At 43.9% G+C, this 288,358-nt stretch overlaps 1 protein-coding gene across 2 annotated transcripts; it reads left to right on the plus strand.

The window, feature by feature from the left end:
* The first annotated feature begins 47,717 nt into the window (after positions 1 to 47,717).
* Positions 47,718 to 207,125, plus strand: LPCAT1 (lysophosphatidylcholine acyltransferase 1). 2 transcript variants are annotated; one of them, XM_077269695.1, is made up of 14 exons: positions 47,718 to 48,309; positions 110,081 to 110,223; positions 143,317 to 143,531; positions 146,505 to 146,617; positions 147,404 to 147,464; positions 157,109 to 157,167; positions 162,833 to 162,867; positions 164,685 to 164,739; positions 167,814 to 167,896; positions 179,733 to 179,858; positions 180,124 to 180,277; positions 197,018 to 197,116; positions 200,884 to 201,025; positions 205,114 to 207,125. In XM_077269695.1, the coding sequence occupies exons 1-14, from the start codon at positions 48,196 to 48,198 to the stop codon at positions 205,293 to 205,295; spliced, it is 1,581 nt and encodes a 526-aa protein (XP_077125810.1). In that variant the 5' UTR covers positions 47,718 to 48,195; the 3' UTR covers positions 205,296 to 207,125. The 2 variants fall into 2 exon arrangements, with proteins under 2 accessions (XP_077125810.1, XP_077125811.1); XM_077269696.1 differs by lacking the exon at positions 47,718 to 48,309 and adding an exon at positions 51,919 to 51,998.
* Positions 207,126 to 288,358: the final 81,233 nt, after the last annotated feature.

A 288,358-nucleotide genomic window follows, 5' to 3' on the forward strand; every position in this document is an offset into this window, starting at 1 on the left:
CCACCTGCTAATGCCAGCACATGTCCAGACCCTTTTGAAGTTCGCCAATGGCCATCTGATTGATCCAGCACTGGAGAAGGTCATGTGGTCAGATAAGACCAAAATAGAACTTTTTCGTATCATCTCTACTCGCCGTGTTTGTAAGAAGAAGAAGTATGAATATAGAGCATTGAAGATGGGTTGTGGTTGGGTCTTCCAGCATGATAATGACCCTAAACACACAGCCAGGGCCACTAAGGAGTGGCTCCATAAGAATCATTTGAAGATCCTGGAGTGGCCTAGCCAGTTTCCAGACCTGAACACAATAGAAAATCTTTGGAGGGAACTGAAACTCAATGTTGCCTTGCGACAGCCCTGAAAAATGAAAGATCCTGGTGTAACAACTCTGCTGGCATCACGGCATGGCCCCGCATCTCTCACACTATCTTACCCACTGCTCCAGGTCATGATGTGGTTTCTGTTTCATGCCAGCTCCATGTTCTGTGTCTCTGCTCTCTGCATACTTTATGGCTGTGTGTATAGGGGGGCGGCGCCTGAACTCTCTGGTTCTTATAGGAATCAGGTGCATCTGTCTAATCTGTTCCTGACCAATTACCAAGCGGCCTCCAGTATTTAGTGCAGCTCCACCCAGTGGTCTGGGCCTGTGCAATGTGTTAGCTCAGTTTGTGTTTAGCTGCTGAGTTTGCCAGGCCTTGCTCTCAGTTATTCCCTCTCTGGAGGCTTTTCTCTGTGCTATTGCCTTGATCTTGTTGTCCACCCTCCAGGAGGCAGAATATCCTGGTCCCTGTGTCTTTGTCCTTGTTTCTTGTCTTGTTCCAGTTCCTTGTCTGAACTTAGTCTTATCTCGCTCTCCTCGTCTGTGGCTTCCTTCCCTGCTGTGTCTTTCCTCGTGTTCTCAGTCTGCTTACACTCCGCACTCTTGCGGCTCTGCCTGCTGTGTACCTTTGTGGCTTTACCTCTGCTCTGCACCCCTGCGGTTCGGCTCCTTTCTACTCTGCTTATCTACTGCTGTTGCAGTTATCCCTTGCTGCAGCTCCTCTCCACATTCCTTGTGGCTCCGCTCTGCTTTGCTGCAAAAACCTCTCGCTGCAGCTACTCTCCGTATTCCTTGCGGTTCTGCTCTGCTTAGCTTTTGCGGCTATACTATCTATTGCTGCTCTACCATTCCCATCCGCAGCCTTGCGTTTCTCTTCCTGTGTGAACAGGTCCCAACCTGTTCCTTCATTCTCCTTTCCTTCTGGCTTGTTTCCGTACCTACATCTCCTGTGTGAACAGGTCCCAACCTGTTCCTTCATACCTCATTCCTTTCTGCTTGTTTCCTTTCCTGCACCTCCTGTGTGAACAGATCCCTACCTGTTCCTCCACACTACATATCCATACCTGCACCTCCAGTGTGAACAGGTCCCCTACCTGTTCCTTCATAAACCACATCAACCAGTCCTGTGTTCTTTGCCGTGCCTTCCAATCCAGTGTTCCTGCCAGTCCTGCCTTTCCTGCCATGCCTTCCAGTCCTGTGTTCCTGCCATCCTAGCCAGTCTGGGGTTTCCTGCCGTCCCTGCCAGTCCTGTGTTCTCTGTCAGCCTTGTGTTCTCTGCCAGCCTTGCGTTCTCTGCCAGCCTTGTGTTCTCTGCCTGCCCTGTGTTCTCTGCTGTGTCTCTGCCAGCCCTGTGTCTCAGCTGTGCCAGCCTACTCGTCTGAGCTCTTCTGCCAGTCCTGCCTGATGCCCGCACCAATCCTGGTGTTCCTGTCTCCCAAGTGGGATCAGCAGCCACAGCTAGACACCACCCTGGAGTAGCACCTGGCACCTGCCTGTTGCACAAGCCTGACCTCACCATCAGGGGCTCCAGTGAAAACCCAGGCAGCTGTCAGTCACGCCCCTTCCAGGGTAGTCTGGTTTGTGGCACAGTGGGGCCACAAACCCCCCGAGCTCACGCCCACCAGTCAGGGTGTGAGCGTGACACCTGGAAGAGATCTGTATTGAGGAGTGAGCCAAAATCTCTGCTGCAGTGTGTGCAGACTTGGACAAGAACTGCAGGAAACCTCTCACCTCTGTAACTGCAACAAAGGTTTCTGTTCCAAGTATTAAGTTCTGTTTTTCTATTGTACACTTATTTCATGTAATAAAATGCAAATAAATTAAGTACATATCATACAATACGATTTTCTGAATTTTTTTTTAGATTCTGCCTCTCATAGTTGAACTGTACCTACAATAAAAATTACAGACGTCTCCATTCTTTGTAGGTGGGAAAACTTGCAAAATCGGCAGTGCATCAAATACTTATTTTACCTACTGTATCTTTATCATTTATAAGAAGTCACAACATTGTGCTTACTAGCAATATATTTCCCTGTACATTTAGTATGCACTGTGGGACAAAATCAAGTAAACATTCAGAAATAACAGAATGAATGCATTAGGATCTAAAAATATAATGGGTGGCACTATAAATCTTATTATTATAATATTAAGATGGCATACTTACATTTATTAATCATCTCAGGAAAAGTATCCACCCAGATCTTATACAATAAATATAGATTCCGCTGTAACCAATCATGTAAGGTGTGGAGAAGACCTCCCTTGGGCTAACTAGCATGTTGTTTGAAGCAAGACATCGTGTGTTATTTATTTATCCATTTGTCATGCTTATATTGTTCCACATGGTGCTGTGCATACATTGTTATCTTCTACTACCCACAGTAGGGCTCTAAATTCCCGAGTTGGATTTAAATGCTATATTCCCTAGCAATACATTTAGAGAGTGGAAAGGCATCAGATTACCCAGAGAAAGGAAATGCTTATAAAAAAAACAAACATTTGGATTACAAGCCAATATTGTCCTTGCGTGGATTTGAACCAAGGATTCCATCGCTGCATAACAACAGTGCTAACCACTCATAGGTATATAACATGTAATGTTGCTATTTGTGTGCTTAATGTATTTTTTAAGTTAGTGGTGCTCTTCCCTTTGATGTCATGGCAGTCCACAAGATGGTGCAAAAATGGACACACCCTGGGTGCCATGTTGGAAGGTGTATGTTGTAGTTCCTAGGCATAATAGCGTGACACACCATGACACTGTTGTTTTTTTGCATTGGGTGAGGAGAGGGGATAGGTCTGGATAGTGGGGGTTGAATGCATGAGTGAAGCAGAGCTGCCCCCAGTGGAGTAGTCCTATCTGTTCAAAGATAAAGTGGGCATGATTGAGGCCAGATAAGGAAGCGCTGTCAACACTTGACCACAAGTCAAAACTTCTTAGCTCAGCTGAGAGAGGAACATGTTATGGCCTCTAAGTCTCCTTACGCCATGTTGGCACTCTCACAAGGAAAGTAGAAACGTTCCCCCTTAGACTTCTAGTCGTCAGAGAACTTTCACCTAGCCAAATCAAATCTACTGTCTTACACTGAGGAGGGTCAACAGCCCGAAACGTGTCTGCAAATGGAGTTTCTAGTTTGTCTTCTTGTCCTAAAGGCCCCGTCTCACTAAGCGATTTACCAACGATCACGACCAGCGATACGACCTGGCCGTGATCGTTGGTAAGTCGCTGTGTGGTCGCTGGGGAGCTGTCACACAGACCGCTCTCCCCAGCGACCAACGATCAGGGGAACGACTTCGGCATCGTTGAAACTGTCTTCAACGATGCCGAAGTCCCCCTGCAGCACCCGGGTAACCAGGGTAAACATCGGGTTACTAAGCGCAGGGCCGCGCTTAGTAACCCGATGTTTACCCTGGTTACCAAAAAAAACAAACAGTACATACTCGCCTTTCGGTGTCCAGGTCCCTTGCCGTCTGCTTCCTGCTCTCACTGAGATCCGGCCGTACACTGAGAGCAGAGCGCAGCGGTGACGTCACTGCTGTGCTCTCACTTCTCACTGTACGGCCGGGAGTCAGTGAGAGCAGGAAGCAGACGGCAAGGGACCTGGACACCGAAAGGCGAGTATGTAGTGTTTGTTTTTTTTGGTAACCAGGGTAAACATCGGGTTACTAAGCGCGGCCCTGCGCTTAGTAACCCGATGTTTACCCTGGTTACCAGTGAAGACATCGCTGGATCGGTGTCACACACACCGATTCAGCAATGTCAGCGGGGCCTCAACGACCAAAAAAAGGTCCAGGCCATTCCGACACGACCAGCGATCTCGCAGCAGGGGCCTGATCGCTGGTACGTGTCACACATAGCGAGATCGCTTATGGAGGTCGCTGTTGCGTCACAAAACTTGTGACTCAGCAGCGATCTCGCTAGCGATCTCGCTATGTGAGACGGGGCCTTAAGTCATGTGGCAAAGCTCGTTAAAGGGGCAATATTGACTTTTAGGATTGCTGTGATGCGGCTGCAGTGCAGTATAGCGCAACCTCCACCAGGGGGTGCTGGAGAGGGAAGAGAAACCACACACTCACAGTGTAGCAACACTGAGCAGGTGTACCTGTGTCACAGGTAATGAAAAAGAATGGTCAGACAAGATGAGTCAGAACCTGTCAGGTGCAGAAGTACCAGAGGTAACAGCAATGCATGTAGTCAGAGACAAGCCAGAAGTCAGAGCCAAACGGGAGCGCGGTATCCAAAACGTGAGACGTAAGACGAAGTCGGGGTACAAGCCAGAGAGTCAAAGCCGGTTGGGAAATATGGTATCAGAGATGGAAAACAAGAGACGGGGTTCAGAGATCAGGCCGAGTCATACACTGTAGGGAAACCACCAGACTAACACTAAATCAGGGATAGGGAAAGGGTCTAATACAAATACGGGAAGGCAGAAGGATCACCAGGGTATACGGGTCAGCTACTCTAGCCAGGAAGCATAAACTATCACTGAAGCTGGCCAGCAGACTGCAGAGGACTTAAAAAGCCCAGCCATGTCCAAAATGAGGCTGAAAGTATTAACCCCCAGATGACTAGTCCAGAGAGAGAATAGCAGAAAACAAACCCCGAACTGGATCATGACAGTACCCCCTCTCAATAGGGGGCCACAGGATCCCCAGGCTTCCCTGGACAACGAGCATGAAAGGCCCGGACCAACCGATCCGCATGGACTGAGCGCCCTGGCACCCACGACAGGTTCTCAGGACCGTAACCTTTCCAATTGACTAAGTACTGAAGTGAACGGCGGGGCATACGAGAATCCACCACTCGTTCCACCTCATACTCAGTCTGGCCATCCACCACAACAGGAGGTGGGTGCGAGGGAGATTCACCTGAGGACGGCTTCAAAAGCACCTCATGGAACACAACGACGGAGGCAACCGCAGGCGAAAGGCCACAGGATTTACCACCTTTAAAATTTCATAAGGGCCAATAAACTTGGGACCCAACTTAGCAGAGGGAATCCTCAATCTAATATTCTTGGTGGATAACCATACCTTATCCCACATCTGGTAAGCCGGCCCCACAGAACGTAGTTTATCTGCAAACATTTATATTTGCCCTGAGAATCCCCAATGTTTCTCTGAACCTCCCTCCAGACCTCCCCCAACCACAGAAAGGCTGAATCAGCCCCTGGACACCCCGAATCCAGTCGGGAAAACTCACCAAAGTGAGGGTGAAACCCATAGTTGCAGAAGAACGGGGAAGTACCAGTGGACTGATTGACATGATTATTGAAAGCAAATTCCGCCATGGGTACCACAGAGCATCAATCATCCTGTCTAGATGTGGCAAGACATCATAATATCTGCCCCAAAGACTGATTGGTCCTTTCATTCTGACCTTTGGTCTCTGAATGGTAGGCCGATGAAAAGGTCAGACTGATACCCAGCCTTTTACAAAAAGCCCTCCAGAATGCAATCGGACCACATGCTCAATAAATAGTTTTGATAGAGTCTCAGCAATAGGGAGGCCCGACAACGGTACAAAACCTATCTACAACTACCCAGATCACGTTTTTGCCATTAGAGGGGGGAGATCGGTGATAAAGTCCATGGACAGATGTGCCCACAGTCTATCTGGAATTGGCAATGGCACCAATTCTCCAGCCGGACGTTTACGGGGGGTTTTTGCACTGGCACAAGTTTCACAGGAGGACACAAACCCACGAGGGCCACCAAATAGCCTAGTGATGGCTTTACGCGTGGCCGAGATTCCAGGATGCCCACTCAGAGCTGAGTCATGGAACTCCCGAAGGATCCTTAACTGATACTGAATAGGCAAAAAGAGCTTATTATCAGGTATGGACGAAGGAGCAAGAGATTGGGCCTCATGAATCTCTCGATCCAATGCCGAGGACACATCAGCCACCACTAGGGTTGAGCGAAACGGGTCGGCAATTTTCAGAAGTCGCCGACTTTTGGCAAAGTCGGGTTTCATGAAACCCGACCCGACCCCTGTGTGGGGTCGGCCATGAGGTCGGCGATCTTCTGAATCTGGAATCGGAATTCCGATACCGATTCCCGATATGTTTAAGATATCGGGAATTGGTATCGGAATTCAGATTTAAGTGTAAAATAAAGAATTAAAATAAAAAATATCGCTATACTTACACTCTGACGGGCCCTGGTACTAACCGGGAACCTTCCTTCCTTAGAATCAGCCTTCCAAGACCTGCGGTGACGTCACGGTGACGTCGCGGCTTGTGATTGGTCGCGCGGCCCCCATGTGACCGCTCGCGCGACCAATCACAAGCCGCGACGTCACTGTGACGTCACCGAAGGCCCTGGAAGGGCTGATTCTTAGGAAGGAAGGCTGTCGGAAAGAAGCAGGGCGTGTCCGAGGGTGAGTATATACCTAATAGGAATATACTCACCCTCGGCTTCGTTCCGGCAGCCTTCCTTCCTAAGAATCAGCCCTTCCAGGGCCTTCGGTGACGTCACGGTGACGTCGCGGCTTGTGATTGGTCGCGCGAGCGGTCACATGGGGGCCGCGCGACCAATCACAAGCCGCGACGTCACCGTGACGTCACCGCAGGTCTTGGAAGGCTGATTCTAAGGAAGGAAGGTTCCCGGTTAGTACCAGGGCCCGTCAGAGTGTAAGTATAGCGATATTTTTTATTTTAATTCTTTATTTTACACTTAAATATGGATCCCAGGGCCTGAAGGAGAGTTTCTGCTCCTTCAGACCCTGGGAACCATTGGAAACCCAATGCACTGCATTGGGTTTCGAGTTTCGGCCGACCCCGACTTTTTTATAGGATCGGCCGATTTCACTCGACCCGACTTTTGAAAAAGTCGGGTTTCGTGAAACCCGACCCGATCCTATAAAAGTAAAGGTCGCTCAACCCTAGCCACCACCACTCTGCGCTGAAGAATGGAGGAAGGAGGTTCAGAAGGCAATATTGGATCTGGGCTATGACACAAAGCATCAGCCATCACATTCTTGGACCCTGGTCTAAAAGTAATAGAAAACTGAAATTGGTGAAAAAAAGTGACCACCTTGCCTGTCTCGGAGTTAAACGTTTAGCGGACTCGATGTAAGACAGGTTCTTGTGATCTGTAATGACAGTGATACGATGGACAGCCACTTCCAAAAAATGTCTCCATTCTTCAAACGCCAATTTAATGGCCAATAGCTCCCAGTTACCCACATCATAATTCCTCTCAGCAAAGGAAAATTTTCTTGAAAAGGCAAAGAGGCCTTAAGTTAGTCAATGTGGTGGGTCCCTGAGACAACACAGCCCCCACTCCCACCTCCGAGGCTTCCACCTCTACAATAAATGGTTTAGACAAATCAGGTTGAACCAATACAGGGGCAGTCATGAAACGGTTCTTCAAGAAAAAAAACACTGCCACAGCTGGAGCTGACCAGTTTTTGAGATCAGCCCCCCTGCGAGTTAAATCAGTGAGGGGTTTGACCACCTGAGAAAACCCCTTAATGAATTTTCTACAATAATTAGCGAAACCCAGAAAACGCTGAAGACCCTTGAGATCTCTGGGTTGCACCCAATCCAAAATAGCCTGTACCTTCCTAGGGTCCATGTGAAACCCCTCAGCAGACAAAATGACCCCAAGGAAGGACAATTCTTGAGCAAAAAATGAACACTTCTCCAGTTTAGCAAATAGTGAGTTTTTCCTAAGCCTCTGAAGAACCGCCCGGAGGTGGCTCATGTGACTCTATTTGTCAGAAGAATATATGAGGATGTCCTCCAAATAAACTACCATGAAATGCCTAATAAAATTGGAGAAAACATGATTCATGAAATTCTGGAACACTGCTGGCACGTTAGTCAGGCAAAAAGGACATAACCAAATTCTCAAACAAACCCTCAGAGGTGAGAAATGCAGTTTTCCACTCATCCCACTCATACATATGAATAAGATTGCATACTCCACTTAGGTCCAACTTAGAGAACCACCTGGCCCTCGACAATTGATTGTACAAATCGGGTATAAGTGGGAGGGGATAAGTGTTTCTTTTACAGTGATTTTATTCAGTTCTCGAAAATTGAGACATGGGCATAAATCACAATCCTTTTTCTTCACAAAAAAGAACCCTGCCGCCACAGGAGAGACAGATGGCTGAATGTGCCCTTTATGGAGGCTTTCAGAGATATACTACTTTATAGTGGCCTGTACAGATGGGCTTTGGGCAATTTGGCATTGGGAACAAGATCAAAAGCACAATGGGGGTGTGGTGGTAGAACCTCAGCCTCCTTTTCTTTCAGAGAACACATACTCAAAGTCATTCAGGTCAGGTACTCCGGAATACCCTCCAGAATGATGGATGACACAAGTACAGTAGTTAGGCAATTTTTACTACAATTAGGACCCAATTTAACAATGTCCCGAGATTCCCAGTTTATCACAGGATTATGTAATTGTAACCAGGGGAACCCCAACACCAGTCCCACAGGCAGATTGCCCATAACAAAACATGAAATACGTTCCTGGTGTAGGGAACTCACTTTAAGGAGAAACTCCTCTGAAACCAATTTGATGACATTCTTAGCCAGATGTGTTTTGTCAATGGCAACAATATGAATTAGGAGTCTCCAGCCTAACTGTCCCTAACTTACACTTTGACACCAAGTCAGAATCAATAAAGTTCATGGATGACCCGCAATCCACGAAGGCAGAAGTGGGCGCGAAGCCACTCCCACAACAAAGTTCCACTTCCAACAAAATCTTTGAAACTGCAGAAAAAGGTACCTGAGAGTCTGGTTGACTTCCACGACATTCACCCAGACTCAGCCTCTTGGTAGTCCGTGGGCAGGAGGGGCAGTCCTTTTTCCAATGTCCAGGATCTCTGCAGTAAAAACACAGCTTTCCTACACATCACTGTCTCCTCTCCTTCTCCTCGAGGTTGGCGGCCTCAACCTCCATAGGTTCACACGGAGGCAAAACAACAGGACCAGTAGGGAGCAAAGGAACCTCTTGCTGTGCAACACCTCTCTCCCACAGCCTCCGATCCATATATAGATAGCTTCCTCCAATGAGCTGGTAGGAGGATGGAGAGCCAGGGCATCCTTCAGGTAACCCGACAGTCCACTCCTGAACTGACATCTCAGCGCAGAGTCTTCCCAGTGGACCATCGACAGAATTTGGAGCTGTACCACTCGGCTGAGCGCTTTCCCTGAATCAGACCCATAATAATGTCCTCTGCCAACCTGACATGGTCTGGTTCATCATGGATAAGTCCTAGGGCCTCAAAGAACCTCTCTGCCAACATCCATTCAGGGGCAGTAGGGAGCAGCCAGAAAGCCCAAGATTGGGGACCCTCCCTAAGTAAGGAGATAATAATCCCTACCTTCTTGGTCTCATTCCCAGATGATCGGGGTCTAAGAGAAAACCATAATTTACAACCCTCCCTGAATGTACAAAATTTATTTTTTTTGCCAGAAAAGGTGTAAGGAAGCTTACACCTTAAGCTTAATGTGATGTGGCTGCAGAGCAGTATAGTACAGCCTCCACCAGGGGATGCTGGCGAGGGAAGAGAGACCACACACTCACATTGCAGCAACACTGACCAGCCGCACAGGTGTCACAGGTAACAAAAGAGTGGTCAGACGAGCTGAGTCAGAACCTGTCAGAAGCAGAAGTACCAGAAGTAACAGCAATGCACGTAGTCAGAGACAAGGCAGACGTCAGTGCCAAGCAGGAGCACGGTATCCGAAATGTTAGACGTAAGACAAAGTCAGGGTACAAGCCAGAGAGTCAAAGCAGGCCGAGGAACGTGGTACCAGAGATGGAAAAAAAGAGATGTTGTTCAGAGATCAGATCGAGTCATACACTGTAGGGAACCCACCAGACAAACACTAAATCAGGGATAGGGAAGGGGTCTAATACAAATACGAGAAGTCAGAGGCAGAAGGATCACAAGGGTTTACAGGTCAACTGCTCTAGCCAGGAAGCATGAACTATCACTGATGCTGGCCAGCAGATTGCAGAGGACTTAAAAAGCCCAGCCAGCTCCAAAACGAGGCCAAAGGGATTAATCCCCGCATGACCAGTCCAGAGAGAGAATAGCAGAAAACAAACCCCGAACTGGATCATGACAGTTGCAACATTCAATAGGTTGCACCAGAGATCTTCCTTCTGAAGAGGCTATTTGCATTACTGAAGAGGCAAGTCTTATGAAGACACTGTGATGTCAGCTGAAGGCTGAGCAAGAACCTGAAACTGAGACCCACCATTTGCTTACTAAAACTGTGCCATGCTGACTTTGATCCAGTGCCCTTTTTAAGCCTTCATACAAATGATCACGCTCAAAAGATGATTGGATTTATTTACTGTAATGTCTATTTTTTAATTAAAATCTTGTGTGGGAGTTTTGGGTTCTTGAGGCTGTATAGGCTCATACAATAAAATTCACCCTGTTCAAATGGATACCGTATACATATTTCTCCAATTCCTAAGAGAGTAATTTAACGAGCATGTTGTTGTTAAACTATTTAGTGCACTATGCCCATCCAGTATGCAAGCCAGCTAAGAGAAGTCACCCCAAGTCCATTAGTGTATTCAGTGATAGGAATGTTGGTGCAGATAGTTTATGAACCATTTAGATTTTACAGATATTGTGAATACACATGTAAAAATGTCAGATGTTTTCATGAAGAGAATTGTTTCCGCAGTGCTTGTCACATCTTCACTATGATTCCCAGTACAGTGACTTCAGAACGAAGGCAATAGAAGAAGGGGCACTGCCCTTATTAGCACTTTTTTATTTGACATAACGGGACCTTGGACTTAGATTATGCGGTCCTTAATAAAGTCAGCGGTTATGGTAACAGATCCATTGGAAAATTAGATTGCTGTAGGCCTCTATTTTCTCACCTTTGTAGGAGTGATAGTAAGTGCTGGTGGCAACTATGAGCATGCCACCAGCACATTTGTGCGCCACCTTTTATCGAGATCCAGTGTAGTCACCCCTGAACCATGTGCTTTGTTGCCAGCCACAGATGTACTATATACTTTGTAACTATTTTACTGCATTCATTGTTAATTGTAATATTTTCTATATATTTCCCATTGTGCTTTTTAAACTGATATTATTAAAGTACAATAAAATGTCTTACAATAGTAGAATATCTTCATAACCGTTGTTTATAAACACCATCCAAAATACATAATGTAGCATCAGCGCTTTTGGATTTGTAAAGGATTCGTAAATATTCTCTGTCAGACAAGTCATTTAGTTAAAATGGGGAAGAATTGGCATAATTTTCAACAAAAGTCTGAGCATCTGTGCAGATGATTATAAAGTATTAGTGTATATTTACTTAAAAAGTTATTCAGACAAGAATACAGTGCCTTGCGAAAGTATTCGGCTCCCTGGAACTTTTCATCCTTTTCCCACATATCATGCTTCAAACATAAAGATACCAAATGTAAATTTTTGGTGAAGAATCAACAACAAGTGGAACACAATTGTGAAGTTCAACAAAATGTATTGCTTATTTAAAATTTTTGTGGAAATTCAAAAACTGAAAAGTGGGGCGTGCAATATTATTCGGCCCCTTAAACTTAATACTTTGTTGCACCACCTTTTGCTGCAATTACAGCTGCAAGTCGTTTGGGGTATGTCTCTATCAGTTTTGTACATCAAGAGACTGAAATTCTTGCCCATTCTTCCTTGGCAAACAGCTCGAGCTCAGTGAAGTTTGATGGAGATCGTTTGTGAACAGCAGTTTTCAGCTCTTTCCACAGATTCTCGATTGGATTGAGGTCTGGACTCTGACTTGGCCATTCTAACACCTGGATACATTTATTTGTGAACCATTGCATTGTAGATTTTGCTTTATGTTTGAGATCATTGTCTTGTTGGAAGACAAATCTCCCTCCAAGTCTCAGGTCTTTTGCACACTCCTACAGGTTTTCTTCAAGAATGGTCCTGTATTTGGCTCCATCCATCTTCCCATCAAGTTTAACAATCTTCCCTGTCCCTGCTGAAGAAAAGCAGGCCCAAACATGATGCTGCCACCACCATGTTTGACAGTGGGGATGATGTGTTCAGGGTGATGAGCTGTGTTGCCTTTACACCAAACATATCGTTTGGCATTGTTGCCAAAAAGTTCAATTTTGGTTTCATCTGACCAGAGCACCTTCTTCCACATGTTTGGTGTGTCTCCCAGGTGGCTTGTTGCAAACTTTAAACAACACTTTTTATGGATATCTTTGAGAAATGGCTTTCTTCTTGCCACTCTTCCTTAAAGACCAGATTTGTGCAGTGTACGGCTGATTGATGTCCTATGGAACGACTGTCCCACCTCAGCTGTAGATCTCTGCAGTTTATCCAGAGTGATCATGGGCCTTTTGGCTGCATCTCTGATCAGTCTTCTCCTTATTTGAAATGAAAGTTTAGAAGGAAAGCCGGGTCTTGGTAGATTTGCAGTGGTATGATGCTCCTTCCATTTCAATATGATCGCTTGCACAGTGCTCCTTGGGATGTTTAAAGTTTTGGAAATCATTTTTTATCCAAATCCAGCTTTAAACTTCTCCACAACAGTATCACAGACCTGCCTGTTGTGTTCCTTGGTCTTCATGATGCTCTCTGTGCTTCAAACAGAACCCTTAGACTATCACAGAACAGGTGCATTTATACGGAGACTTGATTATACACAGGTGAATTATATTAATCATCATTAGGCATTTAGGACAACATTGGATCATTTAGAGATCCACAATGAACATCTGGAGTGAGTTTGCTGCACTGAAAGTAATGGGGCCGAATAATATTGCACGCCCCACTTTTCAGTTTTTCAATTTCAACAAAAATGTAAAATAACCAATAAATTTCGTTCAACTTCACAATTGTGTTCTACTTGTTATTGATTCTTCACCAAAAACTTACATTTGGTATCTTTACGTTTGATATGTGGGAAAAGGTTGAAAAGTTCCAGGGGGCTGATTACTTTCGCAAAGCACTGAACCTAGATGACATTATAGTCTTCGCGGCTTCATTCGAGGAACATCTGCAACGCCTAGAACAAGTGTTGGCCCGCCTTAAGAAACAAGGACTAAAAGTAAAACCCCAGAAGTGCCATCTGTTCTGCACGCAAATTGAATACCTGGGCCATGTCATTTCTGCTGAAGGGGTAGAACCCTCTGGAGAGAAGGTCGCCGTGATTCAAGATTGGCCCACTCCAGAGACCGTGAAGGATGTACGGACATTCCTGGGACTGACCGGTTATTATAGGTGGTTTGTGAAGAACTTCGCTCGACGGGCAAAGCCCTTACAGGAGCTGTTGAAAAAGGTACTCTCGGGTGCCAAGAACTGGAAGATCTGATAGGAGGAGTCCCAAGAAGAGGCCTTTCAAGATCTCAAGAAGGCACTCACCGAAGCTCCTATCCTGGCTTACGCGGATTTCTCGCAACCATTAATTCTCCACACTGATGGGAGTCTGCTGGGACTTGGTGCTGTGTTATCACAGATGCAGGATGGAAGAGAGAGGGTGATTGCTTTTGCAATTAGATCCCTTCATGATTCAAAACGCAATCCAGACAATTACAGTTCTTTCAAGTTGAAGCTGCTGGCATTGGTGTGGGCTATGATGGAGAGATTTGTGGCATATTTGTCTGGCTCCGAAGTGTTGGTGTGTACTGATAACATCCCGCTTGAGCACCTGGAGAATGCAAGACTGGGGGCCCTGGAACAGCGATGGGTAGCCAGAAAGGCAAAATTCCGCTATAAGATTGCCTACAAGAGGGGGGCAGAAAATACCCACGCCGATGGCCTGTGAAGGAGGCAGAATACCAAGCCTCAGCAGGACAGAGATGAAGAGCTAAAAGATGATGAGGTTCCTAGATTCCGGAGGTCTACCAGGTAGCAATGCAGGGACAGATACATTCCTCAGTCAAAGACGGCATACTGGGACGAACTCGATATGAGTGAGTTCAGCTTCAACAGGAAGATGGCGAACTGGCTTTGTTAAGATGATATGTGGCCTTTCAGAGACTTCCACGCTCGACAGAAAGGGGTACCTTGTCCCCGGAGGTGTTGCGGATCCTACGACAGTGGGAACAACTACGGATGAAAAATGGCTTACTATATCGTAGAACACAACCTTGGCTCTGCTCACCACCACGGAGGCACTGCTTAGTCCCATCCTTGCGGTGCCTGCTAAGGACCGGCCCGTGCCTGTGACTGTGTCCGCTGGACTGTGTGCTTCTAATGTGGCCTTGCCTACTGAACTTTCTGCTTCTTCCACTGTGCCGCCAACTATCACCTATACCCCACCATGTGCACAGATCAGAGGATCACATGCCGAAGAACCCGTAGGATTTGTTATCGCAAGGAAACAGTGCATCACCCATCTGCGGGACCGAATCGGAGATATCTCACGCCGCCTACGGCGCTGCCGAGGGATCTTCCGGCCACCTTCCTCCACCGCACAGAGACTGATAAGTTAACCCGTCATTATCTTCTGCATTTGTCTTTTCCCCTTCCACAAATTCATAACCGTTACCCCCTTGCTTATACCATCACTGTTATAAAGAGCCAGTTAACCCTTGCTCTGCCTCCTGTGTGTCACTCTGCATCCTACTCTCTTGCTAGCATCCTACACAGAGTGTACACTAATGAGAAAAAAAATGAAGTTTTTTGAATTTACCAAAAGAATGCAATGAAACAAAGAGTGAAAAATTTAAAGGGGTCTCAATACTTTCCATACCCACTTTAAGTGGCTTGCCTGAGAAAATAAAATGGATACCTGCAGAGATCGAAAAAGGGCCTATTTACATATGTATAGATAAATAGGTAGATCAATAAATAAATATATTTTTTAACAGTGATGTTCTTACAGTTGTGCTAAAAAGTTTACATACCTGTTTTTGGTTTCTTGGCCTATTTTCCGAGAATATGAATGACAACAACACAAAAACTTTTTCACCACTCATGGTTAGTGGTTGGGTGAAGCCATTTATTGTCAAACTACTGTGTTTTCTCTTTTTAAATCATAATGACAACCCAAAACATCCAAATGACCCTGATCAAAAGTTCACAGACCCCATTTCTTAATACTGTGTATTGCCCCCTCTAACATCATTGACAGCTTGAAGTATTTTGTGGTAGTTGTGGATGAGGTTCTTTATTTTCTCAGATGGTAAAGCTGACCACTCTTCTTGGCAATAAGCCTCCAGATCCTGTAAATTCCTGGGCTGTCTAGCATGAACTGCGTACTTGAGATCTTCCCAGTGTGGCTCAATGATATTGAGGTTAGGAGACTGAGATGCCCTATCCAGAACCTTCACTTTGTTCTGCTGTACCCAATGACAGGACGATTTGGCCTTGTGTTTTATATCATTATCATGTTGGAATGACCAAGTATGTCCCATGCGTAGCTTCTGGGCTGATGATTGCAAATGTGCCCCCAGTATTTGCTGATAACGTGCTGTATTCATCTTTCCTTCAAACTTGACCAAGTTATCCTGAGCCCACCAGACAAATCATTCTTGGGGCCCACTATGTATCTACATAGAAATAAATACAAAACCACAAGTTGTGTGGTAAAACACGCAAATATCAGGGTGTAATATAAGATACTACACTTCCTAATGTTATAGAAAGAGTTGGCGCCCACATTTTGGTACAGTATCAATGATAAATGTCCCCTGATGTGTATTACCCACTAAACCCCAATGTTTTATAGCACTAGTGCAATGGACGGGACTAATGACATCTCATCTATACGCTGAGAAAATCCACAGCATGAATTGACCGATGCAGATTTGACATGAGCAATTTGTCAATTCATGCTGTGGATATTCATCACCGATTTTATCCTTTGCAATACAAAGGATCAGGTCAGTGGTAAAGGTGCAACATTACATAGTAGTAAACGCAGCAATATCTGCACAATATCTGTGTGGATATTTCCGCTGTTAATTTGTTGTGGGATTTCTATGGTAGAAATTAAGCAGCAAATAAATTATGTGAATGTTTCCACTAATAGGGCTGGGGGCCCTATATCACTTATGTATGGTGTTATTAGTGAATTTTTTGGAAATCTCACTGCTACCTATAAGGCCATATCTTTTTATGAAGGGCCTTATTTTCTTAGTGATGGGGAAAATAAACCTTTAGTCCAATAGGGGTAAAACAGGGAGAGGGAGCTCAGTCAGGCAGGGGTGATACAGGGAGAGGGGGCTCAGTCAGGGGTGATAGAGGGAGAGGGGGCTCAGTCAGGCAGGAGTGATACAGGGAGAGGGGGCTCAGTCAGGGGTGATAGAGGGAGAGGGGGCTCAGTCAGGCAGGAGTGATACATGGAGAGGGGGCTCAGTCAGTCAGGGGTTATACAGGGAGAGGGGCTCAGTCAGTCAGGAGTTATACAGGGAGAGGGGCTCAGTCAGTCAGGGGTGATACAGGGAGAGGAGCTCAGTCAGTTGGGGTGATACAGGGAGAGGGGTTCAGTCTGTTAGGGTGATACAGGGGGGTCTCAGTCGAGCAGTCAGTCAGGGGTGATACATGGAGAGGGGGGCAGTCAGTTAATTTGATAGAGGGAGAGGGGCTCAGTCAGAGGTGATACATGAGGAGGGGGCTCAGGGGCAGTTAGTTAGGAGTTAGGGTACCGTCACACAGTGAAATTTCGATCGCTACGACGGTACGATTCGTGACGTTCTAGCGATATCGTTACGATATCGCAGTGTCTGACACGCAGCAGCGATCAGGGACTCTGCTGAGAATCGTACGTCGTAGCAGATCGTTTGAAACTTTCTTTCGTCGCTGGATCTCCCGCTGTCATCGCTGGATCGTTGTGTGTGACAGCGATCCAGCGATGCGTTTGCTGGTAACCAGGGTAAACATCGGGTAACTAAGCGCAGGGCCGCGCTTAGTAACCCGATGTTTACTGTGGTTACCAGCGTAAAAGTAAAAAAAAACAAACAGTACATACTCACCATCTGATGTCCGTCAGGTCCCTTGCCGTCTGCTTCCTGCTCTGACAGTGCCGGCCGGAAAGTGAGAGCAGATCACAGCAGTGACGTCACCGCTGCGCTCTGCTCTCAGTGTACGGCCGGCACTGTCAGAGCAGGAAGCAGACTGCAAGGGACCTGACAGACATCAGATGGTGAGTATGTACTGTTTGTTTTTTTTTTACTTTTACGCTGGTAACCACGGTAAACATCGGGTTACTAAGCGCGGCCCTGTGCTTAGTTACCCGATGTTTACCCTGGTTACCAGCGAACCTCGGCATCGCTCCAGCGCCGTGATTGCAAAGTGTGACCGCAGTCTACGACGCTGGAGCGATATTCATACGACGCTGCGACGTCACGAATCGTGCCGTCGCAGCGATGGAAATTTCACAGTGTGACGGTACCCTTATACTAGGGACTCAGTCAGACAGGAGTGATAGGAGAAATAAGGGAATGGGGCCTTCATTCATCCCTAGGTGACTAAGCCCCCTCTATCACCCATGACTAAAGCCCCTCTCCATTTTTAGTCATTTACTGTTAGATTTGGCAGAGCCCTCAGTTATATGTGATGATCAGGTAGTCAGGTGCATAGATCAGACTCACTTTTGTGCTGTGCCACCAGGGTGCCGTCCATCTCCCTCTTCTCCTTACCTGCGATGGTGTGGGGGAGGAGAGTAGCGCACTCTTTATAAATCACAGCATGGCACTTTACTTGAGCTGTGCCGTACAGCAGAGGAGAAGACACAAATAAGACTAAACCTGACTGGCTGCGCTGCGGCCAATCAGTGTTAGACTTAAGTGCAGTACTGCTCTCCCTGCTTGCTCAACGCACAAACTAACACAGGAAAGAGCAGTGACATGAAGACATCAGGATGGAACAGTGCTCTGTTACATACACATGATGAGCCGCAGTCTGCAGCAGGCGAGTGTCAACTGTAATGCGAGCACTGCTCTCCCTGTTTGTACAACGCTGGGAGGAGCCATGTGTACTGCTTACCTCTCCTCCCAGCGTGAGTCAACCTGGGAGAGCACGGCGCACATTACAGCTGACACTTTCGCCTGCTGCAGACTGTAGCTCATAATTTGTATATAGCAGAGCGCTGTTCCGTCCTGATGTCTTTTTGTGTCACCGCTACTCCTAGAGTTAGACAACCGGGAGAGTGGTGTATGCATGATCGGGGACACATTTCGCTATGCCAGCAGGTGCCAGGCCCCCCCGACTTATGGCCCCATAGCGGCCATGTGGCCCGGGGGGGCCTTGTTCTGCAGGCCCTGATAGCGGGCAGTGTTGCAGTAAACACTGCCCGCTATTAAAGTGAAATTAATGAAATCAATATTCTATTCACCCTTCTCCACGCCCATGGTGGTGTGGGGAAGAGTTAATATTAATTTCTCTTTAGAAGCGGGGACAGGCTTTAGCCGCAGCAGCCAGCGTCTGCCTCCTGTCACCCGCTGTTACTCCGCTGGCACCGGGTGCCGCCACGGCAGCTACATGGTGTGCCGCTATTAGCAACACGCCACTGGCTGGGGGCCCTGGGCAGCTGCTGGCCCTGTATTCCAGCAGGTGTCAGTGCCTGGACCCACCAGAGAATCCCCCAGGTTCTCCGGTGGGCCAGTCCGATTTCAACTGATGTTATTTGTGGGTTTTTCTTTGAAACCCAAAAAATATTCTGTCAATTGTGGACGAAATATTTGCTGGTTTACCTGACTGTGGATTTGTTTTTACAGAGCCCCTGATTTTCCATATGTTAATCACAGTTTGAAGGCTGCTGACTGGCCTTATCAATTCCTTGGATATCTTTTTGCAACCCTTTCCTGTTTTATACAGTTCAACTACCTTTTCCCATAGATCCGATGACAATTCTTTTGCTTTCCCCATGACTCAAAATCGAAAAACATCAGTGGCTGAATGAAAGATGCAAGAGTCTGACTGGATCCCAGAAACGCACTCAGCTTTTATGCACACACACTGATTACAAGCAAACATATCACAGGTGAGGATGTTACCTTTAGTAGCCATTCAAACCCATTTGTGTCAACTTCTGTGCAAGTTGTCAGGCCAAAATCACCAGGGTATGTGAACTTTTGATCAGGGTCATTTGGATGTTTTGGGTTGTCATTATGATTTAAAAAGAGAAACCACAGTAGTCTGACAATAAATGGCTTCACCCAACCACTAACCATGAGTGGAGAAAAAGTTTTGGTGTTATCTATCATTCATATTCTCTGAAAAAAGCGATGAAAACAAAAAATCTTCCGGGATATGCAAACTTTTGAACACAACTATACAGTGGGGAAAATAATATTTAGTCAGCCACCAACTGTTCTCCCACTTAAAAAGATGAGAGAGGCCTGTAATTTACATCATAGGTAGACCACAACTATGAGAGTCAAGATGAGAACACAAATCCAGAAAATCACCTTGTCTGATTTGGCAAGATTTATTTTGCAAATGTAGGGGATGTGATAGTTTGATGCCTTGTTCCCCTCCCCCTCAACCCACTGTCCAGTAGCCAAGTGATACTGCCAGTGGCGTAACTTGAAACTCATTGGCCCCGATGCGAAAGCTCCAACGGGGCCCCCAAATATTTTAAATCTTTAATTTCAATAGTCTTTTTCTATAGGCGAAAAGGACTTTTAGGACCCCCTAGGCTTCAGGGCTCGGGTGCGATTGCAACCCCTGCACCTGATGTAGTTACACCCATTGATACTGCTACATATTTGATGTATTATCACTGTGTCTTATAATGAGTATTGCTACACATAAAGTGTATTACTCTTGTTATATATATATATGTTTGAATGTAATGCCATTACTAGTGTTGAGCATTCCGATACCGCAAGTATCGGGTATCGGCCGATATTTGCTGTATCGGAATTCCGATACCGAGTTCCGATCTTTTTGTGATATCGGAAATCGGAATCGGACATTCCCAGCATATGGTTCCCAGGGTCTGGATGAGAGGAGACTCTCCTTCAGGCCCTGGGATCCATATTCATGTAAAAAATAAAGAATTAAAATAAAAAATATGGATATACTCACCCCTCCGGCGGCCCCTGGACCTTAGCGATGTAACCGGCAGGCTCCGTTCCTAAGAATGCAGTGAGTTTAGGACCTGCGATGACGTCGCGGCTTGCGATTGGTCGCGTGAGCGGTCACATGAGCGGTCACGCGACCAATCACAAGCCGCGACGTCATCGAAGGTCCTTCACTCCTCATTCTTAGGAACGGAGGCTGCCGGTTACATCGCTAAGGTCCAGGGGCCGCCGGAGGGGTGAGTATATCCATATTTTTTATTTTAATTCTTTATTTTTTACATGAATATGGATCCCAGGACCTGAAGGAGAGTTTCCTCTCCTTCAGACCCTGGGAACCATCCAGGATACCGTCCGATACTTGTGTCCCATTGACTTGCTTTGGTATTGGGTATGGGTATCAGCGATATCCGATATTTTTTGGATATCAGCTGATCCCATCCGATACCGATACCTTTGAGTATCGGAAGGTATCGCTCAACACTAGCCATTACATGTTTTTGCACCCTGTTTTTGATAGGGAAAGTAAGCACTCCGGGGCCAGTTTAGTGTTAGGGGAGTGGTATCCCTAGTTGGTCACTAGATGGGGGCATTATAGCAAATAGCTAGAATAGGAGGGGCACGGTGGGAATAAGTTGGTGAGAGCTTCCTGCCTTAGTTCAGTTGGGGCATCGTGCCCCGTAACATTCTTCTAGGAAGAGTGGGCCCAGCACTAGTATCCAGGGGGCCAGAATTAAGAACAGAGAGTGCAGCAACTACAGGAACAGCAGTGCAGTAATAGTGGGACTACAGCTGCTGGACAGAAGAAGGCTGAGCAAAGTGGGAGAAAGTGCACCAAGATGTGGCAGGTTTTTGCGTGGGCCTCCATTCTCAGGACCAGGGTGAAACGGCAGGGAATGCCCTCACGAAAGGCAGAAATACTGAACGCAGGCTTAGCGAGAGGCAAGGGTCAGAGATACCGATGCCTGATGCTGTAACAGTGTGTGCCCTGGATGACAAGATGCTGAGTAAACATGTTGAAGTTGAAGTGAAACCGGACTGTGACTCTTTATTCTTGGAATCATCTGCAGAGGTAACAGTCACATACCGGGAAAACGCTGATGGCATAGAGGAGCAGCACCGAGGTACTTTAAAGGGACAGGGCCAGCGGGTGATACAGGGATTACTGACGGCCATGACTACTGCCCTGGCCCCCGACCCTTACACAAATTATGGTGGAAAATAAGTATTTGGTCATTAACATAACTTATTTTCCACCATAGTTTGCAAAATAAATCTTGCCAAATCAGATAAGGTAATTTTCTGGATTTGTCATCTCATCTTGACTCTCATAGTTGTGGTCTACCTATGAAGACAATTAGAGGCCTCTCTCATCTTTTTAAGTGGGAGAACTTGCACAATTGGTGGCTGACTAAATACTTTTATTCCCCACTGTATATATACATTAATTCTAATCAGAAGCCAGGGCCATATTTGCCACTAGGCACCTGAGGGCATGTCCCTAGGGTGGGACGATGCGGGGGGCGGAACCTGAGCAAGGTTTTTTCTTTAATTTATGTAAGTCCTGGGTCACCTCCCGACTGACCGCCCCCCAGCCCCCATACGCCGCCCGCCCGCCTCCCACCCACCCTCCTTGAAGACGTCATACTCACCCTGCTCCAGCGATGCCTGGTCTCAGCGTCTGCAGCTCGTCCTGAGTGAGCGGTCACATTGTACCGCTCATTAAGGTCATGAATATGGGCATATTCATGACCTTAATGAGCGGTACCACATGACCGCTCACTCAGGAAGAAGGTGCTGCCCCGGGAGTTGGGACAGAGCCAGAGGGAGGTTCAGCGTGGCCGCGCGGTGTGGGTAAGGTGAGTATGAGGGACGGGGAGACAGGGGACGGGAGGGGGATGAAGGAGGACGGTAAGCCGAGCCATGCAAGATGGGAGCAGGAGCGGGAGCAGGGGGGTTGAGAGATGAGCCATGCATACAGGGGGGGGAATATGAGCCATGCATACAGGAGGGGGGGAATATGAGCCATGCATACAGGAGGGGGAGGGGAATATGAGCCATGCATACAGGAGGGGGAGAGGAATATGATCCATGCATACAGGAGGGGGGAATATGAGCCATGCATACAGGGGGGGAATATGAGCCATTCATACAGGGGGAATATGAGCCATGCATACAGATGGGGGCGAATATGAGCCATGCATATGGGATGGGAGGGAGATGAGCCATGCATACAGGAGGGGGGAATATGAGCCATGCATACAGGAGGGAGGGACTATGAGCCATGCATACAGGAGGGGGGGATATCAGCCATGCATATAGGTGGGGGGAATATGAGCCATGCATATGGGATGAGCCATGCATACGGGGGGGGGGGGAATATGAGCCATGCATATGGGATAGGAGGAAGATGAGCCATGCATACAGGAGGGGGGATATGAGCCATGCATATGGGATGGGAGGGAGATGAGCCATGCATACAGGAGGGGGGATATGAGCCATGCATACAGGAGGGGGGAATATGAGCCATGCGTATGGGATGAGAGGGTGATGAGCCATGCATACAGTAGGGGGGATATGAGCCATGCATACAGGATGGGGGGGAGATGAGCCATGCATACAAGATGGGAGGGGGCATTATACAGTATTGAGCATCATGTGGGGTCATTATACAGTATGGAGCATAATGTGTGGCCATTATACAGTATGGAGCATCATGTGTGGCCATTATACAATATGGAGCATCATGTGTGCCCATTATACAGTACTGAGCATCATGTGGGGTCATTATACAGTATGGAGCATCATGTGTGGCCATTATACAGTATTGAGCATCATGTGGGGCCATTATACAGTATGGAGCACTGTGTGGCCATATTTTTTTGTTATAATTATTGTATATGAAACAGTGTGATCAGCAGTGCTGGGTGTGGTTGGGATGTGGATATGGGTGTGACTAGTTGTGAAATGGGTGTGGTCAGAGGCGTGGCCTAAAATTTGCCTTGGTGCACTACGCACGCCGCAAACTTTATACCTCTTTCCCTTCTTCAAAAGTTGGGAGGTATGATACAGCATTTGCCAGATCACGGCAAGTGCCGCAAATTCCATAGGGAATGAATGAGGCGGAACGCAGTGTTGCCGTAAGTGATCCGTTACGCGGCAGATGCAGAAAAACTGCCGGATCTGCTGCAAAAGGCTACTTTCACATCAGCGATTCTTGCCAAAGTCACTGCCGATAGTGCCTAGGGCAGGAGAAACTCTAAATACGACCCTGTCAGAAGCAAAAATTCCTAGTGGGATAAAAGAAAGAGTTATGGAAGACAAAAAGAAGATATACATTCAGGGGCTTTCCCAAAATATACACTGACAAGCAAAAGGGTAACAATGTTTTGACTTTCAGGCTCCATATCTCACCATCCACTACTGCTTTAAACATGAGACTACCATCATTTCATAGACAGTCATCTTGGCTATCTCATACATAAATTTGATTTTCAACTATTTTTCATATGATTAGTTATGCAGATTCTTGTAATGTCACTGCATTGCTAGTGTTTGCTCCTAGACATCTAAATTTGTATTATTTTGTTAGTATTTTGTAAATCCAGTTTTGGCTTTCAACACTGACTGTATCCTTCTTGGCATGCTCCCGATCAGAAACAAGCATATCTCAACCAAAATCTGATACCAGGTCTCTTCTACACGTTACCAGCGTTGGTGCATACTGCTAGACTCACTTGGTTATGTATACAGCTTTTTCTTCAACTATACCAACAAGTGTTTGAATGTACTGAGGTCTGGTGACTGTGGGGGCCAACTCAAACTCATCTTATAGGATACTTACATATAGCTCAGCATTGAGACCACCATTAATCCTGGTTAAGTATCCAATGTATTTGGCTGTGAAACATCCCCATATCATCAGGCTTCCTCTTATACCTTTTGCAATCTCGGGCCAATGCTCAAACTTGACATTTCCTTCAATTTCTCAGTCTGTTAGCCCCTTTTTTCCGTGTTTCTTCCAGACCCATTTGAACCCACCAGAGCCTAGTCTATTGACTTTTGTCTCATCACTCCAAATCACCTGTTTCCAATCTTCTATTGACAACTTTCGTACTTTTTTGCAAACTCGAATCATAGCTTTTTATGTTGATGTTGAAGTCGAGTCTTATTCAACTTTTTTCTGGCCACTATTCCAGAGGTGTAACGTGCGTCGATGGACGTCTGTGATTTCACAATTATGAAGCATACGAGCCACCTCCACTGCCGTGTTCGTTGGGCTACAATTCATAGCCTTCATGAGCCGTCTTGTTGACTCCGGTATTTTGCCTGGACGTCCACCTCTTGGCTTTGAATGGATGTACGGACTTCATTTCATATTCTTCCAACTTTCATGGCACTCACATGATGCAGTTTGAGAATATTCTTGGCCGAGAGACCACTATCGATGAGCTGGATGATGCTGTTTTCTTTTCTTGGGAAATCATCTTCATGGCTGTTCCTCTATGTGAACCATTGACCTTTCGCTTGGGAATCAACCTAATAACACACTGAGTTATTAGGGAATGTGAGAACAGGTTGTATTTTGTATACAGGAAGAAAAAGATTTTTCCACCTCCAGGAGTACAACAGTAACAATGCAGTGAATGACAAGAATCAGCATAACTAATCATATATCATATAACATAATCATATAATTTATGTATGAGATATCCAATATGATTGTCTATAAATTGATGGTTGTCTCATGTTATAAGCATATGGTGAGACATGGAGCCTGAAAGTAAAAAGTTCAAAATATTGTTATCCTCTTACTCGTCAGTGTATCTATGACAGATGTATCATGTGTAGTGTTGAGCATTCCGATACCGCAAGTATCGGTATCGGCCGATACTTGCGGGTATCGGAATTCCGATACCGAGATCCGATACTTTTGTGGTATCGGGTATCGGTATCGAAACAACATTAATGTGTAAAATTAAGAATTAAAATAAAAAATATTGCTATACTCACCTCTCCGACGCAGCCTGGACCTCACCGAGGGAACCGGCAGCGTTCTTTGCTTAAAATGCGCGCTTTTACTTCCTTCCGTGACGTCACGGCTTGTGATTGGTCGCGTGCCGCCCATGTGGCCGCGACGCGACCAATCACAGCAAGCCGTGACGTAATTTTCAGGTCCTCAATGCCTAATTCTAGGCATTCAGGCATTTAAAATTACGTTCCGGCTTGTGATTGGTCGCGTCGCGGTCACATGGGCGACGCGACCAATCACAAGCCGTGACGTCACGGGAGGCAGGAGACGCGCGCATTTTTAAAATTACGTCACGGCTTGTGATTGGTTGCGTGCCGCCCATGTGACCGCGACGCGACCAATCACAGCAAGCCGTGACGTAATTTCAGGTCCTCAATGCAGAAATAGGCATCAGGACCTGAAATTACGTCACGGCTTGCTGTGATTGGTCGCGTCGCGGTCACATGGGCGGCACGCAACCAATCACAAGCCGTGACGTAATTTTAAAAATGCGCGCATCTCCTGCCTCCCGTGACGTCACGGCTTGTGATTGGTCGCGTCGCCCATGTGACCGCGACGCGACCAATCACAAACCGGAACGTAATTTTAAATTCCTGAATGCCTAGAATTAGGCATTGAGGACCTGAAAATTATGTCACGGCTTGCTGTGATTGGTCGCGTCGCGGCCACATGGGCGGCACGCGACCAATCACAAGCCGTGACGTCACGGAAGGAAGTAAAAGCGCGCATTTTAAGCAAAGAACGCTGCCGGTTCCCTCGATGAGGTCCAGGCTGCGTCGGAGAGGTGAGTATAGCAATATTTTTTATTTTAATTCTTTATTTTACACATTAATATGGATCCCAGGGCCTGAAGGAGAGTTTCCTCTCCTTCAGACCCTGGGAACCATCAGGGATACCGTCCGATACTTGAGTCCCATTGACTTGTATTGGTATCGGGTATCGGTATCGGATTAGATCCGATACTTTGCCGGTATCGGCCGATACCGATACTTTCAAGTATCGGACGGTATCGCTCAACACTAATCATGTGTGCCACTGTAAAGTCTCATTTCTATATAAGCCGATTATATGTGCTGCCATGTTAAGAAAAAAATCTATACCACAAGGAATATATGTATCTTTGTATGAAATGGTGCTGCCCAACTAATCCCTAAAAAACACTGATTTTATTTCCGTCAGATGAGAAGGACACTATTGATATGTTTGGAGTAAGGAAACCCCGGACACTGCAATGTTAATATTGTTTTTTGTTTCTGTGCATAATAATAAATTCAAAATGGTGGTGGCATAAAACACAAAAAGCAATGCAAAATAATTTTAAAAGATTATGATATCTCAGTGCTGTGGGGCAAAAATGAAAAGAATTCCCATGTCTTTAGTTTCTTCTTTTATTCTATTTGGAAAACCTCTGAAGATTTATAAAAATTCAGAAAATGGTTTCATCCCACCTACTTGAGATAAGAAAGAATGCAAGACAATTTAAAAAGTGTTCTCAGAAACGGTCAAGCACTTATTTAACTTTTTTATCAAGGTTCAACTAGAGTGAAACTGTGAAGAAATTTGGCAGTAGATGCTCACCTTATCCTGCAATACCATTGAAGCCAAAATGAAAGGGGTAGTCCAGTACCTAAAATGTATTTCCTAAATATATATCCTTACCGTACACCCTAACCACTCTTGTAATTTGTTTTATTACACAATACCCCACACTTTTCCCTATTTTGCTAATCCCTAAATGTGTCTTTTACTGCACTAATTGCAACGTTTCGTTCGAGAGGAGGCTCAACTGTGACATCACAGGAGGCTGAGGCTGCACTCACTTATCAAGATGGACCCTGTAGTTGATGTGAGTGCAGCGCTGGCTCTCTGCTTCTATCTCCTCCATTGTAAGGTCTGTGACAGAAGTCGTCAGGGGGCAGAGATAGAAACAGTGAGTGACACCAGCATCGCCCTACAGCTTTCTGTACCTCCCTCAAACAAATCATTATCGGGGTGGTGCTAGAAGCAGTGAGTGACACCAGTGACACCCCCTAATGATGATTTGTTTAAGGATGGTGCTAGAAGCAGTGAGTGACACTAGCACCTCTCCATGATGATCATTTGAGGGCGGTACTAGAAGCTGTAGGGCAGTGCTGGTGTCATTTATTGCTCCTATCTCCACCCCGTGACAATGTCTTCTTTCAGAGAAGCTATGGTAGTGGCGGAGATAGAAGTAGAGCATGCTCACATCTCCCATAGCATCCATAATCCTGGGTCCAGCCGCCTGTGACGTCATGTTTAAGACTGAAACTCCTCTCAAATGAAACCTCACAGGAAGTATAGTAATAAAAACAAATTTAGAGATTAGCTAGATAAGGAGAGGTGTAGGGTATTGTATAATAAAGCTAATGAAAATAGTGGCTGGCGTGTAAGGATAGATATTTAGAAAATACATTTTAGGTGCTGGACCACCCCTTTAAGTATTACCTAGTTTCCATTCAAAACAATGGGATGTCTATGTAAGGCAAGACAGGTCTTCCAGATTGAGCAATGATTTTTGTAACCTCTCCTCCTTCTGGCTAAGACATGAGGATCATCAACTGGGAACTACTGTATTATCTCACAATTCTCTGTTAGAATATATAAAAGGGGTTTTCTAAACTAGACTTACCCTTTAAAAAAACTGACATATCCTCAGCAGGGAACCCCTTTATTAACTAAGAATTCCCTTTAAGAGTATGTAGAAAAGTGTTCTCTAAGCTAGACAACCCTTTTAAAAGAGAAGTGACAAATAAAGGGGTTGCTATAATGTGGGGCTGTCCCTCCTGATATGAAGGTATTTTTCCATCAGATGTCACCAGTAGAGATGAACGAATATTGTCAGCTCCCTCCTTATTCGTCAAGCTATAGCGCTTACCGAAGAAACTGCATCGGGAACTCGGATACCTGGAGCGCTCCCGATAATCAGCTGTTCCGAGCTGCGGCTGTGTGACAGTCACAACACATGCATGGAGAACCTGTGTGTTGTGACTGTCACACAGCCACAACACATGCAGCTGCGGCACCAGACATATGATTACCGGGAGCGCTCCAGGTATCCGGGTTCCTGCTGCAGCTTCTTCGGTAAGCGCTATAGCTTGACGAATAAGGAGGGAGTCGACATTATTCGCTTATCTCTAGTCACCAGCAGACATGTACAGGAGTAGCAGGAAAGCTGGAAATCTTACAATGTCTGTTTCTGAGTTGCATGAGGTGGAGAGCTTGGAGATCTATGAGCAGAAGGAGCAGTCCAGCTGTCTGTAGCTGTCTCCAGTTCCCTGGTTTCCCTACACCCTACACAAACCCAAGAGGCAACACAGAATATCAGTGGAGATGATATTCCTAAATCTCAGGTTTATTTGGGGAAATTTGAAAACTGACTCACTTCTGTGTGCGCTAGGCATATTCCTTCTCTCAGAAGGCAGGATACGAGCGGTAACCTCTCCATTACAAAAATGGAAGCAGATAACGGAAGATCATGCCATTTCCACCTTCCACGCATAGCAACTACTGCATATATAACAAAACATGCTCACAACAGTATCACTAAGAAGGCTATGTTATGTTGCAGGGCTAGCTGGAAAGAAAAACTATGAAACTTCTATTGTAGGCAACAAGACTGTCCCTATGTTAAAAAATAAAAAAAAATGACAATAATCAGATTAAGTTGCATCATCTTGGTAAACATACCTAGTAGTGTATGTTGTAAAGCACCCGCAGGGCATTAGATGATGCATCAGACTTTACAATAATCTATCTTTTGCTCACTTCGGAGCTCAGCATATTGTATGAAGGAGCTTGACGGACAGGTAGTGCTAATAAGCTGTATAGATTCCAAAAGTTTAAAATAGGTTTTATTTTCTCAAAACATTTTTGGTAGTGATGAGTAAGTAAAAAATGAGACATATTAGAACTAAGGAAAGGAAATAAGAATGATAAAGGAAAAGTACATATAGAAGTTGACTTACATTAAAGCGTCAATATAAATGTCATCTGGCCCGTAAAGACAATTTCTGTTCATTAACAGCAAGTATCAAATGCAAAACCTTCCACATTATTGTTTGGACCAAATGTAAAAATGTATGAAATCAGGATGGTCTGCGGGTTTTCTTTTACAGGAGAAAGAATGCTACTCATATGGGTTGTATCTGGTATTGCAACACTTAAGCAGTCTAAGCCGCATTACCGAGGATACACAAGGATGTCATCCGTGTGCATGTCTGCAGCATGCATTTTGTCCGTGTGAAAAACCTGACATGTGCGCACCACAATTGAATACAATGGGTGTGAGTGTATCCGTATTTGTGCCCCTTAAAAAAGAGACCGCATGCAGACACAAGAAATGGACACGTTTTCTAAGCACCTTCCTTCTTTCCAGGCATTCAGCACACCGATGGCTGGGGACCATGCACAGTGAACAGTGTCAGACAGTCACTGACACTACTCACCCCTCACTCCATTTGCGCCTCACCCATCGTTTCTTCCCTGCACTTAATTGTATTCACCTATATAAGATGCAAAAACAATTGCTATGAGCAATGCCCATGACAGGAGCAGAGACACGTAGGACTTGATTACACCGCACGACTTCAGGTATAGAGAAAGTAGAGTTTACAAAAGTAAAATCACACAGTACATAAACAAAACATGACGATGTCAGGCTCCCGATTCCACACCCAGTGGACCCCAAGGCACCAACGGATGACTGAGGCACACATAGGCGGGACATCAGGACCCAGGCAGGACATCAGGGTACATGAGGACATCAGGGCGCAGGCAAGACATCAGGATACAGACAGGACATCAGGACATTTGGACTCAGGAAAGACCTCAGGACATCAGGACACAGGCAGGGCATCAGGACACAGGAATACTGGATAGACATCTGGGACACTGGCGTGGCAGCCCAGGTCATCAGCTGGGACACCGGCGTGGCAGCCCAGGTCATCAGTTACATCAGGACATCGAACACAGGAAGGACATCAGGGAACATGTCATCAGGATGCAGGTAAGACATCAGGACACACGAGAAAGTCAGGACATCAGGGTCCATGAGGTCATCAGGACACAGGCAGGACATCAGGGTACAGACAGGACATCAGGACATCTGGACCCAGGGTCACCGGCAGACATCAGACAGGAGTCGTTCAGCTCCAGACATCCGACATGACCTACAGGCACCACGCCCTTAGGACTGTTTCCGAGTCCCGCTTGGCCAGCGGATGATATGGCTCGGATCCCAGCTGGTAGTGGACTAGATTGCTCAACCCTGCGCTTGGTTAGCGGTGTGGATTTCTGGAGAAATGAACTCTGCTGCTTGTGAACTGGGACTTACCGCCTTTCCCAAGAAAAGTTTCTGTGTATTTTGTAGGGACTTCAGAAGAGGGGGGCTTTAAGAGGGGATAATGTCACGCAGTACTGTCTGAATCTGGTTTTCGGCGTGACAATGCATGTTTGCTTTAACTCTTTACTCTTTTCCCCCTAATTTGAGCTGGGATACTTTTGGCTGTTACCTGGATGGAGCCTTCCCAGTTCCCTGCTCTGCTGTACAGCCATACATAGGCGGTTAGGTCTTTTCTATTGCATACCTTCCTCATGTGCGGTCCCTGATTGCTGCTGTGGAAGCTGTCCACGGGTTGTGATGTCAATTGCAGCTGGTGCATGACTTTCCATGTGGGTCAGTGCATGCAGTCACAGCCTGATGCCCTGAGCCACAGTTCCTGCACTGATTGTGCTGTAATGGTTTCTGTGTGTGCTAAGGGCGTGCGCGGCCACACCTCCCCTGCTTTTATCAGGGTTAGGGTGTGTACTTGAAATGCTGTCCCCAGCCAATTGCTGAGGGGCAACTCCTATATAATGTCCCCCTGCCCTAGGGGCGGTGTCACGATCCAATTTTGTATTTGTGGCAGATCTGGTTTACCTCAGTTTAAGACCTTTTTTCCTTTCTGGTCATCGGGGGTTAATGCAGTTTTCCCCCCCGGTGGCCGCTGGTGTGATTGCATTGCAGCTGATGTTTGTGGTGACCACTCCCTCCATCCTTTAAGAGGTCACCTGATTCATCAGCTGACTGTCGGTGTTAGTTCATTCTAAAGCGACCAAGCTGGGAGAAGGAGCTTGCTGGGAACTGTTGTTCTACTGCTGTGTCCAGTGAATCTGGTGTTTCTTCCTGCTGTGCTGTGCCTTGCAGCATTAATCTAAGTGTTGTTATCCTTTACCTTGTCTGTATTTCCTTACCCCGTGTTGTATTAGTGCAGCGGTGGGACCAGTGCTCTCACCTGCCAGTTCCCTACTTAGGGATAGGTGCAGGGCAAGTGAGGGACTAGGTATCCTGGTCGGCAATGGGTTGAAAGAACCCATATAGCGACGGTAGCAAGATCAGGGCACATCTGCAGGCCAGTGCAGGAGGTGCCCATTCCCCCAGTCCCTACCGACAGGGCCCACCGTTGTAATTGTGTCCCCGGTGTTCCCTTGTGTGTTGTGCTGTTCGTGACAGACCTACGGTTGGGTCGTTTTTTACCGGGTCAGTCACTCCGTGACAGGCGGGGCCTGAGCTACTCACAAAGCTCCTGAACTTTGCTATGTGTGTTTGTGTTCCTGCACTTCTCCTGTCTATCTTTTGGTAGCAAAGTCCTTGCTTTGATTCTTGTTTTGTCCTGTTCTGGTGCCTGTCCTGGAGGCGGTATATCCAGGCCCGAATCCTTGATCCTGTACCTGTACTGTACCTGAACCTGTCTGAACTGTGTATGCTGTGATTATGTTCCTGGAATCCCTCTGCATCTGGAGCCTCACTCCCAGTGACTTTGAGTCTCTTGAAACCCGTGTTTCTGCTGAGCATCTACTACTCTGTGCTCTGACTACCATGCGGTGTTAACCCCGTCTGGCTCACGTCCAGTACGGTGGTGCTTGCACCATCACGCTTCAGTTCCTTACTAGGTCCGATGCCCGGAGCCTGACGAACGCAGTCTGGAACCTGATGACTGCTGCCTGGAGCTTGATGACTGGTGGTGCCTGTAGGTCGTGTCGGATGTTCGGAACCGAACGACTCCTGTCTGATGTCTGCCGGTGACCCTGGGTCCAGATGTCCTGTCTGTACCCTGATGTCCTGCCTGTGCCCTGATGATCTCATGGACCCTGATGTCCTGACGTTCTCGTGTGTCCTGATGTCTTACCTGCATCCTGATGACCTCGTGTTCCCTGATGTCCTTCCTGTGTTCGATGTCCTGATGTAACTGATGACCTGGGCTGCCACGCCAGTGTCTCAGCTTATGACCTGGGCTGCCACGCCAGTGTCCCGGATGTCTATCCAGTATTCCTGTGTCCTGATGCCCTGCCTGTGTCCTGATGTCCTGAGGTCTTTCCTGAGTCCAGATGTCCTGTCTGTGTCCTGATGTCTTGCCTGCGCCCTGATGTCCTCGTGTACCCTGATGTCCCGCCTATGTGTGCCTTAGTGATCCATTGGTGCCTTGGGGTCCACTGGGTGATACCCTTCTGGAGGTGTGGAATTGGGAGCCTGACATCGTCATGTTTTGTTTATGTACTGTGTGATTTTACTTTAGTAAACTTTACTTTCTCTATATCTGAAGTTGTGCGGTGTAATCAAGTCCTACGTGTCTCTTTCCTTGTCCACATGCTCAGCTGCCACAGAACCCTGGTCTCTGCCCTCCCCTAGTTCGGGTAGGCCCGGGTCCCCCTCTGCGGTTTAAAGGGTCCGTATTGCTTCCTGGGGGATGCGTGCCCCATGCCTTCTGAGGTTGGTCAGCTTGGGGGCATCTATGGGCTGGGCCGCCTCAGCGGCTGCAGCCGACCGTGACATGTGCTTTTTTATCCCATTATGAGTAATATAGATTATGTTTATAAATGACACCTTGCTAGGCCACATGACTATGTAAAATGTCAATAAACTTGTTGATGCAATGTGCGCAATGTCCTTTCTACATTATTATTGTCTGACATTGCAGTGGAAAATGTTATGAGACGCTGGCGCAGCATCCGCGACCAATACAGGTGGGAAGGTCAGCAGCGGGCCAGGAGTGGGGATGCAGCACCGACCAAGCGCAAATACATATATTTTGACCTCATGGCATTTCTGGCTCCCATTATGGTTCTCAGACCGTAAGTACATACATCACACCACATTATACATATGCTTTTTAGGGTCATATATCTAATTTTTTTTTTGTGAAATTACATTTCCTAACAGAACTCACTCCAACCTCACTGAGAGGGAGACAGGGTCGGATTCTGAGGCCATTATTGATCCGGTCGGGGAAGGTGAAGAGGTGGCTGGCCCATCTTCTCAGCCTTTCAGCTGCATCACCCAAGCTCCACCCACACCAGCACCAGTAGCTGCAACAGGACCTGGACCAGCAGCTGCACCAGCACCCGGCAGCGTTGATGAACCAGGCAACAGCAGCAGCCCTACTGTTCCTCTGGAGGCCTTCCCCCAGCCTGCTGGCATATCCCGCTGTGGGCGACGAAGGCGAGAGATCCCTGCCTCTGATACAAGGAGGCATGTTGACACGGGGGTGCTGAATTACCTGTCCAGGGCTGCCCAGGATGAGGGTGAGGAGGCATATTCCCGCAGTCTGGCCCAGTACTTCCATCCCCTACCCAGTGAGGTGAGGCTACGTGTGCGAGGATCAATTCAGATCCTTATTGATGCATGCACACACCCCCAGTACCCCATATGAGGTATTTGAGTTCTTGGAGAGGTGGCAGCTGTCACCCCGTAACCTGCTCTGAGTTAACACCAACACAGAAGTGCAGGGGCAATATGGATCTGACGCACCTCCTCCACAGGTGCCTACACCTCAACCCATTCCCCCCAAAAACCAACCTTGGCCACAACAAGCCCAAAAGGCAGCCTATAACCCACCTGCCCAATACGGCCACTTGTACAGACCCAGTGTTGGAGGCTGGTCCCAACCTGGCTGTGGACGACATGGCCATATTGGGGGGTATGAGTCAAGTGGCTTCCAGAATCCCCAGGAGTATAATCTAAATTATCCCTATGGACACTTTGCCACTCAACAATCTGGTCCTGGCCACAACATACATCATGGCCAAGATTATGCACCCACACAGAATGAAGGCCAAGTTGGACACCAAGCCAGCAAGAAAGAGAGGCTGGACTCCAGCCATCACCTCCACCAATGTTCCAAAATTTATAATGTACTTTGGTATCTGATTTTGCTATAGCAAATTAATGTTTATGTTTGATTATTATGTTTTACAATATTTGAAAAAAGGGTATGGCCAAATTTCTATGGCCACAAAAGCCATATGATTAAAATATGGTTTTAAGAAAAAAAAGTTAGCTTTTGGCTTTATAAAAAATGTAAAGATGCCAAGTAGGGTTGAACGAAACGGATCGGACAAATTCAAAAATCGCCGACTTTCGGCAAAGTCGGGTTTCATGAAACCCGGCCCGTTCCTAGTGTGGGATCGGCCATGAGGTCGCCGATCTGCGCGCAAAAGTCGCATTTCATATGACGCTTTCAGCGCTATTTTTCAGCCAATGAAGGAGGACGCAGAGTGTGGGCAGTGTGATGACATAGGTCTCGGTCCCCACCATCTTAGAGAAGGGCATGACAGTGATTGGCTTGCTTTCTGCGGCGTCACAGGGGGTATAAAGGGGCGTGCACGCCGACCGCCATCTTACTTCTGCCGATCTTAGCATAGAGAGAGGTTGCTGCAGCTTCATCAGAAGAAGGGATATAGTTAGGGAGGGAAGATTAACCCCCAAACCGCTTGTGCTGTAGCGATTTCCACTGTCCAACACCACCTTTTTTTTGCAGGGACAGTGGAGGCTATATTTTTGTGCATCAGCTCTGTAGCTTATTAGGCTGCCTTATAAGGCTCCCTGATAGCTGCATTGCTGTTTGCACGCTGCTGTGCAAACCAACTGCTTTTTTAAAAGCAAAAATCCTGTTGCTCCTTTCTGCACAGTTATCTTGTTTATTTGTCCACACTTTTGCATGCAGCAGTCCTTTTTGTTGCTGGCATACTTGTCCTGAGATCATTGTAGGGAGATTGAAATTGTACTACAGTCCTTGTATTTTTTCATATATCTTCCAGCCACTTTCTGCCACTTACATTGTGTTGTGTTACACACTGGGCCTGAGTTTTGGTTCAGTCTCCAAAAAAAAGTGAGATTCAAATTCTCACAAAGTGGATATACTTCAGTCCTGTCAGTTTGTCGTATATCAGCCAGCCACGTTCTGCCACTTACATTGTGTTGTTTTATACACTGGGCCTGAGTTTTGGTTCAGTCTCCCCCCCAAAAAAGGGAGATTTAAATTCTCAACAAGTTTATATACACCTTCTACCTTGTTTTACAGTACCATATAACGGTTGTTATTTTGGTTAGATGCGAGTGCCGTTTGCCTGGACAGGTGGGTGGGCCCACTCTTGGGCGACGGCACTGGCACAGGGTCCCTCATAGTACAATGAAGTGTCTCTGATGGTGGTGGTGCACAACCAATGTCAGACACACCGTCGGAATATGAGGGGCCCTGTGTCAGTACCGCCGCCCACGAGAAAGTGTTCCCCCCCAGCTCAAACAGTGCTCTACCACATGCAATACTTACTGTACCTCTCCCTGCTCCACCACTGTGTAGTCTGTGCTGTTAAATCCTTCAATGGCACTGCCAATACAAATTTGTTGAAATGATAGATGACAGTTAAAATATACAGGGGCCCTGGCCTCCATTTAGACCAGTTAATACTTTGCGCCTACTACCACTGTCTGCTACTCAGCAGAGGAGCCCACCCCTGTACCTAGCTATGCCACCTGTTTATTCTTTGGCAGACATTTAGCCCACTTTATTATTTGGGCCTACTAACTGTGTCTGCCACTCATTACAGTTTTCCTCCACTGAACAAAGCAATCCGCCTGTTTAGTCCTGTTACCACATTTGAACTGCATTTAGCCTACTTTATTATTTGGGCCTATATCTGTGTTTCCTCCTCATCCTGCCCATTGCCCAGCCACTGCTAGATGAGTCTGCTGGTACATTGACCCAGACCACTACATTCCCCTTGCACTCTACACAGCTAGAATCTGACCCTGCTGAAAGTCAGGTTCCCCTTCCCACATACTATACAACCTTACACGGGGACAAAGAGGAAGGTGCAGAAGAAAGTGCAGGTTCCTTCATCAGGTGGGGGGGCATACTCATTGGCGACGTCACTGGCACAGGGCCCCTCATAGTACGCAAAAGTGTCTCTGCCAGTGGGAGGCGCCACCCGCCGTCAAACACACCGCCGTATTATGAGGGGCCCTGTGTTAGTGCCAACGAGTGGGCCCCCCGTGCTTGCTCAGGATCACAGCACTTGCAAAATTGAAATACTTAACTCTCCCTGCTCCACTGCCGTGACGTATTCCGCGTTTCCTGGGCCCACGAAAATCTTGAGCCAACCCTACCCCCCCCCACAACTTTAGCCAAATGACCCCCCAGTTTTCAATGCCTAACTATTATTATAAAGTAAATTAAGATTGACAAGCTTAAGTAATAAGAATTGATGTTTTTGGCATTAAAATAGGCACTGTAGGTGTTTTCCTGTCCTCCACTCACTTCCGACTTTGATTCCCCATTGACTTGCATTGGATTTCGTGTTTCAGTCGGCCCCCAACTTTTCGCAATAATCGGCCGATTTCACCCGACCCAACTTTTGACAAAGTCGGGTTTCGCGAAACCCGACTCGATCTGAAAAAAGTAAAAGTCGCTCAACTCTAATGCCAAGTTTTGTCTCTTCTTAAAATAATTAATACAAGATACAAAATAAAAAAAAACTAAACATCTATAACATAAAGAAAATGAATACACACAATAACTTAAATTAAAAAAGTATATTTATATACACAAACATTTAAAACTTACAACATAGATACAGCATGCCCTTGCCAAGGAGTAGCACCCTGAGGTGTCACAAAATAATTAGTGAAAATATCACGTACTTTCAGTCCGGAAAGCAGACGACGCTGAGGGATCACACGTGGTTTAGGTCTACCCACATTGCCCAACACATCTTCAGCACCATCAGATGAGGAGCATTCATGAAGTCAGGTGAAGTTATGTAGGACCACACATGCTTTAATGACCTCATTTATGTTGGCTTCACTCAGCTGAATGGCTGACTGGAGGACCCGCCATTTGGCACAAAGAATGCCAAAGGCGCACTCCACCCGTCGCCGTGCGCGTGGTAGGTGCAAGTTAAAGATTCTCCGCCGGTGGTCCAGGTTTCGACAGGGATATGGCCTCATTACATGCCTGGTTAATTGAAAGGCCTCATCTGCAACAAGTGAAGGAACAGATGATTGGCCTCGGGGAGACCAAAACATCCAACACCGCGGAGACACCATCACGTGTTTCTCAACGTAGTGATCCAGAACACTGCCCCCATCCCTTATGGGAAATATGCAAATGCTTGTAGGATAGCTGCGGAGACACCATCACGTGTTTCTCAACGCAAGCAGTGAATAGCCAGACCTTTCCCCGGGAAGGAACAACCACGGGAAGGGCAGCATCCAATAAAGGAAAACATCCAATACAGGAAAACCACCTATGCCAAGCATGGTATCCATCCACAGACAGCTGTTTCGGGGTGTTTGCCCCTCATCAGTGTGGAGTAAGAATCTGGCTATTAGGAGCAGTGCCTAGTAAAAGGCTGTGAAGGAACAGATGATTGGCCTCGGGGAGACCAAAACATCCAACACCGCGGAGACACCATCACGAGTTTCTCAACGCAGTGATCCAGAACACTGCCCCCATCCCTTATGGGAAATATGCAAATGCATGTAGGATAGCTGCGGAGACACCATCACGTGTTTCTCAACGCAAGCAGTGAATAGCCAGACCTTTCCCCGGGAAGGAACAACCACGGGAAGGGCAGCATCCAATAAAGGAAAACATCCAATACAGGTTAAACCACCTATGCCAAGCATGGTATCCATCCACAGACAGCTGTTTCGGGGTGTTTGCCCCTCATCAGTGTGGAGTAGGAATCTGGCTATTAGGAGCAGTGCCTAGTAAAAGGCTGAGAAGGAACAGATGATTGGCCTCGGGGAGACCAAAACATCCAACACCGCGGAGACACCATCACGTGTTTCTCAACGCAGTGATCCAGAACACTGCCCCCATCCCTTATGGGAAATATGCAAATGCATGTAGGATAGCTGCGGAGACACCATCACGTGTTTCTCAACGCAAGCAGTGAATAGCCAGACCTTTCCCCGGGAAGGAACAACCACGGGAAGGGCAGCATCCCATAAAGGAAAACATCCAATACAGGAAAACCACCTATGCCAAGCATGGTATCCATCCACAGACAGCTGTTTCGGGGTGTTTGCCCCTCATCAGTGTGGAGTAGGAATCTGGCTATTAGGAGCAGTGCCTAGTAAAAGGCTGTGAAGGAACAGATGATTGGCCTCGGGGAGACCAAAACATCCAACACCGCGGAGACACCATCACGTGTTTCTCAACGCAGTGATCCAGAACACTGCCCCCATCCCTTATGGGAAATATGCAAATGCATGTAGGATAGCTGCGGAGACATTTCCTTTATTGGATGCTGCCCTTCCCGTGGTTGTTCCTTCCCGGGGAAAGGTCTGGCTATTCACTGCTTGCGTTGAGAAACACGTGATGGTGTCTTAGGTTCACCCCAACTGAGTGTGTTCTATACAACTGGGTTTTGTCACGCCGCTTTGGGCAGTCATACCCAGTGATAGTGGATCCGAGGAGGAGGAGACGAATGTGGGTCCATCCGCTTTTGAGGCAGCGCCTCACCAAAGGCCATTTCCACCGTCTTTATGCATCTCTGCGGACACATCCCGACAAGTTTTATCAATATTGGCACATGAGCCTTCTTACCTTTGATCTTTTGTTGGCACCCTGGGATCACCTTTCAGGACTCCAGGATGCGCAAATGTATATCTGCTGAGGAGCGTCTTCTCCTTACGTTACGGAATGTTTTCCTCCTCCTCATACTCTGTGTTGATGATGTGTCTCTAAATGCCTTAGCTAGTTCTGCTTACCAGTTTCGGTTATTTTACTCTTAATATATCTCAAATCTCTACTCTTAGTAAATAATATGTTATTTATGTGAAATTCACATAGCCAGTGTTAATTTTGTAAGGTAGTGATAGCCTGGCTTGTTTTTTTCCACACAGTACTTGTGCTCTATATGAATTGTTTAAAACCTTGAACCAGTTTTAATGGTTTTTTTTTAACATTTGTTTTCTTTTAGCTTCCTTACAACTGGTCTATCCTATGCCGCACTCCATCATGAATTTTTGATTGGGAAGTCTACAATCTCAGGCATAGTCCGGTCTACCTGTTCATTAATCTGGTCCCGACTTCATCAAGTGGTCATGCCTGAGCCCAAGATGGAAGACTGGTTGCAGATTGCCTGGGGATTTGAGGAGCACTGCCAATTTCCCAATTGCATTGGAGCCCTTGATGAGAAGCACATCCGTGTGCGTAAGCCGCCAAACTCAGGGTCCCAATTCTATAATTATAAACAATATTTTTCTGTAGTGTTGGCTCTGGTTGACAGTCACTACAGGTTTATAATTGTAGACATTGGGGCCTGTGGAAGAACTGTAGACTCTAGAGTCTTCAATTCTTTCATTATGGGTCGGTGGCTGCACAATAACCAGTTGGACCTACCACCACCTCGTCAGCTTCCAGGCTCCAATCAATATTCTGTGCCTTATGTCCTTGTTGCAGATGAATGTAGGATAGCTGCGGAGACACCATCACGTGTTTCTCAACGCAAGCAGTGAATAGCCAGACCTTTCCCCGGGAAGGAACAACCACGGGAAGGGCAGCATCCAATAAAGGAAAACACCCAACACAAGAAAAGCAACAAAATGGCCAGATTGGAGGCTGCCACCTGTTATAGAAGCAATAAATAGGGATGATGATGATTTGAATTATTTGCAGGCCTCAAAAGCATTAAATGTCCATTTTGGAAGGTTGCGAGAAAAAAACGCTATACGGATGACATACGGAGGACTACATCCGCAAAATACGCAGCCACACCTTGCCAACGGATGACATCGGATCACTGTTCAGGGAACATTTCTACGTATTACGACTGTAAAAAACGGACCGTATTTTTATACGTTAGGTGTGACCCCGGCCTTTCTTTTAGCATACCTTAAATACATGCAGTCCCAGAGTTACGTATGACTGCCACAGCTCACCGACAGGTCCTTCTCTTTCAGGTGTCGTGTTCCACATAACTCATTGCTTCAGTGTAGACCAGGGCTTCTGGTAGCGACCAGGCCTGGAAGGTAACTGTGTGTTGTAAGATCGTGATGTCAAAACGTGCGTTGTGACCATATGACGCTCAGTGACCTACAGGGCTTGGAGTAAAGAGGTTGAAGATGAGGCATGATGCTGGGAAGAAGAGGACTGTACTTTGGACAGCAAGCAGCGGGGCAGGCCAGAGAGGTGAAAGCTGAGGTGAATATGCTTCACAAATGGTTCATAACCATTCCTTCCAGATCCAGGTTCTTTTATGTGTGATGGAGGAACTGACCTTAGCATTCACATACTGATATAACCATTGTCCTAAAGGTTAAGGTACCTTTGAGCATGACTGCACTGCTGACACTTACAAACTGACAATGCCACACTTACATTATGGAAAACAAGGAATAAGTGTACATTCGTATACATCCATATAGGTTAATTATCTTGGGACACAGGCATCTGTCAAGGTGTACAATAAAGTAGGGATATTTATTTATTTAATTTATTTTACTCATTTATATAGCGCTATTAATTCCATAGCGCTTTACAGACATTATTGGCTCTCTCCCCGATATGTGAACTATCAAGTGATGTGTTAGAAATAGGAAAAGAGCAAATGTTACTATCTGAGTAACTTTGACAAGGGCCACCTTGTTGTGGCTCGATAAAAGCAGAGGCACATCTGGAGGGGATGGGGGGCAGGCAGAGCATCTGCCCTGGGCGCAGCCGGCAGGGTGTCGTCTTTCAGATGAGAGTACAATTGAAGCCCTTACCACTGGGTCAGGGCGATGCCAGCAGCATGATCAGGTCATGTAATCACGCTGCTCACGTCACTTGCTGGCCCTGTAGAGGCGCATACAACGATGGTGGTAAATGCTCTAGGTGAGCTGAAGACACCGAAGATTTATTGTAACGGGAGGAGGGAGGGGAGAAATAGGATTTGAGGACACAGTTTGGGGGGAGATGAAATAAGATTTGAGGTCACAGTTGGGGAGGAGAATAAGATTTGAGGGCAGAGTTTCCAGGGGGGGAGGTGAAATGAGATATGAGGACACAGTTTGGGGGAAGGAGAAATAAGATTTGAGGGTACAGTTGGAGGGGGAGAAGAAATAAGGTTTGAGTACACAGTTTGGGGAATGAGGAAGGGAAGGGCGTGAACACAATATGGGGAGGAGGTGGAAGAGAAAGAAATATGAGGTATGTTTTTTGGGGGTATCGGTCTGGACACAGTTTGATGAGCGAGTGGGGAATATACAGTTAGGTCCATATATATTTGGACAGAGACAAAATTTTTCTAATTTTGGTTATAGACATTACCACAATGAATTTTAAACATAACAATTCAGATGCACTTGAAGTTCAGACTTTCAGCTTTCATTTGAGGGTATCCACATTAAAATTGGATGAAGGGTTTAGGAGTTTCAGCTCCTTAACATGTGCCACCCTGTTTTTAAAGGGACCAAAAGTAATTGGACAATTGACTCCAAGGCTATTTCATGGACAGGTGTGGGCAATCCCTTCGCTATGTCATTCTCAATTCAGCAGATAAAAGGCCTGGAGTTGATTTGAGGTGTGGTGCTTGCATTTGGAAGGTTTTGCTGTGAAGTAAACATGTGGTCAAAGGAGCTCTCCATGCAGGTGAAACAAGCCATCCTTAAGCTGCGAAAACAGGAAAAAACCCATCCGAGAAATTGCTGCAATATTAGGAGAGGCAAAATCTACAGTTTGGTCCATCGTGAGAAAGAAAGAAAGCACTGGTGAACTCATCAATGCAAAAAAATCTGGGCGCCCATTGAAGACAACAGTGGTGGATGATCGCAGAATAATCTCCATGGTGAAGAGAAACCCCTTCACAACAGCCAACCAAGTGACCAACACTCTCCAGGAGGTCGGCGTATCAATATCCAAATCTACCATAAAGAGAAGACTGCATGAAAGTAAATATAGAGGGTTCACTGCACGGTGCAAGCCACTCATAAGCATCAAGAATATAAAGGCTAGACTGGACTTTGCAAAAAACATCTAAAAAAGCCAGCACAGTTCTGGAAGAACATTCTTTGGACAGATGAAACCAAGATCAACCTCTACCAGAATGATGGAAAGAGAAAAGTATGGCGAATGCATGGTACAGCTCATGATCCAAAGCATACCACATCATCTGTAAAACACGGCGGAAGCACTGTGATGGCTTGGGCATGCATGGCTGCCAGTGGCACTGGGTCACTAGTGTTTATTGATGGTGTGACACAGGACAGAAGCAGCCAAATTAATTCTGAGGTATTCAGAGCCATACTGTGTGCTCAGAGCCAGCCAAATGCAGCCAAACTGATTGGTCGTCATTTCATACTACAGAAGGACAATGACCCAAAACATAAAGACAAAGCAACCCAGGAGTTTATTAAAGCAAAGAAGTGGAAGATTCTTGAATGGCCAAGTCAGTCACCTGATCTCAACCCATTTGAGCATGCATTTCACTTGTTAAAGACTAAACTTCAGACAGAAAGGCCCACAAACAAACAGCAACTGAAAACCACTGCAGTGAAGGCCTGGCAGAGCATCAAAAAGGAGGAAACACAGCGTCTGGTGATGTCCATGAGTTCAAGACTTCAGGCAGTCATTGCCAACAAAGGGTTTTCAACCAAGTACTAGAAATGAACATTTTATTTAAAATTATTGAATCTGTCCAATTACTTTTGGTCCCTTTAAAAACAGGGTGGCACATTTTAAGGAGCTGAAACTCCTAAACCCTTCATCCAATTTTAAGGTGGATACCCTCAAATGAAAGCTGAAAGTCTGAACTTCAACTGCATCTGAATTGTTTTGTTTAAAATTCATTGTGGTAATGTCTATAACCAAAATTAGAAAAATGTTGTCTCTGTCCAAATATATATGGACCTAACTGTATATGGACACAGAATGGGGAGAGAGGGAGAGGATGGGTGCGGACACAGTATGAGGAGCAAGGGGAAGAATGTATGTGGACACAGTATAGAGAGCGAGGGTGATGACATGGGTGCAGACACAGTATGGGGAGTCAGGGGAATGTATGAGGAGACAGTATAGAGAGCAAGGGGGAAATATGTGAGGCCAGTATGGTTAGCAGGGGGATGTGAGAGAAGACAGTATGAGGAGGAAGGGGGAAATGTGTGAGGAGATAGTATGGGGGGTGAAAAGTGTGAGCGGGCACAGAATAGAGACTGAACAGTGTGTGTATGTGTGGGGAATAGCACGGGGCGACAGTGTAAGGACACAGCCAGGAGAGGACAGTATACCTAGGAGGGAGAATGTGATGAGGGGGCACAGTATAGAGACGGGATCCTATAGGGGAGGACACAGTGTGAAAGGATGAGGGTGCCAGTATGGAAAAGAGAGGGCAGTGTGTAGGGCATATGCCATTATAGAAAGTGTGTGGGACATGTTTTCTGCAGGGAATATAATGAAGTAAATTTATTTATTGAGGTGCTCAGCATACAGCAGATATTTTTATTCAAGAGCATTATAATCATGCTGCTATTTTTAAGGGCATCGTGTGTGGATGTGCTGCCAAAGGCTGGAGAAGATGGAGGTCTGCAGAGACGGGCAGTGGTTGTGAAAAGTCATCATGGAGTCTGGACAAAATGAAGAAAACAAAGAGAACTATCAGAGATAATGTCAACTATCTTAGATACTTGGATGTAACTTTTTTTTATACTGACTAATTCTCATATTTTTATTTATGTTAGGAGCATTAAAGGGGTTGTCCAGGTTTGTGATGAGTCTGCAGTCATTCTATGTGACTGCAGGCTTCTGAATTCTCACAGTGCGCACTGCACGCTGTCAGGATTCTCTGGTGCTGGCGATTTGCATACATGTAGTCATGTACCAACTAGACATGCATGGCTTCACTCACTGAAAATGAACTGACTGAAGCCGAATAGGTATAATCAGAATGTGGCCAGAAGTATACAAATCTCATACTTGTGCTCACATGAGCGTCCACTCTTTCCATTGGCAAGGGACAATCCTAAAAGCGTGCAGTGCATGCGCTGTGAGAATTCAGAAACCTGCAGTCACATAGAGTAACTGCAGATGTTCATCTCAAACCCGGACAAGACCTTTAATTATAAAATGAAGTCCTGTAGCCAATTCTAACTGCGTGTAATATACTCACTGTCAGGATTCAGATTTCATAACATGGCCACTTCACTCATATGTGATTTTCATACTTACTGTTACATGACAATTAGCTTTTCATTCCGCATCTCTCAGTTTTTCATTAAACATTGAGAGAATTAGGAAGCAGCTCGTTGGTACGTGACGAGTGCAAATCACATATGTGCTTGGGGGGATGCCAAACTGAATTCTTGCCCCGGGTGTCGGAAAAGCTAGATACACCTCTGGATAAATCGGTCCGAGTACCATCATGTGTTTTGGGGTTTTCTCATCATGCAGTGGTTGGTACCTAACAAAAGTAGTCCAAGGAAGGGCATCCGGTGACCCAGAGACAGGGTTTTGAGCGCCAAAGTCTCATTGATGCGCGGGGTAAACAACAGCTTGTCCATCCGGTCTGATCTCAGAGAAAAGCTATAGGGTCACAAATGTTGGAAAATGTTACTGCAGGCAACACCAAAAACGGGTCACAATGCAGTGTATCACATCTACCTGCAGCCACATATAGTCCTTGGGAACTTGTCTTTTACGCTTGGCTACAAATCTATTATCACCTATGTATAGCTTTTGTCATAAAACATTACATATACAAATGCAGGCAGAAATTCGGAAACATTGTTTTTTTCCTCACAAGTTTGTGATAGATGTTGAACTGAATAGACACAATGACACTTATATATCAGAAAACAGAAGTGGTGGATGTCTGGGCGCTGGGACCTTCCTATCTGCCAAAACAAGGGGTGGTTTGCCCTCTCGGGAGCACTGTGCCCCTCTGATCCTGAATGTATTGGGAGTTGTGCTGTTATCCAGTGAACATTAAACATCACCAGTTTTTTGCTATGTAATCTGAGAGTAGCATGATAATAGGGCTGAGACTCTGATTCCAGTAATGTGTCACTTGCTGGTCTGCATCCTGTAATTTTGTAAAAATTTTCTGCTGCAGACCTAGCAGTGCTCAGAATACAGAGCTCTGTATAATCCTGCTCACACCACTCATTAACAGACACTAATAAGTGGTGAGGACAGGCTTACACACAGCAGTTGACTAGGAGGCACAAGACGCCTAGTCTTATAGTGATAATCTGCTGATAAATAGCTGATTTTATTGAAACAGCAACACACAGCCCAGTGAGTGACACATTACAGGAATCAGGGTCTTACCCCTACATGATGCTGCTCTCAGATTACATAGAAAAACCTGCTGATGCTGACAGATTCCCTTTAACCCATTTCTGACATTTGTCGAAATAATACATCCCCGTGTCCTGGGCCTATTTGCCAGCGACGGATTATTACGTCATTACGATCGCCTGGGCACACGGGCTGTGCATGGGCGATTGCCGCCAGGTGTCAGCTGAATCTGACACCCGGCACTAAGTGCAAGGAGCGGTCCCGCTATTTATTACAGGGCACTTTGTTACAGGGCATGTTATTTCAGGGCACTTTATTACAAGGCACGTTATTATAGGGCACATTATTATTGGGCACTTTGTTACAGGGAACTTTGTTACAGGGAACTTTGTTATAGGGTACTTTATTTTAGTGCACTTTGTTACAAGGAACGTTATTATAGGGCACGTTATTATAGGGCATTTATTATAGGGCACTTTACTATAGGGCACTTTGCTATAGGGCATTTATTATAAAGCACTTTGCTATAGGGCACTTATTATGAGGCACTTTGTTTTACGGCACTTTGCTATATGGCTCTTATTATAGGGCACTTTCTTATAGGGCACTTTTTTACAGGACACTTTGCTATAGGGCATTTATTATACTGCACTTTATTATAGGGCACTTTGCTATAGGGCACTTTATTATAGGGCACTTTGTTATAGGGCACTTTATTATAGGGCACTTTATTATAGGGCACCTTTCTATAGAGCACTTTATTATAGGGCACTTTATTATAGGGCACTTTGTTATAGGGCACTTTATTATAGGGCACTTTATTATAGGGCACCTTTCTATAGAGCACTTTATTATAGGGCACTTTATTATACTGCACTTTATTATAGGGCACTTTGTTATAGGGCACTTTATTATAGGGCACTTTATTATAGGGCACCTTTCTATAGAGCACTTTATTATAGGGCACTTTATTATACTGCACTTTATTATAGGGCACTTTATTATAGTATTATAGGGCATTTATTATAGGGCACTTTATTATAGGGCACCTTTCTATAGAGCACTTTATTATAGGGCACTTTATTATACTGCACTTTATTATAGGGCATTTATTATAGGGCACTTTATTATAGGGCACCTTTCTATAGAGCACTTTATTATACTGCACTTTATTATAGGGCACTTTGTTCTCATCTGTAAAAAATAATTTGATGTGCCTGTGACTTTTAAAAGCCGGAGAAGCTTATGCATTATTATTATCGTGTCTTATGGTGACTGCCTTCACGCTGATATCTTCATATCACAATTATGGGCTGTAGACATATATCACCGAAAATATAATTTATCATAGCTTTCCAAAGCGTCCCTCACATTTGTTGCCTCAGCCTGTCCATGATTTTTTGATAACCTGTTCAGAAAAAAAAATCATCTTGCCATAAGTGGCAGGAGGGTCGTCATTAGCTCCTGGTGCTACTGATGGGGTCGTGAGCTCCCGGCAAAGATCATCTGACACTACGGTCACTGGAGGTCGCGAGCGACGGCCGACCACATCCCAGCGGTCACGTCTCCAGCAGTCGCACATAGCGTCGGCTTAGTTGCCTAGGAGATAGAGCCGGGTCTGACATCTCCTGATCTGACGGCTGGGGAAGGGTTACTGAGGGATCCTTCGCCCAGTCCTCAGCCTGCACCGCCACAGGCTCCCATAGTGCCTCCATTCGGTGCACTGAACACTCGGGTCAGACGGCCACCTCCACAGGAGCTCGTGAGGGAGGCTCAGCCTCCTCCTCCCCGCCATGTCCTCCTCCCCCTTCCTACCAGAGAGAGACAAGGGGAGGGGGCAGTCCGCGCATCATCTGGCGGCCGTTTCCTCCCGCTGAACCCTTTAAGCCCCGGCACCGAGTGATCTCCTGCTCCTCCTCCTCCTCCCGCCTCTGGAGACGTGTCCTGTGCTCCCCGCAGATCCGCGGCCGATCCTCCTCCTCCCCCGCAGCTTTCGCTTTGTGTGTTTCTGGGAACATCCTCATCCCTGAGCTGATCTCTCTCTCCTCGGTCTCCCCTCCTACATCTCCAGCACGGATTACAGTCCCCTCTAGAGGAGGAACAGGAAAAGGGGGGATCTGGTTTCCCTCCAGAAGGAGCTGAGATTTTCCATCATCACCATCATCATCACCATCATCATCAGCAGCAGCAGCAGCTTCATCCTTTTGTGGTCAACTTCTGGCAACTCCATCCATTGCCTGAACTAGCTGGATTAGCTGGGCTTTCCACTGGCAGTCTGCCCACCTCTCCATCCCACCATGAGGCTGACCAGAAAGCGCTCGGGTCCAGGAGGGGGCCAGCAGGAGCTCGCCAGGCCGGTCAAGAACCCCTTTGTGCATGACCTGCGCTTCACCCCCCTGCAGAAAGCCAAGGTAGGTCCTCCATTATGTGTGTATGTATGTATGTGTGTATGTATGTGTGTGTATGTATGTGTGTATGTATGTGTGTATGTATGTGTGTATGTATGTGTGTATGTATGTGTGTGTGTATGGAGCTCAGACCCTCCTGGTGCCCGTCTGTCAGCTATGACACCTCGCTGACAGGTGGCTCCTCGCTTGCCTCTGCCATCTACATAGATGTGGATGTTCTTCCTCCCCAGCAGCCAATTGTTGAAATCTCAGGCTCTTCCTTGCAGAACTTGAGGTTTTCTTCTATATTCCTTTTTTTCTTCTTCATAATACGTGATGCCGTTCTGTTCTTCCCATATGTTTCTGTATTTTTAGCAGCGGGGGCCTATAAACAATAAGTCGCCTTTCACCTGAGGCCGGCAGTCACCTGATGCTAACAGGATCTGTAGGATCTCCCTAATGCAGCCATATAATGCTGTTATATGATATTACATAATGGTCAAATATGCTAATATTCATGTACGAGCACAGACTAATCCTATAGAAATGATGGCAGGCCCGGGTGGCAGAATGACAACTTGCACCTCCTTGGGGTTGCGTGGCTGTCAGTGGGCACCAATCACTTCTATGACAGTAACTTCAGGGCGATCCGGTATTGCATTGCGACACCACCAGCCACTCACGGCCTAAAGTAGTGATGTCTGTGATTTCCAGCTGTAGGGCTATAGATTGGCACTGACTTTCCATACTTGTTTACCTGTTAATATTTAATAATAGGCAGCAGATTTGTAACGATCAGTGTTCGGCTCTATGTGCAGCCATCCATATGACCTGTGGGCATCTTCATGTACAGTAATTTTCTCCTCCTAATTAGGGCAGGATGGTTGGTGCCCCAGCTGGTGGGCACGGAGCGGCATTTGTTACTGTCTGTGCACAGCAGCATGCTCTCTAATTGGCGTGCCATGTTCCTAGAGCATCCCCCTTCCCCCAGTGATAAATAAGAACAAGTGCCCTGTTTCATTCACTTTCATGTAATCAATGGGAGCATTTAGTGCCCTCAGAATGTGGTTGTGATTGATGGCATTGTTGTAATTACACCTCCAGCGTTGGCACGTGCACACTGGGCCTTTATAGATAATCCCAGCACTGGGAATACTTCTACCGTTGGATTGACTTGCTTACAATGTCTTCTGTCACGTTGATTTCTTGTGTCTCGGCCTATAGGACTTCCTGTTTGTTGATGTAGGTATCACATGATATCAAAAGAGGCCTCGGAAATGCATGAAATGTTAAATGAGTGTATTTAACCCTTGAGCGGTACAGGAATCTGCTAATTTCTAGGTGGAAGGGTGATGCTATTAGTGCAATCAATGCCAGTGTGGTTTAGCGTTCACTCTCCATTTACATTGTGTGCTCTGAGATTTCCCCAGGGACATTTGTGTACATATTGTTTATGCATGAATGAGGAATTCCTTTCACATCAGACACCAGTCGTATCCTTCTAAGGTTTTTTTTTTTTTTTTATTTTTAATTTCTTAACGTTTTCCGCAGATGTCAAGTTGCCCCATTCCGTTTGTAGAATGGGATCTATTCAGCTAGGACATGGCTGTGGTATTAATAATTTGTGGAGCATATGAAAGCTTGCCCACATGTGCATGGATGGATTGGGGGAAAAACTGAATTTGGCCAGAATTGAGGGTATGTGCACACGTTGCGGATTTTGCTGCCGATTTTTCCGCAGCGGATTTGTAAAATCCGCTGTGCAAAACCACTGCGGTTTTCACTGCGGATTTTCACGTGGTTTCTTCTGTGGATTCCTCTGCGGGTTTTCAACTGCACTTTCCTATTGGTGCACTGCACTTTCCTATTGGTGCAGGTTGAAAACCGCTGCGGAATCCGCAGAAAGAAGTGACATGCTACTTCTTTTTTTCCGTAGCGTTTCGGCGCGGAATTTTCCGCAGCATGTGCACAGCGTTTTTTTTTTTTTCCCATAGGTTTACATGGTACTGTAAACTTTCGGAAAACTGCTGCGAATCCGCAGCGTCAAATCCGCTGCGGATCCGCAGCAAAATCCGCAGCGTGTGCACATACCCTAACAATTGTCCTTAAAGGGGTTATCTGGGACTTTGCTTATTTTACTGCTGCGGGACTAAGCACTTGCAGGTAGTTCTAACTACCTGTCTGTACTGCCTAGCACCGATCTCTGCCAGCTCATAGCAGACATGGACCGCTCCTGCCGGCGATTCTGGGGCTCTGGTGCCATCACTTCAACAGTCCAGCTCCTTCTCTTCTGCTCTGTTGATGGGGCTTCACTGCCCACATAATGCTGATTGACAACCTGCTACCTAACTCCATGGAGCCAACTGTCAACCAGCATACCGCTGACAGAGCAGTCCAGAAACGGAAGATCTGCTCTTATGGCATGAGGTGAAATTAAAGGGAACCTGTCCTATTCTAAAACGTTATTAATATGCACATGTGGGGGTTAATCGCATACGAAAGCTGCCCGGCTGCTGCACTGCTATTGAGAGGAAACTGACTTTATTCCTCCTGGCAGCCTTTGGCTTTCAGTCAGTTGTGCGACTTCAGTTGCTACTCTGTAGCTAGTGAGTGGCGGCTATAACCACGCCGCCCCCTCACTAACTGTCAGCTCAGAGGTGCATCAGTACAGAGAGACTGTATGCATCTATGACTGAAAGCCGGATGCTGTCGGAGGAATAAAGTTAATTTCCTCGAGGTAGTCGGGCTTTCAGTGCAGCGACTGGACAGCCTTGGAGCTCTATTAGCCTGCAGAGTAACCCATATCTGCATGTTAATAGCGTTTTGGGTTGTGACAGGTTCCCTGTAAGTAGCAGGAGCTGTCCATGAGCGATCTGAGCCAGCAGAGATCAGCGCTGGGCTCAACTAGCGGGTGGTTAGCAACTGCCTGTCTCTAGGTTTTTAGCCCCATAGCAAAAAAAAAATAGCAAAGTCCCAGATAACTCTTTTAAATGAGTGTTTTCTAAAAGGGACAATTCTGCTATGAGCTGCGGTAGTTGCACACAAACAAAAAATGAGCATTGCTTCCCCTCCCTGGTTCCTTCTTCGGCTCTCTCCCACTGTCACCGTTCCCGTTGTTTGCCTGATGTCACTTTGGCGGTGCTGCAGCCAGTCGTTGAGCTCAGTGACTCTTGCCATCTCCATGGGTAGAGCCCCTAAGATCACTGATTGGCTGCAGCGCTGTCAGTATGACACCAGCACCGCCGATAAATTGAGACCAGGGCAGTTGTGGAGAACAGGTGCTAGGCTTGGGGAGGGTAAGTGTTACTCAGCATGTTTTTTTTTTTTTAATTAATTTATTTATTTATTATTACAGATTTATAGCAGAAAGTTTTCTAATATAGGACAACTATTTTAAGAGGTTGTCCACTACTTAATCAATTCAGGACACCAGTTAAAATAAAACCAATGTGTCCCGACCTCGCACAGCAGAGCCATTCCAGCGACGCCGCTGTTCCCGGAGAGTGATGAGTCTGTTGCAGCGAATGAGCAGACGCTGTTTGGCTGCAGCTGATCAATATTCTGCCAGGGTGGGCGTCCACTCGGACTAAATAGTAAAGGCTGCTGTTAAAGTGAGGCCGCCTGTTGGCTGCAGAAGGCATGTGATACAATAATGGCGTGTCACTTTTCAGGACCAGCAGCTTTGACATCTCTGGAAGTCACCACTGTGGGAGGTGAGTATCCATTGTCTTTATATTAAGCTGGGGTTGTCTTGTAGTGCAGAAGAATGGAGAGATGACTCCGCATCCAATCCACAATCCAAGGATCTATTAAAACATGTAAGTACTTTATTATCAAAGTTAAAATATAGCCGAAAAAGAATAAGCTAGAAAAACATACACCGTCAATCTGGAGGTATGGGGTGACATGGGAAACTTAATAACGATAACCGGTGCGTTTTGCGCACATCCTGCGTTCTTAGGCTACGTACACACGTTGCGGAAAGTCCTGCGGATTTTTCCGGACTGATTTTAGCAAATCCGCAGGTAAACCGCACTGTGGATTACCTGCAGATTTACCGCAATTTTTTGTGCGGATTTCACCTGCGGTTTTACACCTGCGGATTCCTATTATGGAGCAGGTGTAAACCGCTGCGGAATCCGCACAAAGAATTGACATGCTGCGGAATAAACAACGCTACGTTTCCGTGCTTTTTTTTTTTTTCCGCAGCACGTGCACTGCAGATTTTGTTTTCCATAGGTTTACATGGTACTGTAAACTCAGGGAAAACAGCTGTAAATCTGCAGCGTCAAAACCGCTGTGGATCCGCAGCAAAATCCGCAACGTGTGCACATACCCATAAACTTGGTTTGTCCTGTACTGCACAACTCCTTCAAGACTACTTTCACGTGTCTGACTTTGTGTTCTGTCCATGCTTTTCACAGTCAGAACACGTACCCATTACAGTCTGTGGGCTTGTTCACATGTATTTTATTTTTTTTTTTATTCATAAAAAAAAATAAATGAAATTGCACTACAAAAAAATAAATGAATAAATGTCCAATTTTCATCCCATTTGCAGATCAAAATCATCCATTGAAGTCAATATGTCCTTGAGAAAATTGCCTGCAAACAATCCGTGTGTCGTCCGACTGCTAGATTTCAAAATTCATTGGATATTGGACTTTGAAATTGTATTTATTTTTTTGCACATGAGAAAAATCGATGCCGCAGTGATAGTAACAATGGATGAATGGACCCAAAATTGAATGGAGAATACTAATGATGATCTATCCGTTTTGCTCATAAGCAAACATATTGGGCATATGATATAGATGATATCATTTTCTGATATCCTTGTATCATTCTCAATGAATGTTACAGCGGTGGGTTGATACATTCTACTTTTCGATTAAAAGTGTAAGTAAAGATATCGGAGAGGGAAATGGGATGTAAGATCCTTTTTAACGCCATTAAATGTTTTTGTAAAGTCTCCAGCTCTAAAGTTAAGTTTTGATTTTGGGTGGCGATCTTGTCCATCAGAGACCCCGGCAGCACCACTGATTAAACCTGGCTGTCCCGACAGCATATTCACTGATTAGCCAGAATGGCACATAGAAACCTCCTGCCCACTGTGCTTTTTTTTTGCAGCAGAAACTAACCTGGTTTTCCATGTTTGAAATCCACAACGTGTCGATTTTTCCTTGCGGCTACGCTGAGCGTTATGTGCGTATTTTCTCCATAAACTGCATTAGATGCGAAAAATCCCCAGGTAAAAAGCGCAGATGCTTTGTGTGTTTTCGCTCTTTGACTGTGTCAATAAAGTTGAGGTATCAAAAACAAAGCAGCTTTAGGTAAAATGACATGCCAAAAAGAGAGAAAAACAGCAGCATAAAAAATGAGGTAAAAATGCATGTATAAAAACAAAGGAAAAAACCCTCAAATGCAATGAAAATACCCAAGTTACCTACTTTACCTATTAGGCTGCCGTCACACTAGCAGTATTTGGTCAGTATTTTACCTTAGTATTTGTAAGCCAAAACCAGGAGTGGGTGATAAATACAGAAGTGGTGCATATGTTTGTTATACTTTTCCTCTAATTGTTCCACTCCTGGCTTTGGCTTACAAATACTGAGGTAAAATACTGACCAAATACTGCTAGTGTGACGGCAGCCTTAGGGTTCGCTCACTCAAACGTATAACACGACCAAGTGCTTTCTGACGTTTTATAGGATAGCACTTTGCCTAAGGGCTGTCCCACACGTCCAGATAATTCCGGTACCGGAATAAATCGGTACCGGAGTTATCCGTGTCCGTGTGCCTGGGAACTCACGGAGGCCATACGTGTGGCACACGTGTGCCGCCCGTATGGCGAGTGGGTACCACACGGAGCGTGTGGTACCCACTCTGCATGGTGCTGAAGCTGCGATTCATATCTTCCCTGTAGCAGCGTTTGCTATAGAGAAAATATGAAGAATAGTGTTAAAAATAAAGATCCATGTGTCCGGCGCCCCCCCACCCCCTGTGCGCCCCCCCGCTGGTCAGAAAATACTTACCCGCTCCCTCGCTGCTTCCTGGTCTGGCCGCGGCTTCTCCTGCATGCGGTCACGAGGGCCCGATCATTTACAGTCATGAATATGTGGCTCCACCTCCCATAGGGGCGGAGCCGACTATTCATGATTGTAAATGATCGGCCCCACGTGACCGCATACAGTAGGAGGCGCGGCCAGACCAGGAAGGAGCGAGGGAGCGGGTAAGTATTTTCTGACCAGCGGGGGGGCGCACAGGGGGTGGGGGGGCGGCGGACACATGGATCTTTATTTTTAACACTATTCTTCATATTTTCTCTATAGCAAACGCTGCTACAGGGAAGATATGAATACCGGCTTCAGCACCATGTGGGGGGGACAGCGCTTACTGTAGCGCTGTCTCCTGCACGCACACGGACCCCAGACGGAGAATGTCCATGTGAGGTCCGTGTTTTACGCGGACCCATTGACTCTATTGGGTCCGTGTAAAACGTGCGCTCCCACGAACACTGACATGTCTCCGTGTTTGGCACACGGAGACACGGTCCGCAAAAAATCAATGACATCTGAACAGATGCATTGATTTTTATGGGTCTACGTGTGTCAGTGTCTCCGGTACGTGAGGAAACTGTCACCTCACGTACCGGAGCCACTGACGTGTGAAACCGGCCTAATGTTATACTCTGGGGCAGTGCAGATCTGCGTGTGGTGTTTTTTTTTTTTTTTTTTTTTTCTTCCTCATGCAAGTCTTTGGATCATGAGCACCCATACAAATCAGTCATCCGAGTGCAGTCTGATGTACGCTCACAGAGACAATAGAGAAAATAAGTTCTCCATCTTCTCTGCACTCGTATCCGAAGATCCTTTATGGCCTTGAGCTGGGGACTTCATGGATCTATCTTGTCTTGGTAGCCCATGCCAAGGATTCAATTAAAGGGAGTCTGTCACCCCTTTTTTTTTTTTATTTGAGATAAAAATATGGTTCAATTGTGTATGAGCTCTGTTTTACAGCAGTACCTTTCATATCCCCCGATTCCCCACCTTTGTAATCTCTCCGTTTTCCTATATAAATCACCCCACTCTGATGGGCGGGGCCTATTCGCCGTCTCTCCCCCGGCTCCTCGGCATACTTGGCGTAACGTGATCTGTGAATAGCACAGATCTCGTACAGTTTCTGCCCGTGCGCATTGAAGTGGCCTCTAGCGCCTGCGCAGTATGCTTTGCCCAACTGTGGTCAAAGCATAAAATCACTATTGCGCTTGTGCCCGCATTTTTCATCACGTTCTATGCCCCCTTGCATGGCAAGACTTCCGGGGCACAGAACGTAATGTAAAATGGCGCATGCACAATAGTGATCTTTATGCTTTGCCCGCTGTTGGGCAAAACATAGTGCGCACGCGCGAGAGGCCACTTCAATGCGCAGGAAAACAACGCCAACGCAGGAGAGAAGAAAAATTAATGCGTAGAGCAAGGCAGGAGGTGGGGAGAAACAGTGAATAGGCCCCGCCCATTGGACCAGTTCGGGGTAATTTACATAGGAAAACGGAGAGATTACAAAGGTGGGGGATATGCAAGGCACTGGTGTAATGCAGAGCTCATGCACAATTGAACCATATTTTTATCTCAAATCGAAAAAAAGGGGTGACAGATTCCCTTTAAGGCTGCCGTCACACTAGCAGTAGTTGGTCAGTATTTTACATCAGTATCTGTGAGCCAAAACCAGGAGTGGAGCAATCAGAGGAAAAATATAATAGAAACACGTCACCACTTCTGCATTTATCACCCACTCCTGGTTTTGGCTTACAAATACCGATGTAAAATCCTGACCAAATACTGCTAGTGTGACGGCAGCCTAAGAATCTAGGGGAATTGTGTGTCCAAAGGATAACACTCAATATGTTCCTCAAATCCTTCCTGAGTCCGGCTGACTGCATATGCCTATAGAGAACGGCCACTGCTATTAGGGATTACTGTCGCCATGTAGGGGAGCATTTGTGGTCCGAGTGACATGCCCATGCATCACGCTGCCTCCACTACCACCTTCTCATAGGTAAGCAGCACACATGCACTTGGCAATCCACATGATGTGGGAGAAGTGTAATTCATCAGACCGGGCCATCTTCTGTCATTATGATGGTGGTCAGTGGGCCCTCCTTGTGGTCTGAGGCTGACCAGCTGCTGCACAGCACGCCATGATGATCAGTGTATTCCAACATCTTTTTATTACTTTACTTTTATATATTACTATATTTATTATCTTCTGTGGGATCAGAGCTGGCCTTTGCTGCCTTCATGCATCAGTGACCCTTGGGTGGCCATGATCCTGTCATCTGACCCTCTTGTCCCTAGCCTTTGCAATTTGGCCCTTGTCAGTCACCCGGGTCCTTGCTCTAACCCATTATTTCTGCTTCAACCTGTCAACTTCAAGGCCCATTCACTGGCTGCCCTTGTCAGGTGCCATTGTACGGAGATAATCAAAGTTATTTACTTTGCCTGTCATGTTGTGGCTGATCCATGTACAGATCTATGTAGGGATGTGTAATGTTGGTTTCACACATATTCTTACTAGAAAAACCTCTGAATTTTTGATAGGTTTTATTTAGGCAAAAAGACTCTGCAGACAAATGTCAACATTGATTCTAATGGTAAAAACTAGTCTGTAAGATATTTGTGTGGTTTTTAAATGCTTTTTCTTTCCAAAGACTTCTCTGGATAAAATTACATGTAAAAACATATGAATTAATACAAAATGCCAAGCACATAACCCATTCTTGCTTTCTTACCAACTATTTATTGTTATTATTATGATAGAGATATAGTGTGTTTTTTAATAGCTGTATCTGAAAATAATTTTAGAATGGCTCTCTTATGTTACAAAGTTGGGCTATGATCACGGTGCATTTTTTTTAATGCATATTAAAAACTGCTTTTTACAGTACCAGCAAAAGCTGTATGATTTCAGGAATTTCATGTAAATTCTTTCAGCTTTTTTTTCACCCATAGAAAGCAATGATAAAGTATAAAAAAAAAGCGCTGCAAAATGGCTGTTTTTGGTGTGTATGTATATGTATGTATATGTATATGTGTGTGTATATATATATATATATATATATATATATATATATATATAAAATTTATTTATTAAACATGTACTGTACACTAAGCACACTTGTAATCCACACTTCCAGACATGGTAAAACTGCAGCATTTTTCCTGTCAAAAGAGTGAGCTTTGGTTGCAGAAAAAAAATGCAGCAAAAACACTGCATGTGAATATAGTGTTACAGTTTTTGCTAATCCAGCTGAGAGCAGTATGATTGGAGTCAGGGTCTCTGCCCCTAAATGATGTGTTGCTTACTTTACTGTTGCTGCAGTTTTGCTTAAAAAACTGGTTTCTCTGCTGCAGATCTAGTAGTTCTCTAAGGTCGAGGTCACAGGTGGTCTATTCTTTCATGCGAGAGAAACTGCTCGATTATGCTGATGACACACTACTGTCTGAGTTGAGTGTCATGTTAGTGTGATCCGATTCATATGATAGAATCGCAGCACAGGTGCGGAGATGATGGAGAACGTAATTTCTCCATTGTCTGAGTCTGCGGTAATGGGACTGCACTTGGATGACATCTGAGTACAGTCCGCTGTTTCACTCGCACCCATAAAGTTGTATGGGAGCGAGTGCGCAGAGTCTGAACGTGTGAGCGTGGTCTTAGGCCATGTGCACACGTTGCGGATTAGGCTTAGGAATTTTTGGTGCGGATTCTGCATCTCTTGGCAGAAAATGCAGGTGTGGATTTGACGCGTTTTTTGTACGCACTTACTGTGAATTTTTTGCGGATTTCTTGCATTTTTTACCCCTGCGGATTTCTATAATGGAATGGGTACAAAAACGCTGCAGATCCGCCAACAAGAAGTGACATGCTACTTCTTTTAATCAGCAGTGTTTCCGCACAGAATTTTCCGCACCATTAGCACAGCATTTTTTTTTTCACCATTGATTAACATTGTACTGTAAATCACTTGTGGATCTGCAGCTTTTCTGCACCGCAAAAAAACGCTGCGAATTCCCTTAAGGTGTTTTGGAACTTGCATATCCAGTCATCAATTATACTCCATAGAATTTTGTGTGCGGACATTTTGCATTAAATAAATGCTTTTATTTACAACCAATCAATGCTGACATGTTCCTGAGATTTTCCAGTTGTTGCCAAGATGTTATTAAGAAGTCACTGGGGTCCTTCTTTCCAGGCGCCCACAATGTATTCCTTCACAATACGTTTAAGTCACTTTAAAAATCGAATTATTTTTAAAATGGTTCTCATCTGTCTGCATGCATCATAAAAGCCCTAAAATGAAAAAAATGCCTTAGTTATCACCACAAGTTGCCATCTTTTAAGAAGTAAATATAAATATGGGTGTGTTAACTCGGGCTAAAAATTGTCCAAAAACTGTTTTTGTTGTTTTTTCTTTGCTGTTGTTTTTTTTTTTTTTCCATCATGAGGAGTTACTCTTAATTTCCAAATACTATTAACTGAGGGATCTTTTGGGTCTTGTCTATTTGCATCTGTCAGATGTGACTACCAGATGGTGTAGGGTGTTTCTTTAGACGAATGGCTGATAGATATTTTTTAAGGGCTCATACCCATATGTGAGGGGAAAAAATCAAGGTCTGTAATCTGGACCAAAAAAACGGACGAGTGTCATGCGAGCACAATGTGATTTTTCTCACATAGCATCCGTATGCAATGCGTTTTTTTTTCTCTGCAACTATCTTTCTACAATCATTTACAGGACCATTAAGGCCTTGTTCACACGATCCTTTTTTCGCTGCGGATTTTTCAGGTCCTGATTTGTGAAACCCGCAGTGCAAAACCTGCGGTGGTTTTCAGTCCTTTTTCTACTGCGGATTCCACTGCGGGTTTCCAGCTGCTTTTTCCTATTGGTGCAGATGGAAACCCGCTGCGGAATCCGCAGAAAGAATTGACATGGTACTTCTTTTTTTCCGCAGAAAATCAGCGCGGATTTTCGAGCGGAAAAAAGGAACGTCGGAACAGCGGGTTTTTTTTTTCCATAGGGTAACATTGTACTGTACCCTGCATGGAAAAAGGATGCGGATCCGCAGCTTCAAATCCGCTGCGGATCCGCAGCAAAAACCGCATCGTGTGAACATAGCCTTACAGTGTTCTATGCCACAGAATGGTAAGGTATCTGTAAAAAAACGGGTGGCATACGGATTGTCCGTATGCCCTGTGACTTTGTTTTTTTTTTTTTTAATTTATCGGATTGCACTTGTCCGTTTTTCTCGCAAATGAGTATGAGCCCTAAAAGTCACTTTCTAGCAGAATAAGGCAGGGAGAGCCTTTTACTTCTTTTGAATTCAGATTGGTCCTGCTTCAAATAGTATAAGATCATTTCATGTGTGGCCAAAAGAAAACCTGAGGTATAGTGTGACCTTTCTGGAAAATCGCCTTTATCTGGAACAGATTTTTATTATTATTTTTTTTTTTTTTATATATATATATATTACATTCCTCAACATAGAAATTGCAACACGAAGAAGGTGGTCGTGGAATTATGGTAATCACAGGATCGATAGACATGATAATAATATGGAAAGAAAAAATGTTCAAAGCTTCCCAAATTTGAGGATTCTATATGAGAGGAGCGCCTCGTTAAAAGACCGTTTTTATTGTATGTTACTCAGACGATTCCCCCATAGTTTTGACTTGATACATTTTAGGCTTTCTGTTTGTTTTGTGATGTCTTAGGCCGGTTTCACACGTCAGTGTCTCCAGTACGTGAGGTGACAGTTTCCTCACGTACCGGAGCCACTGACACACGTAGACCCATTAAAATCAATGCATCTGTGCAGATGTCATTGATTTTTTGCGGACCGTGTCTCCGTGTGCCAAACACGGAGACATGTCAGTGTTCGTGGGAGCGCACGTATTACACGGACCCATTAAAGTCAATGGGTCAGTGTAAAACACGGACCTCACACGGACGTTCTCCGTGTGCGGTCCCTGTGGCGTGCAGGAGACAGCGCTACAGTAAGCGCTGTCCCCCCCACATGGTGCTGAAGCCGCCATTCATATCTTCTGTGCAGCAGCGTTTGCTGCATAGAAGATATGAATAATAGTGTTTAAATGAAAGATCTACCTGTCCGCCGCCCCCCCCACCCCCTGTGCGCCCCCCCGCTGTTCAGAAAATACTCACCCGCTCCCACATCGGCTGTCGCTGCTTCCTTGTCTGGCCGCGGCTTCTACTGTATGCGGTCACGTGGGGCCGCTCATTTACAATCATGAATAGTCGGCTCCGCCCCTATGGGAGGTGGAGCCGCCTATTCATGACTGTAAATGAGCGGCCCCACGTGACCGCATACAGTGGAAGCCGCGGCCAGACCAGGAAGGAGCGACAGCCGACGAGGGATGCGGGTGAGTATTTTCTGAACAGCGGGGGGAGCACAGGGGGTGGGGGGGCGGCGGACACATAGATCTTTCATTTAAACACTATTATTCATATCTTCTATGCAGCAAACGCTGCTGCACAGAAGATATGAATCGCGGCTTCAGCACGATGCAGGGGACAGCGCTAAACTTTAGCGCTGTCTCCTGCACGCTCCGTGTGGTACCCACTCGCCACAGGGGCGGCACACGTGTGCCGCACGTATGGCCTACGTGAGCTCACGGGCACACGGACACGGATAACTCCGGTACCGATTTTTTCCGGTACCGGAATTATCTGGACGTGTGGGACAGCCCTTATGGAAACGGTGATGTCAGGCTCACAAGGCATTTCTATGTGCAGTAATTATATAGCCTAGCGTTATGGTGGGATCCTGCTAAGCATTACATATATACCATGGACTTGAAACTGAGGGAGCCCCAATCTCCCGCACGTAGTATGTATGCGGAAGCTATCTAACCTTTACTTCTGCTCTATATCTGCTGCAGTTATCAAATTCTGACATTTTTACTGTTTTTTTTTTTTTTACAGTTATATGCAAGTTGTTATACCAAAGTCAATATTAGTAAGGTCTTGCACAGCTGCTGCTTGACATTGCATAGTATGGAACGTCTAGGGTTCTGTATAGATCTTCTTTTAAATTCTGATTTGTAAAATGCTCAACCAATTGATACAAAATATAACACAGACTATAAAGCTTGAAACTTGTAGTAGGGCAGCTAGGTGGCTCAGTGGTTAGCACTGCTGCTTTGCAGACCTGGGTCAAATCCGATCAAGGACAACATCTGCAAAGAGTTTGTATGTTCTCCCCATGTTTGTGTGGGTGTTCTCCTGGTTCGTCCCACATTCCAAAGACATACTGATAGGGAATTTAGAATGTGAGCCCCATCGGGGATAGTGATGATAATGTGTATATAAAGCTCTGCAGAATATGATGGCGCCAAATAAGTAAAAAAAAATACATAAGAGTAGCCTGCATTGGCTAGTGCCAATATGCAATCATTAATGGGAAATGGCTAGCATAAAACGTACATTCTCATGTCAACCTATGAAGTTTGAACCTGATGGATCTTCTTGCCGTCTGCGTTGTAAAATATCTGATGGACTCGCTTGCGTAGCGACAGACTACACAAACTTTGGTTGACAGCAGTTCTGTTTCGCAAGAGTGACTTTATTGCCAATGGTTGGCTCTGTCTTTTTCCTCACTAGCACAAGGAAGATCACATTTTAAAAAAGACATTGAAAAACTGGAGCAAGTTCATAGAAGAGCTACCAGAATGGTGAGCGGACTGCAAAGTGTGTCCTGCGAGGAACAATTAAAGGATCTGGGAATGTTTAGCTTGCAGAAAAGAAGGCTAAGAGGAGACTTAATAGATGTCTACAAATATCTGAAGGGATGTCAAAGTGTAGAGGGATCACTATTCTCATTTGCACATGGAAACACGAGAAGCAATGGAATGAAATTGAAAGGGAGAAGATACACTTTAGATGTTAGAAAAAAACTTTTTGTTTTGAGGGTGATCAATGAGTGGAACAGGCTGCCATGAAAGGTGGTGAGTTCTCCTTCAATGGAAGTCTTCAAACAGAGGCTGGACAGACATCTGTCTGAGATGGTTTAGTGAATCCTGCATTGAGCAGGGGGTTGGACACGATGACCCGGGAGGTCCCTTCCAACTCTAACATTCTGTGATTCTATGAAGGCGAACTTTCTTAACCAGCAGATAGGTGACAGGTAGTTGCACTGCCCTGCTTCTTAATGTCATGACAGTGACTGGATGTTTGCTTGTGCCCAAGTAAAGGGGTAGGAGTCTCTTTTGATGTTTTTTTTTTTTTCTTTTGGGCACCAGTATATCTAGTGGATGTCACATGACATTACTGGTATTTCTTTGGGAATGTACCAACTTCCAGTTGAAAGGAAACCTGTCATCAGAGTTTACTCTTTTGAATTAATGGTACATTGTGCAAAAATACGCACAAGGGCATGTTTATAAAGGTATCTGCAGTTTGACTGGAAGGGAGAAAATGGTCTTGCAACACTGCCGCAGGCCTCTCTCTCTTCCAGTCATCTGGGCCGTGCGGAACTGAAAGTCATGGCTGTAATCGGTGTCTGGACTGTAATGCGACATATTATCTGACGATTAACATCCCACTTGGTGTGTTACTGTACTGAGTGAGATGTCACTTGTGGTTGTGAATGTAGCTGAGATGCTGACTGAGTACAGCCGTAACTGTTTGGTACCATTCAGATGATTGGCGCAGCGAGGGGCGGTGAAATAACTTCATTTTCTCATTGCCTATCAAACTGCTGATTTCCATATGAACATGAAAGGTGCAGTATTTTCAGGCACTGCACCATCATGACCTTAGTATCAAAACCTGACAGACTGATATTTCTTTAAAATTATGGCATGTAAAAATGGCTAGACAGTCTAACATCTCCTACTGTACAGACAGGGCTGAATATCCCTGTCACGGGTTCCTTCTCTGGTATCACACAATCAACAGAGCAAGAGAATAGTGAACAATTTCAAGACCTTTATTTAGGCAAAACACGAAAGGTCCATATATACGATCCATCACACAAAGGATTAAATATTCCAGAACATGAAGGCAGTTCAGTTTACAGAATAAAAGTCCAACAATCCAGCACAGATGATAACAGTCCATATTCCCTTCTTTCTCTCTGACGTGCTGTGTTCACCTCATTCCACACAAGACTGATCTCTGTGTCTCACCTCCCTGATATTTTAAGTCTCCCTCCTCATTCACAGGCCAGGAGGGGGAAGGTCTCAGGGGCTCATTGTTTCAACAAGCTAGGTCAACATGTCATTAGCATATTAGCAAACAACATTATTCACTGACCCTCTGGAGAGATAACAATACAGAACTGTGGGGAGAATATCAGATGGCAAATAACAACTCATCCTACAAGATACAGTTACACCATGATAATCAGTAAAATAGAAATATACACAAAAATGATACCCACATAGCATATCACACCATCACAATCCCATTATGAGGTCCCACCAAGAGGCCCTTCAGTGCATTGTCAAATTCCTTTCCTGATTCTGCAATTTTTGTCTTGTAGAAGAAAAAGACTCGGCATAAAACCAATGCAAGATCCAAAATGTGAGCTGTATCACAGATCATAAAACATGTCTCTTGTCTTGGTACTCTTCAGGTTTTCAAAGGTCCTGCAGCAGGTTACCAGGTCATGCGATCATCTTACATTCAGGGAGTTTCAGGCCATATGAACGTTGGGTGGATGTTAGATTAGTGGCCATGCTGTATGAACCATCACTATGCCGTAACATGCACCTGCTCTAATGCATAAAGAAAATGACATGGCTGCATGTGCAGAGGTGGCCAGTACATATGTGACATGTCACAGCATAGCCGGTGATGTGGAAGAGTCACACCAGCTGTATTCCAGAATCCTGCAAGTAACCTCAGACCGCCAGAATGTTACACTGTTAGATTATGCAAAGCATTTCCAGTATTGAGTTTGCCTATGCTATAGATGTATATGTTTTGCATAATTGTCAACAAGTTCTCCATGGGAAGTAACTTGCCGTCTATCGACCTTTTTTAAAAGATCTCCAAAGAAAAGCTGAGCAGAGGGCATCCCTTCTTATCGGCGTAGGCTCAACAGTCTATAGAACATGGCAGAAGTATTCTAAAACAGTACGGAGAAAATGGACTTTATTTCCAGTGTATATTTATCGTCTGCCTTATTTGTGGGTTTTTATTTTTTCCTAACTTGTTGGCTGTAGTAAAGACTCTACTCTAGGACAAAATATATTATGGTGTGATCCACACAAGTCATCTTTTCAGATTCCTTTCATAGTAATCACATGTTCTTCACAAGCATGTATAATAATCCTTGGCCTCTGTGTTCTGCTGCTTTTGCTTGTATATCTAAAACAAGAATACCAGACTCCATGGTGTGCCAGTTCACAAAGTGTCGTTTACAGCATTTGGTTGCTATGGCAATCTTTAAAGGGTTGGCTACTGATGAAGTAGCATATGACCAGTCCGGTGTGTCAAGACTCTCTTTGTGGGGTGGACCCAGATCCGGGTGGGCATGCGGAACCCGGGGAGTCTATGGGCAGCAATGGCTGTAAAAGATCACCAGGAATCCAGGGTCGTCAGGGTGGTTGGAGTAGAACCCAGTGGTGGATAAATCCCAGGAGACCGGTAACCAATGCGCCAAGAAACCTGCAGCTGCAATTTAACTTTGTGGGTTATTTTTACTTCCATTTCTTGGCCCCTGAACCAAGACACCTCAATGTTCTGAATGACAAGAAGACCACACTGCACACGCTGCAGACGTCTAACTGAAATATCTGTCTGGGAACTGGTTTCCATTATCGTTCATATCAGGAACGGTCCTAGGATATATTTTCCCGTAACAGAATAATATTTCCACTATGCGGCATAAACATGCAAACTGTTGAACTATCTAACAGATAATATTTGCAGACACAAAACTTCTGGTGCTGAAAATAGTATCTCAAGCTAATTTATCCAGGAAAATAAAGAAATCCACGAAGGAATTTCCTGTTTGCTCTTACTAAAGATTAAAGGCAGGCAAACGAGAATGTCACTTGTAATCAATAGTTCCGGCAAGTCAACGATCTTCAGATTGCTGCTCCCTCCTTGGCCTGTGAGAGCCTGTAAGGAAATTAGAGGGAATTAACCGATCTGTGAAGTAAATCATTCAGCATCACACAGCATCACAGGGTTCCCTTTTTTTTTCCACCCCAAGAAAAGATGTATAGAGCCAATGTAGCCACCATTACCGGCCTCAAAGGGTTACCAGTTTTATAGACTTCCCTCATATTGTAAATGAACATTATAACAGTACATTCCAGGCAAAAGCATAACCATGATAATTCATCACCAATCAGGCCCCATTAATGCAATTAGGAATTTTACGATACGCAAATCGCATCACAAAACGCAGACACATTACCGAGAAAATAATAATTTACTCTGATGTGTATCTTAAAAGGGTTGGGCACTTTCTCCTGTTGGTGGAGTTTTTTCTCAAACTAACCAGCATTTCTGCCCCCCAAAAAGTAGACGCTTATGTAAGAGCATGTGACTAGACATGTTTGTCAGCCTCCTCCAAAAATCCGCTTTCTCCGTGAGGTGTTTATGTAATTAGACACAGTTGATGGATACTGTTACACACCTGTCCCCGGTTTACCGATCTCTAGTCCTTTCTCCTGGGTCCGCTATCCTCTGTTGCCCAGCATAGATCTGAGACCTCATCTCCTATTTAAGGCCCACTGACACACGCACACGGCGCTGGGTGCTGAAGACAGCTCACATCATTCTCCCCTGCTCACGCTGCGATCAACATGAGCAGGGGAGAATGATGCGTTATATTCAGCTGATAAGTGAAGTAAAAGCAGGCGGCGGCAAATGTGAGAATTCATCAGCCGCCTGCACTGTAAATAAATGAAAAAAGACGGTGTGGGTTCCCCTGTGTTTTTGATAACCAGCCAGGCAAACCTGACAGATGTGGGCTTCAACCCTCAGCTGTCAGCTTTAGCAGGGTTGGTTATCAAGAATAGAGGGGTCCCCACACTGTATTTTTAATTTTAAATAATTAATTAAACAAAAAGAACTGCATGTGGTCTCCCATACATTTTTGACAACCAGCCTTGCTAAAGCAGACAGCTGCGGGCTGGTATGGGGCAATTTATATTGGCACCCCCCACCTAAAAATAGCAGCCACCCAGCTAAGGCACATCTATTAGATGCACCAATTCTGATGCTTTGCTCGTCTCTTCCCACTTGCCCTATGGTGGTGGTAAGTGGGGTTCACATCTGTCAGGTTGATGTCACCTTTGTATTGTCCAGTGACATCAAGCCCATGTGTTAGTAATGGAGGGGCATGTATAACATGCCTATCCATTATGAATCCTATAATTGTATTGTAAATAAACACACACAGCAAGTATAAAGTCTTTTATTTGAAATAAAAATATAAGCCAACCATATCCTTCACCTGCCAGTCGTTCTATCCCATGGATGAGGTCACCACTTGTCACTGACACTACGCTCGCAGCAGATCATTCCTCAGTGGTTCTTAGCCTGGACGGTTGCATCTTGGCACCGTCCAGATTGAAAACTAGTTATCCCCCGACATGGATTATGGCATGGGACAGCACTTTGCCAGGCTCTTCCCACTTGCCACCTTTGTATTGTCAGGTGACATCAAGCCCACAAATTAGTAATAGAGAGGCATCTATAAGACACCTGTCCATTACTAATCCTATAGTAGTATTGTAAATAAAAACACGGGCCAGAATAAAGTCCTTTATTTGAAATAACCATATCCCACGCTGTAATCCATGTCTGGGGATGACTAGTTTTCAACCTGGACAGTGCCAAGATGTGACCATCCAGGCTAAGAACCACTGACGAATGATCTGCTGTGAGTGCAGTGTCAGTGACTAGCGGTGACCTCATCCGTGGGATAGAACGACTGGCAGGTGAGGGATGTGGTTGGATTTTATTTCAAATAAAAGACTTTATACTTGCTGTGTGTTTATTTACAATACAATTATAGGATTCGTTATGAATAGGTGTGTTATATATGCCTCTCCATTACTAATACATGGGCTTGATGTCACCGGACAATACAAAGGTGATATGAACCCCACTTGCCACCGCCACAGGGCAAGTAAGAAGAGATGGCAAAGCACCAGAATTGGTGCATCTAATAGGAGTGGGGGCCAATATCAATGGCCCCATACCAGCCTGAGAATACCAGCCCCCCAGAAGTCTGCTTTAGCCAGGCTGGTTGTCAAAAATGCAGTGGGGGTCTCACACTGTGGGTTTTTTTTTCCTTTAATTATTTAAATAAGTAAAAAATATGCCGTGGGGACCCCTCCACTCTTGATAACCAACCTTGCTAAAGCTGGCAGCTGAGGATGGCAGCAAGCAGCTGTCAGTTTTGCCTGGCTAGTTATGAAAAATACAGGGGAGCCCACACTTTTTTTTTTTTTTTTTAAATTTTAACTGTATTTATAGCACAGGATCAGCTGCCACCTGCTCTTGCTGTTTAAAAGTTGAATACAACTCTCAACAATCTCCCCTGCTATCGCTGATCGCAGCATGAACAGGGGAGAATGATCAGAGCAGTCTTCAGCACCCGCCATCAGGGAACAGCGCAAAAGTACTGCTGCTTCCCAGGCACTGTTTTGTGGCCTGTACTGCTGTTAAAAAACAAAACAAAACAAAAAAACACACGTCAGCGTATTTTTCCCACGGACACACGGTGCATGAAAATACACTGAAATGTGCAGACTCATTCACTTGAATGGGTGTAAACTGTCACCACACGTCCCGGAGACACTGCCGTCTGAAAGAGCTCCACCATCTATGCTGTTTGTCCTTGCCTTAATCCCTGCTGGGTTAGATAATGTCGTTTTCTGACTCCTTTGGTCTCATTTTCTTCTTTCTTCTGACCAAGTAGCAGGATGCGTTATGTAACCTTGTCTAAAGATGTCCAGAGCTTCAAAAGGTTTTGCTTTTTCTTCTGCAGGCTAACCTGTGTGCAGTTGTCTCTCTCCTGCCAATGGATCTTTGTAGTATCGGCATCAGTGAATATTGGCCGCTGATATGAAGCACCACCAGCTCTCCTGCACCCATAAGTTCCTAAGGCCGGTGTCACATTAGCGTTTGGAGGAGCTGCGGAGGGCTGCAGACTTCCTCCGTGAAGCCCTGCCCTCGGCCGCACTTCCGCCTCTAGCTCCGCGTACTTCTGCATGCGGCCTGCGTACCTATCTTTAACATTAGGTACGCAGGTCGTGCTGCTGTATGCGGATGCTTCCGCATGCGTCGTTTTGACGATGCGGCGACCAGCGTAGGATGCAGCTTGTAGCAATTTATTTTTTTCTCCGCATGCGTCGTTTTGATCCGCATACAGCGGCATGACCTGCGTACCTAATGTTAAAGATAGGTACGCAGGCGGCATGTAGAAGTAGGCGGAGCTAGTGGCAGAAGTGCGGCCGAGGGCGGGGCTTCATGGAGGAAGTCCGCAGCTCCTTAAAACGTTAGTGTGAAACTAGCCTAAGGGAAAATATGCTCAGACTTTCCTGGAAGGAAATGCTTATGATGGCATAATACATAGTTTCTTTTACTGACCTCAAACAGTATATGTCAAAGCTATTTTTTTTTTTTTCGTAAAGAATCCATGATGGCGTTACAGAATTTTTTTTATTTTTTTTTGTCTAAGAATTGCAAGCAGCTCGGAGGTATGATAAAGCTGTGTGATGAAGTAGCATCCATTACCTACTAATTTAGCAACTACAAGGAATGAAGTAAGCACTTATTACACCCCCTTCCTCTTGTTAGTGTGCCAAGTATCCATGCCAGATGCAATTGTTAGCTGTAGCTGCGAACTTCCTGCTCTCTAACGCTATTGTGAAGCTTCAGGAGATGGTTAAGGAAGCTATACAGGATTTCTTCCCTTTAGGCCAAATTGTGTGTGTGTGTGTGTGTGTATATATATATATATATATATATATATATATATATATATATATATATATATATATATATATATATATATATATATATATATATATATATATATATATATATATATATAATTTTTTTTTTTTTTTTTTTTCTTATTACTGTATTTGTCTTTTTTTTCCCAGAAGAACACATTGATGAGGTTGGAAATGGCATGGATATTTTTAAAATGGTAAATTCTGGCATACTCGCCAACTCTAAACTTGCAGACTGTACTGTGGCCAGAAGCGATGATGCCCCATTGTTCGTCACCTGACCACTGAGGATTGTCATCAGACACACATCCTGTGACTTGCTGTTTGTCACCTGACCACTGCAGCCAATCACTAGCCTCATCAGTGTTGCTCAGCAGTATGGCATGAGACTGCTTAAGCCAGTGAGTAGCAGTGCATTTATGAGATGATTGGCTCTTCTGTTTGGTCATGTAGTTGCATATTTATGCTCTTCTGCAATGGTAACCAAGTGGAAATTGCTCGGAATACTTAGCTGTCGTGGTTAGATATGGTTTCTGTAATTTACTTGCAAGTTGTAAATTCAATCACAAACCTTGGACCCACAGTAAGACATGAACCCGTGGTATTCTATAAAGGGTCCCTAAATAAATATATAATATATATATATATATATATATATATATATATATATATATATATATATATATATATATATATATATATATATATATATATATATATATATATATTACACATACATACATGTCCATAATCCATTAATTCACTCTTTGGAGTGTCCTGTTCATAGTTTTGTCTAGAAACCCTTTAAGAGTGTTTCTCTACTCCAGTCCTGGGGATCCCCGTCAGATCATGTTGTAAGAACTTTATGTACAGTATAAAGGACACATGTTATTGATTATTGTATTGGTGGGGTACAGCGCTGGGATAGGCGTGAAATGGCTGTTGTCCTCCATCACTTCCCCGCTCCCCCCGCATGTTAAAGGATTATCCCGCCACTTGAAATAAAGGACATTAACCTTTTTAAAGAAGCAATGGTGAGTGCTGTTTTTACAATATTGAATATGCAAAAGTTATAAAACTGGCACAAAATAGGCATCAAAGTGAGCACTGGAGGGTGTTATAAAAGGGGTTAAATGACTTTATCTCACTGATCTCACACTGCAGAAACATAGATCAAAAAAATTGGATCACTGCAGCCTGGCCCAAGTGGGTTCTGGCAATCAGAACTGGCATCAAAGTGGGCAGTTCCCACGGCCAAAACCCATTTGGGCCAGGCTGGAGTTACCTGAATTCGATAGTGGGCACTCTGATCTGTCTGCAGCGTGAGATTATTGGCCAAAAGTCATTTAACCCTTTCAATTACCTTTCTGTGCATTTTTGTGCCAGTTCTATAACTTTTGTAGCTGTTTTTAAGCGGATTCACATCTGAGTAACTCGCTGCATTGTATTTTATTTTGTCGTTAAACCTATACAAATAAAGAAATTGCTAAATAAGAAACCAACTTCAGCAGCTTAACAATATGTTAGTGTGTGTGTATATGTATAAAATATCTACTATATAATTGTCTAAGGGTACTTCTGTCTGTCTGTCTGTCGCGGTTATTCGTTCGCTGATTGGTCTCGCCAGCTGCCTGTCATGGCTGCCGCGACCAATCAGCGACGCGCACAGTCCGGAAAAAAATGGCCGCTCCTTACTCCCCGCACTTACTGCCCGGCGCCAGCATACACCCCTCCGGTCACCGCTCACACAGGGTTAATGCCGGCGGTAACGGACCGCGTTATGCCTCGGGTAACGCACTCTGTTACCGCTGCTATTAACCCTGTGTGTCCCCCACTTTGTACTATTGACGCTGCCTATGCGGCATCAGTAGTACAAAATGTAATGTTAAAAATAATAAATAATAAAAAAAAAACCTGCTATACTCACCCTCTGTAGTCCGCTGAGCCGCTCACGCAGCCCGCCATCTTCCGTTGCAGGTTGCGGTGGCAAAGATGGTATGGCAGAAGGACCTGCCATGACGTCACGGTCATGTGACCGCGACGTCATCACAAGTCTTGCACGCCTGCGCGGAAAGGACCTGACGTGACGTCACGGTCATGTGACCGCTACACGGTCATGTTGCCGCGACGTCATCACAGGTCCTGCGCTCAGACCAACCCTGGGACCGGAAGCTGCCGTGGACTACAAGGGGCCCTCGGAAAGGTGAGTATATGTTTATTTTTTAACCTGTGACAAACGTGGCTGGGCAATATACTACGTGACTGGCCAATATACTACGTGGCTCTGTGCTGTATACTACTTTGCTGTGCAATATACTACGTGGCTCTGTGCTGTATACTACGTCACTGGGCAATATACTACGTCACTGGGCAATATACTACGTCGCTGGGCAATATACTACGTCGCTGTGCAATATACTACGTAATTGGGCAATATACTACGGCGCTGAACAATATACTACGTCGCTGGGCAATATACTACGTGACTGGGCAATATACTACGTGGCTGGGCAATATACTACGTGGACATGCATATTCTAGAATACCCGATGCGTTAGAATCGGGCCACCATCTAGTAATATATATTAGTGCACCTATGATCTGGCTGTACTGAACATGCATTTGAGATCATACTTGCTCTTCACTATCATAGATGGATGGAAAAAAATATATAATTTTTTTTTAACCTTTTTATAGGCCACGTAGAGCATCCTAGTCTGAAGGATGCATGAAATTTCAGTTAAACCCCTCTCTTCTTTTCTCTGAATGTAAAACCTGCAGTGATACATCTTTGTCTTTTTCCATGAATGTTATTTAGAGGGAATGGGCCTTTTGACATGCGGCGGTAACCTGAAAGCCTTAGAATTACTGTATAAACTTGTTCTTGGCTGGCGTCCTAAGCAGCATGTAACTGATAACTAACTCAGCCCTGAAGGTTACCGTATCAGTGGCCACAAAGATTTTCAGAGGTTTCAGTTACATTGTGTGCAGTCCCAGTTTTCTTCTTTATGCTGCAATAGACGCCCTGCCTATTTAGTGTTCTTTTATTCCCTTTGAATTTATATAGGGCATGGAGGTATTATTAGTTTTAGTATGAGAAAATGCATTTGTGACAGTCATTCTCATCATTGGAGATATTTAACTCTATATTTGCCTTTCATAACTGGCATCTCAAAGGGGAGAAAATGTCACAACAATAGTTAGATAGGAAATAATTTTGCCATCTCCGTCCCCCATTCCACATTTGTCAAAAACTTCTGCCCAACCTTTGTTTAGTATCCCTAACGTCTTGGTATGACATCTCGGATTACCCCGTTACCATAAAACATTTGAATCTCGCCAGTTGAGCATGTAGCAGTCAATGTTTCAAGGGAATGTGTCAGGATGATGTTTAAGATTGATCGCCTATTGATGGGCGTCCAACTCCCAGCTGTCCACGCTGATCAGCTGTCTGACGGGCCGCTCCTGCTCCTGCTGCAATCCTTTAATTCTTTAGCAGGCATCGCTCTGTACTTAGCGGTAACGGTGCCTTGTGTTACAGCTTCAAACTATTTAAATGAATGAGACAAGTGCTGCTAAAAGTACACAGCCGTCCAAACATTGAAGTCCCCTCTCAGTGGTGGGTGCTTAAAGTCTGATCTCTTGAAGTCTAATTTCTTTTTGTATTATCCTAAGAATAGATTATCGTTGTTAAATGTACAATCCCTTAAAAAATAATTAGGAAATATCTTTTTTTTTTAATTAGAAGTGAGCAAATTTAATTGAATGTGACTTGAGTTTGTGTCAAATTTTTTATCCGAATTTGCGATTCAGTTCTCGGATGTCGTAAAAATCCAAGATCCTATGACAATATGTAGTAGGGATGATGATAATATTAGCAAATACTGATTCACTATGTCGCTTACCCTAAGTTCAGGGCATTGCAGTAGTATCCATGGTTACGATCACTAACAGCTGACACTTTGAGTGGTTGTTGCCATGGATACCTAAGCTACTGCAATTCCCTGCACATAGGGTAAGCGACATGGCGAATCAGAAGAACTATACTACATTTCTAATTGGAGGTATTTGCTAATATTATGATTACACCTACTACATATTGGGACAGGATCTTGGACATGGGAATACCCCTTTTAAATGCAAGCTATGTGGTCTGCCTGCGTACTCTTAGGGCACCCGTGAGCAATCTTTGCATCTCCTGCTGAAGGATCCACACCGTAAAGTAATCGCTTGTAGTAATCCTACGTATACGGCTACATATGCAGTATTATGTCTGTTGTCTACTAGAGGATTATATTAATCTATGCTCCTTACATGATCTGATGCATCTGCTGTGTCTACAGAAAGTCTATCTGATGGATCTTGCACCCACAGGTTATGTAATGAGGTCCCAGTCTATTTCTGTGACACCTCCATAAATACGGTATGTTGTAATTTCATCTTCTCTGTAATTTTCATTAAGCATTTCCTATACATAATTTATGTCTGAGGTTTCAGCGTGCTTTCAGGTTCATTGTCCGTGGAAGAAAAATGATTCCCTGTGAACTCTTGCCTGGATGGTAGAGGTATCGTTCTATAAATCGTCATGCTGTCGGTTTATTGCTGTGGTCTCCTTATGTCAGATATGTGGATGTTTGTTCATTTTCACAAGATGATTTTTTTTTTTCCTGTTCATCAGCCTTGAGCTGAGGCTAGGAACCTTGCCAGAAGTCCCCTCTTGAGAAAGGTTTCTGCTTTTCAGTTCCCTTTTAGGAAAAAAAACAAACAAAAAAAACCTTCAGCAATGTATGGTATTCTGCAGGAATGTATGGAGTTTTCGGGGTCGGTGTTTAGTGGTATAATATATTGTTTTTCCAAAGAACTTTATTAAAATTTTTAAAATAAAACAAACTAGGGAGATAGGATAGAATGGGGTGGGAAAATAGAGGACAATAATAGTAAATTGGATCCAGTAACAGTTCCAACTTTTTTGTATTACCGGTACATCTCAAAGAAATACATTTAAGATAGAAACTCAAGCAATTAAGGATACATTTCTAACCATCTATGCCATTTTTGTGCAGATTTATCAAAACAAACATTAACCACCTTTTCTTCCAGGATTAGAATAATCTGTCAGTATCGTCACAAAAGTGTGAGAACCCTTTTCACAGTTGTACGTACTCCATCACTACTGCTGTATGTCGCTTCCTCTGTTGGCGCCATAGACATTGACATGCTTCACCCCTTACCTAATTCGTATTTCTCCAAAACTGGTACTCCCTGGAACCCGTGTTCTACTGAAATGGTGGAAGTCCAAACATGTTTACACCAATCCTGTCTTCAGAGCCAACCACTCGTCAAAAATGCTTTTAAAGAGGTTGTGCCACGATTACATTATACTGTAATAGGAAACCTTTGAGTAATTTAACAATTTATTGCTATTAAAAATGATGCTCCGTTTCAAAGATGGCTGAACATATGGATTAGTGGACCTTTTTTTTTTTTTTAGATTGTTTAATATGTAACTGTAACTTGTGAGAAGTTTGGATTAGTAAGGGTCCAGGTTCTCAGGCCCCCACTTTATTCAGTTTTGTGCATAACTGAATGCCTTTGCTTCTTTGTTTTATTAACTAATTGGGGTCTCCACACCAGAATCAAGACCTAAACATTCACTAAGAGTACAATTAGTCTTTAAATGGGTTTTCTCAACATTGTAAGTAGATACAATGGCAAAGTGCTGTGTAAAATTAGTAACTTTTTCATTTTTTTTATTAACAATCCTCTCTGGTCTCAGGCGTGGGTTTGTCCCCTTACACCAATCTAAGTGCTAGGTTTGCTTGCTCTTCCTGGGCCCTACACACAGTCTTTGCCACTACCCTGGCTGCACCCAAACAACACTGAACTCTGATCATTGACATTGCTCTGAAGCTAGTTGGATCGGCCCACAGATGGCTAGAGGGGGCTGGACTGGACATTATGAGGGACACTGAGAAGACCTACTGTCTAAGTGGAACTAGGGTTCTGCCATATAGCTCCACTTCCAGATAATGATCACAAAAACAATATGCAACATTTTGGGAAGACGGAGTTTCATATATCATTTTTTTTTAATCCATAAAATGAAAGTAAAATTAATAATCTTTAACTTTCATAACCAAATCTTCAGTTTTACTCAAATTAGTTAATGCAAAAATGAATACACCCCACATCAAAACTACTACATCTAGTATTTTGTATGACCTCCGTGATTTTTTTTTTAGGCATGGGGTGAACAGGTTAGCGACATATTGCAACGTCTTTTTTCCATTCGTCAACAACAACCTCTTGTAGTGCCTTGATGGAGAGTGATGCTCAACTTGTCTCTTCAGAACTCTCCATAGGTGTCCAATTGGGCTCAGATCAGTGGCCAAGTATGTCTCTTCATCTGAACCCAATCGCACACTTATGTGGAATTCTGAAGAAACTCAGTCTAATCAACATTTTGGAAATGTATCTTCTATTCATATAGATTTAGTTAAACTCATACTTTTCAAATTGGGTGTCCTCAGTTATGCTGAGAACTGTACATGTCCCATAATAACAGTATTAGTGTCACACTGTCTGTGTGAGCCAAAATATCTCAAGAATTTATCTTGTATCAAATTATGAAAAAAATAAAAAATTTATATTTTAATTTAATAGATAGCAATTGGTAGACTTTCTCTGAACTGTTGTTCAGGTCCATATGATGCGGCTTTTGGTCCTGAACATCATCAATTTGTGCAAAGTCCTTATGCGCCTGTGGAACAGAAGGGCGAGTAGATTGTCTCGAAATCATGTAGAGTCTGAATTTTTGTTTTTCCTTGTCTGACGCCTGAAATAAATTAGGGGTCATTTCTGGGGTCAAACCCCTTTGATATAAACCACACCCCTTCTAGAGCCACTCTTATTTTTTACATATCTATACACGTCCACCTCTTGGCTTTGAATTGATGGATGGACTTCATTTTGTAGTCTTCCAACTGTAATGGCACTCACATGATGCAGTTTGGCAATTTTCTTGGCCGATAGACCACTATTGATGAGCTGGATGATGCTGTTCCTCGATTCGAGCCAGTGACATTTCGCATGGGAATCACACTGATAACATACTGAGCTATTAGGGAATGTGAGAACAGGTTGTATTTTGTAGAACTCAGGAATAAAGAGCTTTTTCCACCACCAGGAGCAAAACATTAACAATGCAGTGACATAACAAGAATCTACATAACTAATCATGTGCTAATTAGTTGCAAGTCAAATGTATATATGCCGTGGTAGTCTCACATATGAAGCAGAAGTAGATGGTGAGATACGGAGCCTGAAAGTAAAATATTCAAAACATTGTTACTAGTGATGAGCGAACATGTTCGGATAAGGAGCTATTCGAGCATGCTTGTGTGCTAATCGAGTATCTTCGATGTGTTTGAGTCATTGCTCCTACATGTCTGCCAGGATTGCCTTTTTGTTTGGGCATTGTAACAAATATACAACTCTTGCAAAAATTAAGAGACCACTGCAAAATTTTTAGTTTCTCTGATTTTTCTCTATAGGTATATTTTTGAGTAAAATGTAAATTGTTGGTTTTTTTTTCTGACAAAGAAAAATGGTCTAAATTAAAAAAAAAAAAAATCCCGGTGATTTCAGATCTCAAATAATGCAAAGAAAAGAAGTTCATAATCATTTAGAAACAACAATACTAATGTTTTAACTCAGGAAGAGTTCAGAAATCAATATTTTGTGGAATAACCATGATTTTTAATCACAGCTTTCATGCGTCTTTGGCATGCTTTCCACCAGTCTTTCACACTGCTTCTGGCGCAAAAATGTAAGCAGTTCTTCTTTGTTTGATGGCTTGTGACTATCCATCATTCTCTTGATTACATTCCAGAGGTTTTCAATGGGGTTCAGGTCTGGAGATTGGGCTGCCCATGACAGGGTGTTGATGTGGTGGTCTCTTAATTTTTGCCAGAGCTGTATAGTGAGTGACATTGTGGATGGATTATTTTTTTTAAATATTTCTTGGCTTTGGAAGGGTGAATAGTGATCAGGATGTTGTATGTGCGTGGACTATTTGAAACCACTAATAGGGAGTGGTACAGTGAAGGTAAGAATGTGGCTGTTGAGGTCACGTGGGCCTTTTTTAATCCCTCCCACAATCTCACCTGTTTAGCATTACATGTAGGGAGAGCATGCAAACAAAGAACATTGTAAAAAGGTATTTTCTATTCACAATATCCACTGTATAAACATTTTCTGTGAACACTTTTCTGACAAAAGCTTCAAAAGAAGTGTATGTCACGGCACCACTCCTTTTTTGAAGGACCGATTTTGTATAGAATCTGTGCGTCCACTTTGGTTCATGATTGTGTTCTGTGCATATACAATTTTTTTTTTTTTTAAAAAAAATCTTAATTAACCCTTGCACGTTAGCTGACAGTTGTCCAAAATTGCCAGTTTTGGCTTAATTGTGTGACTGTGCGATGGGAATGGGGGTCTCTGTTGTGAATTCTGTTCTCAAACTCCCTCCGGTGGTTATGAATGGTACTTCGGCGAGTTCTGTCCATGGACTCCCTCTGGTGGCTGTGAGTGGAGCCGCTGGTTCTGAGGTTCCTTCGTCAGCTGACCTCGTTTAGTCCTAGGCTGGCTGCTCTATTTAACTCCACTTAGATCGTTACTTGATGCCAGCCGTCAATGTCCTAGTACTGGTTCAGTTCTCTCTTGGATCTTTCAGATGACCTGTCTACTCCAGCAAAAGCTAAGTCCCTGCTAGCTTATTTGTTTACCACTGTTTTCTTGTCCAGCTTGCTATCATGATTCTGCCTTGCTAGCTGGAAGCTCTGGGATGCAGAGTGGCACCTCCACGCCGTGAGTCGGTGCGGGGTCTCTTTTGCACACTCTGCGTGGTTTTTGGTCGTTTTTTATGCTGACCGCAAAGATACCTTTTCTATCCTCAAGTCTGTTTAGTTAAGTCTGGCCTCCTTTGCTGAAAGCTATTTCATTCCTGTGTTTGTGACTTCCATCTTAATTCACAGTCAATATGTGTGGGGGGCTGACTATTTTTTTGGGGGAATTTCTCTGAGGCAAGTTAGGCCTTATTTTCTATCTTTAGGGGTAGTTAGCTCTTAGGCTGTGAAGAGGCGTCTAGGCAGAGTCAGGTACGCTCCACGGCTATTTCTAGTTGTTGTGATAGGATTAGGGGTTGCGGTCAGCAGAGCTCCCACTTCCCAGAGCTTGTCCTGTATTACTAGTTTGCTCATCAGGTCATTCCTAGTGCTCCTAACCACCAGGTCATCATAACAGGTCTCTCAACTTTATTACAACAGATAACATGAGGAAGGTAAGGGTCAGATGGTTCAAGCTTAAGGCTGTGTGCACACGTAGCAGATTTTTCGCATTGTTTTTCGCTATAAAAACGCTATAAAACCGCTAAAAAAACGCATACATTAAGCATCCTACTTAATAGAATGCAATCTGCATTTTTTGTGCACATGCTGCGTTGTTTTCCTGAGCAGAAACGCTTTCCAGAAAAAAACGCAGCATGTTTATTAAATTTGCGGAATCGCGGGGATTCCGCACACCTAGGAATGCATTGATCTGCTTACTTCCCGCATGGGGCTATGCCCACCATGCGGGAAGTAAGCAGATCATGTGCGGTTGGTACCCGGGTGTGGTGGAAAGGAGACTTTCCTCCACGGACTGGGCACCATATAATTGTTAAAAAAAAGAATTAAAATAAAAAATAGTGATATACTCACCTTCTGATGGCCCCCGGAGTCTTCCCGCCTTTCAGCGGTGCACGCGGCCGCTTCCGTTCCCATGGATGCTTTGTGTGAAGGACCTGCGATGATGTCCCGGTCACGTGGCCGCTATGACGTCCCGGTCACGTGGCCGCTATGACGTCGCGGTCACGTGACCGCGGCGTCATCGCAGGTCCTGAACACAAAGCATCTATAGGAACGGAAGCCGCTGAGGAGATCGGGGGCCATCAGAGGGTGAGTATAACCATTTTTTTGAATTTTTTTATTTTTAACATTCTATCTTTTTACTATTGATGCTGCATAGGCACCATCAATAGTAAAAAGTTGGTCACACTTGTCAAACACTATGTTTGGCAAGCGTGACCAACCTGTCAATCAGTTTTCCAAGCGATGCTACAGATCGCTTGGAAAACTCTAGCATTCTGCAAGCTAATTATGCTTGCAAAATGCTAGGAATATGCATGCCAATTCCGCATTCGATATACCCACGGCAGGAGTTGTAGAATTGCCGCGGAAATTTCCGCGGCAAGCTGAGTGTTCACCAGTTTGGGGGAGTCGGTAGTTACATCTGTTTGATAACTATCTTGTATATGGCCTGTTTTATAGGATATAGGAACCCACTTCCAACTTCATATTGTTAGTAGAGGAGTCAACCTTATTCGTTCTTGTACCAAACTGGTCTAATTTCTGTTGTTCTGCAGGATAAGGGCAGGCACCAGCCGCCTCACCATGTGTATTGTAGAGGAGACGAAAGGAAGTTCTAATGGGTAGCCATTGCCGCTCACTGAGGCTTCATTTTATTATCCCTTCTTAGATTCAGATCAGAGAATTTGATGAATAGTAGAGTTCTGTGATGGATGGCATAGCGTTCATTTTTGATATTTTGTACGTTGCACTAATGAGCGGTTGATGCACTGTACATGAGAATGTATGTATGAGAGAATGGAAGGTCAGAAGTTAGTACTTGGCGTATGTGTGTGCAATACTCATAAAGATGTTGTTTTGCATAAGAATTACCTGAGTAATATGTGACCTATTATGGCTTCCAGTCAAGCAAGTACCTTATGGCCTTGATGAATGAAGGGTTATTGATTTACCTTTTAATGCTGGACAACTATTGTGGATGCTTACAGTGAAATGACTAGACTCATGAATGATCCAGCTGGCTTTGTTCATGTATCTTTTATTTTTGTTTGGCAATGATTGCTGCAGCTTTCAATTACCAGTGTGAAGGCCCCCATACACATTACACGAATGTTGGCCAAACCCAACGTTGGGGTCAAGCCGACTGTTTAATGTATTTGAGGGCCTCTTGACTCTCCCACGACAAATGATTGGGAAAATGAGGATCTGGATTGTCTGATATTTGCCGATATTTTTTGCCTTCTGCTTGATAAGCTGTCGCCAGGGAAGTCTCATAGAGAACACAGGAGCACTCAATAGAGAAAGTGCTTCTGTGAATGGAGGAATCGGGAGAGATGGCTGCCAGCCGAACCATTGCTCATCCATGAGCAATGTATTGTGTATGGAGGAATTAGGAGAGATGACTTCCAACCGACCCATCATTCGTCTGATAGCAATGTATGGTGCATGGAGGAATCTAGGAGAGATGGCTACCAGCCGAACCGTTGTTCATCAATTAGCACTGTATGGTGCATGGAGGAACCCAGGAGAGATGGCTGTCATAAGACTAATGTTGGCTGAACCTTCTGATATTGCTGTGGTCAAGTCGACAGTTTAATGTATTTGGGGGGGGGGCTTCTTGATTTTCCCATGACAAATGTTTTTCGAGATAAGGATCAGGCTTGTCTGATTTTTGGACTGCCGATCGTTTTTGCTTTCTGCTAGATAAGCCTTTGCCAGGGAAGTCTCATAGAAAACATTTGGAGTGCTCCCAGCTCCCTCCTGGGTTCCAACTGTCATTCATCCGATAGCAATGGATTGTGTTTGAAGAAACCCAGGAGAGATGGCTGCCAGCCGAACCTTTGGTCATCCAGTATTGTGCATGGAGGAACTGGTAGAGATGGCATTAATCTATTTGCATATGGGTCTTCTTATATTCTCTAACCTGTGTTGTGTATATACCCACAATGTGGTATTTTGTGTTTCTAGTCCTGCACAAACCTTGCTTTGCTAACTAGTGTAGACCCGTATAAACCTGATACCTTGCGGTAACAGGAATTTCATTTGGCTCGGTGCTACAAATTCAGTAACAGCCTTTCGTGCACATTATCTCGTGAATTATTCACTGTAATTCCTTTGGGTTTATTCACATCAGTAAATTTGCAGATGCAGGATATGATGTATCTTTGAGATTGCTTATAAGTTCTTTAGTAATTATTCTATTGTTGAGGCTATAAGGTAGTTAATAAGATTGTTGTGTGCAAAGTATTGGGTTTTTCTCTTCAGTACCTACCCTTTCGTGTTAGGAAATTTCACCTGATTAATCATTATTATTTTATTTTATTTTTTTTTTTTAATTCTGAAAGATTTTAAGAATAGGTAATGCCTTAGTGAAGACAAAACCATGCCATTTGGTCCTTTTTCTACTTTCATTCCTCATGTCCAGTGTTCTGCTGTTTAGAAAGATGTAGAATGTTGTCAAATGTATTGACAGGCTTATGAGTAAAACCGAATCCAAATGTTCTACCAACAAGGGTGGGCACTGTATATACTGTAAATGATATGCTGTTTTTTATATGGATTTGTTTTTTTCTCTTTACAATGGTGGTGGCTGTATTTTTCTTATGACTGCAAAATTTTACCCTTTAAAGGGTATCTGTCACCAGGTTTTTGCTCCCCCTTCTGAGTGCAGCATGATTTAGGGGCAGAGACCCTTATTCCAGTGATGCATCACTTATTGGGTGGTGTGGTGTATGTTTGATTAAAATCACTGTTTTATCTATTGCATAAATAAAACTTCTCTGAATGCTGAACTCTGGCGGAAAGCTACTAATCAGTGGTTATACACAGTGTCCACAGGAAGCTGTCAATTAACCTAGTCATTATCGCTATACAGAGCTCATGAGTTGGAAGGACTACATGGCAGCATGTTTTTAGTCCTGTAGTGATGATCTCCTGCTGATAAAACTGTCAAAACTACAATAATCCGCTTAATAAATGACAACCATGGATAACAATGTTCCCAAATTCCTGTGGCTCAATCAAAAGTAGATTTTTTTTTTCCCACTTTTTTTTTTTTTTTTAGGGCAGCCAATTGGACTTGCAGATGCTTGGGAGGTATAGCACCAGCCAAAAGCTCCATGCACCTAGCTGACTTGCTAACTTTAAGGGGTATTCCCATCTCTGAGATCCTATCCCAATATGTAGTAGTAGTAGTAGCAGCAGCAGTAGCAGTAGTAGTAGTAGTAGTAGTAGTTACCTCCAATTAGAAATGTAGTATAGTTATTCTGATTCGCTATGTCTCTTTCCTCATGTGCAGGCATTGCAGGACCTTAGGTATCCATGGTTACGACCACCAATAACTAGCTGTCACTATGCCAGTGGTCATAACCATGGATACCTAAGGTCTTGCAGTGCTTGCACATGAGGAAAGAGACATAGCGAATCAGAAAAACTATACTACAGACAAACACAATGATTAAATACCATGCAGTAAATAAATAGCATAGTGCTTGAAAATAATATAAGGTACTTAGTTAACATGTTTTTGATCAAAAAAATGTGAAGGCCATCCCGCCTCGTCACAGCAACCGTAATTGGGACAATCCTAGATTCCTAACTCTCTAATATTAAAACCCTTACCGTTTGTCAAGTGACATGTATGTAGATAAGGGCTGAGAGGGACTGAGGCCGACTAATGGACCCACAGCTGTGTGACCTTGTGCTTACACGCTGCATGCACACCAATTTATATCCCAGTTCATACTTTTTTTTTTTTTTTTTTATATTTGTTTGTCTTTTTGTTTTACATTTCTAATTAGAAGTATTCTACATAACATTTGGGCTATGAGATGTTGTAGCATTTACAAGTAAACTGAAGCCTCTGTATTGGGTCCCATCTGTCTTGCCTAAGCACTTGTTGACGACACTGGGTCCCACCATGTTGGTAGGCCTTAGCAGACTGCTTAGTGAACAGCTGTCCTTACCACTGGTACATCAATGCGTTACTGACTCTGCGAGTCCCATTGGGGATGTGGTTTCAATCTAAATTCCCAATCCGTATAGTATGTCTTTGGGATGTGGGAGGGAAACCAGAGTATGTGGAGGAAACCCACACAAACACAGGAAGAACATACAAACTCTTTGCAGATGTCCTGGGTGGGATTTGACCCCAGCGCTGCCAAGCTACAGTGCGAGCCAGGAAATTAACGACTCCTCCCCAGAAAAGGTGCCTTGGCACACTACAGTCCCTGGCACATTCTTACATTATCAAAGAGCAATTGTCATTTTATTAAAACACATTTTTGCGAAAAATAACATTAAAACCATTGTATGCGCAAGATCTGGTAATGTCTAGGATTATTTATTCCTCTACACCCTTAGGGTATTTGCACAATTTAATTAGGTGACTTCTGCCGTAAAATAAAAATGTAAGCACTTTTTCAGGTGGATTTCAAAGATTGATCTTATGTACAGCAATGTCAAGACAACTTGCTGTGCGTACGCTCAATCTTTGTGAGCTTCATTTATCAACTTCAGACTTTGAAAACCATGCAGCGGCTAAAAGAAGTGACCTGACCATACTTAATATAGTTAATAATTATACTTCAGGAGGGGGGAGCCAGCGGTAAAGCTTCCACAAAACAACCGAAAAGATATCAAAGTGGACACTTTAAGGAAAACACAGCCTGCATTTTCCTAAAGCTTCTCCTGCTTAAAGGGAATATGTCACCCCCTGGGACACTTTTAACCTATTAATATGGTCATACAAGTGATAGAATGGATAAACTAGTCTTACCTGTGTGCCTCATATCTGCGGTCTTGTGGAGAAATCGTCTTTTATTTCTTTATGCTAATGATTTCTTCCAGGCTCTGGGGCATGTGGTGCCTGGAAGAAATCTGTCTCCGGTCTTCATTTGCATACTACCCCTCTCCTATCAGCATCACAGTACCCTCTGACCTGTAATGGTGGCCCCGGAATCCTGCGCCTTGCACGATTTATAGTTCATTTTCTGCCCTTCTGTGGCCATTGGCTTCATTGTTCTTCTGCACAGGCGCAGGGGAGTCACTGCTACTTCTGCTCCAGTGACCTCCGGTGTGCGCAGTAATAAGGTGGAATAAGGTTCCTTCCTTTATAGTTAGGAACGTGTGTATATGAGTGTGAGTATACAATATATATACATGCGAGTATATAGAAGAACAACAATGAAGCCAATGCCCATAGAAGGGTGGAAAATGAACGTATAATCGCGCTCTTGCAGGCACTGTGACGCTGATGGGAGGGGGATGGTATTATAATGAAGACTGGAGGCCGAGATTTATTCCAGGCACCGCACGCCCCGGAGCCTGGAAGAACTCATTAGCACACAGAAATAAAATGAGTTTTCTTAACAACAAGTCCACAGATATGAGGCATACAGGTATGACTTGTTTAATATTTCTATTACTTGTATGGCGAGTGGCCATTTGATTAATGGGTGGTATGTATCACAGAGGTGGGTGGCACTGTGATAGAAGCCCGAGTTTATTTTGCTCAGCAGATCTACTGCTGAAGGTAACTATACATTGGGAAGGCTTCCAGGTGACTTGGAGAGATGGGTGGGTTCAGTCACCTACATACCCCACCCAAGGGGGTGTGTCTGAACACCCAAGATGGAATCTGTGTGCACGGGCGGCAGTGCTGACTAGGCTGAGCCAGAGAGAGGTGGCCTGTGGTATACCTCCAGAGAGGATGCCTCCTGAGGATAAGAGGTATCCGGGAACCTGTGGGGTCGTAATGGACACTAATCCATGTTAGGCACAGCAAGGCCCAATGAGGACCGTGGGTACTGTAGAGCCGAACGGTGGCCGGACGGTGCAGGGGGTGCTGCATGTTACCAAGTACCTGAGACTCGGCTTATGGTGTGTTTTAATAAACCAAATTGACTGTTTAAACCTGAGTGTCCCAGCGTATGCCTCAACGACTGGCCAAGTGAGTACTCCCCGTCCACAGAGAGTGGAGAATCGTCACAGCCCATATTAATGGGCTAAAGATGTCCCAAGGGGTGACAGGTTCCCTTTATAAATAAAAAAAAAAAAAAAAAAACTCAGCTGGTGTGCTGCTAAAAAAACACAAAAAAACAACAAAACAAAAACACCCCAAAATACACACCATGTGCACATAGCGTTGCATTCTGTTTTTCTCCTTTCAGGACTCTTTAGCAAATGTAATGCAATATATACTTTTTATTACACGTTGAGGGTCTTTTTATCAAAATGAGTAAATAAATGAAAAAAAAAGTAAAATGTTGCCATAGAAACCAGATTCCAGCTGTGTTGCTTTTAGGGAATTTCAGCAAAAAAGGGTTGCCCTGACGAGACTTCTCCTTTTAATAAAACATTGAATTATGTGACTGATTATTCGATTCGGGGCAATATGATCACTGAAGGTAAGGGATACGCTGTTGGTTCAGGTTGTGGTTTGTCTGTAGAAGAAACCAGCAGCGAGTGAATTGTATTTTCTAGTAGCAGAGTGCCGCAGGCCTAATGACTAGAAAAACAGGTTAAGGATATTTTATTGTAAGAGTTTTTGCAAAGTTCTAGAACAGCTGATGGTGTACTCCTGAGGTATTGAACATTTTTCTCATTCTTTTCCTAGTATTTGATTTCAGAACAGCTTGATTGGGGCGTTCACCGGGGGAAAGAGACTAAAGGAGTCTGGGATTGGGCTCAGCTCTATTGAAGTGAATTGTGCCGGCCACCCCTTTTATCTACAGAAAAGCCAAAGATCTGAGGGAGCGTACCTGTTCGTCCGAGGGCAATGTGTCGGTGCAAATAACACGGGCCACTTAGTTGACACTACTTTGATCAAAAGAGCCTAAAAGCCACCGCTGTCAAGCAGGAGCTGGTGGCGCCATTTTGCTGGAGCAGAAAAAAAATGTCCTCTTCTAAGATGGCGCCGCCTGCACAATAGCAGCTATTGGATCTCTCTACACACTGATAGCTGCTACTGCGCCATTTTCAATTTTTTTTTTTTAAATATTCAAATGTATTTAGCAAAAGAGCATGTAATGAAGTAACAATTCAGTCGCCTTACCACCAGTTTAGGTTATGTTCCAATGATGAGTTTTTGGTGAGCCTTTGACCCAATAAATATGCATTGAAAAAACATAGGTAACCTAATTTAGTTATTATGTGCAGAAAATCCTCAACATCAAAAACTCGCCAAAATACTCATGGCCTTAAGGGATGGGGGTGGGAGAATGCACCCCAAAGTCCTGCTCCCCCAGGTTGTGGCTGTTGTCTTATAATCAGTTAGGGTGGTATATAAATATACTACAAATTTATTATTATTTAATATATCCTAGATTTTAAATCCTCTTTTTTCTGTTTTGGTTGTATGCACTTGTATTCATTAGGAAAGCTCTGATTTCTGTCAATGCTTTTTATGACAATCCACAAGGTGGGCTTGTGTAGATAGAAATGTCTTGTTACTGGATTTGGAAGTATTTCAAGTCTTAGGTTTTAAATATGAGCTGAGTTGCACTTTGGAGGTTAATTGTGTTAATTAATCCGCACCTTTCTGGGTGTCAATAATGAGGAGACGCTTCATGTGGAGCATTATCCTGCCGTAGACCGTCTGGCACTGCATAGGGGTTATGTGTAAACTTTGCCACCTTTCTGCAGAGAGATGTCTGAGGATCACTGTGTCATTGTGTGAATATTTCTACTTCCGTCTCCCAACTTAACACACAAGTCTCATGAAAGAAATATGCACATATTCTCCTTACACCTTCTTACTGTCCACAAGGAGAAACCTTCACCATTAGACCTCATGAAAGGAATGAATGGCTACGATTTCAGAAGTAAATTTTTTGTTTAGGTGAAAATATACCAAAGTGTGCCAGCTGCTCATCAAAGAGTAATTCCTGTCTCCCATTAAAATGGCTCGGAACTATGTCTTCATTTCATCAGTGGTTTGCGTTCTTCATCAAAGGCTGACAATTCCAGTTCTGCAGCTCCAAAATAATTATTCCTCACGCTGTCTTCCGACCTCCTTCTGCACATTGTGAATTCATGAGAAAAGTGCCTTAAGAAACTTGAATGTTCCAATAACATTTTTCTGCCTGCATTTATTAGAGAATGACAAAAAGAGTAATTCCCAAATATACTTCTACTCATTGTGAAAATGTTATAATTAAAATGCTACAGATTTGCCTGTAGTGCCCTGAAAATCTGTAATCCGAATGCAGGTGCTGTTTATTACCTTGCTAACATTTAGCTGGTAACGAGTCCTAAAGTCAGTGTTTCTTGGAGATGTAAGCTACATTGGACTTGTCCACACAGGAGTGGCTAACCTGGAAGTCATAGGCACATACTACTTGTTATCTGCACATCTCCTTAACGTTGGTGCAGGTACACTAAGGATTAACCTACAATTATGTTCTGCAGATATCTGTACACAGGGTTCTCCCATTGTAGCGCTGATGCCTGTGTCCCCGCATGGCTCTCCTTTCCCCTCCATGCAGGGACGCCGACATACTCAATGCCTCAGCCACACGGTGGGTTACCAGTCATGCTTCCTGCCTCTGTGCACTGTGTTCCTGGCTGCGTGCCCCCATGCTCTTAAAGGGGCAGTGCGCACACCTGCTGAGATACCTTCGGCCAATAGATGGGAGGCATCCAGCATAAAAGGAAGCAAATTGGTCATTACTGAGGTAGTTTTGAACTAGTGAGTTGTTGGTTCCCCTGGTCCTTGTGTGGCCAGTACCTGAACCTGAACACCCATATCTTGTGCGGCCAGGACCCTAACCTTTTCCCCTGGTCTTTGTGAGGCTGGATCCTGAGTCCCAACCCCCGGTCTTTGTGCAGCTGGGTCCTGAGCCCAATCCCCTGGTCCTCGTTCGGAACAGTCCTGAACCTCCTCCCCTTGTCCTTGTGAGGCCAGGCCCTGAACCTGCTCCCCTGGTCCGTGTGTGGCCAGTTCCCGAACCCGAATCCCTGGTCAGTGTGTGACCAGTGCATGAATTCTGAAGCGGTTTTGGCGGTACCTGAACCAGTCCCAAAACCCGTGTGTCTGATTGTATACCTTGCCTGTCGAGGGTTGGGCATGTGCCTTCTTTGGAGGCGGTGAGTCATGATGCTTCCACTGCATCGACTGTACTTTTAATCTCAGGATCATGCTGATGGACCCAGCTTTCATCCTGTGTGATCCGTCTGTTGAAAAAGTCCTCCTGGTTTCACATTGTTAATAGAGCCTGAGAGCTCTATGTTTCTTCTGGAAAGGTGTGAGCAGGCGGGGAACCCAGGAAGCGGATTCCTTATACGGGTGAAGATGGTCTTGGATGAGTTTTTTTTTTTTTTTCCATGGACCCCACACTAATCTTGACATGTTGAACTAGCTGACGAATGGTTGCGGGGCGAATTTCCAAAATGGCTCCTCCATTTGCTGGATGGTGTGTTCATCAATAGCAGAGTAGGGTCACCCTGGAATTGGAGCTGTCTGCACCGAAGTCCGACCACATTTGAATTAACGTTGCTAGTTCTTGACTGCATCATATGATGGGGACTCACCATTAAACCTCTCTCTTCTCATCGAACATCTCCCTTGTTGTGCGTCCTTTCAAGTTAGGAACTTGATGACTGTTCTGTATTCCTCTGGGTCCATTATCAAACCTCACACCACTTCAGCACCTGTAAAATCAATACCATTATCAGTTCTGAGTTGCAAATTGGGACGTAACCTATAGACACTTGTATCATTACACATGTGCAGTTTCAGCATCCTGTGATAAATAGAAGTGGGTCAGGGGAAATCTTTATTGAACGCTCCTTTGTAAAAATTGCTTCATTCATGTTTGGTAGCAGGCCGAATATGCAAAGCTCTGATTGTTACTTGTTCATGGGACTGTCTGTATGTATATACGGTATGTATGAGAGAGGCTCATTTGGAGCCGAAACGTTGCCCAGACGTGGGTTTAATAAATCCTGTGCAGTTTTTCAGTTGATATATAATATATCTCAAGAACGTTAAGGGAACACTCAAATACCACATCCTAGTTATCACTGAATGAAATATTTCAGTTGTAAATTTTTATTCATTACGTAGTGGAATGTGTTGAGAACAATAAAACATAAAAATGATCAATGTAAATCAAAAATAATATCCCATGGAGGTCTGGATTTGGAATGTTACTCAAAATCTAAGTGGAAAATCAAATTAGGCTTCTTTCACACTTCAGTTTTTTGGCGTCAGTCACTTCCGACATAATGACGGATTGACGGATCCGTCACAATAGTTGAAAAAACGGATGTAACGGATCCGTTTTTTTGACGGATCCGTTACTCGGGGGTTGTATATACTTTTTGGAGCATGCGCAATTGAAAAAAATTGAAAAAACGGATTGGGGCGACGGATCCGCCGAAATGACGGTCGCGACGGATCCGTCGCCCATAGGTAGCCATTCTATGAAATGACGGACGCGACGCAGACAAAAAACGTTGCAATGACCGTCAATGTCTAGATGACGTCCGCCAAATTTTGACGGATCCGTCGCATGACGGATGGAACGGATGACCATCCGTCACAATCCGTCGCTAATGCAAGTCTATGGGGAAAAAAACGGATCCGTCGAAAAAAAAACAACGGATCCGTTTTTTGAGGAAAATGGCGGATTTAGACTGACGCCAAACAACTGAAGTGTGAAAGAGGCCTTACAGGCTTGTCCAAATTTAGTGGAAATGCCTCAAAACAAGGAAATTACGTTCTGGTGTGTGTGTGTGTGTGTGTCCCCTCCACGTGCCTGTATGACCTCCTTACAACGCATGGGCATGCTCCTGATGAGGCGGCGGATGGTCTCCTGAGGGATCTCCTTCCAGACCTGGACTAAAGCATCCGCCAACTCCTGGACAGCCTGTGGTGCAGCGTGATGTTGGTGGATGGTGCGAGACATGATGTCTGAGATGTGTACAATCGGATTCAGGTCTTGGGAATGGGCGGGCCAGTCCATAGCTTCAATGCCTTCATCTTGCAGGAGCTGCTGACACACTCCAGCCATGTGAGGTCTGGCATTGTCCTGCATTAGGAGGAACCCAGGGCCTACCGCACCAGCATATGGTCTCACAATGGATTTGAGGATCTCATCTCGGTACCTAATGGCAGTCAGGCTACCTCTGGCAAGCACATAGAGGGCTGTGCGGCCCTCCAAAGAAATGCTACCCCACACCATTACTGACCCACTTCCAAACCGGTCATGCTGAAGGATGTTGCAGGCAGCAGATCGCTCTCCACAAAGGCTGAAGTAGCGGTCCTGCTGCTGAGTTGTTGCCCTCCTATGGCCCCCTCCATGTCTCCTGGTGTACTGACCTGTCTCCTGGTAGCGCCTCCAGCCTCTGGACACTACGCTGACAGACACAGCAAACGTTCTTGCCACAGCTCGCATTGATGTGCCATCCTGGATGAGCTGCACTACCTGAGCCATTTGTGTGGGTTGTAGAGTCCATCTTGTGCTACAACTAGTGTGAAAGCACAACCAACATTCAAAAGTGACCAAAACATCAGCCAGAAAGCTTGCTACTGACATGTGGTCTGTGATCCCCACATGCAGAACCACTCATTTTTTTTTTTTTTATAGTGTGTTTGGATAATTGCCAATAATTTCCATCTGTTGTCTATTCCATTTGCACAACAGCATGTGAAATTGATTGTCAAACCGTGTGCTTCCTAAGTGGACAGTTTGATTTCACAAAAGTTTGATTTCACTTGGAGTTATATTCTGTTGTTTAAGTGTACCCTTAATTTTTGCCAGAGCTGTTTTATAAAAATATACACTGCTCAAAAATATAGAGAGCACCACATCAAAACCCTGTCATGAGCAGCCCAATCTCCAGACCTGAACCCCATTGAAAACCTCTGGAATATAATCAAGAGGATGATGGATAGTCACAAGCCATGAAACAAAGAACTGCTTGCATTTTTGCGCCAGAAGCAGTGTGAAAGACTGGTGGAAAGCATGCCAAGACGCATGAAAGCTGTGATTAAAAATCATGGTTATTCCACAAAATATTGATTTCTGAACTCTCCCTGAGTTAAAACATTAGCATTGTTGTTATGATCTTGTTTTCTTTGCATTATTTGAGGTCTGAAAGCACTGGTGTTTTTTTTTTGTATTTTTGACGATGTCAGGAAAAAAAAACAAAATTTATTGCTTGGAAATTCGGAGACATGTTGTCAGAAGTTTATAGAATAAAAGAACAATTCACGTTTTACTCAAAAATATACCTATAAAGAGAGAAATCTGACAAACTGAACATTTTGCAGTGGTCTCTTAATTTTTGCCAGAGCTGTAAAATATATAATTTCTGCTTTATTATGTACAGTGGGGCAAAAAAGTATTTAGTCAGTCAGCAATAGTGCAAGTTCCACCACTTAAAAAGATGAGAGGCGTCTGTAATTTACATCATAGGTAGACCTCAACTATGGGAGACAAACTGAGAAAAAGAAATCCAGAAAATCACATTGTCTGTTTTTTTAACATTTAATTTGCATATTATGGTGGAAAATAAGTATTTGGTCAGAAACAAAATTTCATCTCAATACTTTGTAAAATATCCTTTGTTGGCAATGACAGAGGTCAAACGTTTTCTGTAAGTCTTCACAAGGTTGCCACACACTGTTGTTGGCCCATTCCTCCATGCAGATCTCCTCTAGAGCAGTGATGTTTTTGGCTTTTCGCTTGGCAACACGGACTTTCAACTCCCTCCAAAGGTTTTCTATAGGGTTGAGATCTGGAGACTGGCTAGGCCACTCCAGGACCTTGAAATGCTTCTTACGAAGCCACTCCTTCGTTGCCCTGGCGGTGTGCTTTGGATCATTGTCATGTTGAAAGACCCAGCCACGTTTCATCTTCAATGCCCTTGCTGATGGAAGGAGGTTTGCACTCAAAATCTCACGATACATGGCCCCAATCATTCTTTCATGTACCCGGATCAGTCGTCCTGGCCCCTTTGCAGAGAAACAGCCCCAAAGCATGATGTTTCCACCACCATGCTTTACAGTAGGTATGGTGTTTGATGGATGCAACTCAGTATTCTTTTTCCTCCAAACACGACAAGTTGTGTTTCTACCAAACAGTTCCAGTTTGGTTTCATCAGACCATAGGACATTCTCCCAAAACTCCTCTGGATCATCCAAATGCTCTCTAGCAAACTTCAGAAGGGCCCGGACATGTACTGGCTTAAGCAGTGGGACACGTCTGGCACTGCAGGATCTGAGTCCATGGTGGCGTAGTGTGTTACTTATGGTAGGCCTTGTTACATTGGTCCCAGCTCTCTGCAGTTCATTCACTAGGTCCCCCCGCGTGGTTCTGGGATTTTTGCTCACCGTTCTTGTGATCATTCTGACCCCACGGGGTGGGATTTTGCGTGGAGCCAAAGATCGAGGGAGATTATCAGTGGTCTTGTATGTCTTCCATTTTCTAATTATTGCTCCCACTGTTGATTTCTTCACTCCAAGCTGGTTGGCTATTGCAGATTCAGTCTTCCCAGCCTGGTGCAGGGCTACAATTTTGTTTCTGGTGTCCTTTGACAGCTCTTTGGTCTTCACCATAGTGGAGTTTGGAGTCAGACTGTTTGAGGGTGTGCACAGGTGTCTTTTTATACTGATAACAAGTTTAAACAGGTGCCATTACTACAGGTAATGAGGGGAGGAAAGAGGAGACTCTTAAAGAAGAAGTTACAGGTCTGTGAGAGCCAGAAATCTTGATTGTTTGTTTCTGACCAAATACTTATTTTCCACCATAATATGCAAATTAAATGTTAAAAAAACAGACAATGTGATTTTCTGGATTTTTTTCTCAGTTTGTCTCCCATAGTTAAGGTCTACCTATGATGTAAATTACAGACGCCTCTCATCTTTTTAAGTGGTGGAACTTGCACTATTGCTGACTGACTAAATACTTTTTTGCCCCACTGTATATTGCTGTCCCTCATTACACACTGCACCCTCTTGTTATGTACAGCTCCGTCCCTTACTTATCGGATTATATTGAGCTCTGTCTTTATTACATACTGTCCTGTCTTGTTAGATGTATAATGCAATGACGGCTGATGGAGCATGGGAAAGCTTCTTTTCTAATGGAGGAGGCTGGTAGGCTGGTCATCTGGTTACCGACTGCTCCATCAGCAGTCATTTTATATCTAACAAGAGAGGGGACTATGCAATAAGAGAGGGCTCTGTGAATAACAAAAGTAAACTATGTAAAAGGCAGCACTGTACATAACAGCAGAGGAAGCTATATAATAAGGGACGGCACCCTAAATACCGTATTTTGCGGATTATAAGACGCACTCCAAATTTTGGGGAGAAAAATAGAAAATAAACTTTAATAAAATGGTGGTGCTTCTTAGAATCCATGTGTCTTATTCCTTACTGGGGGTGTTGGCTGCAGTGAAGCGGGGTCCCATTGTCGCACTCTCTGGCACAGCCGAGTGCCGAATTCTGACGTCATCGAGCCCCGTTGCTGTATCAGACAGGAAGCGAGACAGATCCCTGCAGCTCCACTCCGCTGCCATTTCTGTAGGCCGTGGATCTGCAGGGATCACTCCCTTTCCGTCGACAAACTGGCCAGTGGCCCTTCGGGCAAGATTGCCATCCGTGTCAGCCGCCCTGCAAGGGCCCCCCTCCACCTCTGGGCCTCGGTGCAGCCACATCGGATGCACATGCGGTGTGTCCGTCCCTGTCTATATCTCATCTTACATGAGTCACAGGACAAAATAAGAATATGTAGACATGAGTTGACTGTCTGAAAAAATTCAAGGAGTGGAATTGCTGTGCCATATCATGAACATGGCCTCTATAAATCTCTTCTAACAAATGTAATGGGCTTGAATTAGTGGATGGGTTTATACAAACAGATCTTCAAACTGTGACATATAGATGTTTGCATATGGCGGTGCCTTGTTTGATCCCATTGCCGTCCCTGTCTTTTGTAAGAAAAACTGATCTGCGAACAGAAATTTTTTTTGTCAAGACTTAATTAATGATATACAAAATTTTATTTTTGTTAGTAGGAACTTGGTGGTTTTATCGATAAATAACTGTATTGCTTCAATAGCCCTATGGTGATCAATGCTCGTATAAGGACTGTTTAGGTACATTGAAATGTGACCGATCTCTCAAATAAGATGGTATTAACAGTGACAGAAGGGTGAGAATTTTCTCCAAAACAATGGCCAATTGCTATAAAATCGAATTAGTGGAAGCCACTATTGGGTGTCCAGGTGGTTGAGTAACATTTTTATGGATTTTGGTAGTGTATAGAACACATGAGTTACAGGATGGTTATTAATGAGGTACTCACCAAGTTTTGTGTCTATAGTGCCTTTTTGTTTGTATGAATCAAATTGCGTATAAGTTTAGACACTTTGGGTGTAGGGTCTTTTTGAATCTGTGTATATGTGGATGTATCACACAATTCAGATTTTATTGAGTTAATATAGTATGTTTTACCTGGGTAACCTAAGTCATACTGTCCATAAAAGTTGTTTTCTTGCAGTTTTTCCATATGTGAACCAGCACATACGCAACTATCTAAGTGTATGTTACGTTATTATTGTCACAACAATGGTGTAGTAGTCGTTCATGAGCCACAAAGGTCCATTGCGGTTCTTGTAGCAATGCTACATCATGAGATGTGCCACAATCGTTAGTGTGGGCCTAATGCACTGCTGTGACATGGCTTGTTTGTCACTTATACTAACTATGGAACTATTTATTTGACCATTTATTTATCTGTATTGTAAAATCAATAAAATTGAGTCCAGACAGCACAAGTTTTCTTCATGATCTGAGTATATCGAGTTAGCATGTCATATGTAAAATAACATAGCAATACTTCAGGTATCTAATTGACAAGTAAACAATTTGCTGACACCAGTCTGTCAGGAACAGCAGTCTGCCTTTAATCATTAGGACAATTACGCAACTGACTGATGGATGAGGTCATGGTTACTTTCTCTACTAGGCTAGGTACTGGATAGCTCACAATGAACATATAGTATATACACATTTGATTACAATGCATGGAATATATATACAGTAGGTGAAATAAGTATTAGACACTTCACCAATTTTCTGTAAATATATTTACAAAGGCGCTCTTGATATGAAATTATCACCAGATGTCGGCAATAACTCATCCAGTCCACACAGGTAAAGAAATCAAACCATAAATGTCCATAAATTGTTATTTGTAACAATGAGAAATGACACCTTGAAAAAGTATTGAACACATTTAAGAAAGGGAGTTGCAAAAAGCTATGTAAAATTATGACACCATCTTAAATCTATCAGTAATTAGTAAGCAATCCTGCCACTTAGTGAAAAATATCAGCTGGTTCAACTGATGGCCAATGAAAAGGTGTATCATTACCAACATGCCACACAAACCTCTCATGATCGGTAAAATCAGTGAGCTATTTCAAGACATTTGAAGCCTTATTGTTGCGAAACATACTGATGGCATTGATAGAAGAACTTCTAAATTACTGAAGGTTCCAGTGAGCACTGTTGGGGCATCAATCCGGAAGTGGAAAGAGCATAATTTCACCGTAAACTGGCCATGACCAGGCGCTACACGCAAGAGTTCAGACTGAGGAGTGAAAGGAATTACAAGAATAGCTGTCCAAGAGCCAAGGACCACCTGTAAAGAGCTACAGAAATACCCTGTATCATCAAGTACAATTATTTCAAAGTAAACTATACAGTATTTTTCTGATAAGACGCACTTTTTTCCTCAAAAATGTACGTCTTTTAGTCCGGATGTACCTGCTCTGGCCGTGGTGGGAGATGAGGAAAGGAAACGGCGAAGCAGCAGGTCACAGAAGGCAGGAGCCAGCAGCTAACTCCTGTGCCCGCTTCTAAAGAAATTAATATTCACTGCATGGGCGTGGAGGGCAGTGAATATTCATTGCTCTTTAATAGCGACATTCTGTTAGCTACAGCAGCCGGCTTCCTGCAGCTGCTGAGCATTCACGTGTTCCCCGCTACTTAAAGCAATAAGTATTCACTGCTCTTCACTGTCATAGGTGTGGAATGTGGTGAATATTCATTCCCTTTAGTAGCAGCTCGCGTTAATGCCCGACATCTGCAGGAAGCCGGCTGTTGCTGCTAAAACTGTGCTTGCTAGTAAAGAGCAATGAATGCTTACTGCCCTCCGCGCACATAGTCCAGGCATGGAAAACTGAGTACTCCGGCAGCTGTCCTCATCTTGTAAGCAGCCCATGACATCCCTGCTATGTGCTGCTTACAAGCAATAAGCAGTTTCTGGCAATGGAACAAGACGCTGCGAGGTAGCGCAGGAAGGTAAGTATAATGTGGTGTTTTTGTTTGTTTTTTTTCATGTTTTTCTGATGGGGGCATGCATACCAGGAAGGAAATGGGGTCCCTGCATACCAGGATGGGGATGGGGGGACTGTGCATACCTGGATGGATATGGGGGCCGTGCATACCAGCATAGGGATGAGGGGGCCATGCATGCCGGGATAGGAGATATTAAGTACAGATTTGACCACATACAGTTAGGTCCATATATATTTGGACAGAGACGACATTTTTCTAATTTTGGTTATAGACATTACCACAATGAATTTTAAGCAAAACAATTCAGATGCAGTTGAAGTTCAGACTTTCAGCTTTCATTTGAGGGTATCCACATTAAAATTGGATGAAGGGTTTAGGAGTTTCAGCTCCTTAACAAGTGCCACCCTGTTTTTAAAGGGACCAAAAGTAATTGGACAATTGACTCCAAGGCTATTTCATGGGCAGGTGTGGGCAATCCCTTCATTATGTCATTCTAAATTAAGCAGATAAAAGGCCTGGAGTTGATTTGAGGTGTGGTGCTTGCATTTGGAAGGTTTTGCTGTGACGTAAACATGCGGTCAAAGGAGCTCTCCATGCAGGTGAAACAAGCCATCCTTAAGCTGCGAAAACAGAAAAAAAAAACATCCGAGAAATTGCTACAATATTAGGAGTGGCAAAATCAACAGTTTGGTACATCCTGAGAAAGAAAGAAAGCACTGGTGATCTCATCAATGCAAAAAGACCTGGGCGCCCACGTAAGACAACAGTGGGGGATGATCGCAGAATAATCTCCATGGTGAAGAGAAACTTCTTCACAACAGCCAACCAAGTGAACAACACTCTCCAGGAGGTCGGCGTATCAATATCCAAATCTACCATAACGAGAAGACTGCATGAAAGTAAATACAGAGGGTTCACTGCACGGTGCAAGCCACTCATAAGCATCAAGAATAAAAAGGCTAGACTGGACTTTGCTAAAAAAAAACAACTAAAAAAGCCAGCACAGTTCAGGAAGAACATTCTTTGGACAGATGAAACAAAGATCATCCTCTACCAGAATGATGGAAAGAGAAAAGTATGGCGAAGGCGTGGTGCAGCTCATGATCCAAAGCATACCACATCATCTGTAAAACACGGCGGAGGCAGTGTGATGGCTTGGGCATGCATGGCTGCCAGTGGCACTGGGTCACTAGTGTTTATTGATGATGTCACACAGGACTGAAGCAGCCGAATGAATTCTGAGGTATTCAGAGCCGCCATACTGTGTGCTCAGATCCAGCCAAATGCAGCAAAACTGATTGGTCGTCGTTTCATACTACAGATGGACAACGACTCAAAACATAAAGCCAAAGCAACCCAGGAGTTTATTAAAGCAAAGAAGTGGAATATTCTTGAATGGCCAAGTCAGTCACCTGATCTCAACCCAATTGAGCAGCATTTCGCTTGTTAAAGACTAAACTTCAGACAGAAAGGCCCACAAACAAACAGCAACAGAAAACCACCGCAGTGAAGGCCTGGCAGAGCATCAAAAAGGAGGAAACACAGCGTCTGGTGATGTCCATGAGTTCAAGACTTCAGGCAGTCATTGCCAACAAAGGGTTTTCAACCAAGTACTAGAAATGAACATATTATTTAATCTGTCCAATTACTTTTGGTCCCTTTAAAAACAGGGAGGCACATGTTAAGGAGTTGAAACTCCTAAACCCTTCATCCAATTTTAATGTGGATACCCCCAAATGAAAGCTGAAAGTCTGAACTTCAACTGCATCGGAATTGTTTTGTTTAAAATTCATTGTGGTCATGTATTCAACCAAAATTAGAAAAATGTTGTCTGTGTCCAAATATATATGGACCTAACTGTGTGTGTGTGTGTGTGTGTGTGTATATATATATATATATATATATATATATATATATATATATATATATATATATATATATATATATATATATATATATATATATATATATATATATATATATATATATATATATATATATATATATATAAATAATAATAATAATTTTTTTATTTTATTTTTTTTGCTTCAAATTTTTTTTCCCCGAATTTCTCCCTCTAAAACCTAGGTGCGTCTTATGGTCCGAAAAATACGGCAAGTACTTCACTCAATTTCCATGACCTGTACGCACGCACATCATGCAAGACTCTATTACTGAACAAAACGCATGTTCAACGGCATTTAAAGTTTGCTCAGCAATATTTAGACAAGCCTGTGACATGCTGGGAGAATACAGTCTGGTCAGATGAGCCCAAAGTTGAACTCTTTGGATGCCATAATACACAATTTTAAATCATATCAGCAGTGAAGTTTTAAAGGTGGAAACCTCTTGGTGTGTGGCTGTTTTTCAACATACGGCACTGCAAAACTTCATGTAATTGAAGGAAGGATGAATGGACAAATGTACTGAGACATTCTTGATAAAAAATCTGCTGCCAGCTACCAGGATGATGAGGGTTGAAATTTCAGCAAGAAGATGATCTCAAACACACAGCCAAGGAAACTCTCGATTGGCTTTAGAGAAAGGAAAAAAAAAAAGCTGCTAAAATGGCCTGGCTAATCATCTTACCTGAATCCAACAGAAACTGTATGGAAGGAACTAAAGCTCAGTTCATTGTAGTGTAAGGAACCTTCAGGATTTGAAGAGTGTTTGGCCGGCGTCACACTCGGCGTAAGACAATACGGTCCGTATTTTACGGCCGTAATACGGAGAAATGTTCCCAAAATAGTGATCCGTAGGCAGGGTGTGTCAGCGTATTTTGCGCATGGCATCCTCCGTATGTAATCCGTATGGCATCCGTACTGAGATATTTTCTCGCAGGCTTGCAAAACCGACATCTAATGGATTTATGTGCTCAAATGTTCGGGAAAACATATATACAGTGTGTGTATATATATATATATATATATATATATATATATATATATATATATATATATATATATATATATATATATATATATATATATATATATATATATATATATATATATATATATATATATTAGTCTGTATTTATATTTACTACAGCGCGATATCTGTGAAAAGCCGGTAATTCAATTGCCGGCTTTTCATTTCTCCTTCCCAAACCCGACAGGATATGAGACATGGTTTACATACAGTAAACTATCTCATATCCCCATTTTTTTTGCATATTCCACACTACTAATGTTAGTAGTGTGTGTATGCAAAATTTGGGCGCTCTAGCTGCTAAAATAAAGGGTTAAATGGCGGAAAAAGTTGGCGTGGGCTCCCGCGCAATTTTCTCCGCCAGAGTGGTAAAGCCAGTGACTGACGGCAGATATTAATAGCCAGGAGAGGGTCCATGGTTATTGCCCCCCCCCCCGGCTACAAACATCTGCTCCCAGCCACCCCAGAAAAGGCACATTTGGAAGATGCGCCTATTCTGGCACTTGGCCACTCTCTTCCCACTCCCGTGTAGCGGTGGGATATGGGGTAATGAAGGGTTAATGCCACCTTGCTATTGTAAGGTGACATTAAGCCAGATTAATAATGGAGAGGCGTCAATTATGACACCTATCCATTATTAATCCAATTGTTTGAAAGGGTTAAAAAACACACACACACACACACACACACACACACACACACACACACACACACACACACACACACACACACACACACACACGATTTAAAAGTATTTTAATGAAATAAACACAGCGGTTGTTTTAATATTTTATTGCTCTCTCAATCCATTTGCAGACCCTCGCTTGGCAAAACAATAAACCCACAATATACATACCTTCTGCTGACCCGTCACGTCCCACGAGGTAATCCATCTGAAGGGGTTAAATTAATTTACAAGCAGGAGCCCTGCAAATGCAGCTATGCTCGTGCCTGTAATCCCCAGCGAATGAATGAAATGTAGGTCTTTGACCTACATTTCCTTCAGTCGCGGTGATGCGCCCCCTGGTGGATGTCCTCATATGACCTGGAGCGTGGGAAAAAGTTCCCAGGCTGCAGTTCATGAGAACATCCAGCAGGGGCGCATCACCGCGACTGAAGGAAATGTAGGTCAATGACCTACATTTCCTTCATTCGCCGGGGAATTACAAGCACGAGCACAGCTGCATTTGCAGGGCTCCTGCTTGTAAATTAATTTAACCCCTTCAGATGGATTACCTCGTGGGACCTGACAGAACCTCGGATGGTATGTATATTGTGGGTTTATTGTTTTGCCAAGCGAGGGTCTGCAAATGGATTGAGTGAGCAATAAAATATTAGAACAACCGCTGTGTTTATTTCATTAAAATACTTTTAAATCACGTGTGTGTGTTTTTTAACCCTTTCAAACAATTGGATTAATAATGGATAGGTGTCATAATTGACGCCTCTCCATTATTAATCTGGCTTAATGTCACCTTACAATAGCAAGGTGGCATTAACCCTTCATTACCCCATATCCCACCGCTACACGGGAATGGGAAGAGAGTGGCCAAGTGCCAGAATAGGCGCATCTTCCAGATGTGCCTTTTCTGGGGTGGCTTGGGGCAGATGTTTGTAGCCAGGAGGGGCCAATAACCATGGACCCTCTCCTGGCTATTAATATCTGCCCTCAGTCACTGGCTTTACCACTCTGGCGGAGAAAATTGCGTGGGAGCCCACGACAATTTTTTCCGCCATTTAACCCTTTATTTTAGCAGCTACAGCGCTGAAATTTTGCACATACACACTACTAACATTAGTAGTGTGGAATATGCAAAAAAAAAGGGGATATGAGATGGTTTACTGTATGTAAACCATGTCTCATATCCTGTCGGGTTTGGGAAGGAGAAATGAAAAGCCGGCAATTGAGTTACCGACTTTTCACTAACACCGCTGCGTATTTCTCGCAAGTCACACTGCTGGTCCGTGTGGAATCCGTATTTTTCTCGCCCCCATAGACTTTCATTGGTGATTTTTTTTGCGCAATACGCTGACAAACGCAGCATGCTGCTATTTTGTACGGCCGTAGAACGCCGTATATTACGGATCCGTAATATACGGCTGATAGGACGAGACCCATTGAGAAGCATTGTGCCATATGTTATGCGAGTTTTACGCACGTAGTTTCTGCGCTCTTACGTCGGTAAAACTCGCATGTGTGACGGCGGCCTTTGTGTGGAAGAATGGGCCAAAATCACACTGTCAGGCTGTCCTCATCAACAAAGTATTTTGTACGAAGTATTAAATAAATTTCAGTACGCGTGTTGAAGGATTTTCCCTATGTCATCTCTCATTATTATACACTAGATAGTGGCCCGATTCTAACGCATCGGGTATTCTATAATATGTATAGTAGTGTATAGCACAGCCCACGCAGTATATTGCCCAGCCATGTAGTATATAGCGCAGCCCATGTAGTATATAGCACAGCCCACGCAGTATCTATCACAGCCCACGCAGTATCTAGCACAGCCCACGCAGTATCTAGCACAGCCCACGCTGTCATGATTCTCAATGGCGAGAGAACATAGCCCAGCATATATGAGAACTAGCTCTTGGAAGATGGAAACTATACTGACCATGAACTAAACCTGCCGCACAACTAGAAGTGGCCGGGTAGCATGCCTACGTTTTTTAACCCTAGATGCCCAGCGCCAGCCGGAGAACTACCTAATCCTAGCAGAGGAAAAGACAGTCCTGGCTCACCTCTAGAGAAATTTTCCCAAAAGGCAGACAGAGGCCCCCACATATATTGGCGGTGATTTTAGATGAAATGACAAACGTAGTATGAAAATAGGTTTAGCAAAATCGAGGTCCGCTTTCAAGATAGCAGGAAGACAGAAAGGACACTTTCATGGTCAGCAGAAAACCCTATCAAAACACCATCCAGAAATTCCTTTAAGACTCTAGCATTAACTCATAACACCAGAGTGGCAATTTCCGATCACAAGAGCTTTCCAGACACAGTAACGAAACAGCAGCTGTGAACAGGAACAAAATGCAAAAACACACAAGGACAAAAGTCCAACTTAGCTGGGAGTTGTCTAGTAGCAGGAACAAGCACAGAAGGCTTCTGATTACATTGTTGACCGGCAAGAAACTGACAGAGGAGCAAGGTAATATAGCGACTCCCACATCCTGATAGGAGCAGGTGAACAGAGGGGATGATGCACACAAGTTCAATTCCACAAGTGGCCACCGGGGGAGCCCAGAATCCAATTTCACAACAGTACCCCCCCCTCAAGGAGGGGGCACCGAACCCTCACCAGAACCACCAGGGCGATCAGGATGAGCCCTATGAAAGGCACGGACAAGATCGGAGGCATGAACATCAGAGGCAGTGACCCAAGAATTATCCTCCTGACCGTATCCCTTCCATTTGACCAGATACTGGAGTCTCCGTCTGGAAACACGAGAGTCTAAGATCTTTTCCACAACGTACTCCAACTCACCCTCAACCAACACCGGAGCAGGAGGCTCAACGGAAGGCACAACCGGTACCTCATACCTGCGCAACAATGACCGATGAAAAACATTATGAATCGAAAAGGATGCAGGGAGGTCCAAACGGAAGGACACAGGGTTAAGAATCTCCAATATCTTGTACGGGCCGATGAACCGAGGCTTAAACTTAGGAGAAGAAACCCTCATAGGGACAAAACGAGAAGACAACCACACCAAGTCCCCAACACAAAGCCGAGGACCAACACGACGACGGCGGTTGGCAAAAAGCTGAGTCTTCTCCTGGGACAACTTCAAATTGTCCACCACCTGCCCCCAAATCTGATGCAACCTCTCCACCACAGCATCCACTCCAGGACAATCCGAAGATTCCACTTGACCGGAGGAAAATCGAGGATGAAACCCCAAATTACAGAAAAACGGGGACACCAAGGTGGCAGAGCTGGCCCGATTATTGAGGGCGAACTCCGCCAAAGGCAAAAAAGCAACCCAATCATCCTGATCCGCAGACACAAAACACCTCAAATATGTCTCCAAGGTCTGATTAGTCCGCTCGGTCTGGCCATTAGTCTGAGGATGGAAAGCAGACGAAAAAGACAAATCTATGCCCATCCTAGCACAGAATGCCCGCCAAAATCTAGACACGAATTGGGTCCCTCTGTCAGAAACGATATTCTCAGGAATACCATGCAAACGAACAACATTTTGAAAAAACAGAGGAACCAACTCGGAAGAAGAAGGCAACTTAGGCAAGGGAACCAGATGGACCATCTTAGAGAAACGGTCACACACCACCCAGATGACAGACATCTTCTGAGAAACAGGCAGATCCGAAATAAAATCCATCGAGATGTGCGTCCAAGGTCTCTTTGGGATAGGCAAGGGCAACAACAATCCACTAGCCCGAGAACAACAAGGCTTGGCCCGAGCACAAACGTCACAAGACTGCACAAAGCCTCGCACATCTCGTGACAGGGAAGGCCACCAGAAGGACCTTGCCACCAAATCCCTGGTACCAAAGATTCCAGGATGACCTGCCAACGCAGAAGAATGAACCTCAGAGATGACTCTACTGGTCCAATCATCAGGAACAAACAGTCTACCAGGTGGGCAACGATCAGGTCTATCCGCCTGAAACTCCTGCAAGGCCCGCCGCAGGTCTGGAGAAACGGCAGACAATATCACTCCATCTTTAAGGATACCTGTGGGCTCAGAATTACCAGGGGAGTCAGGCTCAAAACTCCTAGAAAGGGCATCCGCCTTAACATTCTTAGAACCCGGTAGGTACGACACCACAAAATTAAACCGAGAGAAAAACAACGACCAGCGCGCCTGTCTAGGATTCAGGCGCCTGGCAGACTCAAGGTAAATTAAATTTTTGTGGTCAGTCAATACCACCACCTGATGTCTGGCCCCCTCAAGCCAGTGACGCCACTCCTCAAAAGCCCACTTCATGGCCAAAAGCTCCCGATTCCCAATATCATAATTCCGCTCGGCGGGCGAAAATTTACGGGAAAAAAAAGCACAAGGTCTCATCACGGAGCAGTCGGAACTTCTCTGCGACAAAACCGCCCCAGCTCCGATTTCAGAAGCGTCGACCTCAACCTGAAAAGGAAGAGCAACATCAGGCTGACGCAACACTGGGGCGGAAGAAAAGCGGCGCTTGAGCTCCCGAAAGGCCTCCACAGCATCAGGGGACCAATCAGCAACATCAGCACCCTTCTTAGTCAAATCAGTCAATGGTTTTACAACATCAGAAAAACCAGCAATAAATCGACGATAAAAGTTAGCAAAGCCCAAAAATTTCTGAAGACTCTTAAGAGAAGAGGGTTGCGTCCAATCACCAATAGCCTGAACCTTGACAGGATCCATCTCGATGGAAGAGGGGGAAAAAATGTATCCCAAGAAAAAAATCTTTTGAACCCCAAAAACACACTTAGAACCCTTCACACACAAGGAATTAGACCGCAAAACCTGAAAAACCCTCCTGACCTGCTGGACATGAGAGTCCCAGTCATCCGAAAAAATCAGAATATCATCCAGATACACAATCATAAATTTATCCAAATAATCGCGGAAAATGTCATGCATAAAGGACTGGAAGACTGAAGGGGCATTTGAAAGACCAAAAGGCATCACCAAATACTCAAAATGGCCCTCGGGCGTATTAAATGCGGTTTTCCACTCATCCCCCTGCTTGATTCGCACCAAATTATACGCCCCACGGAGATCAATCTTAGAGAACCACTTGGCCCCCTTTATACGAGCAAACAAATCAGTAAGCAGTGGTAACGGATATTGATATTTAACCGTGATTTTATTCAAAAGTCGATAATCAATACACGGCCTCAAAGAGCCGTCTTTCTTAGACACAAAGAAAAAACCGGCTCCTAAGGGAGATGACGAAGGACGAATATGTCCCTTTTCCAAGGACTCCTTTATATATTCTCGCATAGCAGCGTGTTCAGGCACAGACAGATTAAATAAACGACCCTTAGGGTATTTACTACCCGGAATCAAGTCTATGGCACAATCGCACTCCCGGTGCGGAGGTAGTGAACCAACCTTGGGTTCTTCAAAAACGTCACGAAAGTCAGACAAGAATTCAGGAATCTCAGAGGGAATAGATGATGAAATGGAAACCAAAGGTACGTCCCCATGAGTTCCTTTACATCCCCAGCTTAACACAGACATAGCTCTCCAGTCGAGGACTGGGTTATGAGATTGCAGCCATGGCAATCCCAGCACCAAAACATCATGTAGATTATACAGCACCAGAAAGCGAATAACCTCCTGGTGATCCGGATTAACACGCATAGTCACTTGTGTCCAGTATTGTGGTTTATTACTAGCCAATGGGGTGGAGTCAATCCCTTTCAGAGGTATCGGAGCCTCCAGTGGCTCCAAATCATACCCACAGCGTTTGGCAAAGGACCAATCCATAAGACTCAAAGCAGCGCCAGAGTCGACATAGGCGTCCGCGGTAATAGATGACAAAGAACAAATCAGGGTCACAGATAGAATAAACTTAGACTGTAAAGTGCTAATTGAAACAGACTTGTCAGGCTTCTTAGTACGCTTAAAGCATGCTGATATAACATGAGTTGAATCACCACAATAGAAGCACAACCCATTTTTTCGTCTAAAATTCTGCCGCTCGCTTCTGGACAGAATTCTATCACATTGCATATTTTCTGGCGTTTTCTCAGTAGACACCGCCAAATGGTGCACAGGTTTGCGCTCCCGCAGACGCCTATCGATCTGAATAGCCATCGTCATGGACTCATTCAGACTCGCAGGCACAGGGAACCCCACCATAACATCCTTAATGGCATCAGAGAGACCTTCTCTGAAAATCGCCGCCAGGGCGCACTCATTCCACTGAGTAAGCACAGACCATTTGCGGAATTTTTGGCAGTATATTTCAGCTTCATCTTGCCCCTGAGACAAGGACATCAAGGCCTTTTCCGCCTGAAGCTCTAAATGAGGTTCCTCATAAAGCAACCCCAAGGCCAGAAAAAACGCATCCACATTGAGCAACGCAGGATCCCCTGGTGCCAATGCAAAAGCCCAGTCTTGAGGGTCGCCCCGGAGCAAGGAAATTACAATCCTGACCTGCTGTGCAGGGTCTCCGGCAGAGCGAGACTTCAGGGACAAAAACAATTTGCAATTATTTTTAAAATTTTGAAAGTGAGATCTATTCCCCGAGAAGAATTCAGGCAAAGGAATTCTAGGCTCAGACATAGGTGCATGAACAACAAAATCTTGCAAATTTTGTACCTTTGTGGCGAGATTATTCAAACCTGTAGCTACACTCTGAAGATCCATTTGAAACAGGTGAACACAGAGCCATTCAAGGATTAGAAGGAGAGAAAGAGAGGAAGGCTGCAGTATAGGCAGACTAGCAAGTGATTCAATTAAGAGCACACTCAGAACTAGAGGAAAAAAAAAAAAAAATTGTAGCAGACTTCTTTTTTCTCTCCTTTCTCAGCCAGTAATTTAACCCTTTTTTGGGCCGGTCAAACTGTCATGATTCTCAATGGCGAGAGAACATAGCCCAGCATATATGAGAACTAGCTCTTGGAAGATGGAAACTATACTGACCATGAACTAAACCTGCCGCACAACTAGAAGTGGCCGGGTAGCATGCCTACGTTTTTTAACCCTAGATGCCCAGCGCCAGCCGGAGAACTACCTAATCCTAGCAGAGGAAAAGACAGTCCTGGCTCACCTCTAGAGAAATTTTCCCAAAAGGCAGACAGAGGCCCCCACATATATTGGCGGTGATTTTAGATGAAATGACAAACGTAGTATGAAAATAGGTTTAGCAAAATCGAGGTCCGCTTTCTAGATAGCAGGAAGACAGAAAGGACACTTTCATGGTCAGCAGAAAACCCTATCAAAACACCATCCAGAAATTCCTTTAAGACTCTAGCATTAACTCATAACACCAGAGTGGCAATTTCCGATCACAAGAGCTTTCCAGACACAGTAACGAAACAGCAGCTGTGAACAGGAACAAAATGCAAAAACACACAAGGACAAAAGTCCAACTTAGCTGGGAGTTGTCTAGTAGCAGGAACAAGCACAGAAGGCTTCTGATTACATTGTTGACCGGCAAGAAACTGACAGAGGAGCAAGGTAAGATAGCGACTCCCACATCCTGATAGGAGCAGGTGAACAGAGGGGATGATGCACACAAGTTCAATTCCACAAGTGGCCACCGGGGGAGCCCAGAATCCAATTTCACAACACCACGCAGTATCTAACACAGCCCACGCAGTATCTAACACAGCCCACGCAGTATCTAACACAGCCCATGACGTAGTATATAGCAATGTGGGCACCATATCCCTGTTAAAAAATAATTAAAATAAAAAATTGTTATATACTCACCTTCTGACGGCCCCCGGATCCAGCCCAGGCGTATAACGATGCTCCTCGCGACGCTCCGGGCCCAAGAATGCATTTCTGCAATAACACGTGATGATGTAGTGGTCTCGCGAGACCGCTACATCATCTCCGGTCATTGCCCCAATGCATTCTTGGGCCCGGAGCATCGCGAGGAGTGGGAAAGGCGCCGGAAGTTGAGAATTTAATGATTTTTTTTTTTTTTTATTATTTTTAACATTAAATCTTTTTACTATTGATGCTGCATAGGCAGCATCAATAGTAAAAAGTTGGTCACACAGGGTTAATAGCAGCGTTAACTGACTGCTAAAACGCTATGGGGCCACTGACTGGAGGGCGAGTAGGGAGGGGGCAATGACTGGAGGGGAGTATGGAAGGGCGAATTCGCTGCCGGACTTTGCCCGGTCGCTGATTGGTCACGGCCGGCCACGACCAATCAGCGACGCGGGATTACCGTGACAGACAAACAGACGGAAGTACCCCTTAGACGATTACATACATAGATAACATAATTTATAGACCTTTGTGGTTTAATTTCTTTGTCTGTGTGGATTGGATGGGTTGTTACACTTGGTGAGAATTTCATGTCAACAGCACCTTTAGAAATATATTTACTTAGAACATTTGTGACGTGTTCAATACTTCTTTCACTCGCTGTGTTTACTCCAGTATGGTCACTGCCAAGCTCTGCAATAACCCAAGAAAACTAGCTGCTACAACCAATCATTCATATAGGCCAATTGGACACCTGTTACGAGTAGTGTTAGGCTTCAGGGATGTGGTTTATGGAGCAAGAGGAACGACGCTATTCAATTTTATCTTTTCGGAAAAGTAAGCAATGTTTACAAAAATATGCAAAAGATGGTACCAAGGAGGCATAGCAATCCAGTATATACAATTACATACCTGTGTCATGGAAATGGACAGATCTTAGCTGAGGGAAACTCTCCTTTAAAAATGGTACAGAACTACAGCGAACTATATCTTCCAGGACTGTAATTCAGAATCTGATTTTATTAGAGAAGTCACTCCCATATACTTACCCTTGGTGACCTCAGAGGGGACTGATCAGTAGGATGTGGCTAGGATCTCAAAAAATTACGAGCACCCCAATTTTCATGATATCTGGATCAGGATGTCCCAGGTGGGAGATAGGAAATGTAGCATTGAATATCATGATTTTGGATTTCCATAGATGGGAAACATGGTATATACAGTATACTGTCATCCATCTGTCCCATATTAATTTGGCGCTGATCGGTAGGCCTCACCTCAATGTCAGTAAATGTGTTATGTTCACCTTTTCATCACAACCGCAAAAATATATCTCCTGTGGCTATAGGATTTATGGCCGTCACAGACAAAATCCAATGTTCATAACTGGACTTAGGTGCCAGAGTGTCTGATAGAATTTTTTTTTGAAAACCAGAAGCGTGACCTACTCATGGGTGAAGTCACTTGTCAGTCTCTTGTATACACTGAGCCAAGACTTGGTGTATGTTCTCCAGTAGATAACCTATCCTACTTTAATTACCTGTTCACAGTGGGGAACAGGGATTGGAATGAAGTGTTGGCTCTCTTTTCCTTCCCCAAATTATAATTAAGATGTGCTTCAACCCTCATATGAGGGTGATACGTCCCGTCTTAAGAGATGGCTTTATGGATTTTGGTCCCATTTTACTTTTAAATCTGACACTAATCATAATCTAGAGGCATTAAAGCAAGGCTGAAGTGTGCGTGCCACCGCCATCCCATCTGTTTCCAGTGATTTGAGTTAGAAAGTAAGTGATGATGATGATGATGCATCCTATCTTGGTGTCCAGCCTTACTGGCAGTATTTGAACAGACCTAAAGCAGTCTTATTGAAGCAAGAGTCTTATAGAAGCCGCAAAAGCTAAATAAAACTATAGTTGCCCCCTTTATTTTTTTGTTATTTTTAGAAATGGCACCACTCTGGTCAATAAGCTATATCAGGACATTTGGCTTTGCAGCTTAGCCTTATTTACTTGAATGCTAATGAGCTGCAGTACCAGGCACAGCCTAAGGACTAGAGTGGCACTGCTAGCAAAAGCCATGCTTTTTATTTATAGAGCTCTTAAAGTCTTCGTAGATTACTTTTTATTGCATTAAAACAGTGCATAATTTCACAATAGAGAATCCTTTCTATAACCAGTGAAATAATCACAAGTAAATTCCGCTAAACATGTATATATTTTGTATCTTTCAGATCGCCTTCTTGACGCTGACTCTCTTCCCCATCCGTCTGTTTTTTGCTGCATTCATGATGCTGCTGGCGTGGCCATTTGCCTTCATTGCTGCTATGGGCCGTACGGGGAAAGAGCTTGAACAGCCCATGTCCTGGTGGAGAAAGTGAGTGTAATGCAATGATTCTGCTACTGTAACTAAGATTGGCGCTAGCATGAAGAGAAAGACTTGTAGTAACAAACATGGACAGTGTTTCCTTGGTTTACTTCACTAGAGGAGAGTAACGAGCTCTTTCTGGGACTTCTGTATGAGGTTTCGCCTAAACAGAAATCCCTTGGTTTCTTCAGTATTCATATAATATCATGTTCATGTCTGCCATAAAGGCACTGCACTTGTCACACAGCATAAAACTTTACTTAGAAGTCCAGAAAACTCGTTCCACATTTACAACGGCAATATAACTGAGAAGGTCACAGGATCGGGATCAGAAGCCGAGAGACTAGGGGCGCATTGTGTTTGCCGCCACTGTCGGGTATATACGGTCACGAGAAGGGATATGCCATATGTCAGTGTAGGAAATATACTTAGCTACTCGGTAAAAGGGATATTCTCCACTTTTTTAAGTTATCCTCTATATGTGGGTCGGGGATAATTTCCTGATTATTGAGGATGCGACCTTTAGAAAGCCCACTGTTCCCGAGAACCGAAGCTCGTTTTAAATCGAGTAATGGGCGCTCTTGCACATCTCTGTTGTATTCATTCTTGATGAGCGTTCTGAAGACAAGCAAAATGCTGCACTCCCCATTAGAATTAATGGAACGGCACTGTGCATGATTGACTACCATACCATTCACACGGGGCTCCTTAGAGTGCGGTTCTCAGAATTGGTGGGCGTCCCAGTGGTCAGGCCCCCAACGATCAGGAAGTTATCTCCAATCCTGTGGAGAAGGGATAGCGTCCACACTTGGGAATAACCCTCTAAATAAGAGGCATCCTGACCCCTACCAACCAGACAGACATTTGTATATGGAATGTGAGCTATGGAAATGTTAGCGTATATGCCTGGAGCTTCACCTGCCATATACAGTTAGGTCCATATATATTTGGACAGAGACAACATTTTTCCAATTTTGGTTATAAACCTTACCACAATGAATTTTAAACAAAACAATTCAGATGCAGTTGAAGTTCAGACTTTCAGCTTTCATTTGAGGGTATCCACATTAAAATTGGATGAAGAGTTTAGGAGTTTCAACTCCTTAACATGTGCCACCCTGTTTTTAAAGGGACCAAAAGTAATTGGACAGATTCAATAATTTTAAATAAAATGTTCATTTCTAGTACTTGGTTGAAAACCCTCTGTTGGCAATGACTGCCTGAAGTCTTGAACTCATGGACATCGCCAGACGCTGTGTTTCCTCCTTTTTGATGCTCTGCCAGGCCTTCACTGCGGTGGTTTTCAGTTGCTGTTTGTTTGTGGGCCTTTCTGTCTGAAGTTTAGTCTTTAACAAGTGAAATGCATGCTCAATTGGGTTGAGATCAGGTGACTGACTTGGCCATTCAAGAATATTCCACTTCTTTGCTTTAATAAACTCCTGGGTTGCTTTGGCTTTATGTTTTGGGTCATTGTCCATCTGTAGTATGAAACGACGACCAATCAGTTTGGCTGCATTTGGCTGCATCTGAGCACACAGTATGGCTCTGAATACCTCAGAATTCATTCCGCTGCTTCTGTCCTGTGTCACATCATCAATAAACACTAGTGACCCAGTGCCACTGGCAGCCATGCATGCCCAAGCCATCACACTGCCTCCGCCGTGTTTTACAGATGATGTGGTATGCTTTGGATCATGAGCTGTACCACGCCTTCGCCATACTTTTCTCTTTCCATCATTCTGGTAGAGGTTGATCTTGGTTTCATCTGTCCAAAGAATGTTCTTCCAGAACTGTGCTGGCTTTTTTAGATGTTTTTTAGCAAAGTCCAGTCTAGCCTTTTTATTCTTGATGCTTATGAGTGGCTTGCACCGTGCAGTGAACCCTCTGTATTTACTTTCATGCAGTCTTCTCTTTATGGTAGATTTGGATATTGATACGCCTACCTCCTGGAGAGTGTTGGTCACTTGGTTGGCTGTTGTGAAGGGGTTTCTCTTCACCATGGAGATTATTCTGCGATCACCCACCACTGTTGTCTTCCGTGGGCGCCCAGGTCTTTTTGCATTGAGTTCACCAGTGCTTTCTTTCTTTCTCAGGATGTACCAAACTGTAGATTTTGCCACTCCTAATATTGTAGAAATTTCTCGGATGGGTTTTTTCTGTTTTCGCAGCTTAAGGATGGCTTGTTTCACCTGCATGGAGAGCTCCTTTGACCGCATGTTTACTTCACAGCAAAACCTTCCAAATGCAAGCACCACACCTCAAATCAACTCCAGGCCCTTTATCTGCTTAATTGAGAATGACATAACGAAGGGATTGTCCACACCTGCCCATGAAATAGCCTTGGAGTCAATTGTCCAATTACTTTTGGTCCCTTTAAAAACAGGGTGGCACATGTTAAGGAGTTGAAACTCCTAAACCCTTCATCCGATTTTAATGTGGATACCCTCAAATGAAAGCTGAAAGTCTGAACTTCAACTGCATCTGAATTGTTTTGTTTAAAAATCATTGTGGCAATGTCTGTAACCAAAATTAGAAAAATGTTGTCTCTGTCCAAATATATATGGACCTAACTGTATGTTAGATTAATGGATTAATTCAATATGCTTTCAGACCCTAGTTGAGCTTTTTATAACCGCATTTACCGTTACCAGACAAAAAGCCCAACATGCTGCACTATTTTGTCCGTTTATGGCCAGATCTTCTTGGAGTCTCCAACATAAGTATGAACAGAGGCTAAGTGTCGAGACTTAAGTGTTGCAGTGATGGAACTTTAAACCAGACCAGCGGCAGTCTAGGAAACCAGTAGCGCAGGAAGAACTTGAAAAGTGAATATCATATTATATGTACTTTCCTTCTTATTTTTTCAGTCAGACCAGAAATCTACTTTAGCTCTTGCGGACAACCTAACTTAGACTTAAACAACTAAAGGCCTCTACCATCCATAAATCACGAAAATGTAGTAATCTGCAGTATATTATGGAATTCACTAATGATAACCAAAATAATCTTGTTATGAATTCTAAAACTATAATAATCTAATGGGTAAGGTTTCTCCTTGTGGTGAGTGACATGCATTGTCTGGCATGCCAGTATGAGGAGACTTAATGCAAATTGTCACTCCAGAGAGGAAGAGTCCAAGTCTTCTTCCTCTCTAAAGAGACAATTTGCAAAGCTATAGTGACAAATTGTCTCTTTATTTTGGGTTTTCTAACCGGAATAATCTCTGTGACTGTTTGATGATCTATAATATCAAATAAACCAAGATACCTCAGTCTGTGCGCATAACAGGAGGTAGTTTGAAAAGATTTGGAGACAGGCATAGATGGGATTGAAATCAATGGCTCCCATGTCTCAACCAAATCACAGTCCATATAACACTTGTTTGTACTGATTTTTGTTCCTCATTCCTCCTCTGATACATTCTCATTCGACGCCATGGTATGTGACTCTGCATGTCTGATCCCGTAGCAGGTCTGGTTTGCTGACTTGGCTAATAGCTGTATACAAGCTCTATGGCCTTAACGAGAAGCAGAAAATAAAGCTAATCCACTTCTCTTTTTAGAGTAGCTGTGAGACGCAAATGTTCCTTTCTCAAATTGACATCTACCTTGTGTGTTTTTTATTTGTTTTAGTGCCAGTGTGCCCTCCTTTCCAAAAACATTTGGTACAAACCAGTTGAATGTTTTTTTTTTTTTTAAAAGGGGGTGGTATGGTTTTCTTTTTTTCTAATAAATTGACTCCATCCGGAGTGCTTGCTATGGAATAAGCAGATGAGAGTGCATTTCTACAGGACAGGGACTGTGAGCTTTACTGTAAAATACTGTAGGGTATGTCGGCAAATAAAAAACTCTCGGGTGCATTATAGAGCACTTAATAGCCTCAAGTAAAGACTTAAAGGGGTTGATAGGTACTTTACATTGATGGAGTCTTCAGAGGATAGGTCATCAATATCAGATCATTGGGGGTACGATCAGCTGTTCTGTGCTGCTAACGGCCAACAGAAATGAGCAGGTGAGGAGCAGAATTCAGCTGTTCATTGGCCTCAGCGGAGTACTGCATAGCCACCCCTGTTCCAATGAGTAGTAGGCTTGGATGTGGCAGGACCTGGCCGCGGCCACTGTACAGTTAATGGAGCTGTGTAGATCTGCTCCACAACTGGGCACATACGGCACCAAGAACTGCCGATTGGCGTGGGTGCTACACCATCGATATGATATTGATATATAGTACCAGACAACACCTTTAATGGTGTTTTCTGGGAATAGAGAGATTTTTTTTTTATTAATGCATTCCCTAACTACCTCAACTAGAAACCGTACATTCAAAATTTGCCGCCATCTAGTTACGCTGACAGGAACACTATCTAAAATGTTAGTAGGCCAGGTGTTATAGAAGCTGTAATTAACCACCCTCCCGTATGTGTAGTTAGAAGCGCCTCCGGCGGATAGTCTGCTGTAATACTGGCAATACCAGGGGTACTGAGGCTAAGATGAGGCTGCTTGCACTGCTGTCCACCCTTTCTGAGTCCGAAGAGGCTGCTGTGACCTAAAGAAAACTTCACAGTATGTTGTGTCAGGTATCTCAAGGTCCCAGCAGCCTTTTAGCATTCATAAAGCGTGTGCAGCAGTGCACGCAGCCTCATCTTCGCCTCAGAACCCTGGTATCGTCAGCATTACAGCAGACTATCCACCAGAGGCGCTAAACATGAGGAGATGGAGTTCCTTACTGCACATGCTCACTGGCACCAGTCCTGCTGTCATTCCCTTTTCTTTTCATTTTTTTTTATTCCAGGAGACCCCCTTTTAAATGGCATCTGTCAGATCAAAGTGCAATACTAAGCAGATTACCTAATTGGGTATATAGCCCCTATAAAAATCTTCCCTTTAGTGCTCTGATTGCTGCCTCCTTTCTGTAGATATTGAAGTTCATTAAATATGCTAATTGGTACGCCCTTTGGGTGATGAAGAGGCTCTGTGCACTGTCCTGCACAATGGTTTTGCTAGTCCCCGCATCCATCATTGGTGATTAGTTATTACTCCAGATAAGCCAGTGCTATCTGCCCCAGAAAGCCCAGGAAGGCAGTGCTGTCTGTCACCAGTGACGGAGGTGGGAGCTTGTAAAACCAGTATGGTGTACTGAGCCTCTTGGCCACAACAGGGGTGCAGCAAGCAGCCGAATTAGCATGCTTAATTAAAATTGATTTTATGCAAAGTGGACGCAGTGAGTAGAACACTAAAGGTACCTTCACACGAAACGACATCGCTAGCGATCCGTGACGTTGCAGCGTCCTCGCTAGCGATATCGTTTCGTTTGACACGCAGCAGCGATCAGGATCCTGCTGTGATGTCGCTGGTCGCTGAATAAAGTCCAGAACTTTATTTGGTCGTCCGATCGCTGTGTATCGTTGTGTTTGAAAGCAAAAGCAACGATACCAGCGATGTTTTACACTGGTAACCAGGGTAAACATCGGGTTACCAAGCGCAGGGCCGCGCTTAGTAACCCGATGTTTACCCTGGTTACCAGCGTAAAAGTAAAAAAAACAAACAGTACATACTCACCTGCGCGTCCCCCAGCGTCTGCTTCCTGACACTTACTGAGCGCCGGCCCTAAAGTGAAAGTGAAAGCACAGCGGTGACGTCACCGCTCTGCTGTTAGGGCCGGAGCTCAGTCAGTGTCAGGAAGCAGACGCTGGGGGACGCGCAGGTGAGCATGTACTGTTTGTTTTTTTACTTTTACTCTGGTAACCAGGATAAACATCGGGTTACTAAGCGTGGCCCTGCGCTTAGCAACCCGATGTTTACCCTGGTTACCCGGGGACCTCGGCATCGTTGGTCGCTGGAGAGCGGTCTGTGTGACAGCTCTCCAGCGATCAAACAGCAACGCTGCAGCGATCGGCATCGTTGTCGCTATCGCTGCAGCGTCGCTTAATGTGAAGGTACCTTAAAGGTGTGAAAATTAAATATAAATATATATAGATTTTATTTTCTTCCAGGGGGTTATATAGCCTGCAAGGCTATGTGCTTATTTAAACTGTCACTGTTGACTGATTTGCTCCCTTTAAAGGGAACCTGCCATCCCCCCCCCCCCCCAGGGCCTATTAAAGTAAAAGAGCCGCCTTCATTAGCACTAAGGCTGCATTCTGTGAAGGGGGCTCCTATGTTTATTATCCCTAGGAACGCTGAAATAATGACTTTTATAAATTTCCTGCCATACCTCTATTGAGTCAGGAGGTATGTTTTCTCCCCCTGACTCAACCGCCTCGCAGCCTTCCATCATCCCCCTGTGTCCTCCGGACGCCGCCTCCTCTTTGTCGTGACGTCACCGGCGCCTTTGTGTACACAAGTTGTATGTCTGGACAACCCTTTCTGTTTAATTAGGTGATGTGGAAGTGGAGAATAGAAGAGTCTCCTGTTGGGGATCTTTCTCTATTAGCAAAGACCGGAACCAATGTAAGGAACCTCTGTCGTTCTTCAGTAACATTATTGTATAACATGGCTGTCAGTTCACTAGCAGATATGTTCTATCATGCCACATTTCCCCTGAAACTGTTGTGATACAAGCTTATTGCCAGCATGGAGCCATTTAGAAAAGGGTTGTCAGGATGGAAACAAATTTCCCCTAATCAGTTAATATTTTGATCATCTGTTTTCTTGGCCTTCTATGAAGGTAACAATATTAGATTTGCAAAATTTCTACTAATGGCAACCATCATAGTGACTTTTGGATTTTCACAGATCTTGGCTATACATGCAGTGTCATACACTAGCTCTATTCTACTATTTCATTCATTGAAACTTGTATTTTATTCAATTAAATCCCTGGTGTTTGTATGCATAAGAGTCCAGTGGGTGGTCCAACCTGTGATTGACCACTTTCTATAGATGCAGAGTCATACATGGAAGACTGGCAATCACTAGTAGGACACCCACTGGATTCATGCATACAAACACCAAGGATTTCAATACATAAAATACACATTTTGCTGATCCTTATTCACAAAAATGTACACACGTTAAAAATTGTTAGTACCCCTCATTTAATGACAGAAAAACCCACAATGGTCACAGAAATGACTTGAATCTGACAAAAGTAATAATAAATAAACGATCTCTGAAAATGAACAAATGGAAGTCAGACACTGCTTTTCAACTATGCTTCCACAGAATATAAAAAAAAATGATAAAACTCATGAATTAGACCTGGACAGAAATGATGGTACCCTTAACTTAATATTTTGCTGCACAACCTTTCGAGGCAATCGCTGCAATCAAACGATTCCTGTAACTGTCAATGAGACTTCTGCACCTCTCGACAGGTATTTTGGCCCACTCCTCAAGAGCAAACTGCTCCAGTTGTCTCGTGTTTGAAGGTTGCCTTTTCCAGACGACATGTTTCAGCTCTTTTCTAAGATGCTCAATAAGATTTAGGTCAGGGCTCATAGAAGGCCACTTCAGAATAGTCCGATGTTTTCCTCTTAGCCATTCTTGGGTGTTTTTAGCTGTGTGTTTTGGGTCATTATCCTGTTGCAAGACCCATGACCTGCTACTGAGACCAACCTTTCGGACACTGGGCAGCATATTTCTCTCTAGAATCCCTTGATGGTCTTGAGATTTCATTGTACCCTGCACAGATTCTAGACACCCTGTGCCAGATGTGAAAATAGGAGGACAGGGAGCATATGATAAAGATGTATACAAACATAATCTTTATTAATACAAACATTACAAATAGACAACAGTAATACAATCAATAGACGTATTCCAATCGATCACGGAAAGGGGAATACCACCCCTCTACCACCCCGGTACTGAAACATAACTACACAAAGGGAGAAAACAGAGACTCCATGTGCAGAGTAGTAATAACAAGGCAAGCCCGAGTGTCAATAATATGCCCGGTAGTCCGAACACATGTGCTGGACTAAAATAACAGTGATAAATAGTCCATACCGCGACAGCATGAGTAAAGGGTGGACTTACCAACACAGGGGGGAGGCAGAGGAGAGGGATCCCGCCGGTAAAATGGCCCCGATGTGTCTCCACCCAGACTTTTTATATGACTTTGGGATTTTTGTTATTACCCTGTGCCAGTTGCAGCAAAGCAGTCCCCGAACATAACATAGCCTCCTGTTGTGAATTAGACTTTTTTGGCTCCCTCTTGTGGTCACTAGTGGTATGACTCTGAGATTGTCTTTCCCTAGTTTGGCACCCACCTGGGTCGTTAGTCCAGGGGTGTTGCTATATGAACTTCCTGAATGCTTAGTCTGGTGCCTGGCATCGTTGTAATCTGTCCTTTCTGTTTGCTCCTGTCTGCTGGTCCTTGTTCATGCAAAATTAAGCTAAGTCCTGCTTCTTTGTTTTTTGGTTATTTGTATTGCTCTTATTTTTGTCCAGCTTGTACTAAATGTGATTCCTGATTTTGCTGGGAGCTCTAGGGGGCTGGTATTCTCCCCCCGGGCCGTTAGACGGTTCAGGGGATCTTGAATATCCAGCGTGGATATTTTTGATAGGGTTTTTGCTGACCATATAAGTCATCTTACTATATTCTGCTATTAGCTAGTGGGCCTCTCTTTGCTAAATACCTAGCTCATTCTTACGTTTGTCTTTTCTTCTTACCTCACCGTTATTATTTGCTGGGGGCTTGTATCCAACTTTTGGGGTCTTTTCTCTGGAGGCAAGAAAGGTCTGTCTTTTCCCTTCTAGGGTTAGTTAGTTCTCCGGCTGCTGCCAACGTAGGCACGTTCCCCGGCTGCTGCTATTTGTGGTGCTAGGATTAGCTATACGGTCAGCCCAGTTACCACTGCCCTATGAGCTGGTTTTTTGTGTTTGCAGACTTGGTATTTATTGCAGAGACCCTCTGCCATTGGGGTCATAACAGTATGCCAGGCCAAAGTTGAATGTTTAATGCATTGCAGAAGTGGGATAATAAGAAAGGAAATTCTGAGTTTTTTTTTTTTTTGTTTTTTTTCCTCTTTCTTCCTCCCCTTTACCTCTGAGTGGCTTAAGCTTGCTGCAGACATGAATGTCCAGACTCTGATTACAAGTGTGGATCAGCTTGCTGCTCGTGTGCAGGGCATACAAGATTTTGTTACCAGTAGTCCTATGTCTGAACCTAAAATACCTATTCCTGAACTGTTCTCTGGAGATCGATTTAAGTTTAGGAATTTCAGGAATAATTGTAAATTGTTTCTTTCTCTGAGACCCCGTTCGTCTGGAGACTCAGCTCAGCAAGTTAAAATTGTTATCTCTTTCTTGCGGGGCGACCCTCAGGATTGGGCTTTCTCGCTAGCGCCAGGAGATCCGGCATTGGCGAATATTGATGCGTTTTTTCTGGCGCTCGGATTGCTTTACGAGGAACCCAATCTTGAAATTCAGGCAGAAAAAGCCTTGCTGACTATTTCTCAGGGCCAGGATGAAGCTGAAGTGTATTGCCAAAAATTTCGGAAATGGTCCGTGCTTACTCAGTGGAATGAGTGTGCTCTGGCCGCAAATTTCAGAAATGGCCTTTCTGAAGCCATTAAGAATGTGATGGTGGGTTTCTCCATTCCTACAAGTCTGAATGATTCCATGGCGCTGGCTATTCAAATTGACCGGTGTTTGCGGGAGCGCAAAACTGCTAATCCTCTGGTGGTGTTGTTTGAACAAACACCTGATTTAATGCAATGTGATAGAATTCAGACTAGAAATGAACGGAAAAATCATAGACGGCAGAATGGGTTGTGTTTTTACTGTGGTGATTCTACACATGTTATATCAGCATGCTCTAAACGCCTTACAAGGGTTGTTAGCCCTGTCGCCATTGGTAATTTGCAACCTAAATTTATTTTGTCTGTGACTTTAATTTGCTCATTGTCTTCCTACCCTGTTATGGCGTTTGTGGATTCAGGTGCTGCCCTGAGTCTTATGGATCTGTCATTTGCCAAGCGCTGTGGTTTTGTTCTTGAGCCATTGGTAAATCCTATTCCTCTTAGAGGTATTGATGCTACGCCATTGGCGGAAAATAAACCGCAGTTTTGGACACAGGTAACCATGTGCATGACTCCTGAACATCGGGAGGTGATTCGTTTTCTTGTTCTGCATAAAATGCATGATTTGGTCGTTTTGGGTCTGCCATGGTTACAGACCCATAATCCAGTCTTGGATTGGAAGGCAATGTCTGTGTCAAGTTGGGACTGTCAGGGAATTCATGGTGATTCCCCACCGGTGTCTATTGCTTCCTCTACTCCTTCGGAAGTTCCTGAGTATTTGTCTGATTATCAGGATGTATTCAGCGAGTCCAGGTCCAGTGCTCTTCCTCCTCATAGGGACTGTGACTGCGCTATAGATTTGATTCCGGGTAGTAAATTTCCTAAGGGAAGATTATTTAATCTGTCTGTACCTGAGCATACCGCAATGCGTTCGTATATCAAGGAATCTCTGGAGAAGGGGCATATCCGTCCTTCCTCTTCCCCTCTTGGTGCGGGATTCTTTTTTGTGGCCAAGAAGGACGGATCTTTGAGACCTTGTATTGACTATCGGCTTCTGAATAAAATCACTGTTAAATTTCAGTATCCTTTGCCGTTGTTGTCAGACTTGTTTGCCCGGATTAAAGGTGCCAAGTGGTTCACCAAGATAGATCTTCGTGGTGCGTACAACCTTGTGCGCATTAAGCAGGGAGATGAATGGAAAACTGCATTTAATACGCCCGAAGGTCATTTTGAGTACTTGGTGATGCCTTTTGGGCTCTCTAATGCTCCTTCAGTGTTTCAGTCCTTTATGCATGATATTTTCCGGAAGTATCTGGATAAATTTATGATTGTTTATCTGGATGATATTCTGTTTTTTTCTGATGATTGGGACTCGCATGTAGAGCAGGTCAGGATGGTGTTTCAGGTTTTGCGTGAGAATGCTTTGTTTGTTAAGGGCTCAAAGTGTCTCTTTGGAGTACAGAAGGTTCCCTTTTTGGGTTTTATTTTCTCCCCTTCTGCGGTGGAGATGGACCCAGTCAAGGTCCGAGCTATTCATGATTGGACTCAACCCACGTCCGTTAAGAGTCTTCAGAAGTTCTTGGGCTTTGCTAACTTCTACCGTCGTTTTATCGCTAATTTTTCTAGCGTTGTTAAACCTTTGACGGATATGACCAAGAAAGGTTCTGATGTTGCTAACTGGGCTCCTGCAGCCGTGGAGGCTTTCCAAGAGTTGAAGCGCCGGTTTACTTCAGCGCCTGTTTTGTGCCAGCCTGATGTCTCGCTTCCCTTTCAGGTTGAAGTGGATGCTTCTGAGATTGGGGCAGGGGCCGTTTTGTCGCAGAGAGGCCCTGGTTGCTCTGTAATGAGACCATGTGCTTTTTTCTCTAGGAAGTTTTCGCCTGCTGAGCGGAATTATGATGTTGGCAATCGGGAGTTGCTGGCCATGAAGTGGGCATTTGAGGAGTGGCGTCATTGGCTCGAGGGTGCTAAGCATCGTGTGGTGGTCTTGACTGATCACAAAAATCTGATGTATCTCGAGTCTGCTAAACGCCTGAATCCTAGACAGGCCCGTTGGTCATTGTTTTTCTCCCGTTTTGACTTTATGGTCTCGTATTTACCAGGTTCAAAGAATGTGAAGGCTGATGCTCTTTCAAGGAGCTTTGTGCCTGACTCTCCTGGAGTCGCAGAACCAGTTGGTATTCTTAAAGAGGGAGTTATCTTGTCAGCCATTTCTCCGGATTTGCGACGTGTGTTGCAGAGATTTCAGGCTGGTAGACCTGACTCTTGTCCACCTGACAGACTGTTTGTTCCTGATAAGTGGACCAGCAGAGTCATTTCCGAGGTTCATTCCTCGGTGTTGAAGGGCATCCGGGAATTTTTGGCACCAGAGATCTGGTGGCTAGGTCCTTTTGGTGGCCTTCCTTGTCACGGGATGTGCGGTCGTTTGTGCAGTCCTGTGGGACTTGTGCTTGAGCTAAGCCTTGCTGTTCGCGTGCCAGCGGGTTGCTCTTGCCCTTGCCTGTCCCGAAGAGGCCTTGGACACACATTTCCATGGATTTCATTTCAGATCTTCCGGTGTCTCGGGGCATGTCTGTCATCTGGGTGGTATGTGATCGCTTTTCCAAGATGGTCCATTTGGTATCTTTGCCTAAGCTGCCTTCCTCTTCCGATCTGGTTCCTTTGTTCTTTCAGAATGTGGTTCGTTTACACGGCATTCCTGAGAATATCGTGTCTGACAGAGGATCTCAGTTTGTTTCCAGGTTCTGGCGATCCTTTTGTGCTAAGATGGGCATTGATTTGTCGTTTTCGTCTGCCTTTCATCCTCAGACTAATGGACAAACGGAGCGAACGAATCAAACTTTGGAGGCTTATTTGAGGTGTTTTGTTTCTGCGGATCAGGATGATTGGGTGACCTTCTTGCCGTTGGCTGAGTTTGCCCTTAATAATCGGGCTAGTTCCGCTACTTTGGTCTCGCCATTTTTCTGCAACTCTGGTTTCCATCCTCGTTTTTCCTCGGGACATGTGGAGCCTTCTGACTGTCCTGGGGTAGATTCTGTGGTGGATAGGTTGCAGCAGATTTGGAATCATGTGGTGGACAACTTGAAGTTGTCACAGGAGAAGGCTCAGCGTTTTGCCACCCGCCGCCGCGGTGTGGGTCCCCGACTTCGTGTTGGGGATTTGGTATGGCTGTCTTCTCGATTTGTTCCTATGAAGGTCTCCTCTCCTAAATTCAAGCCTCGCTTCATCGGTCCTTACAAGATATTGGAAATCCTTAATCCTGTGTCCTTTCGCTTGGATCTTCCGGTGTCGTTTGCCATTCACAACGTGTTCCATAGGTCTTTGTTGCGGCGGTACGTTGTACCTGTGGTTCCTTCTGTTGAGCCTCCTGCTCCGGTGTTGGTTGAGGGCGAGTTGGAGTACGTGGTGGAGAAAATCTTGGATTCTCGTCTCTCCAGACGGAGGCTTCAGTATCTGGTCAAGTGGAAGGGCTATGGTCAGGAGGATAATTCCTGGGTGGTTGCCTCTGATGTGCATGCGGCCGATTTAGTTCGTGCCTTTCACGCTGCTCATCCTGTTCGCCCTGGTGGTCTTGGTGAGGGTTCGGTGACCCCTCCTTAAAGGGGGGGTACTGTTGTGAATTAGACTTTTTTGGCTCCTTCTTGTGGTCACTAGTGGTATGACTCTGAGATTGTCTTTCCCTAGTTTGGCACCCACCTGGGTCGTTAGTCCAGGGGTGTTGCTATATGAACTTCCTGAATGCTTAGTCTGGTGCCTGGCATCGTTGTAATCAGTCCTTTCTGTTTGCTCCTGTCTGCTGGTCCTGGTTCATGCAAAATTAAGCTAAGTCCTGCTTCTTTGTTTTTTGGTTATTTGTATTGCTCTTATTTTTGGCCAGCTTGTACTAAATGTGATTCCTGATTTTGCTGGGAGCTCTAGGGGGCTGGTATTCTCCCCCCGGGCCGTTAGACGGTTCGGGGGATCTTGAATATCCAGCGTGGATATTTTTGATAGGGTTTTTGCTGACTGTATAAGTTATCTTACTATATTCTGCTATTAGTCAGTGGGCCTCTCTTTGCTAAATACCTAGTTCATTCTTACGTTTGGCTTTTCTTCTTACCTCACCGTTATTATTTGTTGAGGGCTTGTATCCAACTTTTGGGGTCTTTTCTCTGGAGGCAAGAAAGGCCTATCTTTTCCCTTCTAGGGTTAGTTAGTTCTCCGGCTGGCGCGAGACGTCTAGAACCAACGTAGGCACGTTCCCCGGCTGCTGCTATTTGTGGTGCTAGGATTAGCTATACGGTCAGCCCAGTTACCACTGCCCTATGAGCTGGTTTTTTGTGTTTGCAGACTTGGTTTTTATTGCAGAGACCCTCTGCCATTGGGGTCATAACAGCCTCCTCCATGTTTCACAGTAGGGACAGTGTTCTTTTCTTGATATGCTTCATTTTCCATCTGTGAACATAGAGCTGATGTGCCTTTCCAAAAAGTTCAATTTTTGTCTCATCTGTCCATAGGACATTCTCCCAGAAGCTTTGTGGCTTGTTAACATGTTTGGCAAATTCAAGTCTGGCTTTTTTTATGATTTTTTTTTTTTTTTCTACAATGGTGTCCTCCTTGGTCGTCTCCCATGAAGTCCACTTTGGCTCATACAGTGACGGATGGTGCGATCTTACGGTGATGTTCCTTGAGCTTGGAGTTCACCTTTAATCTGTTTAGAAGTTTTTCTGGGCTCTTTTGTTACCATTCGTATTATTCATCTCTTTGATTTGTCATCAATTTTCCTCCTGCGGCCACGTCCAGGGAGGCTGGCTACAGTCCCATGGATCTCACATTTCTGAATAATATGTGCAACTGTAGTCACAGAAACATCAAGCTGCTTGGAGATGGTCTTATAACTTTTACCTTTTAACACGCGTGTATCTTTTTCCTTCGCTTCCTCTGGTCCATATTGAGTGTGATACACACCATGTCACCAAACAGCACAGTGAGTATCTGTAGCCCTATATACAGGCCCACTCACTGATGCCAAGATTGTAGACACCTGTGATGCTAGTTAGTGGACACACCTTGATTTAACATGTCCCTTTTGTCACATTATTTTTAGGGGTTCCATCATTTCTGTCCAGGCCTATTTCATGAGTTTTATTTTTGTTTTTTAATTCTGTGGAAGCATGGTTGAAAAGCAATGTCTGACTTTAATTTGTTCATTTTCATAGATCTTTTATTTATTATCACTTTTGTCAGATTCAAGTTATTTCTGTGACCATTGTGGGTTTTTCTGTTATTAAACGAGGGGTACCAACAAGTTTGAACACGTGTATAACCTCCTGCCTGCATATCAGCTATTTTTAACATGACTAGTTCTCTTTAAGTTCTGTTGTCCCACAGTTCCATGTTCTGGAGCACAATGTCACATTCTCAGTGTGAGACTTTCAGCTCTTGGCAGGGCAGTAGAATAGAGCTAATGCATAATATCCAAGATTTGTGGAAATCTGAATGTCACTGTTATGGTTGCCATTAGAAGCAAGTTTGGAAATCTAATCTGTTGCCTTTATAGAAGGCCAAAACCAGTACGAAACAGCTGATCAAAATATGAACTGATTGGGGGAGATTTTAATCCATCTGGACAACCTTTTTCTAAATAGCTCCCCACTGGCAATAAGCGTAGATTACTGAATCGATTCCAACAAACCCATATATCATTCTACTCCTCGGCTTCTTCTCTGTACCATTGATCTGACTGCATGTACAATGAGACATGTTCCCCTTAAGTAAAAATAAAAAAAGGATATACATAATATATATTCTCATTTATGCTGCAGAAATCTTTTTCAGGACAGTAATTGTCAGTCATAGTTTTTGTTACCTCCCCTGACATAAGTCAGGAAGTCCAGATTTCTGTGAATGTACCCTGATGTATGACAGATGATTAGGAAAAAAGTCATCGGGAAGGACACACTAGATAGAGTTACAGAAAAGTATTCCAAGAATTTACAATTACTCTGACTTCAGATGCGCATTCCATTTTTATTTCTTCTGGGCTTGCTTCACTTGCTACTGAGAAACTGACTATAGACTTCTTCTGATTTGTGTTTTAGTAAATGCTTAAATTTCCCATAAAATACCAGTCCTGTATTATTTCTATGCTGTCCAGTTCCTCTGTTATTCCTCCTACAGATTAATAAATTGCCAACTTTGTGTTTTTCATTTCTTTAGTTGTCAAAGTGTTCTCCAATACTGTCTGACACTGTCCAGCCACTGCTATGGTGTGAGAATATGTGGAGACCTACCAAGACAACTGGACGTTACCATTCCATTCGTCTGGAATTTATTCAAACTACTATATTGTTACATAAGTTGAAAAAAGACTTGGGTTGATCACATTCCACCTTTTCTCTATCGCTAGATTTATAACCCACAATGCCATTTGTTGTGAGAAACTGTAAAATGATACAAAGCGCAATAGGGTCTCATCTGGGTATTAAGGTTAGGAGTTTGTTGAAATCTGCTCACCTGCAGGGGTTGTGTGTGTGACCCAACCACTATCATGGCCTAGTTGTCAGCTGCGGGAACATCCACAGATTAGTATACAATAGAGAGAGAAAGCCAGAGCGAGTAGACTTCAAGCGCTTTACTGATTCAAGAATGTGTCGGAGAACAAATTAGTTGAGGGTGGTTCATTTGTCAACGCGTTTCAGACTCCTTCCTCAGGACAACCACATGTGGAGGTGGCAACATAACATCCATGCAGTTTAAGTGCAAAAACTTTTCAAATAAGAGGGCCAAAATAAAAGGGCATGTGGAAAGGGAATCTCCTGTATTAAAAATGTACTATCGACAGATAAATCCATTGTTTTAGATGGTTGTAAATAACAAATTTTACATGCTCTTTCATCTTTTCTTTTTACCTTTCTTCTTTTACATGCTTTTATCTTCTACAGCTTATGGTTGGAAATAACAAAGCAATGGATTTCTGTCGATAGTACATTTTAAATACATGCAATTCTCTTTCCCCACCCCTTTTTGTTTTGGCGTTCTTATTTGAAATGTTTTGTTTTTTGTGCATGGATGTTATGTTGCCACCTTAACATGTGGTTGTCCTGAGGAAGGAGTCTGAAACGTGTTGACAAATGAACCACCTTCAATTAATTTGTTCTCTGGTCTGTTCTTAAATCAGCAGCTCACTTGAAGTCCACTCACTCTTGCACTCCCTATTTGGTGTGAGAAAAGCATCTAGCTCTTTTTTTTTTTTTTTTTTTAAATGCTGTTTATAGTCTGACTGCTCTAACTGTAAAGAACCCCTTCTTATTTCTTAGTTGCCAGAATTGCCTTTATTCCCCCTGTAACGAGTGCTCTCTGGTCCTTTGGTCTTTGGAAGGAATAACTCATGTCCTAATCCTTTATGTATTGGCCACACATACACTTATACATTAGAAATTAGATCTCCTCTAAGGCCTGTTCCACACATACTGGAAAAACCAGTACCGGAGATATCCGTGTCCGTAATACTTGTTGCAAAAGTATGCAGCATCAGTACCACACATACTGGCACCTGGAAGCAGTTGTACAGTTAGCGCTGTTCCCCGATGCCGGGTGCTGAAGACTGCTCTCATACTTCTCCCCTGCTCCGGCGATTAGTGCGAGCAGGGGGGAATGATGAGTTGCATTCAACTGATTACAGCAAGAGCAGGCTGCGGCTGATTGGACTATTACTCCCATCAGCCTACACCTGCTGCCGCTAATGACAGTGAGAGCAGACGGCAGCTGATGGGAGTATTCATCAGCTACTTCCTGCGCTATAAATAAAAACAAAAAAACTGCGTGGGTTCTCCTGTATTTTTGGTAGCCAGCCAGGCAAAACTGACAGCTGCATGCTGCAACCCCCCAGCTGTCAGCTTCAGCAAGGCTGGTTACCAAGAATAGAGGGGTGCCCATGCCTTTTTTAACTTATTTTTTGTTTCTTCTTTTCTTGGAAGCCGTGTGTCCACGTTCAGGATGGCCGGCGGTATCGTCGGAGCGGCAAAGCCGCTCGGCGCTAAGCCCCGCCCCCTTCTGGGACGCGATGATGCCAGATGTGTTCATTGTACACATCCGGGATCATCGCACCCCTCGCATAGGGCCCTGTGTTATTCCTTGCGGCGCCGCAGCGTCGCCGCAAGGAACACGGACATGCTGCGATCTGAAAAGACGCGCAGCATGTCCGGAGTCGCAGGGCCGCCGCGTGCGTGTTTCCACGCATAGTGGACACGGGATTTCAAAAAATCCCCTCCACTATGCTGGAACATCTGGACGCTGTGTGTTTGACGCTGCGGCCCCACGCAGCGTCAAACACGCAGTGTTTCCTGAAAGTGGACACACGGCCTTAAAGTTTAAATAAGCGTGGGTTCTCCCCCTCAAATTTTTGACAACAAGCCTTTATAAAGTAGACAGCTGGGGGCTGGTATTCTCAGGCTGCTAAGGGGCCATGGATATTGATCCCCCCCCTTCCCAGCCTAAAAATAGCAGCCCTCTGCTGCCCAGAAAAAGCACATTTATTAGATGTGCTAAATCTGGCGCTTTCCCGGCTGGCTCTTCCCACTTGCCCTGTAGCGGTGACAAGTGGGGTAATATTTGTTGGGTTGATGTCTCCAGACAATACAAAGATGACATCAAGTCCACGATTTAGCAATGGAGAGGCGTCTATAAGACTCCTATCCTTTGCCAATTCTATATAAAATCCTTTTACTCACACACATTTCCATTTTTATTTAAAAATGACAAACCGTTATACCACCTAACCCCCATTCCATTGAACCCCTTGTCTCCGGTAATAAAATAATAAAAAAAGCAACAGTGTTCTTCACTTGTCTGACATTCTATCCCACACAGTAATCCATGTCTGAGGATTAATAGCTTTCAACCTGGACGGTGTAAAGATGCGACCGTCCAGGCTGAGAACCACTTAGGAATAAGCTTCTGCGTGCGCAGCATCAGTGACTAGCGGTGACCTCATCGAGGTTACCGCGGGTCACTGAGGCTGCGTTCCCAGCTGGGCTGAACTGCCGTGACCTCAGCACCGTGAGATGAAGTCACTGAGTTCACTGCAGATTTCTCACTGATTCTATATTGTCACAGAGCCTCCAATGTCGTCATTCTGCAAAGGTCTTAAGTTGGATTGGCAAAAATACACACCCCTCCACCACCTTCTTTTGGCATCCCATTTTTTTCTGAATGTGGTGTAACCTACTTTTGTCACCTAGTCATGGCTTTGGTCCAGCCATGTTTCTGTAATTCCTACCACATTGTAATCTATAGCTGACATAAGAGTCTCCAGTTCGTTCTTTTTGTTCTCAAGTTTTATTGCATTTGCCAGCAGACTTTAATACTATTAGCACATTTAGTACTCCTTTCCTCCCTACTTTCCTTGCTCTTCCCAGTGCTCTCTAAATACTCCTTGACCCTCTCTCTCTCTTCCCTTTTTAGGACACCTACCATCCCTCACTCATATCCTAGTTTAAAAGCTCCTCCTTCTGTCTGACCATTTTTTTTACTCCAAGACCAGCTGCACCCTCCCCATTGAGGTGCAGCCTGTCCCTACTGTAGAGGGCATAGTATTTCTGAATTCCTGTACTTGAGCTCCTCTCCTAATTCCCTGTAATCATTTTTGAGGACCTTCCACCACCATTCTAACTTTGTCATTAGTACCAATGTGTACCGTGACCACTGGGTTTTCTCCAATCCCACCCAGCAATGTTTATCCAATCTGCAGTATGCACCCGGCAGACAACACAATGTTCTGCATTCACTGTCTCAGCTGCAGTTGACCCTGTCTGTCCTAATTATAGAGTCCTCTGCCACCAACATCTGTTTGGCCTTTCCTGCACTCCTATCTCCTTTCTTCTTACAGCAGTTATTTTCCTGCTTGCTAGGAGCAACGTCCTGCTGCAGTGATCTCAGTCCTGGGCTTGCATTCTTAATATCAGCCAAACAGGCATATTTACTACAATGCCAGATCAGGACTGGTCTTCCTGGCACTTTTCCTCTACCCCTTCTTCTAACTGCCCACTACCCCTTCTTCTGTTATCCAGCTACCTACTTCTGGGTCCTGGTTAGAGATGAGCGAATATCTCCGGCTCCCTCCTTATTCCGCAAGCTATAGCGCTCACCAAATAGCTCTATTGGGTACCCGGCTAACTGGAGCGCTCCAATAATCAGCTGTTCAGTGCCGCAGCTAATGGCTGAAACAGCCGTATATTGGTGAATGTAATTCAATATACAATTGGTCCTACCTGCCCTAAGCAGTTCATGGTTGTATGTCTACCCATGTTTTTAACCCTACCTATCCTTACCTTCTTATGTGACCAATAAAGTGTATTTTGTGTTTATTTATTTGGGCTTTGGATTGTATTTTGTTGGTCTTCTTTCCCCTGGTTGTCCTCTTCAGGTTTGCAATGCTCTTCAAGGAGTAATTACAGAGTAACATTACAGCACAGCACTTTAGGCTGGTTTCACACTTGCGTTTGGATCCGCAGCGTTTTAGCGCTAAAAAACGCATGCGTTTTTTTCCTATACTCAACATTAAAAACGCATGCGTTTTTTAGCATGCGTTTTCGGCAACGCATGCGTTTTTTGACGCGTGCGTTCAGTTGCAGAAATGCAACCTGTAGTAATTTCTAGCGGCGTTTTTTTGCCGCAAAAAAAACGCATGCGTTTATTCGCGGCAAAAAAATGCATTGCTGTCTATGTAAACGCATGCGTTTTTAAGCACATGCGTTTGCTTGCGCTAAAAACGCATGCGTTTTTATAGAAAAACACAAGAAAACACAAGAAAAAACAAGAAAACCCTAACCCTAACCACAAGAAAACCCTACCCCTAACCCTAACCCTGACAAGCCACCCCCCACCATCAAGGTGATAAAGGGATACAAACCCTACCCCTAACCCTATATGACAGTCAATACTCTACGAGTTTATATTTTTAGTACTCTATAGCAATACCGTATATCTTGGGGTGTCCACATTGAACAAAGCTTTTTATTAGAAGAATGTCCTGGTCACCAGGTCAACATAATAGCCAATTCCTATGGATCCCTAGGATCCCTAGGGCTAGGGTTAGGGGTAGGGTTAGGGTTAGGGTTTGGATCCCTTTATCACCTTGATGGTGGGGGGTGGCTTGTCAGGGTTAGGGGTAGGGTTAGGGTTTGGATCCGTTTATCACCTTGATGGTGGGGGGTGGCTTGTCAGGGTTAGGGTTAGGGGTAGGGTTAGGGTTTGGATCCCTTTATCACCTTGATGGTGGGGAGTGGCTTGTCAGGGTTAGGGTTAGGGTTTGGATCCCTTTATCACCTTGATGGTGGGGGGTGGCTTGTCAGGGTTAGGGGTAGGGTTAGGGTTTGGATCCCTTTATCACCTTGATGGTGGGGGGTGGCTTATCAGTGACCTGGTGACCAGGACATTCTAATAAAAAGCTTCCCCTAACCCTAACCCTAGGGATCCTAACCCTAACCCTATCCATAACCCTAACCCTAACCCTAGCTATTTCTATTTATAGTGGGTTTTCTAGTTGATTTTGATGATTGGCAGCTGTCACACACTTCTCAGCATGCGTTTAAAAAACGCAAACGCATGAAAAAACGCATGTAAACGCGGCAAAACGCCGCGTTTTTTTTCTGCATGCAAAAACGCATGCGTCTTAAAAAACGCGGCATTTTGCCGCGTTTACATGCGTTTTTTCACCACATGCATTTTTTTTTTAAAACGCTGCAGATCAAAACGCAAGTGTGAAACCAGCCTAAGATGCTACAATATTGTTATCTTACTGTAATTACAAGTATTTACTAAAGCAGACATGTCGGGAGAGGGGCTGTGTCCTTAAACGGGTTTTCCCATGAGTAAAAAGTTGATTTTGGAATAATAATAATTTCCACAATTGGATGTGATTAAATAAAATTTTCCTGTGCCGAGATAATCTTATAAATGTGTCCCTGCTGTGTACTGTGTAATGGCTGTGTCTGACCATACAGGAACATGGTCTGATCATACCACAGCTCCTGGGCAGGGGAGGACACAAAAGAGAGTATACAGACATTACAGCAGGGGATCACAGCTCATTCTTTTTGTGAGGTAAAACATTTCCTTGACTATATTTAAACAATATTTTACCTCACAAAGAATCAGCTGCGACCCCATGTGTCCTGTCTGTATACTCTTTTGCTTCCTCCCCTGCCCAGTAGCTGTAGTATGATCACACCATATTCCTGTACAGTCAGACACAGCCATTACACAGTACACAGCAGGGGCACATTTATAAGATTATCTCGGCACAGGAACATTTTATTTAATCACATCCAATTGTGGAAATTATTATTATTCCAAGATCTATTGATTAAAATCAACTTTTGTTTGTGAGAAAACCCCTTTCAGGGAACCATAAATGCTGACTGTTGCAAACATGTAGCTGCTATCCAATAGTTATTAACCGTTTTTTAATCCCCCCCAAATTCATAGTACATGTGAAAATCAGAAACTTTGTAATATATATTATTAGAGAAATTTTATTTTTCTCCTGGACTGATTATTCATTCTCAAAATTGTCACTTCAATATAAAATCTGTCCTTGGTGAAAGCGGCGTTTCCCATTATTAAGACATGACCTTACAGTTGGTGCTTATGATGTTCTGTGGAGAACAGTGACTGTCTAGGAGAACTTGCTGCAGAATCTGTCTGCTCCTCCTCCCCACTGCATAGAACCTTACTAGCACCAACTGAATGATCAGTCCAGGAGGAGAAAGAAGTGGATTTCTGATACGATATATTACAAAGTTGCTTATTTTCATGTGTACTATTGAATTATAAAATAAAAATTAAAAACGTTTTTAAATGGCAGCAATCTTCATCACGGTAAACCTACATTTTAAAAAGAAGCAGAAAGGCACAAACCAAAGAAAAAAAATGTAATCTGCTTTTTATTATAGTTCTGTCCTATGTAGCCATCAGACTATAGACTGTGTGCTGCTGCGCCTGTTCTGTATCTTGCATGGGACTGAACCTGCATATTCTCCTATTCAACCAAGTGAAATCACGTGACCTGACCAGTATGTATCTAACTTATATATAAGGTGTTATTGATGCAGCCATGTGGTCCCACTAGTATTGTATCCACCCCTGTCTTAGAACAGTATACAGAATGTCGCTTAACTATTGTAGCTGGCCGACAGAACTTTAAGTAAATGGATGATAAGCACATCTATGATGGTCAGATGGTGATCAAAGCATCTGACATTCATGATTTGTATCTATGCATGTTAAAAATATATAATCTATTTTATCAGACATTAAAACCGGTGCATTTGCTATAAAAACCTGAGTAATTTTATGTTTAAACTGCCCAATCCTTTTTTCGGCTGGGCAATAGACTGGAGAAACCCCCATACACATTGGATAAGCTGTTGATTCCGCTGAAAATATCGGATTTGGCGCACTTTAATGTGATTGGGAGCATTAACTTTTAACTGTAATAAACAATGCCTGCAGCTAAAAAAAAAAAGCTGTAATTGTGGAAATGCTGCTGCTTTCCTCCAGACCATTACCTCTAATCAAAACTGCATTTACATGCTGCGATTTTACATTTAATCCGATTCTTGTCGCCCTAATCCCCAGCGCAGTCACTTTCCATCAATAATATCCTCTGCCAATGTAATGCAATAATGATCAGATTCCAAATTGTATTTTTAAGTCTTACGCACCAACTCGCAGCCTAGTTTTCAGCTGCACAATTAGAGACCGTGCCAGCACGGTCAAGGGGCTGTCCACTAATTTTATATAGATGGCCTATGCTTAGAATTCTGGCACCCCCACTGACCCGCTGTTATCACCTCTGGCAGCGTCTGGATGTAAACCTCGTATGGAACAGCACCGCTCCTAATACTTTCTAGCGTCTGCTGTCGGGTACTGCAGATCAGCTGCCAGTGAAGAGAATATGAGCTGATCTGCAGTACCGGCAGCACCCACTAAACAGTGTGCGGAGGAGTGTTTAAATGATGGGTCTGATGGGCGTGCTGCCTGTTGATCCCCCGCTGATCTTGTATTGAACGCAAGGGACGGTGCCATCAAAAACACTTTTTTTTTTCAACAATTTAAAGAAGTAAAATATGAAAATTAATTTTAAAACCTTTTGACTTTCCACTTTTAAACACTAGGGGGAGCAGCTGCTGAAATTTGCCATGAAAACCTGGTGTACAACTAGCTCACATTATGACTGCAGTAAATGTGGGCGGGGTCTGATCACATGTGTGTGATGTCACCTCTCTCCTCCCCTTCTGGGTGTTTGCAACAGGATAAGAAAGGATGAAGTTTAGGATCACAGTGAGGAGCCATTTTGTTGGTGACTGCAAAGTTATACTGAAAAGTAGACTATCACCGAGGATGGCCGGCAGCATCAATTCTGTTAATGTTTGTAGTTTTGCTCGCTGTATCATAATCTGGGGTTAGATACGTGAAGTGTATCACGTGAGCGATTAGACACACTTAGAGTAACACGCTGGGATTAGATACTGAGCTCAGTGGAGTGTATCACACAGGATACATACATTAGATACTGCGCATCTAATCCTAAAATTTGACCCTGGTCTATCTACTTCTATAGGAGCAGTGGTGTAATGTGTGACCCCGCTCGGTCCACTTCTAATAGAGCAAGCAGTGGGTAATGTGTGACCCCCCCGCTCTGTATATTACTCCCATAGAAATGGACGGTGCAGGGTCACACATTATACCGCTGCTCTTTTAGAAATGTGTAACCCTTTTCTGTCCACGACTATTGGAGCAGTGGTGTAATAAGATAAAATAGATGTCCTGTAGATATGTCACAAGCTCTCTTAACTTGTGTTTAGCCTTTTTTACCTTAATAAATGAAAAAAACAACGTGGGGTCCACCTTAATAATCAGCCAAGGTAAAGCAGACAGTTGGCGGCTTATATAATCAGGCTGGGTAGGTCCCTGGTTATTGGGCCCTTCCCAGCCTGAAAATAGCAGCCTGCAGCCGCCCCAGAATTGGCGAATCATATTAGATGTGCCAATTCTGGTCCTTCTCCTTCGCTCTTGCCTGGGGCTCTCCAAACACGACGTGGTGTCCGCTAACGATTGGAGCTAATTTTTCATTCAAAAAGTCAAATGGCGCTCCTTCCCTTCCGAGCCCTGCCGTGTGCCCAAACAGTGGTTTATCCCCACATGTGAGGTATCGGTGTACTCAGGAGAAATTGCCCAATACATTTTAGGATCCATTTTATCCTGTTGCCCATGTGGAAATGAACAAATTGAGGCTAAAAGAAATTTTTTTGTGAAAAAAAAAGTACTTTTTCATTTTTACGGATCAATTTGTGAAGCACCTGGGGGTTCAAAGTGCTCACTATGCTTCTAGATAAGTTCCTGGAGGGGTATAGTTTCCAAAATGGGGTCACATGTGGGGGAGCTCCAATGTTTAGGCACACAGGGGCTCTCCAAAGGCGACATGGTGTCCGCTAACGATTGGAGCTAATTTTTCATTGAAAAAGTCAAATGGCGCTCCTTCCCTTCCGAGCCCTGTTGTACGCCCAAACAGTGGTCCCCCCCCACATATGGGGTATCGGCGTACTCAGGACATATTTTACAATAACTTTTGAGTTCCAGTTTCTATTTTTACCCTTGGGAAAATAAAAAAATTGTTGCTAAAAGATCATTTTTGTGACTAAAAAGTTAAATGTTCATTTTTTCCTTCCATGTTGCTTCTGCTGCTGTGAAGCCCCTGAAGGGTTAATAAACTTTTTGAATGTGGTTTTGAGCACCTTTAGGGGTGCAGTTTTTAGAATGGTGTCACTTTTGGGTATTTTCAGCCATATAGACCCTTCAAACTGACATCAAATGTGAGGTGGTCCCTAAAAAAATGGTCTTGTAAATTTCGTTGTAAAAATGAGAAATCGCTGGTCATATTTTAACCCTTATAACTTCCTAGCAAAAAAAAAAATTTGTTTCCAAAATTGTGCTGATGTAAAGTAGACATGTGGGTAATGTTATTTATTAACTATTTTGTGTCACATAACTCTTTCGTTTAACAGAATAAAAATTCAAAATATGAAAATTGCGAAATTTTCAAATTTTTCGCTAAATTTCCATTTTTTTCACAAATAAATGCAAAAATTATCGACCTAAATTTACCACTAAGGTGAAGCCCAATATGTCACGAAAAAACAATCTCAGAACCGCTAGGATCCATTTAAGTGTTCCTGAGTTATTACCTCATAAAGGGACACTGGTCAGAATTGCAAAAAACGGCCAGGTCATTAAGGTCAAAATAGGCTGGGTCATGAAGGGGGTTAAAGTTATATATATATATATATATATATTATTAATACAAGATTAAAAATCGCCGCTTTCTTTTTATAGGCTAGGTCATCAGTATAAAAGTAGTGCAAAACTCTTTTAAAGCCTAAATTATACAGCTGGAAACTAGTGGCAGAACCCTCTGGTGTAGTAATGTGGGTGGGCAGTGTGTGGGACAATGTAAGCATAACGCTAACTCTAGTTCATAAAATTTTAATTTTGGAGATTTGTGTAAATTTCTTTTTTTTAAGTTTGGAAAAACAGGTCTTTCTCTCCCCTCAGAAAATTTGAATTAGAAGGTTAAGTGGAGAGCTGTGGTTGAGCACAGTGCAATGTGTATGATTGGCTAACCAGCCTCCATCCTCTTGGTCACTGCCTATGCTGAGCGCAGCAGCCAATGGCTGACTCTTCTTAACTCCTGTGCTCTGCATGGGCTGGTGACAACACCCCAGTTGACGAAGCAGCTATTCACTTTGCTGGTATTCGAGCTGGCACTCAAGAAGAACTGAGTTTTGTATCATTCAGCCTTGGCCTCCTGGGAATTATTACAGGGCAGGACCCTTGAAAAGCGGTGATCAGAAGTACATATGCAGCGGGCATAATGGTCACGGACTGTCACAGTATCTTCCATGACCCCTTCATCATCAAGCAGGGGGTACTGTGCACCTTTTATTCTGAGAATTCCTGAGATGATCTAATTATTACATACCTTATGGGTTTTTCTTTTTTTTTTTTTTTTTTAAGATCTTTTGCTTATGATTTGCTATCTAATGTAGTGAAAGGGTTAATTCTTGTTTAATCATTTATATTTGGTTTGCTAATGTGATTTTATTTTCTAAGTCCTTCTATGTCCCATATTTAATGGTCTGTGAGTCTCTGGATTAATTACAGGCTACTGCAATGTTTTTCCTCTTGTTATCCAGCCAATATGGGGATGCTGACACTGAATTCTCCATCCCCACTAAGCCTGGTAACCAGGGCTTACATCTATTGCCACATGATGAGTATATTCTATTATTCATTGTCAGGACAGAAATAGCATGAAATGTGTTTTGTAGCCCGGGCTCTCCGTCATACTCCGAGCAGTCATCACGTTGTATGATTAGATAAGTATGACAAGTCTGCGCAGCGCTTTCATGTGTGCTTTATTGTGTGCTTCTCTAGGTTTGGAGGTGGATTTTTTTATTTTTTAAAGTTAAAACGTAAAAACTCCTCCAAATGTTTCTATTGCATTGTTGTTCTATCAGTGTATTGAATGGCCATTGGTTTTGCTGTCAACATTGGATCCATGAAGTCTGTTGACCTATTACAGCCCCGAACAACACAGATCCCAAAGCTACTGGTTTCTATTGATCGTAATCATGGACATCAAAACAGAGAGGACATAGTTGGTGATATATAATATATATATAATATATAAAATACAGTGTGTGTGTGTGTGTATATATATATATATATATATATATATATATATATATAAATTATTTTTTTTTTATTGTGACCCTTTGAAACAAACACACACACACACACACACACACACACACACACACACACACACACACACACACACACACACACCTTAAACAATAGAATATAGCTCCGAGTAAATCAAACTTCTGTGAAATCAAACTGTCCACTTAGGAAGCAACACTGTTTGACAATCAATTTCACATGCTGTTGTGCAAATGGAATAGACAACAGATGGAAATTATTGGCAATTATCAAGACACACTCAATAAAGTAGTGGTTCTGGTGGGGACCACAGACCACATCTCAGTACCAATGCTTTCGGGCTGATGTTTTGGTCACTTTTGAATGTTGGTTGTGCTTTCACACTCGTGGTAGCATGAGACGGACTCTACAACCCACACAAGTGGCTCAGTTAGTGCCACTCATCCAGGATGGCACATCAATGCGAACTGTGGCAAGACAGTTTGCTGTGTCTGTCAGCGTAGTGTCCAGAGGCTGGAGGCGCTACCAGGAGACAGGCCAGTACACCAGGAGATGTGGAGGGGGCCGTCGGAGGGCAACAACCCAGCAGCTGGACCGCTACCTCAGCCTTTGTGCAAGGAGGAACAGGAGGAGCACTGCCAGAGCCCTGCAAAATGTCCTCTAGCAGGCCACAGATGTGCATGTGTCTGCACAAATGGTTAGAAACCGACTCCATGGGGATGGTCTGAGTGCCCGACATCCACAGATGGGGGTTGTGCTCACAGCCCAACACCGTGCAGGATGCTTGGCATTTGCCACAGAACACCAGGATTGGCAAACTCGCCACTGGCGCCCTGTGCTCTTCACAGATGAAAGCAGGTTCACATTGAGCACATGTGACAGACGTGACAGAGTCTGGAGACGCCGTGGAGAGCGATATGCTGCCTGCAACATCCTTCAGCATGACCGGTTTGGAAGTGGGTCAGTAATGGTGTGGGGTGGCATTTCTTTGGAGGGCCGCACAGCCCTCTATGTGCTTGCCAGAGGTAGCCTGACTGCCATTAGGTACCGAGATGAGCTCCTCAGACCCCTTGTGAGACCATATGCTGGTGCGGTTGGCCCTGGGTCCCTCCTAATGCAGGACAATGCCAGACCTCATGTGGCTGGAGTGTGTCAGCAGTTCCTGCAAGATGAAGGCATTGAAGCTATGGACTGGCCTGCCCGTTCCCCAGACCTGAATCCGATTGGGACATCATGTCTCGCACCATCCACCAACGTCACGTTGCACCACAGACTGTCCAGGAGTTGGCGGATGCTTTAGTCCAGGTCTGGGAGGAGATCCCGAGACCATCCGCCGCCTCATCAGGAGCATGCCCAGGCGTTGTAGGGAGGTCATACAGGCACGTGGAGGCCACACACACTACTGAGCATCATTTCCTTGTCTTGAGGCATTTCCACTCAAGTTGGATCAGCCTGTAACTTCATTTTCCACTTTGATTTTGAGCATCATTCCAACTCCAGACCTCCTTGGAATATTAGTTGTGATTTACGTTGATCATTTTTAGGTTTTATTGTTCTCAACATATTCCACTAATGAATAAAGATTTACAACTGGAATATTTCATTCAGTGATATCTTGGATGTGGGATTTTAGTGTTCCCTTTATTTTTTTGAGAAGTATATATTAAGTGACTGTCAGAAAAGGATCACATCATATAAATGTAAGTATTAGAATATATTGTGACCATTTTCTGACGGCTGCTTATCGTTGGAATGGTTCATGCTTTTTAGGTTTTTATTCCTGCACAAGTTTCCTGTGTTATTAACAAATGGTCCAAATCCTATTAAAATTACCCTTTTGTCTTTATACCCTTGGAACAATTTGTCTTACCATAATCCAATCACAAGTTAAAAATAAAAAGCCTAATAAAGAGCCCCCCAAGTTCTAAGGAACGGCTGCTTGTAACGTGTTTATTTATTTAAGATGCTTCCGGTTCTTGGCCTGTGTTGTTAGTGTAATCTTCTGCTAATTGCCACAAGCTAGAGAGGATTATTGTCAGGCAGGATGGTGATTTAGAGTCCATCCTCGCTGTTCTGTCAGGCAGATGCTTAGCACTGGCTGTAATATGATAGAATGAATATACTGTATATATATTTTCTTTGTGTCAGTACTGTGTAGTAATCTGATAGAAGTAATCCAAACTATCGCTGTAAAATTGTTAATTAAAGGGACTTGTCGGTTGTGCTAATGATATTAACCTGTAGATATAGGGATAATCTGCGGGTTAATAGCATTATGAAAATGCATGGTATTGAAAGTGCGGCACCTGTGAGAAAATTAACTTTTAGGCTGTGTGCACACGTTGCGTTTTTTTCACGTTTTTTCGCTATAAAAACGTGATAACGCATAAACGCATACATATGCATCCCATCAATTATAATGCATTCTTCAATTTTTATGCACATCATGCGTTTTTTTCCGCAAAAAAAACGCATCGCTGTAAAAATACGCATCATGTTCATTAATTTTGTGGATTTTTTACGCTTTACCCGCTATTTAATGCATTGGGAAGCTCCGGAAAAAAACGCACAAAAATCGCGTCAAAAACGTGAGAAAAATGCAAAAAAACGCATGCAGATTTCTTGCAGAAAATGTCCGGTTTTCTTCAGGAATTTTCTGCAAGAAATCCTGACGTGTGCACATACCCTTACTCCCAGGAGCTGCCAGCTTTCAGTCAAGTAGGCGTGCCTGGAGCAATTGCAGTCACTTCTCCCAGCACAGACAGTGGCGGCTATAAACATGCCCTGACACTGATGCTCTGTACACTGCAGAACTGGCTGTCAATCAGCTCCTGTGCGTGCTTACAGCGGTCACACTCCATGCTGTGAGCAGTGACTGTAGCCACTCCAGCACGACTGAAAGCTGGCAGCTGCTGGAAGAAATGTGTTCATTTTCTCACAGGTGCTGCACTTTAACTACTGTGGCCGGGCACCTTCATAACGCTATTAACCTGGAGGTTAATATCATTTATCAGACCTTGCTGGTTTCCTTTAATGCAGCTCTGAGCTATAATACATTACATAAGTGCCACTCATTTCAATAGGAATGCTTGTTAAACTTTTTGGAAGTCTAAAGCATAGTCTGTAATTTATTTAGTATTTGGTTATTAGTACCAATTGTTTAGTATGTTTTAACCAGGGGTAGACAATAAATTTCCCAAGGGGCCACGAGAGATTGTGACTGTTGTGGAAGACAGGACCCACATGCTGAACTGAACCACTTAAAGGTGATCTGTCAGCAGATTTTTGCTATGTTCTCTGAAGACAGGATGCTGTAGGGGTTAAAGCACCATTTTCAGCAATGCCTCTTATCAAGCTCTGTGGTTTTGTTTGCTTGCAATGATTGCTTTAGCACCAGGAGCTTATCATTGCTGTGACCCAGCAGCTCCAGCCGCCTCGTCTGACTCCGCCCCCTCATTTGATAGGCAGCTCACTCTCTATGGACATTGAATATACAGATTCTGGTGTGGATGGGGTTAGCTTCTTCATCTCTGCTGTATTGCTAAATCTAAATCCTGATTATGTCAGAAAGGCTGCACCCAGTAAGCTAAGTGATACATCATTAGATTCAGCTTCTTTTTGCCTACATCAGTCCGCTTTCAGATGAGGTAGCAAAAACCTGTTGACAGATTCCCTTTAATGCTATTTGACATATGTATCCATCGTGAGCACATGTCACTTAGTGCTCCATGACTGATATATACCGGTGCGATCAGCTACAGGAGTCTGACTGATATACACAGCTGTGTCTCACAGATTCTTGCAAGTTAACTCCCCTATGCCGTTGTCAGTATCGACAGCAGCACATGAGGAGTTTGACAGAGGTAAAGCACTCCCTCTTTCAGCATGATTGCATGGTAATGATGACTTGCAATGGCAGCTGGATGCCTGACAAAGGCTTCTGCGGCTGCTATACTCTACAGCCTATCATATCCCATTGGACATGGGGCCTGATTGTTTAACTGACAGGTGGCCTCTGACAAAATGGTGTTGTGTATTACAATTGCAATCACAATATCGCATGTTAAAGTTCCTTTAAGGGAATAATACAATTTGTGAAAAAAAAACTCCTTCCCCCCTTAAAATTCCTTTTTTTTCAAATATAAAAATGTAAAAGCTTAAAAAAAAAGTCACATATTTGGTATCCCCTCGTCCTTAGCAACATATACTCTAACCTTTATCCCTCATACTGAATGCCAGCATCACGAAACTAAATAAAAAGTGATAGTTGTACATGTCCAAAATGATAGCATCAGATACTACAGCTTGCTATGCAAAAACAAAATACAATCACTCACTCTGTAAATGATAAAAAATTAAAATAAAAAAATGAAAAAGTTCTAGCTCTCAGAATATGATGCAGAAAATATAAATTTTCGTGTAAAATGTTGTGGAAAACCTCTTCAAGAGGCAGTGACACAGAAAGTGCTGAGTTACCAGGGCTGTGTAGTCAGTAAGTCAAACCTCCAACTTCTCAAATTCCCTGACTCTGACTCTGACCCCACAGCACTGGTCACTACTGAGCATGTACATAAAGTGCACTACAGATTCATCTCCACAGCACTGGTCACTACTGAGCATGTACATAAAGTGCACCTCAGATTCATCTCCACAGCACTGGTCACTACTGAGCATGTACATAAAGTGCACTACAGATTCATCTCCACAGCACTGGTCACTACTGAGCATGTACATAAAGTGCACCACAGATTCATCTCCACAGCACTGGTCACTACTGAGCATGTACATAAAGTGCACTACAGATTCATCTCCACAGCACTGGTCACTACTGAGCATGTACATAAAGTGCACCATAGATTCATCTCCACAGCACTGGTCACTACTGAGCATGTACATAAAGTGCACCACAGATTCATCTCCACAGCACTGGTCACTACTGAGCATGTACATAAAGTGCACCACAGATTCATCTCCACTAAAAGCCCAGATCCTTAGATCAGGAACAGAACAGACATTTATAGGACATTTCATAACTTTCCCAAATTCCTGTTGCCGGTACCCTGGATGAGACGTATTTCTATTATACTTTTACTCTCACTGTTCCACTCCTGGTTTTGACTTACAAATACTGAGGTAAAATACTAACCAAATACTGATAGTGTGACCATAGCCAAATCTGACACACTGCTGCTACAGTCAGGATTGGTGCTGCCACTGACTATGGCAATTTAACCCACCTCGGTGCTGCTGTCAGTTGTAAAAGTGGCATCTAGATGTTTCAAATATAATATGTATACATTTTTATAGACCATTTATTGGACATGTAACGGATGGTTTAGGCCTCTTCACATTTTTATTTTTTTAATCCAAGGTTTTGTCTGTTAGATGGAGCCACAGTGTGAACGTGCACCTACACTTTGTGTAAAAGCAACCGTGTTCCAACTCCTCTTTGGTTTCCCTCTTCACTATGGACCATGTGATCTTGCAGTCACGTGAATGGGGCTTATATACAACAGCAGATTACACAGGGTAGTATGGCACCTGTCCTAGACAACCCCATAAACCACAACTCTTCTCATGGAGTCGTGATCTAGTCATGTGTTCGCTACAGGACGAGCCCAAAACTTGCGAATAGGAATTGGAAGTTTGGGAGGTACGCCAGAACAGTAATAAAACTTCTCCATAATAGTCGGAAAGGGCTCGGGGCTACCAGAAATATCACTTGTATATGTAGCTTGACATTTATTAACCTTTTGCATTCTGAGCTATGTAAATTTCTCAAAAGCTGATGTGTTTTAAAAACGATGTCGTTTTCAATGGTTGCACATTAAAATGTATATGATAATGTATTTCTTTTTGCAATTTTTTAGGATTTTTGACATTTTATTAAAAGCAATAATGCGGACGATGTGGTTCGCTGGCGGCTTCCATTGGGTGACTGTAAAAGGAAGACAAGCCTTGCCTGCAGAAGCTCCTATTCTCACCCTGGCTCCTCACTCTTCCTATTTTGATGCTATTCCAGTGACTATGACAATGGCTTCTATTGTCATGAAGGCTGAAAGTAAAGACATTCCTGTTTGGGGAAGTGAGTTGTAATTAAGAAACTAAAGTTGAAAAGTGTACAGAAGTAAAACTGTTGTGTTTTATAGATTAACTATCACGGTGTTGTAAAGGGAACCTGTCTTGCATCTGAGAGCAGCATGATGTGGGGGCAGAAACCCTGATACCAGCGGTGTATCCCTTACTGGGCTGCGTGCTACAATTTTGATTAAAATCATTATTGGCAGCTTTCTGCCTATACACAGTGTACACAAAAAGCTGCCAAACCGTTCGAAGGGGCAGGGTTATACACGGCTCATAAAAATGGGGGACTACATGGAGGTTTACTAGTCTTCCAGTGATAATCTCATACTGATTAAAACTGTGATTTTTTTTTTTTTTTAATTATAAAACTACAGCAAGCAGCCCAGTAAGTGACACATTATTGTATTCAGGGTATCTGCCCCTACATTATACTGTTCTCAAATTAGGTGGTAAAAACTTGATGACAGATTCCTTTTAATTTCCAAATGGATAGGTTTCTGGGGTATTTAAATGATTCTATACAACTCCTAATATTAGTGTGAACACAAAACACAGGAAGATAACTATATACAGCCTTATAGTATTGGTATTATTTCTAATGAGCACTATTGTATATAAAACAGCATATTAGTTTTTTACCTAATAAGGGTATTTTTTTTGTTTTTAACACAAATCTGTGTCTTTCCTGTTTAAAGGAACTGAACTTGCAGAAATCCAACATATGCCTTAGTAACATGTATTGAACTGATGTTTAGCCTCAGAACCTTATGCAGCAAATCTGTTGTGTGTGAATTAGTCTAAAGATCAGCGCAGATTCTGGTTGTTTGTAAAATTGTAACCAAAAACCTCTTAAGGCCAACCCAGCCAGCCAAATTTTAGGTCCATCTTGTGTGCCAACCTAGAATAAAATGCACTTGGATGGCATACTGTCCGACAATAGCCAATGGCACAAGTGAAATGAATAATTTTCCAGACGCATGTGCATTCATGTGGTATTGCCGAATGCATCGTGCAGACAAGAGTGGGATGATTGGAATGGTGCCACCTGCCAGCACAATGCACCCTACGCCACACACCTGGCACTCCACAACGGCTGCAGACATGTCCGTTTCCTCCAGACCTGACAGGGCTAATCTTTCCACTTTTGAGTGAATTCAGCCTTATATAAACTGTGATACAGAATTGTGTATCTCTAATTTTGACTCTTAGATCTCTTGGGAAATGTAGTTGCATATAAACAAGATGCGTGCTGAAGGGATCTGTCTGTAACAATCTTCTTTAACCTTCTCGCTTTCCTGCAATTATCCCACAAAACCTACCTCAATGGGGTGGAGAGATTAGCTGTCCTTCTGGGGTTGATAAACAGTGGGGCTTAAAGGGTTTGTCCCATATTTGTTACCTATCTACAGGATGGATAACACATTGAGATGGGAGAATCGATGTGCAGGACCCTGGTCCATCGGCCAGGTAAGTAACCTGTGATCGCTGGACAGGAGGTCTGCAACTCTTCTTACCTCTCGGCATTTCCGTCTCTTGTTTTGATTAGTTGGGCTAGCGAGAAGTCATCATTTCGGAGAGATGTGTGCAATGTGACATCTTTCGTCAGTCCAGCTAATCAAAAGAGCTGGGGGGTAAGGAAATTCAGAGGCCTCCTTTCCAGCGGTTGCAGATTGCTAACCTGGCCAAAGGACTGGATACCAGCGAATCGATTCTCCCATTTCTAATAACAAGTGGTCTTTAATCGGTTGGGTCCCAGCTGTCAGGCCCCCAGTGATCATACTTTATCTGCTATCATGCGGTTAGGTAATGTTCTTTACAGGACGAGCCCAGAACTTGCGAATAGGAATTGAAAGTTTGGGAGGTATGCCATAGCAGTAATAAACTTCTCCTTAAATAATTGTTGTGAAGGTCTTGGGCTAGAAACATTTCACTTGTGTATATAGCTTGACATTTATTAATCTTGGTATTCTGGGATAAGTAAATCTCTCAAATCTGAAGTTTTGAATGGCTGCAAATTCAAATGCATGCATATCTACTTACGGTACATATCGACCTACATATCTACCTACATAGAGGCAAAAAGGAAAGAAAGAAACAATATTGTGGTCCAAAGCTGTAAATTATTACTCCATTTATTGATTGTACAATTACATATAAGATGTAAGGGGAAAGGGGACACACATATCAGAAAAACTACTGTAAAAAGATTGGGAGCACAACCATGGTTATGGCTGCATGTAAACAAGTATATATCATGATTCACCTATTAAATACATTTATATGCATTACATGTTGTTTATTATGATATAGCATAGATAGGATGGTACTCTCTCTTTATAGGAAGCAATATATCAAAGTCTCTAGTCAGCACATTGTGCAGATATAGTACATACATACATACATACATACATACATACATACATACATACATACATACATACTTCCACACATGCATGTACACAGAGATTGCTCCATTGCAGCTCCCATGTTGGTAGCTCAGTTACTACATGTTACCAATTGTGGTGCAATCCCAAGCACTAGACATTACAATGGAAACACATCACGCTTGTACAATCTTCTCCTCTGAGCTAACCGTTTGAAATACTTTCTGACCACTTTAGCAATCCCTTCGTGCAGAAACTTGGAAAGATTCCAAATGAAACCAACAAGAGGACAGATTCTTGAGGAAGTTAATAGACCAAAACCATCTTCATTTGATTAAACAAAGCTAAATGGTGTTCTAAATAATGATGGCTTTTATCAGCGCTAAAAGGAAGCATTTCAACAAAATTCAGGACATTTTTGTTTTCTGCTTACATTTTAATCCAGTTATTACTTTGTTAGTTTATATGTAGAGTTTTTGATATTTCCCATTACCATGGTAACTATAAATTTGAAATTTGTTTAAAAAATTGACTATTAAAAGACTAAACAGAGTAATTTCTGCCTTTTTTTAATTTTGTTTTTCTTTCAGCTTTAATTAACTATATTCGACCAGTGTTTGTTTCTCGCTCTGATCAAGATTCTAGGAAAAAAACAGTGGAAGAAATCAGAAGACGAGCCCACTCAAATGGTATTTGGCCACAGGTATGTCAAATATTGTCCAAGCGGTTGTCAACTTTAGACAATCCCTTTTTGTTAGAAAGGAGCTTTGGCAATTAGCTGATTAGTGTCCAGCTGATGGGTACCCCCCAGTGATTTAAGATGTGAGACATGTGAATCTGCCTTTAGGGCTTAGTTTAAATGAATGGCACAGTTACCAGTGTGAGACAAGTAACTAACATAGGAGCAGTAGAACTGTCTACTTACAATCACATTGGCCGCAGCTATGCTGTATTGCAATCTTATCTACCTGTGAGCTGGAAGCTAGGGGAACCTGCAGATGTGTCAGTTATAACCACACACAGCTCTGCTATGCGATCAGGAGAGCCCAGAGCGGCCATTATATATCACACTGGTAGTGCCCCTTTTATTTAGAACGTTGGTTCCAGAGTCAGTTTCTCATGGAGAATATTGTCCGGCTTATAGCCTGGAATGGCTAATTTACATATAAGAATCAACGTAGATATCACTGGAATAATGCATCAAATTGCAGATATCAAGATATCATTTTATTCAGCTTCCTTTGACTTACCTGCCCATATAGATTGCTTAGGAGGAATGTTTCTACTAACAGATTGCCTTTAAAGGAAAGGGTCTCATGTTTTCTCCTAATAGGTTGCAATCTCATTATTGTAACAGACCACCTGCGTGACACTTTAAGTATTTTTTTCCTTGCCATAGAAGTAATGGAGTAAAGAGAAACTGCTAAGCAGCAATATTTCACTTTTTGTCTGATGATATAGGTTTTTAACACACTTTTTTTTCTTAAAGGTTATGATCTTCCCAGAAGGAACATGCACCAACAGATCCTGCCTGATTACCTTCAAACCTGGTAGGATGGGAATGTGCATGTAATGAATCAGGCTCACTGTCTGATTGCCTGGTTATAATGTAGGTCTGCAGTGACTCTATAAAGTCTAGATAGAATATTTCATACTAGTGACTGGGCTGTAGAACATCTTTTTTCACCCACTTAGGTATTGGTGATATTTACCCCAGTTTGTTACTATTTACTCATTGTGCATTTTTGAAGAACAGTTCATTATAGCGGATTGCTAATATTTGTCCATTTGTGACATTTTGGTTCTTTAGACTCATCCATTGTTAGACACTTCTGATGCTATTTGTTACGCTGTGTGCTCAGTGAAAGTTGATATAGTTGAGCAAAAAATGTTTGTTGTGCAGACGTGTTCAGCAGTGGGAGGGTGGTGGAAACATTAACTACATAACGACGGCTGATATATGTTCTATGTTAAATAATGTAGTAACTGTGGGAAGCTAAGTTTTTCTTGTATTTAAGTTTAGTATTTGGTAAGAAAATGAAGGTACAGTTTTTAGGTATATAAAAGAAAAAATACTAATTTTTATCCTGGATAGTGATGCTAAAATCCCCCATAAACATTAGATGGCCGTCATTGTAATGATAGTTCGGCCAATCGTTTGGACGTCAGCTTTTTCTGATTTCTCTTCATACACAGGAGCTTTAATTCTGCCAAGTGCTCTTGTGTTATTCGTGAGACCACTCCTGCCAGATAAGTCTGACGACAACTTATCTCAGGGAGAACAAAAGGGTCAAGTAGTCCGAAACTGGACATGCTGGATCCTTAAAGGACTACTGTCATGTTATTAAATTGCTTTATCTATTTAGACAGCATGAAATAAGCAAGTTTGCAATTGACTTGCTTTTTAATTCTCTTGCAGTGAGAGCTTTTATCTTGCATAGTGTAAACTTCTTTCCAAGGAGCTTGGCCTTCAGAGTCTGGAGCATTTGTAGTAAGCTGGGGTCACACTTGCGAGTTCAATGCAAGAAACTCAGTGCTCAAGAAGGATATAATGGAACTAGAACAAGTAAAAAGGAGGGCGACAAAATTAATAAAGGGGATGGGGGAACTACAATACCCAGAGAGAATACAAATTAGGATTATTTAGTCTAGAAAAAAGATGACTGAGGGGCGATCTAAGAACCATGTATAAGTATATAAGGGGACAATACAAATATCTCTCCGAGGATCTATTTATACCAAGACGACAGTCACAAGGGGGCATTCTCTGCGTCTGGAGGAGAGAAGGTTTTTCCACCAACATAGAAGAGGATTCTTTACTGTTAGGGCAGTGAGAATCTAGAATTCCTTGCCTGAGGAGGTGGTGATGACGAACTCATTCAAGGGGTTCAAGAGAGGCCTGGATGTCTTCCTGGAGAGTAACAATATTGTATCTTACAGTTATTAGGTTATTTAGAAGGACGTAGATCTGGGGATTTATTCTGATGGAATATAGGCTCAACTGGATGGACAAATGTCTATTTTTGGCCTTGATAACTGTTACTATGAGTCTCTCGCATCACGTCCCGGCACTGCCTCTGGCACTCGGGACTGGAGCATAGAAATACATGCAGCCGCAAACTCTGGTCCCGAGTGCCATCGGCAGTGCCGTGACTTGATGCGAGAGACTCGCGTGAGTTTCTCGCATTCAACTCGCAAGTGTGATCCCTGGCCTTAGTCACATTCCAGGAGAGAAGTTAATTCCTAGCTTCACAGTCAGCGCTCCACAGACCATTAATTTCTATACAACATTTACAGCAAATTAAGATTCTGATTTTACTTTTTCCTAAGTCATATTGCAAGACTCTTTAAAGAAGGGGTGGGGAACATCTGGCCCGAGGGCCGTATACGGCCCGCGATATCATCTGGTGCAGCCCACAGCTACTTTGCCACTTTTTACAGTGTAGATTCATGTAGAATAGCGGGTGCTGGGACAAGACACAGTAACGCCATAGACCGGCGAAATATACAAGTCTGAGCTGCGCACGTCCGATCTCTGGCCAACAGAGGGCGTGCTGAACAGTGGGGCATGGTCCACGCCATTGTCTGCGCTGTGGTGCAGGAGAGGAGGAGGCCTGGAGGCTGCTGGGAGGACCGGCTGTCCTGGGGAAGCTGAGCACTGCCGGGGATTAACGCTCAGCATTAGCCGGTAAGATGAGGGAGACTGCCCGCTCTGCAGCTCGTGTCAGTTGGGGGCATCCAGGGTGGAACATGCAGGTGGCATAATGGCTGGATATGATTGGTGGCATGTTACATGTGGTGGGCAGTGAGAATGGCACATGCTTCTTACATAAGGAGAGGTGTCTATTTACCCCCCACCATGCCACATATATGTGGTCCACCCTCAGTGTCCACCTTGTATGACATACTGCATAATGAGGGGGTGGGGGCATAAGATGTCAGATGGGCACTGAGATTGGCATAGCATGCCAGTGGTTACATAATGATGTGTGTATCCTGCAATGAGATGGGCACTAGGCGTGGCACCTGCAGCCATCTCTCACAATGTATGTGCCATTCTAAATGCCCGCCTCGTGTAACGTTGCATACAGAGGGGGTGGATTGCTGAAATAGTACAGTGAATTGGCACAGAGTGGCAAACACCTTTTACCATGTAATATGTTTGTGCCACCCTCAGTGCCCATCTAATGTATAATGACTGGTGGATGTGGTAATAGTGTATGTACCACCCTCAGTGCCCATCTCACAGCATATATAATGAGGTCTGGATGTAGTGCCATGTAACATGAGAATGGCACTGTATGGCACCTACATTTTTCATGGTGAGTAGTGTTTGTCTGTGCCGCCCTCTATGCCAATCTCATGTAACCTATTGACACACCCAGGTCTTATGTGTTGTTACATGAGATGGTCATTGAGGGGTGACACACACATATTAGAGGGCTTTGTGGGGGGCACATACATGCTTATTGCTGTGAGTAGTTTTTTTCATAACTTTCTATCGCAAAGTGTCAACTTAGCTCAAGACTGACTGATGCAAATTTAGAAAACCAGTTGCAAGTAGCAACATTATCAATGCCTTCCAACATCTGCACGCCTCACCAAAGAAGTCATTCCAGTCATCATATTAGGTGGGAGTTATTGAAATGTTTGAATAAATATAGTTGGCTAATTTTTAAGTAAATAATTTTATATGGCCCCCAAACGCTATTATAAAATTCAAAATGGCTCTTGGCAGAAAAAAGGTTCCACACCCCTGCTTTAAAGGGTAGATCTAAAAGGTGGTGCTATAGAGTTTAAGTAGTCTTCCTCTCTGAAGAGGCAATTAGCACCAAGCATTGCACGGTGAATAAGCCTCCTTACCTTGACAAGTCAGAGCTGGTGCTGGTATGTCACTCTCCACAAGGAGAAACCTTACCCCTTAGACCCCAGTCCAGAGCCTCTCACCTAGCCAAATCAGTTCTCGTACTTTGCACTGATGAGGGCCAACAGCCCGAAACACCATATCTGCAAATGAGGTTCTGATTTGGCTTTTATCCCAAGTCATATTGCAAGACTCGTTAAAGGGTTGATTGTGACTTGTAGGATCGCTACTTCCAACAGGTGGCGCTATAGAGTTCAAGTCCTCTTTCTTTCTGAAGAGGCAGTTTGTATGTACAGCAGTTAGTTGCTCACTTGCTTCCCCCTCTCTCAGCTTCTGAGTGGTTATCAGTCCTGTAAAATCACTAGGCCTCAACACCTAACATCATCAGCTTCCAGAGCAGTTCTCCTAATCACTGCTTTAACTTCCTGAGATATGTGCTTGTTCAAATTCACCTTTATCTCTATATGCCAACCCTAGTATGATCAGTGTAGACTCAGAGCAAACATTGACAAATCAATAATGAGTAGTAGCAGGACAAAGCTCTTGGATCAGATCTGTCATTCAAGTAGTGCCCACCCTTCAAGCCACAAGGAAGCAAGGAGACTACATAGCTCCAAGCTGCTCAACTTTGAGAATATCCCTGTAACTCCCCAGACAATTATAACTGTTTGAGGCTCTTATTCACATTAGACTAATGTCCAAACCCTTTTTTATGAGTGGATTCGACCGACATTAGTCTAATGTTTATGGGAGTCTTCATACTGTTGAGGTCTGCCAATATTATCTCTTATGTGCATTAGGAAGATATATTAATCCAGAGTGGGAACACCTGGAGTTTACTAGAAGAGCTATAATAGTCTGTGACTGTAAAGCAGTTCACATTCATGGATACTTCTGTGAGTGGAAACTTATTTTCAACCCATAGAAGGCATTATTTTTGACAGTTTTATATTATTAACTATTCAGAACCTTTCCCATTATTAAATAAATGTCAGCAAATGCCATACAATCATTGCATTCCTTTGACCAATCCAAACATACAAATAATAACTTTTAATATTTGAGTTGTGCTTTTAAGGTAATATCTACTCGGGTCAACCCATTTCCATGAGTCTTATTTAGGGCATATCGATTATATGAGGGGGACCACACTCAGGACACCAGTTATTGACTAGACTGTAATTTTACTGTGAAGAGTGCCTCACTTTATCCCTTTAATGCATTACATGTTTACCTGTTTTACTATTATAGTGAGTCGAAAATTTGCTGAAATTTGGGACTACTGGTTGCTAAAGGGTTTAGCATGCAAATTCAGTATCCATAATTAAGGGTGCTGTCTTCTAAATCTGCCGTGGCCCAAGTGCAGCGCACCTAAGGTTATGTGCACACGTCAAGTATTTGTTGCTGACATCAGAAATGTGCTTCTTGACTGGAAAAGTGAAACATCTTGTTTTGGGTTTTTTTTGGCTGCATTTTTTTTTTTGTTTGTTTGTTTTTTTTTTTGTGGCAAAACCACACCTAAAAAAATGCAACATGTGAACATACCCTAAAGTCAAGCTATGGATATGTAACATGTTCAGGAAATGTTTTGTATACTCTGAAACAACTAATACAAATAGCAAGTATTGTACAACGCAGCCCCGATCTGGAATGAATGGTAGCGATCAAAGCTTTTTTTGGTTACATTTAAACTGATGTCGCATCTACAGCTTCCCCTCGTTGAAATAATACAATCATCAGCACAAATAGACACAATAGTTTTACTATGTTGGCATTTTTTCTGGCTCTCATTCCTGGCACTAAAATAAAATGATGATGAGAAAAAAATAACTAACTGAACGGAGTCTGTAAATAATCTAGCAGGTAATCTGCGGAATTGGTTTCTGATGAAGCCTGTGATTTATATGATGTTTTACATTGTTACAAAACCTGAAAGTAATTGCATGAGAATCACATGCCTTCACATTCCTTTTTCATGAATCTTAAGGATCTAAAAACTAAATAAAATAATAAAAAATAATACTAGAGAGACATCACATTGCTGGTGTGCTCTACTACATTATTCTCTCTAATGCCTTACAATATAGGACAGAAAAAGATAAAAGTGCTGCTCCATCTCTACGTCTCACCACAGTGTGCAGTGGGCTCTGGATCATCCCTCTAATGATCCTAGGGCCACCAGAGATCATAATTTATCTCTTGTCCTGAAGATCGTTGTGTTGTTTTTTTTTTGTCATTTAAAGTGCAACACCTGCATTGGGGTAATAACTTTTGAAATGTGGATCTGCTAGTGATTTAAATGCATTCTAATAAAAGTGGATTTTAAATAAGTTATCAGATGTCCAAGGGAAGATGGCTAATATCGTGTGTGTGTATATATGTATATGTGTATATATATATATATATACCGTATATATAATCTATCTGATTAAAAAATCAGAGCAAGACGCAGGCTTTTCTACTGTAAGCAGATAACAAGCTGGATGGTCCCTCTGCTCTTGAGCCCACAGGACTTTCCATGTTTTCCATGAAGAATTTCACATTTTGATTCAGTTTTCCGTTTTGCCTCCATTCAAAATGCTCTCTGGACCAGAGAAGACTGCAGCATTTCTGAATTGTTGATGCATTACTTTTTTTTTTCCTTTGCATGATAGAGCTTTAACTTTTGTTTGTGAATTGCATATCAAACTCTGTTCTCCAATGATTTCTGTAGGTATTCCTGACCCATGCAGTGATTTGCAAGAGCAAATCATGCCTCTTTTTATTTCAATGCTGCCTAATGACCCATAGATCATTAGCATCCAATACTGACCGTTGGCTTTGTCCCTTGTGCACATTAATTCCTCAATCTCTGAATCTTGAGAATCTTTTGAGACTGGAAAAATGTATTTTTCCTAAAGATTGCTGCTCCAGTGTTTTTAGATCTTTCAGGCAGATGTTGCAATGGTTACTGAAGTACTATTATACACATTTCATAATTTTTTGAACTTTTATGGACAAATACATAAAATTTTCAATATTTACAGCTTTGAACATATATACTGTGTATATATATATTTTTTTTTTTCCCATGGCGCTTTACATATGATATGAAAAGGTATACATAATAAAAAAACAAGTTCAGTAATCATGAACAATACAAGTCACTGACTGGCACTAGAGGAGAGAGGACCGTGTCGGCGAGGGCTCAGTCTACAAGGGATGGGTTGGAATGCAGTAGGCGAGGGTAGAGAAGTTGTGAAGCGGTTTGGTAGAACGAGGGTTACTGCAAGTTGTAGACTTGTCGGAAGAGGTAGGTCTTCAGAGCCCTTTTGAAGGTTTCTACAGTAGGCAAGAGTCTGATTGGTTGGGGTAGAGAGTTCCTTACTAGGGGGGATGCTCGGGAAAAATCTTGAATGTGATTGTGGGAAATGGAGAGTAGAGAAGGAGATCTTGTGAGGATCAGAGGTTTAGTGCCAGTAAATAGCGGGAGAACAGGTCAAAGATGACGGAGATAGGTTGCGGATGTTTTATGTCATAAGGGTTTTGATACTTATGAAAACTTGGCAGTCAGAGTAGATTAAATTAAATAAATGATATAATATACAAAACAAGGGTCACAAATGTTTAGGTCTGCATTAGACCTGCCTCAGTGTGCCTATTGTCCAGTTGAAAAGATATCTGATTGCATTTTATCCCCTGGGTCACTCCATGAGCGTCTGTTTGAACCAGCAGTGGACATGGAATCTGATATGATTCCAATTTCATTCACTCTGAGACTGAGTGCCCAGTTACTTGTGTATCCTTAAAGGAGATTGGATCCTACTTGTGCACCATTATACAGTTGTGCCGTGGTTATCTCTAGAATGGGGTCTGTGTTAAAAGCCAGTTAATTGATTGGCAGAGAGGAGAGGCTGGGGCATAGCGGGGGGACAGGTTATTAACCAGGCAGCTGAATTTAGAATAGATTGGAGGGGTGCGAGAGTATTAGAAGGGAGGCCATGGAGCAGGAGGTTGCAGGAGTCGAGGCCGGAGATGATGACTGCATGCACTAGTGTTTTTGCAGATTCTTGGGTAAGGAATGTACAAATCCAGTAAATATTTTTGAGTTGGAGTTAGCAAGAAGTTGAAGGGCTTGGATATGTGGTGTGAAGGAGATCAGGGTTACTCCGAGGCAGCAAATTTGCGGGACTAAAGGAAATGGTACTCACCTGGTATGTTTGTGTGACCACAACTAATAAAAGGTGCAAGGCTGCTTCAGACCCATGGCGCAGAATTAACCCTATCATTCTATTCCAATCTTTAAAAACCTGACAGAGTGCAGTAGATAAGGCATACCTTTTTGCTAAATAAAGGTATTATAAATAGTTTAGTATTTAAAAGTATTTATCTTATCACATTTCTCTGAGAATCCATTTAAGTTATGTATATCCACCTTAAAAGTTCTGTATAAAACATACTGTGTATCCGAAGGTTATTCCAACCATTTTACAGTATCGGGTAATATATCTGAAGTGGTGAGACCAACTGTGGAACGTGGAGCACGTTTTAATAATTCTTTTCATCCATCACACATGAAATATTTACAATCTAGTCTTTAACTTGATGGTGGCAGCGCCTTAATTAAGCCCTGAATTATTCTGCTCTGATTTTCCAGATTTTTTATTTTTTTTTGCTCCAGGTTGACACAGCAGCCACATGCACTACATATCGCCCTAAACACATATTGTGCCTGTGTCTTGCATAGTTAGTCTGGTGAGCATACTCCTGTGTATAGTGTCAGATCTCTCTGCTAACTTGGTGCCCTACTTATGGTACATGTTGGCTCAAATAGGCATTTTCTGAAGTACGTCCTATGAAGGATCGTTGGAAAATTCTCCTTTACAGCAACAAACTTTATGCCACGAGTGAGAATCATTTAGGTTATTTTTATTTTTCTCAAGCCTACAAAGTAGAATATAGCTACTTAGTTATTGACGTAGCTCAAATTATTACTTGCCTATTAGACCCTAGAATTGCTTACTTTATGCTTTCTCCTTTTGCTATTTTTTTAAGACATTATTCATTGTAATCTGAAATGTTTAGCATAGAGTTATACAATGTAGTATAAAAAATAATCACCTTTTACTTTACAATAGGATCCTTATTCTTTCATGGGTTTGTGTTTACTTAGGGTACTGGATAGGGATGAATTTCTCGCTTAATTGTGCGGTCAGATGGGCCTCCTCCGACAGTGTGTATGAAGTCTGACTCCTTTATATTTCCAGGCCTGAAAATGCTGAGTAGATAAGCTGAGCTTCGGCAAGTAGACAGGAGCTCTGCGTCACTAATCTTCTTTATAAAATCAAATATCTTGCTCCAAAGTGATACTTTAGATTAATTTCTTTGACCTGATGTGTTCTTTGGAAGCAAGAACTATTCCTGCTATTTTAGAACACACAGGGTAAAAAAAAAGTATGAATCCTTTTTCATCGCCAAGCTATAGCCTCTGTCTGTAGGAACATTTCTTTAATACAATGTGATGAATCGGACTCTGGGCCATTGAGGATTGTCTACCAGAACCGATGGCATAGTTCACAGTTGGTCCTGATTGTACAGTCATATCGTGCTATGCTTTTGGAGTCATGAAATCAGATCAGGCTAGAAATGACAGATTTCATATATGACCCATAATTTAGATTAGGAATTGGGACAATTAGCATTTTTAGGTTTACTAAATAGAATTTTGCTTTAGATTTAATGTGTTTTTTTCTCTTTTTATGGTGCCATTGTACGAGCAGCTGATTGCATCTACAGGTCCTTATTCCCAGCAACCTAAAGTATTTGAGAGACAGTCTTATGTATATATCTGGAGCGTGCCCCCCATTGCCCTGCCTACCCTGTTTCCCCCTGTAGTGACTTGCTCCTGTTTATACGTGTAGACAACATCCTAGGAGCCGCTACTAGCGCACTTTCCTCATGAATATATCCGATTCGAACTATGTATCCAGAGTATTTTTTTTTCAGTATTTCTAATATCCAAATTGTACAATAACCTTTTTTTTGCAAATAAAGTTTAATGTGCCATTAATTTAATTCTAAACGAGCAGTTATGCAATGGTGCTTGCCTTGTTACAGTCAGTTATCAGTGGCAGTCTTGTACTGACCCATGCAGAGCTGTGCTGTGAACAGTCAGGTTTTCAAGCCCTCAGGACTCTTATTTGTAGTTCTGGGGCGCCCTATTTATCGGACAGGAGAAAGAGAGCAAACGCTTTAATGATTCTATCCAGAGGATTAAATGCATGTATTTTGTTAGTTATGGCTTGTACATTTCTATTTCAATGTCGACTGTATACTTTTCTCATCCCCTAGGTGCATTTATTCCTGGTGTCCCCGTACAACCAGTAGTTTTGAGATACCCCAACAAAATGGTAGGTCATCTTCCTTCTTATACCATGTTGTATTTTTGTTTTTCTACAATGAGGTCAGACGTCTACATCATGCCACCAATAAACGAGACTTGAAGAGCATAAAGAAACCTCATTCATTAATTGCATTAATTAAACAGAAGCCTAACCTTACCACAAATTACTTCCGCATTATGGCATTAGTTTTTATCCACTGTCAGTATTTTTAAGCTAAAATCAGGAGTGGAACTAACAGCTTCAAATCTGTTCTGTGTCCTGAAGACACTCCTGGTTTTGGCCTACAAATACTGATAGAAAACGGACGTGTTAATAAGTTCTAATGGATGGTAAATAAAGCAAAATGGTTTTAGAGGTTCCCTGCTCCTGGTCTTATACTCACCAGTCACTGTCTTCATCATTAATCAGCGTAGCAGGCTGTGACCTGCTGAATTTCTCCAGTGTTTGCTGGGGAGTCTGAGTCAGTGTGAGTCTATGAGAGCCAGAATGACTTAAATTGAGATCTTGTGACGATTTCCTCAGACTTCTGGTCAGTCAAAAGCTGGGGTAACGAGATGACTGGAGAGGCATCCGGAATAGCTGAAGATTGCAGCTAGTAAGTATTAGACAAGGGTTCGGGACCTCAGATTAGTGGCACCACTACAGCGCTGAAATAAAAAAACAAAACGCTGGAGTGGTGCTTTAAACCAACGCTTTCAGCCAACTCTACCCAGCCCTCCGTCTCGGCACATATTTTCATGTTGCTTCCTACTTTTATAATGTCTATTACTATATGTGCAGTATTTCAGAGTAACCTGCTGTAAATTATTCAGAATTCTTAGACAGCATCTGTATATAGTTAATAGAAAGCTTCATGGGAAATGGACAATACCCGTGTTCTGTTTGACTAGATTACTTTTGCACCATCTGGGCAGGTGGGACAACTGGAAGAAATCCCTGCGGTCTCTGAGTCACTATTTGAGTAGAGAAATAAATAGCGAGAAGCCATTTTGGCTTATGGGACTGTGTAAAATCCCCGGACTGTAATGCAGCTTGTTTACCAAACAAATAGCCACAAAGAGCAGAGCTTTGGCCTTTCCCTAGAGCAGAGCTCCTATTACTGCGGCCGTATTAGCTGGGGTTTAACTCCTTCTGTTCTGGTCACTGTGTGTGATCGGATTGTGCGCTATTCTGTGAGCCCATCCTGAGGAGGAAGCTCGAGCCCTTCTTCTGCTGTTTGCTTTGTAGGTTAGCACGCTGCTTGTATTCGGAATGTTACAGAGCAATCACAGTGTTTATTTCACACACACACGGATCCTGTTAGATGGCTCCTTTTCCAGGATCTCACCTATAGCTTACAGGCATTCAGTGTAGGCACAAAAGTTTGTGTGCTAGTCATGTTCACGGTGGCTCAGTGGTTAGCACTGGGGTCCTAGATTCAAATCCCACCCTGGACACAATACAAAAGGGATTTGTATGTCCCCCAACCAACCCTGTTTTCCGTGTGTATTTCCTCCCGGTACTCCGATTTCCTCTCACACTACAAAGACATACTGATAGAGGAAAAATATATATTGGGGGTCCCAATTGGGACAGTGATGATAATTTCTGTAAAGCACTACAGTATGTGATCGGTAGAGGTGTCAGGTGTCTGACCCAGACTGATCAGACATTGATGACCTATCCGAAGAATAATTCATCAATGGAAAAAGTAGCGGACAACCTCTTTAAACACTGCGACCAGATGGGAATACTGAGTTACATGAGCACTATTGTAAAATCATACTATGCGTAAATGCTTATGAGATTTTAACAGTTCATCAAAGCAGTTCATCAAAGCAGAGTGGTACTGTTATTTTTGCTTTGTTCCCTGTATGGGTATAAGACATAAATGGTACATATAGTACAGTATTTTAGTCACAATTCGTAGTTTAGACTTTATTTACAGTTTAGTAGTTTACAGCATGGACTTGACAATTTTTTTTGGCTGATGTGGTATAATTTGTAACCTTTTATTCCTAAGTTACATGTACCTTTTATAAGAGCTCAATAACTCGGTTTAGTAAACACTTACTCTTCATCCCATATCTTATTGTTTGTTTTGAGAGCTGGTTCACTCTATTCATGAGGGCTTTCAAGTACAGCTGAGGCCATGTTCTCATGTTAACATTGTGTTAATTTCCTTCTTTTTTTGAGCAGAGACCCTGTTCCCACTGTGAGTTGAATGGATTAAAAAAAGCCCACAGTTGCGTTTTTAAGTATAGAATTGCAGCATTTCTGCACTGAAACTCTTATTAAAACTGATGCCTCACATCGAAACATATATCACACACTAATCTATATAATGTATGGATATAGATATGTAGTGGTGCCTTAATTTTTGCCAGAGCTTTATATATAAAGCACTAACAAAAATTAAGAGACAACTGCACAGCTTTATAAAAATCAGCTTCTCTACATGTCTGACAGCCATTTCATTCCAGTGTCAGTTGAATTCCAACCAATCCTCTTGCAATAGGACAAGCAGGATGGCAAAACAAGTGGTAGTAATATCCCAAAAGTAATAGGAATGAAAAAATAACTTTAAACCATGCCAAAGGAGTTGAAAAGAAAAGTCTTGAGTGAGGAAACGAAGAGCTCAAATCTGGTTTTACTAGCTGAGGGACACAGTGAGCGTCATGTTGCCTTTGTCCTTAAAATTTCTAAGACAGCAGTCCATTATAACAAGGTCAAGTAGCAGACATTGGGGACAACAACTCTCCACTGACAGATGACCCCATTGTGCCCAAGTGCTGCCCATTGTGTTGGATTGTCAATGCAACACTCTTCTTCCACTCTTGACACACTGATGGCAACACCGCAGAAGAAATGCGAGCACAGGCTTCTAGTATCCCATGTTTCAGATGCTGCACATCTCGTATCTTCACAGCACAGACAATTGCCTTCATATGACCCCAAAGATAAAAGTCTAAGGGGGTCAGGTCGGGAGACCTTGGCGGCCATTCAACTGGCCCGCGACGACCAATCCACTTTCCAAGAAACTGTAGGAATGCTCTGCTCTAACACCCATAAGGTGGTGGTGCAGCATCTTGCTGGAAAAACTCAGGGAATGTGCCATCTTAAGTGCATAAAGAGGGCAACACACATATATATATACTTTTTCTCCACTCATGGTTAGTGGTTGGGTGAAGCCATTTATTGTCAAACTACTGTGATTTCTCTTTTTAAATCATAATGACAACCCAAAACATTGAAATAACCCTGATCAAAAGTTCACATGCTCCATTTCTTAATAGTGTGTATTGCCCCCTCTAACATCAATGACAGCTTGAAGTCTTATGTGGTAGTTGTGGATGAGGTTCTTTATTTTCTCAGATAGTAAAGATGCCCACTTTTCTTGGCAAAAAGCCTTCAGTTCCTGTAAATTCCAGGGCTGTCTACAATGAACTGCGCGCTTGAGAGCTCCCCAGAGTGGCTCAATGATATTGAGGTCAGGAGACTGAGATGGCCACTCCAGACCCTTCACTTTGTTCTGCTGTAGCCAATGACAGGTTGACTTGGCTTTGTGTTTTGGATTGTTGTCATGTTGGAATGTCCAGGTACGTCCCATACACAGCTTCCGGGCTGATGAGTGCAAATTTGCCTTCAGTATTTGCTGATAACATGCTGCATTCATCTTTCCTTCAACTTTGACCAAGTTTCCTGTGCCTTTGTAGCTCACACATCCCCAAAACATCAGTGATCCACCTCCGTGGTTTACAGTAGGAATTGTGTTCCTTTCATCATAGGCCTGGTTGACCTCTCTCCAAATGTAACGTTTATGGTTGTGGCCAAAAAGTTCAATTTTGGTCTCATTACTCCAAATTACCTTGTTCCACAAGTTTTGAGGCTTGTCTCTGTGCTGTTTTGCGTATTGTGGTCAAGATACTGTACTTTGTGGTATTTGCGCAGTAATAGCTTCCTTCTGGCGACTCGTCCATGCAGCCCATTTTTCTTCAAGTGGTTCCTTATTGTGCTCCTTGAAACAGCTACACCGCTAGTTTTCAGAGAGTCCAGTATTTCAGCTGACGTTATTTGTGGGTTTTTCTTTGTATCCCGAACAATTTTCCTGGCAGTTGTGGATGACATTTTTGTTGGTCTACCTGACTGTGGTTTTATTTTTACAGAGCCCCTGATTTTCCATTTGTTAATCACAGTTTGAACGCTGCTGACTGGCATTATCAATTCCTTGGATATCTTTTTGCATCCCTTTCCTTTTTTATACAGTTCAACTACCTTTTACTGTAGATCCGTTGACAATTCTTTTGCTTTCCCCATGACTCAAAATCCAGAAACGTCAGTGGCTGGATGAAAAATGCAAGAGTCTGTCTGGATCCCAGAAACTCACTCCGCTTTTATGCACACACACTGATTACAAGCAGACAGGTCACAGGTAGTAGCCATTCAAACCCATTTGCGTCAACTTCTGTGCCTGTTATCAGGCCAAAATCACCAGGGTATGTGAACTTTTGATCAGGGTCATGTGGATGTTTTGGGTTGTCATTGTGATTTAAAAAGAGAAAACACAGTAGTTTGACAATAGATGGCTTCACCCAACCACTAACCATGAGTGGAGAAAAAGTTTTGGTGTTATCATTCATATTCTCTGAAAAAAGGCCAAGAAAACAAATATTCTGCCAGGGTATGTAAACTTTTGAGCACAACTGCACTTCTATTAACTGGTTACTCCCATCTTCATAGATGGATATTTTCTGATAGTGCTTGTAAAAACGTGCATTTTTGCTATTTACTAATATAAATTTGCATCGGTTACTGAGATATTAACACTTTTCATTCTTTACAGCTTATTGCCTAGGGAACCGACCACCATTACTGACTAGCTTATATGCACTGCTGAAAAAATCCTGGCTTAAGAGGTAACCATATACTTCTGCTATCCTGGCCTGCTTCATAGCAGCTCTTACGCGCTCAATGGAAAAGATCTTGACAGCAATGTTCTGCCATCTAGCAGTGTTGGTCGGTCTCCAAGGCACTGAGTTGTAAACAATAGTGATAATATCTCAAGGATGGCTGAAAATGTTAATAAGTAGTAATTTGCAAAATTGCTTGTATTTACGAACTTTAACAAACGTTACTAATTCTTGGTGGGTATTCCACTGCTTACAAGATGTATCACTCAACTACTTGGCCACAGTGCACTAGAAATGAGCTTCTGAGTCCACCATTCCTCAACATCCACACCCAGGAGGAACCTTATTCTACATCTTTTCTGCCCCTCACCTTTCCAGTGCTAACATGTACATGGGAAGCTTAAATCGAGGCAGGTATTAAGCTACTTACTGACTTGCTTTAGTAGGATCCTTTCTCCTCTGCTCATCTGCAATGGGCGCCCGAGCATTCTACACCTCACCCTGTATCCTGTTCATCTCCTACCCCTTCAGCTATTCCTTATCTGTTAATGGATGGGTACAAAAGGAAATGTACTGCAGATTTCCCTGAAAAAAACTTGCAATGCTGTTTGTATCAGTTTACAGATGTAAAATGTAAAATGTAGTGTGCGTGCATATGGCAGCCTAGTGTGATTGTCCTGTAATCTTATATGATTACATATGAAGTCATTGCATTTAATGCTATAAAACCGATTTGCAATCACAATATATTCAATACATCTTTTGTTTTAATTTACTCCTAGGACACCATAACCTGGACATGGCAAGGGCCTGGAGCGTAAGTTATGGTTTTTCTCTTCGAAGTATTAAATAATACAGTTTCAGAGTATACAGTGGGGCAAAAAAGTTTTTAGTCAGTCAGCAATAGTGCAAGTTCCACCACTTAAAAAGATGAGAGGCGTCTGTAATTTACATCATAGGTAGACCTCAACTATGGGAGACAAACTGAGAAAAAAAAATCCAGAAAATCACATTGTCTGTTTTTTTTAATCATTTTATTTGCATATTATGGTGGAAAATAAGTATTTGGTCAGAAATAAAATTTCATCTCAATACTTTGTAATATATCCTTTGTTGGCAATGACAGAGGTCAAACGTTTTCTGTAAGTCTTCACAAGGTTGCCACACACTGTTGTTGGTATGTTGGCCCATTCCTCCATGCAGATCTCCTCTAGAGCAGTGATGTTTTTGGCTTTTCGCTTGGCAACACGGACTTTCAACTCCCTCCAAAGGTTTTCTATAGGGTTGAGATCTGGAGACTGGCTAGGCCACTCCAGGACCTTGAAATGCTTCTTACGAAGCCACTCCTTCGTTGCCCTGGCGGTGGGCTTTGGATCACTGTCATGTTGAAAGACCCAACCACGTTTCATCTTCAATGCCCTTGCTGATGGAAGGAGGTTTGCACTCAAAATCTCACGATACATGGCCCCATTCATTCTTTCATGTACCCGGATCAGTCGTCCTGGCCCCTTTGCAGAGAAACAGCCCCAAAGCATGATGTTTCCCCCACCATGCTTTACAGTAGGTATGGTGTTTGATGGATGCAACTCAGTATTCTTTTTCCTCCAAACACGACAAGTTGTGTTTCTACCAAACAGTTCCAGTTTGGTTTCATCAGACCATAGGACATTCTCCCAAAACTCCTCTGGATCATCCAAATGCTCTCTAGCAAACTTCAGAAGGGCCCGGACATGTACTGGCTTAAGCAGTGGGACACGTCTGGCACTGCAGGATCTGAGTCCATGGTGGCGTAGTGTGTTACTTATGGTAGGCCTTGTTACATTGGTCCCAGCTCTCTGCAGTTCATTCACTAGGTCCCCCGCGTGGTTCTGGGATTTTTGCTCACCGTTCTTGTGATCATTCTGACCCCACGGGGTGGGATTTTGCGTGGAGCCCCAGATCGAGGGAGATTATCAGTGGTCTTGAATGTCTTCCATTTTCTAATTATTGCTCCCACTGTTGATTTCTTCACTCCAAGCTGGTTGGCTATTGCAGATTCAGTCTTCCCAGCCTGGTGCAGGGCTACAATTTTGTTTCTGGTGTCCTTTGACAGCTCTTTGGTCTTCACCATAGTGGAGTTTGGAGTCAGACTGTTTGAGGGTGTGCACAGGTGTCTTTTTATACTGATAACAAGTTTAAACAGGTGCCATTACTACAGGTAATGAGTGGAGGAAAGAGGAGACTCTTAAAGAAGAAGTTACAGGTCTGTGAGAGCCAGAAATCTTGATTGTTTGTTTCTGACCAAATACTTATTTTCCACCATAATATGCAAATAAAATGATAAAAAAACAGACAATGTGATTTTCTGGATTTTTTTTCTCAGTTTGTCTCCCATGATGTAAATTACAGACGCCTCTCATCTTTTTAAGTGGTGGAACTTGCACTATTGCTGACTGACTAAATACTTTTTTGTCCCACTGTATATTCGTATGTTATGAGATTGCTCTACTAAATACCTGTCAGGTATTCCTTTTATATACTCAAACTTATCTCCATATAATAGGAGCATTTCTGGTAATGGAAATGCATAAGGAGTAGCGCTTTATGCTCGATTTTTAGTGATAAATGTTTTCTTTCTTTTTTTATTTTTTTTAGGATGGATATACTATGGCTTACTTTATGCCAGTTCCACAATTATGTAGAAATAGAGGTGAGTAAGATAATATCTATGGAAACATTTCTCTGAAAATGTTGTAACTGATATATTGCTGCCTTTAGATGTGATTTAACAGTGAATTATATTACACTTAAGCACATATACAATTTACATATCTATAGTTAGTGACATAGGGGATCTGGAAAGACTGTGCCTATCAGCCGTGTTTGTGGGGGTCAAACACTTATATGTGTGTATTAGTATTATTACCTTGGCGTTCATACACTTGTGCAGTATACAAATGGCTCTAGTTAATTAAAGAATGCTTGTTTGCTGAGCTGGTATCATATTGGGAGTCTATCCCAGATCCTTAATTAATGACTAACTGACATAACAAACCACCTCATCCAATAAACCCAGTTTTGCCTTATGTGCACTGTGTGACAAAGCACAAAACACGTTCAGCATGTGCTCAGATGATTGAGCTCTATTTTACAGTCCTGAAAGTAAAGTTGAGTAGATTTTTAACCCCTTTCTGCCATTGGATGGAATAATACGCCCGATGGCAGATCCCCTGCTGACGTGTGCCCGCAATAGCGGGGGGTGGAATCACGATCCATCCGCTGCTATTAACTAGTTAAATACTGCTGTCAAACGCTGTACATTGTAAAGGAACACACACCCTTAACAGTCTTTTAATTGATAGAATGACAGACTCCTTTAATGATTCTAAATTAAACCATATTCACGTCATCACCCAGTCCACAGAAGGCATGGTCTCCTGTAATAAAACTAAAATAGAGGACAACCATATCCCTCACCTGTTCACCGTTCTGTCCCTCTCCATAATCCATGTCTGGGGATAAACAGTTTTCAACCTGGACGGTGCCAAGATGCGACCATCCAGGCTGAGAACCACTGATGAATGAGTTGCTGCAAGCGCAGTGTCAATGACTAGCGGTGACTTGATCAAGGTTACCGCAGGTTGCAGAGGTTGCGTTCCCAGCTGGCACCCTGAACTGCAGAGATCACTGCTAGCACAATGAGAAAGTCTCTCACGATGCAGCGTTGAGTTCACCGGGAGAAATTTCTTCCAGTTGAACTCACCGCTGCACCGTGAGGATTTTTCTCACTGTGAGCGGTGATCTCACCGAGGTCACCGCAGGTCATTGGCCCGACCCTTAATGATAGGTGGTAACCTCGATGACGTCACCATTAGTCACTGGCGCTGCTCATTCCTCAGTGGTTTAAAACATGAACAGTCACTTCTTGGCACCGTTCAGGTTGAAAACTGTCTATTCCCAGACATGGATTATGTTTTTAATTTTTTGTTACAGGAGACGAGGGATTCAATAAAATGGGTGCTAGGTGAGTATCATGATGTTTGTTATTTTTAAGTTAAAAAAAGTATTTTTGTTTTATTTCAAATAAAAGACTTTATACTTGCTGTGTGTTTATTTACCATACAACTATAGGATTAAGAATGAATAGGTGTCCACTGAAGCAAATTCAATAAGAACATGGTAGAAGATTTAAACCTTTCAATGCCCGAGTATTAAAATAATAATAATAATAATAATGTCAATTTTATAGTAAATTTGATATAGAAAATTCTAACGTTGCCGCTAAATTGTTTCATCTCTGCTGAAGTATTTGGGATTTGTCTGATGAGCAGATTGTGGACTCTTTCCAGTAGTCGTCAGCTGATGTATGAATATAGTAAGGGGCACTTGCTTTAACTCCAGATCAGTACAAAGTATTATAATGTATAAATAGTTACTCAACCTATTATTAAATAGACCACAGAACGGATGAACTGTAGTTTAGATGACTGGTTTAGTGAAAATTCTTAGCATCCACTGATGAGCGCATATCTGTCATCACCTTTTTCAATAAAAACTGCATACATTACAAAAAAGATGTCTTAGACCTGATAAGAATGCTGAATTTACTTGGAAATTCCATGTCAAAATGGCTGTGTTATGGTTTCTGAAATGTTTACTGAATCTCAACCCACCTAGCTTGATTGACAGCTCCTCGGTGTTTCTCCTGCTGCTGACATCTCGCACTTGTTTCGTACAAGCTGGATGTGCTCAGATTTGAATACTAACTGGACTGATGAGCTACTGCATTGCATTGTATAACTGAACTCAAAAGCGTCATCTAAATCTCACCATTATGCAGTCATTGTGACATGGATTTTCAATGTAAGCATACTTCTCTCATTAGGTTAAATATATCTATTTAATATTGTATGCTGTTTTGCCCTGAAAAATCTGGTGACAAAACCAATTTCATTTGAAAGAATGTAAAGCAGGTAGGTCTAAAGGTACCGTCACACTAAACGATATCGCTAGCGATCCGTGACATTGCAGCGTCCTGGATAGCGATATCGTTGTGTTTGACACGCAGCAGCGATCTGGATCCTGCTGTGATATCGCTGGTCGTGGCTGAAAGTTCAGAACTTTATTTGGTCGTCAGATCGCCGTGTATCGTTGTGTTTGACAGCAAAAGCAACGATGCCAGCGATGTTTTACAATGGTAACCAGGGTAAATATCGGGTTACTAAGCGCAGGGCCGCGCTTAGTAACCCGATCTTTACCCTGGTAACCAGTGTAAAATGTAAAAAAACAAACAGTACATACTCACCTTCGCGTCCCCCGGCGTCCGCTTCCTGCGCTGACTGAGCGCCGGCCGTAAAGTGAAAGCACAGCACAGCGGTGACGTCACCGCTCTGCTGTTAGGGCCGGCGATCAGTCAGTGCAGGAAGCGGACGGCGAGGGACGTGTGACAGACATCAGAGGGTGAGTATGTACTGTTTGTTTTTTTACATTTTACACTGGTAACCAGGGTAAACATCGGGTTACTAAGCGCGGCCCTGCGCTTAGCAACCCGATGTTTACCCTGGTTACCCAGGGACCTCGGCATCGTTGGTCGCTGGAGAGCGGTCTGTGTGACAGCTCTCCAGCGACCAAACAGCGACGCTGCAGCGATCGGCATCGTTCTCTGTATCGCTGCAGCGTCGCTTAGTGTGACGGTACCTTAAGTGTGTCTTTCAGGTAATAAATTCAGATTAGTCAAACTTTAGTCACACCTACGTGGATTTGTCTTTCTGTTGTATCTTGTAGTTTCTTCCTATCTATACTCCATCTGAAGAGGAGAAGAGGAACCCTGCTCTGTATGCAAACAACGTAAGACATGTAATGGCAAAGTATGTACCACAAATTTCTTTTATCCTATTTGTTTGTGTTTCCTGTGTTTTGTTTTGTTTTCTCTTTTTTTTTTTTTCTGTGAGGGAGAGAATAACATGGAGGACTGTCTGTGAAGGAGAGAATAAAAATTTTCCCCGTTTTTAAGTTTTTCATATGGTAAAATAAATGGTGTCTTTGAAAACTATGTCATCCTGTAGAAAACAAGCTGTCATCCAGCGATGGATGACTAATAAAGTTTTGACTCTTAAAATAAAGACAGGAGAAAAACAATGGCAGTGTGTCGAATGGGTTAAAACATAAATGTAAGCACCAATGTTTATATGAATACTAGATGGTGGCCCGATTCGAACGCATCGGGTATCTACTATATAATTGTCTAAGGGGTACTTCCGTCTGTCTGTCTGTCTCTCCCGGAAATTAGTCCCTTCCTACTCCCCAGCCATCAGTGCCCGCTCCATACTCCCCTCCAGTCAGCGCTCACACAGGGTTAATGGCAGCGTTAGCGGACCGCGTTATGCCGCGGTATAATGCACTTTGTTAACGCTGCTATTAACCCTGTGTGACCAACTTTTTACTATTGATGCTGCCTATGCAGCATCAATAGTAAAAAGATCTAATGTTAAAAATATTTTAAAAAATAAATCATTATATACTCACCCTCCGTCGGCCTTCCGGATCCAGCCGAGGCCTTTCCCGCTCCAGTGACCGGTCCATGCATTGCGGTCTCGTGAGATGATGACGTAGCGGTCTTGCGAGACCACTACGTCATCATCTCGCGAGACCGCAATGCACTCTTGGGACCGGAGTGTCACGAGGAGCATCGGTAAACGCCTGGGCTTGATCCGGGGGGCCGACGTAGGGGGGGGAGTATATAACTATTTTTTATTTTAATTCTTTTTTAACAGGGATATGGTGCCCACATTGCTATATACTATGTGGGCTGTGTTATATACTGCGTGGGCTGTGCTATATACTGCATGGGCTGTGTTATATACTACATTTCTGTGCTATATACTATGTGGGCTGTACTTTATACTATGTGGGCTGTACTATATACTACGTGGCTGTGGTATATATTACGTGGCTGGGCAATATAGTACTTGGCCTGTGCTATATACTACGTGGCCTGTGCTATATACTACGTGGCCTGTGCTATATACTACGTGGCCTGTGTTATATACTACGTCTCTGTGTTAGGCTACGTTCACATTTGCGGTCCTCGCCGCAGCGTCGGGCGCCGCAGCGGCGCCGCATGCGTCATGCGCCCCTATATTTAACATGGGGGCGCATGGACATGCGTTGTGCGCCGCATGGCCGCAAGCGTTGGACGCAAGAAATGCATCAAGTTGCATTTTTTTTGCGTCCAACTTTCGGCCAAAAAGGACGCATGCGGCGCAAAACGCAGCGTGTTAGCGTGCGTTTTGCCGCGTTTTTGTTTGCGTTGTGCGCTGCGGCGCCGATGCTGCGGCGCACAACGCAAATGTGAACGTAGCCTTATATACTACGTCTCTGTGCTATATATTATGTGGCTGTGCTATATATTACGTGGCTGTGCAATATACTATGTGGCTGGGCAATATACTACGTGTCTGTGCTATATACTCCGTGTCCAGGGCCGGACTGGCCATCTGGCAATTCCGGCAAATGCCAGAAGGGCCTGTCTGGTTGTGGGCTGCGTTGTGTGCTACATTACTAATAGAATCGGTGTTCTCAAGACACCCATACTGTTAAGAGCTGTGATGGAGCACAAAGTCGCTGACTCCGTCACTTACCGCAGCAGGCCACAGGTATCATTAGAAATATTGGTCTTGTAGTAAATCTTCCTTTCCTCCATCCAGGGTAATATTAGTAATATATCCCATGTGGTTCATGGGGACTGGGACAATATGGGCCTGTGTGACTTCAAATGCCAGGACTGAATTTCTTCCCCAGTCTGTACCTGTACGTGTCTGTGCTATATTCTACTTGTCTGTGCTATACACTACGTATCTGGGCAATATACTACGTGGCTGGGCAATATACTACGTGGCTGGGCAATATACTACGTGGCTGGGCAATATACTACGTGGCTGGGCAATATACTACTTGGCTGGGCAATATACTACGTGTCTGCTATTTACTATGTGGCTGGGCAATATACTATGTGGCTGTGTTATATACTATGTGGCTGTGTTATATGCTACGTGTGCTGTGTAATATGCTACATGGCTGTGCTATATTTCTCTGCTGTATCTGTGCATCATGATTCGTGATATGTGTTTAAAGAGGGGGGCCCACTGAGAATCTTTCGCCCGGGGCCCTCAAAAACCTGGAGCTGGCCCTGGCTTCACTGATTGTCCGCGGCCGGGCGTGACCAATCAGCGACAGTCGCAGTCCGCCCGCGAATTGGCGCGGAATTTGAACCACACTTTGCTAATTGGTTGCGCCCGGCCGGCCGTATCCTGTGTATAAATTGCTTTATTCTGAAAACTTCATAAATAAACTACATACATATTTTAGGATACCCGATGCGTTAGAATCGGGCCACCGTCTAGTATCCTATATATTCAGCTATGTGCGTAAACTAAATTATAAAATGTTTTGTTGGAATATAGGGACTTTTCAATGATATTTTCAACTTTTAACACTCCATTTTTGTTAAATTCCTCGACAATATCCTGATCGAGTGTCCTAATTCACAGATCTCCGCTTATCTGATGTAAGACAGTGGAAATTTAACAAGTGTTCTATTTCACCGCACATGGATGGTAGTCGCACAACTGCGATTGGCATTACCTCATCAGAGGTTATAAAAGGACATGTACCACCACACCTAGGTCACTGATGCCATTGCATAGCTCAGGGACAGTTCTGTTTGGAGGAAGTGAGCAGTTATACAGACCTGTGTGTGCACAGTTTAACAAATCAGAGTCCTCTAGTGTTGATATTGGTGCTGATGTTGAACCATCATACTAACAGTCCTTCTAAGGGCTAATTCTGTTCTTTGCTGTTAGTATCAGATACATTCTGTGTTTAGCCTAGAGACAGTTGAAGGAGTAGGGAGATGGCAGAATACAGCCTCTAGGCAGGACTTAGGGCTTTGCAGTCCATTGCTAAATATATACCGTATTTTTCGGACTATAAGACGCACCGGACGATAAGACGCACCCCAAATTTTCAGAATAAAAATAAGGAAAAAAAAAAATGTTTCAAATGGGGGTACGTCTTACAGTCCGAATTCAGCTTACCAGTGAAGGGATCGCCATAGGTGGAGAAGTGGTCACAGGGGCCTTTTGGTGGTCCAGGCTGGTGCGTTGACCTCCAGGAAATCCCATCCCAGGCCGGTGCTCTGTGCTTGGGCAGGGGTGGAGGCTCTGTGCTCCGGGGCAGGGGCTGTGCTCCGCTCCAGAACAGTGGCTGGGCTCCAGGGCACAAGCTGTGCTGCCGGCAGTGGCTGGGCTCTGGGGCACAGGCTGGGCTCTGGGGCACAAGCTGTGCTGCGGGCAGTGGCTGGGCTCTGGGGGCAGTGGCTGTGCTCCGGCATGTTGCGGTGGCCTCCGAGAACATGGGCGCTAGGAAAATGGCCGCCGGGCTGGCGCACGCTCAGATTCAGATCTTGTTGCCAAGATCTCGCCCCGAGATCTCGGGAGACGAGATCTCATTGACGAGATTTGAATCTGAGCGTGTGCCGGCCCGGCGGCCATTTTCCTGGCGCCTATGTTTTCGGAGGCCACCGCAACATGCCGGATGAGCTGGGGGCCTCCGGGCTTTGAAGAAATGCCGTCGGAGCCCCCACTGAGCCCAGAGAGCCGCTGCCACAGCCCCACAGCACAGCCCATGCCCGCAGCACAGTCCCAGCCCGCAGCACAGCCCTAGCCGCACCAGCATGGGAAGGGAGGCTGCATCGGGACCGCCGCCGCTGCCGCATAATTTGTAAGTATATTCCGACTACAAGATGCACCCCCATTTTCCCCTTACATTTTTGGGGAAAAAAGTGCGTCTTGTAGTCCGAAAAATACGGTAGCTGCTGCACTTGACCACTTTTTTTTTTTTTGGGGGGGGGGAATTGACTATATTGTCATCCTTACAGTTTAACCTGGTTAGTTTTACGTTACAGTGATATATAACACTTAAAGGGAACCTGTCACCTGAATTTGGCGGGACCAGTTTTGGGTCATATGGGCGGGGTTTTCGGGTGTTTGATTCACCCTTTCCTTACCCGCTGGCTGCATGCTGGCCGCAATATTGGATTGAAGTTCACTCTCTGTCCTCCGGAGTACATGCCAGCGCAAGGCAATATTGGTCCCGCCAAATTCAGGTGACAGGTTCCCTTTAAAAAAAATTCACATTTTTTTCCTGGATTGAATTAGTCATCCATAGCGTCTAATGTGGTTAGTTTTACATTATAGTGGTATATAAAACTGCAAAAAAAAAAGTTCACACATTTTTTTTCTGAATGCAATTAGTCATCAAAACAGCTTTGTGTAAAATTACGGTGGTTTTAAAATTTGTAAATTAAAAAGGAGGAATTCAACGCTGAAACTTGTCTGCATTTAAAACTTAGCTTTTAATTAAGCCATAAAAAATGCGCCATAAAGAACTAGTAGGTAGTTGTACAGTACAAAAAGGGAGGTCACTGACCTACACGTTTTGACAGAATGTCTTAATCATGGTCTATTTGCTGACTGAAAAACAAGCATTTTAGATGAGAAAATATCAAATGGTAGGTGTGACCACTCCGTGACATAATATCCTGTGAAGCAAAAAGTGCCAGGTAAAAAAAGGAGATATACACTGTGTTCCAAATTATTTTGCAAATAATATTTCCTCATATTTTCTCTAAATTACCTATCATTGTTATTTTCCAGTCATCTACTATTCTAGTATAACTGCAATGTTTTGGAACAAACTGCCTATGAAAAAAGTATCTTTTAAAAAAAAATAAACACTCAAAATGCATGTTCCAAATTATTATGCAGAGCAGAGTTTTCAACCTTTTTTATTTTATTTTGAACAAAAAAATGGTCAATTGTGAAGTTATAAGCATTATCAGCTTATTACAAAATGAAATCAAACAGTTTTCAAGTGAAAACTTTATTCTAGGTGATGTTACATTTGCACATAGGACCCCTTGTTCGAAAGAAGCTTCTGAACTCTCTCGTCCATTGAATTTGTCAGTTTTTGGATGGTTTCTGCTTCAATTGTTTTGCATGTGGACAGAATACCCTCCCAGAGCTGTTGCTTAGATGTGAACTGCCTCCCGCCATCATAGACACTCCTTTTGATGATGCTCCAGAGGTTCTCAATGGGGTTGAGGCCAGGGGAAGATGGTGGCCACACCATAAGTTTGTCCTCTTTTATGCCCATAGCAGCCAGAGATGCAGATGTGTTTTTTGCAGCATGAGACGGTGCATTATCATGCATGAAAATGATCTTGCTGCGGAAAGCACGGTTCTTCCTCTTGAACCATGGCAGGAAGTGTTTTTAGAAACTCCACATAGATTACGGAGTTCATCTTTACCCCTTCAGGGATCATAAAGGGGCCGACAATCTCTCTCCCCATGGTTCCAGCCCAAAACATTACTCCACCTCCTCCTTGTTGGCGCCTTAGCCGTGTTTTCATGGGGTGTCCATCAACCACCCATCCTCCACTCCATCCATCTGGACCATCGAGTGTTGCACGGCACTCATCGGTGAACAAAACAGTTTGGAAGTCAGTCTTCATGTATCGTTTGGCACACTGGAGCTGTTTCTGCTTGTGTGCAGTGGATAGAGGTGGTCGACAGGATGGCTTATGCACCTCTGAAGGACCCTGCATCTTGTTGTTCTGGGGACGTTGGAGGCACCAGCAGCTTCAAAAACTTGTCTCTGCTATGACCAGGCATTTTTGCAGCTGCTCTTTTAACCTTACGCAATTGCCTGTTGGAAAGGGTCCTCAATTTTTCCTTATCAGCACGCACACGTGTGTGCTGGGAATCAGCTACATACTACTTGATTGTGCGATGATCACGATGAAGTGTCTTGGCCATGTTGATTGTAGTCATGCCTTGACCTAAATACTCCACAATTCGTTGCTTCTCAGCAGCCGACACATCCTTTTTCTTTCCCATTTTGGCCAAAAATGTAGGCTGCTTAATAATGTGGAACAGCCTTCTTAAGTAGTCTTGCCTTTATTTGGACACACCTGCCAAACTAATTTGCACAGGTATCTGCAATTGCTTTCAGTGATATAAAGAGCCCTGACACACATCACCATCAATGAGTTTAAATGACAAACAAAAAAATTCTAACCTTATCACTCCTAAACTCTTTATGCATAATAATTTGGAACACACTGTAAATGCTCATACAATATATAACACACATATTCAAATCAGAAGACCAATATACATAACAGATAACAATAAACTCGTAACCATGTGAGATGACTAATATTCGAGAGTCAAATCCTGTCTCAAATTTAACCCAATAGGATACCTAGTTTCCAACATAAAAATCCAAAATTACTCTCTACTGAGTAATTTTCATTTATAATCTCCTTCCCCGTTGGGGTTTGTAAACTTTTTCTATTCCCATAAACTTTAAACTGGAGACCTCTCCACCATGGCATCTTGAAAAATGTTTGGAGACATTAGAGCCAGACAAATGTCTGCTTATCCGTATTTTTAATTGTCCCGTAGTGCAACCCAACATACTGGATCTTACATGTGGTACATTCCACCAAATAAATTACCCACGGTATGTTGCGGTTTATGAAATTTTATTATCGGAAAGCTGCGGTTATTTTTAGAAGATGTAAAATTGTTGGTTTTGGTGACATGTACGCATACTTCACAGCGGTTTGCTCCGCACTTGAAAAAACCCTTGAGATCTAGCCATGTTTGCGTCTTTTGGTTTGAAAAAGACTTGGGGAAAGTATCATACCCAAGCTTGGTGCTTTCTTAGCTACGAACAGCACCTTCTCACTAAGAATTTTTGCAAACTATCATTCTGAAAGAGGCCCAGTTTAGTATCTTTTTATAATGGATAAGATTTTATAATATTGACAACACTAAGTAGTAGAAAAAGTGACTTTGTTGTTATTAGTAGTATTTGAAGTTTTCCTATGGGTGAGCGGCTTTAAGTCTCCTCATCTCGGCATGCTTAGCATGTCAATCTCCGCAAGGAGAAATGATACTTCTTGGATATCGGTCAGACGCCTCTAACACAGCCAAACCAGATCTCCACTTTGCACTGACGAGGGGCAGTACCCCGAAACACGATGTCTGCAAATTGAGATTCTGGTTTGGCTGTTATCCTAAGTCATGTTACAAGGCTCGTTAAAGGGTCAACATTGACTTGCAGGATTGCTACTTTCAATATGTGGCACTAGAGTTCTAGTTCTCTTCCTCTCTGAAGAGACAATTTGCATAATTAGCATATTTTCCAGAGGAGCATTGGGGCTTCATCTCGGCATGCTTAGCATGTCAATCTCCGCAAGGAGAAATAATACTTCTTGCCTATGTGTGTGTAAACTTTTACTGTCCTTATTTTGTACACGCTCCTTTTTCAAACAAACTATTGAAAATTTTAGCATACACAAATATGGGATAGAAAAGGAAATTGGGTAAAAGAAGGAAAGGGGATATGGTAATAAGCTTTTATAATCTTTATTAGGGAACAAAATATGAAAGGAAAGGGAAGTGTAGGAAAAGGGGAGAGGGAACAATAACAGTAACAAATATACTTAACAGTAGTATTTATAATCATTAAAATGTGGTTAGGGATTTACAATTAAATGTTTCAAACAAAATTAAAAGGTCAGATACATTTCAAAATTAGAGAGAAACGGCAATGTAACATATTCAGGAAGTAAAACTAAGCCAAGAATTCCCGTATTTTATAATAGGTGACATAAGAATTAATCACTATTGCACGGCTCCTTTCGTATGAGTTCTGCAACATAAAGTTATCAGTGATATCACTCACAACTGGTACAGAATTTTCCTTCCACAAGGCAGCTATCGCATTTTTAGTTGCCAAAAGAATATGTACTATTATAGATTAATGTAACGGATTTATATCATCGAGATCCAAAGGAAGCAGAGCCATTTGAGGTGTTGAATCAATATTTTGTTTAGTAGTCTTATTAATCATTATAGAAATTTCTCTCTATAATGACTTGAGCTTAGGACATTCCCAAAATACAGTACAGACCAAAACTTTGGACACACCTTCTCATTTTAAAGATTTTTCTGTATTTTCATGACATTCTTCAGGATAGTGGGGAAGAGACAGGAGGTTGGTGTGCTGCAGCACTGGTGGTGGTGAGGCGGCAGCTCGGGTGGTCGTGGCAGCAGCTTGGGTGGTTGTGGCGGCAGCAAGGGTGGTCGGTGACGTGGCAGCTCGGGTGGCCAGTGACATGGCGGCAGCTCGGGTGGTTGGTGACATGGCGGCAGCTCGGGTGGCCGGTGACATGGCGGCAGTTCGGGTGGTCGGTGACATGGCGGCAGTTCGGGTGGTCGGTGACATGGCGGCAGCTCGGGTGGTCGGTGACGTGGCGGCAGCTCGGGCGGTTGGTGAGGCGGCAGAATGGTTATTGCAGGCTGTAGGCTTTCCTGAAGAGATGGGTTTTCAGGTTCCGTCTGAAGGATCCGAGGGTGGTGGATAATCAGACGTGTTGAGGTGTGGAATTCCAGAGGATGGGGGATATTCGGGAGAAATCTTGGAGGCGGTTGTGAGGAACGAATAAGTGTGGAGGAGAGAAGGAGGTCTTGGGAGGATCGAAGATTACGTGAGGGAGGATAGTGGGAGATCAGTTCAGAGATATAGGGAGGGGACAGGTTGTGGATGGCTTTGTAGATCAGTGTTAGTAGTTTGAACTGGATTCGTTGGGGAATTGGGAGCCAGTGGAGGGATTTGCAGAGGGGTGAAGCAGGGGAGTAGCGAGGAGAGAGGTGGATTAGCCGAGCAGCAGAGTTGAGGACAGACTGGAGTGGTGCAAGGGAGTTAGCGGGGAGGCCACAAAGGAGGGTGTTGTAGTAATCGAGGCGGGAGATGATGAGGGCATGCACAAGAGTTTTAGTAGATTGCGGGCTGAGGAAGGAACGGATTCTGGCAATATTTTTGAGTTGGAGGCGACAGGAGGTGGCAAGGGTTTGGACGTGCGGTTTGAAGGACAGGTCAGAATCGAGAGTTACCCCTCATCAGACCAAAGAACAGATTTCCACTGGTCTAATGTCCATTCCTTGTGTTCTTTAGCCCAAACAAGTCTCTTCTGCTTGTTGCCTGTCCTTAGCAGTGGTTTCCTAGCAGCTATTTTACCATGAAGGCCTGCTGCACAAAGTCTCCTCTTAACAGTTGTTGTAGAGATGTGTCTGCTGCTAGAACTCTGTGTGGCATTGACCTGGTCTCTAATCTGAGCTGCTGTTAACCTGCTATTTCTGAGGCTGGTGACTCGGATAAACTTATCCTCAGAAGCAGATGTGACTCTTGGTCTTCCTTTCCTGGGGCGGTCATCATGTGAGCCAGTTTTTTTGTAGCGCTTGATGGTTTTTGCCACTGCACTTGGGGACACTTTAAAAGTTTTCCCAATTTTTCGGACTGACTGACCTTCATTTCTTAAAGTAATGATGGCCACTCGTTTTTCTTTACTTAGCTGCTTTTTTCTTGCCATAATACAAATTCTAACAGTCTATTCAGTAGGACTATCAGCTGTGTATCCACCAGACTTCTGCTCAACACAACTGATGGTCCCAACCCCATTTATAAGGCAAGAAATCACCTGTGAAGTGAAAACAATTCCCGGTGACTACCTCTTGAAGCTCATCAAGAGAATGCCAAGAGTGCAAAGCAGTCATCAAAGCAAAAGGTGGCTACTTTGAAGAACCTAGAATATAAGACATATTTTCAGTTGTTTCACACTTTTTTGTTAATTATATAATTCCACATGTGTTAATTCATAGTTTTGATGCCTTCAATGTGAATGTACAATTTTCATATAAATAAATGAATAAGGCAGCACACTGCGGCGCCAAAACATGCAAACATGAAACATGAAAATTGAACTGCATTACTGCATTAGAAATATGAAAAAATGAGAGCGTTTAGCGCATAAATTGGCCAATTCACGTGTACCTGGTAGCCACATTAAGGCATCTCTCGTATACCAGGACCTGGACTTTCCTTTCCTCACTGAGAATAAACGTCTTCATCTGAATGGGAACCTACTGTAAATCCTCTTCTTAGACTAAATTTCTCTATCTCTCTGTGGAGGGGTAATGGTCCTGCTGCGATTAAAACACCTGTGGCTAAGAGGTGGAGTGCTCAGTCAGAAGAAATTTTTGAAATTTGTACAATTTTCATAGTCATGAAAATACAGAAAAATTTTAAATGAGAAGGTGTGTCCAAACTTTTGGTCTGTACTGTATATGAAGCAAATCGCCTTTTAGGCCGCATCCTCCCCAACAATCAGATTTATCTGGAAATATTCTAGCTAATTTAGCTGGAGTAAAATACCATCTTGATATCAATTTGAAAAATGAATCATGTAATGATGCACGAATATTAGATGAGTAAGTAAGTTTAAAGGCTGATTGCCATTGCTCTGGTGTAAGCCAAATATTAAGATCCTTTTCCCAATTAAACATGAATGAGGTTTGTTCAAATTCTAAGTTCAAATTTTGTACCCCCTCCTTGGCATTTTTTAAAAGACTTATAAATGTCATTATAGAAGAAAGAATGCTTCTGTTTCTTAACATTTTTTTTCCTGTAAACTTTAATTTCTCGTTGATTTTGAATGGTTTATTGTCATTCCTTAAAGTGGACTAAGTGTGATGACACCATTGTTCTCAGCAGCGATCTGTGATCCATTGAGGGATCTTCCCCGTGCTGTTCTTTCCATTCAGCGTTTTTTTCCATCCATTTCAACATTTTCACTGCCCTCCAACCTCCTTGTAGGGTCTGCCGGAAAAAAGCTTGGATTTCCCATTGACTCCCATTATACTCGTTACTCGAAATGAGCATTAGGAATTGTTCGATTTGACTAGCAAGTATCCAAGTATTTTACTGCTCTCTCATCCCTAATATTTTAAAAAGTATCTTCTATACCAGATAGCCCCTTTAAGAAACCTATTGCTGGCCATTCACGCAAATGTAAGCCTCATAAACAATTGAAGACTCTTTCAAAGCTGTATAGAAATACATTGTGGTTTTGGACTTGCCAATAAATCAGGTCATTATGGAGAACTTAATGTTATTTTACAGTCTCAAATGGTCTCTACTCTGTAAATTAGAGAAATGCAATTTAACAGCCCATTAGATAGTTTGCCGTGGAGAAAATGTTGCTTTTAGATATACAGTAACGGTGGTCATGCACATAGACTCTGTACCAACCGCTATTAATTTTATAGTTTTTTGGTATTCCCATATCTGAATACCCATTATATGGTTAATCTCCATCAAAATAAAAATGAAGTTCACCAAAAATCTCTGTTCATGGTGTAGCACCCTGCACGGTCTATAACAGTGTTCCCCAACTCTGGTCCTCAAGAGCCACCAACAGGTCACGTTTTCAGTATTTCGTTAGTATTGAACAGGTGATAATTGCATCACATGCACAGGCATTAATTCCATCACCTGTGCAATAGTAAGGAAATCCTGAAAACATGACCTGTTGGTGGCTCTTGAGGACCGGAGTTGGGGAACACTGGTCTATAATATGACCCTAGCAGGTGTTGCAGTTTTAGTAAAAAGTAAAAAATAATAAATTTACCAAAATTCCAAAGAAATGTATACAATTATATTTACACAAATTGTATAATATGTTGATTTACTTGTGTAGCTAATTAAAGTTCCCATTATTTCTTTCTCTTAAAGAGCCCTCGGTGTGTCCGTCACGGACTATACTTTTGAAGACTGCCAGCTGGCCTTAGCTGAAGGACAGCTCCGTCTCCCATCAGATACATCTCTTCTGGAATTTGCTAGACTGGTGAGAAGTCTGGGGTAGGTGCCTTTTTAAATGTATACTATTTGTCATACAGGCACAATGTAAGGTTGTGCGAAGTCCAAAAACCCTAGATTGTTTATGTCTTACCATGGCGGAATGTATTATTAGTCTGATTTGTAAAAGTACCGCAGAAATAAGGCAGAGGTAGAAAACACTATATAGGTCCAAACATTTGTGTTGGAACAAGCTGGGATCAAGTAAAGTGTTTAAAAAGGTTAGTCATTAACTACTAATTACACTTGTTTTTTATTTTTCTTACAGCTTAAAACCAGAGAAGCTTGAAAAGGAATTGAAACAGTTCTCTGAAAGTGCTAAAAAAAGAAATGGGGAAAAAATAAACCTAAAGGAGTTTGCAGAGTATTTATCTGTTCCAGTAATGGAGAAATTAGAAGACCTATTTTCTTTATTTGATGAGGTTTGACTTCCATTTCCTACGTATGTTTATATTTCTTAATGTTGTGCAAAGTCTGACTCTGCTGAAATGGGATTAATGATCTAAAAACAGATAACCCATATGTGATACATTAAAAATTTAGCGTGTATTAAACGAGCGCAAATGGGACAGTGGTATGTAAGTGAAATTGAGGGTTGATCAAACTCCAGTTTACTTTGCAAAGAACAGAATGGGTGCTTATTCCACTGGCCAGACCACATTACATTATAAAGGAATAGCACACCAAGAATAGGCACATAAAGAGTTTCTTAATGCTTTTTATTTTTCTACCCTCATATCCAAAATACAAAGTTACTGCACCACAAAGTGCAGTATAGCTACATTTCAGGTAATGCTTGTTGTATCAGTGGGGTCCCTCTACTATGGGCAATAGTAAAGTTCACGCTCTGGATCCCAAAACAGCCCGGTGATTCCATCCTATCATATGGTACAAGTGGACTTTTGCACTTCACACATTCCCTACTTATAGCCTGAGAAAGACACATTACCCGAATCGCTGCTGTACTTCACTTTTAAATGAACTTACTTTTTCGGATGTAACGGTAATAAAATAAGTAGTATGTAAGTCACCATGGATCTAGCTCCCTCTAATATCTGTGAATATGTGTGTGTCGATAGATAGATAGACTGTAATTTTTGGACTATAAAAAGGCACACTTTTTTCCTCCAAAATGGAGGAAAATGGGGGGTATTCTATTCCAGATGTACCTGCTCTGGCTGTGGATCAGGATGTTGGGGAGCAGCGAGTCACAGGAAGCAGGAGCCCTAATTACTGTGCATGCTGCTAAAGAGAAATGAACTATCACTGCATTCCAAGCCCTCGGCAGTGCAAAGCATTGAATATTAATTTCTTTTTAATAGCGGACACGCTGTTAGCCTCAGCAGCCGGCTTCCTGTAGCTTCCTGGTGTTAGCGTGTGCTCGCTACTTACGGGGAAGAATATTCACTGCTCTCCACTCCCATGGGTATGGAATGCAGTGAGTATTCATTGCCTTTAGTAGCGGGCACACGTGAACGCCTAGCCGCTGCTGGAAGCCAGCAGCTGACCCTGTGCTCGCTACTAAAGAGCAATGAATACTCACTGCTCTCCACGCACATAATCCCGGCGTGGTGAGCAGTGAGTATTCCGGCATCTGTCCTCGGCTTGTAAGCAGTGCATGACCTCTCTGCCATGCGCTGTTTACAAGCATAAATCAGCTGCTTGCATTGGAACAGGAAGCTGCAAGGGAGCGCAGCAAGACAAGTATAATTGTTTGTTTTTTTGTTTTTAAATGTTTTTCTGATGGGCCATGAATACCAGGATGGAGATGGGGGGCCAATCATACCACTATGGAGGTGGGGGCCCTGCATTTCAGGATAGGGGTGAGGGCCATGCATACCATGATGGGGATGAAGGGGCCATGCATACCAGGATAAGGATGAGGGGGCCATGCATATCAGGATGGGAATGAGGGCCATGCAAACAAGGATATGGATGAGGAGGCTAGGTATACCAGGATAGGGATGAGGTGGTCATGCATACCAGAGTAGGAATGAAGGGACCATGCATACCAGGATAGGGATGAGGAGACCATATATACTAGGATAAGGGATATTAGTACAGACCACATCTTTTGCTTCAGTATTTTTATTTTTCTAATCTCCTCCTCTAAAACCTAGGATATATATATATATATATATATATATATATATATATATATATATATATATATATATATATATATATATATATATATATATCTCTATCAAGATAAATAGCTATTAGTAGCAGCCATTGCGTTGGATAAACCCTATAGGCAGATGGCAAAAAAAAACAAACAGGGAAAGGACTGATAGGAGAGCTGAACAAAGATAAAAACTACACTACTCTAGGTACAATAAACCTTTCTATCCTCACACATAGCCCTATGCGTTCCATCATAAAAATGTACGTGCCTTGAATCCATTAGAGGCTATGCAGAACAATAAACAGACTGGCTGTACCTCAATGCATAGTTATGTGCACATAGTCTAAAGGTACCTTCACACTGAACGATATCGCTAGCGATCTGTGACTTTGCAGCGTCTTGGCTAGCGATATTGTTGAGTTTGACACGCAGCAGCGATCAGGATCCTGCTGTGCCATCGTTGGTCGGAGCAGAAAGTCCAGAACTTTATTTCGTCGCTGGACTCCCGCAGACATTTTTGAATCGGTGTGTGTGACGCCGATTCAGCGATGTCTTCACTAGTAACCAGGGTAAACATCGGGTTTCTAAGCGCAGGGCCGCGCTTAGTAACCCGATGTTTACCCTGGTTACCAGTGTAAATGTAAAAAAACCCAAACACTACATACTTACATTCCGGTGTCTGTCCCCCGGCGCTGTGCTTTCCTGCACTGTCAGCGCCGGCCAGCCGTAAAGCAAATTACAGTGGCGACGTCACCGCTGTGCTTTCCGGACGGCGCTCACAGTCAGTGCAGGAAAGCACAGCGCCGGGGGACAGACACCGGAATGTAAGTATGTAGTGTTTGTTTTTTTTTACATTAGCACTGGTAACCAGGGTAAACATCGGGTTACTAAGTGCGGCCCTGCGCTTAGTAACCTGATGTTTACCCTGGTTACCCGGGGACTTCGGCATCGTTGGTCGCTGGAGAGCGGTCTGTGTGACTGCTCTCCAGCGACCACACAACGACGAAACAGCGACGCTGCAGCGATCGGCATCGTTGTCTAGATCGCTGCAGCGTCGCTAAATGTGACGGTACCTTAAGGGTTGCTAGTCGTAGACTCAACTGATGTCTACAAATATTGCACCGTTAGGCCTTTGGCTCTTTGTTTCTTTGCATTTTCAATTTTGATGTGGTCATAAAACAGATTGAGATGAGCTCAGAGAGAGACATATAAAAACATTATAAACTTACTGTCAAACTGTCACAGTGGGATGACCGACAAATTCTCAGTTGGCTCATGCTGCAGCCAGCACTTTACAGTGCAACACGGAGGCAACAGCAGGCAAACAGTACAACATTTTTAATAATGCTGAATTGTAAAAGTAATTGTAAAAATATTTTTTACCCACAATTATATACATTTAAGTAAAAAAATAATTTGATGAAAGTTGTACCCAAAGTTGGACAACTATATATATATATATATATATATATATATATATATATATATATATATATATATATATATATATATATATATATATATGTAACGTTTTTCAAGAAAGAAATTGTGCGGGCACTCACCAGTCTTCAATAAAAATAAATCCTTTATTGTAAACGAAACATCCAGAAGAAGTGGTTAAGGCCGGGGGAGAGCGAGCTCGTGTGAGCGGGGGAGGACTACGGCCGTTTCGCGCTAACACTGCGCTTCTACGGGTCCAAATATATATATATATATAATATATTACATACATACATACATACATACATACATACATACATACATACATACATACATACATACATACATAGTACAAGGACCTTTCTGATGATCTTTGTAATCATAGACCTGAGACAGGGACAAGGGAGCATCCTCTACGTCTGGAGGAAAGAAGGTTTAAGCATAATAACAGACGTGGATTCTTTACTGTAAGAGCAGTGAGACTATGGAACTCTCTGCCGTATGATGTTGTAATGAGTGATTCATTACTTAAATTTAAGAGGGGACTGGATACCTTTCTGCAAAAGTATAATGTTACAGGGTATATATACTAGATTCCATGATAGGGTGTTGATCCAGGGAACTAGTCTGATTGCCGTATGTGGAGTAGGGAAGGAATTTTTTTTCCCCAATGTGGAGCTTACCCTTTGCCACATGGGTTTTTTTGCCTTCCTCTGGATCAACATGTTAGGGCATGTTAGGTTAGGATGTGGGTTGAACTAGATGGACTTAACCCCTTTCTGACATCGGACGTACTATCCCGTCGAGGTGGGGTGGGCCCGTATGACCACCGACGGGATAGTACGTCCAGCGCGATTGGCGGCGCTCACTGGGGGAGCGCAGCCGATCGCGGCCGGGTGTCAGCTGCCTATCGCAGCTGACATCCGGCACTATGTGCCAGGAGCGGTCACGGACCGCTCCCGGCACATTAACCCCCGGCACACCGCGATCAAACATGATCGCGATGTGCCGGCGGTGCAGGGAAGCGTCGCGCAGGGAGGGGTCTCCCTGCGGGCTTCCCTGAGCCCCCCGCAGCAACGCGATGTGATCGCGTTGCTGCGAGGGTCTTACCTCCCTCCCTGCCTGCTCCAGACCCGGATCCAAGATGGCCGCGGATCAGGGTCCTGCAGGGAGGGAGGTGGCTTCACAGAAGCCTGCTCAGAGCAGGCACTGTGAAGCAGCCTGCACTTCTCTCAGATCGGTGATCTGTCAGAGTGCTATGCAAACTGGCAGATCACCGATCTGTATTGTCCCCCCCTGGGGCAAAGTAAAAAAGTTAAAAAAAATTTTTCCAAATGTGTAAAAAAAAAATAAAAAAAAATATTCCAAAATAATGAAAAAAAAATATATATATTATTCCCATAAATACATTTCTTTATCTAAATAATTAAAAAAAACCAATAAAAGTACACATATTTAGTATCGCCGCGTCCGTAACGACCCGACCTATAAAACTGGCCCACTAGTTAACCCCTTCAGTAAACACCGTAAGAAAAAAAAAAAAAACGAGGCAAAAAACAACGCTTTATTATCATACCACCGAACAAAAAGTGGAATAACACGCGATCAAAAAGACAGATATAAATAACCATGGTACCGCTGAAAGCGTCATCTTGTCCCGCAAATAACGAGCCGCCATACAGTATGATCAGCAAAAAAATAAAAAAGTTACAGTCCTGAGAATAAAGCGATGCAAAAATAATTATTTTTTCCATAAAATAGGTTTTTATCGTATAAAAGCGCCAAAACATAAAAAAATAATATAAATGAGGTATCGCTGTAATCGTACTGACCCGAAGAATAAAACTGCTTTATCAATTTTACCAAACGCGGAACAGTATAAACGCCTCTCCCAAAAGAAATTCATGAATAGCTGGTTTTTGGTCATTCTGCCTCACAAAAATCGGAATAAAAAGCGATCAAAAAATGTGACGTGCCCAAAAAGTTACCAATAAAAACGTCAACTCGTCCCGCAAAAAACAAGACCTCACATGACTCTGTGGACCAAAATATGGAAAATTTATAGCTCTCAAAATGTGGTAACGCAAAAAATATTTTTTTGCAATAAAAAGCGTCTTTCAGTGTGTGACGGCTGCCAATCATAAAAATCCGCTAAAAAACTCGCTATAAAAGTAAATCAAACCCCCCTTCATCACCCCCTTAGTTAGGGAAAAATAAAAAAAATGTATTTATTTCCATTTTCCCATTAGGGTTAGGGCTAGGGTTGGGGCTAGGGTTAAGGCTACAGTTAGGGTTGGGGCTAAAGTTAGGGTTAGGGTTGGGGCTAAAGTTACGGTTAGGGTTTAGATTACATTTACGGTTGGGAATAGGGTTGGGATTAGGGTTAGGGGGTGTGTCAGGGTTAGAGGTGTGGTTAGGGTTACTGTTGGGATTAGGGTTAGGGGTGTGTTTGGATTAGGGTTTCAGTTATAATTGGGGGGTTTCCACTGTTTCGGCACATCAGGGGCTCTCCAAACGCGACATGGCGTCCGATCTCAATTCCAGCCAATTCTGCGTTGAAAAAGTAAAACAGTGCTCCTTCCCTTCCGAGCTCTCCCGTGTGCCCAAACAGGGGTTTACCCCAACATATGGGGTATCAGCGTACTCAGGACAAATAGGACAACAACCTTTGGGGTCCAATTTCTCCTGTTACCCCTGGGAAAATACAAAACTGGGGGCTAAAAAATAATTTTTGTGGGAAAAAAAAGGATTTTTTATTTTTACGGCTCTGCATTATAAACTTCTGTGAAGCCCTTGGTGGGTCAAAGCACTCACCACACATCTAGATAAGTTCCTTAGGGGGTCTACTTTCCAACATGGTGTCACTTGTGGGGGGTTTCTACTGTTTAGGTACATTAGGGGCTCTGCAAACGCAATGTGACGCCTGCAGACCATTCCATCTAAGTCTGCATTCCAAATGGCGCTCCTTCACTTCCGAGCCCTTCCATGCGTCGAAACGGTGGTTCCCCCCACATATGAGGTATCAGCGCACTCAGGACAAATTGGACAACAACTTTTGGGGTCCAATTTCTCCTGTTACCCTCGGGAAAACACAAAACTGGGGGCTGAAAAATAATTTTTGTGGGAAAAAAGTTTTGTTTTGTTTTTACGGCTCTGCATTATTAACTTCTGTGAAGCCCTTGGTGGGTCAAAGCGCTCAAAACACATCTAGATAAGTTCCTTAGGGGGTCTACTTTCCAAAATGGTGTCACTTGTGGGGGGTTTCAATGTTTACGCACATCAGGGGCTCTCCAAACGCAACATGACGTCCCATCTCAATTCCTGTCAATTTTGCATTGAAAAGTCAAACGGCGCTCCTTCCCTTCCGAGGTCTCCCATGCGCCCAAACAGTGGTTTACCCCCACATATGGGGTATCAGCGTACTCAGAACAAATTGTACAACAACTTTTGGGGTCCAATTTCTTCTCTTACGCTTGGGAAAATAAAAAATTGGGGGCGAAAAATAATTTTTGTGAAAAAATATGATTTTTTTATTTTTACGGTTCTGCATTATAAACTTCTGTGAAGCACTTGGTGGGTCAAAGTGCTCACCACACCTCTAGATAAGTTCCTTAGGGGGTCTACTTTCCAAAATGGTGTCACTTGTGGGGGGTTTCAATGTTTAGGCACATCAGGGGCTCCCCAAACGCAACATGGCGTCCCATCTCAATTCCAGTCAATTTTGCATTGAAAAGTCAAATGGCGCTCCTTCGCTTCCGAGCTCTGTCATGCGCCCAAACAGTGGTTTACCCCCACATATGGGGTATCGGCGTACTCAGGACAAATTGTACAACAACTTTTGGGGTCCATTTTCTCCTGTTACCCTTGGTAAAATAAAACAAATTGGAGCTGAAGTAAATTTTTTGTGAAAAAAAGTTAAATGTTCATTTTTATTTAAACATTCCAAAAATTCCTGTGAAGCACCAGAAGGGTTAATAAACTTCTTGAATATGGTTTTGAGCACCTTGAGGGGTGCAGTTTTTAGAATGGTGTCACACTTGGTTATTTTCTATCATATAGACCCCTCAAAATGACTTCAAATGAGATGTGGTCCCTAAAAAAAAATGGTGTTGTAAAAATGAGAAATTGCTGGTCAACTTTTAACCCTTATAACTCCCTAACAAAAAAAAATTTTGGTTCCAAAATTGTGCTGATGTAAAGTAGACATGTGGGAAATGTTACTTATTAAGTATTTTGTGTGACATATCTCTGTGATTTAAGGGCATAAAAATTCAAAGTTGGAAAATTGCTAAATTTTCAAAATTTTCGCCAAATTTCCATTTTTTTTGCAAATAAACGCAGATAATATCAAAGAAATTTTACCACTATCATGAAGTACAATATGTCACAGGAAAACAGTGTCAGAATCGCCAAGATCCGTTGAAGCGTTCCAGAGTTATAACCTCATAAAGGGACAGTGGTCAGAATTGTAAAAATTGGCCCGGTCATTAACGTGCAAACCACCCTTGGGGGTGAAGGGGTTAAAGTCTTCCTTCAACCTTAACAACTATATTACTATGTTATATGAGTGATCCTATTCATATAATGTAATATTCTCAATGTGTTTATATGTCTTCTTAGTGCAGCGCTTCTTTAGTTTTATTATCCCTGCCATTCTACTGATATTAATTGCATGTGCTGCTTTTCCGAATATTTGAATTGCTATTGAAGATAATTGTGTTTTTTTGCATTGTTTTTTGGACAATCTATGACATTTTTTTTTTTTTGTATTATGTACTAACCTTATTGGATGTGGCACTTAGGTGTCAATATCCCCCTGCTTTATCCTATTTATTAATTTTAAAGATATCTTACTGTACATCATTTGTAATCTAATATATAAAGCTGAATGTGTGTGTGTGTGTATGTATGTATGTATGTATGTATGTCCGGGATTGGCATCTGAACCGTAGCAGCTACAGCCACAAAATTTTGCACAGTCACACGTCTGGACCCCGAGAGCGTCATAGGCTATGTTGTGAGGTGAAATTTTAACCCCGCGCTTTCCAATTCACCAAACAATTTTGCCCCTATCTACATAATGGGGAAAAAGTGAAAGGAAAAGTGTTGGAGGCGTCGCAGCTACAGGCACAAAATTTTGCACAGTCACACGTCTGGACCCTGAGAGCGTCAAAGCTATATTGTGAGGTGAAATTTTAACCCCGCGCTTTCCAAGTCACCAAACAATTTTGCCCCTATCTACATAATGGGGAAAAAATGAAAGGAAAAGTGTTGGAGGCAAATTAACAGCTGCCAGATGTGAACAAGGGGGACTTAAAGAATGACAGCGATGGCACCAAAGAGTATATACTGTACAGTTGCTAAGGTGGGGCCCCAACATGGGATAATCACACCACCACGGGGATATGAACACACACACAAAATGCGCCACACACTACCATGTGCTCGAACACATATACCACCCTCAGTGCACATTTCACCACACATACACCAACCTCGCCACATAAAAGTAGAAACACAAAAGTCGCCGCTCAAAACTCGCCACGCGCAAAACTCTCCACATGCAAAACTCGCCACACGTGCAAAACTCGCCACACGCAAAACTTGCACACGCAGAAAAATTGCCACACGCAGAAAAATTGCCACATGCACAAAAGTTGCAACACATGCAAAAGTTGCCTCACACAAAACTTGCACATACTCAAAAGGCACCACACATAAAACTCGCCACGCGCAAAACTCGCCATGCGCAAAACTTGCTGCACACAACTTGCTACACTAACCTGTCACATGCAACTCGACACACAAAAAGTTGCTACACGCATGTCGCCACACAAAACTCATCTCACAAAAGTCCCTACATGCATGTCGCCACACGCAACTCAACACACACAACTTGACACACGAAACTCGCCCTAAAACACACACAAGTCTGGTATCCTTCAAAAATAAAAATCTGATTAATAAGCAGACAAACTACAAGAGCAACAAATGTACCATATAGGAATCCGGCAGCTGTCAGTCACATGACCAGTCTATTATGTGTATGTGTGAGCTAATATATACTGCCAGGGGGTGGGCTTACTGTTGGCTGGGGATTTATCAGGCTGCCATTTTAGCTTACAAATACTGAGGTAAAAATACTGACCAAATAACGTGTGAACGAGGGCTAATACAGGAGGAGATGACATACAGCTATATACTATATACAGGAGATGACACACAGGTATATACTATTTACAGGGGAGATGACACACAGGTATATACTATATACAGGAGGAGATGACACACAGATATATACTATATACAGGAGAGATGACACACAGGTATATACTATATAGAGGAGGAGATGACATACAGGTACATACTACATACAGGAGGAGATGACATACAGGTATATACTATATACAGGAGGAGATGACACACAGGTATATACTATATACAGGAGCAGATTACCTACAGGTATATAGTATATACAGGAGGAGATGACACAGGTATATGCTATGTATAGGAGGAGATGACATACAGGTATATACTATATACAGGAGATGACACACAGATATATACTATATATAGGTGAGATGACACACAGGTATATACTATATACAGGAGATTACATACAGGTATATCTAATATATAAAGCTGAATGTGTGTATGTATGTATGTGTGTATGTCCGGGATTGGCATCTGTACCGTCGCAGCTACAGCCACAAAATTTTGCACAGTCACACGTCTGGACCCCGAGAGCGTCATAGGCTATGTTGTGAGGTGAAATTTTAACCCCGCGCGTTCCAATTCACCAAACAATTTTGCTCCTATCTACATAATGGGGAAAAAGTGAAGGGAAAAGTGTTGGAGGAAAATTGACAGCTGCCAGATGTGAACAATGAGGACTTAAAGAATGAGAGCGATGGCGACAAAGAGTATATACCGTACAGTTGCTAAGGTGGGGCCCCGACATGGGATACTCACCACACACGGGGATATGAACACAAACACAAAATGCGCCACACACTACCACGTGCTTGAACACATATACCACCCTCAGCACACATTTCACCACACACACACACCAACCTCGCCACATAAAAGTCGAAACACAAAAGTCACCACTCAAAACTCGCTACATTCAAAACTCGCCATATGCAAAACTAGGCTCACGCAAAACTCGCCACACGTGCAAAACTCACCTCATGGAAAACTCACCTCATGCAAAACTTGCACACACAGAAAAATTGCCACATGTACAAAAGTTGCACCACATGCAAAAGTTGCCTCACACAAAACTTGCACATACTCAAAATGCACCACACATAAAACTCGCCACGCGCAAAACTCGCCATGCACAAATCTTGCTGCACACAACTTGCTACACTAACCTGTCACATGCAACTCAACACACAAAATGTTGCTACACGCATGTCGCCACACAAAACTCATCTCACAAAAGTCGCTACATGCATGTCGCCACACGCAACTCAACACACACAACTTGACACATAAAACTCGCCCTAAAACACACACAAGTCTGGTATTGTCCTTCAAAAATAAAAATCTGATTAATAAGCAAACTACAAGAGCAACAAATGTACCATATAGGAAATACGGCAGCTGTCAGTCACATGACCTGTCTATTATGTGTATGTGTGAGCTAATATATACTGCCAGGGGGGAGGGCTTCCTGTTGGCTGGGGATTTATCAGGCTGCCAATAGCAACCAATCACAGCTCAGCTTCTATTTTGCTACAGTTAATTAACCTGAGCTCTGATTGGTTAATATAGGCAACAAAGACATTCTCAGTATAACAAAGCTAATATATGTTGTGAAATGCTTCTATTTGCTTAGTTTTTGCCTTTTAATAATTACATTTCTATCTATTTGTTTTGTGGTTTTTGTGTGCAGAATAAATTTTTGTTAACACATTCTATTTTGCTAACAGCAGTCATTAACCCGGGCGAAGCCGGGTAGTACAGCTAGTCTAATATATAAAGCTGAATGTGTGTGTGTGTGTATGTATGTATGTATGTATGTATGTCCGGGATTGGCATCTGAACCGTAGCAGCTACAGCCACAAAATTTTGCACAGTCACACGTCTGGACCCCGAGAGCGTCATAGGCTATGTTGTGAGGTGAAATTTTAACCCCGCGCTTTCCAATTCACCAAACAATTTTGCCCCTATCTACATAATGGGGAAAAAGTGAAAGGAAAAGTGTTGGAGGCGTCGCAGCTACAGGCACAAAATTTTGCACAGTCACACGTCTGGACCCTGAGAGCGTCAAAGCTATATTGTGAGGTGAAATTTTAACCCCGCGCTTTCCAAGTCACCAAACAATTTTGCCCCTATCTACATAATGGGGAAAAAATGAAAGGAAAAGTGTTGGAGGCAAATTAACAGCTGCCAGATGTGAACAAGGGGGACTTAAAGAATGACAGCGATGGCACCAAAGAGTATATACTGTACAGTTGCTAAGGTGGGGCCCCAACATGGGATAATCACACCACCACGGGGATATGAACACACACACAAAATGCGCCACACACTACCACGTGCTCGAACACATATACCACCCTCAGTGCACATTTCACCACACATACACCAACCTCGCCACATAAAAGTAGAAACACAAAAGTCGCCGCTCAAAACTCGCCACGCGCAAAACTCTCCACATGCAAAACTCGCCACACGTGCAAAACTCGCCACACGCAAAACTTGCACACTCAGAAAAATTGCCACACGCAGAAAAATTGCCACATGCACAAAAGTTGCAAAACATGCAAAAGTTGCCTCACACAAAACTTGCACATACTCAAAAGGCACCACACATAAAACTCGCCACGCGCAAAACTCGCCATGCGCAAAACTTGCTGCACACAACTTGCTACACTAACCTGTCACATGCAACTCGACACACAAAAAGTTGCTACACGCATGTCGCCACACAAAACTCATCTCACAAAAGTCCCTACATGCATGTCGCCACACGCAACTCAACACACACAACTTGACACACGAAACTCGCCCTAAAACACACACAAGTCTGGTATCCTTCAAAAATGAAAATCTGATTAATAAGCAGACAAACTACAAGAGCAACAAATGTACCATATAGGAATCCGGCAGCTGTCAGTCACATGACCAGTCTATTATGTGTATGTGTGAGCTAATATATACTGCCAGGGGGTGGGCTTACTGTTGGCTGGGGATTTATCAGGCTGCCATTTTAGCTTACAAATACTGAGGTAAAAATACTGACCAAATAACGTGTGAACGAGGGCTAATACAGGAGGAGATGGCATACAGCTATATACTATATACAGGAGATGACACACAGGTATATACTATTTACAGGGGAGATGACACACAGGTATATACTATATACAGGAGGAGATGACACACAGATATATACTATATACAGGAGAGATGACACACAGGTATATACTATATAGAGGAGGAGATGACATACAGGTACATACTACATACAGGAGGAGATGACATACAGGTATATACTATATACAGGAGGAGATGACACACAGGTATATACTATATACAGGAGCAGATTACCTACAGGTATATAGTATATACAGGAGGAGATGACACAGGTATATGCTATGTATAGGAGGAGATGACATACAGGTATATACTATATACAGGAGATGACACACAGATATATACTATATATAGGTGAGATGACACACAGGTATATACTATATACAGGAGATTACATACAGGTATATCTAATATATAAAGCTGAATGTGTGTATGTATGTATGTGTGTATGTCCGGGATTGGCATCTGTACCGTCGCAGCTACAGCCACAAAATTTTGCACAGTCACACGTCTGGACCCCGAGAGCGTCATAGGCTATGTTGTGAGGTGAAATTTTAACCCCGCGCGTTCCAATTCACCAAACAATTTTGCTCCTATCTACATAATGGGGAAAAAGTGAAGGGAAAAGTGTTGGAGGAAAATTGACAGCTGCCAGATGTGAACAATGAGGACTTAAAGAATGAGAGCGATGGCGACAAAGAGTATATACCGTACAGTTGCTAAGGTGGGGCCCCGACATGGGATACTCACCACACACGGGGATATGAACACAAACACAAAATGCGCCACACACTACCACGTGCTTGAACACATATACCACCCTCAGCACACATTTCACCACACACACACACCAACCTCGCCACATAAAAGTCGAAACACAAAAGTCACCACTCAAAACTCGCTACATGCAAAACTCGCCATATGCAAAACTAGGCTCACGCAAAACTCGCCACACGTGCAAAACTCACCTCATGGAAAACTCACCTCATGCAAAACTTGCACACACAGAAAAATTGCCACATGTACAAAAGTTGCACCACATGCAAAAGTTGCCTCACACAAAACTTGCACATACTCAAAATGCACCACACATAAAACTCGCCACGCGCAAAACTCGCCATGCACAAATCTTGCTGCACACAACTTGCTACACTAACCTGTCACATGCAACTCAACACACAAAATGTTGCTACACGCATGTCGCCACACAAAACTCATCTCACAAAAGTCGCTACATGCATGTCGCCACACGCAACTCAACACACACAACTTGACACATAAAACTCGCCCTAAAACACACACAAGTCTGGTATTGTCCTTCAAAAATAAAAATCTGATTAATAAGCAAACTACAAGAGCAACAAATGTACCATATAGGAAATACGGCAGCTGTCAGTCACATGACCTGTCTATTATGTGTATGTGTGAGCTAATATATACTGCCAGGGGGGAGGGCTTCCTGTTGGCTGGGGATTTATCAGGCTGCCAATAGCAACCAATCACAGCTCAGCTTCTATTTTGCTACAGTTAATTAACCTGAGCTCTGATTGGTTAATATAGGCAACAAAGACATTCTCAGTATAACAAAGCTAATATATGTTGTGAAATGCTTCTATTTGCTTAGTTTTTGCCTTTTAATAATTACATTTCTATCTATTTGTTTTGTGGTTTTTGTGTGCAGAATAAATTTTTGTTAACACATTCTATTTTGCTAACAGCAGTCATTAACCCGGGCGAAGCCGGGTAGTACAGCTAGTTAATTATATATTAACGATTAATTGCTCTGAGGCCCATTCTTTGTTCTTGGTTGTATTTCATGTTTTGTGGTAGAGCTATAATTTTTTGGCCCTTTTTGGTAATATAGTGTTGTACTTCAAGTTGCCCATTGCTTGATTTCCTGTGGTTAACATAGTTTTCATTTGGATACAAATGCTGAATTGTCATTTAAGCTAGATTAGATGTTCAGTGAGCGGAGGATTCATGGTGACATTTAGGTAAATATACCGTACCCACCCTAGTATAATGAGAAAATATAGGAGATACCCATAGCAAGCAATCAGATCCCTACTGTATTTGTTAGCGCAGCGCGTCACCCCTGCACAAGTCCCCTTCCTCTCCCCTGCTGGATGCCATCATGCTCACTTACCTATCTGCGCTCCCTCTGCATTTTTCCTCCCATGTCCTGCGCACGCAGGTCTCCTAGAAGTGTGATTAGGGCATACGCGTTCCCGGCCTGTTAAAGGGCTAGCACGTGCTGCTACAAAAGTCTCCATCCTATAGCTGGTATATGTCTGATATTTAAGGTACCCTATTCTGAAGTCTCTTAACTGAAGTTGCTATCAGTCTATATCCTGCTACCTTGTTGTAAGGTCTCCTGTGCCTGTGCTTTTTGAATCTGATCCTGACCACCTCATTTACCTGACCCTTTCTGCACCTGATCCTGCCCGTGCTGCTGTACCTATACCTGAACCCGTCCTGCCTGTGTCTAGTCCTGTCCCTGATCCGTCTTAACCAGCTCCTGTTTACCTGCACCAGTGAGTCGCCACGGCTCTGGGGTCCGTCCTTGAGTAGTACCTGGTGACCCCCTGGGTGCAAGTCTAACAACATCATCAGGGGCTTTAGTGAAGAACTATGTGTTTGCTTAGTTATGTCCCTCCAGGCTCACTCCCCGGACCACAGCGCAGTGGTTCCACAAATAAATACGTAACGCTAATTTTGTAGATGTCTTAGGGAAAATTAACGCAGTGACATGATTAATTTCTGTAGGTACATGATCTAGTTTTTGGGGCCATACATTTTTAAACCAGTTAATTGATTAAGAAAGGTAAATATCTATTAGGAAACTGGATAGAAGTTGTCAAACCCAAAATGCTAATTTATACCACTTACAGAGGTAAGAACAGGACTTTGCACCTATTTGAATTATTTCTGTAGTATAGATTATGGTGGTGTTGCTAGAAAAAAAAATATTTTATATGCATATGAGATAATGGGCATCTTGGGACTACCTTGTACCTGTTGCTTATTTTCTAGTTATTAATCACCAGAGTTTACAATAACTACCGTATATACTCGAGTATAAGCTGACCCAATTTATAAGCCGAGGCACCTTATTTTGCCACAGAAAACTGGCCGGGTATGCATTGTCCGCTCATCCCTGTCCTGGTATGCATGGCTCCCCCGTCCTGGCCTGCTATGCATGGCTCCCCCGTCCTGGCCTGGTATGCATGGCTCCCCCGTCCTGGCCTGGTATGCATGGCTCCCCCGTCCTGGCCTGGTATGCATGGCTCCCCCTTCCTGGCCTGGTATGCATGGCTCCCCCGTCCTGACCTGGAATGCATGGCTTCCCCGGCCTGGTATGCATGGCTGGGGTCTTGGCCTGGTATGCATGGCTCCCCCGTCCTGGCCTGGAATGCATGGCTTCCCCGGCCTGGTATGCATGGCTCCCCCTTCTTGGCCTGGTATGCATGGCTCCCTTGTCCTGGCCTGGTATGCATGGCTCTCCTGTCCTGTCCTGGTATGCATGGCTCCCCTGTCCTGTCCTGGTATGCATGGCTCCCCCGTCGCTGTCATGGTATGCATGGCTCCCCCATCGCTCCTTATCCCCTATCCTAGTATGAATGGTTCCTATTAAAAAAAAACTAAAACATTCTACTCGTCTTCCACGCCCCCTCGCAGCATCTCGTTGGTACCGGCATCGGCAGCTCTTCCTGTGCCAAGCGATCACGTGACCCCTCTCATTAAGGTAATGAATATTCCCTCCATGCCTATGGGGGTGGAGAGGCGTGCTTATTCATTATCTTAATGAGCGGGGCCATGTGATCGCACAGGCACAGGAAGAGCTGCTGGCGCCAATGAGATGCTGCGAGGGCTCTCAGGAGGGTGAGTAGGATGTCTTCTGGAAGCCGGCGGCTGCGGGTGTCACTGTGCGCGTTATAAGAGAAATGAATATTCATTTATCTTTAGCAGCATCACAGGCTTTAGCCGCAGCCGCCGGCTCCTGCCTCTGTCGCCCGATGCTCCCCCGCCGGTTTCTGGGACAATTGATCCATGTATAAGCCGAGGGGGGCATTTTCAGCACAAAAAGATGTGCTGAAAAACTCTGCTTATACAGGAGTATATACGGTATGTTTTTCTTTCAATGGAATAAAGTGGCAGGGATGTAAAGGGTAAATAAGTCAGGCATATGACATTTTAGAGTCTTTCTTTCAGCCTTTTCCTTGAATGAGAATATCTAATTATATTTATCATATTGCCATTTCAGAATGAAGAGAGTGTCATTGACCTGCGGGAGTATGTCATTGCTTTGTCTGTTGTATGTAGACCTTCCAAGACGCTGGAAACCATTCAGTTGGCTTTCGAGGCAAGTAGCAATGTCTCTGCTCATTTAGTGATAAACTTGGGTGCATTGAACTCTGTTCTGTTATTATCTCTCAATGCGTTTATCATTCCCAAAATGTAAAACTTTGATGGTTTATGGCAAGGAAATGCATTTCATTACATGCTGACCACTATGATTATCCCTTTCACATGCCCCTGTTCTAAAAAAAAGTTCTAAAAAAAATTGTATTTATTGGATGTTTTTAAGATATCCTTTAATAGTTTTTAATATTTTTCTACATTTCTTTAGCCAGTTATTGAGCTATGACATGCATCTTTGTTACATAGCTGGCAAATGGCTGTATCTGCAGCAACTGAAGCTTTCCCCAATCTCTGTGGTTTTAACCACTTAAATGCCACTCTCAATCTTTGACAACGGCATCTATATTAGGTGAAATTTAGTAATGAACACATCACCAATTTTCTATATAAATATATGTCTAAATGTGCTATTTACATGAAATTTTCACCAGATGTTAGTAACAACCCATCCAAACCACACAGGCAAAGAAACCAAACCATAATGTCCATAAATTAAGTTATGGTTTAACTGATCGACTTTAGAAAGGTGTCAAATTACCAAGGTGCCACACAAGAAACATCTCATGATGGTGTAAAACCAGTAAGCTTTGTCAAGACCTTTGCAACCTTATTTTTGCAAGACTGGATGGCATTGGTTACAGAAGAATTTCTAAACTGTTGAAGGTTGCAGTGAGCATTGTTGTGGCCATTATCCGGAAGTGGAAAGAACATGATTTGACCATACATCGGCCACGATCAGGTGCTCCCTGCAATATTTTAGACAGATGAGTGAAACTAATTATCAGAAGAGTTGTCCAAGAACCAAGGACCACCTGTGGAGATCTACAGAAAGATCTGGAATTGGTAAGCATAATTGTTTCAAATTTTTCCGCGCCCTCTATGCACATTCACCTTGAAAGACTCCATTGGCGAACAAAAAGCATGTTTCAGCACATTACAATTTTGCTCAACAACATTTAGACAAGCCTGTGGAATACTGGGAGAATTTAGTCTGGTCATATGAGACCAAAATTGAACTCTTTGGGTGCCATAATATACACCATGTTTGGAGAACAAAAGGCTCTGCATATCACCCAAAAAATACCATAATTGGCTGTTTTTCAGCCTACGGTACTGGCAAACTTCATATTATTGAAGGGAGAATGAATGGACAAATGTGCAGCGACATTCCTGGTGAAAAAAAATCTGCTGTCATCTACCAGGATGATGAAGATGAAACGAGGGTGGACATTTCAGCATGACGATCCCAAACCCAACGCCAAGGAAACTCTCAATTGGTTTCAGAGAAGGGAAAATAAAGCTGCTAGAATGACCCAGCCAATCACCTGACCTGAATCCATAGAACATTTATGGAAGGAACTAAAGCTCAGAGTTCATAGAACGAGCCCAAGCAATCTTCAGGATAAAGGCCCCTTTCACACTTGCGGCTTGTGACGTACGTCGCAATCCGTCGTTTTGGGCAAAAAACAGATCCTGCAAATGTGCCCGCAGGATGCGTTTTTTGCCCATTGACTTGTATTGCCGATGGATCGTGACGTATGGCCATACGTCGCGTCCGTCATGCACTGGATGCGTCGTGTTTTGGTGGACCGTCGGCACAAAAAAACGTTCAAGGGCACATTTTTTCGTACGTCGGGTCCGCCATTTCCTACCGCGCATGCGCGGCCGGAACTCCACCCCCTCCTCCCCGGCACTCTACAATGGGCAGCGGATATGTTGAAAGACTGCATCCGCTGCCCACGTTGTGCCGAAATTTCACAACGTGCGCCGGTACGGCGCGCCGACGCTTAGCGACGGCCCCTTACCGACGTAAGTGTGAAAGAGGCCTTAAAGAACTGATGTGTAAGAATGGGCCAAAATCACATGTGAGCAATGCAAGCGACTAGTTTTTCCATACAGGAGGCTTCTTGAAGCTGTCATCATCAGCAAAGGCTTGTGTACGAAGTATTAAATAAATTTCAGTAGGCATGTTCAATACTTTTTCACAGGTCATTTCTCATTTACACATAACTTAATTTATGGCCATCTTTTGATATAATTCCTTTGCCTGCGTGGATTGGATGAGTTTTTACCGACATCTGGAGAAAATTTCATGGCAATAGCACCTTTAGAAATATATTTACTTAGAAAATTGGTGACGTGTTCAATACTTATTTCACCCGCTGTACATGACATCAGTGCAGGTGCGCACAGTCTCCAGCTCCCATCTACTCTCCATAATGCAATCGTAGCGAGCCGATGGGTTTCCTCGGCGGTCGGGGACCATTTCTGCAATCTTACTCTTCCAATGAATCTCAACTACAGGCTCTCCATATAAAAATTGTGATTTCCCTATATACTGTGACACTGTGGAATTAATAATAATATCATAGTATATGTAATATAAGCGACTGAACAATCACAGGTTCAAGTCCACTAAAGAGACTAAAAAATAAAGTAAAAATGTGTTTTTTTTTAAAACAAAAATAAGAAAAAATAGTTTAACATTAACACCTAAAAATTTGATTCCTTACGCCTTTCCTAATAAAATTATGGAAATAAAAGACATACTGTTTTTATTATTGTCATATCTCCAAAAGTCCAATCTATTGTAACCATACATTAAATGTCAGAATTGCATTTGTTTGGTCACCTCAATTTTGTCCCCCCAAAAAAGTACAATAAAATGCCATGAAAATGTTGTATGTACTATAAAATGGTATCAATGAAAATGGCAGTTCAGCACACAAAAAACATGCCTTCACACAGCTCCATTAAAAAAACCTTTTATTTCTTTTTCACCACTAAACTACCAAAAAACTCACCATAATTGTACTAAGCTGCAGAATCGGGTTGACAGGTCATATTTTACAGCACAACGAAGACTATTTGGAGTATTTTTCACAATTTCAGCACACTTGGAAATTTTTCCTTGATTTCCAGTAAATTTAATGGTAAAATGAATGGTGTCATTCAAATCTACAACTTGTCCTGCAAAAAATCCACTCCCCAACAAACTTGGGTCGCTAAGAGGTTAAAACATTTAATTACTTATCAATCCTTTCAGAAAAATTATTATTTTGAAAGGGTGGCTTCTGTTTAGAGGCCTTTTAATATTCTTTAAGAAGTCTGATATGTAGCTGTTGGAGTCCTAAAAAATGTATATCTATGGCAGTATTTGTCTTCACTAATATTTAAAGGCAATCTGTCACCTTTGCCACTTAGTCTGAGAGCAGCATAATGTAGACAGAAACCCTGATTCCAGTGATGGGTCACTTACTTGGCTGTTTTAAGGTAGTTTTTATAAAATTGCTGCTTTATCAGAAGGAGATTATCACTAGAGAACTGGTAAACCTGCTGCCATGTAGTCTCATATGCATAAGCTCTGCATAAACTCACCACCACCACTGATTGGCTGATTTCTGTATACGCTGTGCATAAGCAGAAAGTGGCCAATCAGTGGTGTGGGCTGGTTTACAGAGCTCTGCATTCAGAGAACTGGTAGAACCGAAGAGGATAAGTCAGGGATTTTATCAAAACTGCCGCAAGCAGCTCAGTAAGTGATACATTGCTGGAATCAGGGACTCTGCCCCTACATCATGCTGCTGTCAAATGAGGTAGCAGCAGATTTTCTTTAGCATGGAGGTAATGTTTCATGATGTGAAAGATCCACATTTTTTACAACCTTACACTGTTGAATTATGTTGCTCCTATTCTACTCTCCTATAGATGTACCAGTCAGAAAATGATAAAACTATAGTAGAAGAGGAGCTGGCAGTGATTCTGAAGACTGCACTGGGAGTGTCAGAACTGAATGTAACAGATCTTTTCAGAGCAATAGATGAGGATGAAAAGAGTAAAATCACATATGGTAAGCTATAGATTCTTTGAAGATTTTATGTACAAATGTTGGTCTTATCTGTGCTTTTACATAGGCCTGCAGCCAATCCTGCTACATCATTCTAAATAATACAGTGCAGATAGTGCAGCTCCAAAGAGAACATTTTACATCCAACTCTGCATAATTTTTTTGTGTGTGCAGAAAATCACACACTGTTTTCATATGAGCTGTGCAGCTATGTTCTTTTTTTCCACTGGGCAACATAATGATGTGCCAGAAGAGTACCTTTTATTTTACCCTGGAATGCTCCTTATAAATAAGAAGGCATGTTTGACATCATCAGAATATATATATATATATATATATATAATATATATATATATATATATATATATATATATATATATATATATATATATATATATAAATATTTTTTTTTACATAAAAACTGTAAACTCATAATTGCCAGAAGGATAATTCAATTATACCATTGTTACTTTAAATGTTTTGCCAATTCTGTCCTCAAAGAAAAAGCAAACAAAACAAAGAACATGTAACCCTGCAACACTTACAATACGTGTGTGTGGGAAAACTAAAAGAAACTCGTAGTTGAAGCCCTTTACCTGTTAAGGTTCCCAATTACCATTAAACCCCCTTCACACGTCTTAGGGTACAATTTTGATCGCTACGACGGCACGATTCGTGACGTCGCAGCGTCGTATGATTATCGCTCCAGCGTCGTAGACTGCGGTCACACGTTGCAATCACGGCGCTGGAGCGATGCCGAAGTCCCCGGGTAACCAGGGTAAACATCGGGTTACTAAGCGCAGGGCCGCGCTTAGTAATCCGATGTTTACCGTGGTTACCAGCGTAAAAGTAAAAAAAAAAAAAAAAAAAAAAAAAACGTACATGCTCACCATCTGATGTCCGTCAGGTCCCTTGCCGTCCGTTTCCTGCTCTGACTGAGATCCGGCCGTACAGTGAGAGCAGAGCGCAGCGGTGACGTCACCGCTGTGCTGTACTTTCACTTTGCGGCGCTCAGTCAGTGTGGGAAGCAGACGGCAAGGGACCTGACGGACATCAGATGGTGAGCATGTACGGTTTTTTTTTTTTTACTTTTACGCTGGTAACCACGGTAAACATCGGGTTACTAAGCGCGGCCCTGCGCTTAGTTACCCGATGTTTACCCTGGTTACCAGCGAACGCATCGCTGGATCGCTGTCACACACAACGATCCAGCGATGACAGCGGGAGATCCAGCGACGAAAGAAAGTTTCAAACGATCTGCTACGACGTACGATTCTCAGCAGGGTCCCTGATCGCAGTAGCGTGTCAGACACTGCGAGATCGTAACGATATCGCTAGAACGTCACGAATCGTGCCGTCCTAGCGATCAAAATTGCACTGTGTGACAGTACCCTTAGTGCATATAATCAAAAAACTCCGGCACTCAAAAAAATCGTATGCAATTAAGATTTATTCAGATGCAATCCAAAATTCATTCATATGACGTTTCGGTCAATAACTTAGAGTCTAAGTTATTGACCGAAACGTCATATGAATGAATTTTGGATTGCATCTGAATAAATCTTAATTGCATACGATTTTTTTGAGTGCCGGAGTTTTTTGATTATATGTTGAAGGGGGTGGTATCCCTCTCCGAGCACCACCTGATTACAGAGTGACGTGCACTATATTGTTATATGACAGTACCCTTAGTGCTTCCTGTACTGGAAAAACCAGCACTGGGGAGATTTGTAGTCTGTGTCTGTGTGCCATCCGTGTGTACGTATGTGACATCCGTGTATCTGTTTGCTGTACATGTGTCTCATCCGTGTGTGACATGTACCAACTCCTGGGAAAAGCAGTACAGTTAGCTGTTCCCAGGTGCAGGGTGTTGAAGGCAGCTCTCATCATTGTCACGCTGAGTTCAGCGCAACTGGGAAACCATAATGGGAGTTGTATGATTGTGTACATCGTGTGTAAAATAAATAATAAAAAAAATGGCATGGGCACTCACTTACATACTTTTTTTTTTTTTTAACCAGCAAAGGGAAAGCTGACCACTGGGGGCTGATGTTAATATTCTGGGAAAACTGCCAATAGCCATAAATGTTCCCAGGCTATTAATATCAGCTCACAGCTGTTTGTTTAGCCTTTACTGGATATTATAGGGGAGTACCCTCCAACCCCACCCCCAAAAAAAATTTGACGTGGAGTTCACCCTATAATCAAAGCCAGCTAAGACTAAACTGACAGCTGTGTGCTGATATTATTAGCCTGGAAAGGGTCAGTGGATATTGGCCCCATCCCAGGCTAAAAACAGCACCTCTGAGCCGCCCCAGAAAATGTTGCATCCATAAGGTGCACCAATTCTGTCCCTTAGCCTTGCTCTTCCCACTTTCCCTGTGTCAAGTGGGGTAATAGGGCAATAGGGCTGGGGTTGATGTTAGATTTGTAATGTCAGTTGCCATCAAGCCCAAGGGCAAGTTTTGAAATAAACACACAGCAAGAATAAAATCCTTTTTTTAAATAAATACTCCCGACCCACTTTTTTCCATTTATTACAGTATAAATTAAAAATCGACAACATATTCCTCACCTGTCCGATGATAATCCATTTGTCCCATTACGTAATGCTTCTCTGCTTCATCTGGATAGCAGGCTGAGCGGTGGCATGATGCGATCAGCTTGGCATCCAGGAGACACTGAGCTGAGAATCAGAGTGCAGCTTCAGTGACATCATTGAGGTTACCTCAGGTCACTGAAAATTCTCATGTGCTAGTGATGACGTAATCAAGGATACCACAGTTCATTACCGGTGGTAACCTCTATGATGTTATGGATCATTAGTGAAGCTGCTCCCCAATCTCCACTCAGTGTGTCCTGGATTCATGGCTGAGCAGTCACATCATGCCACCGTTCAGCCATGTAATCCAGATGTAGCAGTGGTGGACTTCTTCATGGGACAAATGGATTGTCGTTGGACAGGTGAGGAACATTGTTTTTTATTTTCATTTTTAGCGTAATTGGGAAAATGAGGGTGGGGTGTGTTTATTTCAATTACAGGACTTTATTCTTGCTGTTTATTTTTTACAATATGACTGAGGTTAGTAATAGGGGCGTCTAATAGATGCCTCCCCATTATTAAGCCCTGGGTTTGATGTCAGTTGACAATACAAAGCTGGTATTAGCCCCAACCCTATTACTCCACTTGCCACCACACCAGGGCAACTGGGAAGAGCAAGGTTAAGTGCCATATTTGGAGCATCTTATGGATGCGCCATTTCTGGGGCAACTGAGGTCTGATGTTGGTAGCTTGGGTGGGTGGGCAATATCTATTAATATCAACGCACAAATGTCTGTTTAGCCTTTGTAGGATAGAATTTATAGGTGGACCCTACATGATGACTTTTTTTTCAGGGGTCTGTTATTAATAGCCTGGGCACCTTTTGGGATACTGTCCCCTTTCCCAGATTAGTAACATCGGCCTCCAGCAGTGGGCTTTCCCTCTGATGGTTATCAAAAAGACCACAACAATTTTTTTTTAATTCTTTATTTTACGCAAGATGTACACAGCGGGTTCTGAATACAGCACACATCATTGTCGCCTGGTTGCGCTGATCTCCGGGAGACCAGGCGACAATGATCAGAGCTGCCTTCAGTGCCTGGGAACAGCGCGAACTGTGCTGCTTTTTCCCAGGCTCCGGTACATGTTACGCTGATGATACACGGATGTCATTCGTGGGTCATCAGTGAGCACATGTGCGGCACGCATTTTAGCCATGGTGCACGCATGAAACTGCCATGTCTGCGTGTTTTTTCACAAGGACCGTATGTCTGTGTGAAAAACCTGACATGTGCGCACCACCATTGAATACAATGGGTGTGCGTGTGTCCGTATTTACGGTCCTTAAAAAATGGACCTCATACGGACAAAAAGCCGGATGTGTTAAGGTGGCCTTATGCACAACAGTCAATCGTTAGAAGCATGCAAGTTACTAGCCGATCGCCAATATATGCTAATTTCACACATGCTGTATGTATTGTAGATCACTGCAATCAGATATTTTTCTTTATTCTAGGATATTAATATTTCACTTTTTTTTTCTTTCCAGTGGACTTTGACAGGTTTGCTGCTTTAAACCCACATTTTGCTGAAATGTTTCTTTATCCAAATATGGTGGACTCTGAAACATGTGTGGATAGTTCTTCTGCCACTGCCCCTAACGGTTTCTGTACTGATTTCACACCTGAAGACATGGAGGAATACCATAATGAACAAAAGAAACTGAACTAGAACTGGAACGAACTCTCCCTCTCCTGGTGAGGGGCATATGTGTATTGTACCTCTCAACATAGTTAAACCCACCTCCTATTTTTATTTGTATCTTTGTGACCGTTTCCATTATTTTTGTTCTGCTTTTTTTGGTTATGTGTTTTTTTAGTACAATCAAAGTGTTTGGAAAGCAAAGATGGAACATGGTCTGAATAACTTCAGAGGGTGCCATCTGCATACACTAGGACAGGAGAAAACAGTGTTGCACATGGTAACCCATTGTGGTCTGGACTAAAGTGATATATGTTATCATTTTCATACCTCGCCCACACTGTGTGCTGTGATATAAGCAATAGATACCAAAAGACCTTTGAAAAAGTACCTTCCTTTGAACAGACATGTAGGTTTATAGCATAATCTAAGAAAGTTGATGGTTAGATCATGTATAAACCTCTGGACTATGGCTTAAAGGTGCAGTCAACCAGCTTTCAACAAGTATCGCCTGTTGATCTATGTTAATGGACCCTTACGCTTTGCATAATACTAACATACTACAATCCTAGTAAACATATTGGTTGGATTGTGGTTGGATTCATGGCCTTCATTATCACTTACCATTAGTGACCATTGCTATAATTTCTGATTTCCTCCACCATTGAAAATCATTAGCATGAGATTCCTTGGGTCCGAACAAATGAATTGACTGTCGGCAATAAACGACCGCTAAGGAGTAAATATTTACAGATTCACGACCATTTATAAGGCTGTTTGTTTAGAGCAGTCTGCCTGTATAATCTGTAATAGATCGTTCTGTGCTCATACACTGCCCTTGTTTACACAGGACGACACACTGCCGAGTGATAATTTTTAAGCCTGCTTAAAAATTATTCCACCTGACGAACGAGTGACTTGTTTGTTCATCGGGTGATCAACAGCCTGTTTACACAAAGATTTTTTTTTTTGAACGAGCTTTCCCAGGAGCGCTCTTTCACAATAATCTTTCATTGTAAATGCAACTTTAGTGACAACACATCCCGCCTCCGGAGATATTGTGTAAGGTCTTTTGGTATTTGTTCTAATGTATCTGTTTTGGCATATTCTAGTTGCACTGCTTTTATGGCACTCTGTGAGTTTCCTATTTGAATGTTGATGCACTGGAGTATTAAGACTCCTGTGCCGAGATCCAGCACACATCCGAGATGTAATGTGTTTTCCATATGCTGTACAGAGTGTGCATGAACAGCAGAATCGGTGACGTCTAGTGCACTTTGGTGAGTTCTTCTCTAGGTCATTTTTTATGTTGTGTTACCCTCATTGAATACCGAACAAACTTTATTTGGTGTTACATACTTAGTTCGTTTTGTGTTCACTGCACATTTACATAGTATTATAAACACTTATTTACAGGTCATTTTCTTGTTTTCAAGTATTAATGATTTACAGGTCCCCTGCCACATTTTGGCTGTTATAGACTGATTTACATAAAAAAGAGATGAATAGTAATCAGAAAGTGAATCTTGTATGCGCTGTCTACATAATGTTGGGCTAGGATCATATGGGCTGTGCCTTTTTAATAGCTTTTAAAGCACATTTCCAACTTAAAAGTAAAATGATCATAAAATAGTAAGGTTCTATTCAGATCACATTTGTGTCCCTTAAATATATATGCCATGACATATATACGGTACATCGAACAGATGCTTCTGCTGAATGCTATACAGTGGCATAACCATTTTCATTTCAATATATCGGCCAGACCTGGGTCAAAAGGACATTAATTTGTAATCTGTTAGGCTGACACGACCCTATGAACACATTTATACCGTATTTAAAGGTGTTCTCCGGGAATAGAAAAAAAAATAACTAGAGGAAATGTTATTAGCAATTTCTAAATGCCTTTTTTTATTAGGAAATCACATTTAGTATTAAGAATTTCTCTAATGTGAAATTAAACAGAACCCTGATCTAAAATGTTAGTAAGACAGATGCCTGTGAGCATGTGCAGTAGGAAGCTCCATTGCGGTCACCTGGTAATAATAACCTGTTATGTTACGATCAAGCTTTTTCTAGGTCACAGAAACTTCCCAGAATTCAGAGACAGGAGGACAGCAGTGCCAAGCAGCCTTGTGTTCTTTGGTACCTCTGGTGTCTCCAGTATTACATCGTAATGTCCACTGATGGCACAACTTCCCACACAAGGGATGGTGCCTCGGAGATTCTACTGCACATGCTCCCAGGGACCTATTCTAGGACACGTGTCTGGCTATTTTAATTCTACAGTTATTATCTCGATATACAAAACATGTGATTTGCCAATTAAGGGTATTTAGGAATTTATACCCACATTTATTGTCACAGGGAACACCTTTATTGTGTACATTGACAGCTTACGCGGCATACGTGCTGAACGTACGTCACCAGTGTGATGTGAACATAGCCTATAGAAGGAGGTTTTGTCCAGAGTGTTAATTTAAGATCTAATTACCAAAGTTTGGCTGCTGTTTTGACTTCTGGTTTATTATGTGTGGCCATTTTTATTTTTATTTTTTTAAGTTTAGGGTGGAATCTCTTTGCAAGAAATCACGTTATGTGCCGGTATCAACAATGTCAAGTCAGTCCTTCCTATTGTGAAATGTAGAGGCAAACCTAGAACGTGAAAGCTGCTGGGAATGTTGGGTTCTCAGGGTTGCCGATACTGTGCAAACTGTTTTCGGCTTTGGAAACACATGGAGAGCTTGAGATTCTCTGAGGCTTCTCTGTTCTCCTTTGCTTCTCTTTGTCTAGCAGTAGGAATTATTTAGGTAATCGCAGTATATTAGAGAGTTGATTCTAATACAATTCCCGACAGATAAGTGCCATGGCACTTTGTGCTGCGAGTGCTAACTGATCTAATAGTTCATCTCGCTAAACCTACTCCTCAGCAGTGGATATGTGACAGGTGCATCCTTATGATAATCTGATGTAGAATAAAGGATATTTTAATTTTTCTGCTACTATTGACATTCCTACTTAATTTTAGGAATATAATTTTTAAATTCTTGGCAATTTTGGTGAAAAAAATTCATACATAAGTACAGTTAAATTCCTTTAATCAGAATTTAATTCTGATAATTCAAAGATGGACAAGGGATCAAACGGGGAATCAATTCAGACATTCCTCAGAATTTTGAGGGTAGTAACCTATTTTGGGTTAATATGTTTTTGCCATCTCCCTGAAAGTCCTTCACTCTTACAAGCATTTAATGGATATCTAATAATCCAAAATATGTAATAATCTGACACCATTCTTATTAATATTCTCTGTAAGGAATTTTACTGTATAATGAAGAATTTAAAGCGCATTTATTAGCTCAATAATACGCATGAAAATAAGATATATTACAAATTTGCTTAAAAGTGAAATCTGCTTTTTTTTTCTCCTCCAGGACTGAGATAATTCTCAAAATTTATCAATTCACTGGGAAAATTTGTGCTCAGATTTTTACATTATGGAGATGGGAGATGATAGTCGCTACTGATAAGATTCTATGTAGATAGGAGGGAAAGGAGCTCTGCATCTAGCGCCTCTCATGTCCCTCCTACATAGGAGATGATAGTCGCTACTGATTAGATTCTGTGTAGAGGGTGGGAGGAGAAGCTATTAGCAGAGCTCATACCTCCCCTCCCATTTTTATATAGAAACTTATCCGTAGTGACTGTCCTCTCCTATCTCATCAATGGGAATGTCTGTATTCACCAAAGACAGATTTTACCCATAAATTGAGAATTTTGTGAATGATCAGTCCTGGCGGAGAAAGAAGCAGATTTGCAAAGCTTCTTTTTCATGTGTATTATTGATTAATAAAATAAAAATTAAAAAAATGATTTCTGTTTTTCCATTTGCTTTTTACCATTGAGACACTTTTCACCTTTAATTGAAATTGATTCATTTTGATTTTGCTCTCTTGGTGTGCGGACTCTTCTTCCTTGCTGGATTCTACAGTTCAGGAATGTTTTACATTTTAAGATGTCAATGTAGAAATGTTTGAACTAATTCTCAGGTTGATTTTGTGTAGGTGCAACATAAAAGGTGCCTGCAAGTGACAATAAAGGAGCTGTCAAAAGCTGTGCTTTGATGGTTCTTAATTACATTTATCCCTGTTAATACATAAAGTTTCATTTTCGGTCTTGAAAACATGGCAGCTGACACCTTGTTTGATGCTATAACCCCTTAAATAAAAAGCAGCTACTGTGAACTAATTAAGGAAAGATTGTTCTGGGCCACTAAATGTAGATGTAGGAAATCCTAAATCGACATCTGTATTCATTCCAGGGGAAATGCTTGCTGGCCTTTCTACTATTTTTATTGCTTGTAAATCAATTACTTTTTTTCTTTCAAATTTTTTTTTTTTTTTCAAAAAATTGTGATGTGATTTGCCTCTGTGTGATGGGTCCATTGATGCCCTTTGATCTCAACTAAGCAAAGCTTTGGGTATGCTTTGAATGCTGTTAAGCCTGTGTTTTTTGGGTGAGGGACTGAGGACCTTGATGAGTGGCATGTATAAAAAATATGTTTTGATGAAATAAAAGAAATCGTGAAGGGAAGGACGTCCCGCTCTATTTCTAATCACGCTTTCAATGCGTGTGTTACTTTTCACTGCCGATGTTTTTGTATCTGTCAAATTGACATACTGAGTGTTGTGTGTATGTTATCTTGTAACATAAATTTATGCACAACTCAATAGTTTCTGTTACATGGTATTATTAGAACACTTCAAATTTTTAGTAAAATCTTTTGCTGTGTAGAATTGAGGATTTTTTTCAACATATGCTAGTGTTTAATTCTAAACTGTACCGATTTCTATGGAAAAATAAAAGCGAGATTTCCAGTACTTGTATGTTTCTCATTATTCAAGTAGTTTATGGGAAAACTGATTTTTTTTTTAAATTATTTTATTATCATTCTATTGCACTACACTTGATTGACATTTGTTATGAAGCTCAAAATGGATTTGTGGAATTTTGTTTTAATCTGTAGCGATAAGAAGTATGATCCATCTCGTGGTTCTTCCTAATCTAGTAACAGTATTTGGATAAAACCCTACCTCGCTCTTTTTTATGACCATCATACATTGACTGATTACATTAATTGAGTGATCATTTAAATAGTAATATTTTATTTTTTTATATTTGTCAGGAATTTGAATTGCGTGTAGAATTTTTGGGATTTCGGACCCGGAGACCCTAACACTGATCGATTGCTCAATAGACCCTGAACAGTGCGCAGCTCAACAGATGGGAGCACGCAGATCATCTCTAAGCTCTCACATAGACCGAAATACTGATTCAATAGAAAGCACAGTCTATTTTTTTCTGTTGAATCCATGCGTCAGTCTGTGTAAGCACTCAGACATGCATCTCCGAATCCAAACTCCCAGGGATCAACGGTCAGTTAAAGGGCCTGCCAAAAATTAAAAGTCATATTCCAAATGTGCTTACTTTTTAAGTCTTTAAAGTTTTATATTTACAATCTCAATAATTAGTTTTGTTGTATATACTGTATTACTTCTCTGGATCTGATCCTGACTTGCTGGCTGTATTGCAATATGTTCAGACGTGTGGAATTTGATGCGGACTGTGCACCTTAGTACAAGTGAAATCTGCATCTTGTGCATGCGAATGGGGTTGTTGACCATTCTATGAACAGACAATGAAACATTTTCACATAGATTTCCAGCTTCACAGTTCCAGCCTTCCAATATTGTTATGAAAAACATGTTCTGAGATGCTCCTATAGTCCAGAACTGCTTTTTTTAATCGCGTTTGTTGCTATTTAGGTTTTTTGTTTCCAAATATCTTGACTGATTTTATTAGTTAGGGCTCATTCAGGCAATAAGCATCCGTGTGCTGTGTGTATATAAAACTGATAGAATGTGGATAGCACGAGGACCAGTGCAAGTCAATGTGGTTCACATAAACATTTTCACACACAGACCAATGGTCCACATGTAAAAAATAAAATCGCAGCATGCACTAGTTTAATCCATATTGTAGATCAGACTCCCCCATTAGAAGTCAACGGGTGCATAAAAAAATTGATCACATGTGAGTTACCGTCTGTATGGCATGTCAAGCGTTTTTTACTGATACATTACAACTATAAATATAAAAAATTGTATTTCTTTTATTATATTGATCATATAAATAACAGCTGGCATATGTATTGACAAAATGGACAGACAGATTGCATCCTGATGTAAGAAAAAAAAAAAAAAAAAAAAATGGGAAGGATGTTGCCTGGAAGATAACTCTGCCTCCAGAGCTAATTTTACTTGTAGGGGGAGTTACCAGTGTGATACAGGTAACTAACACAGAACAGGAGAAATTACTTTGTCTTCTTAAAAACACATTTTTGCAGCTCTCTGAGCTCTGCTGTATTGCAACCTTATCTGCCTGTGAGCTGAAAACTGAGGCTGAGAGGAACATGCAGATGTCAAGTATAATCACACACAGCTCTGCAGTGAAATCAGGAGATTGGTAATTCCCCTTTATGTAAAAACTCTGCCTCCAGAGCTTATATCTTCCAGTTTTATGGCAGTTCTGAAAAGTTACAGAACCAGCTTTTTTTGGCTATGTGCCATCTAGTAGACCATTATGGCATATCGTTTAGATATGCTATAAATGTGTGAGATAAACATACCTCTTTAATAATGGCGGGGCAGCACAGTGACTTAGTGGTTAGCACTGCAGCCTTGCAGCGCTGGAGTCCTGGGTTCAAATCCCACCAAGGACAACATCTGCAAAGAGTTTGTATGTTCTCTCCGTGTTTGCGTGGGTTTCCTCCGGGCACTCCGGTTTCCTCCCACATTCCAAAGACATACTGATAGAGAATTTAGATTGGGAGCCCCATTGGGGACAGCGATGCTAATGTGTGTAAAACTGTAAAGCGCTGCGGAATATGTTAGCGCTATATAAAAAATAAAGATTATTATTATTAGCTGTGGATTATGGAGGGTGAAGGTGGGAACATGAGTGTGTATCAAAGATAAGGTTGCAGACACTGATGCTATCAAATGGTTACTTAGATCACTGCTCCTCCCATTATGTAAAGCTTATTATGCAACTCTACAGTTCTTTTCTGCTCCTCACATCATCTCTTTACCTCTGCTGTCATTCTAATTCCTATCCGGTTTAATGCTGTTACATAAATGAACAGATCAATGCTTTCCACAGTATCAGCATGGTTTTATCCTGCTTTCCAAAAGATGGTATTGCTACAAGATATTCTGTCTGCTCCCCCAAGGCTAATGCATTCCATAGAGCCTGGAGATTATTGAATTCTGCAGTTTGATCTAAGCCTCCACTTCAGGCCTGTTTTGAGTACTTTAACATTTGACAGTATAAATATAGTGTATAAACTACTGCATAACTTTTTCAAATACTTTGCAGCGCTTATCTTATGCCAAGGTACATTGTATTCTTCGCTATTCACATTTAAAGGAGTTTTCTACCCCAAGGCTGAATGAAAGTATGTACTATACATGCACACTGTTATGATTCAGATCTGCAGCCAGTCCGGGCGGTCATCACATGACTACAAGTTTGTGATTGGCATTCTTGAGCTCACGTCCTCCTCACTAGATTCTCATTCACTTCTCTCAGTCCTCTAATGAGAAAGCGGAGGAGAATCTAGTTAGCACAAGTATGTAAATGACCTACATGCGGTCGCAAGAGAATCGCTCGGACTGGCTAGTAAAGCTGAATCTTAGGCTACTTTCACACATCAGGTTTTTACTGTCAGGCACAATCTGACGAATTTTGAAAAAAAACAGATTAGTTGTATTAGTGCCGGATTGCGTCTGATGGCCACACGTTTCATCCGTTTTTTTGCCGGAAAAATGATTTTTCCAGCAGACGGTGAAAACGTACAGAGGAACGTTGTTTTTCTGTCCGGCTAAAAAACTCAAAGAGACGGTTCCAGCAGATGAAACTTGAGGTGAAAGGAGTGAATCCGGCTACCTTTTCCGGTATTTTTACACTGAGCATGCCTTGTAGCTTCGTTTTCCATTCTGGAGTCTCTCCCTCTCCTCGGAACAGGAAGTCCAAACTCTATGCCCAGTAAACAAAACCGGATCTAGCAAAAAACGGATCCGGCGCATCAGGTTTTTTGCACAGGATCAGTTTTATAAAAAATCGCTGTATTATGCCTGAAGGCAAAAAACTGATTTGTGAACGTAGCCTTAACTGTGTATTATACACGCTGTTAGTATTCATCAAGCTGCATTGCTTGCCAAAAGTTTGCCCTGGATTAGAAAACCCCTTTTTTAAATCAAATTTCAGAAAAGATTTGACTTTCCCATTACTGGCTAAAGTGTTTTATATGAGCTCAGTGGTTAGATTACTTATCAGACAGAGGATCAAGCACCAGATTTTTTTTATTATTCATTTTTTTGTTTATTTCTTTGGTTGTGAACAGAGGAAAACAAAACATGAGGGAATCAAAAAATAATTAAGGTATTTGCTTACTCAGTAAATGTATTTAATGTAAATTTAAAGGGAACCTGTCATCCCCCCCCCCCCCCCCCAGTCGTTTCAAACTAAAAGAGCCACCTTGTGCAGCAGTAATGCTGCATTCTGACAAGGTGGCTCTTTTAGTTCTGGGTGCTGTAAGTAGAGAAATAATCAGTTTTATAATTTGTCCGAAATACCTGGTCCTCAGTCAAGTGGGCCAGCGTTTCCCCCCTGCTTTAGACGCCACACAGCTGTCACATCTTCTTGGCGCCGGGCGCCACCTCCTCCTCGCCGCTGCTTTGAAAATAGCCGGCGCCTGCGCTCTTTTCCCCTGCCTGGTGCAGGCGCAGTGAGCGCTGGCATCTTTCCTCATATGCAGCCCAGCTGACTGCGCCTGCACGGCCGCCCTGCCTGTGAATCCCAGCCCCGCAATGTGAATAAATCATAAGTCACTGCGGGGCTGGGATTCACAAGCAGAGCGGCCGCGCAGGCGCAGTCAGCTGGGCTGCATATGAGGAAAGACGGGCAGCGCTCACTGCGCCTGCACCAGGCAGGGGAAAAGAGCGCAGGTGCCGGCTACTTTTGAAAACAGCGGTGAGGAGGAGGCGGCGCCCGGCGCCAAGAAGATGTGAGTGACAGCTGTGTGCTGTCTGAAGCAGGGGGGAAAGGCCGGCCTCCTTGGCTGGGGAGCAGGTATTTCAGACAAATTATAAAACTGATTATTTCTCTAGTTACAGCACCCAGAACTAAAAGAGCCACCTTGTCAGAATGCAGCATTACTGCTGCACAAGGTGGCTCTTTTAGTTTGAAACGACTTGGGTGACAGGTTCCCTTTAATCTAATACTGCAGAAAAATGTACGTGTGTCTAGGGAAGCAATTTGGGTCAAGAAGATAATGACTGTAAAAGTCTGTGTTTAAAATGGTAGAAATACATATAGAAAGCAATATTAGATAAACATATTTTTATAATATTTCTTAAGATGCTCTGAGGTATCCTGTAGACTCACTTAATCCATGTGGAACTTTTGACATATAGAAACACTTAAGCTTCTCTTTCAGTATTAGTAAAAACTGGGACAACTGGCTTCACCTTTTGCCTGTAGTCGCTGTGGTTTTTCTTTTTCTTTTTTTCTTTCTTTTTAGTTCTACAAAACTTGAAAATATTCAATGAATAAGAAATGTTTCCACTTAATACATGACATTGTTGTGGTTCATAAGTTTACCCTTGTATATGCGTGTGTATTCATTAACACGTATGGGAAGGGTAACCATATTGCAAAGTTTCTATCAGTTTTTAAATCAAATTAATAAATTTCTATATTCTTGAAATCCCACCACATTTATTTTTTTATGTGCTTGGGAAATATTACTTGGCATTGGGAAATATTACTTGCCATTTCATTTTAGTTATAACACAACACTGTAATTATCAATACTAGTTAAATTTATTCATTTTAGAAACTCAAGGGTCAATGAGTCATTGTAACCTGCAGACAATTCACAGCATTACATCATCATGCATGCAGAGCGCTAAATGAAGACCTAAAAAAGCAGATTTATTATCAGCTATTTTTTAATTGTGTAGCATCATTATTTTATTCCATAGTGCAGAGAGAAAACTACATTGAATATAACCTTAAAAAAGGCAATTAAGCTGATTTACAAAGATTTTTGACATGCAACCTAAGGTAGATGATCCATTGTTTAAATGTTTCTTTTTTTACTTCCCATATCATTAATTAATTGGAAAATTATCAATTTTCACACTGATTGTTTTGATCACTTTCCATTAGTCTAATTTCAGATATGATAACTATAAGGGATAATTCTATAAACAATAGATAATGAAGGATCTACCATTCACAATAGATGGTCATATTTCGCCTCCTCCCCCTCCCTGCACAAAACATTTGCCCACATCAGAGCTTAGAAAACTCTTCTGAAAAGCCAGTCTTTTGCTGCCAATGTCTAGGTGGCTCATAAATAGTGATCTATACAGAACATGATTTATAAATGGGCTTTGTCTACAGAACAAAATTGCAAGATTTCTGATTTTCTTTTGTATAGTGATTTGGAAAATAATAAAAAAAATCAAATAAATGTATTTACAGATTCCTTGTAAGATGTTTTGCTAACGTTTTCCAATAATTGAAGGAATCCAAATGTTCCCAACTATTAAATGACAGTGTATTAATGTGCAGTTCTGTATTACCATGAATGTTTTAATTCCGATATCCATGTCCAGGTAGGTGTGTTTTTGGGTATGTGTATAACCCCAATTCCAAAAATTTGGGATGCTGTGTAATGATTTTTGCACACTGTCACAATTCCACAGTACTCTCTAGTGAGCGGTCAGTTGACAACATTTGTAAGAGAACAGAGAGAAGCGCAGAACTTTAGTTTGTACATGACCACAAGTATGCAAATCTTATACATGTAGTCAAGTGACTGCTGACTTTCAAAGGGATGGAACTGCATGTTGATGTTCCCCTTGATCCAAGATAAAGGCAGCTTGCAACATATTTCCAATTGCCCGTAATGGGTCTGATACACAGATTAAAGTAATACCTCTGGTGAATAAATCCGCTTTGTGGTTTTTCTTTAATCAGCATTCCAAGTTTTCTGATAATGAGATTTTGGTGAGCAGGGGTAGAACTGTATATGGTGTCTTATCCTCCTTCCCCAGCTTCTTCACCTTCCTTCAGTGTTTGAGTGACAAGTCCACGGTTTTATCTGGGGCAGCACGGTGGTTCAGTGGTTAGCACTGTTTCTTCGAATTTCTGGGATCCTGGGTTCAAATCCCACCAAGGACAAGGCCTGCTGGGAGTGTATGGTCTCCCGTATTTCTGTGGATTTCCTCCTGGTACTTCAGTTTCCTACCACATAGGGAATTTACATTGTGAGCTCCAACAAGGACAGCAAAGACTATCTGTGAAGCGTTATGTAATATTATGGCGCTATTTAAGTAAAGTTAATAACTAAAATTATCTGCCACTGGTATGAAATTTTGCCCTGGCACAGGTGCCATGTGAGCAGATACTTTTCCCAACTGGTTTTCAATAAAATGGTTCCGGGGATGGGGCATGCGCAGTTGGAGATCTTAGCGCAATTAAATTCCTAAAAGACATCAATGACCTATCATTCAAATACCAGAGGCAGGCAAAGGGGCCAGGAAATAAGAGGACCCAGTGTACAGTCTGACCCCTGTGAACTGAAATCTCTTTACCAGAAAACATCAAATGCTGATTAAAGAACCATATAGCGGATTTTTTCCACTAAAGGTATCCAAGTAATCTGTATATCAGCCCCATTTCAGCCATGTCTTTAATTTGCAAATCCATGCTGGCAGGTTCTTTCATGAAAAGATAAAAGTGGTAGTCTATTACTTGGACAACCCCTTCCTAAATTCTGTATTCCGTAGTGGAAAATAAGAGTGACAGATCCGCACCTTGGCATCGGCCAAGTTCCAGCGATGATGGTGCGGAGTGTTGAAAGGCTGAAGTAAAATTAGTATGAAATGTGAACACTGCTGCCAATCAGAAATTGCTAATTGGCTGCAGTTTTCAAACTTCCTTTGGATATCTAAGGTGTGTCTGAAAAAAGTGTGAGTGGAGCACTCTCTTAGTAGTCACTGATTAGCAGCAGCGCTCACGGTGCATTACAATGCAATCTGAGGAAGGAATGGAATAAAACGAGAGGATGCTGTGGAAAAAGCTGCTGTCATATTTTACTGATAAAGTGTGTGTATATATATATATATATATATATATATATATATATATATATATATATATATATATATATTGTAGCGTGGCTAAAGGGCGGCTAATCGACGGGAGATATGTGTCACATAGATGGCTTGCCGCTGTGATGTAACCATTGCTACCTATATGTGTGTCAGGACCTGTGGTGATGTCACAACCACATGCCTGATCATGTGATGAGTTCTGGATGTGGTTAGACCTATAAAAGAAAGCCTAATACTTAACACAGTGGATATGTGTGGAGGTGCTAGCCTCCAGAGTGTGTTAAGGCTCCAGGTCTGAGCCTGAAGGAATGGACAGTTGTTTTTTCCCTTTTGCCTGAGTTAAAGGCTATTTGTTTTCTGTTTATGCTAACTGGTTTATGAAGCAATAAACCTTTGAACTTTTGCTGGAACCTGCCTCCTAAGTGTCAGCCGTCGCACCTGAGTGAGTGAAACCCCTACTATATATATATATATACTGCTCAAAAAAATAAAGGGAACACTTAAACAGAATATAACTCCAAGTAAATCAAACTTTTGTGAAATCAAACTGTCGACTTAGGAAGCAACACTGATTGACAGTCAATTTCACATACTGTTGTGCAAATGGAACAGACAACAGATGGAAATTATTGGCAATTATCAAGACACAATAAAGGAGTGGTTCTGCAGGTGGGGACCACAGACCACATCTCAGTATAAATGCTTTCTGGCTGATGTTTTGGTCACTTTTGAATGTTGGTTGTGCTTTCACACACGTGGTAGCATGAAACGGACTCTGCAACCCACACAAGTGGCTCAGGTAGTGCAGCTCATCCAGGATGGCACATCAATGCAAGCTGTGGCAAGAAGGTTTTCTGTGTTTGTCAGTGTAGTGTCCAGAGGCTGGAGGTGCTACCAGGAGACAGGCTAGTACACCATGAGATGTGGAGGGGGCCGTAAAAGGGAAACAACCCAGCAGCAGGACCGCTACCTCAGCCTTTGTGCAAGGAGGAACTGGAGAAGCACTGCCAGAGCCCTGCAAAATGACCTCCAGCAGGCCACAAATGTGCATGTGTCTGCATAAATGGTTAGAAACCGACTCCATGAGGATGGTCTGAGTGCCCAACGTCCACAGATGGGGGTTGTGCTCACAGCCCAACACCGTGCAGGACGCTTGGCATTTGCCACAGCACACCAGGATTAGCAAATTTGCCACTGGCGTCCTGTGCTCTTCACAGATGAAAGCAGGTTCACACTGAGCACATGTGATAGACGTGACAGAGTCTGGAGTCGCCATTGAGAGCGATCTGCCTGCAACATCCTTCAGCATGACCGGTTTGGCAGTGGGTCAGTAATGGTGTGGGTGGCATTTCTTTGGAGAGCCGTACAGCCCTCCATATGCTTACCAGAGGTAGACTGACTGCCATTAGGTACTGAGATGAGATCCTCAGACCCCTTTTGAGACCATATGCTGGTGCGGTTGGCCCTGGGTTCCTCCTAATGCAGGACAATGCCAGACCTCATGTGGCTGGAGTGTGGCAGGAGTTCCTGCAAGATGAAGGCATTGAAGCTATGGACTGGCCCGTCCGTTCCCCAGACCTGAATCCGATTGAACACATCTGGGACATCATGTCTCGCACCATCCACCAACATCACGCTGCACCACAGACTGTCCAGGAGTTGGCGGATGTTTTAGATCAGGTCTGGGAGGAGATCTCTCAGAAGACCATCCGTCTCCTCATCAGGAGCATGCCCAGGTGTTGTCGGGAGGTCATACAGGCACGTAGAGGCCACATACACTGCTGATCATCATTTCCTTGTCTTGAGGCATTTCCCCTGAAGTTGGATCAGTCTGTAACTTAATTTTCCACTTTGATTTTGAGCATCATTTCAGCTCCAGACCTCCGTGGGATATTAGTTCTTGATAATTTTTAGGTTTTATTGTTCTCAACACATTCCACTATGCAATGAATAAATATTTACAACTGGCATATTTCATTCAATGATATCTAGGATATGGGATTTTAGTATTCCCTTTATTTTTTTGATCAGTGTATTATATAGTCATTACAAACAGAGTGATGTATTTCAAGTTATTATTTCTGCTAATGTTAATGATTACGGCTTACAGCCAATGAAAACCCAAAAGTCATTATTTCAGTAAATTAAAATAATCAACAAAAAACACCTGCAAAGGCTTCCTAAACATTTAAAAAGGTCCCTTAGTCTGTTTCGGTAGGCTCCACAATCACTGGGAAAACTGCTGAATTGACAGATGTCCAGAAGGCAGTCATTGACACACTCTACAAAAGGGTAAGCCACAAAAGGTCATTGCTAAAGAAGCTGGCTATTCACAGGGTGCTGTATCCAAGCATATTAATGGAAAGTTGAGTGGAAGGAAAAGATGTAGAAAAAGGTGTACAACCAACCGGGATAACTGCATCCTTGAAAGGATTGTTTAAAAAAGGCCTTTCAAAAATTTGGGGAAAATACACAAGGATTGGACTGCTGCTGGAGTCATTGCTTCAAGAGCCACCACACACACACACACACGTATCCAGTACATGGGCTACAAGTGTCAAGCCTCTCATGACCAACAGACAACACCAGAAGCGTCTTACCTGGGCCAAGGAGAAAAGGAACTGGTCTGTTGCTCAGTGGTCAAAGGTGTTGTTTTCAGATGAAAGTATATTTTACATTTTATTTGGAAATCAAGGTTCCAGAGTCTGGAGGAACAGTGGAGAGGCACAAAATCCAAGCTGCTTGAGGTCTAGTGTGAAGTTTCCACAATCAGTGATACTTGGGGGGGGGGGGAGCCATGTCATCTGCTGGTGTAGGTCCACTGTGTTTTTCCTAGACAAAAATCAGCGCAGCTTTCTACCAGGAAATTTTAGAGCACTTCATGCTTCCCTTTGCCGACAAGATGAAAATGTCATTCTCCAGCAGGACTTGCACCTGTCCACACTGCCAAAAGTACCTGGTTTAAAAACAACAGCATCACTGTGCTTGATTGTCGAGTAAACTCGCCTGACCATAACCCTATAGACAATCTATGGGGTGTTGTTAAGAGGAAGATGAGAGACACCAGACCCAACAATGCAGATGAGCTGAAGACTGCTATCAAAGTAACCTGGGCTACCATAATACCTCAGCAGTGCCACAGGCTGATCGCCTCCATGCCACGCCACACTGATGCAGTACTTGATGCAAAATGAGCCCCGACCAAGTATTGAGTGCATTTACTGAACAAACATTTCAGTAGACTAACATTTCGGCTTTTTAATTATTTTTCAAGCTGGTGTTATAAAGTATTCAAATTTACTGAGGTAATAACTTTTGGGTTTTCCTTGGCTGTAAGCCATAATCATCAACATTAACAGAAATAAACACTTGAAATAGATTACTCTATTTGTAATGGCAAGAAATATATGATTTTCACTTTTTGTATTGAAGAACTGAAATTAATTAACTTTTTGATGATATTCTAATTTAGTGAGAAGCACTTGTATATCTTGTATCACCACTGTAAAATATAAAATTAAACAGTAAGGTAATTTTCATAAAGAGAAAAAATTGGAAAACTAGCATTGCATTTTTGGGGTCACCACACTGTTCTCCAAAAATTAAATTAAAAGCAATCAAATGTGTCATTTACAGCAAAATGGTATCAATGAAATTGCCAGCTCACAGTGCAAGAGACAATCCCTCGCAGAGATACATTCACATTACAAAAGGTGACCTGGAAAAAAAACAGACAAATCCACTTTAAAAAAGGTATGCAGGTTTGGTATCGCCGTAATCATACTGACCTGGAAAATCATGATGATTGGTAATTTTTGCCATACAATGAACGTCATAAAAACAACATCCAAAAAAACACAATAACATTATTTCACCATTTTATCTAATTTGGATATTTTCACCATTTTCCAGTATATTTTATGGAAAAATGAATGGTGACATTCAAAACTATAATTTATCCTGCAAAAAAAAACAAGCCTTCTTGTTGCTTGGTTTACATAGAAAAACAAAAAGTTATAGCTCTTAGAAGAAGTGAAGGAGAACATGAAAGAGTAGAAACAATTTTTTTTTTTTGTACTTTTAAGGGTTAATATTACTGGGGTTAAATTAGAAGGAATTTTCCCTCCCAATAGAGGGACTGCATTCTTAATTATCTGGAAATTAACATGTTGCCTTATACTACGTTTTATAGTTTTAAGGATGAAAGAAGACGAGTCCAACCTATAGCCTAACTTATTGATCCAGAGTAAGGCAACAACCCCTAATAGCTCTGTTATGACCCCAATGGCGAGGGTCTCAGAGGAACAAGTAAGTCTGCGAAGTACAAAAATCCAGCTCATAGGGCAGTGGTAACTGGGTTGACCATATATCTACTCCTAACGCCAACACTAGAAGTAGCCGGGGAACATGCCTACGTTGGTCGCTAGATGTCTCGCGCCAGCCGGAGGACTAACTACCCCTAGAAGAGGAAAACAAAGACCTCTCTTGCCTCCAGATAATAGACCCCAAAAGTTGGATACAAGCCCCCCACAAATAATAACGGTGAGGTAAGAGGAAATGACAAACACAGAGATGAACTAGGTTTAGCAAAGAGAGGCCCACTTACTAATAGCAGAATGTAGTAAGATAACTTATATGGTCAACGAAAACCCTATCAAAATTCCACACTGGAAATTCAAGAACCCCCGAACCGTCTAACGGCCCGGGGGGAGAACTCCAGCCTCCCTAGAGCTTCCAGCAAGGTTAGGATACAGATTATGTACAAGCTGGACAAAAATGCAAACAAAAACAAATAGCAAAAAGCAAGAAAGCAGACTTAGCTTAAAGGGCCACTGTCACCCCCTCCAGCCGTTATAAACTAAAAGAGCCACCTTGTGCAGCAGTAATGCTGCATTCTAACAAGGTGGCTCTTTTAGTTTTTGATTAAGTTATTACCTCAATAAAGCGATTTGAAAATTGTCCACAAAGACCAGCTATTGTACTGGGAGGCGGTCCGAAGCGTCCTGTATGAATCCCCCAACGGCCGTCACTCTTCTCTTCAGGGGCGCTGGTTTCCGCCCCCTGAGCGCTGTTATCTTCTGAAATCCGGCGCTTGCGCTGTTCTTTCCTGCCTGGGGCCTGCGCAGTGTTTACTGTGAGTCACAGCACAGACGCAGGGTGCCTGACTGCGCCTGTGCCGGCAGTGCGGCCGCCCTGTTACTGAATCCCCGCCTCGCACTGTGTTATTCATTATGCACAGTGCGGGGCTGGCATTCCTGGGCATGCGCACTGCGCTGTTCAGGCGCTCCCCCATCTCGGACGTTCTCCCTTGTCTGACGTTCCCCCTGCTCCCCCGCCTTCCAGCAGTTATTTTCGGCTGCCAGATTCCAAAAGCTGGTGAGGATTAGTGTATATTGCGGCAAGCTGCTGTGTGCTTTGTCTCTCTCTATGTGTTTGTATGTTTTAATGCAAATGCATATTTACACCAGCAGCAATGAAAATTAGGTACTTGTGTGGGTGGCCATAAATTACAAAGCACTGATGATCAATACTGTTTTTTGGGTGAGCATTATAGGTTCACATTGCGTTCGGGCAATACGTTTTGCGAATATAGCTAGCGTATTGCACCAGTGCAATGTCTTTAGCGGGATTGCTTTTGCCGATCCCGCTATCGCAGATCCACGATCTGCGCTAGCGAGGAACGGAGCTGGGACGCTGAAAGCAGCATCTGAGGTCCGACTGAAAATAACGGCACATCGCAAGGGCGTGCCTAAAAAATGGCATGCGCTAGCGATGCGATCCAGATCCTAAACACATTGCTGTCAATGGGTGCGCTAACGGACCCGTTGCATGGCGTAACTTGCGACAATCACGCCATGCAGCGTACTCCTTTAGCGTTAACCTCTTAGTGAACCTATTCGTAACGCACTGAACATCACTAAAGGAGGAGGGGTCTGCATTATACCGCATCAAAGAACAATAAAAGTTGAGGGGTGACCATTATTACACCGTACTGCAGATCAATGCACGGTGAGGGGTCTGCGCATTATTATACCGCACTGATCATCAATAAACGGTGAGGGGGGATCATTATTATTCCGCACTATAGATCTATAAACGGTCATGGTGGAGCATTAAGTGGAGAACTTAAATACGTGGCACTGAAATACGTGGCACTGAAATACGCGGCACGTGGCACTGAAATACGTGGCACTGAAATACGTGGCACTGAAATACGTGGTACGTGGCACTGAAATATGTGGCACTGAAATATGTGGCACTGAAATACGTGGCACTGAAATACGTGGCACGTGGCACTGAAATACGTGGCACTGAAATACGTGGCACTGAAATACTGGAAAAAATATTTTAATGAAATAAAAACACACACTTTTTGACAAGTACTTTATTTTACGCTTAATCCATTTGAAGACCCTCGACCTGCAACAGAAATAAAAAAAAAAAAAAATTAATACTCCCTGGCCCTGTCCGCAGAAATCCAACGAGGTTCCCACGTCGATCTGCCATGGAGAACAGACACATCCGGAGATGTGTCTGCTCTCCACGGCTGCAGCAACACACTGACAGGTGCTCCGGCACCTGTCGGTGTCTTAGGCCGGCCTCACACTAGCGAGTTTTACGGACGTATGAGCGCATAAACTACGTCCGTAAAACTTGCAAAATAAACGGCACAATTATTCTCAATGGGGCTGCTCCTATTAGCCGTATATTACGGTTCAGTATTATACGGCTTTCTACGGCCGTACAAAATCGCAGCATGCTGCGTTTGTCACCGTATTGCGCAAAAAAATCGCCAATGAAAGTCTATGGGGGCGAGAAAAATACGGATTCCACACTGACCAGCAGTGTGACTTGCGAGAAATACGCAGCGGTGTTAGTGAAAAGTCGGTAATTCAATTGCCGGCTTTTCATTTCTCCTTCCCAAACCCGACAGGATATGAGACATGGTTTACATACAGTAAACCATCTTATATCCCCTTTTTTTTTGCATATTCCACACTACTAATGTTAGTAGTGTGTATGTGCAAAATTTCAGCGCTGTAGCTGCTGAAATAAAGGGTTAAATGGCGGAAAAAATTGGCGTGGGCTCCCGCGCAATTTTCTCCGCCAGAATGGTAAAGCCAGTGACTGAGGGGAGATATTAATAGCCAGGAGAGGGTCCATGGTTATTGGCCCCCCCGTGGCTACAAACATCTGCCCCCAGCCACCCCAGAAAAGGCACATCTGGAAGATGCGCCTATTCTGGCACTTGGCCACTCTCTTCCCACTCCCTGTAGCGGTGGGATATGGGGTAATGAAGGGTAAATGCCACCTTGCTATTGGAAGGTGACATTAAGCCAGATTAATAATGGAGAGGCGTCAATTATGTCACCTATCCATTATTAATCCAATAGTACGAAAGGGTTAAAAAACACACACACACATGATTTAAAAGTATTTTAATGAAATAAACACAGCGGTTGTTGTAATAATTTATTGTTCTCTCAATCCATCAGGAACACCCTCGCTTGGAAAAATAATAAACGCACAAGATACATACCTTCTGGTGAACCGTCTCGTCCCACGAAGTAATCCATCTGAAGGGGTTAACTAATATTACAGGCAGGAGCCCTGCTAAATGCAGCTGTGCTCCGTGCTTGTAATTCCCCAGCGAATGAATGAAATGTAGGTCATTGACCTACATTTCCTTCAGTCGCGGTGAGGCGCCCTCTGGTGGATGTTCTCATGAACTGCAGCCTGGGAACTTTTTCCCACGCTCCAGGTCATATGAGGACATCCAGCAGGGGGCGCATCACCGCGACTGAAGGAAATGTAGGTCAATGACCTACATTTCATTCATTCGCTGGGGAATTACAAGCACGGAGCACAGCTGCATTTAGCAGGGCTCCTGCCTGTAATATTAGTTAACCCCTTCAGATGGATTACTTCGTGGGACGAGACGGTTCACCAGAAGGTATGTATCTTGTGCGTTTATTATTTTTCCAAGCGAGGGTGTTCCTGATGGATTGAGAGAACAATAAATTATTACAACAACCGCTGTGTTTATTTCATTAAACTACTTTTAAATCATGTGTGTGTGTGTTTTTTAACCCTTTCCAACAATTGGATTAATAATGGATAGGTGTCATAATTGACGCCTCTCCATTATTAATCTGGCTTAATGTCACCTTACAATAGCAAGGTGGCATTAACCCTTCATTACCCCATATCCCACCGCTACAGGGAGTGGGAAGAGAGTGGCCAAGTGCCAGAATAGGCGTATCTTCCAGATGTGCCTTTTCTGGGGTGGCTGGGGGCAGATGTTTGTAGCCACGGGGGGGCCAATAACCATGGACCCTCTCCTGGCTATTAATATCTGCCCTCAGTCACTGGCTTTACCATTCTGGCGGAGAAAATTGCGCGGGAGCCCACGCCAATTTTTTCCCTTTATTTTTTAACCCTTTATTTCAGCAGCTACAGCGCTGAAATTTTGCACATACACACTACTAACATTAGTAGTGTGGAATATGCAAAAAAAAAGGGGATATGAGATGGTTTACTGTATGTAAACCATGTCTCATATCCTGTCGGGTTTGTGCAGGAGAAATGAGAAGCCGGCAATTGAATTACCGGCTTTTAACACATATCGCGCTGAATGAAATCTAAATACAGAATATATATATATGTGTCTCAATGACATATATATATATATATATACTGTATATATGTTTTCCTGAACATTTGAGCACATAAATCCATTAGATGTCGGTTTTGCAAGCCTGCGCGAAAATCTCGCAGTACGGATGCCATACGGATTACATACGGAGGATGCCATGCGCAAAATACGCTGACACACCCTGACTACGGATCACTATTTTGGGAACATTTCTCCGTATTACGGACGTAGTACGGACGTATAATACGTGGCGTATTGTCTTACGCCCAGTGTGAGGCCGGCCTTACTGTACATGCGCGAGAGTTTACCGGCGGTCATTGACCCCGGTACTCTCGCTTTACGGCACTACAGCATGGGAAAGTTCACCCGCACCTGTAGTGCCGTAAATAGAGACGCCGGCGCCATTGAACTCCGGAACAGTGCACGATACACTGATTTGTTTTGGGTTTTTTTGGACTTTTCCCCTAGGGTGAGGGCTTCGCGTACCTGTATGTGCTGTATGGTGAGTATATACTCTATGTTATATGTACTGTGTGTCATGTATGTTACGTTTCTTGTGTGTGGATTGTGTGTGTTTGTGTTTGTTACTTACAATTGTGCTAAGTCGCCGGACACAGGCACAACTCTCCCATCCTAATACCGGATGGGAGTAGTAGTCCCATACGGCGAATTAGCACAATTTGGCGGCACTATCGTCGCATGGGGACACACACACGTACACAGACACATAGACAGACACACACACATACATACCAGATCGATCAAGCGCCCGACATCGATCCCCATGCAACGATATGCCTCCATGATGACAGCCACAACACTCCGCCCACGCAATTCCGCCCACGGACTTCCTCCCGCTTACCCGCACTTCCTGCTGCAGCGGTTTCTCCACCCATAACCGCAATCAAACCCGCAGATATTTTTTGATCTGCGGGTTTCACAGCGGGTTTGACCCTCACAACGGAGGTCTATGTGTGAAGAACCGCTGCAGTTCCGAACAAAGAAGTGATAGGCCACGTTCACACTTTGCGGCCTGCTCTGCGTGTTAATCCCGCAGCGGAATTGATAAATCTGCAAGGCAAAACCGCAGCGGTTATCCCTGCAGATTTATTGCGGTTTGTTCCGCGGTTTCCGCTGCGGGATTACTCCTGTACTATTGATGCTGCATATGCAGCAATATGCAGCATCAATAGTAATGTAAAAAATAAATAAAATTGGTTATACTCACCCTCCGATGTCCGGATCTCCTCTCTGCTGCAGGCGGCTGTGTCGACAAGGACCTTCCTGACGTCACGGTCATGTGACCGCGGCGTCATCACGGTCATGTGACCGCGACGTCACCACAGGTCCTTCTCGGCACAGCAACTGAGACCGGACGCCGCGGGCAGCGCTGAGAGGTGATTATAGCATCATTTTTTTATTATAATTCTTATTTTTACACCAAAATATGGTCCCCAGGGCCTGGAGGAGAGTCTCCTCTCCTCCACCCCGGGTACCATCTGCACATTATCCGATTAACTTCCCACAACGTGGGCACAGCCCCATGCGGAAAGTGAGTGGATCAATGCATTTCTATTGGTGCAGAATCGCTGCGATTATGCACCAAGAAGTGACATGCTCCTTCTTTTTTTCCGCAGAAAAGCCGCGCGGCTTTTTCCGCGGAAATTCGCAGCGTGGCCACAGCGGGTTGTGTTTTCCATAGTGTAACATTGTACTGTACCCTGCATATTTATTTATAATGTTTTCATTTTTGAAAAAAAATTAATGGAAACCTTAATTATCATTAGTAATACGTCTACAGAGTGGTATAATGTTCAACCGTCTTCGTATATTGCTCCATAGCACAGCATAATGTTACAACATAAACTTACTTTGTTACATAGTGCGGTATAATGGTCCCCCATCACCGTATGTAGTTGCATGGCACAGTGCGGTATAATTGTCCACCATCTGCGTAAATTGCTCCACAGTGCGGTAAAATGTTACACCTTCACCGTATATCGGTCCACAATGCGGTATCATAATGCTCACCACGCACTGTTTATTGATGTGCAGTATGGTATCATAATGCTTCCCGCTGGCCTTTTAGTGATCATCCGCGCGGTATAATAATGCTGACCCCTCACCGTGTAATGTTATGCAGTACGCTCTAATAATGCTCCACCATTAAAGTTTATTGATGTAAGTGCCACGTACCACGTATTTCAGTGCCATGTATTTCAGTGCCACGTATTTCAGTGCCACGTATTTCAGTGCCACGTGCCACGTATTTCAGTGCCACGTATTTCAGTGCCACGTATTTCAGTGCCACGTGCCACGTATTTCAGTGCCACGTATTTCAGTGCCACGTGCCACGTATTTCAGTGCCACGTATTTAAGTGCCACGTGTCACGTATTTCAGTGCCACGTATTGCAGTGCCACGTATTTCTGTGTCACGTATTTCAGTGCCACGTATTTCAGTGCCACGTATTTCATTGCCACATGCCACGTATTTCAGTGCCACGTATTTCAGTGCCACGTATTTCAGTGCCACGTACCACGTATTTCAGTGCCACGTGCCACGTATTTCAGTGCCACGTATTTCAGTGCCACGTATTTCAGTGCCACGTATTTCAGTGCCACGTATTTCAGTGCCACGTGCCACGTATTTCAGTGCCACGTATTTCTGTGTCACGTATTTCAGTGCCACGTATTTAAGTTCTCCACTTAATGCTCCACCATGACCGTTTATAGATCTATAGTGCGGAATAATAATGATCCCCCCTCACCGTTTATTGATGATCAGTGCGGTATAATAATGCGCAGACCCCCTCACCGTGCATTGATCTGCAGTACGGTGTAATAATGGTCACCCCTCAACGTTTATTGTTCTTTGATGCGGTATAATGCAGACCCCTCCTCCTTTAGTGATGTTCAGTGCGTTACGAATAGGTTCACTAAGGGGTTAACGCTAAAGGAGTACGCTGCATGGCGTGATTGTCGCAAGTTACGCCATGCAACGGGTCCGTTAGCGCACCCATTGACGGCAATGTGTTTAGGATCTGGATCGCATCGCTAGCGCATGCCATTTTTTAGGCACGCCCTTGCGATGTGCCGTTATTTTCAGTCGGACCTCAGATGCTGCTTTCAGCGTCCCAGCTCCGTTCCTCGCTAGCGCAGATCGTGGATCTGCGATAGCGGGATCGGCAAAAGCAATCCCGCTAAAGACATTGCGCTGGTGCAATACGCTAGCTATATTCGCAAAACGTATTGCCCGAACGCAATGTGAACCTATAATGCTCACCCAAAAAACAGTATTGATCATCAGTGCTTTGTAATTTATGGCCACCCACTAATTTTCATTGCTGCTGGTGTAAATATGCATTTGCATTAAAACATACAAACACATAGAGAGAGACAAAGCACACAGCAGCTTGCCGCAATATACACTAATCCTCACCAGCTTTTGGAATCTGGCAGCCGAAAATAACAATGCTGGAATGCGGGGGAGCAGGGGGAACGTCAGACAAGGGAGAACGTCCGAGATGGGGGAGGGCCTGAACAGCGTAGTGCGCATGCCCAGGAATGCCAGCCCCGCACTGTGCATAATGAATAACACAGTGCGGGGCGGGGATTCAGTAACAGGGCGGCCGCACTGCCGGCACAGGCGCAGTCAGGCACCCTGCGTCTGTGCTGTGACTCACAGTAAACACTGCGCAGGCCCCAGGCAGGAAAGAACAGCGCAAGCGCCGGATTTCAGAAGATAACAGCGCTCAGGGGGCGGAAACCAGCGTCCCTGAAGAGAAGAGTGACGGCCGTTGGGGGATTCATACAGGACGCTTCGGACCGCCTCCCAGTACAATAGCTGGTCTTTGTGGACAATTTTCAAATCGCTTTATTGAGGTAATAACTTAATCAAAAACTAAAAGAGCCACCTTGTTAGACTGCAGCATTACTGCTGCACAAGGTGGCTCTTTTAGTTTATAACGGCTGGAGGGGGGTGACAGTGGCCCTTTAATCTAGCAGGAACCAGGATCAGTAGACAAGAGCACAACAGATTAGCTCTGATTACAACGTTGCCAGGCATTGAACTGAAGGTCCAGGGAGCTTATATAGCAACACCCCTGAACTAACGGCCCAGGTGAGCATACAAGGGATGACTGACATACCCAGAGTCAAATCACTAGTAACCACTAGAGGGAGCCAAAAAGCAAATTCACAACAGTACCCCCCCCTTAGTGAGGGGTCACCGAACCCTCACCAAGACCACCAGGGCGATCAGGATGAGCGGCGTGAAAGGCACGAACCAAATCGGCCGCATGCACATCAGAGGCGACCACCCAGGAATTATCCTCCCGATGTTCGGGAGTCATGCACATGGTAACCTGTGTCCAAAACTGAGGTTTATTTTTTGCCAAAGGCGTAGCATCAATACCCCTAAGAGGGATAGGATTTTCTAATGGCTCCAGAACAAAACCGCAGCGCTTGGCAAATGACAGATCCATCAGACTCAGGGCAGCACCTGAGTCTACAAACGCCATGACAGGATACGATGACAGTGAGCAAATCAAAGTTACAGATAGAATAAATTTAGGTTGCAAATTACCAATGGCGACAGGACTAACAACCCTAGTAAGACGTTTAGAGCATGCTGAGATAACATGTGTAGAATCACCACAGTAGTAACACAAGCCATTCTGGCGTCTATGAATTTTCCGCTCATTTCTAGTCAGGATTCTATCACATTGCATTAAATCAGGTGCCTGTTCAGACAACACCATGAGGGAATTTGCAGTTTTGCGCTCCCGCAACCGCCGGTCGATTTGAATTGCCAGGGCCATGGAATCATTCAGACCTGTGGGAATGGGAAAACCCACCATCACATTCTTAATGGCTTCAGAAAGACCATTTCTGAAATTTGCAGCCAATGCACACTCGTTCCACTGGGTCAGCACGGACCATTTCCGAAATTTTTGGCAATACACTTCAGCCTCGTCCTGGCCCTGAGACATAGCCAGCAAGGCTTTTTCTGCCTGAATCTCAAGATTGGGTTCCTCATAAAGCAAACCGAGCGCCAGAAAAAAACGCATCAACATCAGCCAATGCCGGATCTCCTGGCGCCAGCGAGAAGGCCCAATCCTGAGGGTCGCCCCGTAAAAAAGAAATAACAATTTTCACTTGCTGAGCGGAGTCTCCAGATGAACAGGGTCTCAGGGACAAAAACAATTTACAATTATTCCTGAAATTTCTAAATTTAAATCGGTCTCCGGAAAACAGTTCAGGAATCGGTATCTTAGGTTCTGACATAGGATTTCTGATAACATAATCTTGTATGCCCTGCACACGAGCAGTAAGCTGGTCCACACCTGTAATCAAGGTCTGGACATTCATGTCTGCAGCAAACACAAGCCACTCAGAGGTAAAGGGGAAAAGAAAAAAAAAAATGAGAAAAAGAAAAAAAAACTCAGAATTTTCTTTCTTATAATCCCGCTTCTGCAATGCATTTAACATTTAATACTGGCCTGGCAAACTGTTATGACCCCAATGGCGAGGGTCTCAGAGGAACAAGTAAGTCTGCGAAGTACAAAAATCCAGCTCATAGGGCAGTGGTAACTGGGTTGACCATATATCTACTCCTAACGCCAACACTAGAAGTAGCCGGGGAACATGCCTACGTTGGTCGCTAGATGTCTCGCGCCAGCCGGAGGACTAACTACCCCTAGAAGAGGAAAACAAAGACCTCTCTTGCCTCCAGATAATAGACCCCAAAAGTTGGATACAAGCCCCCCACAATTAATAACGGTGAGGTAAGAGGAAATGACAAACACAGAGATGAACTAGGTTTAGCAAAGAGAGGCCCACTTACTAATAGCAGAATGTAGTAAGATAACTTATATGGTCAACGAAAACCCTATCAAAATTCCACACTGGAAATTCAAGAACCCCCGAACCGTCTAACGGCCCGGGGGGAGAACTCCAGCCTCCCTAGAGCTTCCAGCAAGGTTAGGATACAGATTATGTACAAGCTGGACAAAAATGCAAACAAAAACAAATAGCAAAAAGCAAGAAAGCAGACTTAGCTTAATCTAGCAGGAACCAGGATCAGTAGACAAGAGCACAACAGATTAGCTCTGATTACAACGTTGCCAGGCATTGAACTGAAGGTCCAGGGAGCTTATATAGCAACACCCCTGAACTAACGGCCCAGGTGAGCATACAAGGGATGACTGACATACCCAGAGTCAAATCACTAGTAACCACTAGAGGGAGCCAAAAAGCAAATTCACAACATAGCTCCACATTAGGAGAAAAATTCCTTCTTGCCTCCAAGTGTGGTAAGCTGACTAGTTCCATGGATCAGTGTGTCATCACAGAGTCTAGTAACCTGTAATATTATATTTTTCGAGAAAGATATTCTGGCCCTCTTTGAACATTTTTAGTGAAAAATCGAAAACCTGACTAGCCCAATCCTTATGTATCTTAAAGCTATGTGAGCAGCAAGCTTGAGATTATGGGCATATGAACCACATGGAAATTTTATGGGCTAATAAACGACATGGAATAGCACAGTCGGTTCTTTTATCAGGTAGAAACATTGGTGGGCTGGCAGATCCTATTATTACTTTTCAAAGAATAGCCACATGGTTTTTGGCTTACTTTGGCTTGCTTCTATTCATCCTCATTGATGTGAAACAACCAAAACACTTCAGTTTTGCTCTTGGATCCTATGACCTTTGTAAGCAAGAACTGAAAGGCATGCACTTCGAGGTTTCTGCTATCTTTTCATCTCTTTTTCACCCCCATTTACCAACTACTCTTACCTCCGTGATGCTTAAGTTCTGATTCTAACAAAATGATTCTTCTTTAGAGATACACAGTTATAGGACGAGACTTATAGTATCCTTTGTGATACCCACCCTTTACACCCCCTCTTCTTCAAGCCCACAAGAACTTTCTCCAAGAGGAAAGGGGCATGTGTTATGGACTGGTAATTTAGGAGCGACATGCGACTAGCTCTGAGCAGGTGGTAACTATACAGACCGCAGTTCCTAATCTTAACACAACACTAGCAGTAGCCGTGGGCTGTTCCTGTCACTCCCTGGACACCTCGTCACAGCCGGAGAACTAGCTACCCCTAAAGGTAGAAACAGGAAAGCTATCTTGCCTCAGAGAAAATCCCCAAAGGATAGGACAGCCCCCCACAAATATTGACTGTGAGAGGAGAAGGAAATGACATACGTAGTATGAAACAAGATTTAGCAAAGGAGGCCACTTCTAGCTAGATAGATAGTAAGGAAAGCCCACTGTGCGGTCAGTAATAAAAACTAGAAAAAGTCCACTGCAGAGATATGCAAAAAATCTCCACATCTGACTAAAGGTGTGGAGGGCAAAATCTGCAGCCCAGAGCTTCCAGCTTAGCTAAATAGATCCATACTGATAAGCTGGACAAATGAGCAAAACATAGAATGTGCAGAACAATAAAGTCCACAACAAGTGGACTGCAAAAGGACAAGCAAGGACTTATCTTTGCTGAACTGGACAGAGTGTCAGGGAAATCCAAAAGAGCAGTGGCTCCAAGCAGGAACAATTGACAACTGGCATTGATTGAGGGATAAGGCCAGACTAAAATAGCCGAGCCAGAAAGACGATCAGTGGAAGCAGCTGCTGATGCTAAATCCAAGAAGCAGCAATACCACTCAAAACCACAGGAGGGAGCCCAAGAGCAGAATTCACAAAAGTGCTACTTACAACCACCGGAGGGAGCCCAAAAGCGGAATTCACAACAGGCATGGATGTTATCCTTGGATCCCACAAGCTCTCCTCAGGACTGAACACCTTCCAATCTACTAGAAAAAATTTTTTGCCTATTACTCTTTTAGTAGCCAGAATATTTTCTACCTTGAAGACCTCTTCAGAGCTGAATGGAGCAGGAGTGGTACCCAGGTCCTTGAAGAAAGCTTAAGATGACAGGCTTGAGAAGAGACATGTGTAATGAGTTGGGGATGTAGAAAGAGGCTGGGAACTTGAGCTTGTAGGATACAGTATTTGTGTTTGAGAATCTTGAAAAGACCAATTAAATGAGGACACAGCTTGTACCTGGGTAACTTGAGCCAGACAAACTTCAAAGGAAGCCAAACCTTGTCCCCAGGAAGAAACTGAGGCAGGTCCAAATGCCTCTTGTCTTTTCACCCTTTCTGAAGACTTCACCAATATGGCCTTGGTGTCCCAAATTCTAGAGAAGCCCTTGGTGAGGGCTTTGGCCGCAGGGATGTTGCAGGTAGTAGCTACAGGGAATGGAATATCGGGGTGTTGACCATATACAATAAAAAACAGAGAGGACACACATGATAATTGTAGGAGAATTTGTCCCAAGTCAGGTGTTCGGCCCAATCACTGACGTGAGCACTGACAAAATGTTGCAGGAAGTTGGTTAGGATCTGGTTGACCCGCTCTACCTGCCATTGGATAGGGGATGGTAGGCTGAAGAAGTCCAGGGTTACATTTAGTAGCTTACAGGCAGCTCTCCAGAACCAAGATGTGAACCAGACACCAAGGTCAGAAACTATATGGAAAGGTAACCCGTGAAAGCATAAGATATGCTGGATGAACTTCTCAGAGAGCACAGGAGCAGAAGGGAGACTAGACAATGGAGTAAAGTGGGCCATTTTTGAGAAGCGATCCACAACTACCCAAATGATGGTACTTTCAGCTAAGACTGGAAGATCGATGATGAAGTCCAATGTGATATGCTAACCAGGGAGCTGATGGTACAGGGAGTTGAAGTAACCGACCGGACAGAAGCTGTTTCGGAGTCTTATTCTGAGCACAGGACGAATAGGCTGAAATTAAATCTGCAATATATTTGTGCAGGGATGGCCACCAATAATGCCAAGAAATTGATAGAGACATTTTCTTCTGTCCAGCATAACCGGCCAATTTGGATCAGTGACCCCACTAAAGAATCAGCTGTCTGTGACAAAGGTCGTTCTGAATGGAACCTGAGACAAGTCTAATGGGCAACAGTAAGCATTTTGGAGGACTCAATGATGCGCTGAGGCTCCTCCTCCTGGTCAGAAGACAGAAAGGACCTAGAAAGTGCAGCCGCCTTGATGTTTTTGTCTGCTGTCTGGAAATGGAGAACAAAATCAAAATGGGCAAAGAACATAGACCACCGGGTTTGACGCATATTTAGTTGCTGTGCGGACTACCAGATGAACTGCTCCTTGAAGCAGAAAGTGCCACTCCTCCAAAGCCAGATTGATCGCCAACAGTTCTTGATCGCCTACCGAGTAGTTGCCTTCTGGAGCTGAGAAGGCTTTGGAAAAAAAAAAACGCAGTTCACCATATGTCCAGTAGGAAACTTCTGAGTAAAATGGCATCGGCCCCAGTGGAAGAAACATCCATCTCCAAAAAGAATTGGTTACTACTGCCTGGGCTATGCAGCACGAGAGCTGAAGAGAAGGCCAGTTTTACGGAGGAAAAGGCGCTCATAGCCTCCGGAGTCCATACCCTGGGGTTAGCACCTTTATGGGTCAGGAAAGAAATTAGAGTGGTCGGAGAGGATAAATGTGGAATGAACTGGCAGTGGCAATTTGCAAATCACAGAAACCACTGGATAGCTTTTAGGCCACCAGGATGAGGCTACTTCAGAACAGCAGACACTTTCTCGGGATCCATCCTCAGTCTGGTCTCAGAGATGATGTATCCTAGGAAGGGAAGAGTGGTTTGGTAAAAGATGCACTTCTCAAACTTGACGTACATACAATTTTTCCTCAACCTCTGTAGAACCTGGCAGACATCCCTCCTGTGAGTAGGCAGATCGGGGGAGAACATCAGTATGTCTTCCAGGTAAACCACCACACGAGTAGAGTGGATCTTGGATTATATTGTTTACTAGTTATTGGAAAACTGCTGGGGCATTGCAGAACCCATACAGCATTACGCATTACGCAATGCTGATAATGGCCATCCCAGGTGTTAAAGTCAGACTTCCATTTGTTCCCCTGGTGTATTCTGATCAGGTTATACAATTCCCGAAGATCAAGTTAAGTGAAGATTTTGGAACCTTTGGGAATATCAAACAACTCTGAGATAAGGGACAGGGTATACTTATTCTTGATCGTTATTTGGTTAAGGGCCCTATAGCAGGCATGTGAAACACGCGTCCCGCGGGCCGCATGCGGCCCTTTACAGGCATATCTGCGGCCCGCACAAAAGTCTCAAACTTTGTCCGCCCCCACAGACAGACAGACCGACCAGTGAGATAATCCCCCCCGTGCTTCTGCGCTACTAGTACCCGCCCGCCGGGCGCCGGCCCGGTTCGCTTGCTTGTTGTGACTAGTGAGAGTGACAACAAGAGGAGTCCTGTCCCTGCGTGCGCCCTGGGCCCTGACAACCGCTGAGAGGCGCTGACCGCCACTGGCACTTCCGCATCAGGGAAGCGCCAGCAGCGGCTGACGTCACTGAGCGTGTGACAGGCTGCTTCAGTTCATTCGTCGTCACTCACAGTCATTGCGCCGCAGCGCCGGTGACTCGTCGTCACTGTCTCACTCGCACTCGCTGTGTGTTCAGTTTGTGGTTGGAGAGTCCAGTTGATGTCGTCGGTGCCGGTGGTAAGTGGCGTGCTCCAGACCGCGGCCACGGGGACCGGGTGGAGCTGAAGTCTGACTCTGAAACCTGCCTGCTGCATAGGGGGAGGGTGTGTAGTACTGGAGGAGCAGATCCTTGTACTATGGGGGTGTCTGTGTCAGACTGGAGGAGCAGATCCTCTTGTATTATGGGGGTCCCTATATTTCTGGAGGTGGAAGTACCAGGATCTGATCCTCCACCTCCAGAAATATAGGGACCCCCATAATACAAGAGGATCTGCTCCTCCAGTCTGACACAGACACCCCCATACAAAATCTTCTCAGAGAACAAGGCTGACTGATCACCACTTATCATCTTTGATCAAAGTAGGCACTGCGTTGTCATTTCAGCCTGATATACCAACAATTGTTAGCACAAAGAGGTGTCAAGCCTCAGGACAAAACACTAATGATTGAAAAAAATGATAGCAAATAAATGTTTAGTTTTTAATTGCTGTATTTTTGTTAAATATATTAGTTGCTGTTGCCCACTGCAAATATATGTTGCTGTTACATATTACTACTTCATATCTTGTTTTCATGACTGCTGTTACAATACGTGTGTGACATTAGCTGCTGTGTGCGGCCCTCGCAACAACCTCTTGTTACTCATGTGGCCCTCGGGGTACCCTGAGTTTGACATGCCTGCCCTATAGTCAATACAGAGATGGAGTGAGCCGCCCTTCTTAACAAAGAAGAATCCTGCTCTATCTGGGGAGGATGATTTCTGGGTAAATCCCCTGGCTAAGTTCTCGTTGATATATTCTGATATGGCTCTTACCTTTACCTAGGACAGAGGGTAGATACTTGAGGAGAAGAACTAAGAAGATCTATAGGGCAGTCGTACGGCCTATGTAGTGGTAGCTACAAAAAGAACCTGGCACTGTGCCAGGTTCTTTTTGTATCTACTACACATGGTATGGGAACCTACCTGTGCACTTCTAGAGTTGTGCTCACGTCTATTATCTATATGTAGTAGTAGCGTCTCCACCTCCTTTTTTATCGAAAATGTCCCCGTAGGTCCAATAAGCAGGAGGTAAGCCCAGTAACTTTGACAGATTAACTGCAGGTTGAGCAGGACGAATGGGAACAAGACATTTCTCGTGACAGGTCTGACCCCCTGAAGTACTTATCCAGATCTCCAATCCAAGACATGCTCTTATGCTCACAGACAGGGCAGACCCAGGAGCAAGGAATGAGACAGACCAGGTAGCACATAAAAGGAGATCTCAGAGTGCAACATTCCTACCTAACGTTCAATTGGCTCAGAAACCAAACGAATGGCTTTGGATAGAGGTCTCCCATCTGCAGATGATACCGCCAAAGAACTCTGTAGATGTCTGATGGGGATCTGGTATTGATCCACTACGGCCTGTTGTATGAAATATTCTGTGGAACCAGAGTCCAGATAGGCGGATTCAATGAAACGGTTGTGTTGCCACAGTAAACGGACACAGACAGAGTCAGGGAGAGAGAGGAGTAGTTCTCACCCAGGGTAGCTTCTCCTACTGACCCTAAGCTTTGAAGTTTCCCAGTTTTTCTGTACAGGAGCGAATTACATGTTCAGGACTGCCGCAGTAGATGCACCTCCCCTTGACACGACTGACATCCTGATGATGCTCAGAAAGTTTCACCTGGTCGACTTGCATGGGTTAAGAGGAGAGTGTGGAAGCTGAGGTCTGCAGCTTGATCGGCCTTTGGGAGGTTGGGACCAATCACACAGGTCTTCTCTATCGGATCACCTCCTTGCAATGCTCTTGAAACCTAAGGTCGATCCGGGTTGCCAAGGGTACCAGTGCTTCCTGTCTTAGCAGTGGACACTGCAGACTCCCACACAGCAGGCTGCCACACAGATCTCCTCTATCCAGATCACTGATGAAGGTCAGGTATTGATCGAAACGTCTGATTTATTTCTGAAAATTTCTTCACTCACAAAATGAGTTCTTGAACACACCTATACGAGTGCCAAGTATTTCTACATTACAGCTGATGGATTTGGTTATCCTACTTGTGCACTGCCAGAACTCCAGATGTGCCGTGTTGTCCTAATTACAGTCTACAGGTTAGTCTACATGTAGGACAAGATTTTGTACTGCTGGTCCTTCTGGCGGGAGTCCTCCTGGTAGAGGTCAGAGACTGGAGAGGATGGAGAGCCAGTGGGTTCCATGTCCTGAGCAATCTGTAGAAGGAATGGTGGTGGAACCAACGTGCCATGGACTGAGGAGAGCCTGGAGGAGCGTAACTAGACCAGCAGCTGATTCTTTACTAGAGCCCTTGAATGTGCAGTTAAACTTGGCTCTAGATGAATGCCAGGTGCTACTCCAGGATTGATCTCGGACACACGACAGCTGACTCCCAAAGGGGCAGGAATGGGAAAGCTTGACTGGTACAGGCAGGCACAGCAGATATACTGGAAAACAAGGCAGGCGCAGATGGATGTGGCTGGTATACAGACTGGCACAGTAGGTACAGCGGTTATACAGGCAGGCACAGGTGGAGGTGCCTTAAATAATAAATGTCTCCCAGCCATTGACTGGGGACACTTTAGGACAGCGTGCACTGTCCTAAGTGCAGTGCCCAGGGATCTGCCAGGGGTGTTCAGACCCTGGGAAGCAGGAAGAGGAAGCATGGACTGCAGGCCGGGGCAGTGAGTGAGTCGGCATCCCTTTCGGGGGAGAGGAGGATGGGAAGCGTGCAGGGACGCTGACGCTACAGCAGGTGGCCGCACCAGTAGTTAGTGATACAGAAGGATTGACTTCAATGAGGCAAACTGAGTTTGGACCCTGTTTGACCTTGTTTCTGGCAATGTCTGTCTTATTAGCTGAACACAATAGCATAGCCTATTACTCCATTGTGTCCAGCTAAAAGCCAGGCCCTTTTATGTCTAAATCTTGACACGGAGCTGCCATTCCTGGTCCACCTGCTGCAGACTGTGTTCCTCAGTTCCTCAGTGTCTGTGCTACTATCACAGTAACTATATTTTATACTTTGATTTTCTATGCTACAAAAAGGATTGCAAATGTGTTCTAGTTATTATTAAAAGATCTGTGGAAATCCTGTCCCACTTTCTGATAACATTATTTTGACATGTTTATCCCTGTGTGGTGCCCTATTAATGCGTCATTACTTCAGAGCTTCGAAACACATTCATCTAAACTGATGCACGGTTTTTTTTATGTTATCTGCGTTCCAAGAGTGACCTCTAGTGGAGTGAATAGTAAATATAAATATATTAGCCATGTACCGTGAGCACTATTGTGAGATACAATATTCGTAATGCAGGAAGAATAATCCACCACTAAATAGAAAGAAAATATTTATTTATTGTACATAAAAGTATAAAAAAAATCCAGTCATCATGGTTTTTAGGCATTCATGTTGCCCTTAGCTGTGGCCTTTAAAACAAGTAGGTTACAGCAGAGATTCTTCATATTTGTGAGATGCTGTAATATTTTACTCAAATCAGAGCTGTAAACTAGCAGGGGCATAACGATTGCGGTCATAGGGGGTGCAACCAAAATTGGATCATGAACGTAGTGGGGCTCACTGGTGTAAAGCTCAATTTTTTAACTGGATGTGCATCACCGGATTCACATGGAGGTGAAAATAATTGTAGAGCAGAGAGTATTTGGCTCCCAGTCCTGCATTAGCTATAGAAGCCGCAGGTATCATAGGACCACAGCAATAGTGCTCTGCAACATCCATTGCTGGCCAAGCAATGGTGTCACTGCATTGCTCATCGAGCCAGAGATCTCTAACAGCTGCTCTCATAGATTACACAGGAATGTTTGGCAGAGTGAGCAATCCTGAATATGGGAGAGCTAAATAAGATAGCTCCGGCCAAAAGATCGGAAAGCTGTCTATAGTGTATGAGGGCTTTAGTCAAATTTTTTGTTCAGCTGACAGACATTCAAACAGTTGTATTTTTAGTCCAGCACATGTGTCTTTTAATGTTTTAGTATCAAGTCTCATAAAGTAAAATTTACATCTACATGACCACATCACCAGAACCACCATCAGTACAGTAATAAATCACCATTACAATCATTAGTACAGTAATAAATCACAAAAGCCAAAGTCAGTACAGTAAAACATCACCAGGACCACCGTCAGTGCAGTAATACATCACCAGAACTTCTAGCAGTACATGAATACAGTGCCAAGCTTAATTCAGCAATCAATTGCAGTGTCAGGTCGGCCCCAAATACAATTGTATCGCATTAACCTACAACTCCCAATATGTCCTTAGGTGCTTGAGGTTATTACCAGCCATCATTAGTCTGCGGACCATATAGAAATCACAGTACTGCCTGGTCCTAGGCAGGAGTTTTACTAAACATTTAAAAATTAACTTAATTTTTGGAAGATATTTTGAGTTTTAGGTCTATTAATTCTCAGCAGATTGGTGTGAATCTGAATTTGGCTCAGTGTGGAGAAGAGGCATCATGGGGTAGGACCTGAGGCCCCCAACAATTGCTTAAGGGTATGTTTCCACGTTCAGGAAACGCTGCTTGTTTGACGCTGCGCAGCGCTGCAGCGTCAAACAAGCAGCGTCCAGATGTTCCTGCATAGTGGAGGGGATTTGATGAAATCCTGTCTCCACTATGCGTGGAAACCCGCACGCGGCGGCCCTGCGACTACGGACATGCTGCTCGTCTTTTCAGATAGCAGCATGCCCGTACACCTTGCAGGGACGCAGCGTCCCCGCAAGGCATATCACAGGGCCCTATGGGAGAGAGCGATCATCCCGGATGTGAAGAGTTAACACATCCGGCATGATCGCGTCCCATTTAGGGGGCGGGGCTTAGCGCCGAGCGGCTTCGCCGCTGCGGCGATACCGCCGCCCATCCGTACCGTGGAGACATACCCTAAAAGAACTCTTAGAAGTGCACAGCTCAGGAGACAGGACTATCACTTTCTACTCATTGGACCCACTCTGTGCCGTATGCACCCTTTCCTGAGCTGTGGTCTTCTAGGAGCTCTTTGTTTAGTGACTGGTGGGGGCCACAGAACTTGGGTGACCAACCAATCTGTTCAGCATGGGTGTTAAACACCAAAAATATTGAAAAAGTTTAGATACTCTTTAAAGAGAATATCTTAAGTATGAAAGTTATTCTCTATTCAAGGAATAGGGAATTATTTTCCAATCACGGGTGGTGCAACCGCCATGGTCCCCACCAATCTTGAGTACCGGAGATTTGAAGAGCCCCATTTGCATCTGCACTACTCCATTCATTCTAATGGAAAAGCCAAACTGCCCTCAATAATCTCCACCACTCCCATTAAGAATGAATAGAGTGGTTGTGCGGAAGATCGACCTCTTCTCCAGTTTTCAGAAACTCTGAGGGTCCAACCACCTTCGGATAGGATAACGTATATGCCAAGCCAGCACCCAAAATCCATAGTGCAAAAGATGGAAAAGTATCAAAGGGTGCAAGGATGTATAGTATAAGGTTCAGTGCAGAACCATGAAAATCATAAAGAAGAGAAAGCACCAAAAGAACCAAAATTACTAAAAATATTAAACTTTATTATTACACAACAAATTATGATCATACATATTGAAAGTTATACAGGGAAAAAGACAATGGTAAGCTGAAAGATGAAACCACGGTGGTAAAACATGCTAGCAAGTTGCAAAGAACCCCAGGCCAAGTCAGCGTGACAAGCAGGTCATAAAGTGCAAATGCATTGTGCTATAATGTGTATCATGGTGCAATAACTATATAGATACCATAAGTGGTGAGACACTCATTACGCACAAAATACATAGAGGCTAGCAGCCATCAAAAGGGAAAAAGTGCAAGACCTGAAGTCATTGATGTAAAGTACATAAATAGCTAAAGGGGTTACCTGTAGAACCGTGGGGCCACCCACCCCATTACGCGTTTTGGCAATAGTGCCTTCTTCCAGGGGTATCTTCGGATAGGGGATAACTTGCTTGAAACAACCACTTTAAGGAGCATTAAAGGGGTTGTCCAGTCTAAAACCACAAACCTGCAGTCACTATGTGACTGCAGAGTAGTGAGTCCTCCCAGCGCATGCACTGCTTGCTGTGAGGATTCTCTGGTCTCAGTGTTGGGAACAGTGATCATGAGACCGCAAGTATGCAATATGCATACTCCTGGCCAGAACACGACTAGATGTGCGCTGCCTCGCTCAATTTACTTGCATAATCGGATTGTGGCTGGAAGTATCAAATCACACACTTGCTGTCACATGATTGCAGGTCCCAATGCTGACACCAGAGAATCCTCACAGCAAGCAGCTCAGTCAGTGGAACAATAAAAAAAAGTTATAGCTCTTAGGCCGACGTCACACTGGCGTGTTTTACGGACGTATGAGAGGCGCCGAAAATACGGATTGCATGCGGTACAATGATTCTCTATGGCCCAGCTCCTATCTGCCGTATCTTACGGATCCGTATTATACGGTCTTGTACGGCCGTAGAAAATCGCAGCATGCTGCGTTTGTCAGCGTATTGCGCAAAAAATCCGCCAATGAAAGTCTATGGGGGCGAGAAAATTACAGATCACACACAGACCATGCCTGTGACTTGCGAGAAATACGCACGGTGTTCTCTAGAAAAGCTGGCAATTCAGTGCGGTGTACAGTAAAATCACACTGACAGAATAGAATAGAATAGGTAGAATTAATGTATACACATAGAATAGGTATATATATATACAGTATATATATATATATATATATATGTCAGTGAGACACATATATATATATATATATATATCAACCACAAAAGCAGGCAGCACTCCATAATCTTAAAGTTGATATGCAGGTGTTTATTGAGCCCACATCTCCATGCAACGTTTCGGCTCTGACTGAGCCTTTCTCAAGCCTTGGCTTGAGAAAGGCTCAGTCAGAGCCGAAACGTTGCATGGAGATGTGGGCTCAATAAACACCTGCATATCAACTTTAAGATTATGGAGTGCTGCCTGCTTTTGTGGTTTATATGAAGTGGAAACAACCAAGGACGGGTTGTCTGGGCTTTGCACCCGAAGATAAGTAAAGAAGTAGTGATGTTCCATTTTTTCTATTATATATATATACACTCACCGGCCACTTTATTAGGTACACCATGCTAGTAACGGGTTGGACCCCCTTTTGCCTTCAGAACTGCCTCAATTCTTCGTAGCATAGATTCAACAAGGTGCTGGAAGCATTCCTCAGAGATTTTGGTCCATATTGACATGATGGCATCACACAGTTGCCGCAGATTTGTCGGCTGCACATCCCAAAGATGCTCCATACAAGGCAGGATGGATCCATGCTTTCATGTTGTTTACGCCAAATTCTGACCCTACCATCCGAATGTCGCAGCAGAAATCGAGACTCATCAGACCAAGCAACGTTTTTCCAATCTTCTACTGTCCAATTTCGATGAGCTTGTACAAATTGTAGCCTCAGTTTCCTGTTCTTAGCTGAAAGGAGTGGTACCCGGTGTGATCTTCTGCTGCTGTAGCCCATCTGTCTCAAAGTTCGACGCACTGTGCGTTCAGAGATGCTCTTAGGCCTACCTTGGTTGTAACGGGTGGCGATTTGAGTCACTGTTGCCTTTCTATCAGCTCGAACCAGTCTGCCCATTCTCCTCTGACCTCTGGCATCAACAAGGCATTTCCGCCCACAGAACTGCCGCTCACTGGATTTTTTTTCTTTTTCGGACCATTCTCTGTAAACCCTAGAGATGGTTGTGCGTGAAAATCCCAGTAGATCAGCAGTTTCTGAAATACTCAGACCAGCCCTTCTGGCACCAACAACCATGCCACGTTCAAAGGCACTCAAATCACCTTTCTTCCCCATACTGATGCTCGGTTTGAACTGCAGGAGATTGTCTTGACCATGTCTACATGCCTAAATGCACTGAGTTGCCGCCATGTGATTGGCTGATTAGAAATTAAGTGTTAACAAGAAGTTGGACAGGTGTACCTAATAAAGTGGCCGGTGAGTGTATATATATATATATATATATATATATATATATATATATATATATATATATATATATATATTTATATTTCATATAGCGCTAGATAGCAGAAAAGCCGGTAATTCAATTGCCGGCTTTTGCTATAGCCTTCACAAACCCGACAGGATATGAGACATGGTTTACATACAGTAAACAATCTCATATCCCTTCTTTTATTACATATTCCTCTTTACTAATGTAACAAGTGTCTCTGTGTAAAATTTGGGGTCTCTAGCTATTAAATGAAAGGGTTAAATCCCAGAAAAAATTGGCGTGGGCTCCAGCGCAATTTTCTCCGCCAGAGTGGGAAAGCCAGTGACTGAGGGCAGATATTAATAGCCTAGGGAGGTACCATGGTTATAGGACCCCCCTGGCTAAAAACATCTGCCCCCAGCCACCCCAGAAAAGGCACATCTGTAAGATGCGCCTATTCTGGCACTTAGCCTCTCTCTTCCCACTCCTGTGTAGCGGAGGGATATGGGGTAATGAAGGGTTAATGTCACCTTGCTATTGTAAGGTGACATTAAGCCAGGTTAATAATGGAGAGGCGTCAATTATGACACCTATCCATTATTAATCCAATAGTACTAAATGGTTAATAAAACACACACACATTATTAAAAAGTATTTTAATGAAATAAAGACACATGGTGTTTTAATATTTTATTATACTCTTAATCCACCGGAAGACCCCTGTCACCTGAAATAAAGTTAAACAAAACAAACAACAATATTCCATACCTTCCGTCGTTCAGTCTTGTCCCACGCTGTAAATCCATCTGAAGGGGTTAAATCATTTTACACCCAGGAGCTCTGCTAATGCAGCTGTGCTCCTGTCTGTAAAACTTTGTGAATGAATGGAATGCAGGGGAATGTCCTGTAGTTATCTCGAGTAGCGGTGATGCGCCCCCTGCTGGATGAACTCATATGAGCTCGAGCCTGGGAACTTTTCAGACTATGTGGTATCTCTCTAATCGTACTAATCCAAAGAGTAAAGCTGTCTTATCAATTTTAGCACAGGCGGAAAGGCATAAACCCCTCCCCCAAGAACTATTCTTGAATTACTGGTGTTTGTTTTTTCTGCCTCCCAAAAATTGGAATAGAAAGCGATCACAAAATGTCATGTGCCCGGAAATGGTGCCAATAAAAACATGAGCTCATCCCGCAAAAAATAAGCCATAACATGACTCTATCAGCATATACAAACATAAAAAACTATATAAATCTGGTATTGCTGTAATCGCACCAACTTGAAGAATAAAGTCATCTTGTCACTTATAAAACATGAGGAGGAAGACTAAATAAAACCAATTCTTCACCTTATGTTGATTTGTTCATTTTGCCTCCCAAAGATTGCAGTAAGGATTGGTGCATATTTATCCTGCACTCTACACTGAGTGCTTACATCAGGGTTTCAGTGTAAATCTCTGAAATATGTGGTTCAGACTTAACCCTTGGCAGAAGATTCCCTATAATGAGGTAGATGGAGTCACTATGGACTCTGTCTGGCTTATGATCCGGCGGTGTCCATCTTTTTAGGCATGCATAATTTTGTGCACCTCTGAAAAGAAGGCCAACGCTGATTGGAGGCCAGACGGAGTCCTGAATAACTCTGCTGTTTCATTATAGTGAATGGATCCTTCGGGGTTTCATCTGAATCTTGACACTCGGAGATTTAGATGGAAACCCCAATGCTCAGCATAGAGCACTGGATAAATGTGATCCCAAATGTTATGTAAAATGTTCCTAACAAAAGCTTCAAATCAATCCACAAAAGAGCAAGTCCCCTCTCTGGTCCATTATCTGTCAATGCAAATATAGAGGGCTTCCATGTTACAGGGAGTAAAAAGGTTCTGGATAAGCAAAACCGCTCCTCGCCCCCCCCCAAAAAAATCCAGCAAATTCTGCTCTCCCAAATCTAAATGCCCTTCTCCCTTCTGAGACCCATAGTGTGCCTATGGCAGGGTCAGACTGGCCATCTGGCTATTCTGGCAAATGCTAGAAGGGCCTGCCTGGTCATGGCCTGCCTTGCCTGCCACATTGTTAACAGAATCAGTGTTCTCAAGACACCCATACTGTTAAGAGTTGTGATGGAGCATAAAGTCGCTAACTCCGTCACTTACCCCAGTAGCCCACGGGTATCATTAGACATATTGGTCTTGTAGAAAATCTTCCTGTCCTCTATCCAGGGAAATATTAGTAATATATCCCATCTGGTTCTTGGGGACGGGGACAGCATGGGCCTATGTGATTTCAAATGCCAGGACTGAAATTCAGCCCCAGTCCGTACCTGGCCTATTGGTGCATGTCTACTGAAACATGAGCTGGGAATAATGTACTGGTCACTACAATGTACTGGTCACTACAACATACTGATCACTACAATGTCAGTTTGCAATTTTCACTCAGCAATATCCACTACTGCTTGTTTCTGGAAAATACCCATGTAGTCAAAATCGCCACAATCATCGTAAATTCCCATAGGGATATAATTTCCAATTCTGCTCTTCTAGCACTATTTTAGGAAAATATGCGTTCCCGGAGGCAAATAGCGCTCCATCCCTCCCAAGTCTCGCCGTATGACTAAGCAGTGCTGTACAGCCACATATGGGGTATTTCTACATTCAACAGAAATTGTGGGAAAAATTTTAGTGCCATTTTCATCCATTTACCAGTGAGAAAATGTAAAATCTGTGGCTAAAACAAAATTTTGGTGATAAAAATGTAATTACTTTTTTCTTCACAGCTCAATGGTATAAAATTCTGTGACCCACTAGTGGTGTCAATATGATCACCCCTAGATAAAGTAATTGAGAGGCTTATTTTGTAAAATGGGTTTTTTTGTGGGGGGTGTTCTGCTGTTCTGGCATCTTAGGGGGTCTGCTGATGTGAAATGGCAACCTCAAACCAGTCCAACAAAAACTGAACTCCACTATGGCTATTCTTCCCTCCTGAGCTGTGCACTGTGCCTCAAAAGTAGTTTTGACCATATATGGTATATTGGTATACTCAGTAGAAATTGCATAACACATTTTCGGGTCCATTTTCTCCTACTATCCTCATGAAAATGAAAAAAATTGGGACTAAAACAACATTTTTGGGTGAAAAATATATATTTTTTCATTTACACAGTTCAACGTTATAAACTTCGGTGATGCACTTGTGGGTTCAAGGTGCTCACCACACATCTAGATATGTGTCCTGAGGGGTCTAGTTTCCAAAATGGGTTCACTTGTGGGGTTTTTCCATTGTTTTAGCACATCAGGGGCTCTCGACATGGCATCCGTCATTATTCCAGCAAAATTTTTCATTCAAAAAAGTCAAATGGCGCTCCTTACCTTCCAAGCCATGCATTGCGCCCAAACAGTAATTTTTCCCCACATCTGGAGTATCAGCATGCTCAGGAGAAATTGCACAACAAATTTTGGGCTCCATTTTTCCTGTTACCTTTGTAAAAAAATAAAAAAATAAATATAAAATAAAAAATGGATCTACTTTAAACTTTTTATGTAATAAAGTTAAATGTTAATTTTTTCCTTCAGAAGTCCAAAATTCCTGTAAAGCACCTAAAGGGTTAATAACATTTTAAATTTAGTTCTGAGCAATTTGAGGGGTGCAGTTTTTTGAATGGTGTCACTTGTGGGTATTTTTTTGTCATATAGACCTCTCAAAGTGACTTCAAATGTAATGTGGTCCCTAAAAAAATGTTTTTTGTGTGAGATCATTGTGAGATCATATGCAGGTGCGGTTGGACCTGGGTTCCTTCTGATCCATGACAACGTTAGGCCTCATGTGTCTAAAGTGTGTCAAAAGTTTCTGCATGATGAAAGCATTGATGCTATGGACTGGCCTGCCCGTTGTCCAAACGTGAATCCAATCGAGCACATCTGGGACATTATGTCTCGTTCCATCCAACGCAACATTGCACCACAGACTGTCTAGGAGTTGACTGATGCTTGAATCCAGGTCTGCAAGGCGATCCCAGAGGAGAAGATCCGCTGCCTCATCATGAGCATGCCCAGGTGTTGTAGGGAGGTCATACAGGCACGTGGAGACCACACACACTACTGAGCATCATTTCCTTGTCTTGAAGCATTTCCACTGAAGTTGGATCAGGCTGTAATTTGATTTTCCAATTTGATTTTGAGTATCATTCCAAATCCAGACCTCCATGGGATATTAAGTTTTATTTACATTGATCATTTTTATGTTTTGTTGGTCTTAATGCATTCCACTATGAAATGAATAAAGATTTGCAACTGGAATATTTCATTCAGTGATATCTAGGATGTATTTTTTCCTATAAAAATGGAGAACTCTGTTTTATATGATAAACAACAAATATTTAGTTGTTTAGTTGTTTAAATGACATTTAAAAACATGAGGGTTATGAGGTAGTGCAAGATATGACAACACGTGGTACAACCATGTAATATATATAGTAGGGTTATAAACATATTTTTAATATTTTCACAAATACAGCTTTATTATATAACAGAAATAAATATTTCTTTAAAATTGTATAAAAATGACCAGAGCATGTATAACAATATACATAGATATTCATCTATAATAACTTGACATAGAAAAGAAATCCAAATAACTTGCAAATAAATATATTATAAAGCAGTTCAAACAGACTAATTTTGCAGATGTTTGAGTGGCTAAAGATGAAAATAACAATTATATATATTGGGCTGGAATGCCTATACATAAGGTGGATTTTTGCCACAATACAAACCTAGAACTCACATTGAACATTATATCACCATCTAGTGGCATGTGCTAAGAGGTATAGATTTATTCTTCTCAAACAATTACTATTTAGCATTTCGGAGAAAATTATATATACAGTTGAAACTAAAAGTTTACATACACTATATAAAAAGACACATACGCATGTTTTTCTCAATATCTGACATGAAAGCAGAATAAACCTTTCCCGTTTTAGGTCAATTAGGATTACCATAATTATTATTTGCCAAATTCCAGAATAATGAGAGAGAATGTTTTAAGGCATTTTTATCACTTACTGCAAAGTCAAACGTTTGCATCATTATGATTACTATACCTTTAAACAATTCTGAACTGCCCATATGATGATGTCATGGGTCTGTAAGCTTCTGATAGGTTTTTGGCTACATATGAGTTAATTAGAGACACGCCTGTGGATGTATTTTAACGCACACCTGAAACACACTGCTTCTTTGTGTAGCATCATGGGAAAGTCTCAAGAAATCAGCCAAGATATCAGGAAGAGAATGGTGAACTTAAAAAACATTTTATCCGTATGCAAAAAAATAAATAATAATCACACCATAAAATTCAGTAACATATAGAGGTACCTTTGGCAAAGATAACTTAAAGTAAACATTTTTGTTGTCTCTCATTTTGGAGCTTTTTGATGTGCTTGACATTATTGTTTTGTTGCATGAACCAATCTTTCCAAACTAAATCTGTTGCTGTTGAGCTTGGCAGTGTATGTGAAATAAAACACATGCTTGTTTTCTCAGTAAAAAAGTTGTTAAAGTATAATTTTTGTTTGGTTCTCTAAATGTTTTTTTCTTGATTTCCGACCCCTCGGTTTTGTACAGTGATTACATAACATTGTGATGTTTTATAACATATCCAGAGTACAGCCCAATGCAGTCTGCTAGCGACACATTCCAGCAACAGAATAATTATCAGCGCTAAGTAATTATATTGATTTTTTTCTCTGTAAACACTAATGCTAACCTCTGAAAATCTAATTTTTGGTTGAAGTTTTTAATATTTCATTTGTTAGTCTATGTAAGAAACCAGATGGTTTCAATTTACTACAGAGCAGCTGTTGTCTGCAACTATGCATCTGGCAGCAGATGACAGCTCAGAAATATTCCATTGCAAGTCTTTAAGACGTCAGCTTTTCATTCAGTACTTAACTGACTTTAGCACATACTGAGTGTAGGAAAGTGTCTGTGTCTGTCTATTCTATCTATCTATCTCTCTATCTATTATCATCTATCTATCTATCCATCCCAATATTAATAGATAGAAAGATAGATAGATAATAGATGATAATAGATAAATAATAGACTACTATCTGTCTATTATCATCTATCCATTATCTATCTATCCCATATCTATCTATCTATCTATCTATCTATCTATCTATCTATCTATCTATCTATCTATTTATCTATCTATCTATCTATCTATCTATCTATCTATCTATCTATCTATCTATCTATCCCATATCTATCTATCTTTCTATTATCTATCTATTATCATCTAACTTTCTATTATCTATATATCTATCTACAGTCAAAAATTTCTGAAACAGCACTCCATATGGCAATAATAAGGTGCTCTTTATTGGCCCATGCGGCGACATTTCGGTCTTGGGTACAGACCTTTCTCAAGCAATTTACAAGGTGCATGTGCAAGATATTTATGGCAACCAAGTTAATAAACCATTTAGCAGCAGTATTGTTATTTAAAGATCATGTAGCAATTAGAGTTGAGCGACTTTTACTTTTTTTCGGATCGAGTCGGGTTTCGCGAAACCCGACTTTGTCAAAAGTCGGGTCGGGTGAAATCGGACGATTATTGCGAAGAGTCGGGGGCCGACTGAACCACAAAACCCAATGCAAGTCAATGGGGAATCAAAGTCGGCAGTGAGTGGAGGACAGGAAAACACCTACAGTGCCTATTTTAATGCCAAAAACATCAATTCTTATAACTGAAGCTTGTCAATCTTAATTTACTTTATAATAATAGTTAGGCATTGAAAACTGGGGTTCATTTGGCTAAAGTTGTGGGGGTCAGGGCTGGCTCAAGATTTTCGTGGGCCCAGGAAATGCGGAATACGTCACGGCGGTGGAGCAGGGAGAGGTAAGTATTTCAACTTTGCAAGTGCTGTGATTCTGAGCAAGCAGGGGGGGCCTGTTGTGAATTAGACTTTTTTGGCTCCCTCTAGTGGTTTCTAGTGATATGACTCTGGGATTTCCTTCCCTCTGTTTGCACCCAGCTGGGTCGTTACTTCAGGGGTGTTGCTATATAACCTCCTGGAACCTTAGTCCAGTGCCTGGCATCGGTGTTATCAGACACATTCTGTTTGCTCCTGTTTGCTGGTCCTGGTTCGTGCTAAATTAAGCTAAGTCTTGCTTCTTTGTTTTTTGGGTTATTTGTTTGCTATCATTTTTGTCCAGCTTGTACTAAATGTGATTCCTGACCTTGCTGGAAGCTCTAGGGGGCTGGTGTTCTCCCCCCGGGCCGTTAGACGGTTCGGGGGTTTTTGAATTTCCAGTGTGGATATTTTTGATAGGATTTTTTGCTGACCATATAAGTTATCTTTCTATATTCTGCTATTAGCTAGTGGGCCTCTCTTTGCTAAATTCCTAGCTCATTCTTATGTTTGTCTTTTCCTCTTACCTCACCATTATTATTTGTGGGGGGCTTCTATCCAACTTTTTTGGGTATTTCCTCTAGAGGCAAGAAAGGTCTTTCTTTTCCCTTCTAGGGGTAGTTAGCTCTCCGGCTGGCGCGAGACGTCTAGGATCAACGTAGGAACATTCCCCGGCTGCTGGTATTTGTGGTGCTAGGATTAGTTATATGGTCAGCCCAGTTACCACTGCCCTATGAGCTGGTTTTCTGTATTTACTGACTTAGCATTATTCCTGAGACCCTCTGCCATTGGGGTCATAACAGTATGCCAGGCCCATATTGAATGTTTAAAGCATTGCAGAAGTGGGATAATAAGAAAGGAAATTCTGAGTTTCTTTTTTTTTTTTTTTTCCTTCCTTCTCTTCCTCCCCTTTACCTTTGAGTGGCGTGTGCTTGCTGCAGACATGAATGTGCAGACCTTGATTACAAGTGTTGACCAGCTGGCAGCTCGTGTGCAGGGTATACAAGATTTTGTTACCAGTAGTCCTATGTCTGAACCTAAAAAACCTATTCCGGAATTGTTTTCTGGAGATCGATTTAGGTTTAGGAATTTCAAGAATAATTGTAAATTGTTTCTTTCTCTGAGACCCCGTTCATCTGGAGATTCTGCTCAGCAAGTTAAAATTGTTATTTCTTTTTTACGGGGCGACCCTCAGGATTTGGCTTTCTCGCTAGCGCCAGGAGATCCGGCATTGGCGAATATTGATGCGTTTTTTCTGGCGCTCGGATTGCTTTACGAGGAACCCAATCTTGAAATTCAGGCAGAAAAAGCCTTGCTGGCTATTTCTCAGGGTCAGGATGAAGCTGAAGTGTATTGCCAAAAATTTCGGAAATGGTCCGTGCTTACTCAGTGGAATGAGTGTGCTCTGGCCGCAAATTTCAGAAATGGCCTTTCTGAAGCCATTAAGAATGTGATGGTGGGTTTCCCCATTCCTACAAGTCTGAATGATTCTATGGCGCTTGCTATTCAAATTGACCGGCGTTTGCGGGAGCGCAAAACCGCTAATCCTCTGGTGGTGTTGTCTGAACAAACACCTGATTTAATGCAATGTGATAGAATTCAGACTAGAAATGAAAGGAAAAATCATAGACGTCAGAATGGGTTGTGTTTTTACTGTGGTGATTCTACACATGTTATATCAGCATGCTCATTTCCGAGGTGTTTGCCCGGATTAAGGGTGCCAAGTGGTTCACCAAGATAGATCTTCGTGGTGCATACAACCTTGTGCGCATTAAGCAAGGTGATGAATGGAAGACTGCATTTAATACGCCCGAAGGTCATTTTGAGTACTTGGTGATGCCTTTTGGGCTTTCTAATGCTCCCTCAGTATTTCAGTCCTTTATGCATGATATTTTCCGGAAGTATCTGGATAAATTTATGATTGTTTATCTGGATGATATTCTGTTTTTTTCTGATGATTGGGACTCGCATGTAGAGCAGGTCAGGATGGTGTTTCAGGTTTTGCGTGAGAATGCCTTGTTTGTTAAAGGCTCAAAGTGTCTCTTTGGAGTACAGAAAGTTCCCTTTTTGGGGTTTATTTTTTCCCCTTCTGCTGTGGAGATGGACCCAGTCAAGGTCCGAGCTATTCATGAGTGGACTCAACCCACGTCAGTTAAGAGTCTTCAGAAGTTCTTGGGTTTTGCTAACTTCTACCGTCGTTTTATCGCTAATTTTTCTAGCGTTGTTAAACCTTTGACGGATATGACCAAGAAAGGTTCTGATGTTGCTAACTGGGCTCCTGCAGCCGTGGAGGCGTTCCAGGAGTTGAAGCGCCGGTTTACTTCGGCGCCTGTTTTGTGCCAGCCTGATGTCTCACTTCCCTTTCAGGTCGAGGTGGATGCTTCTGAGATTGGGGCAGGGGCCGTTTTGTCACAGAGAGGCCCTGGTTGCTCGGTAATGAGACCATGTGCTTTCTTCTCTAGGAAGTTTTCGCCTGCTGAGCGGAATTATGATGTGGGCAATTGGGAATTACTGGCCATGAAGTGGGCATTTGAGGAGTGGCGTCATTGGCTCGAGGGTGCTAAGCATCGTGTGGTGGTCTTGACTGATCACAAAAATTTGATGTATCTCGAGTCTGCTAAACGCTTGAATCCTAGACAGGCCCGCTGGTCATTGTTTTTCTCCCGTTTTGACTTTGTGGTCTCGTATTTACCAGGTTCAAAGAATGTGAAAGCTGATGCTCTTTCAAGGAGCTTTGTGCCTGACTCTCCTGGAGTCACAGAACCTGTTGGTATTCTTAAAGAAGGAGTTATTTTGTCAGCCATTTCTCCTGATTTGCGACGTGTGTTGCAGAGATTTCAAGCTGGTAGACCTGACTCTTGTCCACCTGACAGACTGTTTGTTCCTGATAAGTGGACCAGCAGAGTCATTTCCGAGGTTCATTCCTCGGTGTTGGCAGGTCATCCGGGAATTTTTGGCACCAGAGATCTGGTGGCTAGGTCATTTTGGTGGCCTTCCTTGTCACGGGATGTACGGTCATTTGTGCAGTCCTGTGGGACTTGTGCTCGAGCTAAGCCTTGCTGTTCCCGTGCCAGCGGGTTGCTCTTGCCTTTGCCTGTCCCGAAGAGGCCTTGGACACATATTTCCATGGATTTCATTTCTGATCTCCCGGTGTCTCGGGGTATGTCTGTCATCTGGGTGGTATGTGATCGCTTTTCAAAAATGGTCCATTTGGTGCCTTTGCCTAAGCTGCCTTCCTCTTCCGATCTGGTTCCTGTGTTCCTTCAGAATGTGGTTCGTTTACACGGCATTCCTGAGAATATTGTGTCTGACAGAGGATCCCAGTTTGTTTCCAGGTTCTGGCGATCCTTTTGTGCTAGGATGGGCATTGATTTATCGTTCTCGTCTGCCTTTCATCCTCAGACTAATGGACAAACTGAGCGAACTAATCAGACTCTGGAAGCTTACTTGAGGTGTTTTGTTTCGGCAGATCAGGATGATTGGGTGACCTTCTTGCCGTTGGCTGAGTTTGCCCTAAATAATCGGGCTAGTTCCGCTACTTTGGTTTCGCCATTTTTCTGCAACTCTGGTTTCCATCCTCGTTTTTCCTCGGGACATGTGGAGCCTTCTGACTGTCCTGGAGTAGATTCTGTGGTGGATAGGTTGCAGCAGATCTGGAATCATGTGGTGGACAACTTGAAGTTGTCACAGGAGAAGGCTCAGCGTTTTGCCAACCGCCGCCGCGGTGTGGGTCCCCGACTTCGTGTTGGGGATTTGGTGTGGCTGTCTCCTCGATTTGTTCCTATGAAGGTCTCCTCTCCTAAATTTAAGCCTCGCTTCATCGGTCCTTACAATATATTGGAAATCCTTAATCCTGTGTCCTTTCGCTTGGATCTTCCGGTTTCGTTTGCCATTCACAACGTGTTCCATAGGTCTTTGTTACGACGCTACATTGTGCCTGTGGTTCCTTCTGCTGAGCCTCCTGCTCCGGTGTTGGTTGAGGGCGAGTTGGAGTACGTGGTGGAGAAGATCTTGGATTCTCGTCTCTCCAGGTGGAGGCTTCAGTATTTGGTCAAGTGGAAGGGTTATGGTCAGGAGGATAATTCCTGGGTGGTTGCCTCTGATGTGCATGCGGCCGATTTGGTTCGTGCCTTTCACGCTGCTCATCCTGATCGCCCTGGTGGTCTTGGTGAGGGTTCGGTGACCCCTCCTTAAGGGGGGGGTACTGTTGTGAATTAGACTTTTTTGGCTCCCTCTAGTGGTTTCTAGTGATATGACTCTGGGATTTCCTTCCCTCTGTTTGCACCCAGCTGGGTCGTTACTTCAGGGGTGTTGCTATATAACCTCCTGGAACCTTAGTCCAGTGCCTGGCATCGGTGTTATCAGACACATTCTGTTTGCTCCTGTTTGCTGGTCCTGGTTCGTGCTAAATTAAGCTAAGTCTTGCTTCTTTGTTTTTTGGGTTATTTGTTTGCTATCATTTTTGTCCAGCTTGTACTAAATGTGATTCCTGACCTTGCTGGAAGCTCTAGGGGGCTGGTGTTCTCCCCCCGGGCCGTTAGACGGTTCGGGGGTTCTTGAATTTCCAGTGTGGATATTTTTGATAGGATTTTTTGCTGACCATATAAGTTATCTTTCTATATTCTGCTATTAGCTAGTGGGCCTCTCTTTGCTAAATTCCTAGCTCATTCTTATGTTTGTCTTTTCCTCTTACCTCACCGTTATTATTTGTGGGGGGCTTCTATCCAACTTTTTGGGGTATTTCCTCTGGAGGCAAGAAAGGTCTTTCTTTTCCCTTCTAGGGGTAGTTAGCTCTCCGGCTGGCGCGAGACGTCTAGGATCAACGTAGGAACGTTCCCCGGCTGCTGGTATTTGTGGTGCTAGGATTAGTTATATGGTCAGCCCAGTTACCACTGCCCTATGAGCTGGTTTTCTGTATTTACTGACTTAGCATTATTCCTGAGACCCTCTGCCATTGGGGTCATAACAGGGGCCCACTCATTGGCATTGGCACTGGCACAGGGCCCCTCATAGTACGGCGGTGTGTTTGACGGTGGGTGGCTCCTCCCACCGGCAGAGACACTTTTGCGTACTATGAGGGGCCCTGTGCCAGTGACGTCGCCAACGAGTATGCCCTCTCACCTGATGAAGGAACCTGCACTTTCATCTGCACCTTCCTCTTTGTCCCGGTGTAAGGTGGTATAGTATGCGGGAAGGGGAACCTGACTTTCAGCAGGGTTAGATTCTGGCTGTGTAGAGTGCAAGGGGAATGTAGTGGTCTGGGTCAATGTACCAGCAGACTCATCTAGCAGTGGCTAGGCAATGGGCAGGATGAGGAGGAAACACAGATATAGGCCCAAATAATAAAGTGGGCTAAATGCAGTTCAAAATTGGTAACAGGACTAAACTGGCGGCATTGTTTTGTTCAGCAGAGGACAACTGTAATGAGGGGCAGACACAGTTAGTAGGCACAAATAATTAAGTAGGCTAAATGCAGTTCAAAATTGGTAACATGACTAAACAGGTGGCATTGCTTTGTTCAGCGGAGGACAACTGTAATGAGGGGCAGACACAGTTAGTAGGCCCAAATAAGTAAGTAGGCTAAATGCAGTTCAAAATTGGTAACAGGACTAACCAGGCGGCATTGTTTTGTTCAGCGGAGGACAACTGTAAGGAGTGGCTGACACATTGAGTAGGCTCAAATAAGTAAGTAGGCTAAATGCAGTTCAAAAATGATAACAGGACTAACCAGGCGGCATTGCTTTGTTCAGCGGAGGACAACTGTAAGGAGTGGCTGACACAGTGAGTAGGCCCAAATAAGTAAGTAGGCTAAATGCAGTTCAAAAATGGTAACAGGACTAACCAGGCGGCATTGCTTTGTTCAGCGGAGTACAACTGTAAGGAGTGGCTAACACAGTGAGTAGGCGCAAATAAGTAAGTAGGCTAAATGCAGTTCAAAATTGGTAACAGGACTAACCAGGCAGCATTGCTTTGTTCAGCGGAGGACAACTGTAAGGAGTGGCTGACACAGTGAGTAGGCCCAAATAAGTAAGTAGGCTAAATGCAGTTCAAAATTGGTAACAGGACTAAACTGGCGGCACTGCTTTGTTCAGCGGAGGACAACTGTAATGAGAGGCTGGCTGACACAGTGAGTAGGCCCAAATAAGTAAGTAGGCTAAATGCAGTTCAAAAATGGTAACAGGACTAACCAGGCGGCATTGCTTTGTTCAGCGGAGTACAACTGTAAGGAGTGGCTAACACAGTGAGTAGGCCCAAATAAGTAAGTAGGCTAAATGCAGTTCAAAATTGGTAACAGGACTAACCAGGCGGCATTGTTTTGTTCAGCGGAGGACAACTGTAAGGAGTGGCTGACACATTGAGTAGGCTCAAATAAGTAAGTAGGCTAAATGCAGTTCAAAAATGATAACAGGACTAACCAGGCGGCATTGCTTTGTTCAGCGGAGGACAACTGTAAGGAGTGGCTGACACAGTGAGTAGGCCCAAATAAGTAAGTAGGCTAAATGCAGTTCAAAAATGGTAACAGGACTAACCAGGCGGCATTGCTTTGTTCAGCGGAGTACAACTGTAAGGAGTGGCTAACACAGTGAGTAGGCCCAAATAAGTAAGTAGGCTAAATGCAGTTCAAAATTGGTAACAGGACTAACCAGGCAGCATTGCTTTGTTCAGCGGAGGACAACTGTAAGGAGTGGCTGACATGGTGAGTAGGCCCAAATAAGTAAGTAGGCTAAATGCAGTTCAAAATTGGTAACAGAACTAAACTGGCGGCACTGCTTTGTTCAGCGGAGGACAACTGCAATGAGAGGCTGGCTGACACAGTGAGTAGGCCCAAATAAGTAAGTAGGCTAAATGCAGTTCAAAAATGGTAACAGGACTAACCAGGCGGCATTGCTTTGTTCAGCGGAGTACAACTGTAAGGAGTGGCTAACACAGTGAGTAGGCCCAAATAAGTAAGTAGGCTAAATGCAGTTCAAAATTGGTAACAGGACTAACCAAGCAGCATTGCTTTGTTCAGCGGAGGACAACTGTAAGGAGTGGCTGACACGGTGAGTAGGCCCAAATAAGTAAGTAGGCTAAATGCAGTTCAAAATGGTAACAGGACTAACCAGGCAGCATTGCTTTGTTCAGCGGAGGACAACTGTAAGGAGTGGCTGACATGGTGAGTAGGCCCAAATAAGTAAGTAGGCTAAATGCAGTTCAAAATTGGTAACAGAACTAAACTGGCGGCACTGCTTTGTTCAGCGGAGGACAACTGCAATGAGAGGCTGGCTGACACAGTGAGTAGGCCCAAATAAGTAAGTAGGCTAAATGCAGTTCAAAAATGGTAACAGGACTAACCAGGCGGCATTGCTTTGTTCAGCGGAGTACAACTGTAAGGAGTGGCTAACACAGTGAGTAGGCCCAAATAAGTAAGTAGGCTAAATGCAGTTCAAAATTGGTAACAGGACTAACCAAGCAGCATTGCTTTGTTCAGCGGAGGACAACTGTAAGGAGTGGCTGACACGGTGAGTAGGCCCAAATAAGTAAGTAGGCTAAATGCAGTTCAAAATGGTAACAGGACTAAACTGGCGGCATTGCTATGTTCAGCAGAGGACAACTGTAATGAGAGGCTGTCACAGTTTGTAGGCCCAAATAATTAAGTAGGCTAAATGTCTGCCAAAAAATTGTTCATAAATAAACAGGTAGCATAGCTTGGTACAGGGGTGGGCTTCTCTGCTGAGTAGCAGACAGTGGTAGTAGGCGCAAAGTATTAACTGGTCTAAATGGAGGCCAGGGCCCCTGTATATTTTAACTATCATCTATCATTTCAACAAATTTGTATTGGCAGTGCCATTGAAGGATTTAACAGCACAGACTACACAGTGGTGGAACAGGGAGAGGTAAGTATTGCAAGTGGTAGAGCACTGTTCGAGCTGGGGGGGGAACACTCTCGTGGGCAGCGGTACTGGCACAGGGCCACTCATATTACGACGGTGTGTCTGACGTTGGTTGTGCACCACCACCGTCAGAGACACTTCATTGTACTATGAGGGACCCTGTGCCAGTGCCGTCACCCAAGAGTGGGCACACCCACCTGTCCAGGCAAACGGCACTCGCACGGGTGATTGCGCCAGGTGGTGACCATGGCCCTGTGGGGGGAGTCAGCCCATTTAGGGAGGTATAAAAATGGCCTATGGTGGACATTCAGCAGCTGCAAATGGAGGAATTGAAGCAGTCAGTAAGAGGAGGCCAAAAGCAAGACATTTTTCAGGCAAGCTACGTGTCAGCAGGGGAAGGTGGGGCCAAATAATTTGAAATCCATGATTGGTTCATTTTAATGAAGGTTAGATCATCGACATTTCGGGTAGCCAGACGTGTCCTTTTTTCGGTCAGTATTGAACCAGCAGCACTGAAGACTCTTTCGGATAGCACACTAGCAGCAGGGCAAGCGAACTCCTGTAATGGATATTCTGCCAATTCAGGCCAGGTGTCTATTTTAGATGCGCAGTAATCAAAGGGGAATGACCTGTAAGGGAGAACATCGATGAGGGAGGAAAAGTAGTTCGTAACCATACTGGAAAAATACTGTTTCCTGTCACTTTGAATCCATGCAGCAGTACCTGTCGTGTCATTGCGAAATCACTCCACAACCTGGTCATAAAACCCCTCTGTCCAACGCCACTTCAGATTTGTGCACCTCTAACACCTCTGCCATGTTGCCCTCTACGGCTCGTGTGAGAACCATCACCGCCGCTGTGTGCTGGGAATGCCTGAACCAAACGGTCTACAAGAGTTGCTTGTTTGGCAGCCAATATTTGCTCAAGGTTCTCATGTGGCATGATATTTTGTAATTTTCCTTTATATCGTGGATCCAGGAGGCACGCCAACCAGTAATCATCATCGGTCATCATTTTCATAATGCGGGGGTCCCTTTTTAGGATACGCAAGGCATACTCAGCCATGTGGGCCAATGTTCCAGGTGTCAATTCACTGCATGTGCTGGGTTGAGGAGCACTTTCTTGCAAATCAACATCACTTGTGTCCTGCAATAACCCTGTTCTTGACCTTGCAACGCCACCAGTTTCTATTGCCCCATGAGAAGCATCCTCCTCCCATAAATATTAATCCCCATCATCCTCCTCCTCTTCATCCGCCACCTTATCCAGGAGAGTTCCCTGAGCAGACGATGGCTGACTGTCATCAAGGCTTCCCTCCTCCTCGGCTGCAGACGCCTGCTCCATAATGTGCGTCAAACTTTGCATCAGCAGACGCATTAGTGGGATGCTCATGCTTATGATGGCGTCGTCTGCACTTACCAGCCGTGTGCATTCCTCAAAACACTGAAGGACTTGACAGAGGTCTTGTAGCTTCGACCACTGCACACCAGACAACTCCATGTCTACCATCCAAGTGCCTGCCCGTGTATGTGTATCCTCCCACAAATAAATTACAGCATGCCTCTGTTCGCACAGCCTCTGAAGCATGAGCACTGTGGAGTTCCACCTTGTTGCAACGTCGATTATTAGCCGTTGCTGGGGAAGATTCAGCGATCGCTGATGGTTCAGCATACGGCTGGAGTGTACGGGCGACCGGCGGATGTGCGAGCAAAGTCTTTGCACCTTCAGGAGCAGGGCTGGTAACCCCGGATAATTTTTCACCAAGCACTGCACCACCAGGTTCAAGGTATGAGCCAGGCAAGGTATGTGTTTCAGTTCTGAAAGGGCTATGGCAGCCATAAAATTCCTTCCGTTATCACTGACTACCTTGCCTGCCTCAAGATGTACACTGCCCAGCCATGACTGAGTTTCTTGCTGCAAATACTCGGCCAGAACTTCCGCGGTGTGTCTGTTGTCGCCCAAACACTTCATTTGTAACACAGCCTGCTGATGCTTACCACTAGCTGTTCGATAATGGGACACCTCATGTGCAACACTGGTGGCTGCGGATGGAGTGGTCATGCGACTGCGCTCTGTGGACGAGCTTTCGCTTCTGGAGGAGGAGGTGGAGGAGGAGGGGTGGCAAATGCCTACAGCCAACTGTTTCCTAGACCGTGGGCTAGGCAGAACTGTCCCACTATGGCTGTCCCCTATGGACCCTGCATCCACCACATTAACCCAGTGCGCCGTAATGGACACGTAACGTCCCTGGCCATGCCTACTGGTCCATGCATCTGTTGTGAGGTGCACCTTTCCACTGACTGATTGCCTCAGTGCATGGACAATGCGGTCTTTGACATGCTGGTGGAGGGCTGGGATGGCTTTTCTCACAAAGAAGTGCCAACTGGGTAGGTCATAGCGTGGTACTGCTTAGGCCATCAGGTCTTTGAAAGCTTCGCTTTCAACCAACCAATAGGGCATCATCTCTAACAAGATTAGTATAGCAATGTGGGCGTTCAAACCCTGTGTACGCGGATGAGAGGATGAGTACTTTCTTTTCCTATCGAGAGTCTCTTGTAGGATAAGCTGGACTGGAGAGCTGCATATGGTGGAACTAGCGGTGGTGGTGGTGGTGGACATGGCGGATTGAGAGAGGGTTGGTGATGGTATTCTTGATGTTGGCCTACATACAGTGTTTCCTACCAAAAACCTTGTGATTCCCTGACTGCTTTGGCCTTGCAACGATACCTCCACATTTGCTGCTGGTGGTGTGCTAACCGGTGGGCTTACAGTGAGGGAAGCAATGTAGTGTTGCTGACTACCTTCATTCTGAGCAGGTGCACCAACGGTACGGGACGTTTGGTAGTTCGTCCAGGCTTGCAAGTGCATGCTGGTTAAATGTCTACGCATGCACGTTGTATTTAAACTTTGAAGATTCTTCCCTCTGCTAAAGGTCTTTGAGCATTTTTACAGATAACTTTTGACTGATCATTCAGATCTTGGTTAAAAAATTGCCACACTGCACTCTTCCTACTATCGAATACCTTTTCAGGCATTGCACGCTGTGCTACTTTCACTGGATGGCCACGCTGTCCTAAAACTGTTTTTGTTTTTGACACACGTTTTTGGCCTGATACGGGCCTGCCAGATGACAGCTGTTGCGATGTAGATGGCTGCTGTGGATCATCCTCCTACGCTTCTGAGCTACGGGCAGCGGCACCCTCTTCCCCCAATGGCTGCCAATCTGGGTCAACAACTGGGTCATCTATCACCTCCTCTTCAATGTCATGTGCACCTTCCTCTGTGTCACCGTGTAAGGAGCTATAGCGTTAGGGATGGGGCACCATAGTCTCATCAGGGTCAGATTCTGGCTGAGTACACTGCGAGGGCAATTTAGTGATCTGAGTCAATGGAACAGCATAATAATCTAGCTGTGGCTGTGCATCAGTGCACTCCATGTCCGATTCATCTTGTAATGGGTAGTTAACAATTTCCCTTTCTAACCCAGGCACGGTATGTGTAAAGAGCTCCATGGAGTAACCTGTAGTGTCACCTGACGCATCCTTCACTTTTGGTTTGGGTGAAGGACACAAGGAAACGTCTTGTTCCAGACCGGAAGCATCCACTGACGACTCTCTGCTTTTATATTTTGAACTTTCTGAAGAGGAGGCAAAAGAGCTAGAGGCTGAGTCAGCAAGAAAAGCCAAAACTTTTTCCTGCTGCTCCGGCTTTAAAAGCGATTTTCCTACTCCTAGATAAGGGAGCCTTTGAGCCCTTGTGTAGCCAGACGATGACGCTGGCTCAACACCTCCAGCCTTAGGTGCTATTTTGCTTTTCCCACTACCACCAGATGCTCCACCACCACCACCATCAGTACCAGCTGGCAACGACCACCCACGGCCTCTTCCACCAGACTTCCTCATTTTTGGGAAAATGTTTCCAAAATAACAACCGTTATATGGTACTGTAAAACAAGGTAGAAGGTGTATCTAAACTTGTTGAGAATTTAAATCTCCCTTTTTATTTTGGGGAGACTGCACTGCAACTCAGGCCCAGTGTATAACACAACACAATGTAAGTGGCAGAACGTGGCTGGTTGATATACGACAAACTAACAGAACTGACGTATATCCACTTTGTGACAATTTGAAACACCCTTTTTTAGGGGGGAGACTGCACCACAACTCAGGCCCAGTGTATAACACAACACAATGTAAGTGTCAGAATGTGGCTGGTGATATACGACAAACTAACAGAACTGACGTATATCCACTTTGTGACAATTTGAATCTCCCTTTTTTTGGGGGGGAAACTGCACCACAACTCAGGCCCAGTGTATAACACAACACAATGTAAGTGGCAGAACGTGGCTGGCTGATATACGACAAACTAACAGAACTGACGTATATCCACTTTGTGACAATTTGAAACACCCTTTTTAGGGGGGAGACTGCACCACAACTCAGGCCCAGTGTATAACACAACACAATGTAAGTGGCAGAACGTGGCTGGCTGATATATGACAAACTAACAGAACTGACGTATATCCACTTCGTGACAATTTGAATCTCCCTTTTTTTGGGGGGGAAACTGCATTGCAACTCACATTGTGTTGTGTTATACACTGGGCCTAAGTGGCAGAACGTGGCTGGCTGATATACGACAAACTAACAGAACTGACGTATATCCACTTTGTGACAATTTGAATCTCCCTTTTTATTTTGGGGAGACTGCACCGCAACTCAGGCCCAGTGTATAACACAACACAATGTAAGTGGCAGAACGTGGCTGGCTGATATACGACAAACTAACAGAACTGACGTATATCCACTTTGTGACAATTTGAATCTCCCTTTTTTGGGGGGGAGACTGCACCGCAACTCAGGCCCAGTGTATAACACAACACAATGTAAGTGGCAGAATGTGGCTGGCTGATATACGAAAAACTAACAGAACTGACGTATATCCACTTTGTGACAATTTGAATCTCCCTTTTTTGGGGGGGAGACAGCACCACAACTCAGGCCCAGTGTATTACACAGTGTTCCCCAAGTCCGGTCCTCAAGAGCCACCAACAGGTCACGTTTTCAGGATTTCCTTAGTATTGCACAGGTGATAATTGCATCACCTGGACAGGCTAGCATTCAGTAGCCTGTGCAATACTAAGGAAATCCTGAAAACATGACATGTTGGTGGCTCTTGAGGACCGGACTTGGGGAACACTGGTATAACACAACACAATGTAAGTGGCAGAACGTGGCTGGCTGATATACGACAAACTAACAGAACTCACGTATATCCACTTTGTGACAATTTGAATCCCCTTTTTATTTTGGGGAGACTGCACCGCAACTCAGGCCCAGTGTCTAACACAACACAATGTAAGTGACAGAACGTGGCTGGCTGATATACGACAAACTAAAAGAACTGATGTATATCCACTTTGTGACAATTTGAATCTCCCTTTTTAGGGGGGAGACTGCACCACAACTCAGGCCCAGTGTATAACACAACACAATGTAAGTGTCAGAACGCGGCTGGTGATATACGACAAACTAACAGAACTGACATATATCCACTTTGTGACAATTTGAATCTCCCTTTTTTTGGGGGGGAAACTGCACCGCAACTCAGGCCCAGTGTATAACACAACACAATGTAAGTGGCAGAACGTGGCTGGCTGATATACGACAAACTAACAGAACTGACGTATATCCACTTTGTGACAATTTGAAACACCCTTTTTAGGGGGGAGACTGCACCACAACTCAGGCCCAGTGTTTAACTCAACACAATGTAAGTGGCAGAACATGGCTGGCTGATATACGACAAACTAACAGAACTGACGTATATCCACTTTGTGACAATTTGAATCTCCCTTTTTTGGGGGGGAAAACTGCACCGCAACTCAGGCCCAGTGTATAACACAACACAATGTAAGTGGCAGAACGTGGCTGGCTGATATACGACAAACTAACAGAACTGACGTATATCCACTTTGTGACAATTTGAATCCCCTTTTTATTTTGGGGAGACAGCACCGCAACTCAGGCCCAGTGTATAACACAACACAATGTAAGTGGCAGAATGTGGCTGGCTGATATACGACAAACTAACAGAACTGATGTATATCCACTTTGTGACAATTTGAATCTCCCTTTTTTGGGGGGGAGACTGCACCAGAACTCAGGCCCAGTGTGTAACACAACACAATGTAAGTGGCAGAAAGTGGCTGGAAGATATCTGAAAAAAATCCAAGGACTGTAGTACAATTTCAATCTCCCTACAATGATCTCAGGACAAATGTGGCAGCAACAAAAAGGACTGCTGCACACACAAGTGTGGACAAATAAACAAGATAACTGCAGAAAGGAGCAACAGGATTTTTGTTTTTAAAAAAGCAGTTGGTTTGCACAGCAGCGTGCAAACAGCAATGCAGCTATCAGGGAGCCTTATAAGGCAGCCTAATAAGCTACAGAGCTGATGCACAAAAAAATAGCCTCCACTGTCCCCGCAAAAAAAGGTGGTGTTGGACAGTGGAAATCGCTACAGCACAAGCGGTTTGGGGGTTAATCTTCCCTCCCTAACTATATCCCTTCTTCTGACGAAGCTGCAGCAACCTCTCCCTATGCTAAGATCAGCAGAAGTAAGATGGCGGTCGGCGTGCATGCCCCTTTATACCCCCTGTGACGCCGCAGAAAGCAAGTCAATCACTGTCATGCCCTTCTCTAAGATGGTGGGGACCGAGACCTATGTCATCACGCTGCCCACACTCTCCGTCCTCCATCATTGGCTGAGAAATGGCGCTGAACGCGTCATACGAAACACGACTTTGGCGCGAAGATCGCCGACCGCATGGTCGATGCCACACTAGGATCGGGTCGGGTTTCATGAAACCCGACTTTGCCGAAAGTCGGCGATTTTTGAATTTGTCCGATCCGTTTCGCTCAACCCTAGTAGCAATAATATAAACATAATTTACAAAAATTCACATGTGAACATCTATATATATAATTGTCTAAGGTCCATTTCCGTCTGTTTGTCTGTAACAGAAATCCCGTGTCGCTGATTGGTCGCGCCCAGCTGACAGGATTTAAACACCGCTTCACTTTTTACTATTGATGCTGTTTATCCATCAATAGTAAAAAGATATAATGTTAAAAATAATAATAATAATAATAATAATAATAAAAATCGTGATATTCTCACCTTCCGGCGTCTCCGGCAGCTTTTCCCGCTCCTTGCGATACTCCGGTCCCAGTAATGCTTTGCGGTAATGACCCCAGATGATGTTTCGGTCTCGCGAGACCGCTACATCATCACGGGTTATTGCCGCAAAGCATCACTGGGAACGGACCTGGTGGGAGCATCTCTGAAGGCAAGGGCTGGATCCGGGGGCCGCCGGAAGGCGGGTATATAACTATTTTTTATTTTAATTTTTTAACAGGGATATGGTGCCCACACTGCTATATACTACGTGGCTGTGTTATATACTATGTGGGCTGTGTTATATACTATGTGGGCTGTGTTATATACTGCGTGGGCTGTGTTATATACTGCGTGGGCTGTGTTATATACTACGTGGGCCGTGTTATATGCTACATGGGCTGTGTTATATACTACGTGGCTGTGTTATATACTATGTGGCTGTGCAATATACTATGTGGCTGTGCAATATACTACATGGCTGTGCTATATACTACGTGGCTGTGTTATTTACTACGTGGGCTGTTATATACTACATGGCTGTGCTATATTGTCATGTCAGACGCTATTCACACTAGGGCGTCCGACAGACAGCGGTAATTCCTCATTTGTCCACTATACGCTCAGTGACGCTGGCTAGACTTTATCCAGGTTGTCCGGGGTTAATCTAGCTGGTAATCGGGTTGGAGGCTGGGTCAAGCCCGTGGCCCTTAAATAGTCATTGTGGACTTTGGGCGTCGCCGATTATAGCTTGTGTCTTGTGCCTGGTGATCTCGGTCTGGAGTGGTGGTCTAGGAGAAGAAATATCGTATCTGGTGGTGTATTATCCTTTGTCATATTTCTCCTTCCAATATTTGTATTTGTTTTGCCCTGTGCACATTATAGTATTTTCCTGTGTGTCTGCGGCGTGGTGCGTTTTTAGTTTTCCCTGTCTGTGCTTTCTGTAGGGGTTGGAGTGTGGTCTAATCACTGGGTGGCGGGTTGAGGTTTCAGCTTAGGACTGAAACAGGAGTCAGGGTCAGGCCTGGCGGCCCAGACAAGCACACCATCAGTGTAAATTCTGGGAGAGGGTCAGACAGGGTTTTCCCTAGTCTGAGGGATATTGCAGGGGCCCGGGTAATCAGCCGTAGTCTACCCAGTACCAGCATGACATTTATACTACGTGAGCTGTGTTGTATGGTATGTGGGCCGTGCAATATACTACTTGTTTGTGTTATAAACTACGTAGCTGTGTTATATGCTACGTGGCTGTTATATACTGTGTGGGCTGTGTGATATACTACGTGGGCTGTGTTATATACTACGTGGGCTGTGTTTTATGCTACGTGGGCTGTGTTATATACTACGTGGCTGTGCAATATACTACGTGGCTGTACAATATACTACGTGGCTGTGCTATATACTACATGGCTGTGCTATATACTACGTGGATGTGTTATATACTACGCGGCTGTGCTATATACTATGTGGCTGTGCTATATACTATGTGGCTGTGCTGTATACTATGTGGGCTGTGTTATATGCTACGTGGGCTGTTATATACTACGTGACTGTGCTATACACTATGTGGCTGTGCTATATACTATGTGGCTGTGCTATATACTACATGGCTGTGCAATATACTACTTGGCTGTGTTATATACTACGTGGCTGTTTTATATGCTATGTGGCTATGCTAAATGCTACATGGGCTGTGTTATATACTACGTGGGCTGTTTAAAAGATACGTGGCTGTCCTATATGCTACATGGGCTGTGTTATATACTAGGTGGGTTGTGTTATATGCTACGTGACTGTGCTATATTTCTCTGCTGTATCTGTGCATCATGAATCGTGGTTTGTGTTAAAGTGGGGGGCCCACTGAGACTCTTTCCCCCGGGGCCCTCAAAAACCTGGAGCTGGCCCTGGCTTCACTGATTGGTCACGCCCGGCCGGCCGAATCCTGTGTATTCATTGCATTATTATTAAATCTTCATAAATAAACTATATTCATATTCTAGAATACCCGATGCGTTAGAATCGGGCTACCATCTAGTGATTATATAAAGAGCTATTGTGCAAAGTGATTTCATAGTGTTACATACAGTGTAGTAATTAAACAAACATACTGTACATAATTGATCATTAATGCCAGCTGTTTATAAACATAGCACAGGACTCACCTCATCAATTCCTGACACATTGTGCTGAAAATCGGTGTCCTATCGCACACAGAGCGCATGTCAATGGAAAAAACACTAAATTTCACTTCCGGTCATGTGCAATCACGTCCAGATGTTCAACATTCACCATCTTTGTGGAGAAACGGGGTCAGTGAGTGCTCTAGTCCGCTGGCCCGGCTGTCTTTTGCAAGACTGCATGGACCACGGCTCATACCACTGAATGCCCGCTCTATCTCCCCATGGGCCATACACTACACAGACAACACAGGGTTAAGGTAAAACAGTGTTTCAATACTTTATTGAACCACAACACACAATAGCAAATAGAACAATCTCACCATGGCTGGAATTGTTTGGTTACATGGGCGCATATAACATATCACTGCGTCTCCACGTATTTCCAGTATGACATGATGTCAGAGCTTCCAGGGTCGCTACTCCATCTGTGGATGAATGCACAGAGAAGGGGTAACGACAAGCATAGGGAGATGACCAAGAACTGTCCATAGAGTCCATACAAGGTCCAAAGCCAGTTGACACGAGAGTCACCACCTGGCTTATCTGACCATCTCCGTGGAACCAGGGTACATGGGCGCATATAACATATCACTGCGTCTCCACGTATTTCAAGTATGACATGATGTCAGAGCTCCCAGGGTCACTACTCCATCTGTGGATGAATGCACAGAGAAGGGGTAATGACAAGCATAGGGAGATGACCAAGAACTGTCCATAGAGTCCATACAAGGTCCAAAGCCAGTTGACATGATGTCAGAGCTCCCAGGGTCGCTACTCCATCTGTGGATGAACGCACAGAGAAGGGGTAATGACAAGCATAGGGAGATGACCAAGAACTGTCCATAGAGTCCATACAAGGTCCAAAGCCACTTGACACGAGAGTCACCATCTGGCTTATCTGACCATCTCCATGGAACCAGGGTACATGGGCGCATATAACATATCACTGCGTCTCCACGTATTTCCAGTATGACATGATGTCAGAGCTTCCAGGGTCGCTACTCCATCTGTGGATGAATGCACAGAGAAGGGGTAACGACAAGCATAGGGAGATGACCAAGAACTGTCCATAGAGTCCATACAAGGTCCAAAGCCAGTTGACACGAGAGTCACCACCTGGCTTATCTGACCATCTCCGTGGAACCAGGGTACATGGGCGCATATAACATATCACTGCGTCTCCACGTATTTCAAGTATGACATGATGTCAGAGCTCCCAGGGTCACTACTCCATCTGTGGATGAATGCACAGAGAAGGGGTAATGACAAGCATAGGGAGATGACCAAGAACTGTCCATAGAGTCCATACAAGGTCCAAAGCCAGTTGACATGATGTCAGAGCTCCCAGGGTCGCTACTCCATCTGTGGATGAACGCACAGAGAAGGGGTAATGACAAGCATAGGGAGATGACCAAGAACTGTCCATAGAGTCCATACAAGGTCCAAAGCCACTTGACACGAGAGTCACCATCTGGCTTATCTGACCATCTCCATGGAACCAGGGTACATGGGCGCATATAACATATCACTGCGTCTCCACGTATTTCCAGTATGACATGATGTCAGAGCTCCCAGGGTCGCTACTCCATCTGTGGATGAACGCACAGAGAAGGGGTAACGACAAGCATAGGGAGATGACCAAGAACTGTCCATAGAGTCCATACAAGGTCCAAAGCCACTTGACACGAGAGTCACCATCTGGCTTATCTGACCATCTCCATGGAACCAGGTGACCAGCGGGTCCCAAATCTGGCTTTCTCCAAACATATCCATGGTGCAGAGATGGTCACTGGATCAGATCTGTGTCCTTCCAACCGGAGCCGAAACCCCCTAGGTTGTATCCTATAGAATCCTAGATCAGTGTCCCTCGTGATGGTGCCATGATGATTTGGCTGCAGTCCTTTCTCTTGTCTGTTGGGTGGTTTTCAGAATCTCTGGCTGGTAGCTCTGTATTGCTTCAGACTCAATGATGTGATCCCTGAGTCTTTTTGTACTCAAGGCATGTAAGCTATTTTTAGAATTACCCAGTGTCCTTTAGTTCAACATCAAGATATGGCAAACAATGGTGATGAGATTACGTAGTACTACTTGACCATTCAATCTATTTGCACAGTCTTTTCTTCTCTGCTTTAGAAGTCACCAAGCTAGTTCTGGAATTCAATGCACAATTAGCATATCAGCACACATCAATAAACAAAGATAAACACACACTATGTACAAGTCACTATTACAGACTTAAGGTACCTTCACACGAAACGACATTATAACGATATCGCTAGCAATCCGTGACGTTGCAGCGTCCTCGCTAGCGATATCGTTTCGTTTGACACGCAGCAGCGATCAGGATCCTGCTGTGATGTCGCTGGTCGCTGAATAAAGTCCAGAACTTTATTTGGTCGTCCGATCGCTGTGTATCGTTGTGTTTGAAAGCAAAAGCAACGATACCAGCGATATTTTACACTGGTAACCAGGGTAAACATCGGGTTACTAAGCGCAGGGCCGCGCTTAGTTACCCGATGTTTACCCTGGTTACTAGCGTAAAATGTAAAAAAAACAAACAGCACATACTCACATTGCGTCCCCTGCAGTCTGCTTCCTCCTCTGACTCAGCGCCGCAAAGTGAAAGTGAAAGCAGCACAGCGGTGACGTCACCGCTCTGCTCTCACTGTACGGCGCTCAGTCAGTCAGGAAGTGGACGCAGGGGGACGTGAATGTAAGTATGTGCTGTTTGTTTTTTTTAGATTTTACGCTGGTAACCAGGGTAAACATCGGGTTACTAAGCGCGGCCCTGCGCTTAGTTACCCGATGTTTACCCTGGTTACCAGGGGACCTCGGCATAGTTGATCGCTGGAGAGCTGTCTGTGTGACAGCTCTCCAGCGACCAAACAGCGACGCTGCAGCGATCGACATCGTTGTCGCTATCGCTGCAGCGTCGCTTCGTGTGAAGGTACCTTTAGGGTACCGTCACACATTGAAATTTCCATCGCTACGACGTTACGATTCGTGACGTTCTAGCGATATCGTTACGATATCGCAGTGTCTGACACGCAGCAGCGATCAGGGATCCTGCTGAGAATCGTACGTCGTAGCAGATCGTATGGAACTTTCTTTCGTCGCTTGATCACCCGCTGACATCGCTGGATCGTTGTGTGTGACAGCGATCCAGCGATGTCTTCGCTTGTAACCAGGGTAAACATCGGGTAACTAAGCGCAGGGCCGTGCTTAGTAACCCGATGTTTACCCTGGTTACAAGCGTAAACGTAAAAAAACAAACCGTACATGCTCACCCGTCGGTGTCCTTCAGGTCCCTTGCCGTCTGCTTCCTGCTCTGAGTGCCGGCCGGAAAGTGAGAGCAGATCACAGCGGTGCTGCGATCTGCTCTCACTGTACGGCTGCACTCAGAGCAGGAAGCAGACGGCAAGGGACCTGAAGGACACCGACGGGTGAGTATGTACTGTTTGTTTTTTTACGTTTACGCTGGTAACCAGGGTAAACATCGGGTTACTAAGCGCGGCCCTGCGCTTAGTTACCCGATGTTTACCCTGGTTACCCGGGGACTTCGGCATCGCTCCAGCGCCGTGATTGCAACGTGTGACCGCAGTCTACGACGCTGGAGCGATATTCATACGATCGCTGCGACGTCACGGATCGTGCCGTCGCAGCGATGAAAATTTCAATGTGTGACGGTACCCTTACACTGTATGTTAAATGGTATCAGTTTGCAAGTCTGTCTTCTTAAACCACCAGACATATACACTTAAATGCACAAGCCAATATACAGATGAAAAGTCAGTTCTTATTGGTTTGCAAAAACGTAGCTGTCTGGGTAATTAAGATACAATGTGGTTTTTTCACAATCTTGATTCAGGGAAAACATGCTAAACTAACATTTATAATGTGCATGTCATAGAAAATGTTCAGATTCTGCGCAGTTGCGCTGAGATATTCAGTGTTCGCCATCTTGATGATGGGGAAGGCGCTTCAATGTACTGGCATCCAACGGTATTGTAATCTGTAAAGAGAGTATCTCATTTGCGCATACTCTGTATCAAAACTCAGCTATTGGGCACCATTTTTAAAGAGGTAAATGACCATATACATAGCAATATTATGTCTTAAGAGGAAGAAACAACAAATTAATAATAAATAATAATAATTTTTATTTATATAGCGCCAACATATTCCGCAGCGCTTTACAAATTATAGAGGGGACTTGTACAGACAATAGACATTACAGCATAACAGAAATCACAGTTCAAAATAGATACCAGGAGGAATGAGGGCCCTGCTCGCAAGCTTACAATCTATGAGGAAAAGGGGAGACACGAGAGGTGGATGGTAACAATTGCTTTAGTTATTTGGACCAGCCATAGTGTAAGGCTCGGGTGTTCATGTAAAGCTGCATGAACCAGTTAACTGCCTAAGTATGTAGCAGTACAGACACAGATTGCTATTGACTGCATAAAGTGTATGAGAACATGATGCGAGGAACCTGATTATGTTTTTTTTTTTTTTTTAATAGGCCACACAGGGATAGTTAGGTTAATGCGTTGAGTCGGTAGGCCAATATGAACAAATGAGTTTTTAAGACATGCTTAAAACTGTGGAGATTAGGGATTAATCGTATTAACCTAGGTAGTGCATTCCAAAGAATCGGCGCAGCACGTGTAAAGTCTTGGAGACGGGAGTGGGAGGTTCTGATTATTGAGGATGCCAACCTTAGGTCATTTGCGGAGCGGAGAGCACGGTAGGGTGGTAGACTGAGACCAGAGAGGAAATGTAGGGTGCTGCTGAGCCATGGAGTGCTTTGTGGATGAGGGTAATAGTTTTGTACTGGATTCTGGAGTGGATGGGTAGCCAGTGTAATGACTGGCACGGGGTAGAAACATCGGTGTAACGGTTGGTGAGGAATATAATCCTGGCAGTAGCATTCAGGACAGATTGGAGGGGGGAGAGCTTGGTAAGAGGGAGGCCAATTAAGTAGAGAGTTACAATAGTCCAGACGAGAATGAATAAGTGAAACAGTAAGAGTTTTTGCAGAGTCGAAAGTAAGAAAAGGGCGAATTCTAGAAATGTTTTTGAGATGCAGATAAGAAGAGCAAGCCAGTGATCGGATGTGGGGGGTGAATGAAAGCTCGGAGTCAAGTATGACCCCAAGGCAGCGGGCATGTTGCTTTGGAGTAATGGTGGAACCACACACGGAGATGGCAATGTCAGGCAAAGATAGGTTAGTAGAGGGAGAGAACATGAGGAGTTCAGTTTTTGACAGGTTCAGTTTCAGATAGAGGGAGGACATGATGTTAGAGACAGCGGTAAGACAATCACTGGTGTTTTCTAAAAAGGTTGGCATGATAACAGGAGAAGAAGTGTATAATTGGGTGTCGTCAGCATAGAGATGGTACTGGAAACCAAATCTACTGATTGTTTGTCCAATAGGGGCAGTATACAAGGAGAAGAGGAGGGGGCCTAGGACTGATCCTTGAGAACCCCAACAGTAAGGGGAAGGTGAGAGGAGGAGGAACCAGCAAAACATACAGTGAAGGATCGATCAGAGAGATAGGAGGAGAACCAGGAGAGAACGATGTCCTTGAGGCCGATGGAGCGGAGCATAGTGAGGAGGAGCTGATGATCCACAGTATCAAATGCTGCGGAGAGATCCAAGAGAATTAGCATGGAGTAGTGACCATTAGATTTAGCTGTTAGTAGGTCATTAGAGACTTTAGTGAGGGCAGTTTCAGTAGAGTGTAAAGAGCGGAAGCCAGATTGAAGAGGGTCAAGAAGAGAGTTATCTGAGAGATAGATAAATTGATCCAAATGTCAAATAACACGGATTTAACAGGTTTTAGGAATATTTAATCTGGATCAAGTAAACGGTATTGCTACATTGCCCGCACGTCATTAGTATGGGAACTCCACCCATGCGCTGGGATTGGTAACCCATTTAAACACAGGGAGACAAGTGAGGGGCATACTTACTCCTGTAAGAGCACGTCACTCACAGGTCAATCCAAATGACTGCATATGGCAACAATAACCCTATACCAGAACTTCCATATAACAACCCTCTTGACTATATCCTCAAGTTAAATGGTATACCGAAAAATATAAAAAAAATAAAAAAATAATTAACTTTTATATAATAATGATCTAAATGATGGGATGAGTCTTGTCCATAAAAATAGTATTGACTTAATATTATCTATAAAAAATAAAATAAAAGTACAAAGTTACCAAAATGCACAACAGGAATGTATAAAAAAATCACATATTGGTTAAAAGTCAAGCCACAATTCAATGCAATGTCTCTCCAAGCTTAAAATCAACATTTAAACCATTAGGTTTCAACGTATCCAGTCTCCTAATCCACTCCAATTTTTTTTATCTTAAGCATTTTGGTTCTATTACCACCTCTCCTCAGAGGGGGGAATTGATCAATAATTCTAAATTTTAAATCTCTCTCAGTGTGTTTCAGTTCAGTGAAATGTTTCGATATAGGCAGGTCTAATCGTTTTTTCCGAATCGTATATCTATGCTGATTTAATCTAACCTTGAACTCGCAGGTTGTTTCCCTCACATACAGGTGTGTACAGGGACATTCAAGTAAATATATGACTAGTGTTGAGCATTCCGATACCGCAAGTATCGGGTATCGGCCGATACTTGCGGTATCGGAATTCCGATACCGGGATTCCGATACTTGCCGCGTATCGGATACCGGAATCGGAAGTTCTAAGATTCAAAAAGCAGAAATTCAGCCAATGAGATTGATTCCAAGTGTGGGCACATCCTGTTTAGCATGGAGGGCATGAAACTACTGGCAAGGCTGTGATTGGCTGGTGTAATGATGTCATGATGCAGTTTAAAAGTCGCTGGCGCCATTTTGCGATCACTCTGCTGTGAATTCAGTTAGTGACAGGACGCTGTTTGCTGACTGAGGGACAGTTTAGAGATAGCGATTTGCTTCTTTGTGCTTTCCAAAGGCTAATTTAGCAACCGCTGTGTTCACCTACTATTCACCTTGCTTTTGCCTTGTAGCGCTGTTTTCACAGCGATCTGCAGGGTCTGTGTGTGTGTGTGTGTGAGTGCAGCCCAGTCTCCAGTCTGAGTGCAGCCACATAGGCCATCCATAGTTGGTTGTATTCAGTTCAGGGAGGGTGGTTCATTGCCTCATACTGTTCCTTTTTTTTTTTTTTTCCCAAGTAGTGTAGTCTGCTGCTAATTTATTCAAAAAAATCCTATTAGTGTCTTTCCACCCGTCTCCAGCTAATTTGTGGAAAAACACTACATAGGATAAAGTAGAGGAGGGTTTTTGGGCCTTGCAGCGCCGTTTACGGCTGTCTGCACGGTCTCCGTGTGACTGCAGCTCGCCCTGTAATCTGTGAGCAGCTGTAGCCTGGTTGTCTCCAGCTCAGGGTTTTTCACTGCGTCATACCGCCAAATCAATTTTCTTTTTTTTCAAAGTAGTGTAGTCTGCTGCTAATTAATTTAAAAAAATCCTATTAGTGTCTTTCCACCCGTCTCCAGCTAATTTGTGGAAAAACACTACATAGGATAAAGTAGAGGAGGGTTTTTGGGCCTTGCAGCGCCGTTTACGGCTGTCTGCACGGTCTCCGTGTGACTGCAGCTCGCCCTGTAATCTGTGAGCAGCTGTAGCCTGGTTGTCTCCAGCTCAGGGTTTTTCACTGCGTCATACCGCCAAATCAATTTTCTTTTTTTTCAAAGTAGTGTAGTCTGCTGCTAATTAATTTAAAAAAATCCTATTAGTGTCTTTCCACCCGTCTCCAGCTAATTTGTGGAAAAACACTACATAGGATAAAGTAGAGGAGGGTTTTTGGGCCTTGCAGCGCCGTTTACGGCTGTCTGCACGGTCTCCGTGTGACTGCAGCTCGCCCTGTAATCTGTGAGCAGCTGTAGCCTGGTTGTCTCCAGCTCAGGGTTTTTCACTGCGTCATACCGCCAAATCAATTTTCTTTTTTTTCAAAGTAGTGTAGTCTGCTGCTAATTAATTTAAAAAAATCCTATTAGTGTCTTTCCACCCGTCTCCAGCTAATTTGTGGAAAAACACTACATAGGATAAAGTAGAGGAGGGTTTTTGGGCCTTGCAGCGCCGTTTACGGCTGTCTGCACGGTCTCCGTGTGACTGCAGCTCGCCCTGTAATCTGTGAGCAGCTATAGCCTGGTTGTCTCCAGCTCAGGGTTTTTCACTGCGTCATACTGCCAAATCAATTTTCTTTTTTTTCAAAGTAGTGTAGTCTGCTGCTAATTAATTTAAAAAAATCCTATTAGTGTCTTTCCACCCGTCTCCAGCTAATTTGTGGAAAAACACTACATAGGATAAAGTAGAGGAGGGTTTTTGGGCCTTGCAGCGCCGTTTACGGCTGTCTGCACGGTCTCCGTGTGACTGCAGCTCGCCCTGTAATCTGTGAGCAGCTATAGCCTGGTTGTCTCCAGCTCAGGGTTTTTCACTGCGTCATACCGCCAAATCAATTTTCTTTTTTTTCCAAATAGTGTAGTCTGCTGCTAATTTATTCAAAAAAATCCTATTAGTGTCTTTCCACCCGTCTCCAGCTAATTTGTGGAAAAACACTACATAGGATAAAGTAGAGGAGGGTTTTTGGGCCTTGTAGCGCCGTTTACGTCTGTCTGCACGGTCTCCGTGTGACTGCAGCTCTATCTGTTGTCAGTTCAGCCCCCAAAAAATAAATAAATAATAAAGTTCACCAAACACACCAGTTACACCACTTTACATTTCTGTAGGCCACATTAGCTCATATTAAAGTCTAGTCCACACTTTAGATAATTAGTGCTTCTTATACCTGTTAGGAGGAGTTGCTCAGGAATAAGCACACAAATCCGTTAGTACTTTTCTGCTTATCTTTATCAGTCAACCAAGATGAAGAAGGCAGTGAGTAAGGCACGGGGGCGTGGGAGCCGTCGCGGAGCAGGGAGGGGACGTGGGGATTCTGTGCCTGCTGCGGGCACCGGTGACTCATCAGCACCCACTTTCACCAGGCAACAGTCGTTCATGCGAAGCTTTGTGTCCGAGCGCCGTACACCGCTGCTGCGTGAAGAACAAATTGAAGCTGTTGTCGGATGGATGGCAGCTAATGCATCAACTTCCATTAGTGCCACATCCTCTCAGACACAGAGCACTGGAGAGCAGCCATCTGTCTCTTCACCACCTGCCAAATTGCCCAGGCAGACAGAGAGCCCAGGACAGGAGCCGTCTCTACTTCTGTTCTCTGAATCTCTTGGCTTGGAAACAGGGGGCCAGCCAAGCAGCATTGGAGAAATGGAAGAAGAGGCAGGGTGCAGTGATGCCCAACAGCTTTTTCTGTCTTCCTCTGAAGAGGCGGGTGGGCCAGTGGCTCCGGTCACCACATCGCAGGCCGCATCAGCTGATGATGACACTCAGGTGCCACTTACTGGTGCGTGCTCTGCTGCTGAGACTACCCAGGAGGAGCAGTTGGGGGCAGAGGGTAGTGTAGATGATGAGGTCCTCGACCCATCTTGGCGTGAGGGACAGGAAGGTGGTGGGAGCAGCTCTGAGGAAGAGATTCCCCGTACGGCCCAAAGAGGGAGAGGGAGGGGGAAGACTGCGGATCCTGCAGCCTCCGCTTTGGCACCCGTTAGGAGCATGTCTCTTCCAAAAGCCAAAAAGGGCGCTCCCAAGACTTGCAGTGCCTGGTCCTTTTTTGACACAGTTGCAGATGACATTTGCTATGTCAGATGCAACGTGTGTCATCAAAAAGTCAAAAGAGGGAAAAATGTCAGCAACCTCAATACCTCCAACATGTGGAAACATGTGCGCAACAGGCACCCGGCGGAGTTAGAAAAACACACTGAAGAGGTAGGCCAACCAACAGCGGCAGCTACCACCTCTTCAGCTCGTGTTGCCTCTTCCTCTACCTCACACGCAGCTGGTTCGGCGTCCTCCCAGGATCGCCGTGGAAGAACCTCTGCCCCTGTTGTCCAGAGACCCGCTGTAATTCCACCCGCAGCGCCACTTTCCCAGTCATCCACACACTCCCAGCCCAGTCTACAGCCATCGGTAGTACAGGCATGGGAGAAAAGGCGGCCTTTCTCGTCAAACCACCCACGAGCACAGGCTCTGACTGCAGGCATTGCCAAACTTCTGTCACTGGAAATGCTGTCATTCAGGCTGGTGGAGACTGACAGCTTCCGTGACTTGATGTCATTGGCAGTCCCACAGTACAATGTGCCCAGCCGCTTTTACTTCAGCAGGCAAGCCGTCCCTGCCCTGCAGAAGCATGTGGAGGGACACATAAAACACGCGCTACTGAACGCCGTCAGTAGCAAGGTCCACCTCACCACCGATGCGTGGACCAGTCAACATGGACAGGGGCGATACCTTTCCCTCACTGCCCATTGGGTTAATGTCGTTGAGCCGGGTACAGACCGTGCGAGTGGCGCAGGACGTGTCCTGCCCACTCCAAGGATTGCAGGAATCCATTCTGTACGCATTGACTCCTCCTCTTACACCAGTTCCTCAGAATCATCGCTGCAGGAGCCGTCACAGTCCACCTCCACATGGACCCGTGATGAACGTGTACCTGTTACGACCGACATGAGCACAGCCGTGGCCAAACGTCAACAGGCCGTCTTGAAATTAATTTTCTTGGGGAATCGTAGCCACACAGCGCAGGAGCTCTGGAATGCCATCAAGCAGGAGAGCGATGTGTGGTTTGTGCCAGCGAATCTCCAGCCAGGCATGGTAGTGTGTGATAATGGCCGAAATCTGGTGGCAGCTCTGGGCCTCGGCAACCTCACTCACATCCCATGTCTGGCACATGTGCTCAATTTGGTCGTGCAGAGCTTTTTGAGGGACTATCCGGATCTTGATGCACTGCTGCACAAGGTCCGCCTAGAGTGTGCTCACTTGCGGCGTTCCAGCACGGCAAAAGCGCGCATTGCGGCTCTGCAGCGCCGACACCGCCTGCCGGAACATCGCATCATATGTGACCTACCTACCAGGTGGAATTCCACGTTACATATGTTGGAGCGGTTGTGTGAGCAGCAGCAAGCTGTAATGGAGTACCAGCTGCTTCAGGCGCAAAAAAGTCGCAGTCAGCGCCGTACAGACTTCACAACCACAGAGTGGGCCACTATGAATGACGTCTGCCAGGTTTTGCGTCCCTTTGATTATTCCACGCGGATGGCGAGTGCAGATGATGCACTAGTCAGCATGACTGTCCCCCTTATCTGCCTGCTTGAAAAATCACTGCAAGCGCTAAGGGATGATGTTGTGGAAGAGGTGGAGGATGAGGATTCACCATTTCCATCATCTTCTGGACAGTCAGCGCCACGTGGTTCCTCACAAACGCGTAGGCAGGGGACCGTTTGTGAGGAGGATGAGGAGGAGTCAATGGAGGAGGAAGACATCCGTCCAGAGGAGGGAGTTACACAATTGTCCAGTACTCAGTGTGTACAGCGAGGGTGGGGTGATGACGAGCGGGCAGAGATCACGCCTCCAGCAGGGGACAGCGTTTCTTGGGCAGTTGGCAGTCTGCAGCACATGGTGGATTACATGCTGCAGTGCCTGAGAAACGACCGCCGCATCGCCCACATTCTCAACATGTCTGATTATTGGGTGTTCACCCTCCTCGATCCTCGCTACCGGGACAACGTAGAAAGCCTCATCACACCGTTGAACCGGGAGCGAAAAATGCGGGAGTACCAAGACACACTGGTCAATTCCATCATCTTCTCCATTCCAACTGAGAGAAGTGCTGCTAGTGCATTCCAAAGCAGCTCAGTGCGTCCAGGCCGTGGTGGAGGCTCTGCACAAAGAGGGAGCAGAAGCAGTGCCTCTGCCCAAGGCAAGACCAGTATGGCCGAACTGTGGCACAGTTTTCTGTGCCCGCCACAAAAGTCTACACCATCACAGACGGCTCCAGTCAGCAGGAGGCAACGGTTCCGTCAGATGGTGACAGACTACATGTCTTGCCCTCTTGCTGTACTCCCAGACGGCTCTTCCCCTTTCAAGTTTTGGGTCTCAAAGCTGGATACATGGCCAGAGCTAAGCCAGTATGCATTGGAGGTGCTGTCTTGCCCTGCGGCCAGTGTATTATTGGAACGTGTCTTTAGTGCTGCAGGTGGTGTACTAACTGACCGTCGCATGCGACTATCCTCCGATAACGTTGACCGGCTTACTTTCCTGAAAATGAACAAGGCCTGGATCTCGCCGGAATTTGCCACTCCTCCTCCTGATTGAATAATTAGGTCACTGTATACGTTATCCAGGTCTCCTGTTGTGTTCATCTTTCTACCACCTGAACTTAAATTCCTGGGCTCCAACACCGCCAGTTGAGGCTCAGACGTGCCGTCTGCACAGTCAAAACATACGACCCAGTGTTATTGGGTTTCAGTAACGTCAGCTGATCCCCAGCTGTGTAGCCGGCAATGTGTCATGCGACCGCCACGCTGACACAACAACTGAAATGTAAGGGAATCTGTCCCCCCCCCCCCAAGGCGTTTGTTACTGAAAGAGCCACCTTGTGCAGCAGTAATGCTGCCCAAGGAAAAGGTAGCTATTTTTGTTTAGCTCCTTGCACACGCAGAACTTAACACTTATAAAATGTGTCCACTGATACCGTAAAACCGTCCCGGAGGTGGGACTTTCCTTCGTAATGTGACGCAGCCCAGCCGTCATTCCTACCCCCCCGGCGCCGCGCACCGGCTCCTCAGCGTTGTTTTATTCCGTCCAGGAGCCTGCGCTGTTATGTTATCCCGTGGCCAGGCACACTTAGCGCTGCCCGTCTTCTGGCATCATTTGGTGTCTGGATGGCTGCGCCTGTGCGGCCGCGCTGGCAGAGAGCCCGCCTCGCAGTGTCTTCTGATTTAATCCCACTGGGGGCCTGGGATCCATGGACATGCGCAGTGCATATCTGAACCTCCACCTCTCACTCATTTCCCTATGGCTTCTTCAGACTGTTCGGTGTCAGCTGGTCCCTAACAGCATGCCACGGCCGTGACACCGCACAGTCTGAAGAAGCCATAGGGAGATGAGTGAGAGGTGGAGGTTCAGATATGCACTGCGCATGTCCATGGATCCCAGGCCCCCAGTGGGATTAAATCAGAAGACACTGCGAGGCGGGCTCTCTGCCAGCGCGGCCGCACAGGCGCAGCCATCCAGACACCAAATGATGCCAGAAGACGGGCAGCGCTAAGTGTGCCTGGCCACGGGATAACATAACAGCGCAGGCTCCTGGACGGAATAAAACAACGCTGAGGAGCCGGTGCGCGGCGCCGGGGGGGTAGGAATGACGGCTGGGCTGCGTCACATTACGAAGGAAAGTCCCACCTCCGGGACGGTTTTACGGTTGCAGGGGACACATTTTATAAGTGTTTAGTTCTGTGTTTGCAAGGAGCATGATGAAAAGAGCCACCTTTTCCTTTTGCATCTTTTGTGCTGCACAAGCTGGCTCTTTCAGCTACAAACGCCTTGGGGGGGGGTTAAAGGTTCCCTTTCGACTTTCTCAGGCTTCGGCCTACATTGTGTTCCTCTGCTTTTCCACCTGTCCCTGGGCTCCAACACCGCTAGTTGTTGCCTGGTAGTGCTGTACGCACAGTCCCAACAGTCGCTCCTCTGTTATTGGGGTTCAGTAACGTCAGCTGTTCCCCTGCTGTGTGTGTGGCAATCCCTCCTACCTCCTCCAACCTCCTCCTCCTCCACCTGTCCCTGGGCTCCAACACCGCCAGTTGCCGTCCAGAAGTGCTGTACGCACAGTCAACAGTCGCTCCTCTGTTATTGGGGTTCAGTAACGTCAGCTGTTCCCCTGCTGTGTGTGTGGCAATCCCTCCTACCTCCTCCAACCTCCTCCTCCTCCACCTGTCCCTGGGCTCCAACACCGCCAGTTGCCGTCCAGAAGTGCTGTACGCACAGTCAACAGTCGCTCCTCTGTTATTGGGGTTCAGTAACGTCAGCTGTTCCCCTGCTGTGTGTGTGGCAATCCCTCCTACCTCCTCCAACCTCCTCCTCCTCCACCTGTCCCTGGGCTCCAACACCGCCAGTTGCCGTCCAGAAGTGCTGTACGCACAGTCAACAGTCCCTCCTCTGTTATTGGGGTTCAGTAACGTCAGCTGTTCCCCTGCTGTGTGTGTGGCAATCCCTCCTACCTCCTCCAACCTCCTCCTCCTCCACCTGTCCCTGGGCTCCAACACCGCCAGTTGCCGTCCAGAAGTGCTGTACGCACAGTCAACAGTCCCTCCTCTGTTATTGGGGTTCAGTAACGTCAGCTGTTCCCCTGCTGTGTGTGTGGCAATCCCTCCTACCTCCTCCTACCTCCTCCTCCTCCACCTGTCCCTGGGCTCCAACACCGCCAGTTGCCGTCCAGAAGTGCTGTACGCACAGTCAACAGTCCCTCCTCTGTTATTGGGGTTCAGTAACGTCAGCTGTTCCCCTGCTGTGTGTGTGGCAATCCCTCCTACCTCCTCCTACCTCCTCCAACCTCCTCCTCCTCCACCTGTCCCTGGGCTCCAACACCGCCAGTTGCCGTCCAGAAGTGCTGTACGCACAGTCAACAGTCGCTCCTCTGTTATTGGGGTTCAGTAACGTCAGCTGTTCCCCTGCTGTGTGTGTGGCAATCCCTCCTACCTCCTCCAACCTCCTCCTCCTCCACCTGTCCCTGGGCTCCAACACCGCCAGTTGCCGTCCAGAAGTGCTGTACGCACAGTCAACAGTCCCTCCTCTGTTATTGGGGTTCAGTAACGTCAGCTGTTCCCCTGCTGTGTGTGTGGCAATCCCTCCTACCTCCTCCTACCTCCTCCAACCTCCTCCTCCTCCACCTGTCCCTGGGCTCCAACACCGCCAGTTGCCGTCCAGAAGTGCTGTACGCACAGTCAACAGTCGCTCCTCTGTTATTGGGGTTCAGTAACGTCAGCTGTTCCCCTGCTGTGTGTGTGGCAATCCCTCCTACCTCCTCCAACCTCCTCCTCCTCCACCTGTCCCTGGGCTCCAACACCGCCAGTTGCCGTCCAGAAGTGCTGTACGCACAGTCAACAGTCCCTCCTCTGTTATTGGGGTTCAGTAACGTCAGCTGTTCCCCTGCTGTGTGTGTGGCAATCCCTCCTACCTCCTCCAACCTCCTCCTCCTCCACCTGTCCCTGGGCTCCAACACCGCCAGTTGCCGTCCAGAAGTGCTGTACGCACAGTCAACAGTCCCTCCTCTGTTATTGGGGTTCAGTAACGTCAGCTGTTCCCCTGCTGTGTGTGTGGCAATCCCTCCTACCTCCTCCTACCTCCTCCTCCTCCACCTGTCCCTGGGCTCCAACACCGCCAGTTGCCGTCCAGAAGTGCTGTACGCACAGTCAACAGTCCCTCCTCTGTTATTGGGGTTCAGTAACGTCAGCTGTTCCCCTGCTGTGTGTGTGGCAATCCCTCCTACCTCCTCCTACCTCCTCCAACCTCCTCCTCCTCCACCTGTCCCTGGGCTCCAACACCGCCAGTTGCCGTCCAGAAGTGCTGTACGCACAGTCAACAGTCGCTCCTCTGCTATTGGGGTTCAGTAACGTCAGCTGTTCCCCTGCTGTGTGTGTGGCAATCCCTCCTACCTCCTCCAACCTCCTCCTCCTCCACCTGTCCCTGGGCTCCAACACCGCCAGTTGCCGTCCAGAAGTGCTGTACGCACAGTCAACAGTCCCTCCTCTGTTATTGGGGTTCAGTAACGTCAGCTGTTCCCCTGCTGTGTGTGTGGCAATCCCTCCTACCTCCTCCTACCTCCTCCAACCTCCTCCTCCTCCACCTGTCCCTGGGCTCCAACACCGCCAGTTGCCGTCCAGAAGTGCTGTACGCACAGTCAACAGTCCCTCCTCTGTTATTGGGGTTCAGTAACGTCAGCTGTTCCCCTGCTGTGTGTGTGGCAATCCCTCCTACCTCCTCCTACCTCCTCCAACCTCCTCCTCCTCCACCTGTCCCTGGGCTCCAACACCGCCAGTTGCCGTCCAGAAGTGCTGTACGCACAGTCAACAGTCCCTCCTCTGTTATTGGGGTTCAGTAACGTCAGCTGTTCCCCTGCTGTGTGTGTGGCAATCCCTCCTACCTCCTCCAACCTCCTCCTCCTCCACCTGTCCCTGGGCTCCAACACCGCCAGTTGCCGTCCAGAAGTGCTGTACGCACAGTCAACAGTCGCTCCTCTGTTATTGGGGTTCAGTAACGTCAGCTGTTCCCCTGCTGTGTGTGTGGCAATCCCTCCTACCTCCTCCAACCTCCTCCTCCTCCACCTGTCCCTGGGCTCCAACACCGCCAGTTGCCGTCCAGAAGTGCTGTACGCACAGTCAACAGTCCCTCCTCTGTTATTGGGGTTCAGTAACGTCAGCTGTTCCCCTGCTGTGTGTGTGGCAATCCCTCCTACCTCCTCCTACCTCCTCCAACCTCCTCCTCCTCCACCTGTCCCTGGGCTCCAACACCGCCAGTTGCCGTCCAGAAGTGCTGTACGCACAGTCAACAGTCCCTCCTCTGTTATTGGGGTTCAGTAACGTCAGCTGTTCCCCTGCTGTGTATACGGCAACGTGTACTGCGACCGCCACGCAGGCACAACAAGTTAAATGTAAGGGAACCTGACCCCCCCCCCCCCCAGGCGTTTGTTACTGAAGGAGCCACCTTGTGCAGCAGTAATGATGCAAAGGGAAAAAGTGCCTCTTTTCGTGATGCTCCTTGCACATGCTGAACCAAACACTTATGAAATGTGTCCCCACACAGCGTTAAACCGTCCGGTAGGTGGAACTTTCCTTTGTCGTGTGACGCAGCACAGCCATCATTTTTACCCCCTTGGCGCCGTGCGCCCCCTCCTCAGCGTTGTTTGAATCTGTCCCGGAGCCTGCGCTGTTAGGTTAGCCCTTGGCCATGCACACATGTTGCGCTGCCCGTCTTCTGACCTCATTTGGTGTCAGGCTGGCTGCGCCTGTGCGGGTGCGCTGGCCGAGATCCCGCCTCGCAGTGTCGTCTAATGTAATCCCACCGCGGGCCTGTGATCCGTGCCCGTGCGCAGTGCATATCCTCTCCTCTCACTCCCCTCCCTACGGCTTCTTCAGACTGTGCGATGTCAGCTGGTCCCTAATAGCATGCCACGGCCGTGACACCGCACAGTCTGAAAAAGCCGTAGGGAGGGGAGTGAGAGGAGAGGATATGCACTGCGCACGGGCACGGATCACAGGCCCGCGGTGGGATTACATGAGACGACACTGCGAGGCGGGATCTCGGCCAGCGCACCCGCACAGGCGCAGCCAGCCTGACACCAAATGAGGTCAGAAGACGGGCAGCGCAACATGTGTGCATGGCCATGGGCTAACCTAACAGCGCAGGCTCCGGGACAGATTCAAACAACGCTGAGGAGGGGGCGAACGGCGACAAGGGGGTAAAAATGATGGCTGTGCTGCGTCACACGACAAAGGAAAGTTCCACCTACCGGACGGTTTAACGCTGTGTGGGGACACATTTCATAAATGTTAGGTTCCGCATGTACAAGGACCATAATTAAAAGAGCTAAGTTTACCTTTTCCAGCATTAGTGCTGTACACAATGGCTCTTTCAGCTACAAACGCCTGGGGGGGGGGGGGTTAAAGGTTTCCTTTCAACTTGCTCGAGTGCAGGCTTCGGCCTACACTCCGCTCCCCCTGCTCCTCCTGCTGACCCTGGGCTCTAACACCGCCAGTTTTTGCCCAGATGTGCTAGCTGCACAGAGAAAAACACCAGCCAATGTGTCAGTGGGGTCCAGCACCGCCAGCTGTTCCCCTGCTGTGTAGCCGGCAACGTGTCCTGCGACCGCCACGCAGACACAAGAACTGAAATTGAAGGGAACCTGTCCCCCCTCCCCCAGGTGTTTCTATGTTTTACAGCTACCTTGAACAGCAGTAATGCTGCATGTGTTCAAGGTGGCTCAGAAACTTATTCTCCTTGCCCATGTTGAAGTGAACACGTCTAAAATGTGTCCTCTGTGACCATTAAAACGTCCCTCAGGTGTGATTTGACTTTGTATTGACACACGCAACAAGCTCCTTGGTAACGCTGCCCGTCTTCTGGCATCATTGTTTGGCTGGCTGCGCTTCTGCGGCCGCCCTGACCCACACAACAGCCCTCGTTGTCTTATTTAATGGGACTGCGAGGGTGTGATTGATGGGCAGGATCAGTGCATCAGTTCGCCTGTCCCTCCTCTCCTTCCGCCTTCTTCGGACTGTGCGGCTTCATGGCCGTGGCATGCGATAAGGGATCAGATGACGCCGCACAGTCTGAAGCGGGTGTAAGGACCCGAGTGTGAGAGGCGAACATATGTGCTGCGCCAGGCCCTGAATCCCAGCCCCGCAGTGTTTTAACAATGTTAAGACACTGCGGGGCTGGGATTCATGGTCATCGCGAACCGCACCGGCCGACATTACATGATGCCAGAAGATGGGCAGCGCTAACGGCGCTAGGCCAGGGGATAACACGACAGCGCAGACTCCTGTACAGCAAATAACAACGCTCGGGAGGCTGCACCCAGCACCAAGGTGGGATTCTTGACACCTGTGCTGCGTCTCATTACAAAGGGAACTCTCGCCTCCATTACACAGTTTGACTGTATAAAGGGCTAAATGTTATACGTGTTCCATTCAGCGTGTGCAAGGAGAAAAATTACAAGAGCAACCTTTGACTTGCGCAGCACTGCTGCTGCATAAGCTGTGGCTCTTCTACTTTGTAACCCCTGAGGGGGGGTTAAAGGTGACTTTTGAAATCGGTTCAATTAGGCTTCGGCCTACACTCTGCTCCACCTGCAGAGCCCGGGCTCCAACAACGCTAGTTGCTGTCCGGAAGTGCTGGCTGCACAGAGCCAAACACCTCGCCAATGTGTCAGTGGGGTCCAGCACCGCCAGCTGTTCCCCTGCTGTGTAGCCGGCAACGTGTCCTGCAAAAGCCACGCAGACACAACACACCCAAAGCTGCCGCCTGTGCAGGCTTCGGCCTACACTCCCCTCCCCCTGCTCCTCCTCCTCCTGCTCCTCCTCCTGCTGTCCCTGGGCTCTAACACACCGCCAGTTTTTGCCCAGATGTGCTAGCTGCACAGAGAAAAACACCAGCCAATGTGTCAGTGGGGTCCAGCACCGCCAGCTGTTCCCCTGCTGTGCAGCCGGCAACGTGTCCTGCAAAAGCCACGCAGACACAAGAACTGAAATTGAAGGGAACCTGTCCCCCCTCCCCCAGGCGTTTTTACGTTATCCAGCCACCTTGTACAGCGGTAATGCTGCATGTGTGCAAGGTGGCTCAGAAACGTATTCTCCTCGCACATGTGGAACTGAAAACACGTCTGCAATGTGTCCTCTGTGTGACCATTTAACCGTCCCGGTGGTGTGACTTTCCTTTGTAATGACACGCTGCAACCCCCTTGGTAGCGCTGCCCGTCTTCTGGCATCATTGTTTGGCTGCCTGCGCCTCTGCGGCCGCCCTGACCCACACAACGCCCCTCGGTGTCTTATTTATT

This window comes from Ranitomeya variabilis, chromosome 6 (genome assembly GCF_051348905.1).
Source record: "Ranitomeya variabilis isolate aRanVar5 chromosome 6, aRanVar5.hap1, whole genome shotgun sequence".
Taxonomy (NCBI): Eukaryota; Metazoa; Chordata; class Amphibia; order Anura; family Dendrobatidae; genus Ranitomeya; species Ranitomeya variabilis.

Coding starts and splice junctions, on each gene's coding strand:
- LPCAT1 (XM_077269695.1), top strand. CDS start 48,196: ATGAGGCTGACCAGAAAGCGCTCGGGTCCAGGAGGGGGCCAGCAGGAG. Junction 162,868..164,684: donor ACATGGCAAGGGCCTGGAGC/GTAAGTTATGGT, acceptor TATTTTTTTTAG/GATGGATATACTATGGCTTA. Junction 201,026..205,113: donor AAAGAGTAAAATCACATATG/GTAAGCTATAGA, acceptor TTTTCTTTCCAG/TGGACTTTGACAGGTTTGCT.